Source organism: Pogoniulus pusillus, chromosome 35, assembly GCF_015220805.1.
Source record: "Pogoniulus pusillus isolate bPogPus1 chromosome 35, bPogPus1.pri, whole genome shotgun sequence".
Lineage (NCBI taxonomy): Eukaryota > Metazoa > Chordata > Aves > Piciformes > Lybiidae > Pogoniulus > Pogoniulus pusillus.
In genome coordinates this window covers 9,366,523-9,615,255 of record NC_087298.1, presented here as the reverse complement: position 1 = coordinate 9,615,255, position 248,733 = coordinate 9,366,523, and the positions used below count along the sequence as shown (strand labels likewise).

Sequence of the window (248,733 nt, the reverse complement as noted above, 5' to 3'; positions counted from 1 at the left end):
TCTTGAGTTGCTAGTGAGATGTATTGAATTAATACGACTAAGAGGGGCAATAGAGGCCTCTTAATCCATTTGGGTTTATCAGTGCCTCGTGTCCCTTGGGCAGAGTGATTTTACTAGCTAAGCAGTTGCTGCAGTGTGCCTCAGTGGTGGATGAAATGATTCCACTGTAGCTCCTGCCTTCCATTAAATCTGCAAAACACTGCTGTGTTCTCTGGCTGACCGTGTGCTGCTACATCAGGTTGTATATTTACTTTACTGTGTGCATACCCACTGGAATGGTGGTGCCATTAGCAGTGTGGCATCTCACCAGCTCACTGCTCCTCTACCAACCTGCACACAGAAAACTATGCTACTAGCAAAAGTCCACTCAGTTGCTAAATGGTTGTCCCTTACTGATACTCCACCTGTTTTGATGCCCTGTATTTAGGGAGTAGACTCTGCTATGAACATCTCTTACACAGCAGCTAAAGATCCATTGTTTCTAAGCCTGCAATCCATTTCCTAAATGACTGTTTTTGTTTAATTTGCAAAAGGCCTGAGGTCTTGTTCCTTGTTAAGTTGTTAGTAAAGCTCCCTCTGACTTTGGTTCGAAGGGAATCAGCAGGGACAATGGGTGAAATACCACTGCTTGTCTCTCCTGTCATATAAAGAACTGTGCCTTAATGGGTTCCAAGCTTTCTCAGCTGAAGTCATCTAGCATTTGGAAGGGATTTATGTTTCTATTTCTTCCTGTATAGATTTTTTTTCCTTTGGCTTTTTCATGTAAGTTTAAAATACCCTGGAAGTGGCTGAACAGTCTGTCCACAGAGATGCCTGCTACACTGAAGTAATTAAAGTTGTGCCAGTGTTTCCACTATAAAATGCATTTCTCCAAGTTTTATTACACAGCTTCAGTAGTTTGTTCTTGTAAACAAAATGTACATTCAGACACAAATTGTTTTGAAACGTGTTTTAAGTGTCTGTTTGCAAATTTTGGAGCTATAACACACTGGGGAGAGACCTGAGCAGTCAGCTGGCTTCTGGCTTTCATAAATCACCAAGAAATGTACTATTTTTCTTAGTCAAATGGTGCAACTTGTACCTAATGAGCCTCACTGCCAGTGGGGATGTTAGGCTTAATATCTCTTTCTACTGTGATTGCAGAGAAACATAAAAAATGAGAAGCATTTCACATGGACTTTCAGCCTTTGTGCCTCCCGAAGCGACAGACATACCAGGAGGTGCATTAAACTACCTTATGAGTTTCTTTCCCCTAACATACTCAAAATCAGAGTTCAATACACGTTTTCCAGTTCAGATTTTTGTAGCTGATGGTTTTTTTTTTTTTGCTTTGCTGATGGTGCAATCAAATTTCCAACTACTTCCTTCCAGTAATCTGCAGAAGGTCTAACAATCTCCACCCAGGATTAAATGTGCCCATTTCCTACTCAGTAAAGTGCTTACAAGGAACATGTTCCTACCACTATGAGAAGTTCTCTTGGCTCTGGGCACTTGTGCAGGGAGCTATTTTGCCCTGCTTGAGTGAGAGCACTTCCTCTTTACCACTGGCTACACACACTTGTGCTCCAGATTGTACTGGCAGTATCCCTACATGGCTTTTCAAGTGCTCTAACCTGTGACAAGAAATCACTGTGTACTCATTCTTTCTTTGCTGGAGTTCCACAACAGTTTGGTTCCTGTACATTCATGCATTCAATTTTTACTGTTATGCATAGGTTAAAAGTTGCATCTAGGCTTAGTCAGTTGTAGATGATGGGAGCAGCTGGTCAGAAGTTAGAGAAATCTGGTGTCATTTTCCATCATTTTCACATGGAGAGTTCAGCTTTTCTCTAGTCATTTAAAAGAAGCATGAAATAGATGCTGATGTTTGCATCTGGCCTTAAACAGTTCCAGTCTTCAGGTTTTCCTTACTCACCTGTTGTGAGACAAGGTTTTCAGCTGCAGCACTAGAAGCTGCTGGGACACACTGGTAACCTGCTGTTCCCTAGGGTTGTGGGACACACTTTCATGTGAATTTCCCACGTTCTCTTCAGCACCATTAGCTCCTCAGAGGCAGACAATGGGCTTGACTGTAGTGACAGCAGGTGGATTCCTCCTCTGCTGAGTGCTCAGTGATCTCTAGATCAAGGAGAGGGACTTTTCATAAGGGTGTCTTGCAATAGGAAAAGAGGGAATGGTTTTAAGCTGAGAGAGAGTAGATTTAGACTGGATCTTAGGAAGAGGTTCTTCAGTTCTCAGGGTGGTTAGACTCTGGAATAGGGTGCCCAGGGTAGTTGTGGATGCCTTCTCCCTGGGAGCGTCTAAGGCCAGGTTGGACAAGGCCTTGAGCAGCCAAATCTAGTTGAGAGGTGTCCCTGCACATGGTGGGGAGATTGGAGTAGGTGATCTCTAAGGTCTCTTCCAACCTAAGCCATTCTATGAAGAAGGAAATTCAGACAATAGGCAAGAGCAAAACAGATTAACAGGAGAGGGAATCAAAGCAGGGGTAAGAATAATCTAAACTTTGAGTGGGTGGTACAAAAGAGAGAAGAAGCTATTTCAGTCTACTCTATACACACATACATAGCTTTCTAAATATTTTTAAATGTACTTAATCTAAGCCCATTAATTAGTATGGAGAAATGGAAATGAAAATACTTCCCCCCTGGTCCCATTCTGTGGCCAGTTTGGTCTACCCTAATCTGCCATAAGAAAAAGCTGTTTGTCAGAGAAGTGTTGTCCTTTTCAGCAGTTATGAGCCATGGTTCTCTGCTTGTCATTGATAAAATTATTTCATTGAAACTTGGAAAAGGAACAAAAAAGGTTAAAAAAAAGGGTAAGGCCATTCTTCAGTTTACTTGAGAACATTTCACTTGAAATGACATCATAGAATTGTCTCTGGGAGAATAAAGGGGTAGAGGAGAAATCTTGCCCTTTGCTATGTGTTATTTTATTACTTCCTTCTCCCAATTTCACTCTGTGTCCTTTTGCTTTCTCCCTCTAATGTGGCAAAGCTTGGCAATAAGCCTAATGTCAGTTCCCCTCTCATAGCTGGAAATGTCTAATGAGGCAGCACATCCTTGCATTAGCTGCTTTCCTCCCCTCTACTCCAGGCAATTTCTTCAGGGTTGGCAGAGTCCAAAATCTGAACAGGTCCATCTTTTGCTCTTGAGGGACATACTTCTCTGGGGGTTTAATTACCAGTGAAAAGAGATGTTGATAAGGAAAGAGAAGTTCAGTTTTTCACCTAGGATACTGTTTATGTTGAACTTCAGTCTTTGCAGTCTCATTTCTTTTTGCCTTAACAGCTGCCCCTGTGCCTGCTGTATTCCACCAGCTGCTTTAGTGCTGTGCTGAAAATTCAGAGGAGGCTCAGTTGCATGCAGTGCTCAGAACAACTCTCGTACAAAGTTTTCAAGCAGATTCCTTTCATCACCCTATCTCCAGGCAGCCTCTAACCCATCAGGATGGAGGTACAGTCAAAGAGGCTCCCTATTGTTAGCACATTCTCTGCAGATTTTTCATCCTTTTATTCCCTCTGCATCTCTGTGGCACCAAAATGTCTCAAACTGTTACTTAGCTTAAGTGCAAATGACACGTTAACTCATTTTCCCTTCACTAACAGAAGCCAGAAGACAAAGTCTTCATCCAGTAGGGCTTCTGTACTTCTGGACAGACCTCAGTAGGCAGCTTCCAACACTCGGCAATCTTAAGGGGTGTTTGCTCAGCAGAGAGGAGGGCAGCTTCCTACTCTAGAGTTTGATGTGTCAGCATCAGTGTCTTTGTCTTTCCTACAGCCAAAAGAGCAGCATTTCTTTCTGCCACGACACAGTGTAAGCAGGTGCTTCCTGAGCTGTGCCACCCATCCACCTCATGATGTGAAACAGCTTCAGGTGTCAGAGTACAGTGCAGTATGGGATCTCTGGTGCTAACACATTCATGATCTTGTTCATTCTCAGGCCTTGCAATGAACGTGGAGTGCCACTAGACCTAGCCAAAAGTCATTAACTTTGAGAAACAACAACAACAATCCTCTTACAAGACTTTTATGATACCAGAAAAGTTAGAAAGACTCAAAGGAGAAAATTAAGATGTTAAAGACTATAGTGCTAATAATAAAAATGGCCCAATTAAAATGAGTCAGACAAACTTTTACAGCAGGTTCTATCCTGCTTTAATGGCTGGGATTTGCTGTCAGCAAACTCCATCTCCTTGAGACTGATATAAATACAGACATAAAATGTCAAGTTTGACAGGTAGCATTTCATATCAAGCACTGTCTTGCTCATTGTATTCTCTAGTCACTACCAAACTGTAAACCCTTCTTTTCAGTCAGTTCCAAGCCAAATGTTCATTGAAGAAATTTAATGAGTTCAAAGATCTACCTGAAAATCAGTATTCCAATTATTTTGCAAACCAAGATGAGGCAGTGAGCCTTCTGTGGAACTTCTAACTGTGCTGTGGGATGCAGGAAGGGTGAAATGCAAGTGGCTGTATGTTGCTCATGTTTTACATCTGAAAACCACTTGGTTCATTCAGGAAAAGCTTTCAAACATAACCTGGAATTTCTATTCTGGGTTTAGCCACTGTGTGGACTCTGCTGTGTTCATTACCAAAGTGAATTTTGCAAACAGCTAGAGATGGACGAAGTGCTTCTTAATGTGCTTAACCTCCACAGGCACCTACTGCCAGAGGTTTTACAAAAGGAGGGTCATTCCCTGGCTGCTAATGGCATGTTTCTACAAGCCAGAGCTCATCAGCTGTCTGTCTTGTGTCTGATGGTGTTATTCAGATGCATTATTAGTTGTCAGAAGTGGCCTTAATGCTGTGTGATCATCAGAGCTGAAAGAAAAGTGTATTGTATGTCCCAGGAGGTCATGTTGTTGTTTTCTCAGGGAGATTTTCTCCCTCTGACGTGAGCAGGTTGGTCTATTTAGTGCATTTCTAACATCTGTACTAAAGACTGAATGGGGACAGGGAGACATTAGGAGCCATCCTTGCATTGTCTTGTCTAAGCAGTTCTGAAGCAGGAGTAAGACCTTGCCTTGCTCTGATGTTTTATGATGCAAGCCTGGAATTTTGTCATGAAGAGTGGTTTTGGTGGTGGAAAAAGAATAATACTTAAACCCAAATTCCTTCTATTCTGTGTGGCTGAAGAGTGCAGCAAAGGGCTGCTGCTTGCATGTAACTGGGTTTTCCTTTTTAAGATTCATCTAAACCAGTCTTGGTTATTTCTGTTCAATCAACTCACCATTCACAGGTACTGGAAAGGAAGAAAACCCTGGACAGCAAGGCAAACAGGCTGCTTGTCTAGGGAGTGAGAGGATTTATCAACAAAAGGAACCCGAGGCAATTGAAATAGAACACCTTGCATGGTCAAAAGGACAAACAGATATTAGAAGCAGGATGTAAGGTCCTTTCATATGAGAAAGAATGTAAATGCCATGAAGATACATGTTATTTACACAGGAATGGATTAGGTGGCTAAATTGCCGTAGAAGGTTTGACAATATGAATGCAGTTGAACAGAAGATTAGAGCATTATCTAGACACTCTGCAGAGTAAAGCAAGGAGAGGAAGCTGCAAAAGCCAAACCCACCAAGACGGCAGTGAAATGCATTTCCATGTTTCCTAGTTGTAGCCAGGTGGAAGTCAGTCTCTTCTCCAAGACAACCAGCAACAGAACAAGGGGACACAGTCTCAAGGCTGAATGTTAGGAGGAAGTTTTTGCCAGAGGGAGTGATTGGCTTTGGAATGGGCTGCCCAGGGAGGTGGTGGCGTCACCGTCCCTGAAGGTGTTCAGGAAAAGCCTGGATGAGGCACTTAGTGCCATGGTCTGGTTGATTGGCTAGGGCTGGGTGCTAGGTTGGACTGGATGATCTTGGAAGTCTCTTCCAACCTGCTTGATTCTGTGATTTATGATTCTATGTCCAGTACATTTGGAACTAATGATATAAAGAGGAGTAGGAAGTTCCTAATGTACTCCCATACTTCTTTTTCTTCTTCTGTATCAGCTGCTGGGGTCTCTTCAGAGTATGCTTTCTCTTTTTTTGTGTGTATAGAGCCATAAGAGCATAAGGTATAGTAGATGTTGGAGTGGACTTCAAGAAGTCTCTGGTCCAGGTTCTTGTTGAAGCAGGGTGAGCTGTAGGGTCCAATTAGGTTGCTCAGGGCTCTGTCTTATCTGGTATTGAAGACCTCCCAGGATGGAAACTGGACAACCTGCTTGGAATGGTCAAAGGTAGTAGCATGGGAAAATGGAACATGTAAAAGCCAGAGATGGTTCTCCAGCGAGCTCTGCTGCGGCTGCTGCTGAAGCGCCCACAAGAGGGAGTTTAAAGCCTTGCCTATGGGCAGACAACAGCAGCAGGAATGCGCCATCCTCCAGCGGGGCTGCAGCTGCCTTCCCCCGGCAGTCAGGTGCGCAGCAAGGACGGTGAAGCCTCCTGCTCTGCGGGCAGGGAGCCCTGCAGCTGCGGGCAGGCAGTCCCCGGCCGCCATTCTTTCGTCCTTTAGCTCCGGCTTCGCCCTCACCTTTGCGTTGCGTGGCGGACAGGTAGCTGCATGCCAGGCATCTGCTGCGTGTCCGCTCAGCACTTACTTGTCACCTGGCTGGTGAAAGGAGTGCTGACAGCCTTCTCTGAAGAGAATCATGGTTAACCCCTTCGCTGCCAGCCCTCCCCTGCAACTCTTGTGCTGCGTCTGTGCCACTGGGGCCAGCCTAGTTCTGCTTCCCATCGACACAAGCGAATCCCATCACCAGTTCTCTGAGCTGGTTCCTTTGAGGAACTGTGTGTCCACAGTGAAAGCAGCTGGGATAGAAGTCATGTTCCTTGTGAGAATTCATTCCAAAGTAGTAGTGACTGAGATTGTTTCACAAGTTTCAGAGAATTTGGCATATTTCTTTTTCAGGATGGGTGACCCCGAGAAGCACTAAGGCTCCTCAGTAAATGCATCAGAAAGGGCACAGCCCAGGCAGAGTCTGGCTTCAGAGCACTATTCCACTGCCTGAATCTGAACCTGTTACACTGGGGAGCTGTGAAAAGCTGTTTCTTCTGACTGTCCTGGTGACATCGTTTCCCCTCCCCTGCCATTTTAACTAGAAATAAAATGAAAGGTTAAAGTGCTTGGAGCAATTCTGTAGACTCCCTGCCTCTTGATAGACAAATGCAAAGTGCTATCAGCTAAATCATCCTTGATCAGCCTCACTGTGTGTAGCTCTGGAGTCACTCTCCGAGGAGATGCAGTGTGTGAGGGAAGGGCTTTTGATGAGAGAGTGCTGGTCTGCAAATGCTAAGAAGCTTCACCTAACACTGGTCACTTCTGAGCTTTTACATCGGAGGCAGATGCCTGCACCATCTGTTGTTCAGGTGTGTTTTTCATCCTCTGACTAGGGGGAATTAGTCCAAAAGCTTAGTGTAGTCAGAGGGAAGTACAAGGATGAATATCAGATGGGTTTATGGCCTTGAACTGACAAGGCAAATAAATGATACTGATTGATACTGAAAGGCTGAGCTGTAAGGAAGCCAGGAATGGTCTCACTCTTCACCCTTCAGCTGCAACTCTTCCCCACTTCTGGGTGCTTCCAGAACATAGTGTGCTTGGGAAGGTGAAAAACATAGGGTCAGACTTTGAAAGTTATTCTGAGCAATTGATTATGATAATAGGGATGCTGTTCTCCTTGTTGAAGTTATTTATACAGAGAACAAGTCAGAGCACAGTCATATCATGCCAGCCAGCTTCTCCACTTCTGAGCTGCAAATTGGTATAAATAAAATAAGAAAATTAAAGAGCCTTGAATTCAGTCAATTTGAAAAAGACTCTCCTCAGGATGAAAGTAAGGAATAAAGGAGGAAGCCTCTCTCTGCTGAACTTCTCTGAAGCACTAGATCCAAAAAGGGGCTTGCATTAATAAAAGCTAACTGCTTTTAATCCATTGTAAGGCTGCACTGTTATGAAAGACCTTCTGGCTGAATTACACATTCACTTATGTTTAACCAGAAAATCCATTAGAGGCACAGAGGCCACAGAGGAAGATCTTCATTTCAGATCGGATAAAAGGAGGCCAAGGCTGAACCACCAAGAATAAGCAGCAGAAGCTTAAAAACGAAGAGAATGGAATTAAGGAACTCAAAGGAATATGAGATGACTCAAAGGCCAAAGGAAGGCTGTGATGAAAGCATTGTCTTTCTGATGCCAGGGAAGAGAGATGACCTGTACACTGCTCTGCATTAATGATTTTAAATTAATGTTTTCTTTTCAGGTAATGAGTATGATTTCAGGAACACTGCCCAGTCATTAGCTTTGACCTGTGTAAACTTACCTGCTTTTTTCTTCCCAGACAGAAAAGCCTACCTTCTTAAACCATTAACAGGGGGAAAGGCTCTTTCTATGGGCCCTTCTCCAGTGCAGGCTCTCTGGAACTCTCCTACATCACGAGGGGAGATTTATGTCCTTAACACTGCCTATAGCGTGCACAGCTTGACGCAAGTGCTGCCCGTGTGTTCAGAAAGGTCTCCACAAGAAGCATTTCTGTTTTCATACGAAGACAAATGCAATTACTTCCAGCTAAGTGCCCTTCCTGCTTAAACAGCTCACTCAGTGTTGATTTAGGAGAATGGTTATTAGATGTCAAACGCATACTCCTTCAGATCAAAATCGTATTCCTCTTGGCCGAAGATGAGTGAGGTTTACTGCAGGGTAAATCTCACCATTGGTAATCCTATATTTACATGGGGTTCTGCTCTGTGGGGAGGAATTGGTTTCTCCTCTAAAGAAATACACTCTCTGTGTGGTTATTCAGTGGAGTTTGTCAGCGTATTGGAAGGATATGACCTGCCCAAAACTTCTGCTTCTGTTAATATGGTTTCTTTTAGCAGCATATCTTTTATTAGTGTGGCCTTTCAGTATCTTTAGGGGGCCTATAAGAAAGCTGGGGAGGGACTTTCTAGAATGTCAGGGAGTGATAGGACTGGGGGGAATGGAACAAAGCTAGAAATGGGTAGATTCAGAGTGGATGTTAGGAAGAAGTTCTCCAGCATGAGAGTGGTGAGAGCCTGGAATGGGTTGCCCAGGGAGGTGGTGGAAGCCTCATCCCTGGGGGTGTTTAAGGCCAGGCTGGACAAGGCTCTAGACAGCCTGATTTAGTGTGAGATGTCCCTGCCCATGGCAGGGGGGTTGGAACTAGATGATCTTTTAAAATAAAGCCAAATAACTTCCCCTGTTTATTGGTGATACAAATAGCAGCAATATATATATATATGTTCTAAACTAAATTTAGGAATCCTCATTTTAAAATAGGAGGCATCACTGGCTGTGAGTTTAGAGACAAGTCAGCAGAGATTCTGTGGTAAATCAGTTTATGAGATTCCTCCAAAGCTTCTGTAACCCTGCAGCCAGCATAGCTCAACATCTTTTCTCTTTGTTAAAGAGAACACTCGAATCCATTAGTTAATTCAAGCTGAATAAACTCTGTGGTGTTTTTCTGCCAAATACTATAAAAGGGAATATTGAATTGTTCCTTGGAAAAGCCTCTAGGACCTGTCATGTCTGCTCAGTACTTTTTTACTAAGATGCAGATATGCTCCTGTGTTCCATGAACCATGATAATCTGAGGTTTGTTCCATATGACAAAGTAAGCATAGGAGCCTGATGCTTCCTCAAATGACAAACTTCAAGTGTGGTGAATCCAATGGCAGTGCTCATGAACTGCAAAGTTCTGGAGTTCCACCTGATGGTGATTATTCCTGGATACAGATTTAGTTTTGTCTAATTTGCCTTGTTAGCTTTTCCTTCAGGTCCCTGGCAGCAGCTGCTTTGCCAAGAAGGTAGAAGTGATGATGAAAGAAACTTTTATTGAATGATACTGAGAGCCTTGGGGCTGTTTAGTCTTGAGAAGAGAAACCTGAGAATCTGATCAATGTGTACAAATATCTGAGGGGTGGGCGTCAAGTGGATGGGACCAGTCTCTTTTTGGCAGTAAGACAAGGAGCAATGGCTACAAACTGAAACATAGAAAGTTTCATCTCAACATGAGGAGAAACTTCTTTACAGTCAGGGTGACAGAGCACTAGAACAAGCTGCCAAGAGAGGTTGTAGAGTCACCTTCTCTGGAGACCTTCAAAACAAGCCTGGATGTATTCCTGTGCAAACTACCCTTTGGCAGGGGGCTTGGATTCGATGATTTCTGGACATCCCTTCCAAACTCTAATGTTCTATGATTCTGTGATGACCCATGATACAGTTGTGCTCAGCTCTTCATGGTAATGCTGTGTAAAATGTCCTCCTTCAGCAGGTCTCTGGCATGAGCAGCATAACAGGGGCTGCTATCTGATGGAGAAACCTCTCGCTGCAGCTGTTCAGAGCAATTCATTACCATCTGAGTTATTAATGACCCTACCACACTAACTCATTTCATCTCATTTCAGAGAGATGCAGCATCCTTACCAGGGAAAGGGGAGCATAAGAGAAGTTAGACAGGAGAAAAGAGAGGATCACTGGAAATGTTGAAGTTTTAGAGTGTTACAACACTAAGCAGTGAAGCAGCACTCTTGTGTGCTTCAATACACAGCACTTGGCATCTGCTACGAAGGTCAGAAAACAGATTACCCAAGCTGTTTTCTCTAGCTAGTTAAAATATGGTGAATGGCTGGAAAATTGGCCAAAGAAATATTACAGGGCATGGATGAAGGCAGATCTTGGCAGAGGCTGTTACACTGAGGCTGTCAAAAGCAATCAGGCAAAAGCAGACTGACACTTCTCTGTGCAAAAGGCACCGGAGAAAGAGCAAGTGCAGTGTATACAGGAGAATGTGCCTGAAACCTTTGGTGCACTGTGAAGCCACAAAAGGTGAATATTCACATTTGTCTGACTGCTCACAGACCCTGTCATGTCATCTGTTTGTAGAACAAATCCATCTCTGCTTAGTGCTCCTCCTTTTGTCTGTATTCTGCTCAGCCTGACTAATCAGTACATCAGAGCACAAAACTTTTCCTCCAAAGCAAAACATGTGAACAATAAACAACAGGTCTCCTTTATATGGCAGTAATGTAGAGGCATTGGCACATATATGGACTTGGAGCTGCTCAGCTGTTGGCAAGCAGTTGCTCTACAGTGCAGTCTACCATTTGCAAGCATGGCTGTAATGAGATTTTACAGATAGGATTTCTCCATATTTAACTTCTGTTGTGTGCATCCAGATAGTGAAAGATCATCCAGGGAGACCTTTTTGCCACTGGAATACCAATGTCTTTTTTTCCCCCCTTTGTCCTGGTTTGAAAGTTGATGCCATTTTTCTATGACTCTCTGCTATCTTTATATAACTCAGGTAATATTTCACAAGCATTTGAATGGACAATGGTGCTGTCAAGGACTGTGGTGCTGCTTCCCACATCACATTGCTAAGCAACATACAATATAACAGCACGATACCCTCCTGCAGTTGGTGAGAAGTCAAGCTCAAATATTCAGTAAAATTATTCTGATCTGCTTTTCCATCACAAAGGATCCACTTGTTTCAGCACAGAAAGATTGGTATTAATAGGAATAAAACCACACAAAAGTTGGAGATTGCTTTTCTCAGATTCCTAAGTACTAAATACATATACATTAATACACTTTTTTCTTACTTAACTTCCAAGAAGTTAGTCTTTGCCACACAGCCACTCGTGTGGCTTTCACTGACTTTGACAAATCTTGCTCTTAAAGCTTCAGTTAAATACAATGCTCCAACTTTGAAGCAATTTTGTCTGCTTGATGCTTCAAATGACACGTGCCTGAATACCTTTCATACCATCTGCCTGAAACACAACCTGTGAGGTGAAATCTCAGTTTATCTCATGTATTCCAAGCTCCTCTGCCTAGAGCCAAGCTAATTAGGAATTGGAAGGAAAAAAAAAACTGATCTGTAATCCAATTTATAACTGCACGTCTGACATTTCATCATGGAGACCACTTTTGCCAGCTGATCTCATCTCTGTAGAAACCAATGCACACTCAGTTCAGGCTTTCTTTATATCTGTATTTTAAATGAGTTAACAGGATCATCACTCAAAATGTTACCTCCTTTGTAAAATATAGCATCTCTTTAAAACACTCCAGTACACCATGAGAGGCACTTGCAGACTTAATAAAGCCTTTCCTACTAGTTGTTTCTGACTGGCTTTTAAAAGCCATCAGTAGCAGTTATTCTTACTGTACCCCAAGTATGCAAAACTTTCAGGTTGTTGCTTTGAAGAACTGGTTTAGCACTTTACTATTAGCATTAGCCACTCTGAGAGGGATCAAAGGACTTTGCATTATTAATCTTGTGTCTTAAAGAGTTAGAGCATGAGGTCAAAATCAGTGTTCTTTCCAGTAATGAAATCAAGAACTGTGAAGTATCAAGCAAGACAGTACGGGCAAACCCAGCAATGTGGAACAGGAGTCACTTAGAGTGCTTCAAGGAGTTCTGCTAAGAATGGCTGGGACTGAGCTGGTGGAAGTGAGGGACTCTGGCTCTTTGAGAAGTCGTTTCTCAAGAGGAAGCTTGTGCTGCACAGCTGATCCTGCTTGGGCAGGGGGCTTGGACTTGATGATCTCTGGAGGTCCCTTCCAACCTCTAATACTAAGTGATTCTGTGCACAGAGGTGGTCTCCCTCGGCTGGGTGTGGAGTCTGAGGTTTTCAGTGCTGCTCCTCTGATAGCCAGAATAGTGCCAGGACCTTTTCTTTTCCCCAGTGAGTGCCAGCATCCCTGTTGTTACAGGCTGCAACATGAGAGAAGGCCTAAATCTGGACATCTCACTTCTTCCCCAGCGATCTCCATTGCCACATCTTAACTTTGAAAAGAGAGACAAAGTTTAGGAAAGATCTGTACCTTTGGCAGGGTAGTCAGCTCTCTAGGTGGCACTTGACAGAAAACAGGGGCTTTGAGGATAATAATAGGGTGAGACAGAGCAGCTCAGTATGAGAAATGGTCTTCATTTGAACAAGGGCAGAGTAAACAGATTGGGCGATAATGCTGAATGCCATGCAATTTCCTTTTAAATTAGCAGATGGGGAGGGAAAGGAGTATAAAAGGAAGTGAGAGAAAAGAAAGAAGCTAATGATGAATGTTGAACGAGAACAAAATGTTGCCAAGACATCAAGAGAGAATAATTGATGAAGAAAGGGAAATTAAATTGTTGCTTCATATGGAAGCTCAAAGAGCTTTGGACCCCTGGCTCCAATGGCTAAGGTGGACTTTATATAATCCTGTGGGAGACTGGTTTTACTGACAAGCCCATTGTGGGATGTGGGGAGGATTTTGTTTGATGATGGAAGAGACCTGCAGCAGAAGAGAAGCCCGACAGGATATCAGCCTGTGCAGGCTGAAGGGCATTTCCTAGAATCAGGCAAAGCTCTTTTCATCTGATGCTAAAATTACTCTATGAAGTGATGGGAAGCGATTACAGAAATTTGTTGTATCTCCTAGTTAGAATAAGAAGGCAAACCAGGACACTGTTAAATCAGATAAAAATAGACTGCCAAAGAGGAAGCAAAAATGTACTTTAGATTCTTCCTACTGTTCTAATAATTTCAGTTACTCTGATAAACCTAGAAGAGAGAGCTGGAGAGTCTGAAGATGATAATACTGCACAAGGAGAGGAGTACACATATGGCTGCAGATGATGTTGAACAGTAAGTAGGATCAGCAGCTGAATCTTAATGCAGTTATATACTGCAGTAAGTCAGACATGGTAATTCCAGTTACTGCACACGTGGTGTGCACAGGGCTGTGTGTTCATGGAAGTAGAGCAGAAAAGCTGATTGGAAGGGCTTTGGGTTTGAATATGCTTGAAAACATGCACTATTTAATAGGTGTTTCCTTAAAACTAAGCCAGCTGGAGCAGCATTTCCTAACCTGTGTGGTCCATGGACTGTTCATGTCTCTACCCTAGCAGAAGATGGTGTGGGAAATAGTAATAAAAGCCCAAATGCACAGCAAAAAGCAACACGTACCTGCTGCTGCATGCCAGTTTGGAAACACACAGAGGAGAGGGAAAATAAATCAATAACCAAGCTTTGAAGGTTTAGCTAGAGTCCTTCCTGTTTGGGAATGAAAAGTTGTGGGGGTTAGATACAGGACATAGTGCATAGGTTTTTCTAGAAAGGGGGACCTGGAGACCGCTTATGGAACCAACCTCTGAAGTTATTCTTTTGGCTGAAATGTTAGCAATCTGTGTTTTCAGTGTCTCAGGTTACTTATAAGGTAGGTACATGTGTGTGGATAAATCTATAGGTGTACGTGGCCTTTCTCTGAGGCCAGCAATCCCTGGGGTAGGCTGAGCTTGTTTCCATCAGGGCAGAAAAGCAGGCACAGATAGACCCTGGTGCAGAGCAGAAAAAACATAGAATCATAGAATCAACGAGGTCGGAAGAGAGCTCCAAGCTCATGCAGTCCAACCTAGCACCCAGCCCTAGCTAATCAACCAGACCATGGCACTAAGTGCCTCATCCAGGCTTTGCTTCAACCCCTCCAGGGATGGTGACTCCACCACCTCCCTGGGCAGCCCATTCCAATGCCAATCACTCTCTCTGGCAAGAACTTCCTCCTAACATCCAGCCTAGACCTCCCCTGGCACGACTTGAGACTATGTCCAGCTCTGTTTTGGTTCCTACTCATGCTGCTTGGGCACTTGGGGTGACAGGAGGACATGCCAGTCTCAAAGTGGTGCAGGCTGTGCCTTCCCATCTGCTTTGTTGCTGTGTGTGGCCCTGCTGGCCTTTGCATAGGTCTGGGTTACCTGTTTGCATCTTTACAGGAGGCCTTTTGTAGAGGGAGATTTGATATCAAGCAAAAGAAAAAGGAATGAGGAAAATTCACTGGAATTGGTTGAATGGGAAGATTGCTCTGCTCTTAAAAAAAAAGAAAGAAAGAAAAAGAAAAAGGAAAAAAAAAAGGAAGGAAATGAGGCAATTGTGAAAATAAAACCCCAGATGGGGATGATACACTCTGTTATCACTGAAACAAAATTAAATTGTCAAAACAAGAGAAGCTTCTGCAGTTCACCAGGAACCATATGGGGAAAAAAAAAAACCCAAAGGAAAACCACAGATAAGTGAATTATTAAACAAAGGTGAATACAACTTAGAGCTAGTGAGAAAAAAATACATTGAAAGTGAGTAACAAGCAAACCAAGAGTTACTGAAGTCTTACATTTGAAATTAATCTTCCAGAACCAGAGGCATCTTGCATCTGTAAGTTAGGTTGAAAGGGCTAAAATCCATTAAGAAATGTCTGATTTCACTGCATCATGTTCTCATCCCTGGGTTTAAATGGTAGTTGTGTTCATTACCAAACTGGACACCTCTCTGCAGTGAGCACTTAGCAGTTTAGAGAGCAAGACAGCTTGAAGGCTGAGGGGACAGGAAGTAGCAGCAGTTTAAGTAGGTTAAGCTGTTTTCCTTTTATTTACTGTCTTTGTAGCCATGTTGCCCAAGATGCCCTAAATAAATGTTGATCCCATTTTACCTGTGGTAAGAACTGTTTCAGGGTAGATGGAAGAAGCATCTCTCATCTGAGGCCACATCTGTGGTGTGTCTGTAGAGCAAGGTGCTGGGATTCCTAAATAACTGTTCCTGATTCCCAATCTATGCTTTAGAAGAAGCAGAGGATAGCCCTCACAATAGCAGCAAGGACTAACAGAAAGTATCATAGAGGTCAGGAAGGGAAGTGCTTGATAGATGATTGATTATCCAGGATTTCTTATTCATCAAGGCAATGAACAGCAGGGCTGAACCTGGCAATCTCTTGTCACATGCCCAGATGAATATTTGTTTTCTGTCTTTTCACCTTACCCTTCCTGTTGTTTTCAGTGAGGTTTCTTATCTCCTAGCTGCATCTGAAATTAGCTTTGCCTTATGCACTTCATACCCACATCAATAGCTCAGCAATTCTGTAGAAAGCTTGGGTTGAAAAAAGGTTCATCTGTGTCAGATAGGTAGATCCAGGGCTGAACTCTTAGCTCAGGTAAAACTAATCGAGTAGGAAGAGAGACTCTCTTCTCATACTTTTGTACTGCCTAAAGCAAGACAGAGTATTGGAAAAGTGATGTGAAATCAGAAGTTACTGGACAATGAAAAGGAAGAATGGTGGTAATATTCCAAAAAGAGATATTATGAGCCTTTTTAAATCAGAAATAGATTGGAAACATGAGGGAAGAGTAAGGCATCATTTATCTTGTTCTTCACTTCTCGAGTGACGGCGACAAACAAAAGTTAGTTCAAAATCTTTGCTTTTTTGCTGTGTGAATCTCACACAAAGCCAGAGACCATATGGAGTGATTTAGCCTGAAAAAAGCTATTAAAATGAAGAGACTGCTTGATCTGGAAGAACAACAATTGGCTGAATCTGTAAACAAAAAAGGAAAGGGGAAGGGAAAGACAGGGAACAATAAATGAAGGCAAGCAAAGAATGTGCAGGCTCAGAGCAAGCAGGCTGACAGCCTTGAGGATTCAGGATCTGTCTCTTTCTCAGTGCAGCAGCTTTGTTCCTGTGCCTAAATATTGTCTGCAATTTTTTCTTTCTGTGTCACATGTATTCCTGAAAGAACTTGCAAATGGAAAGAAACACAGACATTGATGCCATCGTTCTGTGTTGTAGCTATGAGTCCATGGGAGCGATCTATGGATTTATGGAAGCAGGGTTACAGGGAAGAGAACAGTGTGTCACTTTTCTTTCCCATTTGCACTCTGTATGCCACTGACTGTAATCTGGACAGGTCTGTTTCCATACAAAATGCAAGGCCTTACTTGTGCCATTTACCTTGCTTCCATCTGTTTTGGAATCACAGACATTAAAGAAGCTCAGGTGCAGCTGAACCTCATATTTGCTTTCAGCAACTCTTCTTAATTTTGTAGAATTTTCTAGATGCCTTCAGTGCCCTTGGTCCAGGCTGAAGAAAGAACTAACAGTCTTGGTTCCATCAAGTCTGGTCAGCAATGTGCAGAGGTAGCACCAGAACAGCCCATATGGGGAAAAGGGAAGAAAATATGATTTTCAATGTACTAAAAGAGATCTATAAATACTCCACCAGGGCTATCTTCCCAGCAGATGTACTCAAGGATGTATTAGTTTATTTGGATAGTGTTGTGTTATTTTAGCCTGAACCTTCACAGAAGCATCAGATGGGACTTCTGTCCATGTTTCAAGATGCTGCACTTGATTTTCCCCACTTTGCTGTTCACAGAATCACAGGATGTTAGAGGCTGAAAGGGACCCTGAAAGATCATCCAGTCCCACCCCCCTGCCAGAGCATTCTTTAAGGCTGTCTGTTGATTAAGGAAATATCATTGATTCTTTGTGCATCTGGAATGGGAAGAAAGCCACGACAGAGTTTTCTGAAAGAGCTGAGAAAACAGCAAATGCTTCTTGCTCCTGTTTCTAGGAGACAAGTGCAGAAACATAGTTAGGAATCTGTGAAGTTGGCTGGGGTGGAATCTCAGCAGACAGCTCAGTAAATCGTGCACAGAACTCTGCATGTTGCAGACCTTTTGTTGTTTTTGCCCAGGAGTCAGTTTAGTTTTGTTTTCCTCCTTCAAACTGCCAGTAGGATTTTCCCAAAGAAGCTCAAAGACACTTTCCTCAGTCTGAAGTGTACAGTAGCAAGAGGTAATGTTATATTCTAGTCACCTTGAAAGAATACCCTGGCAGGAGTATTAATGCTTTGTGCCTTTAAATGTTGGCTACCTTGAATTGGTTGTTGGCATTTTTCATACTAGATTATTTCCTGTGTACACCTTCCCTAGTCATGCTTGGCTTTTCTAACCATGGGCACTATAGAACCTGTAACTCTGGACACATTTTGTTTGGTTTGTTCTTTAGAGTTCTGTTGGTTAATGATGACAGGATTTAGTAGTTTGTGCAGCGATTTCAACAGAGATATAAGGCTTGGTCTTTGCAGAAGCTGAAAAACTGCTTTATTTTAAAGTTTCCAAAGCCAGAGAACGTTCTTGTAAACCAAAACTCCTAATGGCTCATAAAGCCAGAGAGCACTGAAGGGCAAGATGTGATAGACGCCGGTTCTTGCACTGCTTGCAATTTATTCATACCCTAGGGAACATCTCTCACATCAGCTCTTTCTCCAACCCAGATTTAGGTTTTCACTCTCCATTTAATTGTTAAATTTGTTTTTGTTTGTTTGGGGGTTTTTGCATATAGTTTTGCTCTATGGTTGAGCTTTACTGAGTTGTGGATGAAAAGAAGCCATCTCAGATGTGTGATTAAAGCATCACTTACTGCAGAAAGTGAAGATGAAAGTCTGCTGATGTGATAGTACAGTTGTCCTTCTCACCAACTAAAGGATCCTTCCAGGATGTCTGTCCCATTGCTACAGGTTATATGATGCACATTCCAAAAGGGATCCAACTAAAGGAACCTTCCCAGATATCTGTCCTCTTGCTACAGGTTATATGATGAACATTCTAAAAGGGATCCAACTAAAGGATCCTTCCAGGGTGTCTGTCCCATTGCTATAGGTTATGTGATGCACATTCCAAAAGGGATCCAGCTAAAGGATCCTTCCAGGATGTCTGTCCCATTGCTATAGGTTATGTGATGCACATTCCAAAAGGAGATGCAGCTGAGAACAGAGGCATCCATGTGGCACTGGACAACTCAGACAGATCAACCTTTTTAAAGTTCTTGCGTAATAAACTCAAAATAGGTTACAGGCTGCTCATAGCCACGTTTGTGTTTCCTAGCAGGGACATTTGCACAGACAGAATCTTAGTAACTGGGGCTGCTCTGCAACTGGGGCTTCCTGAAGATCCCAGTTAGAATTGGATTTGTTCAATGAAATGGTTAAATGACTTTGTTCCTGTGGAGGCAGGGGGATTCTTCCTGCCCACACGAAGTAACCAAGGCTGCGTCATTTTCCAGTTTGTGCTTGTGTCACATTCAAGCACATCTCTGATAGACATAGATCAGCTCAAGCAGAAAACCAGCACAATAAGGCTTTGGCATGAACTCCTGGAGCAGGATGATCCCTGCGCTTGCTGTCCAGGGCATGATAAGCTGCACCTCAAAGGGAGCAGACCCAGCCTTGAACAGTGGCTTTGAAAACTTGCCAGGTAAAGCCAAAGAAACTATCAAGCTGGTTGCTTGGTATGAATTGTTATTCAGCCCTCACAAAAGAGGAGGCTTTGACAACTCCCCCAGTAACCTTGGCAAACTGTTTTGTTAAGCAGGTCTGTACTTCTCTGGCTTTTCAACTTGCAGGCATTCATTGCTCCCTCCTACATATGAATTTATGTTTGAAAGGAGGACTGTGTGGTGGTGGGCAGCAGAGGCATCATGCTGATCTTTTACACTGGCTAACAACGACTGCATGGAGCAGCAGGCAAAATAATGTACCACTCTTCTGCTTCCCAAGGGGAAAGCAACTGAACTTCTCCCTCATTGCTCTGGATAAATGCAGCCTGAAATGTCTGCTCCTTATTTTAAATAATGGAGATCCTTCCATCTCCAACTTGGTCTTCTCACATAGCCCGACACTGCTGAGGTGACACGCTGAGAATGCATCCCCAGCACTCACTTGGGCAAAGATTTTAGCAACTAAAATGTAATTACTGATTTTATTTATTGTTATTTTTACCTGTTTTTCCTAGCAAAGAGTTATTTTAGGGCAAATAGAACCTTAAGGAGTCAAAGCTCTTCAAGTTTTTATAACTCTCAAACTAAGACATTTGTGATTGTGAAGCTCTGGGCTGTGTCTTGTTACACGATGGAAATGGCAGTGCTGAGTTGGTGTAAAAGGCCTAATTAATGTGTGATGTGCTTTGCTCTTGCTCCTAGGCTGTTAGAGACAGGCCTTATGGTATCAAAATGATGCATTACCAGGAACAACATAAACATTATAGCAGCACTTTCTTTTGGATGAATGGAATATTATTTTGCAGAGTGGAATATTGTTTTAAGAGTGCCTCTTGGACTGTGCTTGTTTATACATACAAGTATTCCTATTTACTTTTTCCTAGGGATCTTTAATCCACCTGGTAGAAAAGAATGTAGATTTTAGACTTTGCATTACTGTAATCCATTGCCACTGTACATAAAACAGCAAAACCTGGTCCAAACAGACCTAGGAAGCAAATGCTTTCCTTGGAAATAAATCCAAGGCCTTTCATATCAGCGCATTTATACTACTTCAAACTTGGGCTATATTGCTTAATCTGGAAATATTAAACTGCTTCATATTAACAAATAACAGCTTCAGTGCAGATCCACAGAGCTGATAAAAGAGGAATGAGGTGATTTGCCCAAGTTTTACAGCAAACTAAAAGCAAGTGCCATCTTTCTTGTTTACAGTTTCACACCGCAGTGTGAAGTAAAGGCCAATGTGAGTGATGAGTCCCAGCTTCCATGAAAAGCAAAAGGAGTTAAGAAGTAGTAGCTACCAATTCCTTCAGAGGAAAGACTTAGATATTAAGCACAACTGGAGTCTGGTAGGTAAAGATGTTGAATTGAACATCATACAGACATCAGGCAATTAGAGGTAGCTTCTTTTTTTGTGTGTCTCAGAATGTAGCCATCTAGGGAATGAAGAGATGCTCTGATTAGACAGAAGCAGAGCACATTGAATTTCCATTTCCTTCCAACCATTCCAAAACCCCTTCCTTGAATCATCTTTCCAAACCTCTGAATTTTGTTCTACCTAAGCTCATAGATATTCCAGAGAACATGCTAGCTAGGCTCCCCTTTCCACACTCATTAGTTCAGTGTGCTTGGCTCATTTCCTAGGATTTGGTCTAGCATAGCCTCTGACCACTGAGGCCATTTGTTTGAGAACCATTTCCCTCTTCACTTCTACAGTTTTCCATTCAGTGCCTGAGCAATTACAGTCCCTGGTGATCAAAGCCACGGCCTTCCAACTGTCCCTTTCCTTTCACAGTCATTGCATGAGCTGCTTCCCCTAACTGTGCTGAAACAAAAACATATGACAACTGCTCAATTGTTAGAAACAGCAAACGCTGTCTTAGCCAAAATATTGACATCATTCTGACTTCCACGGTAAGGACTGGTTTTCACTAGGGCTGTAACTACAGATGAGCAAATCATTTGGATGGCATTAAAATCCAATCAGTTGTCATATAAACTCCTTGAGGTCTAAAGAACTATTATTTTTCACTTTCCTATCTTCATTTCTTGACTTTAGCTAATCTATAGTACTCCTAGATTATTCCTGCCTCTGCACAAGGAAGCATTTTCACAGGTGTTTATGGTGTTTGCTCTTTTCTGGCACTAAATTGCCTGTGGAAGGTATATTATGTGCATGCAGCATCTGTTTCATGGAGGAATGCAAATTGGTTCTCTTGATACAATTTGTCTTGATTCAGATGTTCATTATAGAACTATAAATTCCTTGACATTGACAGCCATGATTCTCCAGGCGTTTCAGGTCCTCTGTGGTGGAGGTAGGTAGGCTGTGTTCCTGTGTCTTAGTGTATGATTGTGTAGTTTCACACCCTGGGGGTACAGAAGAGACAGATGATACTTGTTCATGACGTCTCACCCCCAGAACTTCTCTAAATCACGGAGTCACAGAACCTTAGAAGTTGGAAGGGACTTCCAGAGATCATCGAGTCCAACCTTCCCACCAAGGTGGGATCCCCTAGGGTAGTCTACACCTGCACCCAGGCAGGTTTTGAAAGTCTCCAGAGAAGGAGACTCCACAACCTCTCTGGGTAGCCTGCTCCAGGACTCTGTGACCCTCACTGTAAAGAAGTTTCTCCCCTCATGTTGAGGCAAAACCTTCTCTGTTCCAGTTTGTAGCCATCGCTCCTTGTCTTATTGCTGCAGACCACCGAAAAGAGATTGGCCCCAGGCACTTGATACCCACCCCTCAGATATTTGTACACATTGCCAAGCTCTCCTCTCAGATTTCCCTCATCTGCTGCTGTCACTTTTGTTAATTCAGCCTGGAGGCCTGTAATATGTGTCAGTCAAGAGTTAACACACTTTCTTTTCTCTCATATACTAACTCCTAGACAGGACACATGACCCAAACCAGGTGGAGGACAGTTATCAGGCAGAGTGCCATGTTCCTATAGTCACAGAGTAGGTGGTTTTGTGGGGAAAGTGGAAAGAGGGAGGTTTTTTGTTTTGTCAGTGAGTGGGAGAAGTAGAGAAGTTGTAAAGAACATAGGGAGCGTAGGGTGCGAGGGGAGCGAATATGGGGTTTGCAGCACTGTAATTTAGGCCAGGGCAGGGATCTCAGAACACTATTTAATAGAGGCTGTATACTGTGCAATCCTTAAAACAAGAAAATGGAAATAAGGTTTTTCTTCTATTAATATGGCATAATGCTCAGGAACAGCACTAAAGTGTTTTGCAGGGTGCAATTACAGTAGAGTCCTATCGACCTGCTAGGTTAATCTCTCCACACAGCCGCATGTGTCTCTGCCTTCAGCCATTCATTTGTCCGCCTACAGCTTGTAGCACCAGGCGTGAACAGTCAGCTCCAAAGCACCAGTTACATGACTCTGTAAAGAGTGAGCTAGTAAGGCAGAAGCATTACCCAGAAGCACCAAAATAGAAACCCCTGCTTGCCTCAGAATCCTGTGTCATCAGCCATGACAACCCCCGAATGCACTGGATCGGTTGGAGATGTTTATGGTGATTCTCGCCTTGGAATCAGGCAAACTCATCTTTTTAATACAAGGTATAGAGCTGGGGTATGAAAGAAGGAGCTTGAATCAGAGCTTCTATGTGAAATTGATCCTGAACAGCTGCATTTGGAGAATTGCTTCAGGATTGCTCTAGCAGCAGTATGAATTTACCTTTCCAGGGGTGGTTTATAGTTGCACATTGATAGCTTTTCCTGCTCTTTTCTGGACAGCAGGAAGGAAATTTTTGATCTTCACCTAGGTGGTAGGGTCATCCTCCTCAGTCCTTGTACCATGCCATTTGTCTAAGAAGTTCGAAGCATGTAAAGCTGGGAAGTTTCAGCTGTATTCCTGTGAGATAAGACATATTTCACTGTCAATATCATAGAAAATTGAGGCACAAAGAAGAGTTATGAATTATGTGAGGTCTTGGGGAGATAGTGGCAGACCCAGAGGAAGAATGAAGGTGACCTGACTTGTAAGAGTATGATCTGTCAGCTAATATTGTCTCTGTTCAGAGAGTCTGCAGTTGCAGGCTCTGCTATAATTTAGCATATGAGTCTAGCAAAGCTGATGCTTGCCCCTCCAGCTCATTTGCAGAAGGCTTTTTAAAATGCCAGCTTAGCAGCAGCTCCTGGCTTGGCAAAGGAGGTAAATGTAGGACAAGGTCTCCAGCGGAAGGCTGTTGCTGCAGCAAGTTACAGCTGCCCAGTGCGGAGTCATTGAGTTGCCTCCCTGTTAGGCACCGGCTGGTCTATTCATTCTGCAAACAGCCTCTTTCCTTTCCAAGACAGCCCTGGGGACACAAGGGAATGGCAGAGTTTATTATAAACTGAGTAAAGGAACAGACTATTGCTGGAGGAGATCCAGGGTTATAAAAGATTGTAGCAGGGGGGGAGGAGGAGGAGGGAACAGGACATAATTTGTGTTTGTGTGCGAGGGGGTGCGTCCTGGTGGCTTCCACGAGGCATTCCCCAAAGCCTGGAGACCTTTGGTGGTGGTTTTGGAGCGGTTCTCTGCAGTGCCTTCCGTGCTGTGTCAAACCCCACTTACTTTTTATTGTATCAATCATTCTCTTTATGCAGCAACACGAATCGGAGAACGCTTGCAGGTCCTGTTCTGAATGAGCTCCGCTCTCTGCCAGCTCAGCCTAGTTACTGCTGTAACTTAGTCTGGGGGATGGGAGGAAAAAGGTTGCTGCTACTTTAAATATAATGCATTAAGAGGATGCTGGAAAAAGGCCTGCATGCTGTAATACCCAGCCATCTAGTTGGAAAAGGAGCCAGATGTAATACAAAAGAAGAAACACAGCCTCTTATGGATGCAGCACTAATTCATAAATCAGGTGAATCAGCTTAGGCAACTGCTGTGTTTTTATGCCTCTGCTGCATGGACAACTGCATGTTGGATGCTTTTATTTGAAGTAATGGAACCAGATAATCCTTTGGACCAGGACAACTCCAATGGTAAGAAGTAGAAAACAGAAAAGAGAGGGAAGAAAAGGATAATGAAGGACTGTCTGAGTTACACATCCTGCTGAAGGCGCAGGGCTAGGCATGTGTTTTTGCTGTCTTCTGCATGGATAAGTAGAAATGAATGTGGTAATGTGCTTCACATTATCCTAGGGATCATTCTGTTTACAGGGCTTGGAGGGTAGACCGATACATACAGCATATTGCAAGGAGCAGTAACCAGGCAGAATTAACCTATCTCCTGGGCAGTCTTTGCAGGGAGAAGAGGAACCTATGGATTCTACATTCTACATTAGGCAGTTTGGGGGTCTTCTTACCAGTGAGAAAAGAATGTAACTTTCTGCCGTATGTGCTGTCAAATGCAGCATTTGGAAACAGTTTCTTTATCTGCAGAAAGCTTTCCTACAGGCAGTTGCATGAGTAATTTACTAAGAAGGATATATTTAGCTAGGGACCACATAAATTCACCCTGGAATTAAAGTCCATGGTTAAAACTGCAGCTATTCCCTGGATTTACAGCATTCCACATGCTGCTGCTCTGTATCTAGTCTATTGGAGGGCATGCAAAAAAAAAAAAAAGCATGAATTGAGGTAAAAGTTGTTTGCAATTGCTAAGTCTTATTTCTCTGTTCCTAGAGTGAATTGGCTGCACTGAGGGCAGCAAATTGTTTACATTCATGAAAACAATTTAAGATGGTGATTTTTAGCATCAGCTGCCTCTCAGCTCTTTGATATGTTGTTGGTGCTGTACTGAGTACAGCCTGAAATCCACAAAGTATTCCCCTTCCTACATATGTATTATTTAGGAACTATTTCTGTATTACCCACAGCATATTCTTTGCTGATAACCTAGAGCTCTAAGTACCACACAGCTGCAGTGTTAATATCGCAGGAGACCTAAAGCTGTATGGAAGGAATGTGGTTAAGGGAATGAAGTAACATTTAAACTATGTGAACAGTTGACTGGGCAGATATAAGTGGGCAGCACTGCTTTACTTTGGGCTCTGTGCCATGCTGAAGCTGAATTGTATGAAACAATCAAGGACAGATTGCTGTTTTGTTTCAAGTGGCAATATTTGCATGAAAGGATTAAGAGGGGAGGCTCACACTTTTTATTTCATTTTTCTGTTCTCTCTCCTATGCAGTTATATTAATTTCTTCCTAGGACAGCATCTACCTCTTTTACCTTAGACTTGCTCTTAGACCACCAGGATATAGCTTGAAATCTTATTTTGTTCTTTACAACAGGAAGGTTTAAGGTTATCAGAAAAGTGCATGCATTGCTTGGGCTGATGTTAACAAATGTCTAAGCAAGTATTCTTGCCTGTCCCAACACTAGAATCTGGACTTTAAGAGACACAGAGAGAGTGTCTCGATGCTGTGGAAAATGGGAGTTTAGCTTTGATTTCTCAAACATGTCAAAATGGCTCACTGAATTTAGAATGCAGAGTGTAAGATACACAGGTTTCTTATTCTTCTCCTTACAGACCTGTAAAGGTTACTTTGTCAGGCTGAGTAGCAACTGCTTTTCCTACAAAATATTTGAGTTGACAGACACTGGAAATGTTCATAAACTGGGAAATGAATAAATAAGCACCATGTATGCCAGCAAAACGTTTGCTGCTTCCCTCGTCCTAAGCATGTAAATCTGCCTTTTGGAGTATTTTGTTGGCTCTGATTTCAACTACCCCATTGTAAAACAAATGGGTTGAACCATTTCTCGATCAGCTGCTTAAGTGTTCTGCTGCTGGAGCAGTCTGCAGGACCGAGGGATTCGTCTGTGGTGCTGACACACTCTGCATTACTTTGCATGAATTCAGCAAACACAAAGCTGTCAAAAATATGCCAGCAAAGTGCTATTATGAAACACTTTCCCCTTAAGAACAGTCTCTTGTAGCTGTCCTCTGTCCCTTTTATTACCAAACAGCTAGCGAGCTGCTACAGACACACTCATTACTACTGTGTTTATCTTACTGTATTTGCTCAGGTGACAAATATTAATGCCTTGGGAAGTGACCATAACTTGAAGTTCTGTGCTTACAGCAGAAGTGCCTTTTCACTCTTAGCAATGTCAGCTCAAACTCCCTTTTCTGCTAGCAGAATTAAAACTGGTATTTAATTTTGGATCTGCCCATATTGGTTAACCACCTACCTTCAAATTCAGCATCAATTCATTCTTAGCTACTTGCTGCCCGCCCAATCAATAGATCATTAATGACAAGTAAAATCTGTTCCAATGAGTATACAGCAATAATATACTTTAGAATTTCCTCCTGCAGCCCTTTCATTTGCTTACAGAGATGTAGGAAATCAGCTAGAAGGATGTTGGTGGAATATTCAAGACTGAGAAGCTCTGTGTCTCATTTCTCAACACAGTTCTCATTCCTAATCAAATCAGCTTGCCAGCTTTCCATGGAGATACCCAATAGATTTCCTGTTGCTTGTAGCTGGAACAGAGAAGGACCACTCATTTATTTTGGGGCCTAAAATGAGATTTAGGCTATGTTAGTCCCTTGACTTATTAGACCCTGGAATAAAATCATAACCTGTGGGTGAAATGGTTATTGGATTTTTCTCTCTGATTCTTCACTGAGCTGTAGTGCTTCTGTGGCTTTGAACACAGACTTGGGTGGTTCCTATCCACTGTAACCTGTATGCCAGGAGATGGAAGTTCAGTAACTTTCTGTGTGCACAGGATAAAGACTCACACAAAGCTACAGGTCCTCATAAGAATGTCAGTAGCAATTAAAGCACTGCCTTTCTTCTTCTCCTCTCCATATTTTCTTTCCATTCTCTGAAAAGCAGGAATACAAAGAAAGATTAGTGCCATTTTATGGTGGCTCACAGTTCTGACTTTTTGATGTGTTCTTTTTAATATACTGGGCTGGTTTCATTTGATTAAAAAAAAAATTCTTGGAAGAGAAGTGCTGAGGAATGTGCTGATTCCAAACCCATAACCCTAAATTACCCATTTCAGAGGGATGACAGACTTCTCTTCTGTACTATAGCCACTTGCAGCTACAGGAAGAAAAGACAACTCAGCAGCTTTTTGTGAGCTGGTGAAGATTTATAAGCTGTTGTATTTGTGTACAAACTTCTAGAGTACAAACCAGCTATGAATTATGCATTCATTGTGTCTTTTAATTGCTCAGATCAGGGTTTATATGGCTGTACTGAACGCTGGCACCGCCTCTAAATTTATTCTTTCGCGTGTCCTGGCAATATTTCTTTGTGAATTAGTTGTTAATCTTTTAAGGGCACAGTATTTTTAGCAGACCTTTTGAACAACCTTGTAGACCAAATCCCATTTTCTGGCTTTAGAGGAATTGTATTCCCTACACAGTAAGAGTGAATCACAGATGCAGATTTTGTACCACAAAGAAATGAAGCTAAATCATTGTGCTTCAGTAATACAATAATTATAGCATTATTTTTTTCAGTCTCTGACATTGAACCAGGTGAGTTACATGAATGACAGCCAGGCTTGAACTTTGTCTGCTGTTGGCAATTTAGATTCCTCAAGCAATGTTCTAGGGCAATAATGAAATCCTAGCCTCAGTGACACCTTGGCGTGCATTAAAAATAACAGTAGAGAGGAAGAGAGAAGCAAGGACTTGGGAACAGAATGTTTTATAGATTGGATATGAAGTTTGTTAGCAGTCATGCAGGACCCCAAGACCAAACAATTATGGCTGCTGCTGGTGAAGACCAAGGCACTTTATTCAGAGGTAGATCTGCCTTAGAACAGGAGATCATGAACACTGCTGCTGAGCTGCTTTTGGAAGATGTACCTCAGCAAACAGAGCCAAAGGCTCATCAGCACCCCAGGCTCTCTTGTTTCCTGGGCTTTGTACTGTGTGGACAATATATATGTATTCTTAACCTTGTAGTGTCTTCTTTTAAAGAGAATATGATTGTCTCAGAGAGAGAACAAAGATTAGACCAAAACAGTGAAAGCTTCAGAAATACCTTTATGGAAGTTCTACAGAAAAGGTTGTTCTGGGGAATTACCCAGGCAAGTGCAAATTCTGTTGCTGAACAGTGAGGTAGAGGCAGATAATAGGAGAGCTAACCTGGCATTCCTTCTTCAGAACTGCATTTTAGGCATGTAGTAATGAGAAAAAGAAGGAAAATAGGATGACAGCACTGATTTTCAGTGCAATACTCTGAAGCTTTTCTCTTTTAAATTGAAGTAATGCCACAGGTGCCATGCAGTTATGTTTTGAAAAGTAAACTCCTCCTCTTCTACCAACAACTGAGTATTTATGAGAGCAAGTTACTTACATTTTACCATTGTAATTAAGGTAGCTTGTTCTGGAAGACGCTTTGCCCTGATCTGAATTCCCTGTGCATGTATAAATTTGGTCAGGAATCTATTTTAATATAAGTATGTTGTGTGCTTTGTACCTTGCCTGGAAATGAAATGTTCAATATTTCTTATAGGTATTGCCATTCTGGTACACTGTCTATGGAGCTAAGTTAATATTACTGAACATCTGTATTTGAAAAAAGGAAAGAGAATAACGATGCTCATCAGCAAGGTTTGATTTAGATGTGGTATGCTGAAAAAGTATATGAGATGTGGGTAGAGGAGGGCAGTGTGGAAAAAAACCTCTAACTTGCTTGAAGATTGTACTGAAAAAAATCATAGTACATTCTTGTTAGTGTTTATTATCCTTTAGATACAATCATAGAATCAACTAGGTTGGAAGAGACCTCCAAGATCATACAGTCCAACCTAGCACCCAGCCCTATCCAATCAACCAGACCATGGCACTAAGTGCCTCATCCAGGCTTTTCTTGAATACCTCCAGGGATGGTGACTCCACCACCTCCCTGGGCAGCCCATTCCAATGCCAATCACTTTCTCTGACAACAACTTCCTCCTAACATCCAGCCTAGACCTCCCTCCAGCACAACTTGAGACTGTGTCCCCTTGTTCTGTTGCTGGTTGCCTGGCAAAAGAGCCCAACCCCACCTGGCTACAGCCTCCCTTCAGATAGTTGTAGGCAGCAATGAGCTCTGCCCTGAGCCTCCTCTTCTGCAGGCTGCACACTCCCAGCTCCCTCAGCCTCTCCTCGCAGGGCTGTGCTCCAGGCCCCTCACCAGCTGTGTCACTCTCCTCTGGACACCTTCCATTATCTCAACATCTCTTGAATAGGTTAGGTTGATAGAGTTTTCTCATAAACACATTAAATGCAGACAAAACATGAAGTCTGAATTAGATTTGGGGCCATACAGACAGTTTAAAAGTAATTATAATACAGTCTTAGTATGTGCTTTTGTACAACATCAGAATCAGTGCGGCTTTGCTGCCTCACCGATGGCCCTGGTTCGCTGTGTATTGGCTTCTTTGGGGCTTTCTGTAGGCTTGCCCAAACTGCAGACAGCTTGCCAGGGTCTGTGCAAGGCAGAGCACTGATCCTTTACCTGCCATGAGAGGAAAGAGGGAGCTTTGTCTAGGAGCAGCCTTCTTGCAAAAACTGTCCAAAAGCATCGGTGAGCTTTGGCATTTCTTACCCGTGAACTGTCCTGCCCTGCTAAGGCTGAAAACTTGGATTCTGTGCAGCGTCAGTGTTGGCCAGCAGTGAGCTCTGGTGGTAGTAGTTTTAGAAGTTCATTTCCCATTACTGTCTACAGGACTGAGGAATAATAGTAATGAGTAGGTTGGCAGTTAAACATATTAAGCTGTCATTAAGTGATTAAATAGTGCTGTACTGTGGCCTGTGGCAGGGATCTTTAAAGAATCTTTTGTTCTTTCTCTGCTTAGTGGCCTTCCAGTATCTGAAGGGCACCTACAGGAAGGCTGGGAAGGGACTACTGACAAGGTCTTGTAATAACAGGACAAGGAGTAATGGGTTTAAACTGGCAGAGGGGAAATTCAAACTGGATGTTAGGAAAGGGTTCTTTGCAGTGAGGGTGAGACACTGGCGCATGTTGCCCATGGAGACTGTGGCTGCTCCCTCCCTGGAGGTGTTCAAGGCCAGGTTGGATGAGGCCTTGAGTGACCTGTTCTAGTGGGAGGTGTCCCTGCCTATGGCAGGGAGTTGGAACTGGATGAGCTTTGAGGTCTCTTCCAGCCTTAACCATTCTATGATTACATCAGCCAATGTTTATATTGTTTGCAAAGGACTCTCGAGGGTTAAATACTTTACAGGAGCAAAGTGTATGCTGTGAGCAGCAATGTTTCTCCTAGACTTCCTTGAGTGAGCAGACAATTTAACAAGTGACTTAAAAGGAAGTTGTAATCAGGTGGGGGTAAGGCTCTTCTCCCAGGCAACTTGTGGCAGACCAAGAAGGCATAGTCTGAAGCTGTGCCAGGGGAGGTTTAGGTTGGATATTAGGAAGCACTTCCTCATGGAAGGGGTGATTAGGCACTGGAATGGACTGCCCCTGGAGGTCTCTAAGAAAATATTGGATGTGGCGCTTGGTGGCATGGTTTAGCTGGTGTCTTGGTGTTAGGTTATAGGCTGGACTCGATGATCGCAGAGGTCTTTTCCAGCCTCAGTGACTCTGTGAATTATTTCAGGATGTGCCATTAGAAGAGCAAGGTCTCTCTTCTGGGCAGTTCTTAAAAACCATCCTTTCTCTTAGCAAATTTCAGTTCTCAAGGCTGAGCTAGCAAAGGGCTTGAGAGTGGTGAACAGTTAACGCTTCATTCTTTTCCCCATTACAGTTGCTGCAGCGTGTCTGTCTTACAGCTTCTGACAAAAGAGAGGTAAAGAAACATGTGCTTGATGGGAGGAAAAATGGAAAAGAAAAAGACAAATGGCAGTGTAATAGCTGAAGAAGATAAAGGCAGGCTGAATTCCTGATGAATTGTGCACAAAAGTAGAAGGCATCTTTTCAGTGGCAACCCTTTGCTTGATATTTTACTGTAGTTTCTTCACTCTACCTAGACTGTATTCAGGTGCAAACTATAACTCATAGGAAGGATGTGTTGTACTGAAAGGTACGTCCAGAGCAGGTAATACATTTTTCTGGGCAAAATCAAAGTGGGAAATCTGCACATAAGAAATAGTGGTGACAAAACCAAATAAAATGTCCTACCCAAGGGCATTATTTATTATTGAATGTCTGAAATAAAGACAGATTCAGCCAACAGGGAACATTAGGCCACTGCTCTGCATCATTTTCTGAGGTTCCTATAAGTTCTATGATAAGTACTGTGTGGAGTGATCATGATTTGAAAAGCATCAGCAGTACTCTGCCTGAAATGTCTGTGGCTGTGGCACATAAAGCACGTCACAGAGTTAAAGATTTGGTGAGCAGGTGTAATTTGGCTTCTCTCATGGCACCAAAACTTTTTGGCAACAAAGATTTTAAAATAGAACAAGCACTATCTGGCCACTTCATTATAATTTACAGCAAGCAGTGAAATGGAAGGATCCAATATAGCTTTAATAAAGTGTCCAACAGTATCAGAGAGGCAGAAATCTCCAAGGGAATAGCAGACCAAGGATTAGGAAGATTACTGCATAATGATTTGCAGAATGCATTCTACATTATAGGCTGGATGTTAGGAGGAAGTTCTTTACAGAGAGAGTGATTTGCCATTGGAATGGGCTGCCCAGGGAGGTGCTGGAGTCACCATCCCTGGAGGTGTTCAAGAAAAGACTGGATGGGGCACTTAGTGCCATGGTCTGGTTGAGTGGGTGCTAGGTTGGACTGTATGATCTTGGAGGTCTCTTCTAACCTAATTGATTCCGTGATTCTGTGACTTTCCCAGTTTGTAACTGAACTGTGAGCAAACATGACAGGCAGCCTCTTCCTTTCTCCTTACTGAAATGTGTAGACCAGGACAGACCAATCCATAAACTCCTCACCAGATCATGAGCATGCCCATAAGAACCATCTACGTGAAATGGTAAAGGAATATTGGATGAATCGAACACAACCATCCAGACTTGGAGGTGCTGGAAACAGTTAAAGTAGTGTCTTCATTCTTTGGTAATAAAGCAAAGGGTTCTTTCATAGTCAAGCATGCTCAAGGCCTCTTTTATTTTGCTTCTGAAATAGAGCAACATCAAAGCAGAGCTTTGTGGAGAAACCTCCCAGTTCTGTCTCTAAAACAGAGCACAGTTACAGGTCTCCTTCAGAACTGTCTGGAGCAGCTGCCTACTGTGGGAGAGATTAATTCAGTACAGTTGAATGAATGGAGGAGTGCTCTAAGAATCTTGCTTCTGCTGTTACTGAAATCTGTCCAGTCGGGCCCTAGGATCTGAGAGGAGTTGTTAATATTGCTGAAGTGTCTCAGCTGTGTGAGGATGCTGCACAGCAAAGTGCCTCCAGAATGATGTTGCAGGGATAGTGAAGACAAAGGGGGTTTAATGTTTTGCTCATGTCTGATTTGGAAAACAGAGGTCAAGGAATTTCACAGGAGCAGAGGCACTGAGGAACTAAAACCATTCATCTGATCTATCAGGTATTTATTGGACAGAAGCTTCTAGATCCCTATGGTTGTGGTGGTAGATAAGAGGAAGTGGAGAAGCTACAGAAGAAGTGGTCAGGTGTTATTGAGAGCTGAGACCCAGGCTTTGACAAAGGCCCAGTCAAGTGAGTCCTTCAAGGCCTTGGATCAAGGGATTATTGTGATCACATACCTGTGGCTTCTAAGATGTTGGAGAGCAGCCTCCTCTTCTGGTGAAGCCAGAAAGACTGACAACCCTGAATGCTTTGCATCCCTGTCTAACAAATGTACTGCACACAAGGGATATAAAGAATAAATAGCTGCTTACCTTCAGCCACTTCACTGTAATATCCTTTATTATGTCTGATCAGGATGTTTGCCCAGGAGGCTTCCCAGAGCATGCACGTGATTATCATGTCAGTTAGAGCATTATGGTAATAATGTTTACATTTAGATGTGCTTCCTCTCAGAGCATCTCCAAGGAATTGGCACATGCAAAAGATTTAATTGCAAAGCTTTGCTACTGCTGCTATGGGCTCGGAGGCCTACCAGATGCCTTGCTGAGTGAGTCAGTAGTCAGTGATTTTTGGCTGCTACAGAGCTTGATGCAGTGATCAGAAGATGTCTGCCAAAATGAGGTGTCAAGAAATGTTTGTTTTCTTACTGGATCTAGATATGCTTCTAGTTTTGTTTTACACTTCTAAATACTTCTCTAGATGTAGCTGGGAGGTTGGTAGACAGCTGTGGCAGATGTCATAACATTAGCCATTGTTCTTTGTCCTGGAGCTGTATGTGTGGGTTTGTTTGCTTAACCATTGGGTGGGCATGGCATGGATGATGCAGCAAATCAGTGCCTCTGAGTCTAGGTCCTGCCCTTAACTCAAGCTGAAGAAATCTTTATAGTGTTTTGAAAGTAGGCAAAGAAGTTGCTAATAGAGTTCTCACATTTATTCCAGGATGAAGAAAAAGTAATTGACTTAAAATAACAATAGTAAAAGTTAGACCAGAGTTCATAGTACTTTATTGTCTCTGCCACTGGTCTTGTGTTTTGCAGCAGTGCTATTAGAGCATTACTCATGGCTGAGAGAATATCCCTGAAGAGTTTTTCACAGTTCATGTGTCAGACAGGAATGCAAAGGATCAATTTACAGCCACAGACAAAGATCTGAAAATATCCGAGGGGACCTGGCAGAATGCTTCTCACCCCAAATAGTTTTACTGATTTAACTGATTCCACTTGTCTGACTGCAGACTGCTGTCGGCCAACCCGGAGTTAACTTCTGAGTGGCAGCAATAAAGACATTCTATGCAGGGGGAACTGAGAGTTGGTGGAGGAACATTAAACACAGCCCTTGCAGTCCCTTCTGTTACAAAACTAAAGAGAATTTCGGTGTGTTCTGGAAGGCTCCTGAATGCTCTGCTGTATCCCAGGGAAAAACCTGCTGGTGCTGTGCAACTCTGTGTCTGTGAGTTGCTGTGTTTAGCAGATCGTCCTTTGCTGCTCAGTTGTAGCAGTAAGAAAAAGGCAGGCGTCGAGTGAGGTTGTATTTAAAAGTAGACGGTTGGAATGGTCTATAAGCTGAGCAAAGCAGCTGGAAGTGGTTTACTGGTTCTGTTGGACCAGCTTCTACCTCACCTGAAAGCTGGTAGCCACTGGTAACTCATTTGCTTCTTAGATGTGTTTGTTCTGCTGTAGTTTAAAGTTTCCTGGTACAGTTCAGAGAAAAACAGAGGGGGTATTAATCTGTTTAGGAGAGACAGTTTTGAGGTTAACCCTTCTTTTCATGTAATTTGAACCAGGATTTAGAAAGTTAGGCCTTGATCTTGGAGATATTTCTGTATTTATTCAGCAAGAGCCAGCAGGAGGAGTTTGAATTGGTTATCTGGCAATGGTCTGTCTGGATGAGCACACATCTAGTTCATCCTCCTCCAACTCTCACAAGTATTTGTTGTTCTTAAGACTGGGGGAGGGAACAAATAACTAAAGAAAATACTTCATTCTTGCTATGATTTCTAACCCAAGATTATTGCATAGATGAAAGGTAGAGAAAAGATAACCAGCAGTTAGGATTTAGGGGGGGGAAGCAGGTGCACCGCACTGAAAACCAGTGCTGAGTGCACTCAGGGTGGCTGCGCTGCCTGCCTGTGCCTGTGCCTAGGAGAGAGGCGTGTTTTATTTTCCCTGCTTATTCATTTTCTGAGTCATTCATCTTGTGCTATAGCTATTGAAAACTGTAACAGAGTCTGGGAAGCGCTTGGCTTTTGAGTGCTGCCTCCTGATTGGACTAGGGAATGCTGCTGCTCGGGAATAATGTGTGAATACCATCTGCTCCGAGGAGCTGGGAGCCTCAGTGAATTTCGCTTGGAGAGGCACCTTTAGCCAGGACTCCAGGCAAGGGGAGCAGGCTCGCTTTTGCTGTTTCTTAGCCAAACTTTTAGCTGTCGCTGGATCTCCTTTCTGTTTCCCTGTTAAACTTTTCTGTGTTTTGCTCGAGGGCTGAAGTGCTTCTCCTTTGAGTTTTGGGGCTGGTTCTCTCCCCCCCACCCTCCCACCCCCTTTTTTCTTTCCCCCTGCATGGGATTTCTTCTGGGGTTCAGCATGCACACCAAATGGGGAAACAAATCAGCAAGTTTTGCAGCTGTTCATTGCAGCACAACAGTTAACATGGAATGTCTGAGTTACTTTGGGAAACTACTTCCAAAAATCTGACCTGCTCGCTACAAGGTAAGCAGCTAAGGACTTTGGAATTACAAGGGCTGACTTTTTACTTGCACGGAGGTTTTGTTTTGTTGGGAATGAATATGTCTCGTTTGAAACGTGCAGCTGCTTTGTAGAAATGCCTCAGATCAAAGCCTGTGTTTTGTCTCAGAATTTCTTTAATGAGCCCAAAGAAAGGAGCAGAGTTGGAACAATGATTTTCTTGAGCTCTTTTGTATAGCAGTTGTTTCACGATAGGTCTTAATGCAAACTTTCTGCATGTGTTTTTCAGTTTGCATCTTTATGAAGGGAGCTCTCTCAAATCTTATTTACCTGGTTGTGGACTCCCTTTTGCAGGCTGTTATCTCAAATGAAACACAGCTATTCTTCAGCAGTCCAGGTTTGCAGTCAAACGGTGCATTCCACTTCAACAAGACGAGATGTAGTTCGTGAGCCCATTAAAACCTGCTCACTAATGACCTGCTGCTGGTGTAGACTCAGTCACTAGGGGGAAAACTGTAGCCGTTCCTTTATCCCCAAAACAACAGGCCTGACACCAACACTACTGATGGGCACCACTCTCTCCCATTACTGTTAGCACACACTTAACTTTTTGATCTTCCCGTTTAAAACGAAGTTATAGTCGATTATTTTCTGAAAGCTACATTCCAGTCAGATAGTTCTCTCTCCAGAAGGCAAAGTTAGTTAAGGAAGGCCATGGAATAGTGATGCTTTACAGAATCTTAGCCAGTGGGTCAGGTTATTCCATTTACTGTTGTCTGTTCCAGTGGGAAATCTGCAAAGCATATTTCTAAGACTTTGCTTGCTGAAGGCTTCACTGTATTTTTTTTTTACAAATACCTGGGTTTCAGCTCTCTCTTCTGTGCTGGTATGCTAATTACAACTGTACAGCAAGGAAGTTGCATGTGCTTACATGTGTTGTAAGAGAAATGTTTAGTACCTGTACTTAAGGGAATGGTGGATTTATGTAACTGGTACTTGATCTAACCTGAAGATTTTCATGCTGAATCTATTTTACATAAGCAAGAAGAGCTCTTACACTTAGTTGATGCTTTCTTACGCTCAGGCCTTTTGAGCTTATGTTCTTGTAATACAGAAAAGAGCTGTTGCTCTCTGCAGTTTCACTGAACAGATAAGATTCACAATTAGATGTCTTTGCTCTTAGCTTTTGGGTTGTTTTTTGGTGGCAAAATGCCAGATCATCAGAACTAATTATTTTAATAGATTTTTAAAAAAATCTTACTTTGCTGAAACCTGAATCAGGACAATTGTTGCAAGCCAAAGAAGGCCTGAATCACACCCAGGTGCAAGACCAGTACAGTCCATTGCCTGGCAGTCACTGTACTTGCTTAGAGTACAGGATACAGGGATGAAGGTCTCACTGTGCCTGCTGCCAGCCCAGTGTGTGTCTCTCATTTTACATGTGTTAAAAAGCTTGAAAGTTAAGGCATGTACCAGTGCAAATGGGGATTTCCAGTAATGATTGCTTTTCTGGGGACAAAAAGCCTGTTCCTTGTTCATTGCTGCTGATAATAATGCTCACGTAGGTGTTTTTGGTGGAAATATTCTGTCAGGCTGATATTTTCCAGGTGCTCTTTTTTATTTTGTCATTTGGCCAGGCAAATGACTGTGAAGAGGTAGCATGAGGAATAAATTGTTGATCTTTGAACTCCAGAGGTGAAGATCATTTCCATTCCAGACACAGCAGAAGGATTTTTAGCTGTTGGTAGTGGTGACCAAGTATCAGCTATAACTGATGGTCTACAGGACCATGTATGTGGGCACAGACCAAGCACCAGCTGACTGTATTTTCTGCTCAGAATGGACAAACTAACTATGCCTCCCCTTCATCAAACACAGGAGCTACGTGCTTCAGTGGTCTAACTATGATAGATGTTTTTGCATGGATGGAGTTTATTGTTTAGGGACTTAACACTCAGCCCTTCTGCAGAGGGTTAGATCTGCTGCATCCTTCAACAAAGCCCTCCGCAACTTGGTACTGCTTAATATTTTCTTTTAATGTGATCCTGGGTGGCTGCAAAGCATTTTTTCGTCTGCCTGCCTGTTGCCAATATGTTTGTATGATCATCAATACTGCAATACTTAAGTGCTTTTCACTTTCTAATCCAGATATCTTCATGCCAGCTTAAATGCATCACTGTTGTCCAGTGCTTATAAAGGGGAGCTGAATTAGAAGTGTCTTGCCCAGGGTCACACACAGGAAGCTTTTATCATTGTATTGTAGCTGTTCTCCTCATTTGCTCTTCAGACTTTATTTGTCCACCGTCTTCTTCCTTGTCCATTTCCCTTTCTTTACTCTTCCCTTCTTCTCTTCCTGCCACCTCAATAAATAAATAATTGCTGGAGGACAGTTGTCATTTTGCTGTGGAGAGCAAAATGGACATGCCCATATGAAGTTAGATTTTTCAGCAGATCAGGGACTGGGGCATCCCTCTGACAAGGAAAGGCTGAGAGACCTGGGACTCTTCAGACAAGCATCCTGAGAGAAGACTTTATGAATGCTGATAAATATCTGAAGGGTGAGGGTAAGAGGATGGGGCCAGAATCTTTTCAGTGGATCCCAGCGACAGGACAAGTGATAACGAGTACAAACTAGAAGCCAGTAAGTTCCACCTAAACATGACGAAGAGATTCCTCACTTTGAGGGTGCTGGAGTCCTGGAGCAGTTTGCCAAAAGAGGTTGTGGAGTCTCCTTCTCTGGAGAAATTCCAAGCTGCTCTGGGCAAACCTGCTGTAGGCAAACCTGCTTTAGCAGGGCGGTTGGACTAGGTGATCTGCAGAGGTCCTTTCCAAGCCCTATCATGCTGGGATTCTGGGATTTTGTGCTTAATTCCTTGAGGATGAAGAACTGTCAATTTCACTATAGAAAAGAGTACTTTCTTGCTGAAGTGGCAACTCTGACAAGCACTGCACTGTTGTGCATTTACAGCTTCATTTCAGGAACCCACGGAGATTTCCTTTCTCTTCTCCACCACAATTCTCTTGCCTGACTCAGTTCCCAGACTTTGGCTGTTCAGTCTCACTTAAATCACAAAGAATGTGTCTCTTTCTGCCATACTTGGTGCCTGGACTCTAAATCAGTACATTTTTATTGAACTTCAGCTTAAGACAAATCTGACCTAGCTAGGATATAGGCTCCCAGCTTGCAGAGTGAACCAGAGTGATGAGGCACTACCACGAACACTAAAGTACTTTGCATGTATCTGTGCTAGCTATTTCTGTTACCTTTTATATAATCTAATATCCCTTTGCCAAGGAGTAAAATGTAATAGGAACTATTTTTGTGTGCTTGGGAGTATTTTTGCTGGCTCTCAGCTCCTCTGAATAGATGCCGCCTCCTGCTATGAGGTCATTGCTTGTGGTGCTTGCCAGGAGAATATAAAAATTTAAATAATCAAGATAAAAATCAAGATAAGTCAACAAAGGCAAGATAAAAAAATGGCTATCTTGCTTTCATTTAGGTCAGCTGAAGCATAGAAGCCAGTGTTTTAAACACAAGAGGAGCATTAATGGAGAGAGGACTTCAGAGAAACTGGGACAGTCTAGAGGCAAGCACGGTAGACCAGAGAATGCCTGGTTTGTGTTTCAGGCTATGTGAAACCATTTTGCAGAGCAGCTGTGAAAGTGAAAACCAGCAAGAGTAGGTTTGATTTTGAATTTCCCCATGGAAATTTTGAAGGTCCTTCTTTCTTTCAAGGTATTTACACCCAGCTCTGTGCCTTTCTCACAGGAGACTGCGCTAACCACCTTGCTCTGGAGTGGGTTCTCTTTGTTTCTCCTGTCCCAGGATCTCTGATCTCTTCTGCTCTGAACAGTATGTAGTGACTGGAAATGAGCAGCTTCTCTTTCCTCCAATCTTGGGAATTTACTCTTGAAAACATGCAGCCAGAGCTGTGTGGCTGCTATGTAAGGGGCTTTTGAGTGACCAAAATCAGATTTTCTACAGAATGAATCCTTTCTCTGAGAAAATGCAGCTAACTTCATCTTTCTACATCTTCTTTTTTTTTAATGCAAATTTGTCTTTTGAGACAGTGTTTGTGAACTTCCAGTGTCTTACTCTTTGAATTTATAGTGTCTAAAGCAATGCCATTCCTACTACCAGCAAGGAAAAAATGCAACATGATTTGTACTGCTAAAAGACTATTAGACAATGGGGATTTTTCTTTCAGTTACCAACCTGGCCCTTAACTCCTTGGAGTTGATGCTTTTAAACAGTTAACTGCTGCATTTAAATCAAACTCAGTTAAAACCTGAGTGGTTTTCCTGGTAATTTGCAAAAGTACACACTGCATTCTGCTGTAGCCTGAGATTTCATTCCAAACCCTGCTCTGTGCTACCTGCTGCCCTTCTGTACTCACCTTGCTGCCGCTGCTGTGGTTGGCACTGTGCGAAGCGGCGGCTGCTGCCTCACCTCTAGCACTGTGTGGGTGTTGTGCCAAGAGAAGCTGTAGAAGAATAACCACAAACCTGCATTAGTGATCCTCTCAGCCATGAACTGAAGATTTATACCTCTTTCACGAGGATTAGCTTAGGCTGCAGGGCCCTTCTCTCTGGGGTTCTTGTTACTGGGGACTGTCACTAACAAACTGCTGTGCTAACTCTGTGTCACAGACCTCCAGCAGGCTGAGGCTGGGAGAGGCATGGGTACTTCAGCAGAGGCTACAGGTTAAACCTGAAGTGGACTATAGAATCACACAGAATATCAGAATGCCAGCTTGGAAGAGACCCCAAGGATCTCTTTGTTCTTCACAGAGAGAGTGATTTGCCATTGGAATGGGCTGCCCAGGGAGGTGGTGGAGTCACTGTCCTTGGAAGTGTTTCACAAAAGCCCAGATGGGGCACTTAGTGCCATGGTCTGGTTGACTGGATAGGGCTGGGTGATAGGTTGGACTGGATGAGCTTGAGGGTCTCTTCCAACGTGGTTGATTCTCTGGTTCTATGATCATCTGGTCCAACCTTCCTAGGGGATAGTGTAGTTTAATTGAGAGAGCTCAACAGCCTGTCAAGCTGAGTCTAGAATATAAAGCTGCTAAAGATATTGCTTCAGGATGAGATTCCTTAATATTTCAAAGAATAAATATTTGTAGCTCATATGTGTATAATCCACATTACATTAGCTATAAATATTTATATACCAAATAATAAGGAAATCTAAAAGGAGCAGCCTAACATAATATTCCAAAATGTCTATTTCCAGCCATTCCTGGAAGTCACAGACAGCATCATAGAAAAATTGTCAGGGTTGGAAGGGACCTCAAGGATTATCTAGCTCCAACCCCCCTGCCATGGGTAGGGACACCTCACACTAGATCCAGCCTGGCCTTAAAAAGTCCACGGATGAGGCTTCTACCACCTCTCTGGGCAACCTGTTCCTCAGCTTCTGATCCCTCAGCAACTTCAAAGCAGGCTGAGAACCTCCCTTGTTTGAAGATTGCATTTTTTAATTAAGTAACATGGAATTGAAGGAAAAAAAATATTGCCAGTTGAATTGAGTCTGGTATTTAAGTTCTCTCTGTTGTGTCTGACAGAACTAAGATTAAATGGTTTAGAGACTGTGCAGAAAAATCCCATCTCCAGAATAAAGTTAAGGTTTGAAAATAGGTATCTTGTCGGGAGGAGGGTTTGAAGAGAGCAATATTTTAATTGTTTCTAATAGCTTTGACTGAAACAAGAGGATGTGGTTTAGATTAGGGCAGTGTGTTTTTCAAGCTGCAGTTCATGAAATGGCTGCTGAGTACATTTGCACTTCATAGATTTTCATAGAGGAATTTCCTGACAGCATTAGTTGGAGAACTGGTGATAATTATTAATAGGATTATAAAGAAATGGAGAATACTGATAGCAAGTGCAAGCCAGTGCTTTCAATACAGTTTGTGTGGGTGAATTCAGGGGGGGGAGTAAGAGAGAAGTCTGCACTCAGAATAAATCCTTACAGAAAGACTCATCTCTTAGTACATATGTTTTCCTCTGAATTCTTATTGTTTTATCCACATGGCTTTATCTCTAAAAGCAAAGTGTGTGTCTCCCCAACCCCTTACAATGCTCAGAAGAAGAAGTGCTGGTGTCAGAAGATGACATGAACTTTCTTCCAGAGGGTGCTGAACAACATCGTAGCTATGGAAAATGTGGGATTAGAGGATGTTCCAACAGCCAGATTTTCAGAGCAGTGAAAAAGACTTTTTTTTAATGAGTGGAATGAAAAGATTCCAGAAGAAAGAATAGGTTAACAGCTTGTTGGCCTGTCTGTCACTCTGCCAGGCTCAAACAGGGAAGATCTCCTGCAGTGTTAAGAGCAAAGCCCTTCAGGTTTTCAAGCACAAGGGTAGCTGACTACCTGCCTTTGAGAGAGCTGATGGTATTCAGGGCTGGAGCAGCTTCCTTAAGGGAATATCTAACAAGATCTGTCAAAGTCTTTAGCTGTGTGACAGCAGGGCTCTCCTCACTTTGTAGAAAGTCATCAGTCCAAATAGGTCATTCCTCTTTTTAAAGACATTTAGAGAAGGGCAACAAAGCTGGTAAGGGGCCTGGAGCACAGACCTGTGAGGAGAGGCTGAAGGAGCTGGGGGTGTGCAGCCTGGAAAAGAAGAGGCTCAGGGCAGACTTCATTGCTGTCTACAACTATCTGAAGAGAGGTTGTAGCCAGGTGGGGTTGGTCTCTTCTGCCAGGCAACCAGCAACAGAACAAGGGGACACAATCTCAAGTTGTGCTGAGGGGAGGTCTAGGCTGGATGTTAGGAGGAAGTTCTTGCCAGAGAGAGTGGCATTGGAATGGGCTGCCCAGGTGGGGCATTTAGTCCTGGCTGTACAGAGTTGTTCTTCTGGTGGCACTGCCCTAGGCACTGTCGTTCAGTCAAATTTATTTTCATTATGTTCAGGTTATATTTGTCTCAGATTTCTGGTTTGCACATGGGATTTCTGCAGGCAGACACCTGTGGCTGCATAAAAATCTGTGAATAAATGCCTTAACAGCTTTGCATCCTAAATAGGCTTGAAGCCAAGAAGTCGAGAGATGCCTGCAGAGGCATGGACACAGGCTGCAAGCACAGGGCAGCCCCTTTTAAAAAGATCTCATTTTGCTTTGATCAGGTTCTATAGCTATTGGTAAACTGCATAGATACAGGCAGCAGTGATTTCTCTCATACCGCCTCAAAATTGTCCATATATAAATGTGTCCTAAGGTTGTGGCTAAGCTCCTCTTGGCTTTCTATGGGCCTCTTGCTGGCTGATTCTTGATCTCAGGCATTTGGTGCATCTAAAAGCAAAATGAAGAAATTTGTTGAGCTCTCGCTCCCAGCATTTTGTGGACAGCTGATCAGATTCCTGTCCAGATTCTTGCCCAGCTCTCACTGTGTTTGCTCACACTCAGACTCTGCTTTTATGTGCAGTAGAGTAGAACTGATTTTGTGGTAGTGCAAGCAGGAGGAGAATCAAAGCCTCTGGGTTCTTTATTTCATTGCAGTCCCATCTGCCCAGTAACTGCTCCAAGATGTCAACCTCAAATACAGCAAAAAAAGGATAAATAAATCCAAAGAACACTAATGATCAAAAGTGTCTCTGAACAACACTGCTCAGCTGCATGGATGTCAGGGTGACCCAAAGTTCATTACACAAGGTGTGCAAGTCCAGCTCCTTCCTCTGCTGCCTACAGATTCACTGTCACTGAGGAGCAGCCGGAGGAGAATCCCTCTGGCTCACAAGTGTAAATGCTGATGCCCATCTCAGCAGTTACCCCTCTGTTGTATAGGGGGTTTGTGCTAGGTGCTAGATGGTTTGTGCTATGACTGGTTTGTTCTCTTCCCTCCCTGGGAATACAAAGGGTAAAGAGTGAAGGTGTGAAGGAGGAATAAAGGAGTGCTGAGCTTTATTCAGTAGTCATTCTTGAGCATAACTGTCTTATAAGCCATCGATCTGGAAGGTACTTTAGAAAGGCCCTTTGTGCCCTTTACCAGGCTTAGAAGTGGTTGTGAAATGGCAAGATTTTAGTAATTAATTTATGCTATCTCTATGCATATGTGGGAAATAAGCCAGTTCACTTCAGTAGATTTACTTTTGGTTTCCATTTGACTTTAGTCTTAACCTCTTGGACCTAAACCCTTCCCTCTTCTTATGTGTGTACATTGTAGATACTGACTCATTTGTGGCAACAGGTGCTGAAATGCTTGGCTTGCCTGCTTTTCAGTCACCTCTTTGATGACAGGAGTCGTGAACTTGATGGGAATTAGTTACTGTTGGGACTGAGCCTTGACACTGCTTAACCTGCTAAATGCAGCACTGTCTAGAAAAACACAACTGGGCAAACTGATGCCAATGGCTACAAAGTCCTTTGTTAATCTGGGGGTTTATAAGCAGTACTCATCTGCTTTTTCTTAAAACCTGGACCATTCCTCCTGCGATGAAGGGAAGCAGTGTCCCATCAGCTCTTTGGAAAGGTGTCACCATTTCATGTAGAATTACAAGGAAGGAGACTGCATCTATTTAAGTTACTTTCCTTAACCAGGATAACTTGCTGGAGTGTGTCCAGAGAAGGGCAACAAAGCTGGTGAAGCATCCAGAGAACAAGTCTCATGAGGAGGAACTGGAATTGTTTATTCTGGAGGAGGCTGAGACCTCATTGCTCTCCATGACTCCTTGAAAGGTTGTAGTAGTAAGATGGAGGTTTGTATCAGGTGACAAAACAAGAGGAAATGGCCTGAAATTGTGCCAGGGGAGGTTGAGATTGGATATTAGGAACAATTTTTTTACTGAAAGAGTCATAAGGCATTGGAAGGGGTTGTCAAGGGAGGTGATGGAGTCACTGTCTCTGGAGGTGTTCAAGCACATGGTTTAATGGACATAGTGGCCAATAGGTTGCACTCAGCAATCTTACAGGTCTTTTCCAACCAAAACAATTCCATAATCCTATGGTTAGGACAAGGGGTCATTAACAGGGGAAAAACAGAACTGTTCTATCCTCTCTGAAGTACATCTTCATGTAAATCAAGTTCCTTGGTGAGCCATCAGCTTACACTTGCATTTGTCCCAGTCTTTTTTACATTCCTGTGCTGTTTAACTACATGGAGAAAGCCTCACAGAATGGGCTCTGGTTTCTTCAAAGGGTAAGAGCTGACCTACAAAGTCTGGTGATGTCTGAGGAAGAGCAGCACTTGATTTTACTTGACAGGCTTGGGGCTGAAGACCTTACGTGTTGTCAACTTAGCAGTGTTATAGACATTTGTGGGTTGCCAAATTCCACACTCTCTACAGCACAAATGCTTTGCAAAGATCGATGCTTTGTCAGTTCGCTCTTGGCGTCCAGCATCCTGCTCACTGCAAAGGGATCTCACATCAAGGAATTCTTAAATATTTTAAGCTGATTATATATGTACATATTTTGGTGTGGGATAGAGATTAAATATAAATCAAAAACCAACACAAACATATTCCCCATCCGACTATAATTAGCTTCCTCCTACTGCAAAAAACTTGTATCCCACTAGATGTAACATATGGATATTCTGAAAACTCCACAGGGTTTAAGAGTTAAGTGCCCATCTCTTAGAGATGCTTTGGATATGTTCTCTGGAGGCCTGGACATGCTGTCATCTGTCCTGATTTCTAATGACTCCATCTCTATTTTTCATCCAGCGAATGGGCAGATGTGCATCTTAAAATAAAAGATGCTAATTCTTCTGTTTCTGCTCTTCCCGTGTTTCAGGGAGCATTGCAAACTGTCAACTCTTCACTGCTTGTTTCTTCTTTTACTGCTTAATTTTTTTCTTAGGAGATTTTATCTTGTGCTGTGAATTGCTTGGTGCATTTAGTATAGTTTCTGCCTGACAGAGTTCTTACTAAGTAGAGCTGGTTTCAATAAATCATTGTAGCTGTGGAAAGTCTGGAGTTCCCGTTGTGGCAGTTCAGAAGAGGGAGGGGGAAATAGGAATTGAAGAGCTTTGCCAGCTTGGTAAAGAGCAAAGGTAATTCTGAGGAGAAGAGTATGAACAGGGAGGTCTGTCTATGACAAGAAAAGATTGTGGATATAATTTTCTTACAGGTAGAATTAATATTTCATTTGTAAGAGGTGGAAGGAAGTCTTGTGGTTGACAGTAGCAGAAAGTTAGTGGATTCGGATTATTCTGTGGAGTGTCTCCCTCAGCATGCAGGGTAACATTTTGCTAGGCTCAGAGAAGCAGGCATCTCTCTGAAAGAAGTTAGCCCAGAGACCCTAGAGCAAGTTGCACAGCGTTTGTCTTAGCTGATCACTGCTTTCCTTTCCTGGGCACCAAACCAGCGCCATACTTCCCTCAGCACTCCACCCGTGCAAACTGCTCAGTTGGAGTCCGCACACAAAGCTGCTGGAAGTCAGTCAGCTGCCAAATACAAGGAGAGGGATTCACAGTCACTTCCTCCAAGCACAGCTTGGGGACAGCTCCCGGGCACTTCTATGTCTGCCGGCGGGGTGGCCTCTTGCTTGCCGGTGGATGGGCGTCTGGGCTGCCAGCCCTCCTCTTGCGGGCTCGCCGGGACCCGCCACGGGAGCGCTGCCTGCCCTGGCTGGGAGCGGAGGGCCCGGGCACAGCCTCCTCCAGGCCCTGCTGGTGTCCTTGCTCCCCAGGGGTGGAAACAGGAGCAGACGGGGAGCTGGCAGGGTCTCCAGCGAGGGCAGCTGCTGACGTGGTGGGAGCAGGAGTGCCCCTCTGGGTGGCAGCAGGGCTTGGGGCAGCTGCACGCCTGCTCTCCCGCTGCGCAGCAGCTCCGGGGTCCCCCAGGCCCATCCGCCGCAGGGCTGCCTCGCTGCACTCGTCCTCGATGGTCTCCAGCAGCTGGCGGACGAAGGCCCTTGTGCGGCTGCCCAGGGCGGGCAGCAGCAGCTGGACCAGGGCTTCTTTGTCCGGGCCAGAGACACACAGGGTGCGCAGGATGGAGCCCTGTGTGTCTGCCGGGCCACGTCCCTCCAAGATCCGCCCCAGCGCCGGTCCCAGCCACAGCTCCACGGGCCGGAGCAGGTCTCGGTGGCCTCGGAAGAGGGATGCCCAGCGATGAGGGTAGAGGCCACCGATGGGAGCCCTGGGCAGCAGCCCCACAGCTCCTGGCAGGGAAGCTGGGTGTTCAGGAGCTTCCTCTGCCTGGCGGGCGACGACCGATGGCCTCACTGCATGCTCCTGGAAGTCGTCGTCCCGCCGCACCGAGTGCACGATGGATGTTATGGTCCTCTTGCAGAGGGGGCACTCGGGCTTGGTCTCAGCCCACTGCAGGATGCACAGGTAGCAGAAGCGATGGAGGCATGGCATCGCAAAGCTGCCGTCCTGCCAGCTGTCCAGGCAGACTGGACAGCGGTCCTCCAGCTCTGCGGCCATCCTCCCTCCTGGCTGCAGTGGGCTGAGGGGAGCAGGGGGGTGACAAGCTGCTCCCTGACGCTGCTGCAGCAGTGGCTGGGGTCGCACTAGAAAGAGAAGAGAGGCCATGGTCATGGGGCTGGCCCGGCAAAGGCTGGAGCACCTAGCCTGGACCCTCGAGAAGGAAACCCTCCCATCTGCCCAGGCTGAGGTGTCCCCTCTCAGCTCACCTCTGCTCTTGTGAGCGCACTTCTTGGCTGCCCCGGCTGCCTGAAGCTGGCAGGGCCGGGGATGGCTCTTCAGTGGCTGTGCCACGAGAAACGCAGGGAGACACGGGAGACACACCAGGGACTCCACGAGCCAGCCCCAAAACTTCGCTCAGCACCAAGTCTGGACGCGAAGTGACTGCCTGGGGCTCGGCACCCACTTACAGGCTGTGGGGGATGCGTGGTCATAATCTGTCGCTGGGTGACATCACAGTCTGTCACCCGGGGCTGCGGCAAGAGGCCATCCTCGCCCCTGGTGCTTGCCCCACCAGCGCTGTGGCCCCGGCACACATCTGGCTCCGTCCCCGCTCTCTTGCCTTGTGCTTGGCAGGGCCAGTTCATGCCAGTCACTGAGGTCTCAGCCATGGCGTCCCAGAGCCCCACTGGCCCTCTCTGGCTGTGGTAGACATCTCCAGGCACATATGGCGAGAGGGTCCCTTGGGTAACACCTCGTAGGTCTCTTGGAGGCTCCAAGGCAAAGCCCTGCAGACTCTCCCCCTGTCCCACCTCTGCTGCCCAGTCCTGGGTGCACTCCCTGCCTCCTGCCTCAGGTGCTCAGTGGCAGCAGTGGCTTCCTCCTCTGGGTTTACTCCTGTTCTTCTGCCCACCCAAACCCTTCTGTGTGTCTTTCGTTCTCTGTTTGGACCTCCATGCCAAACCTCTGGGCCTTGGTCAAACTGTCACAGCCCAGAACAACTTCGCACACCATTTCTCTGTAGCCAGTGGTTTAGATTCAGCTTAGGGGGTCAGGCACAGAAGAGGCGTCTGGTATATTAGGCCCTCTTATGCCACCTTTGTACTTTGGTTACTGGCTCTCTAGTGGTCAAGATAAGGCTCTTCTCCTGCTAAAAGGGGAAGTGTTTTGCTTCTGCAGCTCAGCTCCCCAACTTCTCTAGTTCAAAGCTTTAAGCATTCAAGAGGCAGGTTTGAAAGAATCTCCCCATTCACAGCATCGGTTGCTGCAGGAACAGGCAGAAATCACAGAGGTTCAGCCGCTCAAAATCAGCCTTGATTTTCCTCAGAGCGTCTCATAAGCTACTTGGTTTGACAGTTGGACTCTGTGATCTGAGAGGTCTTTTCCAGTAGTGGTACTTCTAGGAGTCTAAAATTCCCTCCCCTAGATTTCAGTGTCCCTTTGCCACAGATTCAGACTAGCACACCGCACACTTCTTTCACTCACAGCTTGATCCCTGTGATAAGACAAACAGTATCTGTTAAGGTTTGAGGTGGTGATCTTGTCTGAATAAACCCTTGAGTACGACACTGGCTTCCTTGCTGTTACCTACGGCCTAGTATGAGACAGGAGCTGCTGCTAAAAGTCCTGTGGAAGAAAGAGGTTCACAGTGTGTGGAAAAAGGGACTGGTCTCTTGGGAGAGTCTCATATCCAGTTCTGGGCTGCCCAGTTCAAGAGGGACAAGGATCTGCTAAAGAGGGTCCATGTGTCTTCATGAGGAAAGCTGAGACCTGGGGCTGTTTTGTGTGGAAAAGAGAACACTGAGAGGAGATCTTAGTGATGTTTACAAGCATCTGAAGGGTGGGTGCCAAGGAGAAGGTGCCAGTCTCTTTTCAGTGGTATGCTGGGATGGGACAAGGGACAGGGGATACAAACTAGAGCAGAGGGACGTTTCGCCACAACATGAGGAACAAGATCTTTATTGTAAGGGTGACAAAGCACCGGCACAGGCTGTCCAGAGAAGCTGTGGACTGCTTCTCCAGAGACTCTGAAGACCCGTCTGCGTGCAGTCCTGTGTGACCTGCCCTAGGTGATCCTGCTTCGGCAGGGGGGTTGGACTTGATGATCTTCAGAGGCCACTTCCACCCCCTGCCATTCCCTGAGTCTGTGATGATCTGCTGCTGGGTGACTGGAATCTCCTTGGAGGTGGGCAGGTGCCTCAGAGGCTGCTTGGTCTTGGTTTGCCCAGCTCCCGGGGACAGCTCCCGGGCACTTCTATGTCTGCCGGCGGGGTGGCCTCTTGCTTGCCGGTGGATGGGCGTCTGGGCTGCCAGCCCTCCTCTTGCGGGCTCGCCGGGACCCGCCACGGGAGCGCTGCCTGCCCTGGCTGGGAGCGGAGGGCCCGGGCACAGCCTCCTCCAGGCCCTGCTGGTGTCCTTGCTCCCCAGGGGTGGAAACAGGAGCAGACGGGGAGCTGGCAGGGTCTCCAGCGAGGGCAGCTGCTGACATGGTGGGAGCAGGAGTGCCCCTCTGGGTGGCAGCAGGGCTTGGGGCAGCTGCACGCCTGCTCTCCCGCTGCGCAGCAGCTCCGGGGTCCCCCAGGCCCATCCGCCGCAGGGCTGCCTCGCTGCACTCGTCCTCGATGGTCTCCAGCAGCTGGCGGACGAAGGCCCTTGTGCGGCTGCCCAGGGCGGGCAGCAGCAGCTGGACCAGGGCTTCTTTGTCCGGGCCAGAGACACACAGGGTGCGCAGGATGGAGCCCTGTGTGTCTGCCGGGCCACGTCCCTCCAAGATCCGCCCCAGCGCCGGTCCCAGCCACAGCTCCACGGGCCGGAGCAGGTCTCGGTGGCCTCGGAAGAGGGATGCCCAGCGATGAGGGTAGAGGCCACCGACGGGAGCCCTGGGCAGCAGCCCCACAGCTCCTGGCAGGGAAGCTGGGTGTTCAGGAGCTTCCTCTGCCTGGCGGGCGACGACCGATGGCCTCACTGCATGCTCCTGGAAGTCGTCGTCCCGCCGCACCGAGTGCACGATGGATGTTATGGTCCTCTTGCAGAGGGGGCACTCGGGCTTGGTCTCAGCCCACTGCAGGATGCACAGGTAGCAGAAGCGATGGAGGCATGGCATCGCAAAGCTGCCGTCCTGCCAGCTGTCCAGGCAGACTGGACAGCGGTCCTCCAGCTCTGCGGCCATCCTCCCTCCTGGCTGCAGTGGGCTGAGGGGAGCAGGGGGTGACAAGCTGCTCCCTGACGCTGCTGCAGCAGTGGCTGGGGTCGCACTAGAAAGAGAAGAGAGGCCATGGTCATGGGGCTGGCCCGGCAAAGGCTGGAGCACCTAGCCTGGACCCTCGAGAAGGAAACCCTCCCATCTGCCCAGGCTGAGGTGTCCCCTCTCAGCTCACCTCTGCTCTTGTGAGCGCACTTCTTGGCTGCCCCGGCTGCCTGAAGCTGGCAGGGCCGGGGATGGCTCTTCAGTGGCTGTGCCACGAGAAACGCAGGGAGACACGGGAGACACACCAGGGACTCCACGAGCCAGCCCCAAAACTTCGCTCAGCACCAAGTCTGGACGCGAAGTGACTGCCTGGGGCTCGGCACCCACTTACAGGCAGTGGAGGATGCGTGGTCATAATCTGTCGCTGAGTGACATCACAGTCTGTCACCCGGGGCTGCGGCAAGAGGCCATCCTCGCCCCTGGTGCTTGCCCCACCAGCGCTGTGGCCCCGGCACACATCTGGCTCCGTCCCCGCTCTCTTGCCTTGTGCTTGGCAGAGCCATTCATGCCAGTCACTCAGGTCTCAGCTCTGGCGTCCTAGAGCCCCACTGGCCCTCTCTGGCTGTGGTAGACTCTCCAGGCATATATGGCGAGAGGTTCCCTTGGGTAACACCTCATAGGTCTCTTGGAGGCTCCAAGGCAAAGCCCTGCAGACTCTCCCCCTGTCCCACCTCTGCTGCCCAGTCCCGGGTGCACTCCCTTCCTCCTGCCTCAGGTGCTCAGTGGCAGCAGTGGCTTCCTCCTCTGGGTTTACTCCTGTTCTTCTGCCCACCCAAACCCTTCTGTGTGTCTTTCGTTCTCTGTTTGGACCTCCATGCCAAACCTCTGGGCCTTGGTCAAACTGTCACAGCTCAGAACAACTTCGCACACCATTTCTCTGTAGCCAGTGGTTTAGATTCAGCTTAGGGGGTCAGGCACAGAAGAGGCGTCCGGTATATTAGGCCCTCTTATGCCACCTTTGTACTTTGGTTACTGGCTCTCTAGTGGTCAAGATAAGGCTCTTCTCCTGCTAAAAGGGGAAGTGTTTTGCTTCTGCAGCTCAGCTCCCCAACTTCTCTAGTTCAAAGCTTTAAGCATTCAAGAGGCAGGTTTGAAAGAATCTCCCCATTCACAGCATCGGTTGCTGCAGGAACAGGCAGAAATCACAGAGGTTCAGCCGCTCAAAATCAGCCTTGAAATTCCCTAATTTTCAGTCTCCCTTTGCCACATATTCAGCACACAGCACATTTCTTACACTCGAGGTTGATCCCTGTGATAAGACAAACAGTATCTGTTAAGTTCTGAGGTGGTCATCTTCTTGTTTTAATAAACCCTTTGTATGACAGTGGCTTCCTTGCTGTTACTGTTCCTTAGTTCATTGGGCCTTATCTATCATATATTCCTTTGAAATGTTTATTTCTTACGCTAAGTGAGCATCAGCCTATGTTAAAATTGAGTCTGGCTTGAAACTTACTTTTGCAAATGGTGATTTATGAAGTGTGATGCCAAAATTGTTTTGCAAGCTCTCCTGTCCAGGTCAAGCCTGGAATTACTTCTTTCTTATTTTTTTTCCTTTCATTTTTTTTTAATTGCTACTTGCTACAGTGCTTTGATAACCGCCATCAAATTTTACAGCTATCTCTATAATCTCACTGCTGTCAACCATCTGCATCACTCTTCATGTTGTATAGAAACTGAAGAGAAAACAAATAGGCATTTAATTTTAGACAGCACATCGCTCCTGTTAATGGAGTTTTGTATGCCGAGTATCATCACAGGGTAATGTCTGTGCAAATAATCTCATGGAAACCAGAAAGAATTGACATACGAGTAGATTCCTTAATGGTTTCAAGCCCATAGGGCTGTGTTACAGGTGTCAGGGGTGGCTGCACAATGTGTGAATTACACAGAAGTCTGGACACCTAGTGTTACAACCTCTGGCTGGAAGATTGTCACTTCATGGACTCTGAACGTGACGTTTTTCTGAACAGAGGTATCAGGTGAACAACATGCAAGTAGTTCTTGGTTATAGACCTGATGTATACACATGGTGAAGTGCTGCGAGCGGGAAAGAAATTGCAGAGTGCCCTCCAAATTGCAGAGAAGAGTGACAAAATCTTACTTTGATTCAAGAGAAACCTAGGCAGAAAAGGTGGAAAAGCACTACCCTGTCACGTAGTTGATCAGCATTTGTGTTAGCCTGTGGTACTGCTGCTTAGAGCCCAGTAGAGGCAAGACTGTGCAAAGACAGATGGAGAAAAGCAATCACCCAGATAACAAGAGCAGTCTGTGTCCTGAAGCCTAACTCTGTCCACATGGTGTTTTGTTCTGTGGCTTTAAAGAAGTCATTTACTCCTTCTTTCTCCTCATCATCCATCCGTAAATAAAAGCTGCCAGATGTCACAGCTAATCCAAGTTTTCCTGTACTTCACCTTCCAGTTCTGTGACTCACTTAAAACCATGTGCAGTATTACTTTTCTTGTGCTTCCCTTACACTTCACTACAGAACCTGTGTTTAAATATCATGTCACAGCCAGCTACCTCCTTTGCTGTGCTCCCCTGACTTCTTTTGCCTTCTTAGCAGTGCCCTCTGGGTAGTGCAAGCAGTGGTCAGAGAAGGTCCAACATTGTTGGACAGGTGGAAATACAGCTTCTGGAGTTAAACATCTGTCAGCTCTCTAGAGAGCAGGGCAATGTACCTGCTGTGCAAGATCTTCACTCAAGAGTGTTAGTCAGATGTTCTGCTTTTACACACCAGATGATGTAGGAAGAACCACAAAGTTAACAAATAATGGTGTTTTAGCATTCTGCTACCTACTGCCTCCTAGGAGCAAGTGCTCAGCAGGTGCTGTCCTACATGCCACTGGTTGAAAGGTACCCTAGAGGTGGGCGAAAGCTAAATATTTCTTTAAATTACACACACACAAAGGACATCAAGTGAGACCTGTTTCTCATCGTGGTGTTGAATGTTTTATTTTATGAAAACTCCACAACAAAAGGTGGTTTAAGACAGGCTGGTGGTAAAACGTCATAGAGAGAGGGACTGATTCCATGATGGGGCTGTCATCTTGAGAACAGAATTATGGTCACCTTATTTAGGCTTCATCTGAGCAGTCAGGATTGATGCTTAAGATGACATCTCTGTACAGTGAAGCCTTTCAGCATATTTAATCAGTGTGGAGTGGTGAAAAGGGTCCCACTATAAAAAGGACATGCTTTAAATTTCCTGATCATAGTGCTTTAACCTTTATGTTGCTGACACGCAGCAACAGGTAAGTCAGGATTTAAAAGGAGTGCTTACAGGAATGCTGTGATTTTATATGTCCCAAATTTTGGCTTCACAGGGAATCCATTTAAAACGGCACAATAAACCCTTCCTCATTTTCTGAATGTTCCACCAATTAGCATAATTTATAGCCAGTGCTTGTGAGTGAGGTGACAGCTCTCAGGTCTGCAGATCTTAGCCTTACAAATATTATTCTGAACCTATCTTTGTTAGAGTAATTTATGTCACATGAGTGAGTGCCGTGCAGAGCTCTTCAGATGGGAAGACCACACACTGTGTAATCCTTGGAGCCAATCCTCATCTTGGCTTTGCTTTTCCTAGTTAAAAAAAAAAAAATAGGAAAAATCATTAACTCCACGATTACAAAATTTAGCTGATGCTTTACCTCTGCAAGAGGAATCTTCTCACATGAGAGTCTTCAGCCCACGCTCTAAATCATACCCTCATTATCTGTCATGCTTTGCCTCAGAGATCTGGAAAACTGACTTTACAGTAGCTCCACAGACCAAATATGTTCTTACCTAGCGAGGTATGGCAAGAAAATACTGATAGGTAGATAAAGCACCTTTCAGACTGTCTATGACAATTAGAAGAAAAATAAAACCATCTAAACCTTCCTCTTTGCATAATTGTTTTTATCCACAGCTGGCAGGCACTTGAGCAAGTGAAGCAGAGGCATTCTCTTAGCAGACAAAGCAGTGGCTAAAGGTCAGCAAGATTAATGTAGTCACCCATGGCCATACAGCTTATTTGTCAAAGACACAGGCGAGGTCCTGAGGCTCCCAGTCTTGTGCTCAGGCCCATCATGAAATCCAAGGCTGTGTAGTGTTCCTGTCGCCACTGGCCAGGCTAGAAAATTCATCCTGCTGAGAAAGCCTTGGGATCAGCATGCAGCTGTTTGGCTGCTGAATGGGTCTTGTGCTTGTTGGATTTACCTCTTTCTCCCCACTGTTTTCTTTCCACATGACAGCAGTGCTGCCAAAAGGGCTGGACTGCTGCCCAGGAGGCTTTAAAAACTCTGAACATGAATTGGTGCAAACCTTGTCAGTTGTCTTTGTACTTCTCTAAAGAAGTCTTGTGTCTGCTCCCAGTTCTGCTCATGACATGATTCTGAAAGACCAGAATGCAGGTAGCCTAGTGACAGAGCCCTGCCCTGGCTTGGTGGGGGAGTAACAACAATGTGACATGACCTAAAATCTGCTGCAAACTTGGTGTCATTTCTTCATGTCTGGGTGCATATTTCTGGAGAACTGCCAGCTGAAAACATGCACATTTATCCTCTCTGCTAAAACTTGCACGTTCTGTAAAGATGAGATTCAGGGATAAGCTGGAATCCTTCTTCAGTAGAGTAGGGAAGGAAAGATTCCCAGCTATTATTAATAACAAGATTTGGATTCTTCTTGTTTGAGCTGGAGCAGAACTGCCTGGAAGTCTCTGGAGAATTCCAGTCCAGCACTACTCATTTGAAAGATTCAACTCTCAGACTAAAATATTTCTGTGGCTTGACTGAATCTTCAAAACTCTACTAATTTTTATCCTAATCCAGTCAGATAAATGAATCCCGTGGTGCTGTTGGGCATCAGTTTAAGTGTTTTGGTAGGACTATCATGACTGGAATGAATACCCACTTTGGAAAAGACCTAGAGGAAACCAGTGTGGTGCAGCTGACTTCAAAGAAGTAACAAGCAATGGGTTTGAGATTCCTTTTTAGGTGAAAAAAAAAATAGGGGCAAAAGCCAAAAGGCAGCATGGTGTGCTGGCTGGGCATGTTTTCAATGCCTCTTTGAGTAATTAATGCTGTGTTTTATTAGCAACAAAAGCAGGGACTATTTGGTACAGTGCTGGGGCAGTAAAAGGTGACTCAGCAGAAAGTGGAACTCTGTAGGAGCATTACTTTCACAATTTATCACCTGCCTGCAGTGCCCTCTCGGAGTGTAACCTCAGTTTATTTGTATTCAGACCAATTACAATAATTACCTCTCGAAGACAGATCACTTCAAACAAGTGATTGTTTTGGAAGTAACTGGAGAACTCTCTAGTGTGACATCTCTTCTTTGAGACAGTCAAAAGGCAAGCTGATTTTTTGGTGATGCCTTTTGAATAAAGTGATTTTATTGGATAAATACATGCATTAGGGCTTGAGTGTGGTGAATTCAAATGCTTGCAGCCATTTTACAGATGTCTAATGGTTTGCTTTTATTTGGGGGTGAAGAAATCCATTCTGTTTCATCTTTGGTAAGGGCAACTTAAAGAAACTAGATTATATCAATGTACAGTTTTAAAACTGGTCAGAACTATGGTAGAAAATAGGTGGAAGTGGCAGCTGTGTAACCTGCATGCTCCTTAATGCACCTTCCTGAAGCTGCATTCAAGAAACTGCAGCAAGAAGCCACTGCTCACACAGCAGCTTTTTCTAACACCCCCTGCATTTTTGTTATTTCCCATGTTGGGATCCCAGTAACATTGCATTTCATGGGGTCATCAAATCATAGAATGGTTTAGGTTGGAAGTGACCTCAAATATCAGCCAGTTCCAACTCTGCCATAGGCAGGGACATCTCCTACTAGAACAGGTCACTCAAAGCCTCATCCAACCTGGCCTTGAACACCTCCAGGGAGGGAGCAGCCACAACCTCCCTGGGCAATCTGTGCCGGTGTCTCACCACCCTCACTGTAGAGAACCCTTTCCTAACATCTAGTTTGAATCTCCCCTCTTCCAGTTTAAACCCATTACTCCTTGTCCTGTCATTATGAGACCTTGGAAATAGTCCCTCCCAGCCCTTCTGTAGCCCTCTTCAGATACTGGAAGGCCACTATAAAGTCTCCTCAAAGCCTTCTCTGCTTCAGGCTGCAGAGCCTCAACTCTTGTAGCCTGTCCTCATAGCAGAGCTGCTGCAGCCCTTTGAGCATCTTTGTGACCCTCTGGACTGGCTCCAACAGTTCCATGTCCTTTTTGTGTTGGGGGCTCCAGAACTGCACCCAGGACTCCAGGTGGGGTCTGAGGAGAGCAGAGACAAGGGGCAGAATCCCCTCCCTTGCCCTGCTGACCACACTGCTCTTGCTGCAGCCCAGCACAGGGTTGCTGTCTGGGCTGCACTCACACTGCAGGCTCATGTTGAGCTTTTCATCACCCCAGACCCCCAAGTCCTTTTCCTCAGAGCTGCTCTCAGCCATTCCCCACCCAGCCTGGAGTTGTGCTTGGGATTGCACCAACTCAGGTGCATGACCTTACACTTGGCCTTGTTGAATTTCAGGAGGCTGGCCTGGGCACAGCTCTCCAGCCTGTCCAGGTCCCTCTCTGGATGGAATCCCTGCCCTCTAGCAAGTCGACTGTGCCACACAGCTGTAACATTTCTGTTAGAGTCAATCTCAGAGCTGTGCCAAACTTGCCAGCACCACTTCCCAGGAGCTCTCACAGGCCACTCAAATAATTTTCACCATGTACCAGCACACCAAGGGACAGAAGAGTGCTTCTGTCACCACATCTCATTGTCTCATCTGAAAACCCAGAGCTTCTCCACTGTGTATTTCGTGTTTGCTAAAGATACTGGTGCCCTGTTAGCCAGCTGTTCCTTGGTAAACCTTGCAAGCTGCAGTTTTCCCTGACTTCTTCACAAGAACATTGAGGGGTCCAGGGCTGACTTCAAGAAGCCACTCCTGATAACCAGTGTTCAGCAGACCAAGGTGACATCTACCAGCTGAACAGACTTAACCATAAACTCTCCAAACCATTGCTGAGATTTTAATGTTCTGAATCTTTTTGTTGCCTTCTACAGGTGCAGAAACCACTTTAACCTGTGGTGTGTGTCTGCAGCTGGCCCCCATGGGAGCCAAGATGGCACTAATTGATTAACTGAAAGGTGCAGCTTTAAGGGGCTTGCAGTTACTGCTCAAGCTCTACTGAGTTACTGCACAGCTTTAGGCAGCAGAGTTTTACTGACTGCAGCAAATAAATTTGCTGTGCTTTATGGAGCAGGGAGAAGCTTGTTTTCTGAATTTTAATTGTCTCAATAAATTGTATTAAGATTGTTTTCTATTAGACTCCAGGAAATTAATGTCAGCAACTCAGTTATGGGCATTATTGGGAAGGTGTGATGCTCACAGGACAGTTTGACCAAAGTGTTGAGATTTGACTGAGGCAATAATGAGGGCAGTAAGACTTGTAGAGAGAGAGAGTGCAGCTACCCAGTCTTGCTTTTTACCTACAGGGATGCTGTTGCCCCACTGGAGATGATGTTCAGGTTGTGCATCATAGAGGTGAGGAAAATTTGTAATGGTTATCAGATGGAGAGATTGTGAAAAGGACATTTTCTTGTCAAACAACAGTTCTGGATCATTGAAGATGAAAACAGGAATTAACAGGCACTGAATTTAGCACTTTCATCCTCAGAAAGCTTCTTTGCTGGGTGTGATGTATACCTTAATACAGTAAGAAAAGCAATAAAGGAGAAGGACTGTATTTCATGAGGGAGTGCAGTAGGATGCAGGATCCTCTGATAGCAGTAAATTAATCAGACCAGCAACACCAACAAAAATATTCTGATTCTATGACTTGAGAGTTTGCTGTTCATGACTACAGCAAGGTAGATTAGCAAATTCTACTTGTACCTTGCACCAAGCAAAGGAAAACTCATTTTTTTCACTGAGGGATTGGTTATGCACTTAGGGTCAGAGTGTGTTCAGTTCATGTTCTCAGCCTTTCTGAGGCTTATCTTCTGGAGAGCTTTCAGATCTTTATCTGCAAGATTAGACTGTTTCCAGAAAGATATGCCAGGTTGAAACCTCTTCATTGTTGTATCTCAAAACATTATATTAGAAAGCTGTAATGATTGATGAGTATTTCTCACTGCAATTACGGATGAGCAACAGCAACCAACAAATCATGCCACAGTGGTATATGAATTACTGAGATGCTCTCTGTAGTCTGGCCAGCAAATCATTAAATCAAGCAAAGATGAGCAGAGGGCTGCCTGGATGTTCTCGCCTCAGCACAGCAGCTGAGTAAGCTGCTGTCTGTCTAAATCAATCCCTGTTCTGGGAATTCAAACAGCAGAGCCGTGAACCTTGTCTGTAGCCACATAAAAGACACATTATGGCTGCAATTTAGGGGACTACACCTCAAGCAGTTCTTTGAATGCCTAATCCTGTCAGCTCAAAGGGATAAAAATGGGGAGGCCATACTTAACTTTACAAAACTTTTCTCTTGACTTTTACTTGACCCCCCAAACTGATGGGAAGTTTATGCGTGGTGCATGTTGTAATGGAATGTTAAAACATGGACCTTGGCAGATATATTTAATATCTGACAATTAAAATAGCTTGGCTGCCAAACACACTGAACATTGCCAGACTTTCACAAGATCTTGCGAATTCCTGACCTAGATATTCATTGGTATAGGGAATTCAAGAAGAGAAGGGAAGTATGAACCCAGTATAGGACACCAGACTCCCCACTTCTTACTCATTCCCCTTAATTTTTCTGAGTAGTAAGAATCTAAAACATGCAAAATGAGGGTAATAAAATGATTTAGGATGATCATAAGGTCAGCTCACTCATAAAGTTGTTCCAATTTCAGTCTTTATATGATTTACCTTATGCTTGTGGTGCTGAATAATGAAAAATCTAAACAAACAGAGCACTAAGCCTCAATCCTGCATGTAAATCTGCGCACATGTGCTGCAAACAATATAGCACCCATGGACAGATTTGTTTGTGTTGCCATATGAGCCAAATGCTGTGGGTTTGCTTCTTTTAATTATTCAGTCCTGAAAGAATTTACTGTGAAATCCCACCAGGCAGAGATAAGACTGAAAAAGCTTGTAATCTGCAGCTGTACAGGAGGGTCAGTTTATGGCCTGAATGTGCTGGAGAATTTAGATGTGGGAAGGGTCCCTTCTGGTGAAACGGGATGAAAACCTTTACGATTTGAGTGCTTTGCAGCATGTAAACCATTTCTGTCTATGATGAACATGAAGCCTGGAAAAACCAAATGACTAGATCTAATCCAGATTTGCTCTGCTGATGAATATTTTTTCATTCTCTAATTAATTCAGGTTGTCAGATTAATTCAATCCCAAACCGGCAAGGGCAAGACAAATCAATTATCTTAAGCCCCCCGAGTTCCAAGGGTTTTGTCTCTGTGTACTCTGCGTGAGGATATGCAGGACACTGCCCTCAGATGATTAGCCACTCACAGGGGAAGGGTCTCTTCAGCTTGTCACCTGCCCTAATGCCACTCCCAGCCAAGTGAGAAGGTTGTCAGTGAAAACATTTGAATGCCTTTACAGTTTGGAACTCAAGAGCACATTCCTGGTGTGGTTACAATTATTAAACTCTTCTGTATTCTCCTGAGGAATCACAAGAAACGCTTTTAAAAGCCTATAGAATGTTTCAGTTTAAGAGAAAATGGTTGGGTTTGGTCTCATAAAACCAACCAGCCAACATTTACAAAATGTTGGCTTCCACAGGGTCTGGAACTCTTACAGGTCATAACCTTGTTACACGTAGGATAGTTACGGTAAATGGGTTTTCTGCAAGGGAATCCCATGACGTCCTTGCTGCTGTTATGTACAGATTTGCCATCAGATGGGGAGTAAAGGCTCTCTCACCCCCTTTAAAAATATCAGCCCAAGAGGAGACTCATTTTTTTTTTACAAAGCAGAAGAAAGTCATGTCTTGGGAAGAAGGGAAACCAAATAAAAAATTTAATGCTGGAGAAGAAAGGCAAGAAATGCAGTTGCCATGGAAACCAGAGCATAAGTAGAAACTTTCCAGCAAAGAGCAGAAACTAAAAATGAAAACTCAGAGTAGAGCAACTTGGCAGATAGCCAGCAGCTCCCCCCACCTTCTCATCTCCTCTTAACTTGCCACAGTTTGGAAGTGCTCTGTGCATTCAGAGAGTGGCTCACTCTGCTTCACAAGGGTGAGCAACTGACAGCATTGTCTGAGATACAGCTACACTACAGACTCCACTGAAGAAAGGGGAAATCGTCTGGGAATGAGCACAAGGTCGCAGTGGGTTTGGGAGAACTCAGAGAGCAGAAGCTGCTTTGCCTAATGGTTGTAGAACACTGAGCAAGTCCTTCTTGATTTTCTCCCTTGTTCAAACCAAGGCTGTAAGAGTACATCACAGCAATAAGCCCTGTAACTCTAGGTGAGCCTGAACACTTCCCTGCAGGGAAACAGATCCCCTGAGGTCTGATCCAAGTGCTGCTGTGACTCAGACAAGGCTGGTGCACTGCAACTCAGAACTCTGGTTCTTTGCTCTCATCTCAGTCACTGCTCCTCATCAATGGTCTACCTGGAGCACAGGATGTGTTTCATACTGGGTTATTGGTAGTATCTGATGTCCTTCTGAAAGCAGAGGTGTAGTTCAGATATTCAGTTCTACCCTGACCTCTGGGATTGTTTGTAGCTAGCACTTGTAAGTCAGTTGTGTGCAGTAAAGTAATGCAGTCGTTGAATTAGCAATTATTAAGTCCAGATATGCTTTTAGCATGCCACGGAGAAAAGCAGGTTGGGAAAGTTACCAGGCAGCGTTAAAAAACCTTTGTTATGGCCAGGAACTGATTTGGGTGAAAGATTCTGAGTATACCTGGAGCTGTGTGCTGTTACAGATGGAAGCAATGAAACCCAGAGTGTTTGGATTGCATTTAGTCTTAACCTTGAAATTAATCACGCATATAAGAGTTTTGCTAATTTGACCTTAGACTGCTTGGCATCTTCTATAATTGCCTCTTTCTTCATGAACAAGAAAGTGCAGTGCCAGCCAAAAAAGCCTCAGCTTTGCTTCGGATACAGCTCTGTGAGTTTGGAACCTGCCTGTCTCCCAGTGTATCACCAACAACAACCACAGCAGGGGCTGTGCGTGTTTAAATCTGCTGCTTTGCCACTGCCTTTACTGCTCAACTGTCCTCTAACTGTCCCATCTGGCCTGTTTCTTTGCCTTGCAGATGTCATTTTGACATTTTTCCAACCCAGAAGGTTTGTCTTTCTTTCTTATTTTCTGTTTCCCAAGTTAGAAGTGCTGAAGCCTTGAGCAGCTAAGCCACTTGGATGCTTTGCTGGGGTTTCCAATTGAAACACATGCAGGTTTTTTTCATGTTCTTCAGCATCTGTGCATGAAAATGACTGCAGACAGCAACTGCAGAGTGTGACCTTGGATTTATTTTCCCAGCTTATTTTCAATGCCGAAGGCAAAGTTTATTCAGCTAAAATAACATGTATGAGGGGCCTGGCCATGGTGCTTCAGTTCCTGGTTTCGGAAGCAGGGGCAGAAGAAGAAAGCTGTTTGCTAACTCCCCAGCAAAGAGGGGTTTTAGCAGGAACACAGATCTTGGGAGGACACGTCCCCGCGCGGTTGATCGAATGCTGCCCACTCGTGTCCACAGCAGGGGCAGGTTTTTTCCCGGGACACGGGGCGCGGAAGAGAAGTGCCCGGGGCCAGAGCCGCCCAGCCCAGCCCGCGGCCGCCTGCCTGCGGGCGGCAGCAGAGACGTGCGGAGCGCGGGCCTGGGACGGCCCTGCCCGGCCCTTGTACAGCTATCTGCTCCTCCGCGGCGAGGACGTGGCCCTGCTCGGTGCTGGCCCTGCCCGGCCCTTGTACAGCTATCTGCTCCTCCGCGGCTAGGACGTGGCCCTGCTCGGTGCTGGCCCTGCCCGGCCCTTGCCCCGGTCCGTGGACCAGCTCGTGCTCCGGCCCCGGCTCGGTTCTGGCCTTGCCTCTCGCTGCCCCAGCCCCTGCCCAGCCTCGCTCCCTGAGCAGCCAGGCCGTTGGCTTCCCTTACTTGCACCCAGGGCTTCCCATAGAGAGGCAAACGCGGCAGAGATCTGCTTAGTGGGAACCATGACTGTTATCTGCTGGGTAGCGCTAAGGGAATTCACCTGGAAAGGCAGCGCTGGCCGAGACAGAGATCTGCCTTAGGCAGTGTGCAGGCGGCTGCCGTGTTATGAAACAACGCCATGTGATGGAGGAGACTCCCTCTGAGCTGTATCCCAAGGCAGGTCTGTCTGCAGACCGTGAGCCCTCAGGCACACAAGTGCTGCCGTGGCACTCGGTGCTCCTGGTGCTTCCAGCTGAAAAAGGCTTCCTCACAGCTTCCACGTCCTGTGCTCAGTGTATGCACAAATGTTTCTCCTGTGTGCTCAGCATGCACCGAGACCCTGAAGCTGCCTTTTGTTCTATAGGCTGCTTTGAAACTATGTGCTTTGTGTTGGAATACTCACAGTACTGATAGGCTCCGGGGGCTTATTTGGTAATGCTGAGAAAAGTTGAGACAAATTGAACAGAGGTGTGCAGTTAATGTGTGCAAAGTAAAGCACAGACACCCCTGGCAAAGCTTCACAACAGCCTCTGTTCTGTTGATTTATACACAGCTATGTGTGTTATGGTATGAAGTGTACGAGTGACATGACCTAAAGAAAAGAGCACTCCGTTCGCTGCCAAGATTAGATTCCAGATGACTGTGACTGTAACAAGATGCCTTCCGTGTAGTGTTACCACATACCGTGTGAAGGTAACCATAGGCTACTTCATGGAATTGCAAAGAATGAGCATTTGGGGAAATTTCTGTTCCTGATGTCTGTTTTCAACATTGCTGCTAACTATTTTACCACTTCAGCTTCGACAGTCTTTGCCAGCCTGTCTTGTTTAGATGTAAATCTGGAGGAAATCTGTTCCTCTGACCCTCAGTGAGTTAAGAGCAAAAGTGCCTTTGTGTAATGAGCTAAACAGGACCCTCCAAATTCCCTGCAATTCAGGGACTTGTGGAGCCTGCTGTATTTAGCCTAATACACTAAGTGTGGGGTTTCTGATCTCTGAAGCTCTGCAGAAAGGAGACTCTGGCCTTTTCCAAGGCTGATTACTGTGTCTCAACTGACAAAACAAATACAGTGGCTATAAGTGTTCTGCACCCCACTTGGGAATATCGGGGGCTTGCATTTTAGCCTTGGAGAACAAGAGTCCCCTGGTACTGGTGAGCCTGCATGCTCAGCAGCTTTCTGACCACGGTATAAAGCAGGCTAGCTAAGCCTAGGCACCAAGCCTACTGCTGGTGCTTAGTTCTGGGGACCAGTGCTGCCCACACTGTGCTAATGGTGGTATAAGCTGTTCCAGAGGTTTCAAAGCTCAGAGTTTCACAAACAGTAAGAGGCATTTTTCAGTTAATGCCTTGCTCTGAAAGGTCCTGCCAGCAAAATGCCTATCTCAAGATCCTCCCCAAACATTTATTTGGAGTTGGAACTGAAATTCAGAATGCAAAATGTGCTCTTTCCAGATTCTTTCCTGCTCTCCAGCCCTACACTTTCCATTAACAGCCCTGTGTGCACTGCTCTGCCTTCTTCTGTCAACCTTACCAGCCTTTAAATAATCTGTATGTTCTGGGTGCTGTCTACCATACTGTTCCTCTTCCTTCTGTAAGCTGCTTGTGGAAGAAAAAAAGATGCAGTTCATAGTCCAATGTCTAAATCCTGTCCTGTTGCTATCATTTGGCGAGTCTATCAAGCCAATAGCCCTACCCAGTTCCCTGCTCTATCACTTCTTAGTGAGCAGCCTGTATCATGAAAGTCACCCTTCCAATTTCAGAAAGATCTTACTTATCCCCTCCTAGCAGTATCAGAACTGGATATGATGGCCTCAGTGCTGAAAATGGGCTGCACATAACAGAACTGCTGGCCCTATTAAACTGCTGTGTTGCTATTTTTTCTCATCGAGGGGAATTCCCTTCATCCCCTTTCAGAAGAGCCTGTTAAACTCTGCCAGTACCAAACTCCCAAAAAATGTCCTTTAATAGTTTCAGATTTCAGGTCTGCAGCCTCTGACTGTGTTGTTCCTTTAATACACTCACGACTCCTCTGGGAGAACTAAGCAAGGAATAACAAACAGCTTTCCAAGCCAGGCCTCCTGCTTTAAGGCACTTTGTGTCTCTTTTCCTGCCATGTACTTCCTTGCTCATCTCCACAGCTCACACTTCTTATGCTTCTGCATTGCCCACACTGAAATCCAGTGTTACCAGGCGCCTGAGAGGAGAGTGCTGCACCCACTGCTTTCGATTTTGCTGGCTAAAAGAGGACAAAGGACTCTTAACATTTCTCTGCAGTCGCCTCTTGGCTTGGCATACTGTTCATTTCAATAATAAAGTGTTTCCTTTCATTCTCCAACAGTCAGGCCCCTGCCAGAGCCATAATTGTTCACAGATGACTCATTTTGGCTGCAGGATCAAAACGAGGGAAAAGTGCTGTTTGCACAGTCTTTGAAATGTACAAGATGGGAAGAGATGTTCATGCTTGATATTTGTACCATATGTTGTTTCTAAATTTTATTATAGAGCCTTTACATTTCAAAAGAGATTCTAGTCTTGTCCTGGGGATGATTTAGAAAGGAAAAATTAAGCAGAGTTTTGAGTTAGATGGAGACTGGCAAAGACTGACCGGGTAGTTTGAACTGCATGGGCTGGGTGAGCAGGCTGATGGGTATAGAGAAATCTTTCTACCTATCTATGCATTGCTTAGGTGCTGCAGCTCTGTTGTGATGTTTTGTCAAAGCCACAATGAACTTTTTTCACTGTAGAACTTGGTCTTAACGCTTGCATTTTGGGCTGTAGCAGGTGTATGCATTTTCTTCTCCATAATGAAAATCTCATGAGTGTTTGTGGAGTGCTTCTAATGAACAACCAGATGTATTGATTGGTTCTTTGCTGTGCTTGGGTCTTAGCTCTCTTTTTAAAGAGTTAGGTGTTTGCTTGAGGAGTACCTGTTGTGTTGTTCAGCACAGAGGCTAAGACAAAGTTCTTTTTTCAGGGTGCAGAATAAAGCAGTGATGATTCCTGCACTGCTGTTCATGAGCAAGCATGTGCTCTGTTAATTAGGAACTATTATTTGTATCTCCTACAAAGATCGATTTGAGGCCACTTAGCTATTAAAAAAAAACACCAAACAAGCATCAGAAACCTCTGCCTGCTTTGCATTCCTAGATCGTTTTGACAAAGGAATTTGTACTGCCACATGGCTGTACTAGTACCATGAAGACAAGCTGTCATTGGATAGCCTTTTGTAGGGCCTTGAAGGAAAGAGTTAGACTTGTCAGCCTGTAAGAGAGAGTATGGTAGAAGAAAGGATATAAATTCAGCAGGCAGAGTTTTTCCTCTACAGATATAATGAGCATATTAGTGGAGTGGATATATATAGACAGATAGTTACACCTGCTAGTGGGAATCTGGATGAAGAACCAAGGAAATAAGCAGGAAAAAAAAAAAGGTATTTGAACTGGTAAGTGTGATAGAAGAGCAAGATGTCATCACTTGGCAGGAATAACTCTGTGCTTTGCTAGATGTTTTCTAACATTTTTGTTCAGTGTCATTTTAGAAAGTGATCAGCAGTCCTCTGCACAGGGCTTGTGAGGTCACTGATGTACAGACCTAGCAGGGTGATAATTTGTAGGGGTGGATCATGACTTGGCAGGGACCTGGGGCCTGGAGATGTTTTCATTGAGGTTCCACACTTCAAAACATCTCATCCCTGCGCTTAGATTCTTTTTCATACTTCTGTTATTTTAAAGAGGGCTTTCCCTTTTTGCAGTCAGCTGAACTCAGGCAGTAACTTCTCTCAGAGCAGCACTGTGGTGTTGTGGCAGAAAGAAGAGCATAAAATCACCCTCAGAATGGTATTTAAAAACGATTGCAGGATTTCCAGTTGGTTGTGTAAAAGCAGCCTTTCCAAACAATAGCTGTACTGTCATTGTTTAACTTGTTAACACCGTGTTCCTTTAAAATGGATGGTGTTTTCCATGAGACACTGTCGTGTAAGCCTGATAAGGGAGATGGCTAAAGAACACACTTGCCAAAATATTCCTTGGAAGAGTAATCTGATGCCAAAAACACAAGTAAAACAAGCAACTATATTTGTAGTGCAGTTTGCAAATGATGTGGCAAGGAAAGGAAGAAAATAATCTGTCACATGAAAAATGAAGTTTGGATTGTGTGCATATAAATCAGTGATCTGTTATATGAATGTAAGATCATTATCAGGCATTTAAACATGAATTGGAAGTGTCTAATCTATTAATTAATCAGGAAGCAAGTTTTACATAGCATGTATAATCAAGTTAATCTTTCATTTCACTTGTCAACATAGATGCTGCTTTCAGTGTGATGTTACCATGAGAATAAACAACCCAAGTGTTGATTCATGCTGCTGTGTAAATCCCATGTGTCCTTATCACAGTATCACCAAGGTTGGAAGAGACCTCATAGATCATCAAGTCCAACCTTTTACCACAGAGCTCAAGGCTAGACCATGGCACCAAGTGCCACATCCAATCCTGCCTTGAACAGCTTCAGGGACGATGACTCCACCACCTCCCCGGCAGCCCATTCCAGTATCCAATGACTCTCTCAGTGAAGAACTTTCTCCTCACCTCAAGCCTAACCCTAACCCTTACGCAGCACTACACAGAATCACAGAATGTTAGGTGTTGGAAGGGACTTCCAGAGATCATCCAGTCCAACCCCCTGCCAAAGCAGGGCAGGCTGCACAGGAACACATCCAGGTGGGTTTTGAAAGTCTCCAAAGATGGAGACTCCACAGCCTCTCTGGGTAGCTTGCTCCAATGCTTCTTCGCCCTCAGGTAAGCATAGAAGTGTCTGCTTCCCTTGGAGGACACCAGATTCCTCAGGTTGGATACCTGTTGTTTGTGCACAGAGTGAGTTCCCAGGCTGCCCTAACACCTGTAAATCCCTTTTCTTCTCCCTGAATTAAACCAGACTGGTCTGCCACACCAGCAAGGATAGTGATGCCCTGCAGCAACTTTCAGAAAAGTTGACCTTTTTTTCCTGACCTGTTAGCACACCAGATTGGGAAGCCATTATATTAGAGCACACATCAAATAGCTGAGAATTCTGCTGATAATAACCAATAAATGTGGTGTAGGAAGCCAGTGATGCCAAACATTTATCAGCTTCTCCCCTGCAGCAACACAACAGCAAGTTTACTGCTGAAATACAAAGGAGAGATATTTTTATGAGTTAAGGCATTTTGTGTTAGGAATATTTTGATCAAGGTTAATGCAGGATACATATTTTATGACAACAACTGATTATTGCATCTAATAATTAGATTCCTAACCTAAAGCTGATAGTATTTCTGATTTACATTTGCAGATAGGAACATCTAATTCACGTCTGAAAAGGTGGGGAGCAGCATGTGAATGTCTTATTTGTGTTAACATTGATAATTAGCAATAACAACTGACTACCAGAGCTCCACACATTAGACACTGGACTTCCCTCTTTATTTCTGAGATTTTATTCTTCCTCAGTGGCATTTAGAGTCTGCCAGCTCCCATTTTCTGCAGGGTTTGCCTGGCAGCACTTGTCTTTGATGGTTTGTTTTCTGCATTGCCTATTGCAATGTTTAAGTCTTCTCTGATCACACAATTTGATCACCGAGGCTCCCTTTCCAATGAAAGATTGAACCAGACATCTTCAGAGGTCTCTTCCAACCTCTGGGCTATTCTGTGATTTTGTTCTATGAATCCTGTACCAAACAAGCTGCATGTCTCTGCTCTTCACTGTGGCTAAGACTGCCCAGGTGGAGAGATACCTTCAGATGAACTAAATGGCCAGAGCAAAACTTTGAGATGCTGTGGTTGGTTTGATCTCTGGATAACTGTGGAGCTGTGCATCTTACAAGCTGTGTGGGAGCCTTGCTGTCCTCCACAAGTTTAACTTCAAAGCTGTCTTAGGAACTATTGACTTTTCAGGCAGTTATTCTCCAATCATCTTTTCAATCCTACCCATTGAGCACATATTGAGTGCTCATTGCTCACAGGAAATCTCAGACACATGCACAGCAGAGAAAAACTGGAGAGAAGAGATCTCAGAGAGCCAGCATGCTTCTGGAAAGCAAGGTAGATGAACTGTTAAAAAGCTGGTTAAGAAAACAAAGATAAGGATATTTTATTTGTTTAATAAAACAATCAGCAGCTTCCCTGTGCCATAATGCTTACCTAATGTGCTTCATTTCCCCCCCTCAAAATTTCAGTGTGAATTTGCAGCATCTCCAATATCTTTCAGGGTTTTTTTCCCCAGTAAAATAAGCCAATTGTTCCATTTTTACTATACTAGGCAGGGACAAATGTAAAAGTGTTTTTATTTCCAATTGAAGCAATAATTAAAACACATTTACAGCCCCTTCCCCCCCCCCAAATATTCCATTTGAACAAAAAGGCTATTTTAAAAATAGTCAATAAAAAGCCCAGGGAGAAAAACTGCACTGCTGGGTGGTGAATGCTGGGCTTGATATTAACACAAACCTGGGAGGAAATTCCCTTCATTGTGTGTTATTGGAAATAAAATATTTACCAACAGTTGTATTACAGGACTGAAGTGAATCAGCTCTGGGCAATCCAGACAACTTCCTTCATCCTCCTGCTGACACAACTCTCTGGAGTCTTAAGCACCCCCAGCGTTTGGTGTCCACTGCAGAGCTCTAGCGCCGGTGTTGTCTGTCGGAGGGAATTCTTTATGGCAGGATCCTTCTGCTGGAAGGAAATATGTTTGGTTTAGTCTGGCTGGCTCGGTGACCCCTGTAAATAGCAGTGTTAGCTCAACTGTACGCAGAGAACAAGTAAAAAGCATTTCAATGAATACATTCAGGTTGGCTGTAAGTTGAGTTCTCAGCAGAGAGCCCCATGGGTCAGCTTACAGGGGTCAGAGCAGAGAACTGCTTTAATTTTGTCTTGGAGAAGGAAATGGCAGATCTTTGGAAACCCAGGGCTGAAGTTACTCTCCTAATCACTCAATGGATCATTGTTAACATTTTATTTTAGTAATAAGGGTTTTTTTGTCAAGAATAATTGAGCTTAAACAAATATTTCCTCCCAGCAGCTACTCCTGGAAGACGGATGATGCAAGGAAGTGTTGTACAGTTCCCATTTGTATGTGAGGAGCTTTGTTTGGTGTTGTGTTTTGTGTAACATTTTCTTTCTGGTATGGGAATTTTGACCATACAATGGAGATTTTACACTCTTTTTTTTCTCTCCTGGGTTGTTGAAAGTAGCAGGCTGTTTTGAGGTGTGGGATGTCTGATTCTGGTAAAAGTTTCTTCTCCTATTTGTTTTGGACTCTTGTGCTTAACTACTGCATTAGTGCTTAATCACTACATTAGTACTTAATTACTTCATTCCATCTAAGGAAACCATAGCAGAAAAATCTTGAGATAGGTTTAAACACAATACATTTTCTTCACATCATTAGCAGTCAGGTCACAAACCGAGTTATCCAAGTAGAGTATTCTTTATCTTGAAGAATACATGTCAGTAGATTTAGAGTAAGTCAACTGCCTTTATTTTGGTCTCCCCCAGCTAGTTAAAAGCAGATTTGAAAAAAGTTTATGTTCTTTAGCTCTATTGTTCTAGTGGGAAGCAGTCAGGAAACGTGCTCTGCTTTGAGGTCAGTCTGTGTGTTTCTTGCAGTGCAGAGTTCATTGCGTGGTGCAGGAAGCATCTCCAATGAGGTTCTCAGACACGCTGACTCTCCTGGCACTGCTGTAACCTGCCCAGGGAATGAGCAGCCCTTCCGACCTGAATCACCCTGGCTGTTTTTCACAAGGCACTACACGTCCCCCAGCACAATGAACAACGACCTAGATGAGGGCATTGAGTGCACCTTCAGCAAGTTCGCTGATGATAGAAAACTGGGGGGGTGGCCTTATGCAAACCTTATGCAGTTCAATAAGCACAAGTGCAGGGTCCTCCATCTGGGGAGGAATAACAACAGGCACCAGTACAGGCTGGGGGCTGCCCTACTGGAAAGCAGCTCTGTGGAGAAAGACCTCGGAGTCCTGCAAGTTCTGCATGGGCCAGCAATATGCCCTTGTGGCCAAGAGAGCCAATGGCATCCTGGGGTGCACCAGGAAAAGTATGGACAGCAGGTTTAGGGAGGTTCTTCTCTCCCTCTACTCTGCCCTGGTGAGACCACACCTGGAATACTGTGTCCAGTTTTGGCCTTCACAGTTCAAGAGAGACAGGGACCTGCTGGATAGAGTCCAGTGGAGAGCCACAAGGATGACTGGGGAGCTTGAACATCTCCCCTACGAAGAGAGACTGAGAAACCAGGGGCTGTTTAGTCTGGAAAAGAGAAGATTGAGAGGAGATCTGATCGCTGTGTGCAAATATCTGAGGGGTGGGTGTCAAGTGGCTGAGGCCAATCTCTCTTTGCTGATCAGCAGCAATAAGACAAGAAGCATCAGCTACGAATTGGAACATGGAAGGTTTCACCTCAACATGAGGAGGAGCTTCTTTATAGTCAGGGTGAGAGAGCCCTGGAACAGGCTGCCCAGAGAAGCTGTGGAGTCTGCTTCTCTGGAGACTTTCAAAACCTGCCTGGATGAGTTCCTGAGTAAACTACCCTGAGTGATCCTGTCTTGGCAGGGTGGTTGGAATTGATCCTGCCTTGGCAGGGTGGTTGGACTTGATCTCTGGAGATCTCTTCCAACTTCTAAAGTTCTGTGATTCTGTGATTGTGTGTTGGCCTCCTGTTGCCTGTTCTATGTGGAGCTGCTATGTCAGACAGAATTCCCACTGTCAAGAAGCTGCCTGCTGTCTGCAGAAATCAGATGGGGTCCAAAACTCAACATGTTAATAGACTTGTTGGGAATTAGAGGTAGAGTTCCTTGGCTCTGTCTTTATTTTTCCTCATTCTTTTTTTATATGTGGTATTTGACAAGCTCTTTTATTAACATTTTAAGAATCTATTATGACTTGTTCTTAAAGTCAAGACATCATTAATAGAAGCAAATAGCTGACTTTCAGGCTTAACCTTGAGCATATTCCTTTGATTTTTTTTCTACCTGAGTAAAAAAGAGGAAGTTTGAATGCTTTCAGTACATAAAAAAGCTGAATAAGTATTTGAAAGTGCATCTCTGTTTTGGTGGTTGAAAAGCACTGTAGAAAAAGGACATTATTATGCTTAATACTTATTAACCATAAGGAAATTGTCTTGAGAGGGTGAGGAGGCTCCACTAATTTATTGTGCAAGGACACAGAGATCTGGGCTATATGCCCAGCTCTGCCCCAGTCTTCTCACCTGATCTCCTGTGAACCACTTGGGGCTTCACATCTCCATTTCTGAAGTGGCCGTGGTCATTGTTGCTGCCATGTGTGCAATAGTGGGTGCATGTAGTTAGATCACAAGTACTGTGACCAAGGAGTAATCTCTTAATTGGTAGGGTGTGCAGATCACAAACCAACATGACATGGATCTTTTTATGCATCTCTGGGCACCACCATAGTAAATATATCATAGAGACAGTAAATGACAGTCATAGTCTGTATGTAGGGAATGGTAATGCTGAAAGAATTCATGTCTTCATTTGACATCTACAAGGCCCCTTGAACAATTGTTTAATATTAAATTGTTCAGAGGCACTTTGTTCCTCTTGCCTTTTTCACATGGCACTGCTTTTACTGCTCATCAGTACCGTCCAGCATCAGTAAGTTTGCAGATGACACCAAGCTAGGAGCAGGTGTCGATCTGTCGGAGGGTAGGAGAGCCCTGCAGAGGGACCTCAACAGGCTGGATGGCCAATGGGATGAGATTTCACAAGGCCAAGTGCAGGGTTCTATACTTTAGCCACAACCCCAAGCAGCACTACAGGCTGGGGACAGAGTGGCTGAGAGCAGCCAGGCAGAGGGACCTGAGGGTGCTGGTAGAGAGTCACAGAACATGAGCCAGCACTGTGCACAGGTGGCCAGGGGAGCCAATGGCATCCTGGCCTGGCTCAGGAACACTCTGGCCAGCAGGACAAGAGAGGTTATTCTGCCCCTGTACTCAGCTCTGGCCAGGCCACACCTTGAATGCTGTGTCCAGTTCTGGGCTCCTCAATTCAAGAAAGATGTTGAGGTGCTGGAAGGTGTCCAGAGAAGGGCAACGAAGACGGTGAGAGGCCTGGAGCACAGCCCTGTGAGGAGAGGCTGAGGGAGCTGGGGGTGTGCAGCCTGCGGGAGAGGAGGCTCAGGGGTGACCTCATTGCTGTCTACAACTACCTGAAGGGAGGCTGTAGCCAGGTGGGGTTGGTCTCTTCTCCCAGGCAACCAGCAACAGAACAAGGAGACACAGTCTCAGGTTGTGCCAGGGGAGGTCTAGGCTGGATGTTAGGAGGAAGTTGTTGGCAGAGAGAGTGATTGGCATTGGAATGGGCTGCCCAGGGAGGTGGTGGAGTTGCCATCCCTGGAGGTGTTCAAGACAAGACTGGATGAGGCAGTGCTATGGTCTAGTTGACTGGATAGGGCTGGGTGCTAGGTTGGACTGGATTGTCCTGGAGGTCTCTTCCAACCTGGTTGATTCTATGATTCTATGAGCTCTCTGTTGTGTGTTTTCCATTTCTACTTGGATTTCATCACTCTGCAGACAGCAATGACACCATTCAGTACATGAAGAGCAATTAATTCTGTGCATAACGTAAATGCTTATTTCTCATTTTGATCCCAGACTTATGTGTCACTTTGCTGTGAGGCTATCAAAAAACTGCTACATTCCACCTAAGGCAGTGAGGGAAGTAATTTGTCTGTGCATTGTCTTACAATAATCATTGTCTTGCATTAGAACAGTAAAAGAACTAGCTTACTTTCAATCGTGTGCAAGGAACTTTCCTTTTTAGATCTTCAAACAAATATGTCACTGAAGGCTGTGGTATGGGTGCAGCTGAATTGCAAGTTAAGTTACCTTCACACAAAGGAAATTACCTTCCTGTCTGGCTCTGCATATGAGCTTATGTATCCCTGGTAGCCTTCAGGCAGTAAGCCTGGAAATCTTCCAGCTTCATAGCATGCAGAACCGAAGTCTGTGATGGACTTGTAAGCAAATGCAAGCAGGCACATCTTGAGAGTGTCTAGGATCACTGACAAGACGACTGTTCTATTTCTCTCTTGTTTTAAAAAGCAGATAGTTCGTAGAGATTATTCCCTCATTCCTTTTGCCTCAGCTTGTGAAATGAAATCTAATCATTTTTCAGAGGCAGAGTAGTTACAAGTGACAGGGAAATCTGGGCTGCAATTTGGGTTTTTTCCAACTTCTTGATGATCTGTCTGCAGTTCATTCACCTTAATGCAATTAGAAATTAAGCTGATCACCACCACTCCTCCCACCACTGGCCAAGGCAAAGCCTTTTCTGGTTGGTTTATTTGGACTTTTGAAAACCTCTGTGTAGTTCTTTGTGACAAAACCAGGGGAAACTGAACTGAAACTGCCAAGTTGCTGTCTTCCAGGAGACAGTCTGAATTCAGAAACCATTTCTTACATGTGGGGACAAATCGTATCCTCATACCTGTACAAATGAGCCCTGCTGAGGTTGGAAAGCTTCACTTTCAGAATAAGGAATTGGAGTTCCTTGCCATAAAATGAGAGGGAGTTAAGAGGAATGATTGTTTCCCTCTAGAGCCCTTTGGGAAAGCAAGAGGTTTAACAGTAGGGGCTGCTTGGGAACGTGCATGCTGCACTACAGTCATTATTTTCCCAGCACCAAGCAATAAACAGGCAAGTGGGAGCCACAGGGGAGGCCAAACTTCTGTCGGCCTCCTTGCACCGAGCAGCCCTTTTGGAGCTGAGCAAAGCCTCAGGCAAAGCCTACTCCTTTTGATGTCAGAGCAAACAAGCCAGTGTTTGTGTAGCAATCTATCCCAGGACTTATTCTGGTCTAATTTAAAATTTATTCACATGCTGTTAGTTTAGTTTTGGTGAAGGAGCAAAATATATCCACTTTTAAGGAGGCTTGATGGCAGGATAACAGAATTGGAGGTCAGGGGATGCCAGGTCAGCTGTGGGTGCTCTTGTTTTCTTCTAAAACCCAACAGGGCATTAAAGTGGGCATTTCACTGAGGTGTTGCAGTTTGGTGGATATTTAATTTCATAGGTTTTCAGGTTTGTAGTCGATGTCAGAGAAGAGGAGTTAACACCCCCAAAATCACTGCTACGTTTGGCTCCATTTGTTCCTCTTACTGAGAGATTCAGCAGAGCCTGTGACTGAACTCGTCCTTCTGCTCTTTGGAGGGAACAGCCGGGCTGTGATGTGTTATTTTAGAGATAGAGATTTTAATGTTGTCAGCTTCCCTCCAGAGCAGTTCATATATCTAAGGGTTACAAGTGATAGACGCCACTATACACAAAAGAGTGTTTGTATCAGGAGGTGGCTTTCAAAAAGACCCAACAAAAAAAAGAGCAGTGCTGGATTAATTGGAAAGGTCCAGACCAGTCACATTCCCTCCCAGATGGGCCATTCATTTTGTTGCCTGCTGCTATGTAGCATCTGAACTTAAAGCCTTCAAAAACACTGTGAAGTGAGAGAGACAGAGGCAAGCTGGTGAAACGTGAACAAAACTCCTGGCCGTTTAGGCTTTCATAGCAAAGCTGCTTTCTCTTGTCGTGGTAGTTTATAGTCCCTCGTTAACTTCTCCTGCTTTGTGGTCACCTGTAGGAACGTTTCTGAATGTCCTTGGTTGATTAAAAATACAAATCCCTAAACGTGGAACATATGCTTAAGTACACGTGGGTGCAGCACAGTGACTGCAGGCCTCTGGTCTCCCATCTCCTGATCATTGCCACCTGCCCACGGAGGTTGGGAGAGCAGCACTGCCTGGGTCTCATTGCATCCCAGGTGGCTGGAGAATGAGTCACCTGGCTCCAGTTAAAACCAACCCACGTGAACCTTCCCCTTTTAGATTTGCTGAACTTGGGTGAGCTTTTAAAGTGGTTTTGTTTAAACCTGCATTTCCATCAGTGTCCTTTTTTTGCTGTTGGGAATAAGAAAAGGAAAAATAAGTTGGGTTGGCTGTTTTAAGGACAACTGTAGTGATAAAAACATCACATTAAATGATTCTCTGAGGAACTACCAGCTTGGTTATTAGGACACAAAAATGCAGAGAGACAGCTGAATATTTGGCTTCTTGTCTCTAGCAAATCTTTAACTGAAGGTCAGTATTTTCAGACTTTCCCTTCTGGATGTTCTCAGCTTTGTTTGTGAAGTCAGTCAGCTGCACAGGATGAGTGTCTGATCATCTGGAAAACTATTAAGAGTTGTTCCTGTATTTTTTGTTTGATTTTCAATCTACCCAAATATGTTTTCTTTAAACAAACAAACCAAAAAAAAGAGTATCCTGGCTAACAGAAGAGGGCAGATGTGTAGTAACTGAAGCCTTTTACTTTTTGCCAGGATCTGATGTGGGATTTAGTGACAGAGGGTGCATGGGGAGGAATATCCCAGTGCAGCACCCCCCTCCCCAAGGCAGCGGAGCCTCTGCTGTCCAGCTGGGATCTGCCTCCTTGACCTGAACTTGTCAGTTGCCCTCTTGATTGGCTCATTCCTGTGCTGCTGAAAGCTGGCGCTGAATTCCTTATGTCTGGCCTCAAAACCAGGCATGGACTTCACTGGGTTTTCCTCCTGGAAGGACCTTTCTCAGCTGATAAACATCATGGGTTCACCACTCAATATGTAAATAAGGAAATACAGGTTTTGTAGAAATCTGCTCATTTCCATGGCTGCACAAGTTTATGGAATCCTAAAATGAAGGTGGCTGGTAGGGAAGGGGCTCCTATCATGGTGAGGTCTGATGGCTTCTGCCTCTTCTTATACAACACAGCATAAAATCAGGGGAAGCTTTCAACCTTCTGAAGCATCTCCTGCTAAATGGGCAACGTTGCTCATCCTCAGCCAAGCCTCGAGCCTGTCTAGCTCTGCAGCTTCACAAGGCACCACAAAGGCAAATTTGCAGAAACGTCTGGGAAAAATGACAAAACTAAGGTACAATACAGAGAAGTATTGTGCAAATGTCATTTTGCAGCTCATCCCACTCTGGTGAGGCTTCTCTGTTATCTGCCAGCTTGCCAGGAGACGCAGCAGCTCTTGGCCACCACTCTGGTTTTCTGCAGTGTTGTCTGTCGCTCTTCTCTCAGCGCTTTTTGTGCCGGCAGGGGAAGGAGCTTAGCTGGAAGATTCTGGACAATTCATTTCTGAGCTTTTGAACTGTAGATGTGGAACTTTTTTTTTTTTTTTTTTTTTTTTTTTGTAATCTGGTTAGTCACTTTTTATCTACTTACTCACCCCCCCCCTTTTATTTTCCTCCATGGCTTAAAGTGTTAATTCTGCCCATTGAAATGTAATTTTATTGAGCAATATGAGCCAGAGGCAGAATCTTCACTGCCATCAGAACCCCAATAGTAAATAGGCTCTTTCTCTAATTTGTGGGATGTGCTATAACTCAGTTTGAATGTTGAAAGGAAATGGGCCTCCAGGGGAGTCTGGAGCTCTGTTCATTCAACTTCTAATTAAAGTTTTCCCCTCTCAAGTTTCACTTTATTTTCCGGGGCTTTTGCTCCATGATGATTACTAACATGTGTCCCATGGCCAGGAAATCATTATACCCTTCCCCAGCCCCGTCTTTCATAGATACCTCCTGCAGCAGACCAAGCCGCCTGAAACTTCATCTCCGAAGTGATCTGATGGCCAGGGCAGGTAGAAAGGAGCTGGCACCCTAGGGCTGCCCGGCCGCTTCCAGGCAGCAGGCTGTTGATTCCTTCCAGTACAGTCTGATCAGATGCTGCTGTCCGGCAGAGAGGATCCAGTCCAGGATTTCTTCCAGCCTATTCTTCACGTTTCAAGAGCCCAGGCCAACACTGGCTTCCTATTCCGACTCCAGCAGGCTTATCTTTTTGGGGGGCAGGAATTGTTAGTACAGTTTATCTTGCTTGCTGCAAGTCCTCCCGCAGCCGAGACATGCACCCTGGTGCCGCGTGGGTTTTTTTCTCTTCTCTCTCTTTTTTATGTTTTCTTCTTGTTGTTTTTGTTTTGAAATGTGTAAAGTGAAGAGTTCCTCTTCCCCCCCTCTCCCTTTCCACTCCAAGAACCGACCTCTAGCTAATTAACCGCTGGAACTCTTGCTGCTGTGCCAGAGGGGAGAGAGTGAACCTGTGCCTGCACGTGTGTATGTGTAAAATAGAGACCAAAATGTCAATGAACAGCAGGAAAAGTTCTGGGAGACCGTCCTACTACTACCGACTGCTCCGGAGGTCACGACTGCAGAGACAGCGAAGCAGATCCCGGAGCCGGAACAGGCCGCTTAGTAGGGGTAATTGCAACAACAGTTCTCTTTAATTGCCAGTGCAAAGCCAGCCGTGCTGCTGCTTCCAGGTAGCTTCTGTACCGTAGATGAGCCTATTTGTAAGTGTGCCTGCTCCCTGTGAGGCGGTTCTGAGCTGCACAGAAGGTCAGTCGCTGGTGTAGTGCTGCAGGGAGTGCGGGGAGGGAGAGTGTTGAATGCTAAGAGTCAGGCTGGGGGGGGATTGCTCCTTGCAGTGGCTCCAACACCTTGCGTAGCCGTGGCTAATCCAGTCTTTTCAGTTCCCCAGGTTCAGGGTGTTTCGGTTTGTGTAACGAAGGTGACTACATCTGTAGCTGACTGAACTGTTTGGAGGCCTAATGGGTGATTATAGCGGTTTGGAAACCCTTGTTTAAGAGGTGACATCGATACGCACAGATGTACTGCTAAGAGGTGGCAGCAATATACACAGGTGTATTGCTAGAACTTCACGACCTGAATATCACCGAGGGGACTGAAATCACAAACCTGAGTACAGTTTAGGGGTAGGATTTTCAAAAGAGCCTAAAGGTTGTGATCCTTGAGGCACTGTGGAAACCTGTGGGACTTTGTGTTCCCAAATCACTTTGTGCTTTTAAATGTCCTGCGCTAAAAGGGCCTATTTGTCCTCATCAGGAGGAGTTAGGTCCACAGGGTAATGTTTCTTTCAGGCATACTCACTCATGCAGCCCATTTATTCTACTGCAGGCAGCTACTGACCCAGTTGCATTTTTAAAATAAGCTATTCTGGCTTTCTCTTCCAGCATGGAATAAATGTTTATTGACGCTCATGCCTGTCCTTAAAGCAGCTGAAGGAGCAGGAGCCTTTGAGTCACTCTGCTGTTGAACTGTTCTTGTCAGAAAGCAGGGCAAGAGAGTTGTGTTTGGCCTCTAGTGTGACAATCCACTCATATTTGCGATGGCTTGAGCTGAATCAAAGCCATTAATTGCGGCAGGGTTTGGGATTTGGGTTTGGTTTTTTGTGTGTGTGAACCACGATAAAAACTCTTAACCGTGGCAGTGCATCAGGTGTTCATACAGCTCAGGCTTGTACTTGTCTCACTGGAGCTAATTCTGGTTTACCAAGCAGACTGTGAAGTACACTACAAGATTTGGCTTAGTTCATTGTCCTCTTTTTTTCTTTTCCTTTTCAATACTTTTTTCAGGATTTTGAGTCTTCACTGAGAAAACAATCGGCAGCTACATCAGTTGCTGAGCTTCGTCTGTTCCTTTAATTTATGTTGTTGTTGATTTGCCTGTCAGGGAGGAGTGTTTGTAAACTCACAAGCATGTAGCAGTTCCTTTTCCCCCTGGATTTGTGTGCGGTTCAAAATACTTTTCCTGCCATTTCAGTTACTGTGACAAATGAAATGTGTTAAGTTTCATTTAGATGACCCAGTGTGAACTTATTTGTGTAACTTGTTGTAAACGCAAGGAATATGCAAGCAGATTTGATAGAAATGGAAACCAGCCCTGATGTCTGTAAGGAACTGAATTTGAACCCACTGAAATCTTGCTGATCTCTCCCTGAGCAGTTTGTTTTCGCACTGTCTCCAGGATTCTGCTTGCTAGCAGGATCACAACGCTTCCCACTATTTCAGCTCTTCTTATCTCTAGATCTTAAAGGAAATTTTGTAGGAAATGCAGAAAACAAGTTGTGCAGTGGTGGTGCCATACAGCAGGGTCACGGGTGGCGTGATCCTGGGTCTGAGTTGCTGCCTGCTGCTCCAGCATCTTAGCTGTTAGTTTGGACCTGGTGAAGTGGTGGAATACAGCAATAGAAATACTGCCCTTGGCAGGTTTGATCCCACTGGAACATTGATGGACAGGAGACTGCGGGACTGAGTGACCTATGCAGAGATCAGAATGAGGCTCTTGATTTTGGGGGTTTGAGGTAATGTTAATTTCCAAGACCTGCAAGTCTGAAGCTGAGGGTCTGCTTTTGAAGTGCTGCTCTGCAGCTCCCAGAGATCAGATATCCGTAGTGAGAGGTTACCGTAAATTCATGAGTAGTGCAGAGGAATTGGCCATGATTTCTCTTGCCACATGTGTGTTTCCCGGACATCCTCTTGGCAACCTTTTGCTTTCTCCAGGCCCTTTGCCAAGGTGCCCAGAGAGCCTGTGTGAGGCTGTGGCCCCAGCTGAAGGAGTCATACCTAAGGGTTGAGCTTTCCCAAGCTGTCACCTCGGCAGTTCATCGGCCGTGCTTTGGGCAGGCAGCTTGCTGAGGATCAGGCAGCTGTTAGACATTTAGCAGGGAGGAGGAGATCTTTGCTGGCACACAAGTCCCCCTCTCCGCATGGAGTCCCTCCCTGCTGCGTCAGTCCTGCGAGAGGGATCCCTGCTGCCGGCACCCGCGGGAGCGCCCATGCGGTGCAGGTGCTGCCATCTGCCGCCATCGCGGGTCCTCTGCCGGGGCTGGGACGCCGCTTCGCGTTCTGCCCGCCAGCCTTTCAGCCTACTCTGGTTTACGCCACTCAGTCTCTTTGAGTGCAGAATAGAGTGTGTTTAAAAGCATACATTTATGTATGGCCGCAGCCCACTGTCCCCTCCCGGCGAGGACAATGCCACCTCTCCCTGCAGGCCCTTCCGCAGAGCTTTGCTGCAGAAATGCAGAGGGGTTGGGCAAGATGACCTTGAAGAGTCCTTTCCAACTTGATGCGCTCTGTGATTCTGTGAATGCTGCTGCTGGCTTCTTGTGAGTATGGAGGGCAGGCTGCCTGGGGACAAACAGGAACGGCCAGGCTGGGGCTGTAGCTTGGGCAGCCACGTTCCAGTGACAGGCAGTGGCTGGTAGAGCCGAGCCCTTCCTTGCTTCCTGAGGCACGAAGAAAGAGATATCCGCTCCCTCAGGAAAGCACTGCAGATAGCAGTGAGCGGAGCTTGCATTGTCCGTGCAAGTATCTAGGGAAAGTAGGGGATTGCTCTGGGACTCCAGGCAGAGACAATCTGAGGTAGCATGAACTAAAACGCATGGGACTTGGAGCCGTTTGGAATCACAGCCAGTTTATTTAATGGCTTGTGGGATGGTAGCCTCTGTTCCAGAGTTCTCTGCTGCTTTTAACACATTGATCATGTTTCAAATATGCTTTCTTTTCTACCTCGTTGAGAGGTTCAGGGCTACAGTAGTTGAAGAACATCAAAACTGGTGGTGAGGGGAAGACCAGGAAAGCAGGCTGTCAGGAGCTCGGGAATGCCTCCAGCCTGTTTAAATTATTGTTGTTTGATAGGGGATGAACCAAACAGGCTTCACCTCTCTGTTCATCTTTGCTAGAATGATGATAATGTCTGAGCTCTCCTGGCTCTGTTTTCCACAGAGATTCAGGACATGCTGCAGGTAGACATTAGTTACTCGGAAAAACTAACTGCAGAAACCCCATTTCTTCCTTGGACCATCTGTTCAGCTCAGAGATGTGTGTGATATGAGAAATCATGGCAGTAATTATGATCATTACCAGGTGATCCAGCTAATGTAGTGGAAGGTACTTGGGAAGCAGAGAGGGTAGAAGGAATATTATTGATATAAGCAACACCTGCTTCTGCCTGCAGCACTCCAGTCTGTGGCTTTCTTCATGGCATCTCAGCTTCTATTTAATTATGGCTGTAATGAAAGAACAGGAGTGAGTGACAAGTGTTTGGAAAATTCACTTTGCTCATAGAAACTCCTCATGAGTGCTGCTTTCACTGAGTTTCATAGCTGAGCCAAATACAGCTTTGGCTTGCGGTGTTTCTTCTGTAAAACTCTGCAGGTAATCAGTTGTCATCAAAGACAAGAATTTGAGAACATTCTGAGTTCCTGATCTTGGAGGTTTAATGTTCCTGATAATTCTGTGTCTGTCAGCTCCTTGGACATAAATATCTCACTCTGAGTTCTGTTTATCACAAAAGCTTTAGAAGGTGTTCTACAAAAAGGATTTTTATTAAACAAGCTCTCGTCTTCTTTGGCTTTGATGGCTGCTGTGAAGTGAAAACTGACTGATCTTCACCAAAGCCCAGTATTTTAGTACACCAAACACCCTCTCAGCTTGGAGGCTTAAGGTCTGCCTGGATTTTTTTCCTTATCACAGGCTATTCAGATACAGATCTCTTGAAAACAGCTGGAATTTAGTCTTTCTCTCTGTTTGATGAAATCAAAACCTTTTAAATGATAAACGAGAGACCACCTTACACCCAAGCACACAATACCTCAGAGGTTCAGGCACTTGCCTGGGACAAGGGAAGCAGAGGCCTGAAAACTGTCCCACCATAGAACAGAATGACATAACAGCAAAAGAGGCTTTATTGTATTTAAAGCTAAGTGAAATGTCAGACACTTTCCCTTAATCTTTTCTAGCTGGAAATCTATTTTACAGCATGTAACAAAAAGTGATGTTTGATGAGGAACACTATGTGGAACTTCTCCCCTTCCACCTCTGCAGGACTTAGTCATGGTGCCCTGGACACAACTGTCTCAGGGAGAAGGGATCTCTCTCTCATTCTGAATAGAAATCTTGCTCTTACTGATAATTCTCACTGTATTGTTAAGTAAGATCCAGGGTTTTGTAAGTAAATAATTCATATTAACTATTTAAACAATACTTAGTTTATTTCCTGACGCACGATTAACATTCCTTTGAATTACACTTGGCTTTAAATGCAGTAAAACCTCCTTTGTAGGTTCTGTCATCCTGGTACGTGCTGGGATAATTTCCTGCTCTTTGCTTTACTTGATGTTAAATTCCTCACATTAGTAGCCAATCAATAGTAAATTTTACTCTGCTCTATTATCTTGCCTTGAATTCTGGATAGCTAAAGTAGTGTATGTGTACACTTAGAATCATAGAATCAGTCAGGGTTGGAAGGGACCACAAGAATCATCTAGTTGCAACCCCCCCGACATGGGCAGGGACACCCTACCCTAGATCAGGCTGGCCAGAGCCTCATCCAGCCTGGCCTTAAACACCTCCAGGGATGGGGCTTCAACTACCTCCCTGGGCAACCCATTGCAGCTTCTCACCACTGTCATGGTGAAGAACTTCCTCCTCACGTCCAATCTGAACCTCCAGCTTTTGCTTCACTTGTCTCCTGTAGGTGAGGCTTCCTGAAGAACCCAAATCATGGGGTTTATCCTCTATTAAAAAAAACAACCCATAATATTTTTTTTTCCATTTAAGGGCTGGGAGCAGGCAATTGAAGAGCCCAGTAGTAAATTGTAGCCAAGGGGGTGTTTTTTTTCCAAGGGTGGTGTCTTTTAAACATCAGGAAAATGAGACCTTCCTGCTTCACAGTTTTTAATGACCATTGCTTTGTTTTTCAAGTCTCTCTTGTGCCATTTTCTGCTTCACCACAGAACTCTTGGCAGTTTTTCACTGAGCTTTGAATGGTGTGGCTGACAGACACTCATAGAAAAGAGAAATGGAGTTTGTGAAGCTCTTCTGTTTGTAAGAAATACTCACTGGCAGCTGTGCTATCTTTTGGGCTACTGCTCCAGCTGAGGCTTTGCTGGCTTTGTTCAATGCTTAATTGCCTAATGAAAATCTACTAAATTTAATAACTCAGGCAGTAGCACAGGATGGAGGAATTCTTGAGTTTGTTTACTTTTCACTTGTTCTCTTAACAACAACATCCTGCACTTTTGAGGGCTTTGCATTTGCCTCCTTTGATTTTCATATGTTGTGACTTCTGTCAAATTCGAAGAGAAAAGCTGCAGAGGAGGTGGTTTAAAACTTTCTGGATATGAAGTTTTGATAGTGAGACATGAAAGGGGAAGGGAAAGGAAGGGAAAGAGAAGAATGACAAGGAAACTGTAGGGAGTGACTTGGAATGTGGGGGAAGGCTCACACAGGACAGCACAGCCCACTTAAGTGAGTATCAGCAGCTGTAGCTGTGTATGTGGGGTGAGGCAGCTTTGCAAGTCAGATAAACAGCTTGAAGAGAAGCAGATTTGACTGAAGAACCCAGAATCTTGATGAAAGTGGGCAGCTGGAAGGGTGTGGGTGTCTGCTGATAGTGTGAGCTTGGGTTACATGTCCATTGTGGTGTTTGTGGCACTACCCAAACCAGCAAACATCATTTGAATGTCTTCATGCATAACCAGAACACTGCCTTGTAGCCGTGGTTTGCTTTTCTTCAGCGTGTTCAGAAGAACTGCAATACTTGTTGGGCTTGAAAGAAGCCTTAGGTAGATGCACTCTTATTGAACCAGTGAGGTATCCAGGGACAACTTGGAGGTTGGTTAGTAACAGAGTAATGGCCTAAACTCCAGTAGTTCTGTATTTTCTGAGTCTGCTTTTGCCAGAAGATAGGAAGAGAACTCAGGGATTTGACTCTCATGTTCTTTCTCTACAATCTTGACTCTTGTCCCATGGTTCCAGCAGCTGCATCTAAGTAGAGCAGCAGCCTTGATAAAATTGTGGGACTTGTCAGTGCTGCCTAAGAGTAACTTGGGAAGTTACTGTCCAAGGAGAAGCTCAGGTGCTGTGACAGAAATTTGGAACTTGTACCAGCAGCTTTCAGGCAACTTGCAGACTGCCTCTTCTATCTCTTTGCTCATCTTTTGCTTACCTCTATTTTAAATCCTTGCCTTCTGCTAGTAACCTTACTTTCCACTAACTGTGTTGCTAAGAGGGGCTGATTACTCTTGAAATAAGTAGCAGAGTTGCTCCCAAGTAATGTAGAGTGAGTTTTTATCTGCAAGCCATAGGTAATAAATGAGAAGGAGGTTAAAAACTCTGCTCTGAGTCCAAAAGGGAATTGATTCCAAAAGCATGCTTAGAGGGGTTTCAGCAGACTTTTCATGATCTCTTATGTATTAGAGTAAGTTTGTCTCCTTACAGCTGTGGCAGTCCAAACAATTTAGACACAGAGCTGCCTTTTAAAGCTTTTAAACCTGTATTTCCCTTGAAGGTCTTCTAGTGTGCCACTAATCCCTTAAGTTATTGCACTGAAGGCACTCTATAATCCTTTAATTTACTTTGCTCTCAATAGAGATGGGGAACGAGCTGGGTCACTTTCCATATTTGGCCATTATCAAGTTTGTTTTTTTTCAACTCAGGCACTAGCTAAAGTAGTTTGCTTTCCTTTAACACACTGCAGAGAGTATTTTAAATGTAGATATTAATTGCTTTTGTGTTTGTGTAAATGCACATTAAGAAAGGTACACAAACCCCAGAAATTCCATATTTCTTTCACTCTTACACAGCCTCAGGGTCAGGCTTTTAAACCGAGTTTTCTCAGACCCCTTTGGAAATCAGTGACTACAGAAATTGATGGCTTTTGAAAACTCTGAATTCCTCCCCAGTATAGAGCTGCTAAGGGTCAAGAAACAGAGGCAGGCACAGGTAATTGCTGGAAGTCTCATCTCCCCAGACCTACAGCAGACAAAGCTTCTGACTGAAATTCCTCGGCTGGTGCTGAAGGTAAAGCTTTATGGTGCTGAGTAACACTGGGCAAATGTTAGGCTTTGTTTTTAATAAGCAGAAACTCTGTAAAAGACTCTGTAGAGCACCACATTGGTTGACTGAATTTGGCAGGTTTGTCCTGCCTGTTGCCTCTTGCCTGTATGAGGGACACATTTTTATTGCAGGTTTGTTCTCGAGAGCTGGACTAGGAGTCCTGATCTGCTCTCATAGGTTGGATTATGAATACTGCCCCCAGTAGTCTTTCAGAAGTTCATTTTAAGTTGAGCATTGAAGCATTTACTTGGGGGGGGGGGAAACATGCCCTGCACTTGCTAAACTTTGAGAAACATTGACAAGAATAAAGACAGCCCAAGTTTTGCTTCATTAACATTTACACTGGAAAAGGAATCCTCAGATGCTGAGCACTTAATGTTTCTTTTTGAAGAAGCCAATTTATTTGAAGTGCAAGTTTCTCTAGTACATTATGTGCTCACATTTTTTTAGTTCTAACAACACTTCTGCATCAGTGAATTTCTTGTAGAGTCAGAGATCAAGCCTGGGCTTGTTCTGAAGTATCCAAATGTGGTAATAGGTGGACTGTTGTAAAATTTGGCATCTGGAGTTAAATTACAGGATGCTTCTTAAGCTTCTTGGTTACTATAGGAACAAGTAATAGTCATCCTTCATGATTAAGCAGTGTCCATGGTAACCAAACGAGCAAGGTTTAAATGAAAGATATTTTCCCTTTACATTTTTAGCAGTCAAAGGTTAACAGTTATTACCTTTATACCCTTAGATGGGAACAAGTTTTGATCCTGCTGTCATGTTTCAAGTGAGAACATTTGGTGTTAATTTACCTAACTTTACTCCCAGGGCCAGCTGAATTTTGGGTGAATACCAGGATGCAGTTTCTGGGAGTGGGGTGTTGTGCTTTAATCTCCCTAGGAGGAGTGAATACTATTCACAGCAAGCACTAAATGGTTTTGCAGCATTGCAACCTGTTACTGCACAGCAACTGTATGGCTCCTTGGGGTGACTGCAGTCCAGTAGTGAAGGAAAGAACCCCCACACATACCCTGCATGGCTTTTAGGATGGAACATGTCGGTGGCCATGGTGATGTAGATAAGAACATCCTCCTGCTCTCTTTCACTTCAAAACCAGGCTGAGAACCATTCCAGTGGATATAGCCCTGTTTGTAATCTACTGTACTGTTCACCTGTAGGTAGGGAGTTGATATCAATTCAGCAAGCATAGCAACAGCATCACAAAGCCAGCGCAATCACTCTGGGTTTGCTGTGTAGAGGAATGCAGTAGTCTAATAGTGATGTCTGTGTGTCCCTCTGAGACATACCAGTATTTATAAGGAGTAAGGAAACAGGACTGCTTTGTGATGTTGTCTTTTCTCTTTCACTGGCACTGGTGATGCTTGCTTGAAAACAGAAAAGCGAGCCTGTGAAGCTGACACCTGCAGGCATGCTTTCAGAGCATGTGTATGGAAGAGAAGCAGAAATACCAACCCACCCCCAACAAAATAGAGGTATCTGTCACATTACATTAGGATTTACCTTCCACAATTAGAAATTGTGGAATGTAGAACAATTGCTTAAAAGAGTTTTAATAGCTGGAAGAAGGACTCGTGAGTAACGGTAGTGAAGGCAGGCAGCATTTTCTGCAGTCCTCTGGGTCTGTAGCACATAGGGGAATTGGCAGAGCTTTGCAGACGTGCTGTGTCCTCACACACCTGTGTGTACATGCCCACATCCACACACCAGTGAATGCAGAACCTTTGTGTAAGCACTCACCTTTAAAAAATCACCAGGATGCTGGAGAAGGTGACAGTCCTTTTATTATCTTTATTGTCTTCTGTCTTTGTGCATATTAAAAAGGAAGATTTGTTTCTGTTAGGTAGGGAAAGAGAGCTCCTGGGCCTCCTTCATAAATGTGGGAAAACAGTCCAAAATTTCTCATCTCTCCCTAATCCTAACCCTTGGTAATTGTAATTGGAGGAAGAACATTGTTTTCAGACTTCCCTGTCACTGCTGCTCTTTAATGCTGTCTTTGAGTTGCTTCTTCAGGAGTCTATTTTGTACAGTAGCTACCAAAAATTACTGCTATTCAGGTAGTTAAACTCTTGTATTCGCCTCTGTTTCCCATGAGCATATATCCCAAATAGCCAGTGCCAAGTCCCAACTTTCTGCTTTCATGAACAATATTAAAGTTCCTTCGATGTTAAGACAATCTGAAATGGATTAATTTGCTCTGGGCATTAAAACTCTTTCAGGCTGATGTAAGAGCTGCATGTGCTGTGTGAATTCCAAATCTTAATGTTTGGTCTATTATGCAGATGGATGTGAATAGAGATATGTATGTGACCCCATTTATCTCTCTAATGAAGTGCCATCAATAGAACATCTGTTTCTTTGCTGTAGAAGATGAAACCTCTGATGAATCATGCTTATAAATTAAGTAGTTATTTATTTAATTTGCATGTTGCCAGTACAGACCTGTTCTAGCAGCCACCACGCACGACTCAAAAAATAGCCCAGTAATTAAACTGGGCAGAGCTTTCATTTATATCATGCTGCTGCTCCACACACTAAGTATAAACTGTTCTCAACTGCTTCATGGTTCACTTGGCCAAGTCACCTAATGAGAAAGCCTCAAACCAAACATAAAACATCCTGACCAGGAAACAAACCTCACGGATGGAAGACAAAACCATGGCTGTGAGCTGGATGTTTATCTCCTCTCTCACCCAGGTTGCCAGTGTGGCACTCTGTGCCTCTTGACTTGTTACTTCTCTCTGGAATTGGAAGCAGAGGAGCAGTGTGCTGCCACACAATCAGTTCTTGTGATATTTCCAACTGCCTTTTGCAATCCCAGGAGTGTTAATGAAATGGGAGGCTTGGCAGGGCCTGCATCAGCTCTTCCGAAATCCCTCAGAAGACTTAGTAGCAGAAGGCACAGTTCTTTCTCCAGCCATTCTGCTGCAAGGATCCTGTGAGTTGGCCAAAGGCTACATCAGATGGTCTAGCAGGTGGCTATGGTTCTCCACCACCACATTCTGCTGGCCACCATGTGTTGGGCCAACAGTCTGCAAAGGCAGCCGGCTACTGATGATGCTTAAGGCTCTGGGCATTCTGAAAGGGAAGAGGGTTGTATTGTCCCTGCCCTGTCCCAGGTGATAGGTGACATAGTTTACATCCACAGTGACAGTGATTGCAGGAACACAGAAGTTCCTCTTCTGCCTTGTGTTGCCCCTGTGAATTGGTGGCCATGCCGATAAAGTGCTCCAAGAAAGCAGCAGGGCAACGCCGTGGAATCTTTGCAGAAATGTTAAGCATGATGGATGAGCCTAATTTAAATCTCCCCAGAGCTGACTTCTTGTTCTCCAGACTCCACGTTGCTTGTCTTTATCATGACATAGGAGGAAGCTGATGTTCCACTTCACTTTATCATCCTTTCCAATTTAACCAGGGTATTAGCAGTCACTGTGATCCGGTCCCCAGCCAGGCTAGAATTTCATCTTTTCCTGATACATTTTTTAAGTCTGTGCTTGATTTCTGTTTTACCTTGGAGAAAGAACTTCTAATGGTAGGCTGTTAGCAAAAGAGGAATTTGTTCTCCAGACTTCATAGCAAACAAAGGTAAATATCATAAATATTTTATTTCAGAGACTGATAAATAAAGAATAAAAATACCAAATGTATGTACCCACACACACGTCTAATTAGAAATTCCAAGCAAGAAGTTTGTAGTAAATCATGCTGGTTAAGCAGCCTTTAGTATATATTTTACATTAAGGTATTTTTAGGAAGGAGGTTAACTTTTCTGAGTGCTTTATAGTCCGTCCCTGGCACCAGGTCTGGGGACCTGCAGCTGTGTGTATCTTTTGAACATGGATGTGTTTCTTTGGTGTTGTAGCAGAGGGAAGATAGAGTGTGTATTTTCAGACTCCTCATGCTGAGAATTACCCAAGCTTTCCTTTCCCATTCGTTTCTTCTCTCTTTTCCTTTTTGCCCTCTGGGAGTATTTTTTTCTTGACAAATAAATTTAATCTGTCTCTTCAGGCAAAGAATATATTCAGGTAAAGAATATATTCTAGCAGAATCTAGACAGCTGTCTGTCACTGAGCTACAAGAATGAAGGCTTGGAGAGAGCCAGCAGTGGGGATGTGAGCTGGCCAGAGGAGAGGTCTTGGCTGGCTGCCTGGCTTGGGAATGCTTCCAGGGCAGTGAGAGATGCAGAGGAGCGTTTAGAAGAACAGGGAAAGCCTTCTTAGCTATCAGCGATGCCGAGTGTCAAGTGAACAAGCAGATGAGCACCACCGGGCAGAAGTCCTCCCTCCCTGCAGGTCTGTCGCCGGCAGCGCAGGTCTCCGCTGTCTCCTGGCTGGTCAGCGCTGTGCAGGGTTAGGTTGGCCAGCGGAGGGGCTTCAGCTCCCTCTAGTGAGGCTGCTGGATTTCTGCTGTGGAAGAGCAACATTCCCCTTAGCCCACTGCTGGGTGGGCATAGCAACAGCTTTTTCCAGCTTTGAAGGTTGAAAGGCCTAACTGAACTCTCCAGGAGGAAGGAGACTGAAAAACTGGGCAGTCGAAGCCCACAGAAGGACCAGCAAAAAAGGGCATGAAGTCCCTTTTCTGCTTGCATGTGCCAAAAAGCACCTGGGAGTGCTGGTGGGAAGAGAATTCTCTTACTGGGTAGTATTAGAGAAAAGAGAGGAATTGATCCATTTCACATACAGGGGGAAATAGCAGAGCTTTTGCCAGTGCTAGATTCGAGAGCCATTAATAGCTCCTGTTCAGGAGCAGCCTGAGGAATATTAAATACTGCACAGTGCTTGATCTCCTGGAACCTGATGCTGAGATGAGACCCATTAGAGTGCAGGGCGTGCTGTGGCAAAGGGCAGTGTCACTTCACATCGTTATTTAACAAAGGAAAAGCTGCTCTTCCAGAAGAGCTTACTCCCTCTTTGGGAGAAGATGGTGATAATTTTTAGCTGAAGGGGAGCAGCATGGGCTGCTGTTTTCTGTGATCTGCGAATTCCTTTGTTTTCCAGCCAGTTCTAAGAAGGTTCTGTAGTTCACACAACTGTCCCAGCCACTGTTCTTGTGGCTGCAGAGGATGGCATGGCTCTGAGTGGTGCTTCAGGTGCATTTTTATGCTCTCAGGCAGGGACAAAGTTGAGTCAGAGATGACATTCCCCCTGCTGAGCTGAACAGAGTGGTTTTGTAACGCTTAAATCATCTGTGAGGGAAACAAAGGTAATGGTAAGAAGCTGGATCTATTTGGTGTAGGCACTGTGGATAGCATTAGCTACAGGAATCCAACCGGCTGCTAATTACTTAATTGTAAATATTTCATGCCGGAGTGTAGCACAAAAGGCAAGTAATGATCCCAACTTGTTTGTTTGGTTTGGACGTACATGGTTAGCTAAGTGAGGATCGTTTTTACAAGCTTTAATTCTGTAAACAGTATCTTTAATTGTCTGAAGAGGTCTGAGAGCATGAGAAAATGGAAAACTCCGCTTAGAGCATTGAATGAGTGGGAAGTAAATCACCGATTCTGATGTGGAAGAGTTGTGGGTGCAGGATCGCTGTGCTGTATAGAAATTGATGTAAGCTAGAGACTCCAAGGCACCAAAGGAAATCATTTTGTTCCAGCATAAAATGTGGGGCTGATGCAAACTTTCATTGGCTTAGAGAACACCCTGGGTGTTCGTTAGCCTTGCTTTCAGATGAGTCTGACTTTTCAGAGGGCAGCATTACCTGCCCTAAACTTCTGCTTCATGACCGCTTTTATTTAAAAGTCAATTTTATTGCCTAATAAAGGGTTGACTCCTAATTAATTTTGCCTGGCACAATGGTTATAATACTGCTGTAAGGGATCAGCTGGAATTCTCAGGGGGATCAGCAGGACACTGGGCGTTATGTTCCAATAAATAGTCCTCCAGGTAATTGAACAGCGGAGCTGGCCCCTTGCAGCCGTATTTCTAGTGCAGCTGACAGGAGCAGGACGAGAGCCTTAGTGAGGGCATTCCGAACCCGTCAGAGGTGCTTAACAGACTTGTGTCTGCTGGAAAGCAAACGTTCTTCCATCTCTGCTTCCCGTTCCTGGTTATCCATGTCTTGGGAAGGGGAAGGTTGGCTCAACTCAGTATTTATTACTTCATGCCATTGTTTGTTCCCAGGGCAATAATCCACTCTTTTTTAAGTGACACTGTTCTAGCAGCAGCTTCTAAATAACCCCTTTGGATTCAAATTAAAGCTCATCCTTGGCTCATGTGGCCACCTAAAGCCATCTGAAATGTAGATTTTTCCGGAGCCTCTCTTGAGTATTTAGAATCACACAGACACTACAAATATCTGCTCTCCAGGGACTGTTTTTAATTCTAACTGCTACTGTGAGCCATGTTAAATAAATCACTTCTGTCCCTCTGTGCCTCTGCTCTCTCCTGTTTGTAGTAAGGAGCTATTAGATAATGCAGGAATTAGAGGAATAGCACCTAAATTCATTAAGCAATAAAATTAACTCACAGAGTGTGATTGTGCGAGCAGGAGACCGGTAATTCCTGTTCCCTCTGGTTTCACAGAAACTCCACCCTGGTAAGCTCTCCAGGGCACCCTGGAGATGTCAAGCGCCGCAGCGGTGGGGCAGGACAGGGAGGAGCACACCTGCCTTGGCCGGCCCTTGCCCAAGGTTGGAGCCAGCCTGACCTCTTGCAGGGCTGCCGGCAGGATCTTTTCCAGCAGCTTTTGGTTCTGATGACCTCTTAGTTTTCTGCATTACGCCCAGGCAATCTGATGAGGTTTGGTTGTCCTCTACGGTCTCCTTTCCCTAAAGCCCGGCAGTGCCGTGCGGTGCAGGAACCTGGCCTCCCGCCGTGGCTCCCCAGAGCTGCTGCCTTGCCTGGCATTCCAGTCATACTTCTCTGTCTTGCTGCCTCCGATGAAGTCATCTCTACTTCTCCTCTTACTCCTGGCTTGCTCGGAGTGCCATGGCATGTGCGTTGCTGACAAGCACGGCTTCCTTCTGGTGAGTTGCGGGAGACGTTTTCTCATTGCTAACTTCGGTGACGAGCGTTCAGATTTGTACCTCCCTTGCTTGTCTGGGGCTGGAATGGTTTCACAGCAGAAAATCGGCTTGCTGGGAAGTGCCTGCTCGTTAGTTGCTCTTTCCAGCTGGTTCTCTTTGCTTTGGTTCCTCCTGTCTCTTCCACTGGCTGATCCCTGGAGTTGTGTGAGAGAGGGGGAGAGCGTGGAGATGAGCAAGCAGGAGGAGTTCATGTGTTTCGTTGCCACTAATGAGAGCCTAATCCTGATGATCTCTTGGACTATCTGTGATTCACAAGAGCAGGTAATGCAAATGCAAGAACATCTCACTTGCTGGGTGAAAAGTAAACAGTTAATATTTGTTTGTGTGTTTGTAACACCAATTGACCTGCTCTGTAGCAGCCTTTGAGAAGCCTTGACAAAGGAGATGGTGATGTTGAGTGGGTTAAACATTTACTTGGGTGCCTGGAGTTCCTCAGAGGCTGTCCTGGAAGCCCCGTGGGGGGTGGGGATTGCTGCACTACTCTGAAAGTATTCTGCAGTATGAAGAACAGGCATGGAAGAGTGTAGGAAGGATCCATTACTCTGTCAGTTCAGTTGTCAGCCTTCAGTTAGTTAACAAAGAGTTTCAGAAGTGTTCATAAGTCCTGAGCTCTACATTTATGTGCAGTGTTTACAGTGCTGTGTCCTCTTGGCAGTGAACTCGGTGGGACACTTCCAATCCTGGAAAAGGTTCTGCTGTCACACAGGATTTTGGACTCAGCTCTGTGTGATAATCTGGAAGAGGTTTCAGGGTTTGGTAATTCCAGGGTAGTTTCTCTTTAAAGGTCTTGGGCATGGGTTAATGGTTTATTGACATAGTTTAATGTCCATGGTGATGTTAGGTCAACAGTTGCACTTGGTGATCTTGGAGGTCTTTTCCAACAGAAACAATCCTATGGTTCTGTGATCCTGCACTGGGGAAACTCGCAAACACTGCAGCTTCTGTAAATATTTGGGAAAGCAAGAAGCACTTCTGTTTGTTTCTTCATGCTTCTGTAATTGCATGAGGTGGATGAACCCCAGCCCGGTGTGGATCTGTGGCAGACATTAAACAGTGCTGCTTATGAGGAAAGTTATAGTACAAGGTCACAAAGGAGAGCTGGGAGGGCCTATAGGAGCACAGTTCTACAGCATGCAGGGTGAAAATAAAACAGCATGAGCAGAATTGGCTGATTATCATAGAATCAACCAGGTTGGAAGAGACCTCCAAGATCATCCAGGCCAACCTAGCACCCAGCCCTATCCAGTCAGCTAGACCATGGCACTAAGTGCCTCAGCCAGTCTTGTCTTGAACACCTCTGGGGATGGCAACACCACCACCTCCCTGGGCAGCCCATTCCAATGCCAATCACTCTCTCTAAGAACAACTTCTTCTAACATCCAGCCTAGACCTCCCCTAACACAGCTTGACATTGTGTCCCCTTGTTCTGTTGCTGGTTACCTGGGAGAAGAGACCAACCCCACCTGGCTACAGCCTCCCTTCAGGTAGTTGTAGACAGCAATGAGGTCTGCCCTGAGCCTCCTCTTCTGCAGGCTGCACACCCCCAGCTCCCTCAGCCTCCCCTCACAGGACTGTGCTCCAGGCTCCTCACCAGCTTTGTCGCCCTTCTCTGGACATGTTCCAGTATCTCAACATCTCTCTTGAATTGAGCCCAGAACTGGACACAGTACTCAAGGTGTGGCCTGACCAGTGCTGAGTACAGGGGGAGAATAACCTCCCCTGTCCTACTGGCCACACTGTTCCTGATCCAGGCCAGGATGCCATTGGCTGTCCTGGGCACACTGTTGGCTCATGCTCAGCTACTATCTACTAGTGCCCCATTGGGCAAGCTTAGGAAAATGCAGGGGAAATGCTATCAGTGAGAGAACATTAGATGGGGAATTTCCATCCACTCTTCAGAGTGATTTATGAACCTTTCCCAGTCTAGTTTTGATGTCTTCAAGAGCTTCTAAAGGACCAGGTAATATACTTAGGTAGGCCTGCCTGATTCAGCTCTCCAGCAGTTGCTAGAACAGTTTCTTACTGCTCATCTGTGTGTATCCCATCTTTTAATTGGACATTGCATTGTGAGCTGGTAGAAATGGTGGAGAATCAGAAAGCCATCCCTTGCTGTGAGCATCCATTTCTGCACACGGGCATCCCTGCTGCTGGATGTTGTGGTTTCCTCAGTACAGCCAAGGAATCTGTTTTCAGATCCAGCATGTCTGCACGATAATCCTCCTTTAATAGACTGTTACTTCAGTGGTTTTCAGGCCTCTGTGTCATAAAAGAAAGATTTGGAGGTTTTAAGTTCAGAACAAGTTGAAGTCTTTGGGAGAGCAAATAGTGTCCTGAGATACTGTGTGTGTAAGTCCTCAGATCAGATCTGATGTAGAGCAAATAAGTGGACAAATGGAGGTATAATCCTGGAATTCCTGCGAGCTGAGTGAGAGAGTGAGCTAACACAGAATTCACTGTCTAGTGAGGATGTTATCTGATAATACCAAGTGCTTCTGGAAATGTCACTCTCTGGATAGCTGCCTGCGGTAAGATCGTTCCTCATTCTGGAATCCTTCATCTTGGAATACAAAACGGATAGCAGACGTTCATTAAGGAAACCTTGCAGTGCTCCCAGGGGGTTGGCAGGGGTTTTATCAATCCTGTATCTGATGAAAAGCATTAAAACAGCCAGGGGACACCCTGTGATTGTAGCAGAGGTCAGTGTGGGACCCTGGCCTCTGTGCTGTGGAGAGGGGTAACAACTGCCAGAGTCTGTCCAGCCAGAACTGGAGTGGCGCTCAGGAGAGGAGGGAGATGTGTTGGAGGTTCTGAAGGAAGGCTGAAGTCAAATACTGTATCTGATCTCTTGCAGCATACTTGTCTGGTGCACATGTGGGCAAATTGTCAGCAGCCACAGAAAATAAGGCTGGAAGGGATCTGAGGAGATCTGTGGTGTTGATCTGCCCCAGGAGAGGGGAGGGAAGGGAGCACATTGTACCTGAACATTGCGTGGCAGGGAGAGCTGTGCCAGGGAGGCCTGAGCTGGGCTTGGCTGTGCATTTGTCTCTCCAGACAATCAGCTCCAGGGTATAACCCTGCCTGTCAAGAGAAGACTTTTCCAATGGCTGACCTAGATGTCTTCTGCTGTAAACGAAGACATTTCCTCTTCAGCCTCTAGTAGCTATGGAGAGAGGTTTTATTGTTGCCTTACAGCACCCTTTTAGTGGTGGCTAAGCTGCTGTGGCGTTCCTGTGGGCTGACTACGGCTGGCATTGGCCAGTGCCAGTCTCCAGGCAGAGAAACCTGCCCTTGGAGTTCTCCTTTCACCACGAAGAAGTGAAAAAAGCAATTCAAATCTTGATGTATTCATGCTTTTTGCTCTGGGAAGTTGCTCAGCTGCACATTTCTGGTAGTTAGGAGTTACTGATTTACCTGTTAGCTATTTTTACTTCCCTTTAAAACAAACAGCTCCCCTCTAACACCCACACCCAGCCCTCTGTCTAGTTATTTCTGGTTTCTTATGAAGAGTTTTGTCATGTGTCTCTCCTGTGCTCCCCACAGTGCTTAAACTAAGCTGAAATGGAGATCTGACTCCCAGCACTTCATGAACCATAAGCGTAAGGATAATTGGGTCCTAACTCGTCTCTGTATTCTGGCCTGGGTCAAACTGATGTGTTTGCTGGCTCTGCTCTGGGTATGTTTTAATCGCAAAGTAAGAATTTCAGAGTACAGTTTGCAACTTCAGTGCAATCAGAGGCAGATACTAATCAGCCCTGGGTCATAACACACTCTCCTTTTCTCTGAAGAGGGCTGACCTGTGTGGCTGGAGGAGGAAGCAGATTGACAGATTACAGCAAGTGAGACAATTGTGCCCTTTGGTCTGACAGAGCACTGCGGTGTGAGTTAACAGTGCTGCAACACCGCTAGGGAACAGCAAGTCCTGTCCCTCTGTGCTGGAGGTGGGTTGGGTTGGGGAGCTCAGGTCTCTGCATGTGCTGCAGGCTCTGGGAAAGGCATTTCTGGCAGCTGCTTTTCACATAATCCCATCCCATAATTCCTGTTTCCCAGCATTGTGTATGAGAAATGCTTTAAACAACCTTTATTTTTCTGCTTATTAAGAAAATGCAAAGCAGCTTCTTCAATTGTCTTGTCATCTTGAGCTCACTTTCAACATGCTGTGATCAAGTAGCTTCTTTATGACAGCCCGAGAAAAAAAGAGAGAGGCACTGTTCAAAGGAATGAGGTTGGGAGCCTTGGTGTGAAAGGAGATGACACCAAAGTACTTGATTGCCTCCTTCACATTCAGAATGCAGCATTCTGCAAAGAAAGTGGCCAAGATTTTAGCAGGCTTGGCTGGAAGCTATGAAAGCAATGGTCTGGATAATTTTTGGCTGTCTGGCTCTGGTATGTTCCATGGCTTCTGGTGAGGAATAATGGGCAGGATTGGCAGTCAAGGAAGATGTCTTCCCATGAGTGGGATCCTATAGTCTGGGTGGGATCCTATAGTCTGTCCTTTTGCAATAGTTTAAGATACATCTCAGGAGCTGCTGAGTGGAATTGCAGGTATTAGTTGTCTCTTAGATATCCTGGGTGATAGCAGTCTTTGGCAAGAGGAAGGCCTTGCTAAAGGGACACCCTCTGTGCCAAGGCCTGATGGCAGCAAATTGCAGGTTGCAGAGGCTGAGAATTGGCAAACAAACCACCTTTAAGTAGCACTAGCTGAGAGAACATCATTGTCTGAGACATTCTGATGTGTAGGTTGTTCCACCTTTACATTTCTTTTCATTCTAATGTGTAGAAGTCTCCCTCTAGCAGAGTCTGCATCTAATTTCCTTGTGTAGCAGGTGTTCTTCTTCTGGCTACCTGTCATGCCCAACTGAGAGTCCTGGCAATGATGTCATCCTCACTGGCATGCCTGTTGCCCATGAGATTGTGCATTAGAAGGAGTTCCCCCAAAGCTATTTCAGCTCCATTTCAAAATTTGGTTTTATGCTCCTTGCCATCCACATGCTGTACTTTAGCAAATGCAGGATTTAATATTGTTTTCCCAGTTACAAAGCAAATTGCTGGAGGAATTAGAGAGGGAACTTAAGCATCCTGTGCCTCTAACCCCATTAGCAGTTTCCCTTAGGAGAATCAAGTCCAGAAGTGCACAGATCTGTACTTTGCATATAATTCACACTCAGCTCAATACATTTTCTGTTTACCCATCAGCAGACTGGAAATAATGATAATTCCAACCTGTCAGGCATTATCTGGAGCTCACAGTGGTATAAAAAATGCTAATTGTTGGAGGTGAAAGTCTCACTGCTTGAACGTTGTTCTAGGCGGCGCTGGGAAATAGGAGCAGATATGACAGGGTGGCTGTGTTGGCTCATTTGCAAGGGCATCTCAAAAGAAGGCGACACATTCTGCATGGCCTGCTGATGGTTCTGCTCTGCCCCTCTGCTGCTGTGTTTGTAACTGTCCTCTGTTTTCTGTCCCGTGCAGAGTCCCCCCCGGAGCGGTGCGGGCAGAGGCGCAGCATGCCCAGCGGGGTCACCGAGAAGAACCCCACCATGGAGCCTGCTGCCACCACGCCCTTCCGCGTCACGGTGAGTGTCTGCCCAGCTGAACGATTGCTGTGGCATCTTAATGATGATTATGAGGTTTTGCCAAGAGGGAGAGGAACTTTCTCATCCTGAGACAAGAGATGGTGTATGTGGAACTAACTGACTGCCCATTTCTAAGTAAATGTGGTGGTGCTGGGTACTGTTAGCAGTGAGCAACTGAAGCATTTCCTGGTAAAGCAGCAAGGTTTGGATAGGAATCTGAAGCAGGTTTGGGGAAGTTGTTTCACTTGGGAGTCTCTGCTGGTGAGGTTTCCTTTCCTGGTGGTTCATTTGAGAGACTCTCGTGGTGAGGTTTCCTTTGTGAATCCTCAGGCAGTGCAGGATATTCATAGATGTATTTGCTGGTCTGCAACTGTGCACTATGTCCTTATAGTCCTACAGAGAGAAAATCTCCTGTAGAAGAACCTGTTATTAACTAACAGGAAACATACCAAGCTGGTGATTCCCCAGAGCCTGGTATCCTCTCCCAGCAGGAACCTAGAGGAGCCAGTCACTGTTTTCCATTTCTTCAATCCTTTTGCTGTAGATGCTCTGCTAATATTACTGTTTTGTTGTGATAGCAGTGTGTAAAGAATGGGAAGTCCTCTGGGAGTGGAGCAGAGCAGCACCACTAACACAAGAAACAGTGATACTGAAATCAAGCAGAACAAAACAGGTCTTGTTGCTCCATGAGGCAGGGTACTTCTGTGTCCATTTTACAGACCCAAAGAAGTTAGAGCTGGCTACTGTCTGAGTAATCTGGTGGTGCTGAGCTCTGGCTGTGTGCTGCTGCAGATAATAGAGCAGCTGCCAAGTTTCACTGCGGTACAAAGTGTAATGAGTCTAACCACAACACTGCCCTCTCCCTGCCTTCTCCACACTCCTACAGGATCAGATGTTTTGGCTTTAGGAGATGGGCTCTGTCATGCCTTGGAGATAATCCTGGACAGAATTAAAAGCCTTTGTTTCTTTGGTGTGCACAATGGTATGCATCAGTGCCTCCCCACTGACAGAAGTCATCTCTAACATCCTGCAGGTACTGGATAGACTTCTAGAGTGGACCACAGTAAATTTTGCAACAGGGTTTCTATAATCTAACAAATTATATCAAATCCAAGCAGTTGTTTAATTTAGGAGTACACTCAGCTGACAAATAGAAGCACAGTAGTGAGATCAAACTAAATGTTTGAAAGTGGGCAGCAAACACACAGCTGAGAGTAGCTAGGTGGGGTTTTCTCTAACATATGATCATCCTCAATATGTCACTAGTAGTAGGACAAGAGGAAATAACTCTCAGGGTGTACCAGTGGAGGTTTAGGTTGGACATCAGAAGAAACTTTGTCACCAAAAGGGTTCTCAAAGACTGAAACAGGCTCCCCAGGGAGGTGATTGAATCCTCATCCCTGGAAGTGTTTAAAAGGTGCAGAGGAACATGGTTTAGCACCAGCCTCAGTAGAATCAGGTAATGGTTGGAGTTCATCTTGAAGGCCTTTTCCAACCAAAATGATTCTGTGATTCTATGTAACAGAGTCTTTAGAGGCTGAGGGCTCTGTGATCAACTGAGGCTACCAAGGCAATCAGAAGTTAACCTGTTCAAGAGGACAATGTCTGCTGTAGGTGGATAGTAAGTTTGCACACAAGCATTTTTATTCAGAAAAGAGGCCAAGGGTCCTGGAGCAGGTTTGCTTGAAATGTATTTACAGGTTTTCTCTGCAGGCCACACCTCCTTTACAGGCTCAGCTACTTCATAGCAAACCTAGGTAGAACCAGAATTTCAAAGGGAAGACAATGGTGCAATCTAAAAAAAGATCTGGACACACCCAGTTCACCTGAGAATGTTTGGGCTGATGATTGAATCATTAATAGCAGTTTCCAAGTCGTTTATTTTAGTGCTATAAATTCTAAGTTTGTGAATGCAGAACATGCTCTGTGGAGCTATATTCTGTAGCCATCATATGCAAACACATATGAGTGTGGGCTTTTGTGCTGTCTTATTTGCTAAATGAAATGTGAAGAAGTGATGAAAACAGCGAGTGGATGGCAGGAGATGAGTTCTGTTTTGGAGAAGTGTGTACAGTTCATGGCAAATACCTAAGACAGTGAAACAGGAAAACAATGGAGTATGAGAAGTCTTTAAGCTTTTGCTGTAGGGCATGTCTGGTTTTCTTTTTCTGGAGATGAAGAAAGTTACTCTCCTAAGAGCTCCCTTTTCTAGCAGCTCAGAACACACTGGGATCATCTTCTGGTCAGATTCTTCTTGTGGTATCACCTTTCTGCTAAGCAAGGTGAATTTTGTTTTGATGCCAAGAGGAAAAGATTTGGTTTCTCTCTAACCCCTTGTCCCACAAGCCAGATGCCCTCCATCTGAATCAGTTACAAATGCTCTAAACCTCTGAGCACAGCAAACAGAAACATGGTGAAGCTAACTGAACAGGGCATGCTTTTGCTTTGTGCCTTTCATTTATCAGAATCTGGCTGTCTCAGTACCTGAATAGCTTTGAACCTTAAATAAGGTACTACTTGTTGATGAAAAAGGCAAAGAATGATGGGGATATCTGGATTCTTCACAAGACAGAGGGTTTGGGAGTATCTTACTTAGTGTACTTGTTGTCAGTGAAAATAAAATGCTGCTTCTGTCTGCTTTTTCCCCAACATACATCCTGCTTTATGTTTTTAGGGAAGTTATTCCTGCCTTTAAGCAGGTCAGTTCTTGTTAGTGAAGTGGCCTGTGTGGGATGTGGCTGCTTGCTTTGACTGACTCTGTTACTCAGTGTGGATTAAATGAGGGCAGTCATCACATGGATAATACATAGCATTTGTCTTCTCGGAGTTAAAATCCACTATCATCTCACTTCTGCTTCTGCTCAGCCCTCTGAATGTTATTGCCATTAATATGAATGGCTTCATTACATACAGTTTTTATGGCTGCCCAGATTTCAGCAGATGTCTGACTTAAGAAATATATTTTTCCTCACCTTCCTTCATTAACCAGAGGAACATTAGCAGTCAGTCCACTCCAGCCACTGGGAATAGTAATTAGTCCTTTAGTTTAGTGGTAATGGGATTATTACTTTTGAGCCTGCTGCTGTAGGTTTTGATGTTGTAAGCTTTTCATATTTTATAGCTGATTGTTCTTCCCTGACATCTCCATCCTTCTGCTGTTGAGTCTCCAAGGGACTCCAAGCTCAGAAGCCATTGGGTTCAGTTATTTTGACAGCGTTGCACTCCCAGCTGCCTTCTTTCATTTGAAAACTAAAGCAAACTGGAGTGGAATTGCTACCTTCCCATATAGAAGTTTGCCAGGCAAGTTACAGTTCAGTGGGTGTTGTGGGTGTAGTGAGAACACTGGAAAACAATAGCTCATGCTTTGGTTTGGGTTTCAGAATATAGACTTGAAAAGCAAGCTGTAAGATTTCTGCATCTTGGAACATGAACTAGTAGGCCTTCCAAAAAAAGGGTTTAATAGAGCTTCTTAAACATGAAAAGCTCCTGCTTGGTCCAGGTTATTTCATGTTGTACAATGACTATTTCCCTTGTAAACCCAGCTCACTTCACTCTCTGCATTGTGTGATCTAACGCAGTCTAATTAATTCAAGTCTCTAATCCAACTGATCAGTCATCTGAGGTCTCTGTTTCTCAGTCTGCTCTAAGCACCACGTTCAGTATTTAGCTTTAATCTGGGATGTGTTCCAGATGACCAGCTACACACTGCTTGGGCTGGACTAGAACAAACCTTGCTGACCGCTGCATCAGTGCTTAGAAACAGTAGATTTGGTGCAAGACAGTATCAAACAGAAATAAGAAAGCTGTGGACCTATTGAATTTATTGTATCTGAGAGACTGGTGGAGGAGACTGACTACCACCACACGTTTGCAGGAAATGCCTCTGTAGTTAACTGGTCTTGTTGGAGCCTTTCCTGTTTGTCACGATTTTGTCTCTCCAAATGAAGGGACCATTTAAAAGTGCTACAAGAAAAGGACAGAAGAAGGAGGGCAGAACACTTAGCATGAGATGTCAGATAAAATGTTGCCTGCTTAGGTTGTGACCTCAGGTTATCTCCACTGAGCATGGGTAACTGGCAGCAGCTCAAGAGCTGCAGACACCAGTGCAACCAAGGGCAAATGCTGGGCTCCATGCCCAAGGGGCGATGAGCAAAGCCTTGCTGTTGCCTGACATTTGCCCCCTGGGAGAATGTAGAGAATTATTTACCCTCTCTTCATTGAATCCAAGTAGCTTAAGGTGTGACATGGGTTAAACCTGAAACGTGCTGTGCATTTTATCAAACACAGGGACCAGGTGAAGAGAAACTCTGCTGGGCACTAATGAAATCCTCTCGCTTTGCCCACCGCCCAGGGAACTCCTGAGCGAGGGGGAGACTGCTGAAACGGCTCTGTGCTGCCTTCGCTGCCAGCTCATTAGGGTGCTGCCATCTATTGACTGCTTGGGTTAGAGCCTGCTTTAGCTCTCTGCGGTCCAAACTGCCGAAGAACTTGTGTGCAAGTGTCGGACGAAGCCATTGGATCAAGAACCTACAACGGTCTCTTGCTGTTAGCCTGCCCTGTGCCAGGGGCTCCTTCCAAACGGAGTGAATTAATGTAACTTGTAGTCTCAGCATCTTCACATGTTCTGCAAAAGGCTCTGCCTTTCTTACAGAGCTGTGTCTGAGGAAGCTTCTGAATGCTCTCTCTTACCCCAAAATACTAGATAGAGTGCAGAACTTCTTCCATCCTGCTAATCCTCAATTCTAGTATCAGTCATTTGCTTCCTAGGATCTCAGAAAACACTTCTTTGCTTCTGGTTGAAGCCACAATAGCTACCAAAAAAAACCCCCAACAAAACCAAAGTAAAGCACACTACAGCTGTAAGCTACATGATCAAGCTGCCCATCCATGCAGCTGTGTCACTTGGAAGGGAAACAATTCTCAGAGAAGCTTCAAAGAGCAAGCCCAGTGGTATGAGCACACTCCTCTCCAGCTCACTGTCAGGCATGAGGATGGCCATCACCTCAATTTCTCACATCCCTTCATCCTCTGCTTGTTGGGTGTCATTCTGCACATCGAGTGGGATGTCTTGGAGCAGGAGCTGTCCTTTCTATTTGTCATTGATCTGCACTTTAGACTCTTTAATGAAACATTTATGGTTGGAAAGAAGTATAAAGTCTTTTTAGGTTTCAGGTCTTCTGCTGTAATGTTAACTTGTTTTCCAGCAGTTTTTCTGCCTGTTGGGGTTGGACACACAGCTAAATGCACAGTGATAGATTAAAAGCTACTCTTACAGCATTCCTCCATCTATCCTGGTTTTAATCCTTGATAAATGAAGTATTAAACACTAATGGCATCCCAGTAAATGGAAACTCCTGGAGAGATGAAAGTGAGTAACCCTTCTACTATTCCTCTTCGCTGAACATAATCCTGAATAATGGGATCCAGGTTCAAGCTGCTGTGGATCTGATATTGAAAGATTCTTCTCAAGTTTTTGCCTGTGCACTGTGGAACAGCATTTCCCACTTTGTTTTAATTATTACATTTTTTCCCAAAAGCAGTCATGTAAATTATATTATAATAGTTTGACTTTGGAGAATTTATCTTCCTGTGTTATGCAAAGAGCTGAGTGGTGCTTCCCTCGACATGATCACCCCATCTTTAATTGAAATGTAATTGTTTACTAAACCATTCCATCTAGCAGGGAAAATTACTATCATTTTGGTCTGTGGCTGCATGCATTATAGTACCCCTTTTACAGGGACTGAATTTAAGGAGAATGGGAACATTATCACAGCTGATACACAAACAGAAAGCTATTATCATTAAACTGTCAACTGCAATTGAATTTGGATAACCAGGGTAAGTGGCAGCAAGAAATATTTAAATGACTTTGAAAATGGATCTGTCAGCTCAGGCACTGCTTCTGGAACAGGACATGCTTGGAAGCTTTGGGTTTCTGAGCATTTTAGGGCTTGGAAGAAAAACAAGGTCGTTTTGAGCATGTGCAGATATTCCAGTCTCACTGGTACTGTTTTGCAGAAATTTGGAGTGCTAACCTGGCTGCCACATTATTTCTGTGTCAGGTACAACAGCAGGCAGGCTTTGTACTCTTAAAGCATCTTTTCTTGGTAGATGTCCAGGTTCTCTTAGCACTCTTACTTACAGCAGGGAAAACTGAGGTGGGAAAAAGTTAACTGCCTTAAATATGATCATGCAGCAAAGCCAGGAGATATGTTCTAAGCTGAGTTTCTTCACTTCTAATTCCCATTCCTGGTGTTAACCACTGGCTGAGATACTCCTAATTACTATTGTAAAATCTTCCTTTAGTTTCAAGAGAATTAAATACTCTTCTCAAACTTAATGCTGTCATGTGAAGTGGGTTTCTGCCCTCCCAAATCATTGCTCCCAGATCTGACATGCCTGCCTTACTTTCTCTGCCAGCACCCCAGGTTGGCAGATTTCCAATTGTTTGCTATTAAAGTAAGAGCCCTCTGTCTTAATCTTCTAAGTCAGCTGTTAACATAAATCCCCAGATACTTTTGCCCTTCAGTTTTTGGGTGTACTTCATGAGACATGGGATAAATTCTAGGTAAGGCATGAAAGACTTTTGTATTAAAAAAGGGTCTGAACAATGAAGCTGATCATACACGTAATATGTTTAACTGTTCCCTCTTAAGAGGCTAAGAGAGTTGGGATTGTTCAGCCTGGAGAAGTGGAGGCTCCACAGAGACCTTCTTGTGGCCTTTCAGTACTTAAGGAGGCTTAGAAGAAAGATGGGGACAATCTTTTTAGCAGGGCTGGTTGTGACAGGACAAGGGGTAAGCTGAAAGGGACGGATTCAGCCTAGAAGCAGGGAAGACTTTTTCTGCACTGAGGGTGATGACACACTGGTCCAGGCTGCCCAGAGAGGTGGTAGATGCCCCATCCCAGAAAATATTTGAGGTCAGATCTGACCAACCTGATCTAGTTGAAGATGATCCTGCTCATCTTCAGGGGGTTGGACTAGATGATATTAAAAAGCCCCTTTCAACCTGAAGTATTCTGTGGTACATGTCTGACCTTGTACATCAAACATGTCCTAAGTGAGATTGGAATTTTCAGTTGGGGAGCTACAGGGAGGCAGCACAGTTAAAGATACGTGGGATTGTCAGATTGCAGCACAGAGCTGCAGTTCAAACCACTGTGGATTTATTATGTGCATCAACCAGGAGACAGGAATGACAGGGTAAAAGACATGGTGCTACGACCTGCTTCACTGAAAAGGACTCAGCAAGGCAGAGTATGGATTTTTTTTCCTTTTTGAACTAAGTATGTTCCAGGGAGGTCTCTTTTTCAGAGCCTGCAGCTGTCTAAAGGGCAGTTTTACAGAAAGGGAGAGGCATAAGGTCTCATCAGCAGCTTAATTCACACACCAAGCCACTTTAAAGAAAAGTATTAGTAATCCTGTTTAGTCTTTGTGGGGTGGAGCATGGGTTTGGACTGCTTTTGATTGCTCTCAAGCTGACATGGTTGGACAGCAAAGCCTCTGTTCCACAGGGTTTGTATGGTCAGCAGCAAGACTGGCTCTCGTGTGTGGCAGTAAGGAGAGAATGGAAGATGACCTGATACTGTTAGCATCTGTTAGATGCTTTGTATGAGAAGGATTAATAGAGCTCCTGAAGGGTAAGGATCCACACAGTGCACAGTCAGACCCTCATTTAATCTGCAGTGATGGCAGCTTCCACCAAGAGGGAAATGGCCATGAGTGACTAAATTGCTGTCCCCAGCCACCACCGAAACACATTTGGGACTAGGGGAGAAGCTCAGATTTCTGTTTCCTATCTTAGGCCTGGACACTGAATTAAGAGGGGAGCTAGGGAAAATAAAGTCAAACATTGTGTAGTTCCCAGGTGGGAAAGGAGAAAACAAACATTCCAGTGCCTTGTCTGGCTCTGCAGTGGGTGTAAATTAGCACAATTCATTTAGCTATTCCAAATGTTTCTACTTGCTCATCCTCCAAGGACAGCTGGACTCACTTAGGGGTATGGCTTTCAGAGAACAGTTGCTCATGATCCAAAGGAGGCCAACGACAGAAAATCCTTGGGGCTGTGAGAGAAGATCACATCCTGCTGCCAGGAGGGAGACTGGAGACAGGGAAGCAGTGAGAATGGGGAAGCAGATCCAAGCTCTTCTCAGAAAGCCTGAACAAGCTTTTGTGGGAGAAACCAGTCTTGTTCTCATGATTTTCTGACTCTTCTCTGTAGAGCCCTCCATCCCTCCACTCCTCTAGAAGCAGTGTTGTAGCCATAGGAGAAGTCCCAGCAGTTGCTGTGTTTTCATGGAGGGAGCCCATGGGAGGAGTATTTAAAGTGTAGGCTGTAAGTAGGGCTAATAGGAAATGCTAATTCCCGTTTCATTCTTTTGATCAGTGTATATTGAATGATAATTACAGTGATAGCACTTGGCACTTCTGTGGCACCTTTCATCTGAGGCTGTTAAAGTGTTCTGCTAATCTGCAGGAATTCAAGCTTGCAGTCACTGTGGGGTTGCAATTTATCATAATGCCTTAAAATAAGTTATAGGAAAGTAAGGCATGGGAAGATGATAGAACATCCCCCATCTCCTATAAACCTTAGAGAAGGGTTGGGACTGCACAGTAGTGCTGCTGCTCATCTTATGAGGAACAAAAGCAGCTCAAGCCACTATTACAAATGGTGAAAATGATGAAACCTGTCCAAATGAGTGGCCTTTGCTCTCTAAAACTTGTTTGCTTTGCAATTTCCGTGGCAATTTCACAATTTAATATATACTCAGGTGCTCTGTTGTGTTTTTCATCTGCTACAACTCCAATTCCCTCCACAAAGGCAGACAAACAATCTCAAATCTCACTGGATTTTGCAGCACCGTGGATTCATATCAGTTCTTTAGAGTCTTCCATTTCCAAAGGCTGATTTGAACAACAGAGGCCACTTCTTGCCTGTTTGAAAATGACGACAAGAAAATTATTTGGTAGTACTTCAGACTCTTCCCTGGCAGTCCAAATGCAAACAACCTGTACTAATTAACAGGCTGCAGGGAGACAGATGAATCTGACCAGTTTTCATTCCTGTGAAATGACTGAAAGGTGAAAAAAAAAACCCCAACAAAGTAAACAAAGCAAACCCTTTAATTTGTTTAAACCTCTAGGCACTGAAAAAGTCTCAGGTTGTTGGTGGCACGGAGAAAAGAGGACCATTAAAATATACAACTTGACAGCATCCCTTTAATTTGTTTCTGGGTCACAGATAAAGAATTGTGCTGCAGATATAAAAGGTAGGATAATAAGCACATTCTGTTCTCCCGTGTTCAATAGCACTGATATTGTGCTTTCAGAAAACAAGTCCAGGAGTGTAAGGTATTATCTGAATCTCTTCAAGAGCTTGAGTAGAACCATGAGTGTCCATTTAATCGCGACCTTCATCTCTGAACCTTTTCCATTTGGGAGTTTGTGTTGCTTTAGCTCGTGGATATCAGGTATTAACTGAGAGATTAAATTGATTGCAGGGGAATTAATAGAAATGTGTTCCATTGCCACAGTTAACACTGAGTGGTTATCAATAAATTTCTTCCAAGTTTTAACTTAATTTCTGGGGCAGATTTATTTCTCACTTAGACCAAACACTTCTGTTTAATAGCCATGACTATGCCATATTTTCAGCCATAATTTTTGGACTTTCACTGTGATGGATGGTCCATGTGTCATCTGCAGACTTTGGTGGGAATTTAGGGTGCAGTGACAGGAACTCATGTAAGAGATTCTCCATCCCATTTGGAAGTGATCCTGTCTGCGTTGTTCACCTCTTTGGAAATGTCTGACTTCGACCTTGTTCAGACACAGAAGAACTCACAGCACTTTCTCTTGAGTAGGGCTTCTAAGTTAAATCAGTTGGAAGTTACTTTGGAGGTTTCTTCTTCCCACCCAAATGCCAAAGCGGTGCTGCCTAACGTGAGGATGTTTCTCCAGGTGGTGACACTGTTGTTCCAAACCAAGCACAGCTCCTGGAACAGCAGATCTGCTTCGGATGGTCTCATGATGATTCCGAGGTCTCATGACACTTGCAGCTGGAGAAGCTGTGGGTCTGTGTGTGACCACACATGTTAGGACAACGTTGATTCCTATATACTTTTCCCAAACTTTAGTTACCATAGAAACAGGATTCACTTTCTCCTCCATAAGGTTGCTTTTCCTCAGCACTGCACTCTGATAAGCAATAGATTGAGTTTGTCCTCCCCACTCCTTTTTTTTTCCAGTGAACAGTGCTGCTCATGGCTCAGGCATTATGGATCATTTGAGAGAGCAGTAGTACAAGCTGTAATGCCTTTCCTGAGGTGTTCAGGTGTTCCTGGGCATGGCACTGTGCCAGCACCTTTACTGTCTTTATTTTCCTCCATAATTACTGTGGATCATATCATACCTGCAGCAGCCTTCAAAGCACCAAGGAAATTAACTCCAGAACTAATCATGTCTTCATTTCCTGAATCACTCTGTGCAGTTGCGGACACTGTTCTACACAATAGGATTCACAGTGATGAGCATAACCTGCCTCTGCCTGCCCTTGTCCCCTCCTTTCATTCTGCCACTTGCAAGGTCATCTCCACATATTTCCCATGATGTGACAGCGTGGCCAGGTTCCAGCACATGATCAGGTTCCCCTGCTGCCTTTGCAACTGGTGGGAGAGTTGCCCAAGTGCTGCATGGTCCAGGCTGTGACGTGCAGAGCTGTGTCGACTCGTGTCATGTTCAGAGAGAGCTGGAAGTCCTGAGGGGCTGTGCCACACTTCTGCCTCCTTGCCATGACCAGGAGGGTTTCTTCAGCCTGCTGTCCCAAGGTATGCAGGTAGCATGAGGGAAGGTGGAGCCCAGGTCTGTGTTCATCTCTTTTATGCAGAGGCTGCAGGAGTGGGTGGATCTAGGATTGGTTTTCTTTCTGTACTAATCTTGCTTAGTTGGTTAGTTAAGAGCAGAGGTGACTGTGTCTTGGGAAATAGATGTGGTATGGAATAAGGTGGGAACTCAACATGTCCAAGTGGTGCTCCCCCATATCCCTACATCACAGAATGTTAGGGGTTGGAAGGACATCCATTAGTTTCCGCCCTGTCAGAGGAACAAGGTCAAAAGGCATCCATATACCTTGCTTGGTGTTTTGTCTTTCCCTGTCAAGTCTAGATTTTTAAGAGCTTTACAAGCTTTGCTGATATGAGGAGGTAGAGGATGATACCTTCGTGGGGAGCAAGGACTAGGAAGGTTGCACAACTGGTATGGCAGCTGGCTAGAGCTGAAGGACAGCATGCAGGCCAGTCCTGCCTCCTGGCTTCGGACCTGCTCTGAATTATGCCTTCCTTGGTAATTAGCAAGTGAGTCAAAAACAGTTAAGGAATAAATGAATGAGACTTAAATCTGCCTGAAAGAATTGAAATTTCCTGCTGGGTGAGAAAATTCTGCTTTAAAGATAGTAAATCCACTGCTAATAATTAGGCAAGAAATAATCACAGCTAAGACCCAGAAATGAGATCTGCCACTTACAATGTCTGTCTTTATTATTTTGAGGGATAAACCAGCAGTGAACTTATTTTTTTGCCTCCAATTCTTGAAGGATATTCTCTTGGGATTGTATCTTTGACAAACTTTCAATCTGAGCATCCTAGGAAACATAACTGTGAGCTGTGTAGCTTATTGCTGCCTCATCACATTCTTCACCACCTTAACCCAAAGATCAGACACATACAAGGTTAAAAGGAAAAGGTGAGGAGGGAAGGTGGAGAAAATTATCAGGGAGTAGTCTTGCCCTGTTTTTCATTTCAGTAAGTTGGTGATTGTGTATTTGTGATTTCATCTGCAAAACAGAAGCTGCCAGGCCCTTAATCAGTTTTGTTTTGCATTGAGGGTAGAGGTCAGGTAGAGATCTCACTTCCAGTCTTTAAATGGAACTATGCATTTCCAGCCTCCAATTCCAGTTTTATTTAGGAATGGACTTTGAGGTTTTTGAGAACTATTTCACAGATCTGTAAAACCACCTCAGCTCTTGATTTTTCCAGAGGTGTAATTTCAAATAGAAAGATTTCTCCTACCCCATCCTAGGGATTATTGCCTGCTGCAGCCCTAAGCTTTCTTAATCAAGAAGTTGTCTGATCTGTGTCATGAGGGATGAAAAAGTCTTGCTGAAAAGCAAGGCTGCTCTACTCCTGTAAGTGTCATATGTGTGTTATATTTATCCCTTCATTGTAGTTTTTCTCCTTTTTTGCCAAGCTGTAAGCAGAAAGTGACTCAAACTGAAACACTCCTTTTCATAAACATTAAAGTTAGAACAAATGAGCTTCATCTTGGGTGTTTTCACAATTTCTGGAAACCAAAATGTGCAGCCTGGAAAAGAGGAGGGTCAGGGTAGACCTTATTGCTCTCTGTAACTACCTGAAGGGAGGCTGTAGCCAGGTGGGCTTGGTCTCCTCTTGCAGGCAACCAGCAACAGAACAAGGGGACACAATCTCAAGCTGTGCCGGGGCAGGTCTAGGATGGATATTAGGAGGAAGTTCTTCCCAGAGAGAGAGATTGGCATTGGAATGGGCTGCTCGGGGAGATGGTGGAGTCACCATCCCCAGAGGTGTTTAAAAGGAGGCTGGGTGAGGCATTTAGTGCCATGGTTTAGTTAATTAGAAGATGTTAGGTGATAGATTGGACTCGATGATCCTAGAGGTCTCTTCCAACCTGTTTAATTCTGTGTTTTTGTGAAAGGTAGGTAGGAAAAAGGCAAGACTGATGGATGGTCTGGATTACAGGAGGTATTCACTGTACCTTTACAAAAGAGAACACTTTTTGTTTGATTGCAGCTGTAATTACTGCCGAATACAAATGCTCCAATTTAAGCTTCAGAAATGTGGTGAAACTCTCCAGAGCCAAAAGCATCTGCCTGAAGCATGAGTTTCATACTGGAATGAGTAACTTTTACTGCAGAATTGCACCATGAATCCCCACATTCAAAGGATAATAATAATTTTTTATTCTAAACATATCATTTACCAACTGCTTTTGAAAATGTATTGGCCTGGCAGCTGCTTTTATAGAAAATGTGTTACGGAAAGCACAGGGAATTTGTCAATGAAAGTGCAGAGATTTGATGTTGATAACTTCCTGCAGACGTAGAGTTGGTCATCAATATTGTGGGGAATGGGATTATCTCTTCCAGTATCTGCTCTGCTCTGAAGATTTCAGATGGAAGTGGGTAGGAAGATGCCTGATGAGTACATGCAGCCTGACATCCGCGTGCTGCTCCAAGGCCATATATCAAAGTAGGGCAGGCATGTATAAAATGCACCCTTGAAACACTTTGCTCTGCATCATATAGCAAAAGTGGACTTTAAAAGAGAACATTAACGTAAACAGATTTATGGAGATGCTTTTCTTATCTTCCCCATGTGTTTATTGCTCAGCTTTGGAGAGCTTTGATACCTGTTTTAACACGGGGCAATGTATTTGGGTGGTTAGACTGCTGACATAGGAACGAAGCGGTCTTGGGAAGTAATCCTGGCTTTGCAGCTTCTCTGCTGTGTAGTCAGTGTAGCAAATCAATTAGACACTTCTGCCTTCAAACTCATTTCCCCTGCAACCTGCCAAAAGAATCTATTTTGACAGTATTTCCTACCTGCTATCCTACTTCTACCTGTGCTCCCTCAATTCTCCTCTTCAGAGACAGTTGAAGTGTGTATCTCCCTGGCTTTCAAAAGGCATGTTCTCATTTCTCATAGTGTAGAAGAATCAAGTTAAGCTTCTTTTATGACAGAAAAAAAACCATACCTTTTTCTCTGAAATCAAAGGGCAGATTGGTTTACCCTCCCTACTCAATCATGAGTTATGTACCTGGTATAAATGTACTGAGCCCAATGGTCTTCTGCCCACTGGAGCTGAAGTTCTGCCCCACAGTAACAGTCCCGAAGTGGAGCTCCTGGGCTACTTAGGCCATGGCAGAAACACAAAGGATGGTGGATCAGGAAGTCTATGGCCATCTGCCTTGCACTGAATAACTTAACACAGCAAGCAGGACGCTTCATATAGGTGCGTGCCAGAACCTTGTGCACAGGCTTGAAGCCTTAAGAACCTGCAGGTGTTTTCATTTGGGTGCCTTCTATAAAAAGTCTGAGTGATAGAAGCCATCAAACCTTGCAGAGTTTGGTTGGTTTTCATGCCTGAATGGGATCACCAAGCATCCAAATATACATCACTACCATGTCCTATAAATACTTTATGTTATCCTGAGTTCAATCTGAAGTGCATTTTGAAGGCAGGATGAGTGCAGTGATTCACAGCTGATACCAAGTGTTTAAGTCATTATCATGCTACCAAAAGTATGGTGCAAGTTTCAATTTAGAGGAATGAGGATAATTTGCTGTCAGCTGGGGATTATCCCTTTTAATCTAAGAGGCACTCATTGTCTCCATATCTGAGGCTTCAAAAATATTTGCCTGATTGGAATCTGTTGCTCTCCATTGTAAAATAAATCTCCTGCATGTACAGTGCGTGGGAGACTGTAAATGTGAAACTTACACTTAGTGAGTGCATTTATTGGAAGTCAGATACTTAAAACCATATCATAAACAACTGAAGTCCCTGAACTCGTAGGATATGTTTTCAAAGTGTGGAGAATTGGTTCAGCTACGTTTTCCCCTGGCTTTGGAGGTTTTGTTTCAAGTCACTTCAACTCTCAGAAGTCTAATTCCAGGAGGGTGGCTCCTCTGGAAAACATGCACAGGAAAGTGTTGTGGGACTGCTTAGGAGGCTGAGAATTGCTTTTCTGCCTATGGTCTTCAGTCTGAGATGAGGTGTTTGCAGAAACACTGGGTGTTTCCCCCGGCCTTAGAAGGGACAGCAGCCCTGTGCTGGCTGTGCTTCTTGAGTGTCTGCAGTGACTGCAGGTGTGGCTGCCATGCCACAGGTAAGAATGGGCACCTCTGGGATGCAAACAAGGTGTTAGCTCAAGCAGCCTCACAGCTCAGGCTTTAGAATCATAGAATCGACCAGATTGGAAGAGACCTCCAAGATCATCCAGTCCAACCTATCCCCCTGCCCCAGCCAGTCAACCAGACCATGGCACTAAGTGCCTCATCCAGGCATTTCTTCAACACCTCCAGGGATGGTGACTCCACCACCTCCCTGGGCAGCCCATTCCAATGCCAATCACTCTCTCTGTGAAGAACTTCCTCCTAACATCCACCCTAGACCTCCCCTGGCACAGCTTGAGGCTGTGTCCCCTTGTTCTATTGCTGGTTGCCTGGGAGAAGAGACCAACCCCACCTGGCTACAATGTCCCTTCAGGTAGTTGTAGAGATGCATGCTGCCTGCAGGCTTTTCCTTTCAGAGGTCCAAGAGCTGAACTGCACAAGCAAGAGTGTCCAGCAGAACAAAGCCATTCAAATACTGTCTTGGAAAGAACTTGCACAGTGTGTGGCACATACATGACAGGCAGCCACCCTGAGTGGCTTCTCAGGGTCCAGATTCAGATGGTTCAACATCCAGTCAGTTATCTGCAGTAAAATAAAGTGTAATAAGCATCTAAGCTTTGGGCTTTCAGGGGGAAAAACACTCTCTAAGCCTTACTGAGGGAAGGAGCATGCTTTGGTAGTGATCTTTGGAGGATGGACTGTGATTTGGTAGCGTTCTTTGGAGGATGGACCATGCTCTGCTTCTGTCATGAGGGCTCTCACTAAAGACAGAGAAGTTTTTATACAGACACTTTGTCCTCTGGGATGGCTGACTCCATTGTGCCAGTCAAATAAGAAAACTGTTCCCATTGAAAGTCTTTCTCAGGTGGCATCTTTGCTTGGCTTCAGCTAAGCAGGGTTTTTCTAATCATTCCTCTCTTTGGGTAAATAACTGTTTTTGTTCTTCAAGGTTACTTGCATTCTACCTGGATCTCTGCTTCTGCATCATTCATCCCTGATTGCTCAATTACCCTTCTCCTGCCTTCCCAAGGAATATTTATCTGTCTTGTTCGGATATGAAATGTTGACAGTATGATAATTACAGAACTGAGAACAAATAATCCAGAGTAGTGTGGTTTGGTTTTAATAGGAGAACAAAAGAATCCAAACTGAGGAATCAGGCAATCCCTGAATAACAATGGCTGTTGTACTGCACCTGGCTTCTAGATTCTTCCTGGCAGTTGCCCTCATTCATTCGGACTCTGTTAATGTCCTGCCTGGGCCATGTGTGTGTTCCGTGCAAGTCATGAGTGTGAATTGAGGAGTGCAGACACTTCCCAGCTTACCTGTTCCTGTGCTGGAAGGCTTTGGCTTGTGTCCTGGTATACCCAGGGTGGTGAGACACTGGAACAGATTGCCCAGGGAGGTGGTGGAAGCTCCATCCCTGGAAGTCTTTAAGACCAGGCTGATGAGGCTCTGAGGAACCTGATCTAGTGTGAGGCTCATGGCAGCGTGGTTGGAACTGGATGATTCTTGAGGTCTCTTCCACCCTGACAATTCTGTGATTCTAAGCTTTTTGGTGGTTCCCTTGGTCAGAGACTAAGGCTGTGTGCCATGGGTGGCTATTTCAGAGGCTGGGAGAAGAGGCTTTCCATGGTAAAAAGGAGTAGACAGAAGCAGAGTGAAATTCTGCAGAGCAGCATTTAGCTGAATATGAGGGAAAATGTCCTGGAGGTACATGGCACTGAGAGCTGCCACTCTCTGTAATTCTTTCTGCAGGGCAGTGGACAAAGATCTTGTGGCTGAGACATATCCAACAAGACAGGTAAAATCTTTATGAAAGTAGAGCATGAGCAGCAGCCCTTTAGCGGCCGAAGGTGGGAAAGGGATGGGATGGTGTGAGCCCAAGCTAATGCTTTTTCTATGGGTGATTTGCTGAGAGTTGCATGTGTTGCATTTGCCATATTCATAATTAACCCTCAGTGCCTCTCATTTGATGTAATTCCAGTTTTCATGACCTGGCCAGACCCACTCTGTCCCTTTGCTGACCTGTGGGACTTTGGTGTATCTTCATCTGATTTTTCCAATGGCCTGAACTGAGTGTTTCCAATGACACTGCAAATTTGATTAATCTCTTGCCATAGAAGGGCAGTGTTGCTAAGCAGCACTTACCAACAGGAGCTGTTTCTCACATTCCAGGACTGCTTTATGGCCTGGCTCGCAGACAGAGCCACTCATGCACTGAAGTGCTCTATCTCCCTGTTTATTCTCTCACTCTGGATGCCAGACTCAACGTCTGACCACAGTGGCAGGATTGGAGTTTTTGTTGCCATCTATCACTGGACACACAATGTTTTTGCTGTGATTTTTCGTTCTTTTGGGTTTTATCCTCATTCCAAGACACTTGTGTCTCACAGAGACTTTCCTTACGCTACAGAATGATGTTTTAAGGTAAACATGATTGAAGTTGGTGGTTCATGGATGGATGTTACTTGCTCCTACTCTCATGTTCCTTACCTATTTCTTAAGGGGCTTAAAGGATGACTGAGAAGAGTCCCAAGATTTATGAGATAAAATTGAGAATGAGGAATAGAAGCACTGGTCACCCATTTGAACAAAGTCATGCATTCAGGAGCAATACATGTTCATCTGTGTGTGCATTTCTAGGTCCAGAGACAGTAAAGTGTTCTGGCTTTCAGTTTAAGCTCACAGCTCTTCTGCTCTGTGGCTACTGCTTTCATCTGTGACCTTTCCTTGGACTGGCATATTAGGCTGGGTTTTGTCATGGAAATGCATCTTGGGTTTGTTGGTTGATAAACTTGCAAGAATATAACTTCTCAAGGTTAACTCAGCAAGGATTCTTGTAAGTTTGAGGATGTCTTCAACTTCATTTGGCAGCCTGGATGGCAGTCACCTACCTAACATCTGCTCAAGTCCAAAACAGATCCTATGGAAGCACTGCAGGGACTCTGTAGGGGCTGTCCATTCAGCCACCTCGTGAATAGAGCCCTTCATCACATCTGACAGGTGGAGAACTGGGTGATAGGAAAACAACTTATAAGTTCAGAGCAAAAGAGCTAACAGTAATAAATTACTTAGGAAGTGCTTGAAAGGCTATATGTACACTTGCAGGCACATGCCTCTATACACTGAACAAACACCAAGTATTTCATCCATAAAGGTCAATGCTATACATGAAATCCCCTTCCTTCCTTGTGGCAATGCCAGGAGACCTCTCAGTGGATTACTTCTGTTCTTGGGCATGCAATGATTAAACTCACCCCGAGTGCTTGTGTGCTTCTTGTAGCTTACTGCAGTCCTGTTCTGCAGGGAGAATAGTAGAAATGTGCACTTAGGTGTCTTTACCTGGTAACAAACAGCATCAAGTACTGCTCAAACAAAGGTTTCTGTTTTATTTTGAATGCTAAGGCTGACACAGGTAATTGTAAACTCTCTCCATTTGGGTACATTTGTGGCTATAATAGGATGTTTAATGTTGTCAGGGCTCTGCTTGGTTCACAAATACAAATGTTAATTATCCAGTCAGTGGAGCCTCAGCAAAAGTATTTCCATGTGCTGTGGAAGAGCAGCATAGATGCTGTGCAACAGCAAAGGGAAAAAGCTGATCCCAGAATTAAAGAAGCTTAATATTAAGAAAAAACACCAAACAACAAATCAATTATAAGATTCTAAAGCCCAGAATAGGGAGAGGTCTGGTAGAAAAGATGGATTCTCAGTTTTTATCCCTGGTACTTTAGAAAAACTGGACATCTGATATGGAATACTGCATCACACATTTAAACTCATGGCAAGTATTTATTTGTGGCAGTTTCATTAATTATGAGTAGTGAAGAAATTTCTGACATCCTCTCAAGTCCTCAGCTGCTTGAATTGAAACAAAAAGATATAGAAGAACTATAAAAACAACCCCATCTGTTCTCCAACTCCTGTGGTATGTCTTTAGAGTGTTTATTCTGCATGGTCTTTGGATAAGAGCACAAAGCAGGACTTCAGCCTGATCCTTCAGCCTTCCTGACGTCCCAGTGCCCCCAGCTGCAACCCTCACACTTTGCCCGCTGTGTGTTTGCCCAGCCACTTACCCTGTTTTCCTTGCTCATTGTGCTTGAAAAGTACTGTGAGCTGCCAGCACTGTTCCAAAGAAAGCTTCTTGTGATGCATCCAGCCTGATTTATTGACATATTGTTTTAAAATTTTATATCTATTGTGTTTCCATGGTGCTGACTTTTTACCTTGAAAACTTGGTCGTAGCGAATGAACGCTAACAGTGTGGGAGTCAGCTCCAGATACTGGATTTGCATCATTACTTTACATTTAATAAAACAGGAGCTCAGATTTTGCTGTCTTTAATACTCTACCCAGTTTTGCAGCCCTTCCTCTTTCCAGCTTTCTTATTGTTGGCTCAGGGGGTGTGTGAGTACGCAGTTCCTGCCTCTTAAGGGCATATGGTTCTGATGGTTTGACACGTATGCTTTGCAAGTATTATAATAATACAGTGTTTCAGATATCCATATGTCATAATATATGGTAATTGCCAGGTCTAGAGTAATTGGAAATACCAAGCTGAGAAACAGGAAAAAACTATAATCAGAGTCCTACTTTCCTCCATCTGCAGCAAGATGATGGCATGGGATTTTGGGTTTGTCTAAAGCTGAAAAAAACTCAGCCCAAATCACAGCAGAGTTAATTGTCCTGTTTTGAATTGTGCCCATCCTGGTTTAGCTTCAGTAGGAGTGGTTGTGATTAAGCTATTCCTCAAAAGGATTTGTTTGGGTTTTTTTCTCTGCTTCAGTTCTTTGTGTCTGACTGTAACTTCAGTCAGCTCTTCTGATTAGAGCAATTGTCTTCCAGACTTGAGGATGACAGAGTCAAAGCTGCAAAAACAAAACAAGACAAACAGAGAGTTTGAGCTTGGGAAAGTGAAATCAGTGCACAGCGTGAGCTCTGTAGGTCTTTCCCCTGCTAGGCAGGCTGAGTTCTGTGCCACATTGCTGCAGGTTTTCATGGCTGGCAAACTGCCGTACAACTGTGCAGGTTTGCCTTGTGCTGTGTTCTTGGCCAGAGTGAGTGTCTCTACACCAGTGCTCTTACAATGTCTCCTCTTGCTCAGTAGAAGATAGTCTGTGTAATGGGTTAATTTATCTAGTTAGTACCTCTGCTTACATTTGGATAGGTTATTTCATTGTTTACTTTCTGTCCACTGCCTAAGCTTAGCCCAACCTTTCATAGAATCCTAGAACTGTTTCAGTTGGAAAAGACCTCTGAGATCATTGAGTCCAACCATCAACCCAGCACCTGCGTGGCCATTAAACTGTGTCCCAGAGTCCCATGTGTGCACATTTCTTGCACACCTCCAGGCACAGTGACTTCACCTCCCTGGGCAGCCTGTTCCAATGCCAGACTAATCTTTCAGTAAAGACTTTTTTCCTAATATCCAATCTAAACCTTCACTGGCATAATTTGAGGCCATTTCCCCTTGTTCTAGCACTTGATTCTAGGGAGAAGAGACCAATCCCCACCTCACTCCAACCTTCTTTCAGGAAGTTGTAGAGAGTAATGAGGCCTCCTCCCTCAGCCTCCTCTTCTCCTGACTGAACAGTCCTGTTTCCCTCAGCTGCTCCTCACAGAAGTTGTTCTCCAGACCTTCATTGCTCATTTTGCCTCATTGTGCTCCAGCAGAAATGTCATTTGGGCTAAAACAAAGACAACTCTGTACTAAACTGAGCAGAAGCATCGTTCTCCCTTGTGTAAGTTTAGCGCTAGTTCTGAATTAACTGAAGTGTCCACACCTCACGGTGGGGCACAGGAGAAGTACATGACATGACAGCTCTGAGAGTGCCCCTGCCCACACCTGGACAGGGAGGCTTTGTGTGGGCTGAGTTCAGGTACATAAGGACCCTCAGCACCACAGGTTGGGGCACCTCCTGGGTTTCTGCTGGAGCAGACGCTGAAGGGATTCTTTGGCTCTGCAGATTTCTGTTTACTGTTGTCTCATACAGTCTATTAGCTTTTGGATGAAATTCTCCTTAGCAGTTTAATTTTTCCTGAGTTTATTTTTGCTGGTGGCAAACGCTGCCCACACACAGGAAGACACAATTCTACACTAGACAGCTCTCAATAATATAAACTTAAAAGCATATAAAGGACACGGAATGTAAAAGGCAATACTTTAATTACTGGTGCTCACAAGAATGCAGCTAGGCTAGAGGAGCAGGCAGTGTTCATAGAGTAGGATTAGCCTCGTTTGTCTGGAGATCAGAACCAAATGTTGTTTAAAGTCATAAGTGAAGAAGAGATGAATGATGTTCTTATGATCTCATCAGGAAGGCACGGCAGTCACACCCCAGGTCAGATCCTCTCTCTCTTGGATTTGTGGAGACCATCTCCTCTCTTCTTTTTCTTACCCCATCTAAAAATTTCAGAAGGTAGTAATTCACACGTTAGACTTTCTGATCTCTGGCGAAGGATTGTGAGAGCAGCATAATCTATCCGCCTTAGAACCTCTGACATAGCATTCTCCCAAGCAAGCTAGCAGTGAAAACTGAAAATGGCACCGGCTCATCTCCTGGCAGCAGTGAATGCAGAAACAGTGGGGAACACAAGGAGAGTAACGTCCTGCTGCAGCCCTACATTCTGATGTCCGAGTCCTGCACAAATCATCTCACAGTTGTTGAGAGGTGAAATACAGGGCACTGAAAGAAAGCAGAGGTCATTTGCTGTGGAAAGTATTTTGGGGGTTCCTTATCAATCCCCTGTCCAGAGTTCAGAGCTGTTACTGGATTTGAAATGGCTTGATAATAGGATGACATACTTGTGGCTAGACTGGCAGTGCTGAAGTCCAGTCTCCTGCTTCTGAGCAAAACCTGCTCAACAGTGGTGGTGGGGGAGATACTGCATGATTGGACAGCTGCATATTTGTGAGCTTTGCCTTCACAGCAAATATTGGCCAGTCTCCATAGTAGACAACCAGTGGCCTGGTCTAGCCAGAAGAACAAGACCATGAAGAGTTGATATCTTGAGTATGAGAGTGATATCATGCTGATACGGTGAGTATGAGGCTGATATCACCCTGATACCACAAGTATGAGGCCGATACCTTGTTGATATCATGAGTATGAGGTTGATAGCATAAGTATGGGGCTGGCTAAGGTCTGAGTGCTGAGGGAAGTATCTCAGCAATGTCCTAGATAATGCAGACTCTCAAATGTTCCTGTTTTGTAGTGACTTTTTTCTATACTGTAAACATTCTCAAAAGGTATTTCTCATCATCAGAAGACTTTTTGACAAGACCTTTTTTACCTTCTGCATTGGCTTTGTGTATAACCCAATGGCCTGTGTTACATGCATGATGCTATTTCCATCACACAGATAGCTCCTGGAGAACTATTCAGTTCATGTGAATGCATGTTTACATACCTTGTTTGTAAGTGAAGTGGCACTTAATAAATGTGAAACAGCTTTGGTTATCTGGGTGTTTCAAATTCCTGATGCACTTACAAACAGGAAAGTCACTTCCATAACAAGTGCAGCACACAGAGCCCCAGGAAATTTTGCAACCTGAGAAAGACATAATGTGACCCATGAATATCCTAGGTGGGGAAGGAGTGTTTAAATAGCAGAGACAAATGACAGGCTAGATAGGAGTTAGGCTGTGATTATCTTCCTGCAAGATACATAAAGAGTATTAATTTGTGAGAGGGAGCTGCTAAAGGCTACATGACCTTATATCCATTCCTTAAGGTTGACTGGAGAAGCTACTGAGGGTCATGCCTGGAGTGAAGGCATGCTCTGTGGGTGTGTCTGGGATGCTGGTGTGGTACCTAGTGAAGAGACACCCATTCTTTTCACACTTCTTTTCTTATGCTAGTCAAACTCTGTGCTTGGATATGCAGTAGGTATCTTACTCCCTTTCCTGGGGATGTAGAAGGGAAGCTGTGTGTGCAAGACCTCAGGTCACGCAGGGATTTGCCAAGCTGTTTATATCCCTCTAACTGATTTCTTTTATGATGGTGCACAAAAGGAACTCTTTAGGCGTCACCCCAAAAGCCTGTTTTCCCTTTAAAATGCTATCCCTCCTCCAGCTAGTGCTTGACCCACTAAGACTGTTCTGTGCCGTGAACGCTGGACACCAGAGTAGTTTTACACTTTTATTACCTTATTTAGCCAAGAGATTAAATGTAATGTTCAGATTATGTAGAACATTAACTCCTAACAATAAGCAAATAACACATTAGAAGCTTCGCTATTAGAACGTTTAGTGCTGGCTCTGCTGTGGAGCACTACAGGAGCTGTGACTTACGCTCCATGAGGGAGGAGGCTCGGCGGAGAAGAAGGCGCCGTGCGCTCCGAGCAAGGGTCTGTCTCTTCTGCCAAGGTAGCGCCTGTAGCTGCTGTGCCTATCCGTGCTTTACAGGACACTGTAGCATGTAGCTAAACCACCTGCCAGCCATGGCTGAAAATCTGGGGGGGTTCAATCAGGTAATGAGGTCGCTGCCGAGTGGGTGGCAGGTGGTACCTGCGCCCGTGCGATGGGGCGGCTGGCGCTGCGGGCTCGCTGCCGCCGAGGAGCGGCGATGTGCCAGCCTTGTCTTTCCGACGGCAGCTGTGTGCGAGCTGATGGTTGCCAGGGCAACGGAGGCTTCGGGGAGGCTCGCGCCGACGCAGCGCCCTGGCCTCGCTGGGAGCAGATGTTGGCTGCGAGCTGGGGAGCTGGGCTGGTGGCGCGGCGCGGAGCTGCCGGCAGCTGCACATGAAGGGAGCTGGAGAGGACAATTCGCCTGGCTGCCCTCGGTGCAAGAGAGCAGGTTCAGGGCTCGCGTCCTCCTTCTCCCTTTTTTGTTGTAATTTAGTATTCTTGTCTCACCCCACAGGGGTTCCTCAGCCGTCGGCTTAAAGGCTCCATCAAAAGGACAAAGAGCCAACCGAAGCTTGATAGGAACAGCAGCTTCCGACACATTTTACCTGGCTTCAGGAGTGTGGACAATGAAAGGTAAGGAGATGTTTCTCGGAAGATGGGGAGGAGGGTGTGTGAGAGACAAGGAGGATATTGATTTTTCCAGGTCTTGTTCATATCTTGCTTGTCTTATTCAGAGCAAGAGCCACATCTGTGATAGAAGTAGACTTACTTAATTGCAAGAGGGGTGATTTTAATTTGTTGGCAAGTGCAGGGTGCAGGCTCTGTTTTTTTGGGTTAAATAATGTGTCCGGAAAAGCCTGACTGCTCTGCTTTCTTTTCCTCAATAAACCCTAAGTTGATGCACCAGCATATAAATAGCACAGAGATGCAGCAGCCAAAACCCAACTGATGCAGGTGAGGGAGGGGAGAGATGCTTGCACACTGGACTGCATGGAACATTGCTGGGTTACGCACTGTGTGAACAATAACACAGAACAATAACAACCATAATCTCCCCAAATCCCTCTCTCCCCCTTCCTCACACACATCTTCAGCATAGCTGCTGCCTGCCGTCATTACACTGAGATGGATTCTCGGCATGTGGCCGAAGCTGCTTTTTCTGTCTGAGCCATGACAGGATCTCAGTCCAGGAGGGATGCGTTGCAGGGGGTGTGCAGATGGATCAGATGAAGCATTTCAGACGGGATGGCCAGCAAATGGCAAGATAAAGGAGAAACGAGCGAGACCTGAGGTTTATTCTTTGGTTCAGTTAGAAAGTGCTGCAGCTCTTCAGTGGATGTGTGTGCATTTGTCTGTAGATTTCTGCCAGGGTGTGCATGAGACATGCACATGTTGTAGGTAAATTTATGTGTGAATTCACATGCAGATCAAGGTCATGGTTGGGTAAGACAGGCTCCATTAGCAAGCACAGAAACAAACTGGTGGCTTGCTTCCAAAAGGAAGGTCTTTTAACCTTATGTGACTCATTCTGGGGAATGACACAAATACCAAGGTGCCAAGAAAAGTCTGTGTCTGAGAAATACACCATATTAGACTTATGCTGATGTAAGTGTTTTGTAGCAGTGGCTTTTTAAAATACCAAGGCAGTACTTTAGAATCCATTGAGTCAATTCTTCACTTTTAAAAGCAATGACAACTGTAACTTTGGTTTAGCTTTACTCACTCGTTGGTGGGGCCGTGAATTTCCGAAGCCTACAAACAACAATTATCAGCCTGACCTATTAGAGCTTTTTGCTTCTAGACTCTGCAGGTAAAAGGTTTATGCTGGGCAGTGCAGAGTAATATTTCAGGGGTTACTATCTGGGAAAACAGACTTGATTTGATTCCTGTGCTGCAGTTTTCACAAATGCTCGAAGTAGGGCACTGTGTTCCGTATGGCAGCCAGCGCAGCTGGGAATCTGCCTGTAGTGCTGCTGCTTCCCTCAAACAGGCAAAACAGACAATGTTTGCTTTCTACCTAGATGAGTTTTGTTCCTTTCTGTAAGTTAGCAGTACTGACTAGACATGGGAATGAACTGTTTCAACCAGCCCTGAAGCTGAAAGAATTTTCCCAAATTAAGCCTTGTCGTTACCCTGCCCTCCCAGCATGAGAGCCCTGGGCAGTGTCCTTTCAGGTAGTGCCAGATTACTCCAACTTTTCCTTAAGGAGATTCAGTGGATGACTGCAGTGTATTTTCAGTGTAAAGCTTAAAGGGTGGGTTAGAAGAGAGGTAACGTTTAGCAGCCTTGAGTAAAACCCAAGGATTTGCTTCTATGAGCATTTAGAAACTGCAAATGAAAGGCTTCCGTTCGGCAGGTATCCCTTGCAGAAACCTTGCAGGGCACCATACACGGCCGTGCCCTGGGCTGGAGGAAACTGTCTGACACTAGGTAGCTTTTGACAGCAGGCTGTTAGTCTCCCAGCTTTCATAGAAGTGTCAGATCTGTAATGTAAGCAGGTATCCTTCTGCTGAAGACCTTGACCTTAGGTGCTGTTGCTTCCAGAGAGGTGAAAGAAGAGCAGCAGCTGGGCTTCTCAGTCATGCATAGAAGATAATTTTATCTTCCTGAACACTCCCATCCGCGTCTGCTAAATTGCACAATGTCCTCACTTCTGTGTATGAAAGGGCTCCAGTTCCTTCAGATTACTCTTGTACATTTTTTGCTGTGCTTCCTTGCCTGTCTTGAAATCCAAGAACTGTTTCAAAGAAGCATCTGGTATTGGAACATTTGCCTCTTAAATATTTGATTCTTGACTCCATCTTGTATCCAAGCTGATTCTTCTCCAACCACTCCTTTGTTCGTGGAGGTAACCATTCTAACAGCATCTGCTCTGGAGCTTTGTGGAATTTTTGCAGGAGATGCCATAGCAAAAACGAATAGTGCAATAAATACAGCCAGAGCACTCCAGGTTGAAATACTGAGCTCCAGTAGACCATAAATGATTCTGTTACTTGGCTGCTGTGTTCATTGGTACTGTGTCATGCCTCTTAGTTTCTTTATTTTTCCTTTTTTTTTTTTCCTTGCATGTCCTATTTCTCCTGCTGGGTACAGCAGATGCACCTGAATACATAAAATGGGCACATGTATGTACAGAGAGCTAGCTAGGTGGATGCAAACAAACCTATCGATGCTTTTCATCCTGGCTTTGATTAATGCATGCACTTAGCATCATGTACATTTTAAATGGAAAGTTATTACCTCCTACAAGAGTGGGAAATTTGTGTGGTGTGAGCTTTATAACAAAGGGGGGAAAGGAAATAGCATTAAACATTGGACAAGTCACAGAGTATCTTGCTGGCATCAGTTCGGTGTTGCCTTGTTCATCCTGTGTCAGTCGAGTCTGGGTTTCATACCTTGTGTTGGCACAAAGGGAGCAGTCACGTTTCCAGTGGGGTATTTACAGGCTGCTCTTGTGGAGCATGGTGACTGCATCCTGGGAAGGAGTGACAGCTCTGAAACGTGTCTGTGGGTTCTTTGTCAAGCTGGCATGCCGTCTACCTGGGTCCCATGGTCGCTGCCAGGCAGCTGTTGGCAGCTCTGCCATGGTGTGTGTTTGTTCAGAACAGCTTTGGGGGACTCCGAGCAACCTGGTCTAGCTGAGGATATCCTTGCTAACTATGAGGGGGGTTGGACTAGATGACCTCTGGAGGTCACTTCCAGTCCAGACCATTCTATGACTCTGTGAAATGTAAGGAATTCTGGTGTAGTACAACCTTGGCCAACTGGTTTTGTACTATAGAGAACATCTGAGGAACTGCTCTAAGTGGTGTGTTAGAAAACACTGAGGATGGGCAAGCAGAGCTTATGTCTGTGGGGAAACCACGGTTGTTTCTCATAGTATTGGATTTTACATTGACTGAGAAGAGACCTTCTGTTTGAAAAAAGGTGGAAGAAGTAAATTCTGCAGGGTTCACATGGCGCTTCGCTACATTTTGCCAGCCTTTTGCACACTGATTTTTCTCCAGGAGTCCTGTTACAGTAATAGAATTATTGTCTGTGATGAAGAGGAGCAAAATCAGACCAAGTATCTCTAGCAGGCTGTGTGAGAAGTGCACTAATCTGGTACAGTTTATATCAATGTGAGAGTAGAAGAAGGATTGTGGGAGGAGTGCTCCTTTCAGTTTGTTGGCTGGTCACATTGCTTGTTAGAGCTAAAAAGGGTTCTGTTAAAGTGCCTTTTTGCTAACAATGTCTCCTGCATCCTGATTTATTATGGCAGCTAACAAAGTTTTTATCATGGAGCGCTGAATGTTTGTCTTTGTAGCAGCCTGTCTAGAGGCAGTCACAAATCAAGCATTTGGCAGATGGATTTTTTTCTTTTAATTGGACCCACATTTCTCCTAGAAAAATTGTGATGGAGAAAGTTTCTGGGCTGGGCATTGAGCATAGGCAGCTAAGGAACACAGAAAAGGTTGTTCTGCTGCAGTTGTTAATTATTGTTAGTGCATTTCTGATTGTTTTCTTGCTGTGTGACCTTTTCTGTCACTGCCATCACATCATCACAGTCATCTTTTAAGAATCACTTCTGACTGCGTGTCAGGAATTTAGAAAGTCAATTTGTGTGAGTGTTGGGTTTTTAAAGTCCAAATACATGGACTTGGTCTAATCTCTTCTGCAACTGGCAGGGGCTGCTGTGATTGTACACAAGCAGTGAGAGGACAGGGGCACAGTGTCACTTCGTGGGACAAATACCTTCAGATGGTCTTGATTTGCTTTAAAATGGGTGGTTTGTGTAACTCAGTATTCTGCTGTAATCCCTGAGCTGTCTTTTCTAGGGACACTTCTCCTCAGTGCACCTAGAATTGATTTAATGCTGAGAGACTCTCAATTGCTAACATTTGTGATTATTTTGCAAGTTGGTGTTTTTTTTCCTTCCCATAATTGCAGAAGATAACATTCTATTTAAGCTCTTTCTTGGCACTACAAAAGTCTGAGCATATGGTTGATTGTTAAATGAGCCTCAGCCTTGGAAGGGGTACAGCCGTGCATTAGTAACACCAACGACTTGCACTGCTGCTGCTTCCTCTTCAAACTACCTCTCTCTTTTTAATCCCATTAAATATTTTTGCTTATAACCCACAGGGGGAGGAGGAAGTGTACAAGTCATGTACTGCAGTGCATTTGATTCCTAATCTAGTGCTAATGCAGTCTGCTGTGTGGGTTTTCAAAATGTTACTAAAGCTGATTTGGATGCAATAGGAGAGCATCAATAACGTATGAATGTCTGCACTCATGCAGTAAACTTAGTTTGTGAGTTCTTTTTAGATCAAATTAACATTTGTTTATTCCCAACAAACTTGATATGCCACATCTTTTCAGGCATGATGAAATTGGTTAAGTTTGATGAGGCTGTGGTGTGTGCTGCATCACAAAGGCTGGAGAAGTCACTGTTGCCTTTGGAAAGAGCAGTGACTCATCCTGCAGAAGTAGGGTGCTGGCAGACCCCAGAACATGTGAAGGGCTTTCAGGCCTGTGTGAACAAAAAGGGTTCCTTACTTAAATGGCACCAGCCAGTGGAGCTTTCTAAGTAGGAAGAGTTACAATAGTAGGTGCACAGTGAAGGGTGACACTAAGAGCATCTGAAGTACAGCATGGGGGCCTCTGGTTCTCCTGATAATGACAGTATTGTGAGGAAACATTCCTGAGTTTGTACACATTTGGTGCTGTCAACAATAACTGAAATGCAAAAGAAAACAACTTGCAAAGTCAGGGAGCATCCAGCAGGTCTCAGTGTCTGCTTTCTGGTGCAGGGTCAGCATCTGTTCCCACTCCTGCAGTCAGGGATAAGTGGAGATGGCTTAAAGATTCAAGGACAGTCTCAGGATTGAGACTGGCCTCATGTACTACCTGCATTTATAGCAAGGATGCTTTGTCCTGGAATATGCAAATAAGGCTTTTAATGGGGTTCCTTTGCAAAATATTTCTTGAACCAGAAAGTTAATTACTGATCTCTAATTAATGGCTGTTAGGAGGCTAGAGTAAAATCAGAGAGAACTGCTTTGAAGGAGAGATGCAGGAGGAAATTGCCAGTTCTCCCCAGAAACTGTTGTGAGCCTCATCTTCTTCTCATGGTGTTGGGAAGTATAGAAACTGGTATTCAGATATTTTTAAAAGATAATGCTCTTAATGGAAAGAGGAGATTTTAGTGGGGGGGCTGGGGAGACAGTGGAACAACCAAAAAAATCCTTTATAAGGAAGGAAGACTAATACTGTAGTTTGTAAAAGCAATGTACAGTTCCCTTATGCATGTGGCTTGGATTCCATTGTGTTAGGAGTGGCATTTACTCCCCTTTGCAGTCAGTCTGCTGCTGCAGTTAATGGCTGGTGATGGGGCAGTTAGAGCAGGAGGGTCTGTAAAGCTAGGGATGGAATCAGCAGTTTCTGCCCTCCAGAGCACGGCAGCCCAGGCAGCGACAGCGGAGGCTCGGCAGAGCTCCAGCCCTTCCCAGGGTGTGCTCTTTGCATTACATTTTCCTTATTAAGGGAAGTAGAGCTCCTGGTAAATCTGGAAGGCTGTAGATTAATTGCACCAGCCTGTGTGTATAGAAGTATTTGTTCTAAAGCCCAGTTCAGCAGTGTGCTGCTACTCCTCATGCCTAAAGCCATTTCATAACCTCATGAGGGGCAGGGATGGACTGAAAATGTGGTGCCTTTCAGCTTCTTCCAAGGCAACAGCAAGGTCTCAACTATCTCCCTATTAACCTGGGGTTTGTTACACACACAGACGTAAGTATACAGAGATATAGATATATATTTGCTCAGGCTTTTAGACATGAATATGACCTGTGATTTATATCTGAGGCTACCTGAGGTAGACTTGTTCAATATTCTGAAAGCAATACACAAATGTGTCCCTTTCTCCTACATACTCCGACTAACATCCTAATGGAACGGGGAGGTGGTGCCTAATGCCTTTCAGCAGAAGACTGTATTAACTCCTAGACGTTTTTCAAGCCGTAGAAAAATGTCAAGGGAAGGGCTAAGAGGCTGGAATTATTTTAATAGCCTTCTTCACATTTCTCCCTTTCCCAGATTCTAACAGTCCAAACAAGCAGCACCATGCCCCATGGGGTACAAACTTGTGCTTTGACTTGACTCAGAGTCATGTAGCAAAATTACAGAATCCTTCCTGCTTAGGCATATGCAGTGCTACCAGGATAATTGGCTTCATGCATCTTACAATTAGCTTGCAAAAATATGTTTTGCATTCCTGACCTTTTCTCTATAAGCAAGGCCATTGTTTCACTGTCCTGCTTAATTACAAAATATAGTGTTGTGTGAGGATAGAGATGACATCGTGGTAGCGTTGGCTCTAATTTGATGAGACATCATAATGGGGAGTTTTCATACTGAGGGCACTGAATTAGTGTAGCGTGAAGCCACATTTCTCTAAACCTACTAAATAAGGAGAAGTTAATTTTATGCTCTATCTTTTTGACGTTTGTAATCAAAGCTTTGTATTACAGCTGCAGATGGTTAGCGTTTGAAGAATGCCTGGTAAATGCCGACAATCGGAAGGCATTGTCTCTGCAGCGGAAGATCAGGTTGATTAATGGATAGAAGGCTGCTCGCTTACATTTGACTCTTCTCGCAGTCTGAATAAGTATTATTGACTCATTTGGCCATTGCCTGGCGGACTCGATGTTGTGGTGCATCAGTGTACACCTCAGGGTTACAAGCAGATAGTTCTGTTTGTTTCCTTCCAGCAAAGACTCTGAGCCAGGGTGACAGTTCAGTTGCGTTGTGGCTGACGGTGTCTGGATACCCTTCAGACTGAGGACTGCTACTCTGCTGCACTTCGGTTTTGTTCCCAAACAGTTTTTGTTCCCTTTGCCCTGGTGAGACTTTTCATGTGCATGAATCTCAGTGCCATTACATTAGCATAACTCTTCATGTCAGTAAACTCAACCAAAAAAAGAAAAGAGAACAATTGCCATCACTGCAGCTTTTACACCATGAGATACTTTCTTTTAGTTCTAGACACTTCTGTTTGCTTTTTCAGTTCTTAGTTGTTTACAAGACAAGCCAAGATACTTCTGTTCCAGGCTTAAACACTCTGGCACACAATGGAAACCACTCATGATGTAAACTTTACTTTCAAACAAAGAGGAGCAGTCTTGCTTTTCCCAGCCTGCTGTCTCCTGGCCACACATTCCCCTGATGGCAGATCCAGTTGTGCAATTTTAGAGAGGTTAGTAAGTGGATTCAATGGGAAGTGATTATTTGGGGGAGATGATTTTTGGTTTGGTTAAGGCACTGAAGCAACTCTTGTAGCTAGAGAGTAGTGGGAAGATGGCAGAAAAGGGACTTTGGCTTTCTCTAGCAGTGTGCAGTTTCATTTAATGAGATATGTCAATCTGTGCTCTCAATGCTGTGTACAGACCAGCAAGAGATTTCCACCTGGCACCAGCCTCAGGTGGAATTTCTATCTTTCACAATGGAATATCCCATCTCCTAAGAGAGGTACAGTGCTTGCTAGACCCCATTTTCTGTCCCCTGCTCTGTCATTGCTATTGGCAATTAGCGTTAGCCACGAATGTCTTTCTCTCTTGGAAGGACAAAATGTTTAAACCCAAATTTCTCTCTGTTCTTTATTGACACCCTGCAAAACCTTGATTGGAAAGTCTGTGTGAGGGCCAAAAGGTTGGAAGTTTACACAGAATAGCTGAGGTGGGCAAGGTTTCTCAGCCTTTGTTCAGAGAGCTGGAAGACACAGATGTTTGACATGTAGATCTTGTTATCCATTTCGTGTTGCAGTGGTCGCACACAGAAATCCGTTGATTGTAGCTGGAGGCAGCCTGTGTGCTGTGCTCACTGCTGGCAGTTAGCTGTACAGAGCACTGGGTATAATGATGTTCAGCACTTGTGAATATGAAATAACTATGTCAAGTTCATCCATCAGCTGGGAGGGAAGGGAAAAACAGACTGAGGAAAAATATGCTACTCTGTCCTTCCTCCTTACCATGCTCTTTAATAATGGCCTATGGTATGAAGCCTCTTCTTCAGTGATTATTAGGGAGATTTTAAGTAGGTTGTTCACATATGAGTATCTTCTCATGATGCTGGTGTTGTGATGTTTATCTGGTTGGCAGTGGTTTTAGTTTTAATTCTCAGTGCAACTACAGAATGGCTCACTTAGGTTGTCTTCCATGAAATTCAGGTCAGGTGTGATGAAAAGAAGCAAGAACCAATTTTAATTGAATTAAACCAGTGCATTTTAGCTGGAATTAAAATATAATTTGTTTAAAAATGCTTAACTGATTTGAATGAAAGCCAAAACCATGAATAGTTTTAATCCATGTTTTATGTAAGTAATTGTATGAGAAAGGGATGTGGTGTGCATCGGACATGGTTGATAATGTGCAAGAGGGTAGCACTCATTCCCCAGATGATCTAAATGTATTAGTAATGATAAAGCCATGGCTATTATATCAGACTGTCCCCTTTGCTTACATTTACTAATGTCCCTGAGATGATGCTGGGCCTCTTCACCAGCCTCCACACTCCACTGCTGGTCCATGAGCGACTGCCCCACATCTCCAGTCTGAACCATTCAGTGCTTCTTCTCCACAGGAGTCCCTCTGCAGAGCAGTCCTGCAGTAGTTACCAAGTGATTTACATAACTCTGGTGTATGTACCTTGAATAATTAATATTTTGCTGTCCCTGCTGTGTGGGGAGATTTGTTCCATTATGGATGTGTTTGTTGCTATACAGGAATGCTGTAAGTGATATGTATACAGGCAGAGAAAGAGAAGAGGATTGGGAGATTGGTTTTGTGTGAGAGCAACATTTTGTTACAAATGCATTGCTTCTGTGATTGACCTGAAAAGCTGAGGGCTGCTATTAGCTCATCCTGGAGTCTGTTGTTTGCCCTCTGCTTGAGTGTAATCCTCCTGGGTTCTAAGGAGAACCAAGTGCCATGCTGGCAGGATGTGAATCCAGGATGCAGGGCAGGTTCTTGGTGAGCCAGGATGTGACATTTCCCTGACAAGGGGTAAGGTGCTTTGTGCTGCACGCTGATCAGCCATCACCCTGTGTGCTGCATGTCCCTCTAGTCACAGCAGGACCAGTGCTGCAACCAGTGCAGGGTGAAACACAGGTGCTTTGGAGACTTTGCTGAGTTACCCAGCTGTCTTGGATCTGTAATCTGAAGAGTCTGAAGTGTGTATGTGTGTGAGAGATGTTTGACATTTTCCATCACAATAAAAAAATCTTTATTGCTGCCTTGTGACAGATGAACAATTTTAGTCCTGGCTCTTGCTAAAAAACAATAAGAAGATGATTTGAATTCTAGTTGCCAGTTGCTTGATTGCAGTGGTACTTGAAATAAGAGGTTTGACTCTGGACTGCTGCAAAGGGAAGAGACCTTTGCAGTGTATCACTGCTCCTACAGCCTCACATCAGTGGAGGAGGCTGAGCTATAAAATATGGCTATTTATGATCCCTTTTAACTTTTGTCCTTTTACAGGATGAGGTTTGCATGGTTTAAAAACCACATTCCAGCATTTTTTACTTTGTTTGATAGATGCTGAAATTATTTGCTTTAACACTGTACTTGGAGCATTCATCATTACCCTACACTGTGACATTTTCACTCCACCTTTTCCTCTCAGGAAACATGGAAGTATCTGTTTTCTGTGCAGGGTCTGTGTTGGCCAGCAGTGAGGGGTTGACCAGCTAAGTGTGATTAGCAGAGTGACACCAGGCTGCAGATGTGGAGGTGCCCTGTTGTGTTCTGGGTACCTCCAGGTACCATCAGGGAAGAGCTTGGTGCATGCTATGCATCTCCTGAACTGGATATTGCATTTCCAGAGGCTCCCTGCAGGAAATCTCTCCAGCTCACCCAGAATTAATTATTCACTGATCATCACTCAGACTTTATGGATTAGGGAGCAGGGAGGTTGGCAGGGGTTGGAGAGAAGATGGAGCAATTTGGATTGCAATTAGTGTTTCATTTCTTTCCTTACTCTCTGTTCACTTAAATTGGAGACTGCAAGTTAGAACCAAGCAAGGGTTTATAACCCAGCAGTGGAAGTTCCCTGTGCACCAGAAACTAGCAAATCCACTACAGTCTTTAAGCTTCCCAAAGAGATGAAACATTCAGACAGTTAAGGAGTTGAAACATCAAGGGAGCAAGTTTTGCTTTAGAAAATGCTCTAAGGGAACAGCAGTGCCCAGACTGCCCAAGCAGGAGCACTTCACTAGCCATGTCCTGCCTTTGTGGTAAGAGCATGAAGATGTTGTCTCTCTCTATCCATTATCTATCTTTTCCACTTTCTAAGACCTTGAGAATGTTCCTTGCTGGGAGGCTTTCCTGGGGATTACAGCTGTGGATGATCCATACTGGATCCTGAAGACTGTCTGGGTTCTGCAGAAGAGTGCTAAACCCCTCACACTGGGTGCATTGCCCAGGCACAGAGGATGTAATTTTAAGTTTAGTCATTAGAAAAGCGTTAGCCAGCAGTTGCAAGCCTCCTTCACTGGTGAGATTGTCTCTCTTGTTGAAACCTCAAGGGCTTTTCTTGATTATAGCAGTAACCACAGTCTGGGTCGCACTTTGCAATAATTATCCTGATGTCTGAAAAGCTCTTAGAAAGTCCCTAGAGGAAGGGGCCCAGTTGCACTGCAGAAGAATTCAGAGGTATATGCTGGCAAACCTTCAGCACTTAGAGATTTATTTAAGTTAGTTCTTTTAATTGCTTTCTTGCATCCCTATTCTATTCTAAGCTCTGTGAGCCATCTAGGGAAGTAACTCTAGCTAATATTAATCTCCTCAATCCTTGCTTCTTTAGCTAGATACTCCTGGCTTCATTTACACAGAGTCCTACAGAGTGGGTAATAATTCTGCTTCTGTATTAACATGTTCTCACACAAGATGGAACTTAGGAAAAATCATCATCTGTCTGCTGCATCGGAGGGTTTTTTCCCCTCTCTCATCTCTTAAATGCAGCTTGTGGTCTTTGTGTAACATTGCTGCCTCCCAAGACTGTTGGCAGCTTCTGTGATATGTATTCATAAAGCAATTCCAGGTCCTTGATTGAAACCTGCAAGAAAAGGGCAAAGAGTTATTTGTCATCTTTTCATTATCATGGCCCTCTTGTACCTGTTCTGACATGCACTTGAGGAAAGTTTTTCTACTTGATGCCTTTATATCTAAAGCTCTCTCTTTGTATAAAGCAAGGTAGGATGTCTTGCCTCCTTAAATAAAGTCACTTGCATTTAAGCTATCACTCTCTTTATTAGTCTTAGCTCCAGCCCTCTCACACCACAGGCAGAGCCTCCATGTGCCTCTCAGAGCAGATGAGTGAGGAAACAAAATGAATGACAGGAGCACATCAGAGCAATGGCCCAAGGAGCCCAGTGCCTGGTGCCAGTTTGTGGTTGATTTAATCCCTGACTCAAGAGCTTGGTTACTTCTGAATGTTACAGAGGGTTGCCCTCTACAGCTACCTAAAAGGAGGTTGTAGTGAGGCTGGAGCTGGTCTCTTCTCCCAAATTACTAATGATAGCACAAGAGGAAATGGCCTTAAGTTGTGTCAGGGGAGGTTTAGGTTGGGTGTTGGGAGGAAGTTCTGTCCTGAGCAGGTGGTCAGGCACTGGAACAGGCTGCCCAGGGAGGTGGTGGAGTCACCATCCCTGGAGGTGTTTAAAAGGAGAGTGGATGTGGTGCTTGAGGCTGTGGTCTGGTGGTGAAGGATGCTGGGGTGAAGGTTGGAGTGGCTGATCCTGGTGGTCCTTTCCAACCATAGCGATTCACAGTGGTTAGATGTTGTGCTGAGGGCTTTGGTTTAGTCAAAGACTCATCAGTGTGAAACTAATGATTGGACTGGATGAGCTTGAAGGGCTTTTCCAATCTAAGAAATTCTGTAATTCTGGGATTGTCTTAAAAAATAATATTGCTGTTTGAGTCATGTGCAGATCTTGTTGTCAGTTACCTCTGGTATTAAGGCATTCCACAGATACAGTGAGACACTGATACAGAATTTATATCAGTAACATTTTTAAACCTGCAGTTAATTTCTTTATCTGTTCCTTGGCCATTTTAGTGAAAGACAGTAAACAGAAAGAGCTTATTTCTCATTTTACCACATATTATTTGCTGAGGGGATATTTGTTGTGGTCTTTCCTTGTCTTCCCCAGTTTTAACTCTTAGGGTTTATATCACTTCTTGAGGTTTTCTCTAATAAATGTATGGGACAAGGTACATTAGTGCACCATTGGAAGAAACATCCTTTCTACACCTTCTTTCCTTGAAAGCACCAGCATATGCATTCTGTGCATCTGCAAGAGGTGTCACAGGAGAGCTGGGAGCTGCAGCTATGTGAGACTGAACCACGAGAGACATGAAGATGTCTGTTTGGTAGCACCCAGATTCTGTGCAAAGAGAAATTGTGGTGTGAAGGAGGAGGGAGGTAGCAGGGGCTGGCTGGTTACAGGAAAGCTTTTTGGCAGGAACTGTTAATAAGTGGGATGAGGATGCCTGGTCCAAGTAATGTGCAGCAGCACAAAGAGCGTGAGCTGTCGGCGCCTCTTCCCTCTCCAAGGTGGTCCAGATGAGTGTGAATGGTGCTGATGGCTGAGAGGGAAAGCATCGGGGACCTTAGTGCCATGACTAAGAGCCTGTTGAGTGACCCAGCTCTGTGGCATTTCAGACAGCTTGAAACGGTGTGCCCAAAGCAACCCCTGCACCCCTGCCAGATGCAGTGTGCTGCATCTCAGCACAGTGCTCCTAGTTAGCAGCCAGGAGGGTGCAGGCTGCTGTCCTCCTGCTTCCTTCTCACTTTCACTCTCTTGGGAGCAGCTTTCCAGGACAGAGCTCTGCAAGGGACCCTCCTCACAGAGCAGCAAGAGCAGCAGCAGTAGGGCAGAGTTCCAGGGCTCCCACGGGGTCAGAGGCTCCAGAGCTCCCGTGGGACAGGAGCTCCAGGGCTTTCATAGAGGACAGAGGCTTCAGGGCTCCCACGGGACAGAGGCTCTAGGGCTCCCTCACCGCCAAAGCTTCCTCAGCCCAGGCACAGCACAACCTGCTGCCTTTTCTCCACCCTGCCTTTCCATCTCGGAGGCTCCTCATCCCGTCTTGTCTCAGAGGAACCTCTCCTTTTGTTAAAATGAAGTGATATGGAGTCAGCATTACACAGAGGAATGAGCTATAAAATAATGGGGCTAATAAGCATGTAAAATAACCTGACTGCACAAGAGTGCAGTCTATGGAACAGCAGCTGCAGCAAATATATTCAGGTTATCAGTGTGTGGCTATTTTGTGCTGAGAGGGCTTAGGTGTAATGAGAGTTACTGCATCACGGGAACTCTTGGCAATGAATAGTGACATTTTCCAATAACAACTCTTAGAAATGAAAAAAATCCTCTCTATGAATGTAGCTGTGACTGACAGCCTGGGGATCTCCTCTCTCTGCCCTCACAAGAGGTACAGCATACATGGTGGTGGCAGCTTTTCCTGCACCTCCCAGTTGGTGCCTTGAACCCCAGCCACAGGCACCGCTGCAGTGGCAAGTGGGGCTGTTTGTCCCTACCCTGCTCCTGCCCCAGGGACACCATCAGTCACTGTGAGCTCTTTGAGGATTAGGCACCTGCTGATGAGAGCTGGGCTCAGCTCAGCAGGCTGCTCTCAGGAAACCAAACCATAACTCTCAATGCTGTCTACAACTACCTGAAGGGAGGCTGTAGCCAGGTGGGGTTGGTCTCTTCTGCCAGGCAAGCAGCAACAGAACAAGGGGACACAGCCTCAAGCTGTGCCAGGGGAGGTATAGGCTGGATGTTAGTGCCATGGTCTAGTTGATTGGATAGGGCTGGGTGATAGGCTGGACTGGATGAGCTTGGAGGTCTCTTCCAACCTGGTTGATTCTATGATTCTAATTGCCTTAGTCCTAAACCACTGCCTGTGTTTTGCAGACATGTCAAAGATTTCCTGAGCTAACTGTCCTGGCCTGGGTGTTCTGAAACTGGGGTTAGATTGGTTTCTTTTTATTGCAGACCAGGACTTGACCTAAATAATTCCACCCACCCAATCATAATGCTGAAGGTTTTGGAAGCATCAAATTCCCTTAAACGTTTCAGATAATCCCACAGTCCCTGATTTCACCCCACCCATTATCCTACTTTGTTCTAAATCAGCACATGGCATTCTGGCTTCTGACTACAGGCTACAGCAACGTGTCAGTGCTTCCAAAACAGGATGAGTGCTGCATCACCTGCATCTCTGGCACTGTTATTTTCTCCTGTATGACCTATTAAAATCACAGACCTTAGCACCAATAAGCTGAAAAAACATCATTCAGCTCCGAGGAGTTTTCCTGGACATTTTCCTTCCTCTAACATTTCTTTTTCTTGCTACGAGTGCCTGAGGAATGCAGGATTAAAGTTGATTTGGGCTGGTGGTGTTTGGTGCATAAAGAACAACAGTAAAATGTATCAGAAAAACTGACTCCTCCTAACTGTGTCCATCCTTATAATGCAGTTAAGCATAAATAGATCCTCAGACCCCCTTGTATACCTCTGGGGGTTTAGGGCAGCCAACTATTTGGAACAGTGATGAGTAACCTCTTAATGAGTACCCATGGAGTGTAGCTATCCCTGTACCCTGACCATTCTTTACAACTGTTTGTAAACCTTCCAAGTCACACTCGTTTTGTCTCACCTGAAGAGGCTGCTGAGAGTTACTCTTCTGTTGTTGTTGAATAGTTAAGAGACTAACCAGCTGGCCAGGAAAGGAACTCAGCTCTAGCAGTTTGCGAGGGTTACTTAGGACAGGCGGTTTTGTCCGGTGGTTTTATCTACCACTTGGATCAAAAAGCACACTAGGGGCTGTTTTCTCTCAGCCAGGTGTTGTGCTCAGCTCTGTGTAGTTGGTTGTTGCACTGCTTCTGAGGTCACAGAGCTCCAATTTTTCTATGTCATGGCATCCAATTCACAGCGCTCTCATCACAGATCTATTTTAAAGGCTCTGTGTGTCACTCCCATGGTCAGCTTCGTTCTGCATTAACTAAAAAGAGCTCTCAACCAAGTAGGTGGCTGGGAATTTTTGTCAGCAGTGGCCTCTTTTCCTGGAGCTCATCCTTGCCCTGTTGCATGACACAAGAGGTCACGTTATTCCCGGTCACGTTATTCCCTGTTTGTTATGGTCATGAGCTGCTGTCTGCTGCTGAGCCATAACAAGCTGAGAATCTGCTCAGTGGTAAATGGTGAGATTGCATAATTATAGCTTACACAACACACACACATGCAAACAAAGCAGGGAATTAGTATGTAGGATGGATTAGGGCAGTCTGCGTTGGACAGCTTTCATCACCGGTATTCCCCGAGAAAGGAATTTCTGCTGCCTAATGTAGTAACACCCAGATCTGGCTGTCAGTTTCCTGGAGAAGGTGGGAAGGAGCCCTGGTTGCTTTTGCTCTAAGCTTAGGGAATTTCTGCCGTTGCTCCTCTCTAATGAGTCAGAAAGGTGATGACTTTCCCTGAGTCCACAGTGCCTGACCATCCCTGTTTCTCTGCATACAGGGGAGTGGTTTTGCACAACACCAGTTGGCAATTCCAGCTCTTGTTTTAAACAGAGTTCTTCCACCCCAGACTCCACAGATGGGTAGTGTTTTGAGTCCTGCTTGAATAGTCACTGATACTAATTATAGAATTCGGGGAAGACAGTGGAGCTGCTGGCCTGCTCCCAGCCAGAGACTGGGAGGCTGTGCTGGGAGAGTGCTGGAGTCTCCCAGTACTAACTCAAATGCAGCAAACCAGAATGATTTCTCCATTGTGATTTTTGCTGTCTGCTTTGTCTCTGCTTTTCTTCCCCTTCGCTATCCTTGCACTCTCAGTAAGGGAGCTTGTAACAGCAGCATAGTAAGCTCTTGAATGGCTGGAAAAGCTTTTCATGGCACAGAAGATGTGGTTGTTAGTTATTTGTTTTATTCTTGGTTAATACAGCTGGAATACAAATGGGGCTTTGACGCCTAAGGGCCTTGCATTCTCCAAGTAATTCCTTATGACATATGTCAGCCTCTGTTTTATTCAGGTGGGTGGTATGATATTAAACAATAAAGCAAGCTTGCATTTCTCTGCAACTGTATTTATACCCACACTCCCTGGCACAGAGGTGCTTATTAGTAGAATGTCATATCCAGGATGGCTGTAGCCAGCCTGAAACGTTTTGCAAATGCTGTGTGAGTCGTAAGAGAAATCACCTTAAATCAATCAGATAACCTCACACCAGTGTCCTTCCTGCCTTATCCTTTGTCCAGGCAAAGATGAGGCTGCAAGAGACATTCCTTAAGTAAGGCTCTAGACAAAGTGTCCGTGTCTGAATGGAATATCGATTTTCTAATTGCTGTGCTGCTGTTAAATGAGTTGTTAGTGGGGAGCGGGGGCAAAGCAAACTCCAGTGCGCTGGGAGCTGGCTTTGGTTTGTCTCTGCTAAACACACCCAGGGTGCTAAGGTATGGGATTCAACAAATGGGGAAAGGAGGAATTTTGCCCTCTCCGTGTCTGTGTCATACCCCCAGGAAATGTGACTCACCAGTGGGACAGGCTTACTCTGTCACAAAGCCCAGAAGAGTCTTTTGGCCTCAGATAGTTGCCCTGCAGAGAGGGAGGGAAGCAAACTGCAGAGCAGTGGGATCCTAACGCAGTGTCCCCATGAGGTGGGTCAGTCACTGAGTCAGCCCACATGAGCAGTCTGAGCTCCTTTGGGCTCACAGACACAGGCAGCAGAGGAGCATCTTTCTTCCCCTGGTGTGCATCTGGTGCTGTATGAGAGTGGCCAGATGGGCAGTCCCTAGTCCAGCCATGGAGGAACCCGAGGCAGCTGCAGCACAGGCTCCCCAGAGCAGCCCTGCCAGGGTGCAGCCCCCACACCTGGCCTCACCCATGGCCCTCAGCCCTGCTCAGCAATGGCCGTGGGGCTGGTGACAGCCATTAATTAAAAGCAGGCCCCAGACCCTCTGAGTGGGTTCTTGCAGGCTGTGCAGCAGCTGCTGGGTGCTCACACCAGCGTGGCCACTGCAGGGGTAAATTCTGGCCTGTGACCTTCTCTTTTGTTCTAAGAGGCCCTAGAGACAACCTACCCGAGAGAGACATCACAGACCAGTTTGGGTTGAAGGGACTTTCAAAGGCCACTTAGTCCAACCTCCCCTCAACTAGAGCAGGTTGCTCAGAGCCCTGTCCAACATGGAACCTGGAGTGCTTCCATGGATGGGGCATCTCCCACCTTTCTGGGCAGCCTGGGTCAGTGTCTTATCACCCTCAGCATAAAACATTTCTTCTTCCACTCTAGTCTAAACCTCCCTCTCAGTTTAAACCATCACCCCATGTCCTGTCATGACAGGACCTACTAAAAAGTCTGTCCCCAGCTTTTTGGTTAGCCCCTATAAGTACTTAAAGGTTTCCCTGGAGACCTTTTCTTCTTCTCTCTTCTCTCTGGATGGAAATGGACTGTCTGGCCTTTTTAAAGCCTCTAGTCAGGCACTTTGGGAAGTGAAATGTAGTCTCTGAGGTGAAATCTTTATCACAAAGAATCTTCTGGAGACAATAGAAGGAACTACCAGCTGTGCCACATCTAGCTGATAAAGAATAGTTCTTAATATAGTTTGAGAAGATGCAGCTTCTATGCTCAAACAGATCCTCTGAGCAGAAAAAACAGCTTCTTTCTGCAGATTGAAATGCCAAATCAACTAATTGCTTTTCTTTGAGAACCTCTGCCATGTAAAACACATACTCTCTCAGTGAGCAAAATTGATTTATATGTGGCCATTAATTCTTTATAGCCCATAATTTGCAGAACAAAGCTAGTTGGAAAATGTGCCCTATTAAGGGACAAACAGCTTTCTGAATAAGATGGAAATCTGTTGGCATGGAGGGGTAAGCTGAGGCTAGGATGGCACTAGGACTCTGCTGGGGCACAAGACTCAAGGGACAGGCCTAGGAAAAACATCCTGAGCTGCTGTACAAAGTTCCTGTCAACTAAACCAAGACTCATCCTTGCCAAGGTGGCAGAAGGAGGTAGGTGTCCATGCAGCTGAGACAGTTACAGAGTCACAGAAGAGTCACAGAATTGTAGGGGCTGGAAGGGACCTCTGGAGATCATCTAGTCCAACCCCACTGCTAAAGCAGGTTCACCTAGATCAGGCTGCATGGGAATATGTCCAGGCAGGTTTTGGAAGCCTCCAGGGAAGGAGTTGGTGTTACACATGTGGCAGAGCATGTGTGCAGCTCTGTGTTTTCTCTCAGGCTGTTGGATGCTCTCTGGAGTTCTCTGCAGTTCAATGTATGCAGTTTCCTTAGGTGCCATGACCTTTTCCTTTTGGGAGGCTTTTCCTTTGGCTTAAGCATATCTGAAATTTCTCCTAATGTCTCCCTTCTTCTCATTTGCATTATCCATGGAAGATTTATGGGGGTTTTATTAGGAGAGTTTAGAAAACGAATACAATTACATTAGGGGTTTCTTCCAGCGTGTGCGTCATTGACTGGAACTGAGATCTGGGTAATGAAATTGGAATCTGTCTACCTCTCTTTCGGGGTTGTAATAAGAGGATGATAGAATAAGCCAGGCATTAGGTACAAAACTGCTGGGTTTTGGCAAATGAATGAGATGTTATAAAAGATTGTGTCTGACAGCTCGGACTACGTGCGCAGATTGGAAGCGGAGTTGGAGGCTAAGAGGGTGCAAGAGGCCCAAGGAGAATTGAGGCTGAGAAGACTGGAGGTCAAGAGCATGGTGTGCTCCAGTGGTGTGGGATGCACAGAGAGGGGAGGTCAAGACCATAGGAGGTGGTGAAGGCTCCCCTTGGACAGCCCTGTCTGAGACCTCTGTGTGTGCCCTGAGGGTGTGAGGCACCTAGAGGTCCAAGGTGGCTGAGGGTAGGCTTCCCACTGTGAAGTCTTTGTTCATTCTCAGGAAGGCTCCACTCTGCCATAAGCCCAGCGTCCCTGCCAGGGAGGGCTTGGAACATTCACAGACAAGCTGTGAGTCGTCATGAGTCAGTGGATGTCAGGGGAGCTCTTGCCCTTGCTCACAGCTGGTGCTCTCCACCATCCAGCACTGGGTGCTGTGCAGCTGAAGCCCACATGGGCACAGGATTAGGACTTCCAGTAATAAACATGAGTCATAAATGTGTCCATTTGAGTGGTGCATCTCTCTTAAGCCAGATTTGAGGTGAGATCACAGGCTCTGCCTGCAAGGCTTTCTTCAGTGTGTGCCTTTGTGGAAACCTGCTGTTTGTTCCCCAAAATGAGAGCCTGTCAGACGCTGCATAAATGCAGGCAGAGCTAGCAGGGAGGTGTTACAGCACAGGAAACAGAAACGTAGTCTTAGACAAATTAAAAGCATGGTAATTAACCAAATGAATTTCATCCTGGAGATAATCAGATGAATACATTTAGAAGGAAAATAATCCCAATTCTCAGAAAACAGTAATTAAAATATACTCATTTTTTGGGGAGTAGTTAACAAGCTAGATTGGAGGCAGCTAAGTAGAATAAAGCTGTCATGGATGCTCTTTAGGATGGCTCTGACGAGGCCCTGATGAGTGATCTAAACATAGCTCCTCAACAGGATCAAATTCTGAGTTTGGGAAACATCTATGTCTGGATAACTTCTTGAGAAGCTGAATAGAGCACAGAGCAGAGTCAGTTCTGTTATCTAGGTCAGCTGAGAAATAACAGAGGCTGAATTTCATAACCATGTATTTAAGGGGTGTCAACAGAGGGGAGGTGGAAGAATTTAGGGTGGATAATTGACAGCTAAACGTGGGACAAGGTGGGAAGATGCAAGCATCCAGGCATCAGGGAATTACCTGTGTACACCAATATGTCAGTCTGGAGCTGGCTGCCTGGAGAAGCAGTGAAAGCTCTCCCTGAGGATGTGCTGGAGGAGTCAATCACCCAACAGGTCTCTTCTGCTTTCCATTAGCACCTGAGGATCCCAGGAAGGGTCTGAGAGCAGGGAGATTTATGAGGGAAAGGGAGATCCAGGGGGGAAGAGTGGGCAAATGTATTGGTGGGTATTGTTGGAACTCTGGGTGCAGTGCTTTGTTCTCTAGCAAGTGCTATCTGGGGGTGGTGGGGGTGGTGCTGGTCTTGGCTTTTTCCTTTGAGTTCTTTGGTATAAGCTTCAGTATTGTTTTTCATGGACAAACTTAAGGAGATGAGTGACGGCCACAAAAAGATTAACTTGTGCCAGTACACTGAAAACTACAAGTTTTGAGGAATTTTCAGGCTTCCTTACAGTTGGATCTACTGAGGAGGAAGCAGTTGGATAGAGCACAGAACTAGGGAGGAGAAAAAAAATAAATGGCAATTGTTTCTCAGAGTAAAACCAGTTCTTTTCAGGATTTAGTTCACGAGGCAGGTTGTGCCCAAGCCTCATTGGAAGACTCACCTCGTCTGGGTTCTGGCTGAGCAGATGAACCTTCTCTATCACATCTGGATAAATACTGTTTTCTCTGGGAAACACCCTTCAGGTCACAGCACATCTGTTGATACACACAGTAACCCATGTTTGTTTAATTCACATTGAAACTGCCAGTGGGTGAATCGATGGATTGATGAGAAGGATGGGGTCTGGGGAGTCATTGAATTTTCTTATCAAAATCCTGCAGAGAGAACAGATCATGCTGGAGTCTCTGGGAAACATGACTTTTCCAGCATTGTCCAGGCTTTACCTGCCCAGTAAATGGACAGAGGGTGAAGAATGCCCTTGAAAGCAGCTCCGTTCCCGCAGGGTGCCTGGCATGGCCACACCGTAGCATGTCTCAAAAGTAAAGGCAATAAAAAGGGGACATAGGCTCGAGTTGTGCCAGGGAAGGTCTAGGCTGGATGTCAGGAGGAAGTTCTTCACAGAGAGAGTGATTGGCATTGGAATGGGCTGCCCAGGGAGGTGGTGGAGGCACCGTCCCTGGAGGTGTTAAGAAAAGACTGGATGAGGCACTTGGTGCCATGGTCTGGTTGGTTGGACAGAGCTGGGTGATAGGTTGGACTGGATGAGCTTGGAGGTCTCTTCCAACCTGGTTGATTCTATGGTTCTATCTGCTGTACCTTGTCTTGCTCAGATGTACTCAGTCCCATGCAAATAAACTAGATTAAACAAGATGCTCTGAGGTTTATTAATGAACCTGAGATCCTTAAATTGCCTATCAGGGGGTTTCTGTTGGATTAAGCCTACTGTGCATCACAGTGCTCTTATCTAGAATTTATCTGCATGCAATAAAATTAATAAAAACTGAATTAGAAAGAAAACCTCAATAGAAATCACTTAAATTAGCATGCAGATTTATAATCTCTAATAATTACTGCCTTTTCAAAGAGTTCAGCTAGGTGTTGTTTTTCACCCTCACTCAAGCTTCAAATGTTTGCTTTTAAATGTAGGCTCCCAGTCTTGCTCCATCTAAATGTGCGCCTTTGCCTAAGTGTTTATCTGTGCTGGCACTTTACTGGAGCCCATGTTCTTGCCTAACAGCAGGGAATTGTTGATTTATTTCTTTTTTCTCTTTTTAAGAAACAAATGGCTTTTCCCTTTCTGTGACATTTGCTTGTAGGCTTGACAAGAACACAAGTTTGGGCAGTGCCTGTACAGAGCAGAGAGCTGCTGGTGGCTGGAGCCGGGGAAGCAGCTTTGCACTGATCACACCAGCACTGGGCTGTGTCTTACAACTCTGCTGCTGGTTTTAACCCCTGAACTTTGTGTGTGCTGGAGTCTCCTCACGGCCTGGACATGCCAAAATGGGACATTTTGTCTAGCAGGTCACCTCCTGCAGTATTCAAATCAGAGGTTTCCTCTGTTTCTTAAGGCTCTCAAGAGAAAATAATTTGCTAGCTAGTGTCTGGGTAGTGATCTGCAGACACTGGAACTTGCTGGGGACTGAAGATGATACTGAACATGGGAAATAAATTGTATGAGAGCTTGTAAGTGATCCCACAGACACTGCTAAGTAACAAAGCCTCTGCTTCCCATTCTTGATCCTTTCCTCCAAGCTATCAGTCAGTCGGAAGGCTGCAGAATACCAAACAGTTTAAAACATGTCAAGTAACATTTAATGAATAAGAATTCTGTGCTCTTGAAGTAAGTAAACAGCCCATTTTCCATCTATATGGAACATTGCTCCTTGCAACCTCTTGTGATAGAAATACTTCTCCAGCCTGACATGTTTTCCCTTTCCCCAGCTAATTATGTTCGGTTTCAAGTAGGTGCTCTGGATTAACAAGTGACTATCATTTAAGGAGTCAGAGTTGGGAGGGATACAGAGCTTCATGAAACCTTTGGTGACCTTGGAATGTAGCAGACATTTTTCTTACTCTTTTTTTAAGTTTGACTTCTTCAAAGGAAGACCTTCAGCCCTTCTCAGGTTGAGCTGTCTCTACATTGCACTCATTAAAGATTCAGCAGTGCCTTTTAAGTCCATGTTAGGAAATTCAAATTTTTCAATTTAGTAAAGTTGTGTCTCTTTTTCAAGTGCTGTACTGCTCATTTTTGAAGGTCTTCCAGGATTTCCAGTGGCTTCTTGCAGAGCAAGAGCCAGAATGTGTTGTTTTAATCTAAAATCTCAGTGCAACAGGGCTGCATGCATTCTGTGCATCAACTGTCTACAAAGGCAGAAGTGGCATAGGCTGGGAAGGAGCCCCTCAGGTGACCAGTGTCTTTCTGCTGTGCTGCTGAAGTCCTTTTTGAGCGTGACTTGGGTAGTTATCTCTTATTTATTTATTTCTGTATTTGGGATTGGACCAAAAGCACAGCTCTCTTCTCTCCAAGGGCTTGCAGCTCTTAAATGCTGAAGGTTGAACCTCCTAGTCGTGCTGAGATAAACCTCACTGTACTTTGAAATCTGTTTCAGGATCTGAACTTTGTCAAGTGGCCTTTTCTCTACTTAATGTTAGTGGAGGAATAGTCTAAGCCTTTGAGTGGATTCATAGTCACACTTTAATTAATCATATTTCTGTAGCATGCTGCTAGCAACTGTCAGGAGGAAGGGGATGCCTCTAATCCAAATTCACAACAACAGAAAGTAAATGCACTAAAATATCCCCAGCCAATAAACAGACTCATACTGTAAAGAAAAAAAATAGCCTTCCCACCAAGCAAACCCAGCAAATCTGATGTGAGGCAGAATTCCTCCACTCCTAGCCCAGTGACATGAGGTACATTTGCTGAGCAGGAACGAGCGCCAGCAGCAGCCTGCTCTGGGGCCCTCCTAAGAGCACGAGTGGAAGTGTAGGTGGTGAAAAGGAAAATGCTTTGGCAAGGAAACAAATTTCAGTTTCAGCCTCTCTGAAGAATCACCCTGAAGAGCAAAGGGTGGGGTAGGGAGTGGGAGCATGAACAGGATCTTGGAAAGATGTGACATGTTTTGAAATCCCATCTCAGGCTACAGTAACCTATTGACCATTATAGTTGTGTGGTGAAAATAATCCTTTTAGTGCTGCATGTGGGGTTAGGCACTTCTCTAGAGTAACACTTTCTGAAACAAAGAGAATGGCCACAGTGAAGCTCCAACAGACAGAGGTTCTTAGGGGCAGGGCAGAAGAGGCAGAGATGATTTGGACAATGGGCTGAAATCTTCCAAAGTGCTCAGGAAATGAAAAGCAACTTTCCCTCCCTGTGCTCTAGCTGGCTTGGACACGGGGAAGAAGACTAACTTGCTAAAGGATGATGAAGGTGTTTTTGTTCACTCAGCAGGGTGTGTTTGACTTGCCTGTATTGTGGGGTTGGATACTTTTCTTTTCTAATGAAGAACCAAGCAGCTGCTTTGAGAACAGTTTATCACCTGTCTTTAAAAAAAAAAAGAATTCTTGCTGTTTATTTTCCTGTTTTCTGAGAGATGCAAGTTAGGATGAGTATAAAGCAGCTGAGAAGGAGCAGGGGTCAGCAGGCAACTCTGTGGAACAACTGAATGCCTGGTTTTATTTACTCTGTAAACTGTTGGTGGAGTTACCTGGGATGCAGGACTTGCCTGCAGCTCAGGGTGAGGTAAGCCGACTCAAGAGCAGTGCAGGGCGTTTGTCAGAATGCATCCTCCAAGCCCTGCACTCGTGGGAGAATGGTTTGATTGAGAGTGGTTGAGGTGAGTGGAGTACAGGCTGTGGCCCTTAGAGACGGAGGGGAGGCAATGAGATGTCTCTGGCCAGGTCAGGCCGTGAGCACCCACGAGGGAGGAAGGAGGACAGGCAGACACAGGCAGTTTGCTCAGGACCAGCAGCTTTCCTGAGCCACCGGTTGGTGACACCACCCGCCTGTGTCACCGCTGTTAACAAGGCAAGAGGAGAGGAACTCTGGGGTTGGACAATGCTGTGTACTGAACAAAAGAAAGAAAAGGGAGGATTAACTCTCTGGATCTCACCAGGCCAGGCTGCAGAGAGGGAGGAGAGAATTGGTTCACACGGGGACTGCGATGAGGGACGTTACTGCTGTCAGTGCTCATAACTCTTCTGTGGTTAAGCAGGAGTTATCTCCCTCCAGGGCTTTCACCAGTGCTAAAACCCAATTAAACCACCTTAAAAGAAACCTCCCAGGAGCTGACAGCAAAAATGTATTGACCTTCTCTGGCAAATGTTGGTGCTGCCACTGTAAGGCAGTGCTTTTCTGTCCGCTCTGTCGCGGTGCCTGCTGGCACTGCCCGTGGGCGGCAGGACCTGGCCTTCGCCTGCTTTGGCCACCCAAGCAGAGCCAGCAGGCACTGTGTGTGCTCTCAGCCTCATCTCTTCTTTCCACCTGTCTCCGTGACACCGCAGAGCTGATGTCCCCCGGAGTTTGTCCCATTAGACTTTTCCTTTCGTGCCTGTCACTGCTACTGGCCTCTCAACGTGCTCCAAAAATTACCTGAGCTCTGTTTTTCCTCCCTCTTTCTGAGTGGTGTCATTAATTATTTATTAATGACATCCAGAGGACGCAGTGGTGAGGGATTTGGTTGTGATGATGCAGTAAAGCTCTGTGCTTGTCCTAACTTGGTGGGCAGATAATACACTCATTAGACAGGCTCTGGGGTTAACCATGTGGGTTTGGGCTTCCTTAGTGCATGGGGATGTACTTCTCTATATGCCCATATCAGGGTTTAAGTGGGCTTTAAGCCCTTCAGAGAGCCCTGTGTTGGCTCTCCTCACAGGCAGGGGTGTCATTCTCATCTCTTTCAAGAGGTTTGTCTGTTTCCTCAGAGCTCTGGAGCACATTCCCCACTCTAGATCAGGGTGTTCTTTGTGAAGAAGTCGGGCAGGGAGCAACAGAACCTTGGCCATGGTGCATTTCGTTGCATGTTACTCAGGCAGCACTCGACTGTATCCACACTGCTTTGCTGCTCAGTTCTGGGTTTAGATTTCTGCGAGTTGTCTCCACTCCCAACCAGATGTAATTTTCCCTATGCTTTTACCTGGGGCCAGAAAAGGAAAAATAACCTTTCTTCCTAGGGTAAGTGAAACTTTGCAGGCCTGCACCATGGAAACCAAAGTAGTTTGTAGTGTTCAACTTCCTTCAAAGTCCAGATGCTCTGTTTGTACGTGCTTCTTTTGGAAAGCTGCACCCTGAGGTCTCTCTCCATTGTGGTCAAGACAGAAAGGAGGCTGGTAGCTTGGAGAGAGGCCAGAGAGCCAGGAGTGCTGCTGTGTGTTAGGGGTTACCGAGAACTGGATCACAGTGTGTATCATTACGTTATTGATCCTACTTCTGTGCAGACCATGACAGTCTTATTGTGCCTAGGGTAAGGTACGCAGCAGGAAACTCCTCCCCCAGCATGTTTTTCATCATTAGTTTTGTTGGGGCATCTTAGGCAAGCCAGTGGGTGAGACCACAGGTAATCAAACTGATAGATCCTGTTCTGAAGATACCAACAAGAGGGACACGGTGTGCTCCACCTCAGTGCCTTCTGCCCACTTACAAACTGCACCAATTGTCCAGTTAAACACACTTGGGCACTGGGATACGTCAGGCACAGGGGGAACTACAGCAGCCATCTGTGTGCCCCTCTCCTTCAAGAAGCTGTCGGTGGAGTTTGCTTTGAATAATTCAAACTCTGAGCTGCAGTTTGTAAGATAAAGAAAACCAAGAAGTGCCTGTAGCTGTCTGCAGCAGCAGTAACTCTTTCTACCAGCGTTCGATCAACAGCAATTGCTTTTAGGAGGGAGTGGGACGGTCAGAGTCCTCCAACCTGTGCTGAGTTCCGTGGCACTGGCCCTGTGAACACCCTGCACACAAACACTCGTGCTGGAAGCTCAGTGCTGCTTCGGTGTTTATCTCCCCTGGCTTCCCTCCAGTGGTCCGTGGCACTCCACAGGTGCTGGTAACAGCTCTGGGAATGCAACAGTGCAGCAGGTCCGAGCTGGGCTCCTTTGTGCGAGTGTTTTAAACTAATGTGATTTTACAAACTTGCATGCAGTGCTCTGTAACCAAACCAGCATGACAGGAGAGCAGACAGAGAAGGGAGATGTGATGACTTTTCTTCAAAGTCAAGGCTGAGGGACTGCAGTGCAGAATCCATCCTGCCACTTCTCTTCCTTCATCTGAATCTGTGGATAGCCGTCACAATATTTCTCTGAGCAGTATTTCACCTCATTAGTTTCTATTGTTAACTGTGAAAGTCCTGTCAGTTTTTATCTATTGTTTCCTGCCAAGTGCTTGAAACAATCAGAGCTAAATTATACAGCTATTTCCTTAAGCAGCCAAGTGGCAGTCCGCTGATCGTCATTCAGCTGCACAAGATTAAAATAGATAAGTTGCAAGATAAAGAGCAGGTTAAGGAGCTCCTCTCGTAAGTAGCAGGTTGAGGAGTTCCTCTCATGTGTGTTAGCAAAAGGATTGTGACTCATTGCTTTATAGTTGCCCTCTCTGGAAGACCTCTTGACCTCTCACTCAACATCCTGCTGCTTCTCAGTGCCCTCTTCCTTCCCTCCATCCCACCGTGCTGGTGCCTGCGCCCCCACATCCCAAACCATATTGCTGCAGAATGAGGAGCAGTTTTTCAGTGATGTTGCCATGCTTTGAAGCATGAAGCACTGCAAGATGCAATAGGATGTTCCTAGGGTGAAGTGATGAGGCAGGAACAGTTTTCAAGGCTGCTGAGCCACCCCCATCAGGATTAGAATTTTGCTGTGGGGAGATGAAGATTCGTTCTCCATCTCAAGCAAAGGGGTATGAGGAAGCTCTTAGCATTGATTCATTGAAGTGCTTCTCTTCAGGAAGGCATTAAGCTTGTGCCTAAGTGTTCTGCTAAATAGAGGCAACCTTATTGCAAGAAACTTTAAAGGCACATTTTGCAGCTTAAATCTACCTCTCAAATGAGGCTTACTGACAGAAAAGGGAATAACAGAGTGATGGTGCAGAGTTGTCTCATGGTTTTTAAAACATAAGGTCATTGTTTACAAACTTGGCTCCTTCAAGTTAGGCATGGAAGTGCTTATGTAGGTACATAAATAAGTGGCCTACTTTTCTGGGATGCTGAATCCATTAAAATCAATGGAAGTTCTGCATCTCTGAATAAAATATCACTTATTTTGGTAACTAATTTTAGGTACCCAAATACAGAAACTTTGATCTAAAAGAAAGAGATCTTTTAAAACCGCTGCTGGATTTTTGCCACGCTTCTGGAATAACAAACTCCTGGCCCTTGGGGGAATTGGACTGAGCCCTGCATGAAGATTCTGTGCACAGTAATGTCCCACTCTCAGTTCCCAGCTTAGGCTGAGGGCAAAGTGAAAGTATCAAGCAAAACAGCAAGTCAAAGCCTGCTGTAGAAATCTCTCCCTGGGATCAGTAATTCCTGTAAAGGCATTTGTGAAGCAGTCGCATTGGTCAGGCCAGATACAATCTCTGCAGTGCCCCTCACGAAGGAGCTGCCAGGTCATGACTTGTTTGATCTGAATGGTGCTGGTAATGTCAGTGTGATCTCAGTGAAAGATTTGCCACGTGCTTCACTCTTTAGTTTTACAGCACTAAAAATAAACATATTGGAGGAGCAAGTGTGTCCTTTTGTCCTGTGAGGTCAGTGTTTTTCACTGCCTCTACTGCCATGCGTGGGGGCTGTGAGGGCCTCTGGCTGGTTCTGCACAACACTAGGTATGAAAGTCTACACTGAAGACTTTTCCCTTTAGCATGCTCTCTTCTCCTGAAAGTGAGAGCTTTTCTCTTTAGCTTTTGTGTCTTGCACTTAATCCAAAGGTTTGTGCTGCTGCGCTCATGTCATAGACATCCCTTCTGATGGCTGCACTCGATATCCTGAAGGTCTTCTCCAACCTTAATGATACTATGGTTTTATGAAGTCTCTTAAGCTACCCAGTTTGGCCAGCATCACATTCATGTGCCTCTCCCCTTCTCTCTCCAGCCTCCATGCACACTGTGTGTATCTTGAACTCCTAAGTAGTGCTCAGTCTTCTCCCTTACCATCTTCTGTATTTCCTTATCTGACTCAGGGGTTTATGCCATCTCTGTGCCTTTTGGTCTTACATGCCTGCACTTAGAAGCTGTGGCCTGTCCCTTTCCCGCACGGCACTCCCTATTTCCCCTGCTCCAGGTCCTCCCATCCAGTCTTCTAGTGCTGATCTCCTTCCCACGCCCAGGTCTGTCGCAGGCTGTGCCGCTGCTTTTCACATCAGCTGATTTCCAGTTAGCCTCAGGTCCAGCACTCTTGTCTTTCCCTGCCTGAAGAAACAACACCCACTGTGAGGAGTAAAGGCCACTAACACCATGTCACCGCGTACTTGTGTTCTCCTGCACACAGCATATTCTACTGCTGAAATGCTCCACTGAGGTCAGCAGTAAAAGTTTTCAGCAAATTCTTAATTTACTAAGGACTTGAGGATGAAGGAAGGAGCCAGAATGGCTTACACACACAAAATGTTCAAAGGCCAGAGGGACCACACAAAAACGGGACTCATTTGAATACAATTATTTTCCAAGAGAACAACAACAGAAAAGACCTCTGCTTTTAGAAGTGGGTCACCGCTACCTCTGCAGCGCTCAGCCACTCTGCACAGGACACGATCACCCACTCTCTTTATCTTTAGGCAATATGCTCCTGCAGACTGCCAATTAATTGCATACTTGGTGCCTGCCCTCTCCCAGCATCCTGGATAAACACTGCGAAGCCAATCAGAGGGAGCTGCTGGTGGCTGCGAGGGGAAGGAAATCTGTCATTGTCTCGGCCTTGTTATCTGCAACCAAGGCAGACTTTTAGCAGCGTTCTGCTTGTAAACACCCTCTTTAGGCACCTCCTGATTTACAGAGATGGCACATCAGCTGGTGACTGCGGCACTACCTGCAGGTTTTTAAATCATTGCTTTCCAAAATATGAGATGCAGATTGTCCTTGATAACAGGCAAAGGCCACCGACTCCAGTAAAATGTGGTAAGCAAAGTCCTTAAAATGGAAAGATAAAGGTGAGTTCAAACAAATAGAGAGGAAAAGGGAGAATGGGCTCTCAGGACTCAGTCTGTTGTTAGCTCTGCTCAGAGACTCCTTCCTGCAGATTTTACCTGGATTGCTGTTTGGAAGGTTTGGGAGCAGGTCTGGCCATCACATGGCCTTTTCAGAAAGGTCCAGTCTGTGGATGTTAGCCCAGGGGCACCTTTTCCTCCAATCCAAACTGGAAATATTTCCTACTCAGCAAGAGTCAGATGTTACTTAAGTCTATATCCGGGCAAAACAATAGGAACATAGGAAATAATCCCAATCACATGCAGAGTTCTCTCATTGGCCATATTCTTCCTTTCTCTCTCTAATGTCTGTGACTACCAAAATCCCAATCAAATGCAGTGGAGAGATGATCCTTCATCGGGTTTGAATGTGCACCAGCTACAGCCTAGCAGTTTTCTCTATTTCTACCGTGCTCTGAAACAAAGCGACTTCAAAAGAGGCTCAGCTGAACCTACAGTGGCTACAGAGAGCCAGGACCAAAATTTTATCCCAGGGCAAATCCTCCAGAGGATTTTAAACTGCCATCCTGACATTGAGTTATTGTAAATTAACTGTTGCTTCCGGGCGAGGAATGATGAATGGTCTGAAATGAAAAGATAAGTGTGCATATGGATACGTTCTCCCAGGCTCTCCTGGACCTTCTGTGTTACTAGCAGATGGGAATAGTTCCTAAGACAGGGAATAGTCAGTGCTGGTTCAGTTCTCATTTCAATACACCCATGAATATAGAGAATGAGTGGGATTAGTTCAACCCAGTGCAATATAGAAGAAAAGCAAGGTCCTTGTGTCGTGTCATGCTACAGACACATGGATGTGTTGCTTGTTAGCTTAGCTCTTATTTTTACTGGTTCTGTCTTTGTCTATGTTTTAACTGTGTCATTTAGTATTTACCTACTAGTAGTGCCCTAAGGCCATAAGTTGAGTTCTGATGTGCCAGGCTACCAGTCCGATAGCACAGCCAGCCCAGAATCAGTTTGAGCAAAGGTTGCAGATACCTGTGGATGGCTGCTACGTCAGTGAGGACACAGCCAGTGCACTCCAGTGCAAGTGGCATTGGCCTGCAGACACCAAATATGTTCTTTATCTAGGGTATCACAAAAAGGGTTTTGTTCTTGACTCTCAGTTCTGGATAATGCATCATTTCTGGTGCAGCAACAACCGAGTTTAGGGGGAAAGTGATGTAGATGGCAAGGGGCATGTGCCTGTGCATCCTGAGCCAGCTGGGCAAATCCCTGGAGATGAGTATGCACTGGAGTGACTGTGGAATACTCATTGTGATTATTCACAAGTCACAGAAAAGATGTTACTGTCAGGTTGAGGCACTGAGTGGAAAGGTAGCAGTTGTGCTCTTCCACTTCTCTCAATTAAAGCACATCTAGAAGTATAGCAAGTCCTTGCTCAGGGTTCTCCTGCAGATGCTGTCATTTTCTCTTTAACTCAGGGCATGGCACAAACAACTGGAACGTAATATGACTGTCCTCACTTTTTGTGGTCATCACCAGAGCAGTGAATCTAAACATTTGCTGTCAGAAATGAGTGCAAGTCACTGCCACAAGGAGGATGTGTTTGGGGGAAGAGGGGGAGGAGCAAGGAGTTGTGGGAACTCAAACTAAATAATGAGAAGTTTTTTTCTTTTGTTTCTGTAATGTATTAGAATTTTCTCGTTGGCAAGGTAAAGTAAAATGTGCTGGACTGAGGCTGCTGCTTACCAAGTCATTGTGGAGTGCAGGAATATTGAAATACAGTGGAGACCAGGTACATATGTTGCTGTCAGGGACTGGAGTTATTATCACACTGGGTATGGCTAATAATGAAAGTTTAGATTGGTCTTTAATTCCTCTGTATCTGGACTGTGGACATGTTCCTGTGTGCCTGGATCTTTTTAGAATTTAAAATGTGAGTGGTAAATACCAATAGAAGGAGGCTGCAAGCTAAGCTGACAGCATTTATAGTTTCAGCTCTAAAGATTAACTGCCTTCAGGAAGTAATAAAGATCAGAGCTACATGATCCCGATGCAACTGCCTATGAAAGCATGTTGACATTGCAGTGACAGGCTTCAGGAGCAGTGTGTCCTGGGGAGGGCTCAGAAACGTGTGCACGACCAGCATCTGCCCAGCAGCATCCAGTCCCTGGTAGCATCAACTGGCCAAGCAGCCCGGTAGCAACGGTGAACACATAATGTTTTGGAAGTGAAAGGAGCCTGCTACTGAACAAATGAAATCTTTAAATTAATCAGAGGTGCAGAGTGAGGAGCCTGTGCTTATGTGCAAACTCGGTCTCGCTTCTCACCTGCGTGTTTGCTGCGCTGTGCTAATGATGTATGAGAAAGAAAAACGCTGGGTGAAGTTTGGTGAGGAACGAGCTGCTTTGCCATGTAGCCATGCGGTGCGGAGCAGCTTCTTCAGCTGGATCCCAGCCAGTACCTGTGCGAGCTCCCCGGCAGCAGGGAAGGGGCTGGGAGCAGATGCCTCTCCTCCAAAGCTGGGAGCCTCAAGGAAGGGTTTGAATTACAAAGGAAGGGAAGGGGCTGAGCTTCCCTCCCCCCCACCTCCCTTCACAAAGGGCAATAGTTAGTTTACTTTAATAACCCCACTATCAGCTGCAGAGGAAGTCTCCCAGTCCCAGAGTCTGTGAGCGGTTTAAGATCCAGCTCAGTCATACAAAGCAGCCAGAGCCGACTGACCCGGCCGAGGAGAGGGCGCAGGAGATGGACTCGCACTGCTCTCCGAGGAGCTGACTTTTCTGGGGACTTCAGCATTGGCTCTCTCTCCTGATTTCGTTTCTCTGTCGTGTGGAGGCTTGGGTAAGTCTCTGGTAGTTTTCCACTTCGCTCTCTTTGCAGTGGTTCACTAGGATTTGCCAAATTACAATGGAAGTGCCACGACAAAGTATTTCCTGCACCTTTGTGAGCGTGCTGTGGAAGTGGATGGTGCAGATTTGAAAAGCTGGACCTCTGCAATCTCCTGAATTCATACAGTGCTTTTATTTAGAGACGGCCAGGGAGCAGATAAAGAGAAAACAGACTTTCAAGTGTGGTGCTTCAGCTGGTGGGGACTGCTGGAGTACAGCATCTTAGAAGGTGCTGATTTTCGAAGGCTGGCTTGCTCAGAAGGCAGATTTGCTGAGCCCTGTCAGCCGGTTTGGTGGTGCAGATGTTTGTGCTGTTTCCTGTGCAATCAGCCCGGGGGATGTGTGTGTGTGTGTAGGCAGCTGCGGCTGTATCCACCCTCTGGATTCAGTCACCCGCCAAGAGAAGGCGCGTTCAAACCTTAGTGAGGAAAGAAAGAGGGATGCAGGAATCCAGCGGTAAAGCGCTTTGCTTGCAGAGTGCCTGCTCTGAGCCTTTGCGCTCCTGCAGAAGAGCTCTGGACGTGCGGAGCCCAGCGCGCTGGCCAGCGGTGCCCTCCCGGCGTGGGGAGCGCAGCTTGCGGGGTGGCCGCGGCTCAGGGTTACAGCCCTCTGCAAAGCGACTGCCAAAGATCTGTGTGATTGTAAGAAAAGAACTGGCCGTGCGCTGGGCTGGGGTGTGTTTGCAAGCAGTCCCGGGTGTGTGTAGGCGGCCGTGTACGTGGTGAGAGTATAGCAGAGCTAACTTTGAAGGGAGATGTACTAAAACTTATGTAATGCAGGAAACTCAATGTCCTTTCCTGACGTCCCTGCTGTGAACCTGAAAAGGCTAACCCTGAAATGATTTTTAAAGCTGTCTTTGTTAGTCATCCTTTATGCAATTTGTTTCTTTTCACATTTCACTTTGCACCAAAGGAGCTAGGCTGGTTTCACTCAGCTCTCCACTCCTCCTCCATTGTTAGTCTCTCCCAGCTTCCCCTACCATTGTCCAGCTCTGCTCTTTGCCGAGCCCAGCGGAAAAGGATATTGTTGAAAAGAAAGAAAGTATTTCAAATTAAAATCTGGCAAGCATTTGTGTCCTCATTAGGCTCCAGACACACTTCCTCCCTCCCACTCTCCCCCCAAAATGGAAGGGTGACCAGTATTGCTTCCAATATCTTAAGCAATGGCAGAATCCCTGTTAGCCGTTCACTGTTCAATCAGTGCATCAAATAATAATTAGCACATCTATGATAATATTATGTTATCATAGTGACATAGTATGGTTTGGGTTGGAGTGGACCTTTAGAGGTCATCTAGGCCAACTCCCAACATATACCACAAAACTGTGGGACGCTGAGGCAGCTGCAGCCAGCCCCCCAGCTAATGCATACAACAAGGAACACCTGAATTTAGTGAGGTCCATGACTTTTTGTATCAAGACAAGACTCATTTGGCCTTGTGAACTGGAAACAGCTGATGAGTTGCCACAGCTGACACTGAGCAGCTGCCCCAGGCAGGGTTGGGATGATGGCTTGGAGGTAGGGTGTAAGGAAAAGAGTGTGCAGTGAGAGAGAAAGGTCAAGGCTACATCTCTGTTTTCAGTAAATCACAGCTTGATGCAGCCAGTGGTAATTAATAGTCATGTTAATGCTCAGAGGTAAACCGAAATGACTGTCCTTGCCTTCTTTTGATTCCCAGCCATCATTTTGGTGGTTTTGGGTTGAGCAGCACAGATGAAGCAAGGCTGGGCCTGGATGATCTTTGGAGATACCCAGCTGGCAGAACACATGGCCCTGCGGCGTGTCTGTGCTGCACGGCGCTTCAACGTGGTGCCTGGCTCCTGGCACCATCCTTCTTCCCACTAGGCAGCGTTTAGCAGGAAGCATCCCTGGGCACGACTGTGGTGCCCAGGAGGAGAGGGCTGCCACGGGCTTGGTAAAGTTAACAGAGAGTCTTGTGAGGCTAAGCCGCTTCCCATGGCCTCATTAGTGACAATATTAGAACAGGGAGACGTGGACAGAGTGGGTGGAAAAGCAGCAGCAAAGGGGAGCCTCAGTTCCACAGAGACCTCTCTACTGTCACCAGTGAATCCCAGTGCATGGTGCTCTGCTTGCTTCCAGTCTGAGCTGCAGCCCTGTGCCTGTCTGGTGTTTGATCACAGCAACTTTCAGGGCTGCTGTGGCCCTGGGGTGCATATTTGGGAAGCTGGGAAGATAGTGAGTGGGATGAGAAAGCACTCAGTAATTTTGTGCATTTCCTCCTGCTGAAAGTGACAGCAATAACGCCTTCTGGATTTAAAAGGGCCCCTCAGCTCCACTGGGTATTGTACAGCAGCACTCCCCTTCCTTGCTTCTCTTTGACTTCCACCATTTCAGACACCTGCAATTTTATGACAGGTTTAATAATACAAGATTCAACTGTCATCTGTGTTCAGAAGAGCTGCTGAAAGACCTTGGGAGTTGTATCATCTGGGAAAGCAAAATGTAAAGGCACCATTTTGTTCAGTCCCAATTTTAGGTACTTGAGACCCAATTTTTAAGACTTGCTGGGCACTGATGTCTGCTGGAGTTGTGCTAAATGCTGGGCCTAAGCTGCCAGTTACTCCAGGGGCTGTGTTAGGTGTAGTGGCTTACTCGTTTTTCACAGCTGAAGAGTTGTTCCAAGAGGTTCTCCCCTCCCACAGGACTGGCTCATTCTCCATGTAAGAACTGTCTCTTTGCTTGTTATTTTAACAGAGTCTTCCTCTCTTTTTCCTCTTGCTGTGCTAATGCAGCACTCATTATAGTAAGGGACAACGGGCCCCAGCTGGGGATCATTTTGTTCACCGTGTGTCCCAGCAGCAGTGAGGGGGGCTGAGGGTGGTCAGCAGTCTGGGTAGGATCTTGTTGGTGGCATGGCAGCTGCTCTGAGTTTTGCTGTGCCTTGCAGTGAGTGGTGCAGCCTCTGCCCTGCTGTGATGGGAGGCTCTCATGCTCCATTTCCCAATCAAGAGCAGGATGCAGACTGGGCTGCAGCCAGTAGATTTACAGCAAAGACAATAAAACCAAGAATTAGGCTGATAAAACGATAAAAAGGCTTTAACAAAGCTTCTGAGGACTTTGTCACATCCTGCAAGGTGGTTGACTGATGTGTTGGTTGGGAATGTTCTCGAAGGGCTTGCACAACATGGTGCATGTGCCTGTGCTGTCCCATGGGATAGAGCAGAAAGCTCCAGCACAGATTCCAATCAGTCTTTCTACTTGCAAGACTGATCATCACAGCAAGGGACATTTCCCAATGTTTATTGTCCCAACAGTGCAATTGACATCTTCCAGTTCTCCTGAGTGCTGTTTGCTCTTAGATCACTCTTTCCTCCCTTGCAGCTCAGAGAATGGGCAGCTGCACATTTCAACAAGCTGTCCTGCTGGGCTCTGGGAAACGTGGTCAGCATCTGGGAAAAGTGATCTGAAGTGGATATATAAAAGAGTGAGGTGAATCATCAGTGCCTGATGAGCCTGTGGTCATCTCTGGGTCGTGTCATGGTGGGCATGAGTAGAACTGAAGGTGTTAAATTACAGACCACGACAAGAGGGAAATGTCAGAGATGTCTCCTGTGTGGGACCAGCCAAAGTGCAGAGCAGATGTTTAACTGTACTAACAGGAGTCCTTGTTGCCTAATGTGGAGTGCCACAGTCTTGGCCTTGTTGAGCTCCTGAGGGTGTTGTCATTGAAATCATAGAGGTTTTGGGGAGCCAGGTGACAGGGCTGAACAAAAAGTCCTCCAAGCAATGCCTTGTGGCAGCCCTTCTGTGGTGCCACAGCTTGCAGCCGGCTGCTGAGAGAGAACTGCTGGGCTGAGGGAATGGTCACATCTCCTCCCTGTGTTTCCACGCGTCTGTACACATGCTGTGCCTCTGTGCACATGGAGGTGCAAGGGATGCTGAGCTTGTGTCCTTGGTTGTCCCCAGTCAGATGGCATCAACGGTTCAAGCTGCTTGTGCTTCCCTGACCATCCCCAAGTCATTGGGCAGTGACCTGCAGCACAAGCCAGCCTTTTCCATGCCCCCTCAGCCAGGACAACATCAATGAAAATAAGGATTGATGAGCTCTGTCGTGTCCAGCAAGCAACGTGTTGTGCAACAAATTAATCACTGATTGCAATGCCAAGCTGACTGGGAGCTTTCTGTTCTCTCTTGGCATCCAGGCAAGGTTCTTGCTTAAAAACAAGCTTCATAAGGAGGCACTTGACTTGTAGTACTTCTGTCTCCTCTGTTATCTGCTCACCAAACATGAAGCACTGTTAGCCCAAAAGGTGCTTTTTTTTGCTGTCCAGATTTCTCCAGTTTTTAGACATCAGAATGTGACAGCACTAACAGGTCTCTGCATGTGTCTTTTGGCTCCTCTGCAGTGATTTGGGGATCACATAATGATCTGCCTTCCAGTTTGGGCTGGGAGAAGCTGGGTACTGCTGCTGGTCTGCTGCAGGCTAAAGAGCAAACTGAGCAGTAGCTTCTCCTTGGGCTACAGCAAGAGGGACCAGCAGGGCCTTTGCCTCAAGCTCTGTTTCTTCCTTTCCACCTTTACACAGCAGAAGAGTGTCTCAGATCTGGCTTTAAAGCATCCCAGGTGCTTTAAAGGGGCTGACAGCAAAGAGAGTTAAAAATGGCTCTAGGCTCCTACACGTGGGCTATAAAAACTGATGGCATTGTTGAGTCATCATTGTTGATGTCCTTTTCCCTGAGCTCCAGATTGTACTCTCTGGCCTTCTGCAGGAACTTGTGTTCACTTGTCTGGCCGTGTACAAAGACAGCTGTCCAGATATGCAAGACTCCTGAAGTACAGAGTTGAGAGTTATGATGTAGCAGAAGCACAAAACCTTCCCTGATGCTGGATAGAAGTCCACCATCTCTGGTAGCAGTGTTTAGTGTTTGTCAAGCCTGAACCCACGCAGCAAACATCTTCCTAGTGAATGGGAGAGGCAGAGCAGTGAGCAGGTGTCTTGTCCCAGCGACTGGCTGCATGGCAGAGCTGTCCATCCCTGCAGGACCCCTCATGCCGCTCCAGAGCTCAGCTTTGGAGTCGGACATCAGGACCACGTGTTCCTGCTAAGCTGCTTCCCTTTCCTACCAGAGGGGCTGTGCTCATTGTTCTCTAATTTCAGCAGGCAGGAAAAATCTCACCTTTCAGTTCTGTTGCCTGCCCTGTCCCCACAGCTGGTGTCCCAGTGTTCCTAGCCAGAGCTGCTGCTTTGTTTTCCTACTGCTTATTGTTTTTGCAGGACTTTTATTTATCCCTGATGGAGACCAGACCATTGTTTCCTATTGACTCATGTCACCTATCAGTGACCTCTTCCTGTCCCTCACATAAGCGTGGTGCAAGGTGGGGCGGTGGAGATGGCTGGACCTGAGGTTTAATGAATGCTTCTGTGTTACAGCAGCCCTGTAAGAAACCCTGCAAAGGGGGAAGCAGTAGAGCTGGGCAGCTGCTGCCATGCTCTGCAGTTATCTGGGACACATAGAGAGAGACTGGGAAGAGAGTGAGATGTAAGAGACACGTTTGCACCTTGTATCAACTGATCCAATCCAGCCCAATCCGTTCATGGGTGCTGCACCCATCACCAAGCACCATGTCACAGACCTGGCAGATTTTGAGGCACTGCCTGCATGGGTCCATGGAAGGAGTTGCCAGCAGGTCTGGTTTAGCTGCAGATTCTATCTGATCCATCAGGCTTAGTTCTAACTTTTGTTCCTTTCTGTTGTCTTTTTAAAGAGTGCTCTGACATCAGAGCTGGGCAGTGTTGCTCATCTTGGGTGTTGGAGGGTGACTGTCTCCTCTGCATGGCATGGAGGCCTCTGCTCCCATGAGTGCTAATGGCAGTTACCCAGGTGCTGGGGAGGGAGCAGGGAATTCTACATGGTAGATGTAACATCAACATGAAATTTCATCACCTAGGTTTCAAGAAAAATAAACTGTGGCTGGATTTAAAACACAGCAGTGAGGAGAAGTAAGGGAGAGAGCCTTTTATGAGCATTGAGAATATTTGTAGCTAAGCAACCAACATCAGCAGGAAGAATAAATCAAAAGTTTCAGGGCTCTGCCTGCCTGCCTTCAAGGGTCAGGAACTGTATTTTCCCTCTGTTAACAAGATTGCCTTCCTTTGAAACACCAGCTATTAGCTGCTGCTGGAGGCAGGGTACCCTAGTAGATAGGCTAGAGGCTTGTGGTGGGATACTGGGCTAGAAACAGAAATGAAAGGCCAGGGCAGATAAGCATCTTGCCAGAGGCCATCAAGTGAGTCAGGCTGCCCAGCAGCTTACAGGGAAAGGCTCCTGGAAAAGTCCTGGCCAACACATCTCTCATATTTTCTAATTACTCCTGTGTAACTCCTGAGAGCCCTTCCAGCTAGCAGATTAAAACTGTTCCCATGTCACAGGTGGCCAAAGTTGAGTGACTGGCTGGTGTTGGAAACAGTGAGTCTCTGTGGCTTGGTTTCTTTGCTGTCTGTGCAGTTCTCATGGCTTGGGGCACCCATCCCCACTCCTGCGACTGCAGCACAGATCTGGTGCCTGTTGGGTAACTCAGCTTGATTTTCCACAAAGACATTCTGCAGTGTTCTTTGCTAGTTACACCAGAAAACCTAGAAGCAAGACATTTTACTTCAAAATATGTTTTATTTATAAAGAGGAAATTTCTCAGGAATGCCAATGGGAATGGCAGCAAATCAAATCCCAGCAGTAGGTTCTCAATGGAACTTCTTTCTTTAAATACCATCTTAGAACCTCAGGGTATTTTCCATCTCTGCTCCTTCCTCCTGCTTAGTCAAGAGCTGCTTAGAAACCATGCTCCAGTGTCTCCTCTGCTTTGGCAGCCTCAGTGGTTGTCTGAGCAGTGGGACTGGTGCATGTCCTCTGCACCACGAGAGGATCCCATTCAAGTGCTGTTGAACCAAACTGTCAGAGCCCCAGGCTCCTGCTAAATACACAGCTCTGATATCCCATAAATGTAGGTCTTAAATACATGTATTCCCTGATCAGGAACCCCAGAGACCTCTTAGCCTTCACAGACACTGAAGTTGGTGTTAATTATAAAGCTGAGTGTATTAAGGCCAGATCTCAAGGTATTTACATGGAACTGCACTCCTAAACCAGAGTACTCTTTTAGTGAGAGACATGAACTGTAGTACAAGATAACTGCTGTGGTCTTGGACTGCCAAGACCCACCCCAGTAGCACTGGCATCTCTGGGCAGTGCTGGCCAGAACACCTTCCTCAGCAGAAGGGCTGTCCACATTTTAGAACTTTAAATGGCATTTTGTCCACTTTCCCACTTAGGTTCCTGAGGCATTGAGCATGCCAGTGGAGTTTCAGAAAGTGTCTCAGTTTCTGTGTCTCTGTGCTGTCTTTATGCTGATCTTCATTCAGTGTATGCTTGTAAAGATGATGGTGAGCATGGAACTTGAGGGAGGTGAAGGGCTGATTTTTCTGTCTTTTTTCTGGATACAGCTGTAAGCCTGGCTGATGGTGACTGGAGTCACTCAGCCGTGAAAAGCACTCCAGGATCTGAAAGCAGAGGGTGTTTCTGTCCATTAACACCAGAGTTTGCAGAAGCCCAGCTGAGTAGGGAGTCCATTTAGTCCCAGTCCCACAGCTGAGCTCTGAGAGGTGGCTTGAGCTGGCAGGTAGAGATTAAATGTCTGTTGGGTATATTTAGCAATGCCACTGTGCCAGCATGACAGTAAATGATTTTGGGGACACTGCTAATGTTAGCATTCATTCAGGGTGGATTTTACTCTTCATATTAAAGAAACTCACTTTTGTAAGTAATGCAAACCCAGTTTGGAAGCAGCACCAGCTATTAGAAAAGACAAAATAAAAATAGCATTGGCTGGTGTGAGGGAGATGTTCTGGAAGGAAAAGGTCCAGCCTGGGTTAAGAGAAACTCAGTGCATTCATACAGAGCTAAGCTTTTCTGTTTGATGTTTTTTTTCCCTTCCTCCCACCCACCTTGGAACTGAAGTGAGGTAGGATCTGATCTGCTCCCACTCCTCTGCTTGTAGGAGCTGAACCGCTCCAGCTGGTTCCCCAGTTATTCCCAGCTCCCATTCCCTTCAGACCACAAAACCACCCCCTGAGGCACTGATGGAGTTTCTGAAATGCTTCCACAACATAGATAAGAACAAACTCTTGAAGAAACAACACCCAAACTCCCTCCCAACCCTTCCTCTGCCTGCAGTGAGTGTGCTGGAGGGCAGAAGTGGGGAGCTATGGGGAGAGCCAGGGCACACAGATGGTAGGCTGGGCAGCTCCTGCCTCCCAGCTGCCTCCAGTTTACCCTCCTGGGGAGGGAAATACACCCAGCTGATTGAGGACATTATAGCCAACTTAAAATTGATTTCAAAGCAGCTATTTCTGCTTCCTTACTCCATTTGATGAGCTTTTCTCCCCTTGTCTGCTTGACAGTGTTTTATTCAGTCACCTTCTCTCCGGTTTGGCCAGTATGACCAGTGTCTCTTACTGGGCAGCAGCGTTAATCAACACCAGCAGCTGCCTGAACTCAAACTGCTCTGTCTTGTGACTTCTTTTAAGTAGTTTTCATATTGGCAGTGCCTCCATGGTAACTTATGCTATTTATTAATTAATTGTTTGAATTACAGCCAAGCATGCAGAGCAGCCCCCAGCCCCTTGCTGCTATGTGCTGAGCAAATCCATACCTAAAAGGCAGCTGTTCGTGTGGGAAAGTCTCCAGAAGTGAAAGGGGGAACCAAAATGCAAAATAGTGAGAGATTTTTGGTCATTTCAGGCAAAAGTGACACTGGTTTGTTCAGAGCTGCTGAGGCAGGCCCAGCTTCCTGAACTTACCCCCAGCTCCTTGGAGTGTGAGCTTTTAAATGTCACTTTGGTTGTAGTTCCAGGGAGAGAGGGCAGAGCTGCCTGACAAGGGCTGGCAGGAGAGCATGGCATGAAGTGGTATGGCATAGCACATGGGCAGCAGTGTGGCCTCAGGATGGCCATGCAGAGGGTGAGCTGGGAGCCAAGATGGTCCAGCTGCCCACAGGATGCCCATGGGTGCTGGCCAGTCCCGGGCTGGCAGGGACAGGGCTACCTGCACCATATGTGCTGGGACTGCACTGAGGGGGTCCCAGACAGGTTTCTTTCTCTGAATACAAGGAGAAATTGCTCTTTAGCCCTTCTTTTAGGGCATTTACCTCCTTTTATATCCTGTAAGGGCCTTTTTTCCCCTGTTACTTTTTTTCCCCTCCAAATCTTGAGTTTAATTTTTACACTGAATGAAACAGCCCTGTAATTAAATGTTCTTACAAATCCCTGGGCAGGGTATCTCATGACAAAAAAAAGAGGCTGCTGATTTTATTATTATTACTAATGTGAAGTAATGAAATGTTTGATTCCTTATCAAGTCTAATTGAGGGAGTTAATCATTTAAGTTGAAAGGAAAAGTTAGGTCCAGCTTTTATGCTGAAGTGATCTCCTCAGTGTCCTCTTCTTTACTGTCTGGTTAGCTCTGGAGCCTCTGTTCTGGCCTGTAGTATACAATACATGTAATTGCACACCTGTTTGTGTGAGCTTCTGTATGCTGTGGTGTTTGGTCAGTGGTTGGACTTGATGATCTTAGAGGTCTTTTCTAACCAGAAGAGTCCTGTGACTCTATGTTAGCAAGGTGGGCTTGAATATGTTTGGCTTTCTGTGTCACTGAAGGAACAGCAATAAGCTACACACAGGGAAAGCTGAAAGAGAGTAACACACTTTTGACGTCTGTGATGTCTGGCTTGACAAACCTGCTAAGTACACCTCACCAAGAAAAGCAAAGTAAGCCTTAGAAACATCTGAACTTGCTGAAGTGTCAATGCATCTTCAGTTTGAACTACAAAAAAACCCAAAACCCAAACACTAACCAAAACCAAACCACCAACTCTGAATCAGTCAGTCCCACACTTCCTCTTGAGCCAGCAGTTCCTCCACTCTCCTTTGCCATCTCCTGCTCAGAAGCTCTGTGTGTGTGAATGATTCACAGACCCCAGCTGAAGGCTGCAGAAACAGTTAGGGCAGATGTTGGCCACCTGGGCTCTGAGAACAAGGCTGCCCAAAGCTAGGACAGGTTCAGCTTCCACAGCAGTGATTTAGACATTGAACCATTGTCAAAACTAGGTCAGCTGGATATCAAAATCCGTGTTTGCTGGATACTCTGCTCTGGGGCATCGGAGCCTGGGCAAGCGCACAGCAACTGTGGGCTGCCAGGGGACAGCAGCACGGCTGTGTGGCAGAGATGGGGCACAGCTGTGTGGCAGAGATGAGGCTCTCCTGTTGCTGTCAGTACTGGGCTGATTAAGATGGCAACAGCGAGAGTCCTTTGGGAAAGCAGAAACCAGTGTAAAGGTTAAAGGCAGTCATTGTTTGGTATTTAGAGGCTTTACAAATAAAATTGCACATCCCTGGCAAAGGACATCTGCAGCAGATGCAGATAGCCAGGGAATGTGTTTAATACCTCAGTGAGCAGCAGTCTGTGGGATGGGAGGCAGAGCTGCTGTATAGGGTTAACACTCCTGGGGGAGTGACCCTGAACCTGACCCTAGGGGTCTTGGCCCCTCCTCAGGGGTGGGCCACACTCCAGGTGATGGTTAGCCCACTCCCCCCACTTCCTGTGGTATAAAAGACAGGAGTTCTCCTGTCTCTTCCTCTTTTCGCCCTCTTGCTCACTACCTGCGTTCATGACCGCACACACACACTGATACTGTATACCAGCCACGAGGCAGAGACACCATCACACACTCGGGTTGTATCCATCCCTGTTTTGTATTTTGCTGTTTTCCCTTCCTCATCCTTTGTAAACTCCCCTACCTCCAATCCCTTTTTTCTAAGTTATTGTTAAACTTTTCCTTTTTAACTTCCAAATCGAGTGAGATTGATTTATTGGGGTGTCCCTACCTTTTATCTCTCTCCCTGTCTTTTGGGGAAAGGAGGGGGAGGAGGGGAGGGCACTCTATAAACTCTATAAATTGTCATTGGGTCTACCAAATTTATAAGAGTCTCTGGGAACTTGCATTTGAACCCAAGACAGCTGCAGAGCGGACAGTGCTGGCTGCACCCATGGAGCTGTGCGTGCTGGAACTCTGGGACAGAACAAGGCACTGCTGGAACAAGGCATGGATCAGGGCAGTCATTCCACAGGAGGGCTTTGGAGGCCTGTGCCCTGGCTCATGGCTGTGTCCACACTGGATGTGAAGCTGCAGCAGGGTACATGTTCCCAGCACCTCTGCATCCCCCCAGCCTTTGTGTGTCCTGTCCAATCCTGCCTGGCTCTTGCACCCCTACCTGTGCAGTAGCTCTCCCTGTAGCAGTAGTGCCAGCAGCTCTCCCGCAGGAAAACTGCTCTGCCAGATCCTGTCTTCAGCAGCCTGGACTGGGGATTTCCCTGCTGTCATGGTGCATCCAGTGCCACGGGTGGGGTTCAGCTCCTTCTTCAGTGTGGCCTCACAGCCTCTGAGGTTCTGCATGGGCTCTGTGCTGGTTCACAGCTCTTCTAATTAAAATGCAAGGAGACCTGCCACACTGAGAGACAGCCTCACATGGGGGCAGGAGAGGTGCAGGTATGTTTGGGGGGATTCTGAGGCAGTGGAAGAGTAAGTAAGCCCACTGCCAGAGGCAAGGGGTTTGGGGCTCTCATGCCTGCATGTGCCACTGCCTTGTCACCAGCTGAGTGACAGCACTCAGAAATGCCTGTGAGAACCCTGACTGAGCAACAGGCTATGTCTGGGGTCTGGGCAGGTCCTGCAGCTCATGCCCATCCACAGAAGACAGCAGTTGTGTGGACATGGCAGTTTGTAGCTGGGTGACAACTTTGTGACTTGTGACTGACGTTTGCAGGGTTATTTGCAGTCTGTACTGATGTGAGGAGGAGGAGAGTGGAAGATTTGGACTTGTTAGTCTACATGTGGCCAGCTGAGATCTTCCTTTCTTCTCATCATCCTTTGCCTGCCTTTGATCTGAGCTCTACTTTTTCCTGGAAGGCTTCCAACATTCTTGGTGTAGCTATGAAGTTTCTTCCTTCTTTACTATACAGGACACATCCCTCAAATGTAGGGAAGATGCTGTGATGATGAAGTGGGGCTGTTGTGTGTGGTCATTTCTGGGTGAACGTGTTTGACTTCTTCAGATGTTCTTGATCTCTCTTTATTCTTAGAACAGACACAGAACAGGCAACAGCAGCACAGGCTCCCACATTCATCTCATAGTCTGACTTAGTGCAGTGTGGAAAATCACCCCTGTAAAGGGTTCAAGCTGTGGTTCGGGTACAGATGTCCAATAAATTGAGAACTTTTGGTGACCTTCATTTCTAGACTGACATGTCAGACAGATTCACATGCCAGAAGCACAGTGGGAAGCAAAGACTGGATTGGGAGGGATGCTAGGAGCCAAGATGCATTTGTACAGCTTTGGAGCAGCAGCTTGGCCATTGCTGGCCTAGGCAGCAGGATATGGAGAGAACCCCAGGGGAGCTGACTAGATAACTTCGAAAGAGACAACAACAAGAAGTGTTGTGCCCTGCTCCTGCTTAGGAGGGTCAGAAGCAAAAGAGAAAAGGCTTCTTTCTCTAGAGGTGAGCAGTCACTTCTTCCCACAGCAGTAGAATCCTGACACCAGATAAGTAGCTGTGATTCATAAAAACCTAATTTATAATTTGCCAGAATATAATCCTATTTGATCAGTGTTATTCAGTTCCCCTTTCTTTTAAAATTCAGTGCACTTAACTGCTCTACGAGGGTTTATGAATGTTTAAAAATTGCTTTGTGGTCCCTAAAGTAATTTGACAAGTCTGACAGCTATTGATTAAAAACCTGAAATTATTCAGACTGTAGGATGACTTGGGGGATTAGATAGAAAGTTTTTCTGAATGTGAAAGGAAATAAGATGTTGGAAAGTAAATATGTTCTTGAATATTTTTGAGAAATCCATTACAACTGTGAAATTAAATTGAAATGAGATACTTCGTGTGGGGGTGAAGGAACTAAATGCTGCCTTTACTGTTCAGGCATGGGGTAGAACTCGCCAGCCCAGGGCCAGCACACATTTCCCTGGAAGTTGCTGGGGATGGGGCTCTGGCTCAGATCCCTCCACAGGATGTGTGGGGACCCTGGGGGGCTGTGTGCACCTGCCTGTTCCTGCCCAGGTCCAAGCCAGCTCCTTCTATCCAGCTGTTCTGTGTCATGGAACTAGACGCCAAGCAAGGTCAGCAGACAGCTGTAGGGCTGGTGGGAGTGTGGCTCTTTCTGTCCCATGTGTATGTTCCTGTCTAACTCTGTGGCACAGACAGGAGTTAACCCTCAGACTAAATGACCACAGCCTCCCAAACTGTCCTAATTTGCACTTGTGCAAGGGCTGCTGCATTAGTTGGGAGCAGCTATTACACTGGATACCTCTGTTTCAACTTGTCCTTCTTCACCAGACCTCCAGGAGGGATATTCAAGAACCATCTTCACATCTCTGTACATGCCAAAGAGAGTCTTCTAGGAAATTATTAGACCAACTGGGCCATTTTCCATATGACCAGAAGGGACCTCTTCCTTCAGCAGATCCAGACTTGCTCTGCTACTCCTGACCATGTTTTAGAATGTCCTTCATAAACACATTTTCTCCATCTTAACATCACTGAGCTTTTTTCTCCTGTTCTCTCTCATTCTGGAAGGCTAATTCCAATTTTCACTTATCTCATGGTTAAAAACCCTCTTCTGATTTTCAAGTCTGAATGTATTCACAGCCAGTTCATAGCCACTTGCTTCACCAGTGCTGGCCTACAGCTTGAATAGCTCTTGTCTTTCTCATGTGCTCACTCTCAAGCACATAAAGTCCTCATGCCCTTCAGTCTTTTCTTGTAGACAGAACCAGCCGAGTGTCACAAGGCTCCAGCATCAAGGTGAATGAATATGACCCAGCAGGTGACATATCACAGAATTACAGAATCCACCCCTGAATCAAGACTTGGGTCAATCCCATGGGGCAGAGATGGGCACTTGCCCAACTTGGCTGCATTCAGCCCAGGCAAAACATTCTGTAGTTCCAAGTGGATAAGCTGTAGCCAAACATCTCCAGGGCTGAAGGGCAGCTGGCTGGGAATGAGGGCAAACCTCAGTGTAGCAGCTGGGTTTGTGAGGCAAGAACAAGTTCATCTGCTGCATGTGCCATGGTAGAACTGCCTTCCATGAGCCCAATGGCAAACATGCTGCTGGGCACAGAGACCCCTTCTGCACCCTTCTCTGAACGCAGAAACCGAGGCTATCACACCTGTACCCAAGAGAAATGCCACACTGGTGTCAGAGAACACATGGCAGCTCTGGTGGGAAGAATCAACATAGGAGTCTGCAGGCTGGTACAAGGTGCATGGTCAGCTTTGTGGGGTCTGTCTGCCAAGCCAAGTAGTCCAAGTAGTCCACAAAGACCTCTTTCTGCTTTTAATGGCATTATCACTGCTGGTATTTAATCAGATAATTGATAGCTGCTGGTATTGGTTACATTCCTGAGTGATTCTGTTCACACAGGTAATAAAGCATTTGTTATGATGATTCAGTTCCCTGCATTGAACAGCAGATATATGGATGTGGAGGTATTAAATAAGCAGATCACAGTGGGCTGGCCTGTTACCTCAGCAGGGTACCATGCAGGCCTTGCTCATCTCCTGTAATTCTGTTTCAGTGGGATTGGTGTCAACCAAGTGTTCAGAAGCCTCAGAGGAGTTTGCCAGGTACAACCAGAGGAGTCTGCCAGGTACAACGTGGGGGCTCAGACATGGTGTCACCAGCCCGCGCAGGGAGTTCTAAACCCTTGTGCTGCATAGCCCTCAGTTACATTCCAGTGACAATATTAAGCTTTTAAAAGATGAGTGTAAAGAAGGAGACCTTCAGATTTAGATCCTGGCAGAAAATGCTGGGCACCACATAGTTGTCCTTCTGCAGCAGACAGGGATTATCCATAAACCCTGTACCTCCAAAGTGAAGGGGAGTAATAAAGCTGACCCCAGGCGCACTTTGAACTTGGCTACCTCTGATTAATTAAGTTTTTTCTGCCTTGAGCCTGATTTAGGACTTAGGCTCAGAATGAAGGATTTAAGTTAAGAAACTGTTGAGAAATTGAAGGACAGCTCTCATCCCCTCTTTCTCATCTCAGCCCCTTCCCTATCACACGCACACACACGTGGGTAGTAGAGGGCTTGGTGTGGCTGCTGGGAAATCAGTCTCCATAGGCATTCCTGTCCCAGAATTCTTGTCATTCCTCCTGCAATTGCCCCATTTTCCCTGTGGATTTTCCTTCCTACCAAGCCTGAAACGTCAGTCGGGCACGGCAAATGCTTGGCTGATACTAGCCATAGGTGTCAGGGCAGTGTGGAAGGTGTAATTGTGATTCTGCACTTACATGCAAAGTAAGTAGGTTTCTGCACAGCTGTGGAGTAACTTTCATTCACTGCTGTGATGATTGAGCTTCCTGGAGTGTTTCAAACCAGCAGTGGCAGGGCTGGGGCTCAGCACAGCCATAGGGGACCCCAACTTCAGAGAACTTCCCTGCTTCAGACGTCAGGGCTGGGACTGAGGATGGGGCTGGGGCTGGTTCTGCAGCTCCCCAGAGTGCAGCCTTGCACAACAGCCCTGAAACTTCGCAGCCCTCCCTGGTTAATGGCTGTAATGATGGTAATAGAGTTCATTAACGTGCTGGTGTTTACAGCCTGCTGCATGGGCAGGGAACTGCTGAATAAAACATAAGGAAACCTGTGCAGGTACAATGCAAACACTGGATTTAATATTTCTGCTTGTCCTTGGGATGACTTGCCCAGACTAGAAGAGGATGTGGTTTGAAGCAGGACTGTCTGGTGGAGAGCATGGCACCCTGCACCGCCAGAACCTTGGAGCCCACTGCCAGAGGCAAGGGGTTTGGGGCTCTCATGCCTGCATGTGCCACTGCCTGTGTCACCAGCTGAGTGACAGCACTCAGCAATGCCCGTGAGAACCCTGACTGAGCAACAGGCTATGTCTGGGGTCTGGGCAGGTCCTGCAGCTCATGCCCATCCACAGAAGACAGCAGTTGTGTGGACATGGCAGTTTGTCCATGGGTGGCAACTTTGTGACTTGTGACTGACGTTTGCAGGGGTTTTTGCAGTCTGTTCTGAGCAGGGCAGGAGTACAAATCCCTCTGCTGAGGTGGACAGATTCTGGCTTTGAAAAGTCTGTTGCAGTATGATCAGTGATAAGGAGAAGTGCAAATAGGAGGCAGAATGGCTCCGTTTCTTTTTCCCTTATGCTTCTTTGGTATTTGGTGACCATGATAGAATTGTTTTGGTTTAGAAGGAGTTTTGTAGAACATAGTTGGGAATATGTTTGCTCCTACCAGCCCATTGAATCTGTTCCTGTGCTGAAAAGTCACTGAGCCACCACTCTGCTAATGTGATCGCTGCACCTGGCATGCTCTGTGCAGCACTGGTGCTTCATCCCAGAAAATGCTGCAGGTTGCAGAGAGGAGGGAGGAGGTTTCACAGGTGTAGGCAAATCTACCAAGGAAAGGAAAAAAGAAAAGAATTGTCAGAAATGATTCTGCTGATCCCTTAACTAGAGTTCTTTCACCCACTTTTTGGAGGAGAAACAACTGTTTAGAGTAATGAGAGAGTGTGTTTTGATTGAAGGATGCACAATAATCTGCCCTGAATCTGCTCTGCTGCATTGTACCGAATTAACTTATTTCTCTGTATTTGTTCACATTCAGGGCATAAATAATTTAGCATTTTGTCTCTGTCTCTGAGTGTGGGGAGCGTGCCTGCTGATTTCAGATCAGATGGAGCCGTGATGTTTATTACTCTCTTGTTGGGGAATGATTGTTGCATATTTAATATCACCATAAATAAAATTCCTGTAGCTGTGTTCCCACTTGTGGGATCGGCGTGGGGCTCTCTGCTAACGCCTCTGTTCTACAGGACTCAAAGCTTTTGTGTGATGAAAGCAGAGGCTTTGCTTGCCCACAGTGATACAGGGCAGGAGTGGCAACTGCCTTTAGCAGTGTGTGCCCTACCTGGCTGGTGTCCACCAGCGTTTTCCTGCAGCACTCTCAGCCCCAACCTGCTCCAGCAAAATCAAATTTATCTTTCAGAGAACTACTCAAGACTTAACACTGTGTGACAAAGCAAATACCAGAAGAAGTAAAAACAAACCTCATTAAAATAAAGTGGCTGCGCGATAAGGCAGATGTTTAACATACCTTTTAAAAGGAATACTTCTTTCCTTCCTTTGATCTTACAAATGCCTTTAAAAACCTGCCAGAAAGGCCTTCCCAGTGATCACTAAAGGAGCTGGAGCTTTTAGAGCTCTCGGAGCAGGCATTGGGCATCTCTGATTTCAGCGGCTTCTTTCCAAGTGCACCCACAGTGGGCAAATAGGGCAGAGCTTAGAAATGCATTTAAATAGCTGAAGGGTGGTGGTCATCAGGATGGGGCTGGGATCTTTTCACTGGTGGCCAGTGATAGGACGAGGGGCAACAGGTACAAACTAGAACACAGGAGGTTGCACATGAGCTCAAGGAAAAACTTCTTCCCTTTGAGCGTGCAAGAGCACTGAATCAGGCTGCCTGGAGGAGTTTCATAGATTCATTGAATACCAACTTGGAAAGGACTCAAAGATCATCTAGTCCAACCTTTCAGGCTAAGAATATAGTTTAAATGAGGTGACCCAGCACCCTGTCAAGCCAGGCCTCAAGACTGCCTAATGTAGGGGAATCTACCACTTCCCTTGGGAGTTTATTCCAATGTTTAGTAGTTCCAAGTGGTGAAAAAAATTCTGGCATCAGGTTGTGGAGCCTCCTTCTCTGGAGAGATTCCAAACCCACCTGGACATTGTGATCCTGGGCAACTTGCTGTGGGTGACCCTCCTTTAGCAGGGGGGTTGGACTCGATGTTCTCCAGAGGTCCTTTCCATCCCCCACCACTTTGTGACTGTTCCTGTGGATAACTACAATTTTTCCCAAGTGTGACACAAGTATCCCAGCACTCTGCAGCCACAGGTACAGGTGTCCTGCTGCACAGCAGTAGTTCCACAGTGTTTGGGTGATTCTCTGCTGTGCAAGTCAGCAGGATTGTGCTCAGGAGTCTTGCTAAACTCCAGCCTGTCTCCTAGGGCCCTGTTCCATTTTCACTTCTAAAATTCACTGGCATGGAGAGAAATCCTTGTACATTTTATCTCAGGCACTTGCCAGAATAAAGGGAAGACAGGCACTGCTCAGCAGTATGAAAAGCAAGGGAGAAAGAGCGTGCTTTGTCCATGAGCCACTTGCAAGCCAAGACAGCCTCACTAGGTCACATTCCTGTTCTCTCAGCCTTGGCATGGAGCGCCTCTTTTTAATGGAGTCCAGTGTTCCCAAACTTGTTTTAGTGTTTGCAGCAAGCTGGGATAGTCTCTGAGAAACACTTTGTCTGGATCTGATTTAGAGCAAGGCAGCGTGACTGTGTTGGAAGCAAGAGAGTCTCCACACAGCTCTCCAGCCCCATGGACGCCAAGGGATGGATCTTGCTCCCAGCAGTGCTTGGCTGAGGTCTTGGACAAGGTCCATGTCAGCATCTCAGGGTGGATTGGGCATGTTCTTCTCAGATGACTCTCCCAGTTGTCCCCATGCACTGTGCTCGAGTCTGCACCATGGAGCAGGCCCCAGGGCCTGGAGTGCTTTCAGCAGGAGCTGAACTCGCTGATGTGCTGCAGGAGCAGCGTGCCCACTCCAGCCACCACCCCACCCTGCTGGGGCACAGACAGGGCATTGTCCTCAGCATCAGTTCTTCCCTCTTAAAATGTGTTCCTGTCACATCATGCCATCTGCTAATGTGTTCATGGCCCAAATACAGCAGTGCTGGGGTAAGGAACAGTGCAGAAGAGGAAAGCCTTCATGGCCAGCTTTGAGGAGAGCTCCAGTGAGGCCAGCAGTACCGAAGGCTGTTAAACAGGCGCGGCTCAGAAGCGGTTCATAGCCCTTCCTTTACTGGAACACAGCCATTTCGCTTGTTCAGTATTCTAAAAGCAGAGTTAATAACTATTTTTGCCTCTATTCTCATTTCTCACATACATATAAAGTGGCTGTTGATGTTTAGCTTGACAAGTCAGGCTGCAGTTAGGGTGCCAAAAATCTCAAAACTGTCATGGAGTGAGACAAGGATAAAGGGAAAAAACAACTCAGATAAAAGGGCTGTGGACTCAGAAATGCTGCGTGTGGCACACTTCCCAATCCTCAGAGAGACTTATTAATTTACATCAGGAAAGTCTTTATGGTGCACAACTCCAGTGGCTTCCTCGCTCCACTTGGAATCTCACTGGATTTATGAAGAAGCTGCTTTTGCACTTCTACAGGCAAAGGCAGTTAAAAGCACTCTGAGTGTATAAGGGAAGCCAGATGTCAAAGGTGGGCCACGACTGTGCTCAGAAATTGCACATCAGCCTAATGCAGGGTGGTTTATTGCCTTCTTCCAAACAATGGCGTTCAGATTAGATTGAACATTCAGTCCTGTGCTGCATCCTTGGAGCTTTGTGTCTGAGCAGGAGGACAGTCTGCGCTTGGCGCTGTCCGACATTACGTCACAAGGCAGGCACTGGAACGAGGGCCTGGGTTTCCTCCTCCAGCATCCTTCCAGCTCTGTTTTCCTTTTGTCAAGACAATTACATTGGCTGTTATTAAAATAAAAACAGAAGGGGAGTAAAATGATTCATCTTCCCAAGCAGCTTTGCTAAAGAGTGTTGTTAATTCAACCCTGGCAGGAATGTGTCTGCTTAGGGAAACGTGCTTTGTCCAAGGGATGAGGCTGCTCAGAGAGCTGCATCCTGCCTCACAAGTGTAACCCTGTGCTTATGACCAAAAAACTGCTGTTTGCCCTGGCACCATCCTCCCATGGGGTCAGCCACATCAGGGCAGGCACGAGAGCAGGGTCAGGCCCTTGCTCTCCCTCTTGGAGTTGAACTCATCAGGTCAGAGCTGCAGTCTGCTGCCAGTGAGCCACTGTGAGATGCACAAGCTGCTACCAGCCTGAACTGAAACCATCTGTGGCCCAGGGACTGGGACAACACTTCCCACCAGACCAGGTCTCCTTATAACAAAACCAACCAAAACCAACCAACCAACCAGAAAATCTAAGTTATTACCCCACCGCTTGTAAACATGGATGTGTGCTCTGTGGGCACTTCAGAGAGAAGGTGCTTGGCAGCTTTTCCTGAGCTGCCTATGTGCAGCACAGCAGCTGCTGGTGCAGCTGGTTCTTGCAGCAGCATATAGGCTGGAGAGCACAGAGCATTTAACCCATTCCTCTGTGCCAGGGCAGACTGGCTTCTACTACCTTCACATCATCCTCCGAGTCGTCATCACCTGTGCATTTCTCAGGTGTCCAGAGGAGAGGTGAAGAAATGGTGGAATGTTTTTCTCACTTGGCAATTATTTCCATTGATCAGAAGCCAGCAAGGTGTCACAGCTCTGTCCCACCCCTCTGATACCAACTCAGCCCAGCAGCCTGCTCTGTCACCCTGGTGCTCTGTAAACGAGATATGGCTGGAGGTTATGGAGTGACTTAGTTACAGAACGTGCTCAGTCACTCACCAGCAGCCAAGGTCTGTTCCTGTAACTCCTGTTGACAAGCTGATGATTTCCTAATGGAGAGGCAGCCCTGGCACCCCAGGCATGCGCACAGCTTCCAGCCAGGGCCTGGACTGAGTCATGCTCCACATGATCACCCCCAGTGAGACCATGGCCCAGAGTCTCTGTGTGTGTGTCTGGGTTTTGGAAGCTAGCAGCAATTGTTCTGGTCTGGAAGATGAAGTCAGAAAGGGAGAGCTGCAAACACAGTGCAGGCAAAGATGAGTGATACTGGGAGGCTGATGCAGGAAACAGCTTTTTGTTTGTGGAGGCAGTATGGACTGAGAAGGCCAGCTGCTGCTTGTGAGGAGCACTCGAGAAGTGGCACTGCTTCAGCTTCCCCAGAGACTTGCAGGAGAACCCTTGCAGCCCGACATGGCCTCTGCCCGCCTCCCTAGCAACCTGGGCAGGGGACACCTGTCCAGGGGTCAGTGGCTGGGCTCCTGGGTGGGGGAGGTGATGCAGCTCTTGCTGAAAAAAGCTCCCCTGTCACTGAACTGGTTTGGGAGCTTCAGCTGAATCACCAGCGTTTGGCTGTGCCTCTGTGTCCCCTGGATGAATCCTGTTCTGCCTCCAGCCCTGTATCAGACCTCTGGAGATGGTCCTGTCCTGGAAAGGAGAGACAGTATGAGTCTAGGGCCACCCAGCAGGTACTTTCTTAGCAGGTCCAGTTGTTTTTATGAAGTGTTTCAGGTTTAAATGCCACTGGCGTAGGACTGGTGACCACAGTGGCTTACAGCTCGTTTGTGATGGCAAGTGGGAAGCAGCTGGGACTGGTTGGGCTGGGATGGACTTTGCCTCACAGTGTTTGCAGTGCTGTTGCTCGTTTAGGAGCTAACCTGCTGCTTTCAGTTTTGCTCCACTGAGATGGTATATAAAGAGATGCAGGCTCGCTCTTACAAGGCTGGCAGGAAGAAGAGGTGGCCCAGCTGCCAGCTGGCTCCTGCCACCAGAGCAAGGTGAGTCATCCTCAGTCACTGGCACCGGGCTGGGAGGTGCCAGGCACTGTCTATGTGGTGCCCACCCAGGTGCACCACCCACTATTCTCTCTGGCTTCTTTGCTCCAGTGCTGGCCACCTCTTCTGGGAGCTAAGAGCAGGCTCCAGCACACAGTCCAAGCCTGTTACTTGGCTGCCCATCCCTGCACTGGAGATGCTGCAGGACCCACCTTCTTGGGCAGCACTAGGTTTCTAGCAGCTTGGTTTTCTTCCAAGCTGTCTGCTGGTGTTCCCATCTGTTTGAGTGCTGGGTAGGAAAAGATGTGTAGGGAGTGAGGAGAGGAGGCAGGCTGGAGGCTGGGAACAGAGCAAAACGATGGATGTTGGGAAGGAATTTGCAGAGCTGGACCCCAGCCTGGTGCTTTGGGTCATGCTGGCTGAACCATGCCCTAGTTCAGATCTTGACTGTCTGGGATCCATTGCCTGCATGCCTGGTGTGATGGTAGGTGCTCAGTAGGCACAGTCACTGCCAGGCAAGGAGATCTGCCACACTGGTGGTTGCTGCAGCGCTGTCAGCAGCCTCTACCATGGGCAGCTCAGCTCTCCAGGTCATGCTCGTTCAAGTGGGTTGGTCTTTATAGTCACTTAAACCTACAAATCTGTCAGCTGCCTCCCCGAGCGGAGCGGGTTTTGATTTACTGATTTACAGCCGGTGCTAACAGAGTCAATCACTGCTAACTGCCAGCCGGTGGGAGCCGGCACCTTCACAACCCCCAGCTGGTGAAACCTCCCCAGTGCGCCGCTGACCTTCCTCTGGTGGGGACTCTACAGCCCATCATACTGTAGCTTTTCATTTCCCTCATCTAATTTGTCATCAGAGAAGGCACAGAGCCATCAGACTCGAGTGCCCAGGGCCACACACCCCTCCAGAACTGAGTCCAGGTTCAGCTGGGATGGTGTAAATCCAGGGCAGGCTCATCAGCTCGGAGCAGACTGCAATTTTGTTAATGAGAACATGTGCTGGCCCCCTCTATTCCCAGGGATTTGACCTAAGCTTAGCATCTGTCAGCATAAGAAAAAGTGGTTTAGTGGCACTGGCACAGTGGCAGTTCAGAGGATGGGGAGTGGGGCAGAGAGGGCTGTTGGTTCTTCCTTCCTCGGGGACTCTTTTGTGTTCCAGCAGGGGACGAAAAATACTCGTGCAGATGAGTGTTTTAAGAACTTAAATGCAAGAACAGAATCAGACTCCTAACTTTCCAGATCAAAACGTTCTGGATTTTCTCAGAAGGAAGTAAGCTAAGAAGTTTTGTTTTCTGTTGTGCACATTCAGCCCTTCAGAACTGGGGAACCACAGCGCAAAGCCAGTGACAGTGAGTGGCAGAGGCAAGAGCCAGGACTGTGTGCAAGGAACCCAGGCTAGGACTGCAGGAAGAGATGAGTCCATGCAACTGTGTTTATTTTAACTTGGTCTGTTTACATCAGCTAAGGCTTTTGGTGTAGTGAGTATCTGAAAGGTTTTAACTCCCTGTGATCAGTGCAGGGTAATGGCCTGGAGTGTAGGTTTGCACATTAAGAATGGAGTGAAATTGCAGGTGAGGCAGGCACACATCTACCTCAGCAGAGTAACTAAGGCCAAGCCAGGTTGTAAGGAGCTGTGCAATGACCCCCAAACTCCTACTGCTCAGGGAAACCTTCCCAGATGCTCTGTTAAAATCGTGCTCAACACAGCTCTCAGTGTAAAATAAGCTGGAGTTTAATTTGGTTAATAACTGAGGCAAGTTAATCCTGTTCAGGCAAGGATCAAACCAGTTTCAGTGCATTTGTGTCAGTGTTTTGCATCTGTCTAACCAGATTGGTTCAAAGTAACTTGGTTACAGAAGGAAATTGTTTCTTCTGTAAAGCTACTGATCCAGGGCTCAGACCTGCCCCTGTTCTTGCCTCGATGCCCTTCCTGGAGTGTGAAGCTTTTGGTCAATCCCCTCTAATTCCTTGTGTGGTAGCTTGAGGATGGAGATGTTCTCGTATCAGACAGATTTGCTCCTTCAGAATTCTCTTCATGTCCCATTCAAAAGGTTGTAAAAGTGTTTCTAGTCAGAAAGATTGACTGGGTCTAATTTAATCTCTCTGAGAAAAAGAAGTGATCAAATGTTAGAAAAACAAACATTGGCTGACCTCTCTGTTTGAAGCTTGTGCGTTGGTAATGACAGGGATTTCTAAACTTGTTATCTGTTGTTATCACAGACAAGCCTTTAAAAAGAGAGGCAAGACCAAATATAGAGGTGAGCTTTCATCCCTCACAGGGAAGCTGTGTGTGAGATCCCAGCACCCTGTCTGCTCTCGAGGCTAGAGGGTGAATTGGAGATGATCTCAGAGAAGGCAGCTCAGGACTGTACTCTGGTGTTTGCAGCAGGAACTCTGCAGCCCCTTTTCCCTCAGACTGGCAGCCTGGCTCAGAGTGCCCCTTCCTAGGACCTGTGCAGAGGCGAGGGCTGGATCCAAGGACAAGGGATTGTCCTTCAGGGAGGCAGAGGCAACACAACCCCTGCAGCTCAGCAGCAATGCTGACAGGGCTGAGAGTGAGCCAAGGTGCGGCTGGAGGTCTGCAGCTCTCGAGTGAACGGTCAGCAGCAAAGCTGACAAGCCGCTCATCATCTGCCTTTAATTAACATGTTACTGAGCCAGGCTGAGAGACTTGGGACTTCCGAGGTCTGATTTAGGTTTGCGAAGCTCGTCGGCACGGTGGCCAGCTTGCCACAGGTGCCGGGAGGCACACTCTGTACGGGCACATCCTCATTCACAAACACACCCAGAGTCCAATGCACTTCGCACGGCTTTGATAAGAGCCTGTCCCTCCCTTCCCTGGAGAGTGCCATCCTGCCTGTGCTTTGAAATCACAAACCATGACTCTCATTTAAAGCAGAACAGGCAGTGTTTCCATCTTCAGGAAGCTGCATCCTATCAGTCCTGTGTCACCATAATTAGCTCTGGGCAAACCCCAGCAGCTTTCCCAGATTCACTGAAGGCACAGCCTGTACCCACGGCTGGGAAACTGAGGTCCAGAGTGGCAGAGTGACTGCACCAACCCTCTGTGAAAAAAGCAACCACGAAGCCTTCTTTTTTTCTGGCAGGACTGACTTCAGGTATCAGTGTGACAGTTTATCAGCTCTTGCTACACAGAGATTTATATGGAATCATTACTATTGCATTGAATTAATTTTCAGAGATTAATTTTTGAGGGAATTAGCATTGATTCCTGCGTGCACATGCCCTCCTCCTCCCGCCAGCACTCTATACCCAGGGAGAGCTGCATTGTCTGAGGTGGAGGAGAGCTTCACTTGCCCTAATTTATTGGGAAAAAAATTAATTTTCAGTTTAAAATGGGGCTGTCATTTATGAACCCCGTTCTTCACTCCAGAGTCTTCACTCTGACCTTTTCCATATCTTAAATCCTCTGGGCTGTACACTGTGTTCATTAGTTAAACTTGCAGAAGGGAGCAGCAGGTGTGGGTTGTGGATAAGGGCTGCATGCAAGCTTGGCTCTGTGCTTATCCATGTACCTCTGGCAGACTGTGGCTGTAATTTAATTTAGGGCAGTGCCAGGATTTGGACTTTTAAAGAGTTCTTCACAGTTTTTAAGTTTTAATAACAATTTTTGCATCGGCTCTGGAAGTAGCTGCTCCTGACATTGCATGAAGCGTGCAATAATGATACACTTTAAGAAGTGAGCTGGAGAAGTGATGCAGAGTAGCCCAGTATTGCAAAGTTTAATTTCTGGTCAAGGAGTCTGGAAGGGTAAGACCCAGCCTGGACAGAAAGGGGGTGGGGGGTCCCAGCAGGGTCCCTGGGACTGACATAAGGCTCAGTGCAGAAGACACTGCTCCAGGAAAAACAGATCATTCCTGGAAGTGGGCTGTTGTCTGAGTCAGAAAAGACATATGGAGAGACCAGTAAAGAACACTGAGATGACCTTTAAAAATACCTTTCCTTTTCCTACCTGTACGTTGTGGGGGTAGATGGGGACTGAAGACAGGATTTGCACACTCTCCAGTGCTGATGGCTTTGCCTCAGGTCCCATTCTGCCAGGCATCACTGCACAGATTCTGCAGACACATCTTAGTGCTTGGGGATCTGGGGATGCTTTTCAGTGTGAATGTGGCTGCTTGTGGAGGTGCTGTGGCTCCTGTGTCAGCATTACTGATTTCTGTTGGTAGCTGGCTGAGGAGAGCACCCTGGAAGGCAAAGCCCCAGGCTATCAAGAGAAAGGGGCTTGTAGCCACTTCCAGCATCTGTGCCTGCAAGACAACCCTGGGGACAGTGCTGATGGGCTGGGAGCAGGCACCTGCTCAGCACTGGGTCTGCCTTCAACACCCCTCAGCGCTTTCTGATTTCATCTTAACCTCTTCCACGTATGCTCAGGTGCTGTGTACAGAATTACTGTCTTCCAAGGGCTTCTGTGTGCTGTAACATACCAGAGGCAGAGGAGAGCAGGGGATAGACAGTGTGTGTGCTCCCTGGGATGGATTCCCTCCACATACAGCTCTGAAAGCCATAGAAAAATCACCAGCTTCATTAGTGTGAATCTCTCATTCCATCTGAAAAGAAGGTTCCCATGAGAAGGATGTGCTTTATATCCCTAAAAGACACTAAAATCTATCTGGCTAGAAGGCAGATAGCAATTGGAAGACATTAGCTTTATATCCTGGCACTATCTCTGGATAAAACACACAGTCAAAACAAACTTTAAAATGCTTTGAGCTTTTCTTCTACTTCTTTTTTTTTCTTTCAAGAAAGAGTTCAGCAGCAGCAAAAGATCCTTTCTCTGACCCTATTCCGATTATAAACTTTTCATTACTTGAGTGTTGGGTTTTAAAAATATCATTTTGTTTAAGAACATTGTTCAGTCTCTGAAGTCAGCTATTACCTATGAAACTGAAGCTCTTGTATGTGCCAGTAGTGTTAGACAGAAGGACAAATCAAAATGAAATGTAGTTTAGATGCTAAAACATGGATTTGTGTTTGTCAGGCTCAAAGTTCTACTCCATTAGTACCTCTGTGTAGTTTAGATTAGAAATTCAGAACTTGACTCCTGCAAATGCATCTTGGCTCCAGTTGTGGCTGAATGTTAAGTGGTGTCTCTGAAGCGAGACTAATAGCACGGAATGATGCTGAATGTTTGCAGGAACGGGTCCTCAGCAAAAGGTTTACAGAAGTCTGCTGCTCGTGTTACATTTCAAATAAACCCTCCAGGAAGGATGAGTGCATCTCAGTGCAGGCAGGTTCCTAGGCATCGGGATTACGTTCCTGGAGGAAAATCTAACACTTGCTCGGGACAGCAGAGAGGTGAAGAGCTAATTACAAGCAGAAAGAGAAATTCGTGGCTCCAGATCCACCATCTAGCCACTCTGAAACACAGTGTAGAAGGCTGCACCAGCCAGAGGTTAAATATTCTTTCTGTGCAAACACTATTTCCTACAGTGCCTGATCTTTTGGAAGCGCCAGAGATGTCAGCTCTACGGTGCTGCAGCTCAGCTTTTGTGAGCACCAAGCACGTGTTAAGAAAGCAGGTGAAGAACTCTTTGAATAATCTCTTGGTTTACTCTAGCTGTTGCTCCTGCAGGCCACAAGGCCTGGCAGATTCTCCTGCTCTTCAGCCTTCCATTATCTTTCTGCTGAAATGGAACTGAAGGACAAACCAAGCCCCGATGTAGTCAAGGTGCCAAGGGGCTGCTGAGCTGAGGTTCTCCAGTGACCAGAGGCTACTTTGTGAGTGGGCACTGTGATGGGGCAACACTGGGAGTCCTGCCAATCAGTTCAGTGGTATCTAATGAAATCTGTGCGTTGTTTGATAGTGCCATAGGCTGATGTACATCCCTTGAGTGACAAAGCCCACCCCCAGCTCTTGAGCAGTAGCCCAGTAACAGCCAGCCTGTTGTGCCATTACACAGCTTTAATGTCAATTATGCTGATTAGAATTTGTACAATAAGTGCTTTTTAGGACATCAACAGGCATTTTGATTTTAACTGTAAGTTTGGATTAAATCTGGGTAATCACAGTCCTCTCTCTGCTTTGAGTTCTTAAGGGTTGTTGGGGAATTCATTTTCTCCCAGTGATAGACAAGGGTGGCCATAAAGCCCTGGTTTCACAGTCAATAAAATGTGAGAGATACCTAGGTTTAATAGCTCAAAAAAGTAAACACAGTAGGAGTTTGGAAAGGTCAGAGGGCCAGAGGCAAAGCTGTGTCTGACCATCCTCCCCTGGCCAGCTGGGGAAACAGACTAAGCCAGTCTTGGCAGGGACAGAAGGAGAAAAAGTGACCCAGGAAAAGAGGACTACAGACAGTACAAAGAATAATCACTAACTGTGAATGGAAAATTTACTTTAATGACTTTAATTGAAGGTACTCTTTTACCTGACCTCTGACAATGCACAGTGCCTTTGCTTTCATAAATGCTGTTTCTTTAACCAGGGAATTGAGTGGGTCTAGGATCCCATAAATAGCAGGAGGTGCAAACATGAAGAAGGGGTAGAGATCCCACACCACAGGGAGGATGCCAGTGTGATAATGGCTCTGACCATGTTGTACACCTGCATATCACGTTCTGAACAGGCCACCCGTGGGGAGAACAACAGTCTGCAGGGAAACATCACCTTGTGCAGGTGAGGAATGAGGTATAAGCTTGCTTTGAGGAAGCTGGGGAAAACCTTGGTTTGCAATAAAGTTGGCTGGGACTTTGACATACAGACTTCATTTAGGTGGCAGCAACAGTCACTGCAGTAGTATTTAAACACTGAGTCAACTCAGTGAGATTTCTTCATTGCTGGCACTCCCTGGAGAGTGCCCCAAGGCCCTGGTCTGCTGAGATTTCACTTCTGCACCTCCTGAGCTACACGAGGAGACCCAGTCCAGAGGCCATGGGGAAGGGGCTGGTGGAAATGAATGATCTGTGTGTTATAGACCTGTACCCCAAGAAGCTTGTGTGTTTTAGACACCAACCCAAGTGCAGTGTGATCGCTGAGACAGTTTGTTGGAGAAGGAGCACATGTTGCTTTTGGGAAGCATATCTGTCACTTGTAGAGAATGAATGTGCACCAGGACAGTGCCACAGAGTACCCAGGGGCTCTAAGTTCATATGTTACATCATCACTGGTGACTGGCCTGTGTGCTAGACATGCTCAGACCAACCATCTGGAACTTCAGGTTTGGGACAAGGGAAATTCAACTGGGCAGTTCCCAGCAAGAAGAGCTCTTTTGCTGTATCTTGCTGATCTTCTTCCCTGTCATCTGGAATGGGCTGCCCGGGGAGGTGGTGGAGTCGCCGTCCCTGGGGCTGTTCAAGGCAAGGTTGGACGTGGCACTTGGTGCCATGGTCTGGCCTTGAGCTCTGTGGTAAAGGGTTGGACTTGATGATCTGTGAAGTCTCTTCCAACCCTGATGATACTGTGATACTGTGGTAGCAGTAGAGGAGCTGTGCTAGGCCCTTGTGTCAACTAGAGCTGCCAGTTTCCAGTGTATCTGGCTTCCTGCTGGCATGCAGGCCAAAAGTGTATGCTTACTGGCTTTGGTACTTCCTTCCAGATTGTCCTAATGATGTGTTTGAATGTGCAACAGAAAACACTCCAGTGCTGGGTTGCAGAGAGAACCTGAGTTCTCTCTTCTCCAGCTGCTTCTGGTCTTCTCTGCTCTCCACCCACTACAAGTGCAAGGGCTCGTTCCAAAGTTCAGGTTCCGCATTTTCGTGCCCTGCCAGAAAGATAAAAGGCTTGGTAAAACTGTAACTTGACCTTAACGTTTGGTAGCAGTCAGGGAGATAAGATGCTGAAGGAAAGACGGAGAGCGAAGCACTGATGGCAGTGAGAAAGGGGACCCCACAAGGCCAGGGCTCCCCAAGCTGCTGGTGAGCCCAGCTCCGGGCGGCGATGGCTGTGGATTGCTGACCAGGATTTCAGTCTGACGTGGGCTGTATTTTTGCTGCGCTGCACAAAGGACCCCTGTGCTGCTGCTGCAGATTTGAGAACTAAAAGATTGACTGAAGCTGCCTGCTATTATTTTTGGCTACTCCAGCCATGTATCAAAAACCTGACGCTGGGTTGATGCTGGTGCCCTACTTTATAGAAGCCCTGAAAAGCAGATCGAGGACAGCGAGCTTGTCTCTCTGCATGGGATCTGCCAGAAAAGGGTGAGAAAACTTCAAACCAGTGGCAGGGGAAGTGGGGGGAGGCATAATGTACTAAATCCAGAGCGGCGTTTGCAGACCGCGAGGGGAAAGGGTCTGGCTCTGCTTCGCTAAGGAGGTGAGGTGGGAAATGCACTGACTGGGGGCGTTCTGCTGCCAGCGTGGCTGGCGAGCTGACGATGTCCCCAGAGTCCGGTGGTGACCGGTTTGCCCTGTGAGGAAGACAAGGACCCCCTTAAGTGATAAGTAGTGCTTATTATTATTCAAGCCCAGCAATAATCCTGCCCATCATTCACATTTTCTGGGTCCTTTGGAGTTGAGAGGGTCAGGCATTCCTTTGTGAGGAGGAAAGGCATGTGAGTGACGATGTGCAGGGAGTTTTAGGACTGGGCAGAGAACATATGAATTTTGACTCATTTGTCAGTTCTGCTCATGGTGGTGCTGGTTGGAGGGACAGCCTGTCTGGGAATCCACCTTGCAAGTCACTGGAGGAGGAGAGACTCATGTCTGCTGTCTTGGGCAGGATCTGTCGATCTCCCATTCTGGGACCTGCTTCCTTCCCCTTTGGTGTGGGGAAACCCTGAGGATTCTTTTCAGTCAGGGACATTTACCTATATTCTCATTTTCTCCTGAAATGCTGACTGGTGTTTGCAGCCCGGGGACCTGCTTTCACCTCTAATTTGGAGCAGCCTGGCATGAGCTGGAGGATTTATGGTTTTGCTGCAGACATGGACTGTAGACTTTGAGAAGTGGAGAAGGAAGCAGCCATAAATAACAGGCAGGGGACAGTGCCATGTGGTGGTTTCTCATTTACTAGATAGTCCTACTTTGTTCTTGATGAGTAATGGAGGCATTTGAATACGCCACGATGACAGCAGCAGCCTGGCTCTGGGAACGTGTCGGCGTGGGCTGGGTGAGGATGGTGGCAGTCAGGACAGTTGGACCATGCTGTGTAGCCTTCCCCACCGTTCTCCGCCGTCTTGCATTCTCTCGCTCTTACCTGCTGCTCTGGAAACCGTGTTTCGTGATTCTGCACTTACACAACCCGGAGCTGAACCGGCAGGACAGGGGCGCAGGGCCGTGAGGCTCGGCGGGTGCGCACCGCTCCCATGCGGGATCGCTCGGCGCTGTGCGTGCGGGGAGCCGGCTGCGGGGCATGGCTCAGGCCGGAGCTGCTGGCTGCTGCTGCAGGCGCTACTCCTTACTGTGGATTGCGCTGCTGCAAAGGTCAGTGACTTGGCTTTCCAAACTGGGAAAGGAATGTGCGTGGCGCATCCCAGGGCGAAGAGAGCCGAGCGGGCGGGCTGGCGGCTGCCTTCCTCCTTCCCGCCCCGGTGCTGCCGGCCTGGGGGAGAGCCGCGAGCCCCCCGGGAGGGAAGAAGTGCCGTGGTGCGGGCTTTGCAGAAATAAAGGCTCCCGGAGAACTGGCTTCTCCTCAGCTTTAACACAACAAAATGAAGGTTGCGAGCGGCCGCGGGACAGGCGGGCTTTGGGCTAGGGGTGAGCAGCTGGGCGACCGCGGGCAGCGCGGAGGGGTGGGCGGCGGCCCCGCCGGGCACCGGGAGCGCTGCTGGGCGGCGGGAGGGCGAGGCGGTGCTCCGCCGGCCTTCGGGGAAGAGCCATCTCCGCCTGCATCCCTCGGAAGCCCAACCCGGGGCTCGTGCGGCTATTTCGGCGCCGCGGCCGGGGAGCGCGGAGCGGGGGCGGCGGGCCCGGGGCGCTCTGCCCAGCTACAGCGCAGCCAATCCGGCAGCCCCGGCAGCGGCTGCCCGAGCGGGGCGGGGCAGCGGCAGCGGCGGCGGCGGGGCCGGGGCCAGCCCGGGGCGGCAGGGAGCGGGGGGCGGCCCGCCTGCGGCCGGCGGGAGCGCGGCATGGCCGAGGAGAAGCGGGGCGGCGAGAGGAGCCTGGCCCTGCGGGTAAGTGCGGGGATGGGGTGCGGGTCTCCGCGTGTGTGGGGGGTGTGTGTACGTGTGTGTACGGACGTGTGTCTGCGGACGTGGGTGTGAGAAGGCCGGCGGGGGGTCCTTGCTGCGCAACACCGGGCACGGCCAGGAGGCCCAGAGCGGGACCGGGACCAGGGCCGGCCAGGGGCCACTGCGGCTGCTGGCGACCCTCCGCTGTGCTATCCCAACCCCGCCGCCCGCCCCAGCCCGCTTCTCGACACGGCTGGTTTATTTTTAGCCTGTCCATGATTCTCTGTGTAAAGAATTTTGTTTTCATCATTATTTATTAAAACGACGTCGCCGCCTGAGGCAGCGGCCCGGAGCCGGGCTCCGAAGCCGAGGGCCGTGGTGGGGGCTTCAGGGTCCTCTTTCCTCGGGGAGGAAACACCCTTCCTTGCTTTTCCTTCCTTGTCCCAGGTTCTGCCTCAGACTCATCTTAAGCAAAATTTCAGTGATAAAAATCAAACCCTTTATTCCCACCCTCCTCCCACTGGAGAGTCTGGGATCCAGCTGAGGAGTACCCTGCGCTTCAGGGGCTCCTGCCCGTGACGGGTGGCAGGGAGCAGCAGGTCAGGATCGTATGCCCTGGGTTCGCTTTGCCTCCTTAGAGGTTCCCCAGTTACTTTTTGGGTCTCTACAGTCTGTAGTCACTCTGAGACTGCTGCTGTGGGGCTGTCTGCCTCTCAGGGCTGTGCTGTGAATTCCAGGTTGGAATGGTGTATTTGCAGCTGCTGTTTGCATCAGATGTCCGCAGATAGGACACTACCTGCTGGCTTAGGTTGGTGTGACAAAAGGTAGTTTTTCCTTTCCAGGAAGCACCAGTTTCTGTTGAAAGTGAAACGGTAGTGCCATTCTGCTTGTGTGAAAAAGGGAATAGTTATTTCTGATCACCTTTTGCTTCTTGTTTTTGATGCATTTTGTGTGATTTTTGCAGTTCCTCTGTGCCGTTGGTGGTTTTACTGTGCTGGACTTGCAGGTTGTCACTGAGGAGCTTTGCAGTGGCACATTGTTGAACAAACAAATACCCATGCTCAGGTGAACGTCACGGGTTAAAATCATCCTTCAGGTTTGCTCTGGCAAAAACAACATTTGAAATCTGGTATGAGCTGACAGAGTCCTTTGGAGTGTAATTAATTCTGCTGCCGGTTAAAACTGAGAACAGTCTGAAAACAAGGGCAGGCATTAATGAGTTTAATTACATGTCCTTTGTGTTGCTCAGCAAAGGTGTTGCATTAGTGAGGCTAACATGTGACACCGGTTTCCTATCCTGAGTGGGCTGAGGGTTCTTTCACAGTACCCTGCTGCTCAGAGAGCCCCGAATGCAGAGGATCCACCTCTGCTTCAGCCCATGGCCAGGGCATAAATGAGTAGCTGGTGTCTGGAAAGTTGCAGGAGAAAGTTCAGGTTAGCAGAACGTGGAGAAGGATGTTAGCTGTATGCTGAGGCATCGTCCATGTGTCCGTGTTCTTGGTTATTCCCATAACATCACTTTCATATTGTGAAATGGAAGCAGGATGAGGCACTGGGGAGGAATGGATGAGAACTCCCAGCAGCGGTCAGGAGGTTAGCTGGAAGTCAGCACTGGGCAAGGGGGTCACTGCTAATGAGGCAGTGAGAGGGCTTAGGGGAGAGCTGCTGTGTATGAGAGCAGGGTTTGCATCTACTGCATGAGAAATGCAGCCTTTGGACCAGTTTGGGCTCTACAGAGAGCATAGTCCGAGTTTGTGACCAGCAGCAGGGCCCCAAGCCTCGGGTGGGGCAGGCTGCGCAAAGCAGAGCTCCCAGCACCTGATTTTGCTGCCCGTGGTGAAGCTGGCAGAGGTCGGCGTGTGACGTGCTCCCCATCTGCGACTGCTAAAAGCCGTCTCCCATCTGATGCTGCAGATCAGTGTGGTGGAGTTGTCCACTTTGTTCTCATTCATAAGCGAAGCTAATCCCCAGGCTGGAGGCAGATTTACACTCTGTCTGCGCTGTGCGTGGCTCTCGGGCTCTGTTCCGCTGCGTTTGTGCGCGGTGGACCCCCAGCAGTGGATGTGTGCTGTTGAGAGGGTGAGGGCTGCCCTAAAGACCCTGTTCCCAGCTGGTCAGAGGCAAAAACCGTCAGCCTTTGAAAAGCCATCGTGGGGAATGTTTCCTGCCTGGGAGATGTGTCTCGGAGTCAAACCTGCAATTTGGGAGATCAGATCCCTCTGACAGTGGGGAGGCATTCGCCTTGCAGAAGCCAGCTCTGCAGGTGGTGTTAATGGCACATCTTCAGCCTAATGCCTGGACTTCCTTCAGAATTCCCCAGTCTGCTCATGCTCTCAGAGTGGAACAGCAGGAGATGTAAGAAAGGGTCTTTGTATTTTCCACCATGTTACAGTGGTACATTTTGTGTTTGCTCCATCCCTCTACAGCTAGCCAGGTTCTCTCTCTGCTTCTGTCCTTCAAAAACACTAGGTAGGCGTTCCCCATAAAGCCACCGGAGCAGCAGCTGGGTAATTTCAGGCAGGTGAGGTTCTGAAAGTGTAACTGATGGTGCTGTCCCTTTTGAGGACTTGCTTTCCCAAGAGGGCAGTTGTGGAATGAGAGTGTGTGAGTTGAAACACACAAGGCTTAATCCAGAATAATTCCGTGTAGACAGGCCCCACATTTTTTCTTTCCTTGTAACCTTAGCAGAGTCTCTCTGCTCTTGAGAGAACATCAAGCCTGGGCTCCTGGGCCATCCTGACAGTCACTCTGTGGAGCTGCTGCCTGTGTCATGCTGCTGCTGCAGCTGGACAGTTGCTGCCTCCATTGCTCAAAATCCAGCCCTGAAGTTTGATGAGGAGAGAATGGACTGCCCCTCCATGCTTATTTCTCTCTGTCCTCGGAGCCTTGGCTGCAGTCCACAAGGTCCAGGTTAGATTATTTGTGCTGTCACATCCTGACAGTACCTGACGTCCCTGATCCTGGCTGCCTGTGAAGGAGACAGGCAGTGGGGGATAGTGTCCCTGTGTCCCTTCACATGGTAATGTTTTATGGCTTTCATTATTTAGAACAACAATCCTTTCTCATTGCTCTTGGGCAGTAAACCTCTTTCTTTAATAACCAGAGACTGGCTGCCTCTCTGTAGGACTCTGCAGGTCAGTGCTGGTAGCAGTAATGTTATTTCTCTTTAGAACTAATGTGGTCTTTTATGAGATTTTTCTCCCCCTTCATTTCAACTGAACTTTAGGCAAGTAGAAAGGGATTAAAATAAGGCCCATGGCAAAAAGAAGTGAACGTGCTGTTTGCAAAGAGGGTTTCCTGCTGTGAGATGTCTCGGGGCAGTTGGCCATTCCCACTGTATTAAAACAAAGGTGTAGGAGCTGGATTTGATCAGCTCGTGTAACCTAGGGCAGGACCTGGAATACACAGCAAGAGATCGGATGGCCCCACAGGCAGCCTTTTGAAAAGTGGTGGTAGAGAAATGGATTTGAACAAAGTACCTCTGTCACCTCGGGAGGGTATGTTCACAGTAAGCAAATGGTGTGCCTGGTGTGTTTGCCTGGCAGGGCGTTGGGTGGCTGAGGAAGAGCACGAGTTTACAGGGACACTGGTACCTCTGCCCCCATGCATGCTGCTTTCTGCCCACACCGGGTGGAGGCAGGCAGAGCTGAGGAGTATCCAACTCCTGCTCACATCACTGCTTCTGCCCCAGGGTGTTGTTGGGCTGCTTTGGGGACAGCACCTACTGGGAGTCCCCTGATGGAAATCCTGCCTTCCCCTGAGGAAATCCTGGCTACAGATGGTGAATCTTGGGACAGAGATGGATCTTTCCAGCAGCTGGGGCACAACCAGTACAGTCACGCCGGTGCCTGGTGCCCCACCTCAGGCTGAGTCCATTGTGTGCTTGACATTTCTGCACTTCCTCATCAGCAAGTGGTTGGTTGGGTTTTTAGCACTTGCCAGGCCTCACCCCGTGGTTGTCTTTGGATGGAGCTCTCCGGGTCTGTCACAGCCCGGTGGAGAGGAGCCAGGGACATTGTCCCGCTGAAGGTTTCACTGTAACATGGCAGTTTCATCTTCTGCCTGCCCAAACTAGGGGAAGGTTGAGTGGTCCTTTTGGTAAGAAGAGTGCTCTCACTCTCCCAGTCAGGGAAGCAGCTTATGGCCTTAGCAGTAGCTTTTCCTTCCTATTAATGCAAAGGGAAGGCTGTGGGGAGCTGCGGTGGGGACTTGCAGACCTCTTCCAGTAAGTGGACTCCTGCTGCAAATGTCATGTCACTTAGCACAGGGCTGGAGAAACGCTCTCTCCCCTGGAGCAGGGTATTAGGATGAAAAGAACCAGTGTGTCCTTTGGAGACTGATGGTGTGTAGCCCTTCTTTCACCCTGGGACATTTGCAGGCCTCCCAGACCATGCTGGGCTGCTGCGGGTTAAGTGCTGTAGGGTCAGGGCAGCTTTGGGGTGCTGGGGAGGGGTTGAGGACATTGGCCTTGGGAGGAGGCTCTGCATGGGCAGTGCTCATGCTGCTCTGCCAGGGCTGCCTCTGGCAGAGAGAGCTCTCATCCCTTCCGCTGAGATTTCAGACGAGAGTCTCTAATTAATGACATCTCCCCACTTAGCTTGTGATACACAGGCAGATGCTGGGCCTTTTAGGGCTGGTTTGAGACCTGCAGCGCTCCCTCCGTGCAGTGCAGCATCTGGTGAGAAATGTTTCTGTTGCTGACCTGGGTTGGATCTGATCAGCCGTTCAGGAGTAAGAGACATCACGGGAGTGGATCCTGCTGAGGCAGGAACCTGACAAATAACCTCCTGCCTAAGAAAAGTCCCATTAATTTTAGGATTCCCAGAGGCACACGGCGGAGCGTGGAGGGATATAAACACGCATTTGCTGGATTTGGTGAGAACATAAGTCCTGAGAAACTCCCCCTTGGTAATTCTTGGTATTGCACATCTGCACTCCCACCCGTGGCCTTGCAGCTGCAGTAGTTTTAAATGAAAAATAGACTTGTTTTGTTTTAATTTTAAGAAAAATTCCTAGGGCAGCATGAAGCAGCCCAGCTTGGTGATGCACACCTGTGGGGTACTGCGTGCTGTTCCCGAGCTGCAGGTTTAGATGATCAATATTTACATTTGTCCACAGACCAGTGCAGGTCTCAGCTTGGTTACTTAACCTTTTCTGATTTCATCTGTAGAGCGTGGAAATAAGATGCCTTGATTCTGGGCTTATCAGGGCTTGGTGAGCAGTGGGTGTTGTCAGTTCTTGAGCTGCTGGGTATTGGTTCTGCACTCAGCATCCAGAGGTAACTTGATCTGCCTGCCTGTATTAGAGTTAATTTACAGTATCATTCAGAGGAAAAGGATATGGACCCGTTTCTGTGAAAATAGTGTAAAATTGCCACAAAGTACTGGGAAATGACTGTGCTCAGTTCCTAAAGATCAATTTATTCACCATAGAGATGTGGGGTGAGTGGGCAGTTCAGAGAATCACTAATGGGACAGAGAGCCTCTTGCTTCAAAGTCATCACATCTGATCCAGCACAGGGCTCTGCTCACCCATGGCTTTTAACATCGGAGGGCTGGTGGTTGTCCTCTGAGGAGAGATCGCAGTGCCGTAGCCTGCTTTTCTGCAGATGCCTAAGGGGCACCACCACAGCTGGTCCTGGCTGCCAGCCTCAGGAGAAGCAGGGAGCGTCTGGAGGCTGTGCTTGTCGCTGAGCCCTGGGGCAGTGTGTCCCCAGGCTGGTTGTCCTGCCGTGCTGCTGGTGAGGAGGGCTGGCCTGCAGCTCTTGGAGCTAGCCACTTAGCGTGCTCAGCTGGAGAACCCAGCTGCGGGCTGGTCCCTTATCACCCGGGGCTTCATCCGTGGCTGAATCTTAATGGCAGATCTGGAGAAGCACCTGTTTATCTTCTGCTGCTGTTTATCTTCTGCTGCTGTTTATCTTAGAAGCTCCTTTGGCAGTTCCTGGATGCAGCCTGGCGTGTCCTTCACTGGAAGTGATGAATTTTGCATGCACTATTGACATTTCTCTGTGTTCTGGTCAGCTTGATTCTAGGGAATGACACAACTCAACACGCGCAGACAAAGCAATCTGGGAGTACACTGGGAGCACTGTTGTTTCACTTGTGAAAGGCCATGCTGAGAACGTCTCAAACTCTCCATACTTCTGTCCTCCTGTGCCTCTGAAGGAGGCATCACGCACCCTGTGTAGACAGAGGCACACATGGTCTCTTTGGCAGACCCCAAAGTGCTTGCCAGAGGTTTTAAAGGTCACAGTAACCAGGCTCAGAGCTTTGTGAGCTGGCTGGCCTAGGAACATTTTCCATAGTGCAGGCTATAGAAAAAGCAACTACTCCCTTTGCTCTCAAGATATTTTTCTCCCTTGCCACTTCCTGGGTTTGCTGTGTGTTCCCCAGGAGCACCCAGCTATCTTTCTGGGGCTTTTTTCCCCCTCGAGCTCGCTGGTTTTGCTTTAAGAGTTACAGCACCATTGATTGTATTGGCTGTCTCGAAAATGGTGTGCTGCTCGCTGTCTGTGGGCTCCCTGCTGCTAAATGCTGCCAGTGGGACTCCAGAGCATTTAGATCAATCGATAGAGCTATCATGGCTTTATTTTCCACACTGTCCCCATCATGGGGATGTGTGTAACAATTGGAGAGAGGATGCTGGTGACAGAGGCTGGACCCAGGCACCACCTGCATCCCTGTGATACAGATGCATGCATTATGGTGGGGAGAAAGGTGCCTGCGCACGGTGGTGGCATCTGCCCTGGCAGTGCCAGCTGCTCCCCAGGCATGCTCCATGTGCAGTGAGCCAGCACAGCTCTGTGTCACTAACTCCTCCCTCTTTGCAGGTAAAATCCTTCTGTCAATAGGGTCTGGGTGCTGTGAAACAGTACAAAATGAAGTGGGGTGCTGATGTGATCTCCTGCACGTGTGCAAACCCACTCCTGTGCTGGGGAGCACAGTAGCTGGTGCTGGGACCAGCTGGCCTTTCTAATCCACTCATGATGCAGCACACCTGGAAGGTGGTTGGGTGTGATGGGCATTTAAAGATACACTCAGCTGTGCAGAGACCTGCCTCTACAAACCTCTCAAAACATAGTCCTGCCTGCAACAGAGTTCCAATAAGGCTTTTTTATTGAGCAGACAGCCTGTAGTAGAACCTGCTCATCAGCTTACACATGGGACAACATAGCAGTCCCTGCTATTTTGGGCTCTCAGTGATCTCATGGTGAAATATTCCCAGGAATATTCTGCAGTTGTTGCTAACAGATGGACTAAAATTTCCCTGGGAAGGAAAGCATCCACTGATCCTGTTACTTCTTTCCTCTAGATCCCATCTAATGCCGAGGCTGAAAGAATCACGCTCCCACGAGTCTTTGCTCAGTCCCAGTAGTGCTGTTGAGGCTTTGGATCTCAGTATGGAGGAAGAAGTGGTCATCAAACCAGTCCACAGTAGCATCCTGGGACAAGACTACTGCTTTGAGGTAAGGAGCTTTTCTGTCCATCCTGCCACACGGTGGGGCTGCCCGGCGAGCCAGATGTGTATGGGCTTGCATCTTGGGCTTTGGCTGTTATAAAATGTTTCTGCTCTGAATTGCTGCACAGAGACCACTTCATAGGCAGAAAATTATTCCCATCTTTCCAAGGAGGATCATATCGACAAAATCAGAGCAGTGAGCCCTTTGCTGTGTGAGGGCTGTCACAGCAGAGCTTGCTGCTGGCACAGGTGCTGAGCTGCTTAAGGCTGTATATTAGCAAGAGCGTAAACCTCTCTTTTATGTTCATACAGTTACCAGGAAGTGCTAATCCCTGCTCAGTGCTCACAAAGACATTACAAGTGGTCACAAAGGTAGCCCACTGTGGTCAGTGGGAGTGTTGAGGACTTTGTCTAGAAAACTGAAGCTTTGCTGGCTAGGGTAAACAGAAAAATCTGTGAGTATTTTAGGGGGGGGGGGGGGGTAACATCTGTTGTGGCATGTGGTTAGATCTGTACTAGCAGGAGGTAGTAGAACATGTACAAACCAGTCTGTGGTTGGATAATTCAATGTAGACTGTCTTGGGAATCATTTGTCCTGCCTCGTGGATGGCAAAGTGTTATTGCTTATGGCAGTGGCTGGACAGAGAACTGGTTTTCTTAGATAATAAGCTGGTCGATACTTGTGTTTCTGTGAAGAGAGGGTAACCTGCTTGTACTTGAACGTAAAAGAGAGGATAAACGGTATAATCCGTGCTTGCATTGTACTTTGGGGGCAGTGGGACTGCAGGCCTTGGATGAGAACAGCCTTGTGTGTGTCCAAGAGGAGTCAGCCTGGAGAGGTGAAGATTTTCTCTCTTTACTGGAATTAGCACACCAAGAGAAAGAAGAGAACAGATCCAGTTCTTGAAATACAGACAGGTAACACAAAAATAGTCTTACATACAACAGCCCCAAACATAAACTCTGAAGTGGGCTGCCAGTGCTGCTCAGTCTCTGTAGAATTGAGCAAGTGCAGCAGGTCAGGAGGAGAACAGTTCTGTAAATTATGTGGCCTCTATTATGTTGCACTCAAGAAAGATAAAATGAAGCTAGATGGAAAGTAGATGTGACATCTGTAATACAAGTTGCTTACCAGTTCTGTTCAGCACGCAAGAGCAGAGGAAGGAGCACGAACAGCACTTGTAGAAAGTTGACTGAGAGGGAAATTACACAAGTCATGCACTTGTAGGGAGGAAGAAAGTTTTATTTTTAAGTGAATTGGGTAAAGAAGAGTCATACAGGATAAAAAAAAGAACATCTTGATTGCTGTTCTGCACATCTTGCAGAGGAAAGGAAGAATGCCAGAAAACAAAAGGGACATTGATTTGTAACTGATGTTACTCATCAGCAAGCTCCAGTGGGAAGGACTGAGGTGAGAGCTAAATGCCATCTTGTTGTGTTGGTCTTGTATCTCCAGAGAGCCTCCTTCACATTGGGAGTGAGGTTCAGCACTGAAATGAGTTTGCAGATCACACAAGTTACATGGCTTTGCAAATCCATACCCAGTAGGTGTTTTGTTCATCACACAGTGCTGTGCTTCTCCATCCACCACAACAGAGCAGACATAGCAGCCTTGTTTGCTGCCTCTGGAACAAGAACTGTTCCATCTCATTTTCCTCGCAGCAGATATTCAGCTTGGCTTCTGTTAATGTTTCCCACACCCCGTGTTCTCCCCTCATGATGGGGCAAGTCCTCATCATCTTCCACCACAGAGGATTGGTCCTCTGTGTTTTCATTTCCAAGCCATTCATTTAGCTTCTCTTGCCAAACACCTTTTTGAGTCAGCCGCATCAAGTACTGATCTCCCAGGATCTCTGATGGGCAGCATGGGGTGACCACAGTCCACTGTGCGCTTAGGTTCGAGTGATGGAAGCACAGGGTTAGCATCGTCTTGAGGCAGCACGGGGCCAGAGGGGCAAGCCCAGGCAGAGGAGCAGCATATACTGGAATGAATTGGGTGGCTCTGCTGGCCCCTCCAGACCCCTGCCTGCACAGCCACAGATGACTTGCCACATGGTTCTCCACATCAGGCAATAGTGAAAGCCAGACAACAAAATACACACACATCTTCTCAGGGCTGCTGGTTGGTGATGCTGCCTTGTCCCTGCACTTTGAGGCCATCATGGGTCTGCTTTCCAGGGAGATCTATCAGAAACTGCCAAGTTTGGTGTCTCACATTGAGAAGCAATGTGTTGCTGTTTTTGGGCAGTGCCAGCTTTACACAGTTCTCAGCTTCCTTCTCTGTGTGGTGAGGCAGTGAACACTACCTAGGAAGCTGTTTCCATCACCAGCTGACTGGTGTCAGAGCATCAGAATGGTTTCAAACCCCAGTTTGGAAGGGGCCTCTGGAAACCGTGTGATGCAGCCTCTCTGCTAAAGCAGGGTCACTCAGAGCAGGTTGCAAAGGTATCTGTTAGTTCTCACGTGGGTGACGAGCATGCCGCAGGTCCTTCTCCAGTGAGCTGCAGCAGTAGCAGCTTTGCGGCTCGGAGAGCAGAGCGGCAGGGTTTGACATGGCTGCAGATGGAGTTGTGCTGAAGAGGGCAGGTTCAGAGAGGGAACTGGCAGCACACCCAAAGTGAGACAAAAGCGAGAGGTGCCAAAGCCATCTGCAGTGGAAAAAACCCAAGTGGCTGGTTTGGAGGCAGCTGCCTGTGTGAAGGTGCAATTGTTTGTCTCTAGCTCGACCTGCATTAGGACATGCTGAAGCTGGGGCTCAGCTCCACCGGGGGTAAGGACTCAGCAGTAATGCAGTCCTTTTCCACAGGCTGTATTTGGCTTTTGCTGCTTATTTAGTTCTCTGAAACCTGCTTTTTTCTAACTTGCTGAGTACTTGGCAGCCAGTATTTACTGGGCTTCTTCATCGATTTCTTACAGAAGTTACTCAACATCATCTCCTTTCTCCTTAGAAGACTTCCCATCAGCATAATCCTCTAGAGCTGCTGCACTTGCTATGTGTGCTAAACGCACAGTGAGCATCTTGGTGCAGTAAAGGAGACTGGGATTCCTGGCTTTGATATTTGTGGGAGTCCTGGGTACTTGGGCCAGGCAGGCAAGTGAGGACCAAGGGCTCCATCATTGTCCTGGCAGACTGAAGTCTTATCCTGTTGCACAGCTCATGTCTGGGCTGTTGTGGGATGTAGCTGGGGGAAAAACTTTAGTTGCTCCTGTATGACTGAAACTGTCTCCTCATCCTGGCCTTGCCTGAGCAAGGGATAATTCAGCGGAGTTAAATTTAGCTCCACTAAATTTAGTCCAGCTCTGCAAATGTTCAGCGTGGCTCACACAGCCCTGCTTGGTCTGAGCAGCCGGCACGAGTCTGCCGAGCTGGCCCAGGCATCGCTGCCTTCCCCTTCTGCACGTTGTCATGGTGGGATTCACTGGCTTGAGCCTTAAACCTTCCTCTTAAAATGGTTTTAACACTGAGAGAAGCTGCTTTAGTAACTCAGCTATCACCTGCTGTTGTTACTCCAGTGAGATTCCTTCAGGTGTACATTGAGGAACCTGTACTGTACCTGAGGCATTCTTAAAAGGAGAAGCTCTTAGCAGATTTGAGAGACCAACCGTGCAAGGACTGCAGTTAGTGAATGTGAAAAAGTAACAGTTCAGAAATTAATGAGTTTTATTAATTGAGTGCATCCTGTACATTAATAGTATTCTAGCATATCCAAAATGCTGATGAGACCAGAATACTCCATCAAGATATTATCTCATGAGGATCACGAATGCCATTGATGTTCAGGTCAGTTCAAAGCTGGGATGTGTTTGCAGATCCAGGGGAAGTTACATTTTTGGTCACACGTGGTAAATACAACCTTCAGCTTCCACCAGATCAAGAGTGCTTCGTGTCTGACACAGGATTTCACCCTCCTCTCACTGAAGTGTGACAGTTGGAGGGTCTTTTAGGTGTTGAGTGATTAGTTAATCAGTAGTTGATTTGCAATTGAATCATAAATTCTACCAAGATAACTCAATGATAATATGTTGACTTAAGGGTGCCAAGAAAATCTATTAAGATATTGAACCTATTAAATTACCAGATTCAGTAGAAGGACAGCTAAATTGCCTGCTTATTTATTTGGATATGAAACCTCTAGACAGCTGTGGGATCCATGTGTGTCACCATGGAGAACTTGCCTTTGGGAAAGCATCTTTCAGTAGCAATCAAAGAAGTCATAATTCTCTTTTATGAAAGAACTTCCAAGTTTCCTACAAATCTTCTAGATCTGAGAACACTTTTCAACTGCATTCATAAACCAAACTCCCATCAAAACAAAAGGGCTGAACAAGAAGCTAGGTAAGAAATGGCTTTTGAGGCAATGGGCTGGTGGTGCAGCTGACTGAAAGGTGTTCTTTGACCCGGTCTGCATTTATTAACTTTATTTCTAAGCAATGAATGGAGACTGAATTTTTTGGGCCTTTGCCAGAATGTCAGTGTGGGGGTTACAGAAACCCATCTGTAGCATCTGCAGGGTAGTGTAGCTCTACCAGGAGTGTCAGGGCTATGAGGTTTTGGACCTGAATGTGGATCATCCTGAGTCTTCTACAGCTGGAGCAGGTGAGCCAAATCAGACGGGGCTCAGATGCTGAATCTCAGGTTCTTGCCTGAGGAATGTTCTGAGAAGTGTTGCTTTTGTTTAGGTCTCAGGAGCAGTCAGGTCAGGCTGTGCTCAGTTTGAATGCTGTTGCAAGAGCTCTTACTGAGAGAAGGCTCAAGATGCAAAGCTGCCAGACCTTCTGGCAGAGCAAGGCATGGGGATTGCATGCTGCAGACACAGTCTGGCAAGTGGTACATCTGTTGTGGCACCAGAAGTCTGTTTGTGAAGGTTCAGGGATGGAGGTTCACACGAGCATTTGCAGCAGCAGACAGAAGATGAAGCAGGGCAGATTTGTAATGAGAGAGTTTGAGGAAGCTGGGAATACACTGAAGCATGAAAGGATGCTGAAAAGGTCATACTCCAGGGCCTACTAATATGGGCTCTTCTGGCAATAGAAGCTAACTTGTGCTCAGCAGGATATGTAGTTTTACAGGACAGAGGATAAAAGCCTGTGAGGACAGTCCATCTAAAGGAGAATGTGTCTGGGATATCAAAGGTTGGAAGATTTCTTGCATTTGCTGTGTCAAGACAGGACAGACCTCATTTTGTCCTGGTGAGATGTCTGTGTTCAGAGGAAGGGATCTGTTTGGCCTCCTCTCATTTTGGCTTGGTTGGAAGATGTCTGTTCAAAGGAAGGGATGCATTCAGCACATCACTGAGGTTAGCTAATGACAAAGCTTAGCAAGTGCCAGCTCTGCTGTAGGAGCAGGTTAGGCGTCTGGGAGATACATGAAATTAAAGGAGATTGTGTCTCCCAGAAGCAGATAACCCAGTGTGCAGCATGTAAACACAAACACTCTGAGATGATAAAAGTACTTGGAAATAATTCTGCAGCTTGAGACTGGTGGAGATGAAGCTCAGAGGGAACTGATTTAAAGTCTCAGCCAGGTCCATTTGGCCTGCAGGCAGAGATGCACATGAAGAATATTACTGCACATCACCAAAAGCAGCAATTGCAGAGAAGGGCAGAGCAGCTGTGAAGGGCTTTATGGGCAGGGCAGATTTCTGGTACCACGGTCATGAGCTGTCAGCTTGCCAGCAGGGCCTGGAGGAGAAAGCAGCATGAGGAATATATGTTTGTGAGAAGGTATAGAGAACTACTGGCCTTTTAGACCCTGGCTCAGTAATTGATTCCAAGGAATCCTGGTGTGGTGAGTAGGAAGAAACCTTTGGTGCCTGTCATCAGTGTTTGAGTTTCCATGTGGCAGCAGGGATGTGGTGTGAAACAGGAAACGTTTGCACCACTGGAAATGTCACTTGTGAGCGTGGTTCTTGAAGACCTGGCTGTAAAATCCCAATAGTGAGAGGAAGTCACACAAATACTGCAGAAAGATCCCTTGGAGTGAGGGCACAGCAGGACTTCCTCAGCCATCTCCACATCCAGGACCCCAGCCTGGTTCTCCTCAGCCAAGAACTGTGAGCATGGGAGTTTCTCTGGCCAGGCTGTTAGCTGCTGCTCATAATGTTTCTGGGAGTGGGGTGTATGAACTTGTCCCCAGGTTCTTCACAGCATGGTCTGCAGAAGCAGCAGGACATGCAGAGGGAAGGCAGGAAGTCAGCCAGCCTCTCTGGTCCTGGTGTTCTGCTGAAAGCAAGGAGTGAGTTGTTACTTCCACAGGCTTTGGGCTGAATCTGGAGGAGTGCCAAGTGGTTGCAATTTATCTTCAGTTCGTCTGAGGATTTGCACTCTCTCAGTTGTGGAACTTGGTAGTTTAAAGCATCACATGTGTGGGGCCCATTATCTAGTGTTTTCTGGTGTGGAAGAGGAGAAGTAATTGGAATTTGCTTCCATGATTATTTCTGTAACATAGAGAGTTGCTCTGTTTCTCTGCTAGCCTTAGGGGCCATTGCTTCATGCTTGGGTAAAGCTGTTCACTTTTAAAAAAACCCAAAAAACTATACACAGTGCACTAGCATCTTTCCAACTCCCCCTCTCCCCCCAGATCACAGTCTGCAGTGTGCTGGTCAAGACATAATCCTGTTCCTTTCCCTGTAGGTGACGACTTCATCAGGAAGTAAGTGCTTCTCGTGTCGTTCAGCAGCGGAGCGAGATAAATGGATGGAGAACCTGCGGCGTGCTGTGCACCCAAATAAGGTACTGGCTGTGAGGGATTGCCTCTGGTAGAGTTCAGCTCCTCCTTAGTACATTTTATAGCCCAGTGCATGGTAGCAGCAGGGGATGCATTGTCATTGCAGTGAGTGAGTGTAACGGTGGGTCAGTCTGTTTCCATATTGCTTTCTCCCACAATTATATTTACAGACAAGTGCCAATTATTTCTCCCCTGTTTCCCAGCACATGCTGCTTCAGCTGTTGCTAAGAATTGATCAGATCTGGAGAGTCTTCAGTCTTGCTCTGTTACTGGTGATACGTGCCACTTATGTAGGACTTTCCATCTCCCAGAAGCTCTGGGAGAGATGGCAGGTTGCTGCCAGCAAAGATACAAGATTGAATAGTCTCAAGGGCTCACATATCACACCTCCTGACTGACTCTGGTAGTGCTTGAAGACTGCTTTAGTGATGGAGAAACTCAGCTGCCCATCACAGTCAGTTCTCTGGGGCCACAGTGGAATGTAGGTTCCTCTTCTTCAGTCAGTTGAGTAGGCAAAGTCAATCCCTCTGGGATCTGCAGAAGCAAATCCCTCTCTCCACTGGAACACAGGGACACCCAGTGTGCTGGTTTATGGCCCACTACGTACATCCTAAAGTAAAAGTCTACAGCTGCTGCTCCCTCTGCTCTGGGATTACCTAACAAAGATTGATCAGGACTAATCAACTGCAGGAGCACACAACTGATGAGCCCAATCAGCAAGCCTTTTTCTGCTGATCAGAGAAGACACAGACGATGGGCTCCGGAGAATTCATCCCTGGCGTCAGAGCCACATAACTGTGCACATAAGTTAGGTCCAGGCCTGGCAGGTTGCTGAAGGAGCCCTCTGTGTCAGGGTTTATTGTTCCCAGCACGGTGCCAAATGTCAGTATAAAAGATTTCCTTCAATATCAGAACAAGAAGTGGAGGGGAGAGGTGGACTTCTGCCTCGAGCAGTGTGTTCCTGTGTGCAGAGTTGAGTGATTCTGGTGCTTTCCAAGTGCAGCAGCCTGGTAGTAATGATCTGAAAGAGCTTTGTAAAGGTTTGCATGGTCACACTTGCCATGAGAAAAGTCCCAGGAATGCGAGTTAGGGCTGGGCACATCACTGTGGCTTTGAGATGCAGTGGTCAATAGGTATTCATTTGGAAGTGTGCCCTCATCCCAAACTCTGCCATTAACTGATGGCTAAGTTTCCTTCTTTGAGCTCATAGACAATAAACTCTCAGTATCTGACTTGATATTTCTATCAGGAATTCAGTGTTCTTGTTTAGTTCCTGTGTGTGTTTCCTGAACCTACAGTACTCTATTGTGGACTTCAGCACAAATGTTCCTGGCCAGGCTCTGAGGCTGAGCAGACCAAGCCATGGTTGCTGTTTCAGCGAGGGGTTCCAAACAAACCAGGTTCCTGCACACTCCCTAGCAGTGCTTTGTCTTTCAAGTCATTCCTGCACCACGTGTCCCTGGATGTTCTTCCAGGATGAGGGTAGCATCACTGGGGAGCTCTTAAAGATCTACAGCATTCTCTTCTCTTGTTATTTTAAAAGTATGCAAGCCAGGTTTCTATTTCTGAACTGTATTGATTCTGCTGTAGGACTCACTTTGTCTCCCATAATTCCTCTGGAAGTTTCAGTTGGGTGCTCTGGATTTCTGCCCTAAGATACCAAGAGGTTTTGCAAATGCTTCTTTCCCTGCCAGAAGTGGTTGTGTTCCAGCCATGGATGAGGTGATCCCTGGGTGTGCATTCAGATCCCTTTGTTGTTGCTCTGTTACAGTGAAGAAAATATACTCCAGTGCTGCCGTAAGGCAGCTGTGCTGAGAAGGGAGGTGACTGTGAGATTCTGGTACCAGAGCTCTTGTTTTGTGAAAGCCATTAACAATTGGTGAGGTTCTTTTGGTTTCTTCTGAGGCCCTCTCAGCAGTGAATGGGGAAATGGTACCTTTATGATTTGGAGGGGTTTATCTTCCTTGTTCCTCATATTAATTGGCACCAGCAGACATGGAGAGCACAGTGATATTTGGGAAATTAACATAACTAGTGCCATTATGCAAATTCCTGAGAGCCAGTATTTCCTTAAAATAAAATGTAATTAAGCCTCTGCTCATTTAGCACATCCGAAATAATTAACTCATCTCTCCGGTTTTGTTTTGCTCAGCTTTGTGGAGGGTTTTTTTTATTGACCTTTTTTGTTGTTGTTTTGTTTCTTTTCTTTTTCAGGACAACAGCAGAAGGGTAGAGAATATGTTAAAGTTATGGATTATTGAAGCCAAGGACTTGCCAGCTAAGAAAAAGTACTTGTGTGAGTTATGCCTGGACGATGTTCTTTATGCACGAACTACCTGTAAATTGAAAACTGATAATGTGTTTTGGGGGGAGCACTTTGAATTTAACAACCTCCCATCGCTCAAAAACATTACGGTGCACTTATACAAAGAGACTGACAAGAAGAAAAAGAAGGACAAGACCAACTTCATTGGGCAAGTGAACATCCCTGTCAGCTCCGTCACGGGTCGGCAGTTTGTAGAGAAATGGTACCCAGTGGTCAGCCCCAACCCCGGGAAGGGCAAGTCCCCGGGGCCCATGATCCGCATCAAGTCCCGCTACCAGAGCATGAGCATCCTGCCCATGGAGATGTACAAAGAGTTTGCTGAGTACATCACTAACAATTACATGGTGCTGTGCTCGGTGCTGGAGCCCTCGCTGAGCGTGAAGAACAAAGAGGAGATGGCGTCCGCGCTGGTGCACATCCTGCAGAGCACGGGCAAGGCCAAGGTAAGACCATTCATCATCCACTCCATCCCAGCAGCAGCAGCAGACTCCTGGGCTGCATTCTGGAAGTCACCACGTCAGTGAGGCTTCAGGCCTAGCCATCGTTAGTGCACTCTGCTTTTGCTTTTAATTGCTAACAAGTTGGCAGCATGTGCAGTGAGAATTGCTTCATTAGCAAAGGGGTCAGTGGGACCATCAGATGCCAAGTGAGTCGTTTTTCTCTCCTTCTGGAGGCTCCAGGGCCAGGCTCATACTTTATGAAAGGCACAAATGTAAAAGTAAGTGAGGAGGCAGTTCCCAGGGATGAAATGTGAGCAGTGCTGGCTTCAGCTAAGCAGCCTGTGTGTGCTGGGGATTCTGATGGGAACCAAGCAGGTTCCCTGTTCCGCTCCCTCCCTGTCACTGTGCTGCTGCACTGAGCACCCAGCGTGGCAGGAGCCAAACAGGAGCAAATGACCTCCTGAGAAATCCAGAGCAAAGTCCACCTGCAGGCATGTGTGTGTCTGAGTCAGCTCAGTCTTTAGCGTCTGGTCTGGTACTTTGTGATGGGAGGTATGAGGGGAGGCAGCAGTGGTCCTGGAGTGCTTCCAGAGCAGTGCTTGCTGTGGGGGGTTGATGCTGGCTAACTTGTGAGTGGTGGAAATTCAGGTTATGTGGACCAGTTGGAACATCCTTCAAGGCTGGGAATCCCCTGCCAGGTGAGGGGAAGAAGCAGGTCAGAAGGAGGCAGAGAGTGAGATTTACTCCTGGTTGTGATCTGTGAGGCTCCAGGGGAGTGGACAGAGCTGGAAGCTCCTTTACTGGGACCACAGGTAAGTACTGAGGTCCCTGGCACACGGGGTATGGAGTTGCATGACCCATCTGCTGCAGAGCATCCTTCATTCCTAGGTGGCATGGCACAGCCATGGTGGGCAGTGCCAGCACCAGGCCCACAGGAGTTAGAGCATCAGCGTTTTTCTCTGTTAGCATCTCGCTGAACCCTGCAGGGGGAAGCTGGGGAAGAGGAAGATATCCAAAGCTTTCTCAGTGCTGAGGAGACAGGAGCTCCTCACCTGAGGGGCAGTCACAAGGCTGTGCTTCCTCCACAGCTGCCACTGCTGCCCAGGACCATGACAGGGTTTGTGGATTAGATTTAGTTACCATCTGTTGGACAGAGAAGTGGCTTGGCCTCCTCATCTAATTCAAGGCATGCAGAGCTTACTGAGAGGATTCTGAGGCCATGAGCCTGCCGTGGCAGAGGCAGAGAAAAGAGCTCAATTAAAGCCTCCCTGATCCCAGGCAGCAGTGTCAGACCCCAGGAGCACAGGGAGGGATGACAGTCCTGGTCCTCTTGGCTGTGTTGTCCTCAGTGGGGTCAGAAATGGACTACTCTGTGGTGACACTAGGAGAGCTTCGCAGGTCACCTCTTGTGCTGGGGCACAAGGCACAGCCCTGCCTGGTGCTGGTGGCACTTGTGCCAAGGCTTTTGTTGGAATGATGTTGCCATGAAAGACTCTGTGCAGTTTACATGGTTATGCTGCAAAAGGCTTCACGCCTCACCCTGGTTTGTGTGTGGGTGTGGCTGAGGGCTACTGTCACTGCTCCTGCCTTCTCCCTCTCTGGAGAGGCTCCAGAGAGAGCAAGTTCTGTTTCCAGACATGTGTCTGCATCAGTGCTCGAGATCCCAGAGGCTCTGCACAAGGGAACAGCAAACAGTAAACAGGCTTGATGAATTTCTCCCTAAAATGGAGCTTCTGCTCTCTCTGTCTGTCATCTGCCATCAGCATTAGCACAGGGTTTAGGGAGCTGTCAGAGCAACAGGAGTTATTGGAGCATGGGACTGGGCAGTGTGGACAGGAGTTGGACAAGCAGAGGAAGGGAAAAGCAGAGTAGTAAGGTAAACCCAGTGAATGGGAGGGGAGACAACCCTCACCCCTGCTTGTGTGACATGGGTGCACCCACCACAGCTTAGGGAAGCTTAGGGCTGACACAGCCATGGAGACCAACAGGCTGGTGCCCAATGTGCCAGGAGACCAGTGGGTGGAGATGGGGCCAGGGGAGCCAGTGAGAGGCTTGAGGCTTAGAAAACAGCTCTAAATTCCAGCGTCCACTGTGTGAGGACCTCAGCCCAATGCAGCAGTGGTGAGCACCCTGCTCGCTGGCACTGGTGTGCAGGGACAGTGGGGCAGTGCCTCCTCCTGTAGGCTTCTGTCCTCCTGTGACCCTCTGAAGCTTGTTTACGTTGGAGGTGGGTTCCTCATCCTTATGCCTTGCCAGGAGCCTTTCCAGTGACCTCTTCAGAGCTCTCCCCTGCCCTGAAGAGTGCAGACTGGCAATCAGCAGCCATTAGTTTATTTTGCTGATAAAGGGGGTTTGTGGATCTTGGCTGCTGTAGCCGAGCTAAAGCAGCAATTACAGTTGGGCCGAGGAACAAGTGTCCAGTAGATTATCTGTGAAGACTCGTTAGCAGCTAATTGCTCTCTCACAGTTTCAGGCCTGTTGTCCTCTAGTGATGTGCTGTAACTGTGGTGTAATCCCTTAATGAGGCAGGGCCCCTTGGGTGCAGGAGTCCACCCAGAGCCAGGCTGCAGGAGAGGTGCGATGTGGTGCTTCGCGAGTGGTGCTGTGCATGCCAGCCCCAGCCAGCAGCATGCCCCTGCAGCCCCACAGGCAGCAGAAGGGTCACCCTCAGACATCTCACTTTGCTCTGTCACTATGTTGAGCTGTCCCCCACAAGTCAGCTGTCAGTATATGACGCTGCTTCCTTTGTGATGATCAAGACTAAGCCAGCACTGTCAGATCACCACTAAAACACATCCCTCGGCACCACATCTGCATGGCTTTTAGTCCCTCCAGGGATAAGGACCCCACTACTGCTCTGGGCAGCCTCTTCTAGGGCTTGACAAACTTTCCAAGGAAGAAATGTTTCCTGATGTCCAATCTAAACCTCCCCTGGTGCAACTTGAGGTCATTTTCTCTTGTCCTGTCACTTGTTCCTTGGGAGGAAAGGCTGACCCCCACCTTTCTCCAGCCTTCTTTCAGGGACATGTAGAGAGTGAGAAGGTCTCCCCTCGAGCCTCCTTTTCTCCAGGCTGAACTACTTCAGTTCCCTCAGTCACTCCTTAGAGAAGGTTTCTGTGCTCAGGACCCTTCACCAGCTTTGTTGCTCTTCTCTGGTCCTGTTCCAGCGCCCAAAACTGAACCCAGAATTTGAGGCATTGCCTCACCAGTCTCCAGTGCAGGAGAATGATCGCTGCCCTGGTCCTGCTGGCCACACGGGTGCTGACACAAGCCAAGATGTCCTTCCTGCTTGAGAAGCAGAACACACAGAGCTGCAGACAAGGACTGTAGCTGAATTTTCATCCTGAATATCTGCTCCTTCCTGGACTTCTTATCCACATCACAATAGATTGAAGAGTGGAGAATGAAAACAGAGTCAAAGTCCATGCTTCCTTTTGTCTGTTTTGGAAGGGGAAAAGTTTCATCCCTGCAGAGCTGCACAGGGGTTTGGTGTGCACCAGGCCATGCCTGGAAACCTCAGATCAGCCACCAAGGCCAGCAGGTGGAGAGAAGGGGGCAAAGTGTTGTGGTAAAGCTGAGAGTGCAGACAGCCTGAGTGAGTCTGGCTGACATCCAGCCCTGCGCCAGCTGTCCTGGTGCAAGTGGTCGTTCACTTTCTCTTTTTATTCACTGTGACTAAACAGGGATGCAGGCTCTCAGCATCTGCCCTTGACTTGTGTGCTTCAGCTTCCCAGTGCAAGCACTGATGAAATGTTACCTGTGAGGGTGTGGAGAGAGTCCCAGCGATTTTCATGTGTTTTGCAACCCACAGACAAAAAGACACCAAGACGTAATTAAAACTGTTTCTGTTGCCATCCCTGCTGTTCCTGGCAGGGCTCACCTCTGCCATTAGCATGGCTTGATGTGGCCTGTGTGATGTGGGTGTGCACAGGCAGGCTGCAGCCTTCCCAAAGTGAGACCAGTCATGACTTCCGATGCTTCCAGAATATCTCCCATGCTTAGGTGAGTTTTGAGGCTGTCTTGCAGCTTTTGGAGCTCATTTCATGACCATAAATATGTGAAAAGCCCTCTCTTGTCCAAACTCTTGGTAGCTCAAACCCAGCATTACAAGAAGCTCTGACTAACCAGCTGCTCATTTGAAATAAATATTTACCATGTTGTGAACAGAGTGGAGAATAAACATGTGGCCATGTTTGCTTCTGCTGCAAGCATTTGCTTCAGCTGAGCAGATGTAGTTACTCCTCCTCTATGAGCCTGCTGGAAGCTCCCTGTGTGCCCCTCTTCTCTTCAAGGTGGTCTGTCAGAGCCCCGCTGGCAGCGCTGGTTGCAGTGCAGGACCTGAGAATATTGTGCAGGGCTGCCCTACGGTGACTGCTCAGCTCAAGTAGGGAACTGGAAAGGAGTGCCACAGCCCAGGAAGCTGCTGGGTTTGGTTGGTGCCTTCAGGGAGCACTGCTCCCATATCTGCACTGAGAAGGCTGCAGACACAGGGCAGGGCAGCAGGAATGCTGCACAAGCTCAGCCGTAGGCAGGACTGGCAGCAGCTCTGTCTTTGCCCCACAAAGAGTTCATCTCCCTGGTAGTATTTTGTAGCAGGCACAGTTGAGCTAATAAGGCTTTTAATCAGTTCTATAAGCACCTCCACCGTTTCCCCCCCTCCCTAAACACAAGTCAGGCTGGTTGAAAGGATGAGCAAGCCATTGAGTGGCAGCAGCAGAGATCAGAGCTCTTGACTATCGGTGGTGAGCAGTTTCTAAGCCTCCAGTGCAGGATCCAGCCCCTCTGCCCTCAGGAGGAGATGGGGACCCCTCAGTGTGTTATATCCCTCACTGAAGTTTTTTTACTGCCTCAAGCAAGCTGTCTGCAAGGTGATGGACACCGATTCCTGTGCATTAACTCTCGCACTGCCATTTCACCTCCTTTTCCCTAGGAAAAATAGTGCTAGAGGCATCAAGACTGAGCTGTAGGGCTCAAAGGGGAGAACACCACTGCCTTTCTGTCAGTGTCCAGCACACATCCTCAGACCAACTGTGATCGTCAAAAGTCAAGGACTCAGCTGAGGTCCTTGGTTTCACAGTCAGCCTAGGACCCAGTCGCTGCCCCTTCACTGCTGCTCTTGCAGAGCCCAGCACCATCAAGTGCCACATTTCTCTGCTGCTTTAGCACTGGCACGTAGGTGTGTCCTGACACTCACCCACCTGCAACCTGCAGCCCTACCAACCCCTGATGTTTATTACCTTTGCATAAAAGCCCAGCTGGACTCTGGGCTAGTCTTTGAAATTAGCAGTAATCTTATTACCTTTATCAATTCAATCCTCTTAAGGTTAAGTCAATCCTATTAATCAGGCTTGTGATGTGGAGAACCTTATTATTTCAAAGTCAATCTGCCTGTCAGTCAGTCAGGCTGTTGGGAGCAGTTGGCTGCAGCCCAGATGGGTGCATGACCCAGGCAGCATGTGTGGGCCCATGGGTCTCGTCAGGTCTGTGCCACCTCACATGCTCCTACTATGGACACATCCTGGAGGGACTGGAGGATGTTCCCAGGATGGTGAGGTGCAGAATCCTTCCTAACTGTGGACAGAATACATCCTGCAAGATGTGTGTTGCTTGTTGGCTCCCTTTGTGTAGGAAACATTTCTGCTCTCACCATGGCCATGCCAGGCACCCACTGGCTCCATCTTTCTGCCTCCCGGACTCAGGAGCTGGAGTGGGGCAGATACTGCCCAATGACACCCCTGGGCATAGAGGCTGGCATCTTAAACCTCTTCAAGACTGTGATATTTAATGTAGACAGACACTTCAGCAAGGGTGGAGTGGACTTTCTTGGCACTGGAAGTGTAAAGCACTGTGGGGTGCCTGCTGGGGTGTGTGGGGCCAAGGGGTGCCAAGGCAGGCAGGACTGGCAGCTATTGATGGAACACATGACTGAGTTAGTTGGCTTCTCTGCTCTGGCTTTGTCCCCTGGGAGAGAGCTTTTTCTTCTCATTTTTTGTGTTAAGCAATGCAATTAGTTCGCTCCCCTGGCCCTATTGACAGGGGCAATGAAGGATTGTTTCCTTGAGCAGATGTTGGTTTTTCTCTTGTTGGAGTTCACTTTTCAATGAGCCATTTCCAATTCAGGCCACCCCCAGGGCAGCTGGGCTCTGGACCGGCACTGATGGGGATGCTGCCTGACACGAGGCAGCAGCTTCAGAGGGCCACCTGCAGGGACCTTGTGTGGAGCAGCACAAGGCAGCAGCCTGCTGGTTTCCAGGGCATCACCCCAATTTCTGGACTCTTCTTCTAGCTTCTTCAGGCAAGGGTTATGGGGAACCTCCACAGCAGTGTGAGCAGTCCTTTTATGAGGTAACTTAGTTGTAGATCTTGAGGGACAGAGCAGGGGGTAGGAGACATTTGCTCATCCAGGAGGAGGTGCTGTTTGGTTGTGATTTGAGACAGGAGGATGAGCTTACCCAGGTGGGGAAGTAGCAGCTGAAGCTCAACAGATGAAGACCCAAGGCAAATGAACATGTGTTTAGGCTACACTGCAGGTAAATGAAGATGGAGATACTTGAGGGACAGGCTTTGAGGCACACAAAGCAAACCCAAGCTTGGGCCAGCACTCCTAGATGCCCTGTGTGTGTGACATGAGCTTCCAGCTCCAGGGCTGCCATGCAGAGGGTGCTGTGGGTGAGGATGTGATGAGATGAGCTGCAAAGCAGCAGGGGCATCCCAAGCAGAGGGGAAGCTGCAGCACAGGAAGGACGTTGTGGTGATGTGGTTGAGCACTGAGGTGATGCTGAGGACTCTGCCTGCTGCAGGGACTCAGCTGCCACTCCAGCAGCAAACCCCCTGTACATTTCTAGGGCAGAGGAGCAGCAGTGGTGGGCTAGGACGTGGCTGTGGGCTCATGCTTGGTTTACTTGAGAAGTGCTGGGAACCAGTGCAGCTTTAGGCTGTCATGCTCTGAGTTTGTTTATTTATGAATTGCTCTTATCAGCAGATGTGCAGTGGCTGAAGTTACACAGGTTCAGCTTTGTCCAGTCTGGAGCAGATATCCTGAAAGTAAACACAGAAGCAAGCCTGGAGAATGCTGCCACCGCCCTTAATTTTTACTGTAGACCCTTTACTTCCCCTCTCAACTCTGATGTAATGAAATAAAGCATCTTATTTTCTTCCATTGCCAGGGGCCCTAACTGGAAACAACCCCCTGCTGATCTCTGCTGATCAGAAAGAGGGAGTTTTATTGGCTTTAGTTATTGCATTTTATTCAGAGCCTTGTATGTGGGTGAGTGAGGCCCCCGGAGGGATTTGACAAGTATTTGCATTCCATTTGTGTCTTCTGAGTGCTGCTGCTGGCGTACTGAGGGCAGAGATACCAGACGTGTGATCCAGAGCCAGCGTGGCTTTTTTGTGTGGAGGGGAGGCCGGATCTGGGAGATGACCCTGGGACAGGAATTGCAGGATCTCATGGGAGCTGCCCCACGGAGGAGGCTGACAGAGCGCCGCTGGGCTCTGAGAGTGGCTTCTGCAGGGGCACTTGCCCACGGGTGCTGCCTGGGGGTATTGTGGTCTCTGGTGCATCTCAGGGTCAGTTCGTACAGCCCAGCACGGTGTCTCCTGCAGCCCGGGCTGCATGGGCTGGGCAAGGTGAGAAGCCATGGCTAGTGGGATGCTGTTGGGCATCCTGGCTCTTGCCTCTGTCCCCTTACAAGGGCAGATTCTGCCACATTACACTCCAGCTTTGGATTCTGCATTGCATTGGAGCTCTGGGATTTTAGCAGCTTGCTTTTCCACTTTGGATTCTAGGGGTTGTTTTCTCAGCTGTGGAGTTGCCAGTGCTCCACAGGGGATAGTGACTGCAGCTGAGGTTTCACAGGGATCTTTTCTGGCTTTATTGAGTCCCACAGTGGAACTTTGCCTTATTTTAAATTCTAGTGAATTCTGTAGATCAGCTAAAATCATCCAGATTCAGGTTACTACAGGCTAAAACTTGGCCCCTGGGTTTCCAGCACTCAACTGCCCCAGCTTACGGTTGGGTTGTGCCTTGCAGCTGGGCCCCGTGTCCTGCAGCAGCCAGTCCTCAGCGGACAAGGGGGAAGAAGCAAACACTTGGCTAAGAGAAGCTGTGAATCTCGGTGTTCCTGAGATAATTAGTATGTTGGGAAAGTGACAGGAAAGAGAATCAAGCAAAGCCAAGGTCAGTGGCTGCTAATTAAGAATCAGCACCTTGTGTCAGCCTGAGCTGTGGCTTGGAATTGAAACGCACCCTGGGAGAGCTGGGGAGATAAAGGTGATCGAGTTACCCAGAGAGTAGCGAGGAGGATTTGAGCTGGGGTTTAAAGTTTCCTTCCAACTTGGCTGTTAAAAAGGGCAAAATGAGAGAAAATAGTGAGAGGAGGCACTTGCTTTGCTTCCAGGAGGGATTTTGCTTCTGCAGCTGCCAGAGCACTGCAGATGCCGTGGGATCTGAGGAGGGGACTCTTCTGGCTAAAGAAATAATGGAAGTGACTTCTTTTTTTTCCCCAAAAAACTCCACCTCTGGCTCTTTCAGAGCAGCTCATGGCAGTGTGCTGGTCACAGTCACAGTATTGAGGGAAGGCAGGAGAGATGGGGCTGTCCCCTGGTCTGAGATGAGAGATATGCCCGCCTGCAGCCTGGATTTCCCTTTGTCTGGGACAGCAGCACAGTAATGAAGGGCATGTGGATGAAATTGAGTCCATTGGGTTCAGATGGAGCTGTTCATTGAACCTTGATTAAAGTTCCAGTGCAGAGATGTCCCTATGAGAAATGGCATGGAGCTAAGTGCCTCTCTTGCAGATCTCCCAGCCAGCCGTTGGCAGGGAGTGGGACCTGAGTGACCCCTTTCCCGATTCGGGGTTGGAGCAGGCTGGGTCACGGACACACAGCTCTGGGGGGCTCTGAGAGCTGTGCCTTGCCTGGGGACAGCCAGGGCAGGACCTGGATCTCTGCACAGCAGCTCGGGGCTGCGCTCGCTGCGCCTGCCAGGAACGAGTTACATCTGCTACTGGCAAGACAAATGAAGGAGATTTTCTTAGTGAAAGGTTATTACTGAGCAGATTATTTTGTTTCAAAGGAAGGCAGTTTTAGAAAAGGTGCCCTTGGTTGTAGAAGTGAATTTGTACATCAACATTGCTGTCTCCTGCCTGGGGAAACTGTAAGAGGTTTAATGCATTGATTTACAGGGTGCCAGCAGCCTCTTTCCCTCTGTTGTGTCCAGGTGAGTGGTGCTGGGTTGGAGGAGGTCAACCCTTCCAAGCACCTAGTGCAGCGAGGAGCTGAGCAGGGCCCAGAGCTGCTTCTCCTTTCAGCAGAGCAGAGGACAGGAGCTGAATATGTATTAGCATTAAAAGCTGCATGGCATTTCTCCTGCATTAACGCCAGCTCCAGCACACCAAATGCTACACCACGTAGTGGATTTTCAGCAGAATGCACGAGCAGTGATGTGACCCTCTCCGATCAGCGAGGGCTGTCCAGGCAGGCATGGAGCTGGGTCTGAAGTGCTGTTTTGCTCTTAGAATTTACAGTTCAGTAGCCCACACTGATGCACAGGGCAGCTGTCAGCATGAGGTCTGCTTCTGCTCACCCCTTCCATCACTGTGCAGCACAGAGAGTTATAAAACTGTGTGGTATTGAGTTGTGTACACATCAGCCCAAAAAGCGCACTGGAGCAGTGCTGATTATTTCCCTGAGTACTTGGGAAATGGAACATTTGAACATCCTGATGCATTTTACAGGCTTGGTTCTCAGCTCTTAACTGTGAGGCATCTCAACATGCCCCTGTTTTGCAGCCAGTGCAGTTGCACTCCAAATGCAGACACATTTAACAGTGAAGAAAGTGGTTCATCCACAAACTGTGAGGCTGATGCAAGACCCAGCCAAAACCCATCACTGATGGAGAGGCATATCTGGTGCAGATCTGGAGTTAATCATTTTCTGGGGTAAAAAAGTTGTGACTCTTCAGAGATTGATTTCTCCTCATCTCTGAGGTGGGTGAAACAGGAGGCAGATCAGGCTGGTAGTCAGGCAGCATGCACACATGAGTTCATCTGCAACACCTCCACTCCCTCTTGTGTTGTAGGAAGAAGAGACCCTTCTGGGTTTTTCAGCCTGGAGAACATCTGGGGAGACTTTATTGTGTCCTTTCAGTACTCAGAGAGTCACATAAGAAAGATGAGGACAGATATTTTAGCAGGGCCTGTTGTGACAGCACAAGGGGGGATGACTTTAAACTAAAAGAGATTCAGACTGGATATAAGGAAGAAATTTTTTACACTGAGAGTGATGAAACACTGCCCCAAGTTGCTGAGAATGGTGGTAGATGCCCAAACCCTGGAACCATTCCAAGTCAGGTTGGATGGAGCTCTGAGCAAGAGTTGAAGGTGATCCTGCTCACAGAAGCTGACCTTTAAAAGCCCTTCCAAGCCGAACCATTGTGTGATTCCGTGAGAGGGGGAGGCTGCTCTGCTGAACAAAGCGTCTGTCACTGCGTCGTGACCCACCATGGGCTTTGCTTTCCAGGATTTCTTGACTGACCTGATGATGTCTGAAGTTGATCGCTGTGGTGAGAATGAGCATCTCATTTTCAGGGAGAACACACTGGCCACCAAAGCAATCGAGGAATACCTGAAGCTGGTGGGGCAGAAATACTTGCAAGATGCCTTAGGTACGTACAGAGTGTTGGCAGGTCTTGCCTGGAGAAGTCCTGCTCTAATTGCAGGGTGTTCTGTGGGGTGAAGGCCATCAGCTGAGCCCTGATGGCCATAGGAGACATCACTGTTCATGTGCTGGAGGGCTTCCTCTGGCAGTGAGGTCTGAGCCCAGGCTGCAGCAGGCAGCTCTCTGCTCCCAGGTGAAGGTCACTGCTGAGTTAGCACTTTGATTTGCTTTCAGAGGAGACAGCAAATTGACATTTGAAGGCATTATGCTGCCTGCCAAGTGTTCTGTCTCAGCACTGGCAGTGTCAGGGCAGCTGATTGAATCCTTCCCCTGATTGCACACCCCCGCCGGAGATGCTCCCCAGCTCCTTGCAGCACTCCTGAGTCAGATAAAATCTCCCAAGTTACAGTGATGAGAGTTGCCTCTTGGAGCACGCTGGGAACCCTCCTGGTGGTTTTTTTAAGTGCTGGCTGTGTTTATGGCTCCAAAAATATTTCTCTTGATGCAAATGAAAATAATTAGAGCTTCTGCTTCTGGGCAGGTCAGGAAGGAATTGCTGTGTTGCTGTGTGCAGCCAGCACAGCATGAGGATGGGAGAAGCTGCCTTTGAAGCCTTGTGTCTGAACCTCACCCGAAGGCAGCTAGATTGAATCCACATCCTAGCAGATGGAAAAGCAGGGTTTCTCTTGAGGTGTTAATTTTTCAGTGTGTTGGGTTCCTACTAGTGGATTTGTGTAGTTTTAGCAGGGAACAGAGAGGTGCAATTACTTTATTAAGGTGATGGTGATAATAATGACAGCATTGAAGAAGGGGAGATCGCTGGGCAAATTCAATCAAGCCAACAGACAGCCCCCAAGAAAAGGGGAGGGAACATTGTTTATTTCTGCCTGGTGACACATTCTGGTGGAAGGCAGGTCTGTAAGTAGATTGCCTCATAACGTTTCTAAAAAGCCAGGAGATTAATGGAGGCAGAGAGTTTTGAAACCTTCCCCTCTCAGGACTCAACAAATGCTGCCAGGCCAGCTCCATCTAGCGCAGGAAGAGCCTGCGGTTCTTGCTCGCTCTTGGGGCACTGATTCTGTGCAGACCTTTTCTGAGCGAGCTGATTCCTCTGTGTCACAAGGTAACACAATGCAGCACAGCACTTCCCCTGAAAGCATGAAGCATGAGCAAGGAATGGGGTCAGATAGTAACAGGAGGCATCACCTGCAGGCAAGCAGAGCTGAAAATGCATTGGAGAGGCTCTCCAGTACATAATTAAAATCTGTTTTGGCAATAGGATAGGAATGCAGGCAGGAGCGGGAGGATGGGAGAGTCTGAGGCAGTCAGGAGGTAGGAGATGAGCAAACCAACTGGAAATAGAAGCAAAGCAAAGCAGTCTTTCTCCCAGAATGTCACCTGGGCCTGCAGGTCCCTGAGCACTGCCTCTTAATCCCATTATCCTGTACCCAGGTTTCCCCAGCCACTGCTGTGTGCTGACTGGGATGGAGGAGTGCCATGTCCCTCTCCCCAGCAGCTGCTCTGTGCTGACTGGAATGGAGGAGTGCCATGTCCCGCTCCCCAGCCAGTGCTGTGTGCTGACTGGGACAGAGGAGTGCCATGTCCCTCTCCCCAGCAGCTGCTCTGTGCTAACTGGGACAGAGGAGTGCCATGTCCCTCTCCCCAGCAACTGCTCTGTGCTGACTGGGACAGAGGAGTGCCATGCCCTCTCCCCAGACGCTGCTGTGTGCTGACTGGGACGAAGGGTTGCCTTCTCCCCAAGATAGACATGTGTGGAAGTGATAGGAGGCACCCTCAGACCAAGTGACCATGCACCCTGAGGTGGAAGGTGGCACGAGACTGAGGACCTAGCAAATCCAGTCTACAGTCTGAGTCTCTGCAAGGGTGAGGAGCAGCCAGGCACTGACCAGGAGAGCAAGGAAATGCAGAAAAATGGTTTAATTTAATTTTGTGTGATGTTCATCTCTAAATAAACCAAGAAAATTGTTTCTTTCCTTTAATTACCTATTCCTCTTGTGAATCACACTGGCTTGGCAGTGCCAGGACACAGTCTGCAGTAGCAGACCATCCTAGAAATAATTACAGATCTTGCCAGCATACTTCCTACTGGATTAGCCTGAGGGAGCATCTCTGGAACTGGTGTGATGGGGGGTCGGAGCAGGCTGAGGAAGTGAGTGTTTTGGCAGCAGAGTGTGGATGCAGTAGCCCACAGCCACAGAGGCAAAGCTGCCAAGTCGGGAAGAGAAATGAAATGTGCTGCTTGGGAGTCCAGGTGCCTTTCTGCGGGATGTGCTCTACCATTTTGTGAGCTCCCAGTGCAGTGCTGGCTGCTCCAGGATCTGCTCAGAGTTCTCAAGAGCTGGCTGAGGCACAGCCTGCCCCAGGAGCCACTGCCACCTGCTCTCATACCTGGCTTCTGTTCAGCCACTGTGTGGGAACTGCTCGGGCACTGGGTCTCTCATTCCTGCAAAACCCATCACCACCTGTCTCTTTTACAGGGGAGTTTATCAAGGCACTGTACGAGTCAGATGAAAATTGTGAAGTGGATCCCAGTAAGTGCTCATCTTCAGACCTTCCTGAGCATCAGAGCAACCTGAAAATGTGCTGTGAGCTGGCCTTCTGCAAGATCATCAACTCCTACTGGTGGGTATCCCCTGAGCCTCACTGCCCTCTGCATGCCCTCAGGCAGCACAGGGAGATCGCAGCCGGGGGGACCAAGGGTGGCAGCAGTCCATCCTCAGCCTCCTGGGACCTGACCTTGAGCTGCACTCACAGGCAGCTTTTCAGAGAGCTTTGGAGGGAAAGCTGCAGGGCTTTGCCCACATCGTGAAGTGCACAGGGCAGTCCTAGTGGTCTAGGAGCGAGGGTGGAGACGGCCAAGGGTAAGAGAGCAGCTCCTGCTCAGCCAGAGCTTGGAGGGCCTGCTCTGGGGGTACAACAGCCTCACTGATCTTTGTCACATTTGTTTTCAGTGGGTGCTGGAGGGTTACTGTCACAGACAGATGGGGACAGGGCAGTGGAGTCAAGGAACGTGAAATGTCTTTTCCAGTGTGACCAATTCAGAGAGGAGCTTGATGCCAACTGCATATGAAAGCCTGGGATCAAGGGCAGAAATGCATGCCCTGAGTCTCCTACCCATGTAATAGTTTGTTCTGGATGAGACTGACAGACCCTGCCTCTCCTGAGCATGAGGTGAAGGTTTGGAATTCTCTGGCACTCCTCCTGCCTGCAAGGAACCTGCACCAGCACAGGGAGCTTAGGTTCAGGCAGATGTTCTCCTCTTGCAGAATGCTGGAGCTGGGAGGATGCTTCTCTTCCTCCTGGGTTGCTGTTTGGCTCAGCACCCTGCATTCCTCTGGGTTCACCCCTCTCTTTCCCAGCCTCAGGGGGCTGCTTATGTGGAGATGGAGTGCCCTTGGCCTCCTTGGCCCAAGGCCTGGTATGCAGCTTGAAGCATTTCCTAGTTGCTTGTTCTCAGGCTGAAAGTTTTTGCAACTAGCTGGGACAGGCCCAAATATGCAAAAGCGATGGGAATGAGGTGGTGATGCTATCTCGTGGAGGTGGCTGCCAGGCATGGTTGTGCCCATGGCATTACCAGCTGCTCAGCCTAGGGCACTGGGAGCGCAGGGAGTCTGTGGGGCTGTTACAGATGATGCCTACAACAGGAATGTCCTGAAAGGGGAAAAATGGGCTTAGAAGTTGTTTCTTGGAGAAATAAAAGTATTTTCTCTCTGCTTCTTGCTGACATACCCAGAGACTCTTGCCCAGGTCATAGGAGAATGATCCTTTTTGTCTTACTGCTGGATTTGCAGTCTTCCTGCTGAAGCCTGGACCTAGTTTTTATTGATGTGTTCAGTAGCAAGGCTGTTGCTGCAGAAGATCAACTAAGGATATTATTGGAGGGAGGAAGTCTCTGACAATAAGGATTTCTCATTTTCTCTCTGTTCCCAGCTGTTGCGTTGAGGTCTGAAAACTCATTAGATGTAATCTCCCAAGATACAGAGAGTTCCCTCCTGTGAGCCCAGGAAGGGAATGGCTTTTCTTGATACTGCTCAGGGAGAGAACAAGCAGCAGGAGGCTCACTTAGACTTCCTTTATCTACCACAAATAAGCAAAGGGCAGATTTCTGTGCAGGTATCATTTGCCTAATCCTGAGCCAATTAATAACTCTCTGGCTCAGGAGCGTTGTTTACTTGCTGTCCCAGGGGGGATTCACTGCTTTTAGTTAGATTATAATTGTTTGAATTTATGTCTTCCTAAAAATACCCAAAGCAGCACTAAAAGGTCACTCTAAAAATAGGCTTTAAAATGACCTAAGAAAAGTCAGGAATGCAGGGGAAGTGTGTTCCTGCAGTCCAGCCTTTTCAAGGAAGATTGGAGCAGCTGAGCTGCTACTCTGAGCAAACCCCCTTTGGTCCTTTGTGCTCAGTGGTTTGGGGATTAATTGGGCTGATGAACACTCAGGATTGGCCAAGGTATCCTGACAGCTAACGATCTTGCTTTAAATAGAGTGCCAGAGTGTGCCTGCTCATCTGCTGCAGAGAGTCAGCAAGAGGAAAGAGGCTTACAATAACCGAAAATTGTTATAATTATGACATAATTTGGACATCTGGAAAGTTTCAGTGTAAGCAGAAATGCAGGCTGTGGGAGCTCGTTACTGGAAAGTTGGGTGGTGAATTAGGGGCCCGTTCATCACAGCGAGCCAGCTGACTGTGTTCCACCCGCTGGTGCACAGTGAAACTGTTACGGGCTCCCAGGCTGTGCTGGTGAGCAGCGCTCAGGGGCTGCGTGCAGCCGGTGCCTGCCTTTTGAAGGGTTTACTTTCCAGTAACTGTACAACCTGTCCTGATCAGTCAAGCCTTAAATTGCTTAAAGGATTCTCCTGTTTCTGTGCAAATACCGTGAAGTAAAAGGGCTTTGTCCAATTGTGTGGATCAAGCCCAAGACAGGAGAATTTATCCAGCTAAAGGCATTGGCTAATGTTATTTATAAAGCAGGGGGTAAAAGCTTGTGAGTCTGAAGGCACAAAGCCAGCAGAAGCTGAACGCAGTGGCAGCATCTGCTGAGCGCATCAGTGGAGTGGCACCACCCATGTTAGAAGGAGAGAGAAAGTTTTCCTCCTGGAAACCTGGAGTGCACTGGCATGCACCTCCATATGCAGCAGTGCTGAGCAGGATACTCAGGCTGGGCAGCATGCCATGGGGTGGCTGCTGGCTGAGACCCCCAGGGCCAGACCGTGTGGCTGAGGAGTGTGGTCTGCAGCTGGCAGATAACAAAATGAGGGGGGCGAGCTCTTCCTGCTGAGCTCAGAGAATAGCCATGGAGCTAGAGGCCATGGCCCTCTGCCCACAGGGTACTTGCCACTCTGATGGACCATAAACCCTACAGACTCTGAACTTCCCAAGTGTGGCAAGGAACACTCAGTCAGGTTTGATGAGGTGAGTTTCTGTAGCCCTGGCAAGCAAGGGCTGAAGGATGGAAGATGCTGGCAGCAAGAGGAGCACCTTGTCCTCACCTGGGGATCTGGCAGAGCTCTTGCAGGGGCAGTACCCATGGATGTGTGCTTCACTTCTCCATCTCAGAGCCTCCCACCTGGTCCTTCGTGCTGCTGGCCAGTGCATGTTGTCTCTGGCCATGCAGCACCTGTGGTTTTCTCCCTGAGCTGTGTGAGGCTCAGCCATAGGGCACTCAGTCCCAGAGAGGGGGACTGGCCAGTGAGAAACCCACTGACATTGCTTTGCTTCTCCCAGATAGTCCCTGCAGGAAACTGGGAAACCATCCTCTGACATGGCTCCTTAAAGTGGAGCCTGACCCCCCCCTTCACCCTGCTTTTGTACCATCCACCTCTGTTAGTAAACAGCTCTGGGTTTGAAACAGAGATGCTGGTTGCTGGCCGGGGCAGGCTGTGGGGCGGGTGAAGAACTATGTGCCAGGGACCCACAAGACCAGCAGCAGCGTGGTGGGACCCGTTGCCAGCCTGTTCACTTTGTGGGAGTATCCAGCTGAATAAATAATACATGCTGGGAACAGGATAAGGTGGGAGCAGGGCGCTGGGGAGGGCTGAGCAGAAACAGGCAGCAAGTTCTGTGGTGATAAGGGCTGCTGCAGTCTGCTGGCCCCAGGGGAATTCTGGTATCCAGGAAAGCCAGGCTGAGGTCTGTGCAGTTACAAGGCTGGAGTAAGTCCAGTGGGGCTCTCTGTAGCAGTCACAGAGGGATTTGATCCAGGTGCTTGAACAGGATTATTGCAGTTTGTACAGTCCTGGTGCTGGTGACCCCAGTACTGCCGGTGTGTTCCTGCCGAGAGCATCCCACTGTGCTGTGCTTCTTCAGGAGATATTCCCCATCTTGATGACTGAGCTTCCCCTGGGTTGGAATTGCCAGCTGCTGTGTGATGAGCTGCTTTGCAGTTTGTTTCATATCTCTGTCTTCCCACTTGTCTGGGGTTTTGGCACCCAGCGCAAACAGGAACATGAGTCTGATGGGAGCTGCTTCTCTGACAGCTTCATGGAGCGACTTTGCTTTTTTCCATGGGGTTTGAGTTTCCTAACAGACACACTGCAAAAAAATTAGGAGGGCAAGAGCCTGTGACTGGTGTCAACAGCCATGCTGCCATGGGTCAGCAGGGTGAGAGGGCTCTGCTGTAGTACAGGTCTGGGTGTTGTGCCCTGCAGCTGATATGCACCATGTTTAGTTACTGCTGTGTGGCAGCTTGAACGCCCTGGCCTTGAACCTGCCATCCCTGCATGTCCTTCTGTCGTTGCAGTGTCTTCCCAAGGGAGCTCAAAGAAGTTTTTGCTTCATGGAGACAAGAATGCAGCAACCGAGGCCGCCCCGACATCAGCGAGCGACTGATCAGCGCCTCCCTGTTCCTGCGGTTCCTCTGCCCGGCCATCATGTCCCCGTCCCTCTTCAGCCTCCTGCAGGAGTACCCGGACGATCGCACTGCACGCACTTTGACCCTCATTGCCAAGGTCACCCAGAACCTCGCCAACTTTGCCAAGTAAGCAGGGGTGAAGCAGTGGGAAGGGGTCTGGAGAGGGGAAAGGAAGCTCCGGGTGCGTCGACAGAGCCACGGCTCCAACATCAGGAGTTCCACGCCGGCTGCTCCTTTCCTTCTCTTTGTTTCCTGTTGGCTTTTTCCCCCACGTCTCTCTGGGACTCGTTCCCTGACTGCTGGGTCAGGCAGATCATTTAAGTTTCCAAAACAGGACATGTTTTTGAGCAGGAAAACAGGCTGTTCGACCACATGGACATGCAGGGGGGTGGCAGCAGGAACTCTCTGGCACAGCCAGGCTTTTTGTCCTGTGGTGGTCTGCAGGGCTTGGTCTCCTGTCAGAGGCACCAACAGCACCAGAAGCAGGACAGCAGCAATGGTGTGCACAGCTCAGGAGCTGCTCTTTCCTTTCTGTGAGCTCTGGGACCTTCCTTCCTATTACAATGCAGTTGTCTGAGCTGGGAAGGTATGAAAAGAGGGTGGACTATCAATGTCTGAATAAGCCCATTGGTTTGATGGAAACAAAGTGAGAGATTTCTGAAAATCTTTTCACTGGCTGCAGCTCTGAGCTACTTATCCTGAGCTCTGATAACAAAATGATGAGCTTTCCAAAACATGAATGGACAGTTTCTGTCTAAAGCTTCTTAGCTTTGGAAACTAGCTCGGCGCACACACTGGCAGTCAGGAATGCACCTACGTGCACGCAGGCACAGGCAGAAGACAGGCAAGTGTGTTACACCAAATGACAAATTCCCTCTGTTCCTGACCAATCCCTAACTAAAGAGGTTTCAGATTTTCAGCACTTGGCAAGAAAGACTCTTTTAACTAAGCCAAGGTGATCAGCGGATCACCCTTCAGGGGACACACAGCCAAGCTTGGCCTCACCAAATCACTGGCACAGCACCAACTACTGCTGGTGCAGTTGAACCAGGAGGCCCTCCCTGTTGTGCTCTAAATAAGACAAGTAACTGAGACAAAAGTCTGGGTGAAGTGCTTGGAGGGCAAGAGGAGGTTGCAGTAAGCCCAAGGGAGCAACCCAGCTGCAGGTATAGCTCTCCAGGCTGATCCCTGAAGCAATTGTGTCAGGGCAGCAGCAGCAGCTGGCATGACTGGAGTGGAAGAGTTCAGGATTCCTACCACTGTCATTTACTGGGCTTCAGTCAGTTGATGGTGCTTGGCATTGCAGTTTCTTTATTTCCAGTGACAGTCCCATTTCTGGAGGCTGTGCGCTGACCCAGCAGTAAGATTCAGTCCGTTACCAAGAATGGTTTTGTTTCTCCAGCTTTCACCTCCATCCCTCCTGCAGAGATCCCATGCTGACGAAGACTTAGCTGGATTAGGCTGGAATTAATTTTGATTCCATGATCAGTGAGGCGTATGAGGTGCCTGCTAGCAACCCAGGGATCCCAAAAGCTTTGAGAGGTTCAGATGCTAGAGGAAGGCTCTGGCATTCTTACCTGCATATGTCCCTACCCATTCTGCTTACAAGTGTTCAGCTGAAATTCCTGTTGCTGTCTTGCTAGGTTCGGCAGCAAAGAGGAGTACATGTCCTTTATGAATCAGTTCCTGGAGCATGAATGGACTAATATGCAGAGGTTTCTACTGGAGATTTCCAACCCTGAAACCATCTCCAACACAGCTGGCTTTGAAGGCTACATTGACCTGGGCCGGGAACTGTCCACTTTGCACTCACTACTCTGGGAAGTCATTTCTCAGCTGGAGCAGGTATCCAAGGGGATCACAAGGACAGGCTTTGGGGTGGGGGAATGGCAGTTGGCCAGTACCACACCATACCCCTCCCCACATCCATCAAGTAACTGGATCTGTGCATGGCACAGCTGTTGATCACCTTAGTACTTCCTCAGCCTTTGCCCATGCTGCAAAAAGTAGGTTGTTGTTTGCATCTTTCTTTGAGGCAGGTGACTATATCTCTTTGCCTCCTCTGCAGTTTCTTTGAGGGATGAGGATGAAGGGACAGGTGGGATGAGGAGACAGCTGCCAGACACCAGGATTTTGTTTGAATCTCTATGCAGATTCTAGAGGTTTCTTATTAATTAAAAGGGCTATTGTCAGGACACCTGGTCCAGTCCTGGCTATAACTGTCTTCTGTATTTGAACTTTGTTGGTCACACTTGCTTCCCCTGCTCCACAGCAGCAAATGGTTTCTAAAGTTCTGGCCTCAGCAGTGGGGGCAATGGCAGAGAAAATGACTCTTCGTGTATTCACTGAAGAGACTGTTCAGCAACTGGCAAAGCCCTTAGTTCTCTAGTGAAAATACAGGACGTTGGTAGTAATTCTGCTCTCTCTTCTGCCCAGAGCACTGCAACAAAACTTGGGCCTCTGCCTCGGATCCTGAGGGATGTCAACGCGGCGCTCAGTAACCCAGCCTGTGTGCAAGTCTCGGTCACGGCCGATCACGCCACATCCATGCCCAATGCTGGCAGCAGCATCTCCGCAGGGCTGCAGAAAATGGTGATAGAGAATGACTTGTCTGGGTAAGAGCACAGCAGGTGGCCAGGGAAATACTGGACAGTCATCTACTGACAAAACGTGAGCAGCTGCTGGGACAAGCAGGATAGGCTGTAGAGATCCATTGATCACAGAACTGCTGCCGGGTGCAGCTCAGCTCTGAATCTAGACAAAGCAGTGGGCAGTAGTTCAAGGGCAGGGCTCCATCCTGGGTCCTTTTAGAGCCAAAACTGAGGATGTGGTCTGGGAAATCAGGAGCTTGACTCTTCTGGTCTCAGCTGTTGAGATGTGTCTGCAGAAACAAAATGTTCTTCCTTTGAGGACTTGTTTGTCCTAACCTCAAAGGGATGGGGATTGCCAGGAAGTCCACTGGGTCTCTGAGTGTGCAAGATTTTGGGGGATGACCTTACCCATCTTTATAAGACAGGATATGTGCCGAGCTCACTGAGATCCAGCTCTGGATGTTTCTCTAACATCTACCAAGCTGTAGAGTCTTTGAGTGAATTCCAGTCTGCTCTGTACATTTTTTTTACCAGTGGGTGTGTTTATGCTGAGCAGTGATTTCACAGGCACAGTCACCTAACATACTGGTTTGGGCCTAATTCTGTAAGGAGTTTCATTTGTGGGGAAGGTGGCTCTCTTGCAGAACTGTGAGGTTTCTGCTTGTGGTAAATGAAATGAAGCCCACACAGATTGAAAAACTGCTGGTAAAAAAGTTTGTGAGTGGAAAGTACAGAATATTTAATAGTCTCAGTTAGAACTGAAAAGTAGCAATGGTGCTGGACTTGCTTAATCAGAGCTTTCATCTCTAATGCTTCCCAGCATGAGGTACAATGATTTAAATCTAATGCTATGGAGGATCTCTGACAACTTTCTTTCACCCAAATACTTGCTTACAATGCACCATCTTTGATCAGCAGTATATTCACATTAAGCCACTGCAAAGCTCTTCCTCCCTATCCTGAAGAAATCAATATTGCATGAATGTGTGTTCAGCAGGAGGAATGGGTGGATAACCTTCAATGGCAAGACTTTAGCTCTGTTGTTAGAGCTGTCTGACCTGTGGCTCAGGCCCCCATGGTGCTCCATGCTGTACAGATATTGGCCAGTGTGCCCTGAGGAGCTTACTGCCCAGGTACACAGCAGGGGGCACAGGAGCAGCATGGGTGCAGCTAACTGGAAGGAGAAAGGATGATGCACTCTTGGTGTGTTGAGTGGTTCCAGACAGAGAGGCAGAGCCCCCAGTGTCTGTCATGGCTCCTGCATCTCTCACTACACACTCACACACTCCTCACTCACCTGCCTGCCCCTTCAGGGCTGGTCCAAGGCTCCTCCACACCCCTTCATCCTCCCTTGCTCCCCTTGCACTGTCCCTGCCCGTGGGCAGACTTGGCCATGCCAGCAGCTGGGAGATGTCCCTGTCCTGCACAACTGCACCACGCTGATTTCTTCTGAGTGATTTCGTTTTCCTGCTCTTGTGCAGCATTCACAACTCTTCTTTTTTGTTTTGTTTTCCTCTCCTCTTCCTTACGCACTGACTTCCCCGCAGTCTGATAGATTTCACACGGTTACCATCTCCAACCCCTGAAAACAAGGACTTGTTTTTTGTCACAAGGTCTGCTGGGGCCCAGCCCTCGCCTGCCCGAAGCTCCAGTTACTCAGAGGCCAATGAGCCCGACGTTCAGATGTCTAATGGCAGCAAGAGTTTGTCCATGGTGGACTTGCAGGACAATCGGCTCTTGGACAGTGGGGCCAACGCGCCGGGCGCGGCTGACTCCCTCAATGACAGTCAGTCGTCCCTCGGGCAGTTGCAGGGCGTATGGACCACACGGACTCAGCAGAACAGCGTGACGGCCATGGCCACCGTGCGCCGGGTGGGCCAGACCCCCACCACGCCGAGCGGCGAGAGCGTGCCCGGCCGGCCCCAGCTGCTGGCGCCGCTCTCCTTCCAGAACCCTGTCTACCAGATGGCCGCCGGGCTGCCGCTGTCCCCCCGCGGCCTGGGCGACTCCGGCTCCGAGTGCCACAGCTCGCTCAGCTCGCACAGCAACAGCGAGGAGCTGACGGCCAGCAAGCTGGGCTTCGCCGCCCCCACGGCCAGCGAGGACTTCACCCGCCGGACGGGGGACCTGTCCCGCCGGCAGCTGTCGCTGACGGAGAAGGGCGGGCAGCCCACCATGCCGCGGCAGAACAGCGCCGGACCGCAGAGGCGGATAGACCAGCCGCCCCCGCCGCCCCCGCCCGTCACCCGCGGCCGGACGCCACCCTCCTTGCTGAACACGGTTCAGTACCAGCGACCCTCCAGTGGCACCATGATGTCCTCCTCCCCAGACTGGCCCGGCAGCGGGGCCCGCCTCCGGCAGCAGTCCTCCTCTTCCAAGGGGGACAGCCCTGAGATGAAGCAGCGCACGATGCACAAACAGGTGAGTCTGAGGCTCTGCCAGCTCTGGATGTTGAAAGGGGCCAGGCAGGGGCAGCCCGTGGGCCTTGGAGGAAAAATTGGCCTGCAGGGATTGCTGCGATGGAAGGGGATGTCACTGTGGCTCTTACCACATCGGTGCCAACCTCCTGGTGGCATTGCACGTGGGGCTGTACTTGGCTCTTGCACCCAGCTTGGCCTGAAGCAGAGGCCCCCCAGGGCCGGGAACACAAAGCAGTGCTCATTCTCCGTGTTCCTCCGTTGTGTGGCATGCTGGTGGCAGAGACAGGAGGGCAATGGCAGCCAAGCCGCTGTCCTGCGCTACCATCTTGTCACTGCTTTGCCTCTCCATGCCCAGGCTCTCATCCCATACCATAGTCAACCTTGCACCATCTCCCAGACTTGGACCAGACCCTAATCTTCTCTTGTAGCCAAGAATCTCCTTCCTGCTGCTCTTGTGCCAGCAGAGCCACAGCACTCCAGGACACTCATTTGCTCTGAAACTCTCCTGTGAGTGCATCTGGGGAGAGGGGAGCAGTAAGGCAGCAGTGTGCTCCTCTCCAGCGGGGTAGCTCCTGCTGTGCAGAGCTCTGCAGTGGTTCTGCTCACAAACCATGTGCTGGTCTGTATGGATATAACTATCACTATTTGAGTTGCCTAAACTAAAAGCAGTAGGTCACAGACAAGGATCCCTGAATTTCCTGGCAGAGTTAAATTAGTTTTTGAGTGCTCCTTTATTCGTTCTACATTTCAGAAGGAACCCTATAGGAAACTAATACAGCAGATTCTCTCAGTGCTAGAGGAAGAGATTCAGAAAGTAAGCCAGACTCAGTGAATGCAGACAACTGGCGAGAGCTGACCTTGTCTCAACCCAGGGTTCAGACACCTTTCCAGTGCCATGGTGTTGAAAGAGCCACAAAGTTGGTGTCACCACCTCTCCTTTATAGAGCAGCTGTGGATGCCTTTGTCAGGGCTGCCCACTGAAGGCTATTGTCAGCCCCATCTGGAGTTGCTCTGTGCACATGGCATTGACTCATAAGCACTGACATTAGCAGGCATGCCATGCAGCAGCATTTGTGTAATGCAGATCAATAGTCATTAGGTACAGAGGGCATAAAGCTCTGCAAGCAACAGCAGCAGCAGCCTGCTCAGTAGCAGTTTCTTCTAGAAAGACAACAACGGACTCCATGTGACCTTTGGAAGGTCCTGGAGAAGTTGTGTTTGCAGATCCTTTCTCCACCTGCCCCTACTGGCCTCTCAAAATTTCTCTCAAGACCTGAAGTCTGTCCTCAGAATGTCTCTTACCCCTGTCTGCACATTGTACTTTGTTGGCAGCATCTGTAGGCCATAATGAAACTGCTCACTCCTCATTGGTGGTGTTCAGTGTTGTTTGAAAACAAGGAAATCAGATTTGGTGGCCGTTCTAGTAGAAGCTCATGAACCTTGTTCCTGCCAGCTGCAAGCTCTTCTTCTGCTTCTTTAAGTCCATCTGATGAACTGACTTCCAAACTGTCCCAGGCCAGATGAGATGTCCTTTTTTTCCTACTTAAGGGAAGGAAGGAGACAGAAGAGCCCATGCACAGTGAGCCACTCTGATGGCCACTCTGTTCCTTGATATCCCTTACCAGTGGCCTATATATGACAGAAATGAACTTGAGTGGCCACCACATCTTGAAGGCAGAAATTCTGAGCAGCAGTGCCTGAACTGGAGGTGGAAAAAAAGCAGAAAGCCGCAAGCTGAGTTAGGATTTATAGCAAGTAATGATGTTTATGAGCTGAGTCTGAAATCTGATTTAAAATTCCAGAAGTAGAAGACCAGGCTGGAAGACAGCATTGGAAAGCCTACAGCCCCAGTGAGGTGCTTAAACCTGACTCTGCTTCTTCTGAGTTCTGCTGTTTGCCAGTGTCTAGATTTCTCCACTCTCCAGTTGTTTGAATGAAGGAGAAAGTCCACAACTTTTCTGTGTTGTTAACTTGTATTCCCTTGACCAAGTCATCCAGATCCTTTGTGTTTGCCCAAGAAACTGGTTATTGCAGTTTACAGTGACCCAGGGTGGAGGAGAAATGGCTGGAGATGCATTGTAATGTGCTTGGAAAATAGTGAAGCAACATCATCAGTAGTCCCTTCCCGGGCTGGGACTGAAAAGCAGCAGATCACTGACCATAGATCAGCACTGCTCCTGGAGCTCCCATAGCTACATGAACAAACCTAGAAGTGAACTACTAAGATGCTGAGCTTTTAGACTTCTCCAATATTGTAAGTGTAGCCTAGCCAAAGAGAAACCTGTGTTTTCCAAGAAGGCATCTGCAGCACCAAAAGGAGCATTTATTTTTGCAGTTCTGCTTTTACCGGTACAAAATCTCCACAGCAAGCAAAGAGAGAGCTCAGTAAAAGAGGCTGAAGAGTTGAGTGCAGTCTCTGCTTGCAGAGTAGACATACCACATTGAGTCACCCTGTTTGCCTGCAGCTCTGCATCTTCTCAGGTTGTATCTTCTCAAGGTGAGGATCAGAAACCTGGTCTGTAACTTTTAGCCGGACCCCACTACAGTGTGTTCTGTGCAGGTGACAGGGAAGAATTGAGCCTGTCAGAGGCTGTTTGCACTAAAATAAGGTGCAGAGGCAGAACAGGAGTTGTTCATACCCTCAGCCCTGAGTGCTCTGGTGTCTCAGACCTGTTCATTGCTGTGGGAGCAGCATGGGAGAGGGCTTGCTTGGAAGGAAATTCTCTCCAGCTTCATGACCATTTCTGTTACAGGTTTTTCTTTTGTTATGGTTGTATGTTTCATTGTAGGCCCCTTCTCCTGTGAACCCCAATGCCCTGGACCGCACTGCTGCTTGGCTTTTGAATATGAACATGCAGTTTTTAGAAGATGAAAGCATTGACCCAGATTCCAAGCACAGGGATAAGCTCAGGAATAAGGACGAGCTCAGCCAAGCAGAAAAGGTAAAACCTGATTGGATTGAAACAAGTTTCTAAATAGAGAGAGAATTTCCTTGACTGTCTTTCATCTAAGCACCCTGGGGACGAGGTGGGCTGTGGGGCCATCACTGCCCAAGAGAGAAGTGTTGCCCTCTGCCTGGCTGCTCAGCCTCACAGGGCACTCCTGGCAAAGGTTTGGGGGGTTTTCACATGCTTAGTGACTGGAATTACCAGTCATGGTAAGAAAAACAGGAGCAAGGAATCAAGTGCTGGTGCTGCTCTGCAGCAAACTCTGTAGCCAGACAGTGCCTGTTACTTCCCCTGTTCCTACTCCCTCCAGATGCAGGGAGAGAAAGCTTAAAAAGTGGATTAAATGCACCTATAAAAGAGATGAGAGTAAGGTATAGGCAGCCTCATGCCTCACAACAGGGACATGTAGCAAGAAGCAATTTCTATGTCAAAAAACCTATAAACAGACCTAAAACGTAAGTCTAGACTCTGGTCTCAGAGACACTGGCTCACTGGCCCAGAGAGACCCTGTGGTGCTGGTGAAGCAGTGGGTGCCACTCACACCCCCTCCTTCCCAGATGAGCCTAGGGAGGGAGAAGCAGGGAAGAGAGAGGATTGACAGAGTAGGTTTAGAAATAAGGATGCAGCAGTCAAGAGCTGAGAAGAGCCTGGCTTTGCTGATTGCTGCTTCTGCAAGGTGCTTTCTCAGCAGCCTGGCTCTGCCAAGACCACTGCAGTTGGGCACAGTCAGCATTTGGGATGTTTCCTCAGTGTGCTTCTCTCCTCTCACATCAGCCATGTGTTACCACTTGATCCTACAGAACTGCAAACCTCACCTTCCCTGAGCCTTCTTCCTGTTTTTACAGCACAGCCATGTTTCTGGTTTTTGTACTGCAGCCTTTCTTGTTCTCATGTTGCTGTGCTTTATCTTTTTGGGACTGTCTCCTGTTAAATTTGAGTGAAATGCCAAAGGCAGCTGTTGTAGGTACTGGGAGATACAGGGTGACTCCCAGCTGCCCCAGGAAGAGTGTAACAGAGCTTTGTGGTAGTTCAGCCTTGTGCTCTTTGGGTCCTCCTGTAGGCACTGGTCAGACAGCAGCTGATAGAGGAAGATGTACACCCCTAGCAGACTGTTTGCAGCAGTACAGAAACCTTGCCTGCCACTTAAGCAGAGATAGCTGTAGGCAGCAAATCAAAGAGTAGGTGGTGTCAGACTGATGTGTTGTGCACTGGGTTACTGCTGCATTTAGTCACTGAAGGGCTTCTAAAAGAGTTCAGTGCACATTCGAGTCTGCAGTGAGACGTCAGGGGCAGGTGCTGCTGTTGGCAGTGGAACTGGAGTGAGGTGAAATGCTGAAGGACCACACAGCACGAACCGTGTGTTAGCCTCCAGCTCCCGCAGGCAGGCAGGTGCATGCCAGACATTGTCACTACTCCCCTTCCTGGCAGCCTTTCCTGTGACACGGGCTCGACTTTCACCAGGTGGGCACTCCTAGGCACTGCTTTACTTCTATGCCAGCTGCAGAGGCCCCATCCTGTGCAGGGAGGGGCTCAGGAGCACAAGTCCTGCCCAAGGCAGACGGTGGTGGCATTACAAACTGACAGTATTGCAGCAAACTGTTCCCTGCCCCAGCCTCAGAGGCACCTCCCCACGAGCCTGCTGTCTCACTCCCATGCAGCATCCTTTGTTACTTTGCTGTCACATCAGTCACTGACATTAAAGATCACTGGTAGCATAATCTCTCTTCCCATTACTGTAAGACATGAATGGTAACCGAGAATGAGACAAGTGTTCTAGAGACAGGAGCGACTCCTTCGGTCTCTGAGGCCTCTCCTGCTATCACTTGAGCTCACTTGCCTGCTCCTATTTTAAGGCTAGGGTAGGTATTTAATCTTTCCTGTTCACGCAACTCCCTCCTGTCTGACTTTAGTGCTTCTGTGCCACTGTTTGGGCTGTTCCCTCATCACTGCAGTTTACACGTGCAAGCTGTGGTGTTCTAGTGCTGCAGTAAAAGCTTTGCTAAAGGAAAAATAGAGTGATCTGTTGTGCCTGTCCCTGCTCAGGCAGAAGGAGCTCAGGGAACCTGCCCATCTGCCAGACATGGTTTAACTCCTTTGGTGCAGGAAGACCATCAGCATCATATGTTATAAGTCCTTGGGAGTTAGTTATGTTTGCTGTTAGCAGAGTGACAGCAGGAAAGCAGTGTGGATTTCCATGGACTGGGAATCCAGCAGAACTGTATGTGGGCAGCAGCCTGGCTGCCCTCATCAAGAGCTGATTGCTGGGCAGACTCCTCAGCAACACGTGAATCTGGGACACAACCAAGTCCAGTGTTTGAGTGCTTGCACAGGGCTGGATGGCTGAAGGGGAAGGCCATGGTTTTCAGCTAACCAAGTGAAGACATTTTTGGTCATGCATAACACTTTCAGCCTTGTAACAGGCTTCTTGACTCAGATGGAAATATTTTTCCCGTATCTGACTGTGTAAAAGCAGCTTGTCAGATTGTCAGCTGTATGGTAATTATGCTGAAGCTGTTTCAGCAAAAGACTCTTTCCAAGGGTAGTTTTTTTAAACCAAAAGGAGTGTTTTTTGTACAGATACACACTGGATTTTCCTTTAGCAAAGCAAGTTGTACTGAATGCTGTGCTTCTGCAATAGCTAAACCCAGTTTTACTGAGTTAGAAAACTAATTTTTTAAATTGCTTTATATGATTCTTCTGCTCATTAGCTTCATCTGAATAGCAGTACAACTGCGGGATCTTGGCTTCATGCAGCAGCTCTTCTCAGATTGAACCCTGGTTTGAGATCTGATGGCATTGTTTAAAGTGCTGCACCCCAAAAGGCAGCAGTGCTCACTGCCCTGGTCATACCAGCGAGTTGCCCTCACCATGAAGGGTGACCACTTTGTGACAAGACAGCCATGACCTACGTCTGTCACTGCTACAGAGCTGCTGCTTGGCTTGCAGCACATCCAAAGCGGTCGCATTTATTGCCACAGACTGAAGAGCTCACGTGTAAACCCAAACTCCCGCCAGTGCAGCTTCTCCTGCCTGCGTTTAGCTCTGCGCTGTTAGTATGAGGAAGATGCCAGCTGCGTTTGCCATTCACTGCCTCTAACCTGCATTCCCCGTGTGAAATGCCAGACTCTGCTAACAAGCCATTCTCTGAACCTGCCAGTGACCTGCCCACCCAGCGGAACGCAGCATCGCTCCTAGTGCAGTGTGGAGAAGACAGAAGAGGAGGTGTCGGCAAGTGGGGTTGTCTCAGACGGGTTTGCAGCTAGTCTAATGCGAGGAGAGGGGCACGGTCAGGCTGTGGGAAAACCCTGGCAAGGGCAAAGCCCTACTAGGTAACATGCCACATGTGTTTTCTCCTCCTATGTCTGTCCCTGCATGCTGTAGTACCAGCAGGACCTAGTGGTGCTGCAGGACAAGCTGCGCATCTCCAACAAGAAGCTGGAGGAGTATGAGACTCGCTTCAAGTGCCAGGAGGAGACAACGCAGAAGCTGATGCTGGAGTACCAGGCCAGGCTGGAGGAGAGCGAGGAGCGGCTCCGGAGGCAGCAGGAGGATAAGGAGATCCAGATGAAGGGCATCATCAGCAGGTACAGGGGAGGGAGGTGGGGCTGCTGGAGGTGGCTGGTGTTTAACTCTTCTTCAGCAGAATTAGGTTTCTTTGGAGGTGCAGACAGGTTTCCCATGTGGGTTTTCCAGCATTTATTCACTTTCCTTCGGGGTTTATAGTCCCTGGGAGGGGACTTGAAGGTCTGTCTCACTGGACACCACCACCAGTGTTGCCTGGAACAAGGAAAACCCCAGTATTTTCCTGACTGACAAAGGCAAACATTGGGAGGGAATTGCTGGCAGCCTGCCCCAGTTCTCAGAGGATTTGTCTGGCTTGCTCTTCTGTTCATAGGAGCAATAGACAGAATGATCAAAATACTCATTTTAAAAGTGATGTTTAGTTCATGATTTTCTCACCATCCCATGATTGCTAACTACAAATCCCTTCTCCCACCCAGTGGGATGCAGTGTTTACCTTTGTCTGGGGCATAGACTGTTCCAGTCCAACTAACTTCATCTTTTCCTGAGCCAAACCAACTCGGTGCTTTAGGTCAGCCTTCGTAAACGGGCCAGCCTTCACTGTTCTGTGTCACTTAAGCTTTGGGACAGTCTGCTGTAGAGGTCTCAAGTGAAGAGCAAGAGCCCTTAAAAAAGACTGATTTAGTTGTGTATGAGACTGATACCTAGATTGGGCAGAGCCCAACAACTGTAATTTTTTTGTTGTCTATTTGGCTACCAGATTGATGTCAGTTGAGGAGGAGTTAAAGAAGGACCATGCAGAAATGCAGGCTGCTGTGGATTCCAAGCAGAAGATTATTGATGCACAGGTGAGACCCAAATACCAAGGGCTGTAGCACTTTCCAGGGTGAGTCTGCCAACATGCAGCCTCCCTGCTGTGCAGCAGTGCCAGCTCAAGCACAGCAGAAGTGTGTGCACAGGTGAGTCGGCACCAAGCTGCAGTGGGTGACAGAGCTGGTCAGACTGCGGTGTGATGCACTTTATTGTTGCAACATTCACATTTACGTGGCTGTTTCCAGCCTTGGAGATTGGCAGGTGACACAGACTTTGTGGAGGGTGGCAGCTTGTGGAACAACCGTGCCCACAGTCCAGTCAGTTTGTGGAAGGGTCATATCCTCACTGGTGCAGCCTGAGGTCCCCAGACCTTTGCTTGGTGCTTCATGTTCCAGTAGTGCTTGCAGGACCTGGGTGCAAGGCACACAGCCTGGCCAGAGCAAAGCCAGCATGTGTTTTCAGCCTTTGGAAGCTCAAAATACTGCTATAGATCATGACAACAGAGGAGCATCAAGTGGTGGGTGCAAAGCACTGTGCGTGGAACAGAGAATCTGAAAATACAGCCCATGGTCTTTTAATTTGCCTAGGCAGAGACCAACATCTTCTCAGCAGCCGAGCCCTCCTGCAGGTTGTGGCTAAGTGATAGTGTGTTCTGGGCTTACTCTTAATAACCCTATTAATCACTTGTGAGTCACTACTCATGACTAATTGACTGTATAGCTAATTAAAAAGGAGATGAGACAGTAGTAACTTTGCAGAAAGAATCACTGTTTTTCTGGGGATTAATTTGTCCAAAGCCTGTAAATCATCATCTTCCTTTCTTCACTCTGGCAAAACTGAGCAGACACAGGGACATCTGTAAGGGGTGAGCAATGCAGCCTGCCAGCAGCTCTCCATGGGCTGTCCTGTTTCCTGCAGCCATGTGTGTTACATGTAAGGGTCTTCTACACTGTTCTGTCTATCACAGAATCACACAGAATCACCAAGGCTGGAAAAGACCTCCGAAATCATCAAGTTCAGCTTATAACTTAACACCATGACAGTCATTTCAGGCTGTACAGTAGTGCTGGACGCATTCATACAGGGACCCTCAAAGTTACGCACAGGCAAAACTGCTGTGCCTCTCTGAGTTGTTTCTGTTCCCACCTGATAATGGCAGACAGAGAGGGACTGTGTCGCAAAGAATAGGGGTGGTAGAAGCAGGCTGCAACACAGAAGCTGTTCCCATCCTTATGCTAGTGCAATCAGTGAGACTTGCCATCTAAGACATCCTAAGAGCCCACACATCATTTAAACTATTAATTTACACTAACAAAATCAATTAAACACTAACAGGAATAACCATCTTGGGAGAATACAAGGTTTTAGAAGAGGACTCTTATCACCTTTGTAACAGAGCAAATACTACAGCGAATTTCTGTGTAACTGAAGAATCAAACTCTGTTCTCTTCAGGCTGCTGAAATGAGTTTAGCTCACCATGTGCAGGCAAAGTGTGTTTGTGGCCTTGCTAAGAGCAGTGCAGTTTTAAAAATGCTGTGTAGCACTTCAAACCCCCACACCTAGCAATGCCAAGGAGGTCAGAACTGGCTGATCTCTATCTGTGGCTTCTTCCAACCAAATCTGTGAAAGGTTCTAATTCAAGAGGCCGCTAGGTTGCTGTCTCAGGATGAGCCCTGGCATCACAGAGATCTCCCTGGTTTTGCCCTGACCCTTGCCCTCTGCCCATCTGTTTGCAGGAGAAACGCATTGCTTCTTTGGATGCTGCCAACGCACGGTTAATGAGTGCCCTTACTCAGCTGAAAGAGAGGTACAGCATGCAGACACGTAATGGGATCTCCCCCACAAACCCAACTAAATTGCAGATTACAGAGAATGGAGAATTCAGAAACAGCAGTAATTGTTAACGCATGGAGGGCGCTGCCGCAGGAGAGGAGGCCTGGCCAGAGAGACCGTGCAGCAGCAGGTGTGAGCCGCGGCTTCAAAGAACGGCTGCTCTCTCCCCCCAAGAACCCAGCTCCTTTCTGCGGACGGCGCGCTTGACTGAGCCTTTGTGGGAGATGCTAATGCCAGCACGTTGAGGGGACGGAGAGATGGAGTGTGAGATGAGTGGCATAAGGAAATAACACACCTTTGAGAATCGCTGTCACTGTTGGATCTAAATCAGTGTTTAATGTTTAAACAAAAGTAACCTTTTCCTCCTAAACGGCCCAAAGGATATGCCTCGCTCCTCCCAGCAAGGAATTGCAGTAAGCAAAGTAAAGGGAGCTGGGTAGAGCCTGCAGCAGGCAGTGGCCCAGTAAGTGCAGTTAAAGTGTGCTGCTGGGTGTAGTGGTATGAGGGATGGCAGTAGAGCCTGGCCCGCTCCTCATGTGCCTCCCCCCGGAGCACACCCCTCTCCCAAAGCAAGCCCCAAGCCAAGCCCAGCGTCTTCCCTAAGGTGGCTTTTGTGAGGCCACTTTCGCAGCAGGTGACTGTCCACAGGGCATTTAAGCAGCTAATTAGCGTTTAATTACCTCTGCCCATGTAGGGAGTACAGTCCAGACAGGTCAGGGTGCACCCTGTGTGATAACAGTAGCCAACGGGGTGCTGCAAGGGGAACCACAGAGAAAGGGTAATGAAGAAGGGCATGACTTGTACTGCTGGGGGTCCCTGAGCAGCTCGGGGAGCAGAGCAAGCCTATGGCTCTGCACGCAGTTAAAGGGAGCAGCTGGCACCTGGTGAATGACGACTTGACTCCTTTCTACAGCTGCAGCTCCCTCAGAAGTAATGGGGAAGTCTTTGTAAGCAATAGCCCCAGGGCACTGACCCACAGGCACACTCTGCCAGCCACAGAATAAAGTAAATGTTGCCTGAGCTTGGTTCCTGAGCTGTGAATGAGGGACAGGGCCTGGATTTCCTGGTGCCCATTGTGGTAAGGGGGAGTGAGGGGCTGCGTGAAGTGGCCAGTTTGAGGAAGGGTTCGTTGTGGGGATGTAATGCTCTGTGCAGAGATATTTTTGCTATTTCTGGGGAGAAAAACAAGGAAAACATCCTGAAGAACCATGAAGATCGGTAATTGTATTTCTTTTCTTTCACAGTATGCATTAGAAAAAAAAAGATCCCATTTTCTGGAATACTGTCCTCTTTAAATTGGGAATGAGCACTGCATGGAAATTAACCGGCTTGAAGAATGTAAAACATGGTCATAAGGGAGTAACCACCAAGAACAGCAGCCACCACCGAAAGCCCCCTTGTCAGGAGCACTGTGCAGGCCTAAGCCAGGATTAGACTTTCCTAACTGCTGACCCGCAGATTCGGCACACTCAGACACGTTGTGCTCAGTGGAGGGGTCACCTCCTTAACGGGGGATTGTGCCGCTGACCTGCCGCCACGGTGTGTTTGTTGCTTTGGGGTTTGGGGTTTTTAAAGTTAGTTCTTCTTGACTCCCACTCTCAGAGCAGGTCGCTCGTACCACGAGCCAGAGAGAATTCTCTGAGATACGGATGACAGTGTACAGTGTACAGGACATCTGCCTATTCTTCCCACTAAAGTTAATACACTGCTCAACGCCTGTCCTAGCTCCTCCTGCCATGTGTAAATGTACAGTCAAAGGGACTAGGATGTTCACTGAGCTCTGCACAGCTTAGGTACCGTCTCCAGCCTCACACTACCCAGGCTGCCTGAGCAGGACACTCTTTGCCAGTAAGCTCTGCATTGCCATGCTGCCCCACAGCCGTAAGGCTCATTAACAGCATTCTTCCACATGCAATTGCTTTCAAAATTAAAGATGCCTTTTTGTTTTTTTCCTCCTAAACGTTTTTTTGTTCCCTGGAAGCCCTGGGCCAAGCCCGGTGCAGCTTGGTCCGAGGAGGAGTGGATGTGTTGCACTGAGGTCTCCACACCCCGCCAACGCCTGCAGAGTGGTGCAGTTACACAGCAGACCCCAAACGGAGCTCCTCAGAGAACAGTAATCACTAAGTATTTGTGGCAAGTACAGTCACCTTTGAGTTTTGGAGCCTAGCACAGATGGCTTTGAAGAACCTCACAAAACTGACAAGGTTACAACTGGAGAAAGACCCAGACAGGTTAGGAGTACACAGGGTACTGTGTGAACCGTTGGGTGTGTGCACTTACATCTGCTATTGTCTCAGAGTCAAAAACACGATAAGAACCCTGCAAAAAGACTATTTTAAACCACTGTTGCCCTGAGATGTTCTGTGTTTAGAGCTGATGGGTTTTGAGTTCCAAAATATTTGTGTTGTGAGAGACTGAAGTTTTTCAAGGGAGAAGTAACATAGAGGAATGGAAACAGAGCGCGGGGGCGGGCATCCCACCAGCAGCATGTTTCCATTCATACACCGAAGTTATTTTGGGATGCAGTCAGTGCTCTCTGTAAGAGCTGAAAAAACGAGAACACCCACAAAACAGTTGTTTAGTGCTGAAGTTAAGCACAGTACCTCTTAAATCTTTTCAACCACAAGCCAAGGCACTGCTCCCCCTCGCCCCAGTCTCTCAGAAGCTCCTGGTTAACCTCAGACTTGCAAATTGCTGAACACATTTTGTTCTGCTGAAATAGCAGGAGCACTTAAATCCTTTCACAGCGAGCTATTCAAACCTTTACAGCTCCACTGCCAACACCTTCTGGAGCTGTTGCTTAGGTTCCTGAGCCAGTATGAAAAGAAATTCAAATCAGGATGAAGTCTCATAGTAGAGAGTCCTTCCCCGGCCCCTCCTTTTTTCCTTCCCCTGCAAACTGCAACAACTGGACCTAAAAGTGACTGTCCTCTACAAAAGTTTGGGGGTAGGCTTTAAGATCCAGGCTTAATTCAGTTCTGTTACTTCAGTTTGTGTTTCTGTTATTTATAAACTGTACATTGGTGTGTGTGCGTGTGTGTGTGTTGTGTGTGAGGGAGCCAGCAAGAGCCCCATGTGTCCAAGTTACTCCACATGGCCTCGGAGCCGATCCTGGCATAGCAATACCAGAGGCAGTCTCATGAGGTGCGTGCAGCACCAGAGCAAAGCAACCACTACCCCTAACCTTTTGTGATGGGCTCCACCTTCTTTTTTGTTCTTGCACTTCCTACAGTAAGAGCCTGTTCTAGTGCAAACTCGTCAAGATATAAACAAAGCAAAAACACACTCAAGCTTTTTACTCTTAATACAAGTCTTAGGATATTTTTTTTGGTAAATGTTTTCAGTGTTTACTGTAACGTATCTATCTCACTAACAGTTGTATATAGTAACTTCTGGTGCTGCTTATTCGGTCAGGATTTGGCTGTATCTCATGCTGTTTTGGAGAGGTGGACTCAAGTGAGCAAATCTGGATCCAGACAGATTACAATTTCAGCTTCCTCCCTTTGAGGATTCGGAGGGAAGGGGAAAGGGAGAAAAGCCAGGGAGCCAGATTTGGGGTTGGTCCACCTCAAAGATTCTGTTTTAAGAGTTTTGATTTTGGGGGTATGTTAAACTGTAGTGATCACTTCTGAGAGCAAAGTTTTGTGTAAAGTGGGATGAAATTAATTGTGCAGTATCCCAAGGTCTCTGCAGCTATCATCATAGTGGACAGGGACTATGGCTTCAGTGCCAAAAGACTAGAGGGACTTAAGTCCTTCCCCCTGCCAACTAATACTACAGTGTAGTCACCAGCCCCTTTTGCACCAGTTCAAGCAAATCCTGCCGCCATCCAAAGAGTCCTGTGTCACTCTGCATTGTCGTTTGAGTCTGGTTGGTTTTGTTTCCTGCTTTTGCAGTTGTAAAGCACTGATTGCACTGTGAGAACACGCTGAATCCTCTGGCCTGACAGCCAGCCCTAGAGGTTGCTGCAAGGTGCAGGACAGGTTCTGCTTCTACAAATATTCCTAAAAAGAGAAAGGACTTGGTGGACCTGAGCGAGGCGTCACAGGCTCTCCTAGGAAAGCAATCAGCATGTAACTGATCATGTGCAAAGTTCAGAGCACTCACAGGCTTTGCCCTCATACTAAAGTCCATTGCCAGATGCAGAAAACATACTGAGGTCCATTCTTTGGTGAACAATCAGAAGACTTTCAGTGACAGGAGATGGAGAAAACTGATGCATTCATCCAGCCACAAGGTATAGCTCAGAGATTTGATCTGCAAGGGACACATTTTCCCCATTGACCCCAGAGCAAGAGTAGCTGCCTCAGGGAGATGCTGTTGTGACAGTGGTGACAGCAGTGCCTCTGACCAGCAATGTGCAGCAGCTCCACCAAGGTCACTGCCCTGTCCCTAACGTGTAGCTTTGCCTGGAGGGCACAGAGCAGAAAGACCAAAGGCAACAACTCTTACACTGTCCCTGGACTGGGCTCCCCTGCAGCACTCTGTCATTCTCACCTGCAACAGCTCTTGGGTCAGCATCCTCAAAGGTTTGTGTTTAGAGCAGTCCAGGCCTGCAGTTTGGCTGGTGCGGAACGTGATGTGGATGAGAGTGCACAGCCTCATGGCCACCAGGACATGCCTTCATAGGGCACTGCCCGTCTCCAAGTAGGTCTCTGTCTCTTTAGGGCAATTTCAGAGGAGGCTGCTGAGCCATGAGATGTGCATGTGTGACACCTGCTCTGAGAGCCACCAAGCCCTTCTCGAACCCTGCACAGAAAACTCTTGCCTTTTTCTTTTCCCTTGAGGGAAATTGCACGGAGAGGGAGGACAACAGCCGCATGCTGACATGCAGCTGATGGGCTTTACAAACCAAATCTAACCTGGAGGGTGTTGCACAACATTCAGAAACAACCACACGTTGGGAAAGTGTCATGTCCAAGCATTGACTTTCACAGATCACCCAAGCTGTGACATTGCTGTAAATGCCATGTGGTTCTGCATCAGCTCCCAGTACCCCAGAGTGCAGTCTCCATGTCCACATATTCCTTTATCATACATCACTGTGTCTTAAGATATACCTCTCTCTGTATATCTGCTTAGCCTGATACTTGTTCCTGATAAGCAGTCGCTATGTTTTATATCCTCTTATAAAGAAAAAAGAAAAAAAAGAAAAAAAATCTTTTTTGTAAGTATGTTTAAAAACAACAACAACAAAAAAGCAAAGTGGAAGTGTTTGCTGAATCTCCTTCAGCTCCTTTTAAACTATGTAATAATGTACAGAGAAAGTTGTTGGTGTTCAAAGAAATGATGTGGCTGTGCAATTTATGTACATTTGCAATTAGAAATATTAAAGATTTATTTAGATATTTTACACAAGTGCCCCAGCACCTCTGCTTGGTCATTTCCAGGTTCTGGAGCACCCTGGCACATGCTTCCCACGTGCACACAAATCATCTGAGCTGCTGCTCCCAGTAGCATGTAACCCATGACCTTGCTGAGCACTGCCTTCTCTTCCAGCACCCATCATTTCTCCCGTGGGGGAGGAATGGGCACTGCAGGAGTCCAAGGAGACAGGCAGCTTCAAGGACCCACGGGTCCTGAGACTTGCCTAGGAGCCACATCCCTGATTTAGGCGTTTGCAGCAATAGCGGAGGTCAGAAGACACTGGGGGAGGTAGTAAATGCTCGCTGCTGCTCCTTTCAGCTCTGACACCAGCCTTGGGCTAAAGGCCAGAGGCTGGCTTTGATTGGGCTCATCCTCCACCCACTGCCCAGCTCTCTTTTCAAACCACCTTTCCTCTTGTCCAGTAAACATAGCAGAAAACTTGGACAATAGTCATTAAAAACCCTGGGCACCAGAAGTACTTCTGTCTCATTAGCATCACTGTAATTAGCTCCTCTGGGAGAGGAGGAAGATAGGCTGTCTGCATCAAAGTAACATGGGATGTGGAGAGCACCTGTGGCTGTTCCTGTGCTCAGACAGCAGCTCTGGACCCAGGCTGGTCACTGGAATCTGCTGGCTTCCAGCAGCACGAGCAAACCAGATGGGAGAACCAGGGTTCTCCCCAGGGTTGAGAGATAAAGACTAGCCCAGGAAACACAAGGCATCTCAGTAGCTGCTGCAAGGACAGATTAGTCAAGAACACCTGATTTGAATAAAACCTCTTTAGTGGCCTGTTGCAGCTTCATCAGAGCAGAGCTGAATTCTCATCTGAAAACACCCAGGACATCTCTTGCTTTCAGTACCTGAGGCTCCAGAGCCTGGCTGCAGCCACTCTCGACAGGTTCAAGCAGAGACATGGCTTAGAAGAAGGGCAAGGCTGCCCTGAACTACAGAATAGCAGACAGGACCACAAGGGGAACATGGGGCTGGAGATCACAGATGTGTTTGGTTGAGGTCTTTCTAATCTGGAGAGTTATTTTAGCCAAAGACTCATCAGGCAATAATGATGGTCAGGTAACTGCATCCTTGAATCAGTTGTACTTTGAGCAGTGAATCACTACACTCACATGGTGTCAGTCAGAATCTTTCCCATCACAATCCAGTGGGCAGCAGAGCCTTTGTCCAGATAATGCTGAGGTGGTGCAGCCATAGTCCCACTCCATCACCTCAGCAAAGCCAACAGCAACAGCAGCAACTTGCATCTTTCACTCAAAGCTTTCCAAGACCTTTCTGAGCAGCCATCTGCCATCCTCCACCGCTGTGGGTGAACATCAGCATCCTTATTTTCCTACACACAGTAGGAGTACAACTTTACCAAGGCCTCTCCCCAGCTACAGAAGCCAAGCAGCTGACTTCTCTCCCCTTCTGCATGCAGCCATCCCACGCACGTTAGCTCAAGCTCCAGAGCAAACATCCTCTGGAGAAGTAATTCAAAGCCAACCAGTAAACAAACCTCCAAAGCCTCAGCCCCAGAGACAGAGGAGTGTGGCTGTTCCCTGACAGAGAAGTCAATAATGACAGGCAAGCAGAAAGGAAGGAGCTGGAAGAACAAGAGTCATTAGTGGAAACTTGTTGTTTGTGCTAATTAGATAATTATCTGGAAACTGCTATTGATGTTGCTACTTCAGCTCCTGCTGCTGTTCACAACTTTATTTTGCCCATGTCCATCGACTGCCCACACTCTCCCACATCCTGCAGAAAGGACCAGCGGTTGTTGCCCACAGCCAAGCCAGGATGGTCAGAAGCTTTGACCAGAGCCTACTATGGTGGGCCCAACAGCTTATGGGCAGCATAGTGAAACAGTGTGACCAGCCAGCCCAGGGAGGTCAACTGCAGTACTCAGGGGCAAAGACTGCAGCTCTTCCCAGAAAACCAAAGACTCCAGGCTTTTAATCTCCCAGGGCTCCCAGCAACCTGCTCTACTTGCAGATGGCTCTGCTCAGTGCAGGGATGTTGGACTACACGACCTTGAAAGGTCCTTTTCAACCCAAACCCAATCTGTGATTCTCCGATTCTGACTTCCTTTGCCCTTTGAGTACCTGGAGAAAGGAAGTGAAAGTGGCATGGTACAGGCAGCAGCTTGGTTTGTAGTAGGTGTAATTAACACTACTTTGCAAAGAAGTGTGAAATATTATGCATAACATTCCCTAACCCTCCTCCTCTTTCCCACACACTGGCAGCCAGCAGCAGGCAGATAAGTGTTGCAGAGTCTGCATTTGATGCTAATGGGGCTTCCCACAGCTTCCTCCAGCACTGTCTGCACCCTGTGCCACCCGGTCTCCATCTGCTTTTGCTACTGAAATCACCACCCAAGGAGCCCACTTCTCAATCCCTGGCAAATAGTCTCACAAAGTCATAGAATGCCTTGAGCTGGAAAGAACCTTAAAGATCATCTGTTTCTAAGGTTCTTGCTATGGGCAAGGACACCTCTCACTAGACCTTGTTCCTCAAAGCCTCATTCATTCCGGTCTTAAATACTTTCAGGGATGAAGCATCCACAACTTCTCTACATAGCCTGTTCCAGTGTTCCACCACACTCAAAGAACTTCTTAACTTCCAATCTAAATCTACCCTGCTCTGGTTTAAAACCACTCCCCTTGTAGCTGCAGCCAGCAGAAAGGTGCAGCCCAAGTTGAGGCACCACAAGCAGGTGTTGCACGGTACAGTGTGCTAAGCAGAGGAAGAAAACAAACATCCACAGATGCTGCCCCCAGCACAGGTGGAATATAGAGAGGCTCTGAGCCACACTCCAGCATGCAGATAACTAGTGCTGAGCACCTGAGCAGCCAGACTGGTCACAGACACCACCCCTGTGCAGGTAGCCAAGACTACATTTAGCAACTCATGACCCAGAGCTGCCAGCAGCAGAACATCAGGCAGCACTCCCTCCCCACCACCTCAGCCACTGCAGAGGTTCTCACACAACCTGGTTCACCTCTCCTTGCATCTTAAGGAGGAAACAAGAAATATCTTGAAAAGTTAATTCTACCCAAGGGCTGAGAGGTGAAAGCTGCAGGCTCCATGCCAGCACTGCCTGCCCACACCCTGCACAGAGGACAGCACCCCCTGATCTGTGAAGCACAAGGAGGAGCACACAGGCTGCTGAACAGGAGCCAGCACCCACACAATGCCCTGAAATACGAATTAAGAAGAAAATCAACAGAGAAAGAGCAGATCAAAGTTACTGGGCTAGCAAGGTGGGTACAGCAGAAGCAGCCTGCATGCCGCTCCATTCACCACACCACCTCTGCCTGGCTGCATCAGCATCAGAGCTGCTCACAGGCTGTGTTTTGAGACACTCAGGGGAAAACGTTTTGCAGTTTGTCATTATGACTCCTGCACTGTTATTGATCCTAGAGAGACATCAGATTAGGTTATTCAGTTATTAAAAAAGGAGATGAGGGAAAGACAGAGGAAAACTTGGACACCTGTAGGCTTTCTGCTGCTTTCACCTGACAGCAAGCCCAGCTCCTCTGCACATAAATAGTATTGATGGAGCCCCATTACATTATCAGATTTCTCCATTGCTGAGATGAGTGATAATCGAATAATCTCAACCATTTGATTTTTGTGTCACATCTTCAAGGAATGAAACCTGCATAGCAGAGGTCCCAAGATTATTGACTTTGATTTATTGCAGTCACTATTTTTCTGCTTGGAATCCATGGTCCTCTTTCATCCCCACATAAGGAAAGCCATGCTGGGAGCACCTGAGCTGATGATAAGAAAAATGTGAGACTCAAGTCTTGATCTGGGAGCTGGGTTTGTGTCTGTAACTCACACTCCCACTTTTCCCTGGGGTCCCTGCAAGCCCTCAGCCCCACAAGGCAGATGAGACTCAACTCCAGCACACCCTTCTGCCACAATGTTGCTGACTTCAGGGAGATGAGGAACATGAATATGAAGATCCTCTCATCCCACTACTGCTTAGCTAGTGATGGGCAACATATCTGCACACATATGCAGTGCTGCTGGCAGCTTAGCTGCTACCAGAGGAACCTCACAAGGATCAAATAGTGCAGCAAGGGGTTAAGGGCTTGATTTTTAACACAAAACTCCCCAAAGCTGACACCAAATCAGCCTGGAGTTTTGCGGAGTCACAACACCCATTCCTTCTTTCACACAATAACAACACCTGGCCCTGCACTTGGTCCTTGGGCTATTTGCCCACTGGCCCACAGCAGCCAGTTGGCTGGTGTCACAGGCATGCTGCAGGGACCTTCTGCAGCATGAGGGGAACCATCCAGTTCCAAAAGCCCCAGCTGCTGTTCCTTAACTGCTGCTGTAGCTTCCTGTGTCCCCAGTACAGCTGCTCACATCTCAGATCCCAGTTAGGTCACTGCTTGTCAGTTAGCACATCTGACCCTCGCCTGCAGAAGGGCTTTCATATTTCCACTGATAAGGAGGAGGAAGAGGGGAGAAAATTGCATCACATCACTGTAATAGGTTTTTGATTTTTTCCTTTACAGCAGTTTTATCCCAGTGCTACCCTACACCTGCAGTAAATTGTCAAGAATCAGCAGTGACATGAGTGAACCTGCCTCTGCTATGAGGGCCACACAAAACCATCATCTGCCATAGAGGGAGCAGGCAGGGAGCTGTGTGTGCTGGCAGCCTGGGGCACATTGATTCCTTCCCGGTGAATCCCTGCTGAGCTGCACACTACCCCACACCCAGAGCACTGTGCCCTCCTAAATCTCTGCAGAAGCAGCCACTTCCACTTCCTAATGCTTGCTTTGTCTAGGCCACTGGTGAGAAATGGGAACGCAGGGAAGTCAGCAGCAGCACTGCCTGGTGCGGGGAGGTGCGAAGGCAAACTGCCCTCAGCGTCTTCCCACGGAGCCCATCAGTGCACCCTCACCGAGCTCTGCTTAAACCACCACGGCACAACCTCTGCTACTCTGCAGAACAGGAAGTGCCCTCAAATAAATCAGCTCCAACTCGAAAGATGCCATTAGCTATTAGCAAACACCGCAGGCCTATGGGTGAAGGTAATTCAATATGATATGCTTGGGCATGCAAGGTAATAGGTTTCAGCTGAGTACCATGTGATACAATCTCCTCAATGGGAGGTTAAATGAGGCTGAGACAGAGACCAGATGATTTATCTGGGTAGTGCTGCTGATTTTGTGTGTGTGCTTAAGGTGAAGTGAAGGTAAGTAAGGCAGAAATAATGTGAGAGAAAGCCACAAGCTTGGCTCTGTGCAGCTGGGGCAGGTTAGCAGAAGGCTCTGGACCTCACCCTGCTAGAACAAACCAAGTGAGCAGGAGGATGTTTACAAGGCAGAATGGAAAGAAACAGACAAAAATTAATACTTCATCAATTTTGTCTTATGGAGGAATAACCAGAGGGCAGAGCCAGGCAGGTCAGCCTAGCTGACAGCTAGAGACACCCAACTCCTGAGATTTCAGCAGGACTTAAGAGCTCAAATGCCATGTCTCACCCACCCAGGACCTCTGCAGTACATGAAGAAAATGAATTATGCCCATGTCTAGGCACAGCAATGCTCTCTCTCTCTCTCTCTAGGGGAAAGCTTCACAGCCCTCACTGAAGCAGAAATATTTTTCCAACTGCATCGAGGCTGGTGAAACACTGGTACAAGCTGCCCAGAGAGGTGGCAGATGCCCCATCCCTGGAGCCATTTCAGGTCAGGCAAGAAAGGGCTCTGACCGACCTGCTCTAGTTGCAGAAGTCCCTGCTGACTGCAGGTGGTAGGATTAGTAGACCTTTAAAGGCCCCATACAACTCAAACCAACCTGTGATGTTAAATTGCACAGGAGCTGCTGAATCATTATCTCATAGGACTAAATGTCCTCCAGAGCCAGCTAGGTCCTCCCATTGTAAGGCAAGTCCCAGGGCAGCACTGCCTACACAATCCATATGGCCTGAGGTGAAGCTTCCCAGCACACAACCCATACAGATTCCTCTAGTAGTGAGACAGGGAGCCTGTTTTACAGCCACCACACCTGGACAGCCCATGTCTTCTGACAGTCTCTGCTGCCCAGAGTGCTCTGTCCATGAGACACTGTTCATACAGACCACAGCAGCTGCCTCCAGCTCTCCAAGAAGGTAACCAGGAAAAAAAGGATTTAGAACATATCATAAAATCCTCAATCACTTCCCCCTGCCCAAGGTTTCATCTTCCCAGCATTTCAGCTGGTCATATGAATACTGAATCAAAGTATGACTTTTGCTTAGTTTGCTGAAATTTTGTCTTAGAGATGCTGAAAATCAGACCAGCAGTCCTTGGATTTGTGGGTCTTTGGTTGAAAACTGCGAGCAGTGTCATCATAAACCAAAAATTTCCCACAGGAGGTTTTATTTTTCCCTTACAATGCAGCTCTTCACAGCCCTTTGTTGTTAAAACCAAACACCAAGCTTGTCTTGAAGCTCTCAGACATTAGTCAGAAGCTCAGAGCAGAAAGGGTACCAGCTCTAGAGGTTATTTAATAAGGTTATTCAATTGCTGGTGTCATTCCTCTGGACTAAGGGCAGGGTCATTTGTTGTAACCCCTTATGATCCAGGGATTAACCACGCTCCTTGCACAGCACACAGCTCTGGCAGAGAGGAACATGACTGCCTCCATCACACAGCAGCTGAGTTGAGCAGGCTGCTGACAGGACAGGCAAGCTCGTTTGAAGCAGAGTGGCAACGCCTTGTAATGCCCTTTTAACACTGCACATTGATGCCAGCTCTCACATTTTTGTAAACAAAAGAAGTGATAGTCCAGGTTAAATACAGCAGCTGAGGGCATCTAACAGACAGTATCTCTTTTGGCCCTGGGAGGCTGCAGGGACCCAGCAGAGCAAGGAGGATGATGAGAATCACAGAATTGTTTCAGTTGGAAAAGCCCTCTGAGATCATTGAGTCCAACTATCAACCTAATGCCATCATGGCCATTAAACCCTGTCCCAGAGTGGCACATATACATGGCTTTTTAAACATCTCCAGGGATGATGACTGCACCACCTCCCTGGTCAACCTGTTCCAATGTTTGACTGCCCTTTCAGTAAAGAAGTTTTTCCTAATATTCAATCTAAACCTCCCATGGCACAAGGTAAGGCCACAAGAAGACAAGCACTGGCTCCATCCAGGGGCTATGCAGGAGGGAATGATGCTCTGGCACTCACAACAAACCTGCTTTCCAGTATTTCCTGCTTGTGTTCAAGTAAAGCAGTTTAATTCTTGGGGGTGCAAGGGGGTGGAAAAAAAGGCAATTTTCAATGAAAAGAGAGGTGGCTGAGAGTTATTGTAGATCACACAACAGCACGTTCATCACAGAACTTTAATTGTCAGTGCTGATCACAATTCTTCCTCATAACTCAAGAGCAGATGCAAGATTGGACAAGGCTGGGAAAATAGATGGCAATAAATAAAGCTTAAACTCCTTGAAATGTAGCCACGCTGGGCAACCATCAGCCCAGGATTGATGTGCCACATCTGGATGAAGCATTAATAGCTCCTGTGCAGCACCTGCACTCTCGGGAGTGCGACGTGCCCGCTGCTGGCATGCAGAGGGGAGCACAATTACAGCCTGTGCCTATGGCACAGAATTAATGCCACTGCTCCAGCAGGGACTGACAGAAAAATGAGGCTCCCGATGGGAGAGGAACTTGTAACAAAAAGAAATCTCAGTGATGGGCTGAAGTTGGAGATAGAAACAGATCCAGCATGGGAACAGTAAACATCTGGGCAAATCTGCTGCCATGCCTTTCTGTGAGTGGGCTCAGTACACACATCCCCTGGGAACAGGAAAGCCAGAAGCTGTCTGAGGCTCTGAAGCAGCTCATTTCTTCTCTGCAAACAGCCAGGACTCACAGTGTCTCCTACGCATGCTAACCCCAGGGATGCTTTGTTCCCTGGGGAACCCTAATGTAGTGAGGTGGCTGATGCCACCCCCCTGCCTCTCTCATGCTGACAAGCATTGTCACTTTCAAGAAGTCACAAGTGGGGAGCACTCACGGAGTGTTGCTGCTAATGGTATGTAAAGATCAAACTGTGCTGCTGCAGTCCAGACTTGTCTACCTCAGTGCCAGATGTTCAGATCCAACTCTTGTCCCTGCCAGCAGCAATCCCATTTCTCCAGTGCCATGCTTCATGAGTTAGCACCACAGGGTTGGGGAAGAGCCAGCTCTCTCTGCACACTGGTCTGGCCTCCAGCACACTCATACCTTGTGACCAATGGCTAACACATCTACCCCACAGACCAGAAATCTGCTGAGAGGGTCTGGGAGCTCAGGTCCCCAACCCTTGGCTGTCACCAAAAACTGCTAAGCAGCAACTCTAATCGGCACTATCTAGAACAAGAACATAGGTCACAGCGGCAGCATCAGCCCAGAGCTGGAGATCATGTCTTTTCTTGCTTCAATCATCCTCTTACAGGCAACTATTCCTGTTGTCCAGACAGAGCAGAATGGCCCACTGACAGGAAAGGGTATCAGCAAAATAAGCCTCTGAGGCTGACAGGTCCCTCTCCAAGCAGTGTAGATGAGCTTCTAGATTACTAGAGTCAGGCTCAGAGACAAAATATGGGTGCAGAAAAGAGCTCTGGACATAGTGAACTATTGCTTAATGTCTCAGCTGTAGTCTTTATCTGCCTGGCTAGTGCTGGGGTATCCCCCATCCCTGCACGCTCAGATTCTGCAGCTGCTGTGAGCCTCTGCTGGTAAGTCAACTGACTGGGAAGAGAAGAGCTCTCTCCTTCCTCTTCCCTAAACTGTGCATTAGATGAAAAGGGGGTTAACTCTCTCTCCTACACCGAAATAAGTTTGAAAGCAAAGACAGGTAACAAAACCAGTAATTGAGCAGCAGAACTACTAGATACTGGCACAAAGACAAGTGGTGACAGCACTCATTTTTTTGGACAGGTTTCTAATTACTGAACACACTTGAGTGCTTGCTGCAGAGTCTGTGTGGTTGCAGGCAGAGGCATATTAGCAGTCACGCCAGTCAGCATCTCCAGAAAGAGGTGACAGCTTCATAAACAGAGACACTGTTCATGAGAAATGAGCACTCAGCTTGTGACTGGAGCACTTTGCTCTTGCTCAAGTGGGCAGCAAGGAGCACACTGCAGCGCCCCAGAGAGGAACATCTGAGTGTCCATGGAGGGAGTTATATCTGTGCCTAAGCTGCTGCAGCTTGACCCTGCAACAACACCAGGATGAGCTTGCCACTCTGCAGAAAGCTAGATAGGATCTTTTAATAGTTAAATCAGTAAGTGAATAGCACCACAGCAGAACACAAGGGAGAATCAGGCTGAGCAGCTGGGGCTAGTGCTGGTCATTGGACAAACACTTTCTTGTTGTCAGGGATG

At 46.8% G+C, this 248,733-nt stretch overlaps 1 protein-coding gene across 16 annotated transcripts; it reads left to right on the top strand.

The window, feature by feature from the left end:
• Positions 1-23,740: 23,740 nt before the first annotated feature.
• Positions 23,741-239,352, top strand: DAB2IP (DAB2 interacting protein). Of its 16 annotated transcripts, XM_064171622.1 has the most exons (18): positions 76,282-76,788; positions 76,995-77,123; positions 97,077-97,180; positions 120,979-121,097; positions 192,692-192,845; positions 199,472-199,570; positions 201,780-202,334; positions 212,853-212,997; positions 215,489-215,633; positions 219,756-219,992; positions 221,510-221,711; positions 222,303-222,481; positions 224,005-224,878; positions 227,667-227,819; positions 231,207-231,409; positions 232,108-232,195; positions 233,898-233,968; positions 235,239-239,352. In XM_064171622.1, exons 1-18 carry the CDS (start codon positions 76,593-76,595, stop codon positions 235,246-235,248), a joined length of 3,663 nt encoding a protein of 1,220 aa, XP_064027692.1. In that variant the 5' UTR covers positions 76,282-76,592; the 3' UTR covers positions 235,249-239,352. The 16 variants fall into 16 exon arrangements, with proteins under 16 accessions (XP_064027701.1, XP_064027698.1, XP_064027700.1 ...); XM_064171631.1 differs by lacking the exons at positions 76,282-76,788; positions 76,995-77,123 and adding exons at positions 23,741-24,070; positions 113,870-113,915 and having other exon boundaries at positions 233,898-239,352; XM_064171627.1 differs by lacking the exon at positions 76,282-76,788 and adding an exon at positions 74,719-74,972 and having other exon boundaries at positions 233,898-239,352.
• Positions 239,353-248,733: the final 9,381 nt, after the last annotated feature.

Coding starts and splice junctions, on each gene's coding strand:
- DAB2IP (XM_064171622.1), top strand. CDS start 76,593: ATGCTGCTGTCCGGCAGAGAGGATCCAGTCCAGGATTTCTTCCAGCCT. Junction 76,789..76,994: donor GACATGCACCCTGGTGCCGC/GTGGGTTTTTTT, acceptor TGTGTAAAATAG/AGACCAAAATGTCAATGAAC. Junction 215,634..219,755: donor AAGATCATCAACTCCTACTG/GTGGGTATCCCC, acceptor CTGTCGTTGCAG/TGTCTTCCCAAGGGAGCTCA.